Source organism: Globicephala melas, chromosome X, assembly GCF_963455315.2.
Source record: "Globicephala melas chromosome X, mGloMel1.2, whole genome shotgun sequence".
Classification (NCBI taxonomy): domain Eukaryota; kingdom Metazoa; phylum Chordata; class Mammalia; order Artiodactyla; family Delphinidae; genus Globicephala; species Globicephala melas.
In genome coordinates, this window is record NC_083335.1 from 37,116,997 (window position 1) to 37,405,354 (window position 288,358).

The 288,358-nt window shown below is 37.3% G+C and overlaps 3 protein-coding genes and 1 non-coding gene across 6 annotated transcripts; 2 read left to right on the top strand and 2 right to left on the bottom strand.

The window, feature by feature from the left end:
- Window positions 1-53,436: 53,436 nt before the first annotated feature.
- DNAAF6 (dynein axonemal assembly factor 6) lies at window positions 53,437-93,353 on the bottom strand. The gene is made up of 7 exons (XM_030835841.3): window positions 93,114-93,353; window positions 87,880-88,002; window positions 83,562-83,625; window positions 76,319-76,424; window positions 73,293-73,389; window positions 58,896-58,981; window positions 53,437-54,162 (listed from the first exon to the last, which is right to left on the bottom strand). The coding sequence occupies exons 1-7, from the start codon at window positions 93,138-93,140 to the stop codon at window positions 54,033-54,035; spliced, it is 633 nt and encodes a 210-aa protein (XP_030691701.2). The 5' UTR covers window positions 93,141-93,353; the 3' UTR covers window positions 53,437-54,032.
- Window positions 55,274-55,346, bottom strand: TRNAK-UUU (transfer RNA lysine (anticodon UUU)). Its single transcript has one exon. It is a non-coding gene; the product is annotated as a tRNA-Lys (tRNA).
- A 1,251-nt stretch (window positions 93,354-94,604) lies between the features above and the next one.
- NUP62CL (nucleoporin 62 C-terminal like) lies at window positions 94,605-163,467 on the top strand. Its single transcript, XM_060292010.1, has 11 exons — window positions 94,605-94,766; window positions 96,949-96,973; window positions 124,468-124,572; window positions 125,983-126,084; window positions 130,312-130,471; window positions 137,315-137,465; window positions 137,723-137,772; window positions 137,917-138,051; window positions 139,750-139,861; window positions 143,624-143,690; window positions 162,548-163,467. Exons 1-11 carry the CDS (start codon window positions 94,605-94,607, stop codon window positions 162,637-162,639), a joined length of 1,161 nt encoding a protein of 386 aa, XP_060147993.1. The 3' UTR covers window positions 162,640-163,467.
- A 5,038-nt stretch (window positions 163,468-168,505) lies between these two features.
- Window positions 168,506-238,880, top strand: RBM41 (RNA binding motif protein 41). Of its 3 annotated transcripts, none has more exons than XM_060292646.1 (8): window positions 168,638-168,855; window positions 171,651-171,767; window positions 172,330-172,522; window positions 173,211-173,415; window positions 175,297-175,368; window positions 176,240-176,274; window positions 230,937-231,084; window positions 233,058-238,880. In XM_060292646.1, the coding sequence occupies exons 1-8, from the start codon at window positions 168,638-168,640 to the stop codon at window positions 233,222-233,224; spliced, it is 1,155 nt and encodes a 384-aa protein (XP_060148629.1). In that variant the 3' UTR covers window positions 233,225-238,880. The 3 variants fall into 3 exon arrangements, with proteins under 3 accessions (XP_030691676.1, XP_060148629.1, XP_030691673.1); XM_030835813.2 differs by lacking the exon at window positions 176,240-176,274 and adding an exon at window positions 209,574-209,977; XM_030835816.2 differs by lacking the exons at window positions 168,638-168,855; window positions 175,297-175,368; window positions 176,240-176,274 and adding exons at window positions 168,506-168,547; window positions 209,574-209,977.
- Window positions 238,881-288,358: the final 49,478 nt, after the last annotated feature.

Consider the following 288,358-nt stretch of genomic DNA (forward strand, 5'->3'; position numbering starts at 1 on the left):
GTACCACAAAAAAAAGAAAAAAAAGATGAGATCAGAAATAAATGAAAGAGAAATGAAGGAAACAATAGCAAAGATCAATAAAAGTAAAAGCCAGTTCTTTGAGAAGATAAACAAAACTGGTAAACCATTAGCCAGACTCATCAAGAAAAAAAGGGGAAAGACTCAAATCAAAAGGATTAGAAATGAAAAAGGACAAGTAACAACTGACACTGCAGAAATACAAAGGATCATCAGAGATTACTACAAGCAACTCTTTGCCAATAAAATGGACAATCTGAAAGAAATGGACAAATTCTTAGAAAAGCACAACCTTCCGAGGCTGAATCAGGAAGAAATAGAAAATATGAACAGACCAATCACAAGCACTGAAATGGAAACTGTGATTAAAAAATTTTCCAACAAACAAAAGGCCAGGACCAGATGGCTTCACAGGCGAATTCTATCAAACATTTAGAGAAGAGCTAACACCTATCCTTCTCAAACTCTGCCAAAATATAGCAGGTGGAGGAACACTCCCAAACTCATTCTACTAGGCCACCATCAACCTAATACCAAAAACAGTCAAGGATTTCACAAAGAAAGAAAACTACAGGCCAATAACACTGATGAACACAGATGCAAAAATCCTCAACAAAATAATAGCAAACAGATTCTAACAGCACACTAAAAGGATCATACACAATGATGAAGTGGGATTTATCCCAGGAATGCAAGGATTCGTCAATATATGCAAATCAATCAATGTGATACACCATATTAACAAACTGAAGGATAAAAACCGTATGATTATCTCAATAGATGCAGAAAAAGCTTTTGACAAAATTCAACACCCATTTATGATAAAATCACTCCAGAAAGTAGGCATAGAGGGAACCTACCTCTACATAATAAAGGCCATATATGACAAACCCACAGCCAATATCATTCTCAATGGTGAAAAACTGAAACCATTTCCACTAAGATCAAGAACAAGACAAGGTTGCCCACTCTCACCACTATAATTCAACATAGTTTTGGAAGTTTTAGCCACAGCAATCAGAGAAGAAAAAGAAATAAAAGGAATCCAAATTGGAAAAGAAGAAGTAAAACTGTCACTGTTTGCAGATGACATGATACTATACATAGAGAATCCTAAAGATGCTACCAGAAAACGTTTAGAGCTAATCAATGAATCTGGTAAAGTAGCAGGATACAAAATTAATGCACAGAAATCTCTTGCACTCCTATACACTAATGACGAAAAATCTGAAGGACATATTAAGGAACACTCCCATTTACCATTGCAACCAGAAGAATAAAATACCTAGGAATAAACCTACATAAGGAGGTAAAAGACCTGTACTCAGAAAACTATAAGACACTGATGAAAGAAATTTAAGATGATACAAACAGATGGAGAGTTATATCATGTTTTTGGATTGGAAGAATTAACATTGTGAAAATTGCTATACAACCCAAAGCAATCTACAGATTCAATGCAATCCCTATCAAATTACCAGTGGCATTTTTCACAGAACTAGAACAAAAAATTTCACAATTTGTATGGAAACACAAAAGACCCTGAATGGTCAAAGCAATCTTGAGAAAGAAAAATGGAGCTGGAGGAATCAGGCTCCCTGACTTTAGACTATACTACAAAGCTACAGTCATCAAGACAGTATGGTACTGGCACAAAAAAAGAAAGATAGATCAATGGAACAGGATAGAAAGCCCAGAGATAAACCCATGCACATATGGTCACCTTATCTTTGACAAAGGAGGCAAGAGTATAATGGAGAAAAGACAGGCTCTTCAACAAATGATGCTGGGAAAACTGGACAGCTACATGTAAAAGAGTGAAATTAGAACATTCCCTAATGCCATACACAAAAATAAACTCAAAATGGGTTAAAGACCTAAATGGAAGTCCAGGCACTATAAAACTCTTACAGAAAAACATAGACAGAACACTCTGTGACGTAAATCACAGTAAGATCCTTTTTGACCCACCTCCTAGAGAAATGTAAATAAAAACAAAAATAAATAAATGGGACCTAATGAAACTTAAAAGCTTTTGCACAAAAAGGAAACCATAAACAAAACGAAAAGACAACCCTCAGAATGGGAGAAAGTATTTGCAAATGAAGCAACTGACAAAGGATTAATCTCCAAAATTTACAAGCAGCTCATGCAGCTCAACATCAAAAAAAAAAACAAACCCAATCCAAAAATGGGCAGAAGATCTAAATAGACATTTCTCCAAAGAAGATATACAGATTGCCAATAAACATGTGAAAGGATGCTTAACATCACTAGTCATTAGAGAAATGCAAATCTAAACTACAATGAGATATCACCTCACACCAGTCAGAATGGCCATCATCAAAAAATCTACAAACAATAAATGCTGGAGATGGTGTGGGGAAAAGGGAACCCTCTTGCACTGTTGGTGGGAATGTAAATTGATACAGCCACTATGCAGAAGGGTAAGAAGGTTCCTTAAAAAACTAAAAATAGAACTGCCATATGACCCAGCAATTCCACTACTGGGCATATACTGTGGGAAAACCATAATTCGAAAAGAGTCATGTACCACAGTGTTCACTGTAGCACTATTTACAATAGCCAGACATGGAAACAACCTAAATGTCCAAAGACAGATGAATGGATAAAGAAGATGTGGCACATATATACGATGGAATATTACTCATCCATAAAAAAGGATCGAAATTGGGTCATTTGTAGAGATGTGGATGGACCTAGATTCTGTCATACAGAGTGAAATGAGCCAGAAAGAGAAAAACAGTTATCGTATATTAAAGCATATATGTGAATCTAGAAAAATGGTACAGATGAACCTATTTGCAGGACAGGAAGAGAGACATAGACGTAGAGAATGGACATGTGGGCACGGGGGGTAAGGGGACTATGGGACAAATTGGGAGATTACGTTTGACATAAATACACTACCATGTGTAAAATAGCTAGCTAGTGGGAACCTGCTGTAGAGCACAGGGAGCTCAGCTTGGTGCTTTGTGACCACCTAGATGGGTGGGATGGCGGGGATGGGAGGGAGATCCAAGAGGGAGGGGATACAGATATACTTATAGCTGATTCACTTCATTGTACAGCAGAAACTAACACAACATTGTAAAGCAATTATACTCCAATAAAAAAAAAAAGAAGTACAGCTGATTTTTGTATGTTCTCATATCCTGCAATTTTGGTGAATTCATTTATTAGCTCTAATACTTTCTTTGTACGTGGATTCTTTAGGGGTTTCTATATGTAAGATCATGTCATCTACAAATACAGATAGTTTTACTGCTTCTTTTCTAATTTGGATGCCTTATATTTCTTTTTCTTGTCTAATTTCCCTGGCTGGAACCTCCAATACAATGTTGAATAGGATTGGTGAGATCACACATTCTTGTGTTGTTCCTTATGTTAGTGTGAAAGCTTTCAATCTTTCACTATTATGATGTTAACTTTGGGTTTTTAATAGATCCTCTTTATCATTCCTATTCTGTTTGTTGAATTTTTTTTTTAATAAATGAAAGGGTACTGGATTTCGTCAAATGCTTTTTCTGCCTTAATTGAGATGATAATGGTATTTTTCCCCTTCATTCTTTTAATAAGGTATATTATATTGATTGATTTTCATATGTTGAAACACCCTCACATTCCTGGGATCAATCCCACTTGTTGATATGCTGCTAGATTTGGTTTGCTAGTATTTTGTTAAGAATTACTGAAACTACATTCATAAAGGGTATTGGTCTGTAGTTTTCTTTTTTAGTGACATCTTTGTCTGGCTCTGGTATCAGGGTAATGCTGGCCTTAGAATAAATTAGGAAGTGCTCTCTCCTCTATTTCTTTGGAAGAATTTGAGAAGGATTGTTTTTAATTCTTCTTTAAACATTTAATCAAATTTGCCAGTGAAACATCTGGTCATGGACTTTTATAATTCATTTTATTACAGTAAGGTCAGTAGTAATGTCCCCACTTTTATACTTGATTTTAGTGGTGTGAGCCTTCTCTCTTTTCAAGGAACTAGCTTTTGGATTTGTTGGTTCTCAATGTTTTTCTGTTTTCTATTTTATTTATATTTGCCCTAATCTTTTTATTTCCTTCCTTCTGTATGCTCTGGGTTTAGATTGTTCTTCTTTTTCTAGTTCCTTAATATGGAAGATTAGGTTCTTGATGAGATCTTTTTTCTTTTTCAATCTAGGCATTTACAGCTATAGATTTCCTTCTGAGCACTGGGTTAGCTTTATCCCATAAGTTTAAATGTTGTATTTTCATTTTTATTCATCTTTAAGCATTCTCTTATTTACCTTGTGATTTCTTCTTTGATCCACTGGTTGTTTAAGAGTGTTAATTTCCACATATTTGTGATTTTTACAGATTTCCTTCTGTCATTGATTTCTAATTTAATTCCATTGTGGGTGAAAACATACTTTTTGTGATCTAGATACTTTAAATTTATTGACTTGTGTTATGGCCTAATATATGGTCTACCCTAGAGAATGTTCCATGTGCACTTGAGAAGAATGCATATTCCTCGGTTGTAGGGTAAAGAGTTCTATATTCTTTTAGGCCTGTTTTGTTTATAATATTATTTAATTCTTATAGTATTATTAAGTCTGTTTCCTTGCTTATCTTTTGCCTAGTTGTTCTATCCATTATTGAAATTGAGATTTGAAGTTTCTAACCATTATTTTTGAACTATTTATCCTTTCTGCTCTATCAGTTTTTGTGTCACATATTTTGGGGCTCTATTGTTCGCTGTATATATGTTTATATTGTCTTGATGGATTGACCCTTTTATCATTATATAATGTCCTTCTTTGTGTCTTGTAACAATTTTTGTCTTAATGTCTGTTTTGTCAGATATTAGTATCCACTCCATTTCTCCTTTGGTTACTGTTTGCATGGAATACATTTTTCCATCCTTTCACTTTCAACCAATTTGTGTCTCTGGTTCTAAAGTGAATATCTTGTCTGCAGTGTATAGTTGCATCATGGTTTTTATCCATTATTCCAAACTCTGCCTTTTAATTGGAAAGTTTGCTCCATTTATGCTTAATGTAATTACTTATAAGGAATGACTTACCTCTGCTATTTTAGTATTTGTTTTCTATATATCTTACATCATTTTGGTTCACCAATTCCTGTTATTGCCTTCTCTATTTTAGATATTTTTTAGTATACTAATTTGATTCAATTCTCATTTTTTTTTACTATATAATGTTGATCATTTTTCCTGGGGATTACAATTAATATCTTAATTTATAACCATCTAGTTCTAATTAATATCAACTTAATTTCAATAGTTTACAAAAACTTTTCTCCTATAAAGCTCTGTCCTTCCCCTTCATATTGTTCTGATCACAAGTAATATATTTATACATTTTGTATTCACCAACATAGATTGTCTTATGTTAATTGTCTTTTAAATTGTATAGGAAAAATGAGGAGTTACTAACCAAAAATATAGTAATACTGACTTTTATATTTTCTTATTTAATTATCCTTACCAGTGTTTTTAATTCCTTATATGAATTTGAGTTACGTTTAGTGTGTTTCCATTTTAGCCTGACAGATTCCCTTTGGCATTTCTTGTAGGACAAGCCTACTATCAATGAACTCTCTAGGATTTTGTTTATCCTGGAATGTCTTAAGTTCTCCTTCATTTTTGCCAAACACAACATAGAATTATTGGTTGACAGTCATTTACTTACAACACTCTGAAGATGTCTTCCACTGCTTTCTGGCCTTCATGGTTTCTGATGAGAAATTACCTGCTTATCTTATTGAGAATCCTTTGTATGTAAGTTACTTCTCTTTTGCCACTTTCTGAATTATTTTTGTCTTTTGACAGTTTGATTATAACATGATCTCTGGATTTATCCTTTTTGGAGTTCTTGAGTTTACTGGGCATGTAGATTTATGTATTTCATTATAACTGGGAAGTTTTGGGTCATTATTTCTTCAAATATTCTTTCTGTACCCCCCCATCTCCTTTGGTGACTAACATTATGCATATGATTGTACACTTGATCGTGTTCCATAGGTCTCTGAGGCACCATTCATTTTTCTTCATTCCCTTTTCTTTTTGTTCCTGAGACTAGATACTTTCAATTGTCCTATATTCACCTATTCTTTTTCTTCTGATTCAAATCCACTATTGAACTCCTCTAATGAATTTTTAATTTCGTTGTAATTTTTAACCTGAGAATTTCCATCTGGTTCCTTTTTATAATTTCCATCTCTTCATTCATATTATCTATTTGGTGAGACATCATTCTCATGGTTTCCTTTATTTCTTTGTACATGGTTCCCTTTAATCTCTTTGAGTAAATTTAAGTTAGTTGATTTAGTCTTTTTCTAATCAGTCCAATATTTGGGCTTCTGCAGGGACAGATTCTATTAATTTTTTTTCTTGTATGGGCTCTACTGTTATGTATGTACATATGTATGCATTTATTTTTCATGCCTTGGAATTTTTTTTTGTTGAATACTAAATATTTTGACTATTATGATATGGTAACTCTTGAAATCATGTTGCCGCCCCTCCCACCCCACATAGTTTTCTGTTGTTCCTTGGTGTGTTTGCTCTTGTTTGTTTGTTTAGTGACATTTCTGAACTAATTTTGTAAAGTCTGTGTTCCTTGCTGTACATGGCTATTGAAGTTTCTGTTAATTTAGCTTAGTAGTCTGTTAGTGAGTAGAAAGTCACAAAGCTCTTCCACAAAGATTCAGGCCCCATTTTTTCTTGATTAAGCATGTTCCTGGTTGCTATAAACCTTTGATTAGTTTCCAGAGCTCCAATAAAGTTGATTCTGATAGTTTTTGCCCATTTATTCACTGTTTTATTGGAGGGATGGGCCCTTGGAGTTCCCTACTCTGACATTTTCACTGATAAACTTAACTTGTTCAGTTTCTTTCACCTTTCTGGTCTCAGCTTACTCAACTGAAAAATAGGAAGAATATAACATATCTCACCAGGTTGTTGTAAAAATTAAACAGTGCCATCTAGCATGGTAGGCTAACAATATATATTTTCCAAAATGCTACTTGGAAAGAGTATCTCACTAAGCCTTATAGATCATTACCACCTTAGCTCTAATTGGTTTCCAAGGAGATGGTGGATCTTGAGAAAAATGTGGACATAGGACAGGTGAGTTGGATTAAGTAGAGGACAACAATTTGGATGCTACTGGCAACTTGAGAAGTATTAGACACTGCCTAGGGAAAGGGGTAGAATGAAAAGGCAGGAAAGACAATTTTTTACTTTATACTTTTGTCCTAGATCAATTACCAGTGGCCAGCACTTGTGACTTAGCCTCACAGAAAGCCTCTGAGACACATAAAAAGCAGAAGATCCTTTGCCTATTAAGACCTCATTTGAGGTCTTTCCCAATTTGTCCAATCCACAGAGATTTCTCCATCTTTATCCTGACTTATTTTTTAGTATTTATTTATTTTTATAGCTGTGTTGGGTCTTAGTTGCAGCATGTGGGCTCTTCATTGCAGTGTGCAGGCTTCTCTCTACTTGTAGCATGTGGGTTTTCTCTTCCCTAGTTGTGGCGTGCAGGCTCCAGAGCGCTTGGGCTCTGTAGTTTGCATCACGCGGGCTCTCTAGTTGAGGCGTGTGAGCTCAGTAGTTGTGGTGCATGGGCTTAGTTGCCCAGCAGCATGTGGGATCTTAGTTCCCTGACCAGGGATCAAACCCATGTCCTCTGCATTGGAAGGTAGATTCTTTACCACTGGACCACCAGGAAAGTCCCTATCCTGACTTTTTTTTTGTATTATTATTCTGACTTTAAATCATAAGTTGCTTTTGTACCATCGTAGTTTTAACTCTTCTTGTATGCTAACTCAAGTCATCCTCTACTGCCCCTCCCTAATTGTACTATAATCTCCTTGAGAGTGTATTTTGACATTTATTTATTTGTATTTGTTATAGCATTCAACAAGTGTTATGCACATAGTAGGTATCCAATGAACATTAAAGAAATATTTCTAGCATGATAAAAAAAATCACTAGCTCAAAAAATAGATGGAGGGCTTCCCTGGTGGCGCAGTGGTTGAGAGTCCGCCTGCCGATGCAGGGGACGCGGGTTCGTGCTCTGGTCCGGGGAGATCCCACATGCCGCGGAGCGGCTGGGCCCGTGAGCTGTGGCCGCTGAGCCTGCACGTCCGGAGCCTGTGCTCCGCAGTGGGAGAGGCCACAGCAGTGAGAGGCCCGCGTACCGCAAAAAAATAAATAAATAAATAGATGGAATTCTTTCAACATCTCCATGTCAAGGCAAATCATTTGAGTGATAATTAGTTTTCTGAGCTCAGCTATAAGCTTTGTCATGCTTCAGCAGAGAGCAAGGGTCCTATATAATAGTCAAAATGGAGCAAAATTCTTGACCCAAATCAAAGAAATTCTCTTTCAAGGAGAGCACTTCAATTTCAAAGTCCTTCTGCTCACTATTAATTGAGAGTTACCTCCTGCTCATATTAAAGCCCCAGAAGCTCTTCTAGCCCAAAGAACCCTGGCTTCAAAGTCAAAATTCCTAGGGACTTCCCTGGTGGTCCAGTGGGTAAGACCCCACGCTCCCAATGCAGGTGTCCTGGGTTTGATCCCTGGTCAGGGAACTAGATCCCACATGCATGCCACAACTAAGAAATCCACATGCTGCAACTAAGAGCCTGTGCCCTGCAACTAAGACCCAGTGCAGCCTAAATAAATAAATAAATATTTTTTAAAAAGTCAAAATTCCTAGTACATTGTATTGATTCTCCATCCCAGACCTTTTAGGAAGTAACAGAAGCTTTGCACTTGCCCATTTCCTGACAGGCTATCAAGTCAGTTAACTCTGGGATGCATCAGTCCATCCCTCTAGTATCCAGGCAATCAGAAAGTGATCATAATGATAGGGGGTCCTCCCCAGCCTGTTGGTTTCATTATCCTTCTTGATTAAAAGGGCAACCTGGCCCATTCTACAGAGCTTCTTCCTGCCTTTGTGTTATTGGCCCTTAGTTATGAAAGCTTTTGCCTGGAAAGCTGTGTCAGAGGTTAATGTGACTATTTTTTTTCCTACCCAGATTCACTTTACTGGAAACAAACTCCCTAGAATGTTGCTTAGATAGTTATTTATCTTTATAACTTGAAAAGGCCATGTTCATGCTAGGGGCTCTGGGTGAATTTCACCATTGTTATTTTCCCTCTGTCACCTCCCACTAGTCTCATCAGCTAAAAAGATCCAAAACAGACTGTAAAAGAGAGTAGGTCAATGGGATGCAGGGCTTGGCCTTCTAAATGGCATGCTTTTTTCTCAAAATGGTTTGTCACTGGACACTGGAAGACAAGGACATGGATGTCTCTCTAGGGCCTTCCCATCTTGAATTTGAATGAATAATGATCTTTGCTTTATGGGTGAATCAATAATGATCTTTGCTTTATGCTTTTCATCTACCCTGGCCGAGGGTGAATCAATAATGATCTTTGCTTTATGCTTTTCATCTACCCTAATATGCTGCTCAGAGCATCATCACTGTTAAAACACAGGGTGGAAGGCAGTTTCTTTGTGTTGGAAGGACAGTCACATTTTCTTTCCAGTTCAATCTTCAACTCAGGATTTTAGCTTACTACTTACTCTGAGGCTTGAAGTTTGGGGAGATAGTGGGTGGTCCACCTTACTATTTAAAAAATCACATTGTACCTTCTCTGGAGATGCCTCTGTCATCTGGAAGGACAAGAATACAAAAAATTGAGCTATGTTCTGGACATGGGAGAGCCACAGGGCTGGATGGAGAACAAGGACTGAGACAGCCCCAAAGCCTGGTTCAAAGGCTACCCCCTCTGGAAGATTTAATGTTCGCTCCTTTGTGTTTCCAGAGCAGTTAAAAAACCTTTAAATGGTATTTCTTTATTTATAGTTGCTCAATTAATATATGAATACATTCTTAAAGGATTCAAATAATTCAGGAGAAGATAAAGACCCACTTACCTACCTCTTTGCCCTGCAATCCTAATCCCCTCTCCAGAGGTAACCCCTATTATCAGAGTGGTATACCTCCTAGACATCTTACATGTACATGCAAACATATATATATTATGTACATATATATGTGTACATTGAAAACATTCAGTGTTTTTTAAAACATATATAGAGTATCACACTGTGTATTTCATTCTGCAGCTTTTTTCCTTCTAAACTAATGGTTCTCAAATGTTAGTATGCATCAGAAACACCTGGGGTGGCTTGTTAAAACACAAATTTCTGGGGACTTCCCTGGTGGCGCAGTGGTTGAGAGTCCACCTGCCGATTCAGCAGACGCGGGTTCGTGCCCCGGTCTGGGAAGATCCCACATGCCACGGAGCGGCTGGGCCCGTGAGCCATGGCTGCTGAGCCTGCGCGTCCGGAGCCTGTGCTCTGCAACGGGAGAGGCCACGGTGGTGAGAGGCCCGCGTACCGCAAAAAAAAAACAACAACACAAATTTCTGACTCCCACTCCCACCTCCAGACTTTCTGATTCAGGAGGTCTGGGATGAGGCCAAGAACTTACATTTCTAAAAAATTCTCAGGTAAGCTGAAACTGATGGTCAGGGAACACACTTTGAGAACCACTGCCTTAAACTTCACCTTATTCTAAAAACTGCTGCATAGCATTCCATAATAGCATCATGTATATACCCCTTCTATAGTGTTTATCATGTGTCATTTTAGTTAACAATCTTCTCTGCCATCATTGCCACACTCCCACACTCACAATATATTGAGCTCTGTGAGGGAAGAGATTGCAGATTTGATTTTTATAGCCTCCATAGTGCCTGGTATGTAATATATACCAAATAAATTAGTGATTGAAAAGAATAAACGACCAACTGATCTGAGGGGCTATTTGAAGCTGAGTATTTGTGTCTGGGGGGAGGTCCAGTAAGATTTAGGAGCACTAGACATCTTGGACTCCATTTGAGCTCTGATGAGTCACTGATTTATCGATGGGAAGGGTGTGTGTGTGTGTGTGTGTGTGTGTGTGTGTGTGTGTGTGTGTTAGGGTGGGGATGGAGAATGTACAGTAGGAGAAAAAGCTGTAAGTTGATTTCTTATCTCCCCCACCTCTTCCTCACCCTTCCACCCCCTCCCACACTGTCCACTGCCTTTTTAAAAAAGCAGTGGCTTGTATGAGGGCAGAATAAATGGCTTCTGTCTGTGCTCAGATGCTAATAATTTGCTGGTTACACATTACCAGAGGTAGAAATCACTCCTCTTGCACTTGAATATTCTCATCTATAAGATGGAATGGCACTGGAAAAGGATACTCATTTTACATTTTGAGTTTAGCACTTTTCATTTGAGAATCATAAGGCATTCTTACCGCTTTTGTCCTTATCTCCTCTGCCTGCGGCCTGATAATTTGCTATCAGAGAAACATTTACTACAGTCATATGCAGATGCCTGACATATCTCCAGTGGACTTGTAGTATGTTTCTCAGTCACATTTCTTTACTGAGGTGTGAATTACAACCCTCTGCTCATTGTATGATGCAACCAAAATCACTTATTCATACTATTAACTACTATTAGCGTAGTACCATGCTAAAACTTGAGGGCCATAAAAGAATTTTAAGGTGAGATTTCTGTTCTCAAGGACCATAGGTGTTAGGTGGAAAGATTAGACATTTACACATGAAACATTCAAGTAGCAATACATCATGATGTATGATTAGGTGCCAATGTGTACAGTATAAATTTGTGTGGTTCAATACATAGCCACTAGCCACATGTGGCGACTGAGCAACTGACATGAGACTAGTCAGAATTGAGATGTGCTATACATGTAAAATACACCCCAGATTTCACAGACTCAGGAAAAAGAAAAGAATGTAAACCATCTCATTAAGAATTTTTATGTTGATTATATGTTAAAATGATAATATGTTTTGATATATTGGCTTAAGTAAAACATGTTAACTGTATTTCTCCTGTTTCCTTTCACTTTTTAAAATGTGGTTACTAGAAAAATTAAAGTTATATATATGTGGCTCATTGTCTTTCTATTGAACAGAGCTGGTATAGATAGCTGTGTTGTAAGAATTCATAGGAAGCTGAAGCAGTCACAGAAGAGATGGAACTCTTGGTAACGAAAGATGAAAACTCAACTCAGCTTAATTAAGCACAACACAAGGTGGAGGTGGTACTTTATGGATTCAATTAACTGGGAAAACTAGAGAGTATATTTGGGATTGTAGGAAGCCATCTCACGCACCATGTGAAAATAACATTGTCGAGACAGGAACAATTCTGATGATGTTGTTGGAGCCCCAGACTCACAATGCCCTAGGTAAGCAACCCAAGCAGGAAAAAGAGACTCTTTTCCTCTAGCTTCAATAAACAAGTCTTATTTCTGTTTTGTATATAAGTTCATTTGTATCTTTTTTTTAGATTCCATATATGTGATATCATGTGGTATGTCTTTCTGTGTCTGACTTACTTCACTTAGTATGATAATCTCTAGGTTCACCCATGTTGCTGCAAATGGCATTATTTCATTTTTTTATGGCTGATGTACAAAAAAGAAATAGACCCACAGACATAGAAAACAAACTTATGGTTACCAAAGGGGAAAAGTGGGAGAGGGATAAATTAGGAGTTTGGGATTAACATATACACACTACTATATATAAAATAGGTAACCAACAGGGACATACTGTATAGAACAGAGAACTATACTCAATATTTTGTAATAACCTATAAGGGAAAAGAATCTAAAAAAGAATATATATATATATATATATAGTGTGTGTGTGTGTGTGTGTGTGTGTGTGTATAACTGAATCACTTTGCTGTACACCTGAAACTAACACAACATTGTAAACCAACTATACTTAAAAAAAGAAAAAAAGACAAGTCCTGAGGAGGATCCTCATTGGCCCAGCCACACCTGTGGTTGGGAGAAGCAAGAGTTCTGTGATTATGAGGTTTACTAGGGTCATATGGAGAGGGGGAAGTGTTCTTCAATGGAACCAGAAAAAGAGAAGTAGGAAAGAGTAGACAAAAACCAGTTACTATGTCCGCTGCTGCTGGACTATATATATATGTAAATACAATTTAGATAAGAATACAAATATAATTTAGATAAGCTAATGTGCTACACAATGCCAGAGGCAGACTTGTTTTTTCTTTTAGTTAACTTTATTTTTTGAAAATTAATGTCAAGTCTGGGAATTCCCTGGCGGTCCAGTGGTTAGGACTCTGCGCTTGCACTGCAGGGGGCACAGGTTCCATTCCTGGTCGGGGAACTAAAATCCCACAAGCAGCAGGGCACAGCCAAAAAAAAAAAATCAATGTCAAGGAAATTTTTTAAAAAGTTTTGCCTCACCACTTCTCTCTGGTATGTATTGTCTCCTCCCCTCTAGAGAGCCAGTGTACTGAGCTTAGACCCAAGGCTGAATTAAGGCTCTGCCATTTACTCGACATGCAACATTGATAAAATACTTAATGTCTTGGGACTTCCCTGGCAGTCCAGTGGTTAAGACTCTGTGCCTCCACTGCAGGGGGCACGGGTTTGATCCCTGGTTTGGGAACTAAAATCCCACATACTTCACACAGCATGGCCAAAAATAAACTAAAATAAATGAAACTACAGAAAGAAATTCACAACATTTGTGTTAATAAATGTTTATGAACCAATTCCCTGGGTAAAAAGTGCTCTGATTCGTTCAGTTTACCAATTTCTGTGGTGTAAATACTCCCACCATGGCAGATTTCAAGTTACCAACGTAAGATCACTGAACACAAGGTTAGGAATAGATGTGCAGAATCAATGCTCTTCATATCACCTTTACAACTCAATTCTCTCCCCGAGCTTTGAAACCATACTGCTGTCCCCTTCAAAGGGGACTATAGAACAAAATGGAGAAGTTATCATTTGTGAATATTGTCCTGGAAATTCTCTCCTGATATCTCTTCTTTGCCTGGCTCTTCTGATTACCTCAGATGAATCGCCTGTAGCTATGTCAGCTTTTCTTTGGGCCTAGTAGAAGCTAAGCAACTACTTTGTGGTTTTAGGGCTACTTGCTCCCATATGAATGGAGATCTTTTATAGCAAAGGTCAAAATGGCTTTCCAGGAAAAACCAGTCAGGAGGCTTAAACTGAAATAGTAAGAGGTCTTATCTCAAAGGAATTTCAAAACAGCTTCTCCTCTCAAGTTTGCCTGTTTAAAAAATGAAAGATTGGGCTTCCCTGGTGGCACAGTGGTTGACAGTCCGCCTGCCAATGCAGGGGACACAGGTTCGTGCCCCGGTCCGGGAAGATCCCACATGCCGCGGAGCGGCTGGGCCCGTGAGCCATGGCCGCTGAGCCTGCGCGTCCGGAGCCTGTGCTCCGCAGCGGGAGAGGCCACAACAGTGAGAGGCCCGCGTACCGGAAAAAAAATAAAAATTAAAAAACACAAAATAAAAGATTGACATCACTACATACCCATTTAAATGACTAACAAAAAAAGTAGTGAGACCACCAAATACCAGTGAGGATGTAGAGAAACTGGACCACTCATGCATTGCTGGTGGGTATGTAAAATGGTACAGCTACTCTGGAAAACATTTGGCACTTTCTTAAGAAAAACTAAACACACCACTGTAAAACCACCCAGTGATTGCCCTTCTGGGCATTTATCACAGAGAAATGAAACTTTATATTCACACACAAACCTGTGCATGAATGTTCATAGCATCTTTTTTCATAATAGCCAAAAATTGGAAACCCAGATGTCCTTCAATAGATGAATGGTTAAACAAACAGTGATACATCTATACCATGGAATACTACTAATCAATAAGAAGGAGCAAACTATTGATAGACACAGTAACTTGAATGAATCTCCAGAAAAATTATGCTGAGTAAAAACAGCCAATCACAAAAAGTTACACACTGTATGATTTCATTTATATGACACTCGACAAAATTATAGAGTTGGAGAGCAGGTTAGTGGTTGCCAGGGGTCAGGGATGGGGATATGGTGGAAGGTGAAGGTGAACTTGGCTATCAATGGCAACATGAAGGATCTCTGTACTGTTGAAATTTCAGTATTTTGACTGTGATGGTGGATACATGGACCTACACAGGTGATAAAATTGTATAGAACTACACACACACACACACACACACACACACACACACACAAACACACTGAGTACAAGCAAAATTGGGGAAATCTGAGTAAGACTGGTGGATTATATCAATATCGACATCCTGGTTGTGATATTATGCTATAGTTTTGCAAGGTGTTACCATTTGGAGCAGTCAGACAAAGTACACAATGGCTCTCTCTGTATTATTTCTTACAACTGCATGTGGCTCTACAATTCTAAATTAAATGACTAATTAAAAAGTCATAGAAATGCTAAAAAAGATAAAAGAAGATCCTCAACCTCAGAATTCTCCAATGTGATAAAGTCCTTTCATCTATTTGCTTCTGCCAGATGTCTCATCCTTTAGCACTGACCTTTTCTACATTAATGTCTTCACTTAAATGCCTGTACTTTTTCACTTGCCCCCAATTTGCTACTGTGTGTTGTGTGCATCATGCCAAGCACTTCTTAGTCATCTTCTCCTGTCTCGTTTCACACACTTCTTCTTACACATAGTATCTTATTGGTAAACTGTTTGTCTTTTTATAAATCTGGTGATTTAAAAACAACAACAAGGACTTCCCTGGTGGTCCAGTGGCTAATACTCTGCGCTCCCAATGCAGGGGGCCCAGGTTCAACCCCTGGTCAGGGAACTAGATCCCACATGCCACAACTAAGAGTTCGCATGCTGCAACTAAACTTCCAGCATGCCACAACTAAGACCCAGCACAGTCAAATAAATATATAAATATTTAAAAATAAAAATAAAACCAACAACAGTGTCAAAGACACTGGCCAGGGCCTTGCACTGCCTGTCTATCTCAGTTACATCTGGCAGCCTTACTTAGTCTTCCAGGCTAGGCCTTCCTTAAGCCATGCCACTCTCCTGGATTTTATTATACAGAGGTAATCTAGAAAACTCTTATTTTTCTGTCATGTTAGAGAGTGCTGTTTAAGAACAAGAGCTTTGGAATTAGACAGACCTAGGTTTCAATCAAAGGTTTGGCACTTACTAGCTGTGACCTTAGGTTACTGAGTCTGTTTCCTCATATGTGAATGGGAGTAATAATAATATCTACCCCATAGGTTGCTTTGATGATGAAATGAGATAATATATGTTAAATGCCTAGCATACAGTAAGTGCTCATTTATTATTTTCTGAGATCTTGGATCATCTTTACTATAATTACTCTAAGTTCTTTTATAGGTAGTTTGCCTATCTCTTCTTCATTTAGTTGTTCTTGTGGGTTTTTATCTTGTTCCTTTGTCTTAAACATATTTCTCTGCCATCTCATTTTACCTAACTTTCTGTGTTTGTGGTCTCCTTTCTGCTGGCTGGAGGGTCGTAGTTCCTCCTGCTTCTGTTATCTGCCATCTGGTGGTTGAGGTTGTTTCTGAGGCTTGTGCAGGCTTCCTGGTAGGGGGGACTGGAGCCTGCCCACTGGTGGGTGGATCTGGGTCTTGTTCCTCTGGTGGGCAGGGCCGTGTCAAGGGGGCATGTTTATAGGTGGCTGTGAGCTCAATATGGCTTCAGGTACCCTGTCTGCTGATGGGTGGGTCTGTGTTCCTACCCTGCTGTTTGTTTGGCCTGAGGTGTTCCAGCAATTGGAACCTGTAGGTTATTGGGTAGGGCTGGGTCTTGATGCCAGAATGGCAACCTCTTGGGGAGCTCACACTGATCACTATTCTCTGGGGCCTCTGTCACCAGTGTCCTTGCCCACAGTGAGTGCTCACTTATTATTATTTCATTACTCTTGCACTTTCTGCCTTTAAACTTCACAGCATGCCAGCTTTGCACCCTCAGGCTTTTTTGTGTATGTATCCTAGGCCAGGATCAATTTTTCCAGTCTTTTGCCTCCCAATGCCCTGCATGCTTTTGCTACCTAGTGCCTTTATAAAGCTAAAACAGATGACTATGCTCAGTATAGAGGAAGGATGTGACTACTGACAAGGGATATCTCAAGGTTCAATCCCTTCCTTGTTTGTTTGAGTCCTAAGCCAAGACTGCCCTGAAATCTTTTCTTGCCTTCTCAGGATTTGGATCAGTTTAGCAATGTCCCATCTAGTAAACATCAATGAGCTGGTAGGCTTATCCTTTTTCCCAGTCCCACCATATCCCTTAGGCCCTAGAGCTCAACTGATCTCTCCTGTACTAGTCAGAAATATGGTTGCTTTACTCAGATAATTCTAGACAGGGTGGTAGGATAATTCTTCCACCACAACCTAAGGGAGAATATTTCAAAGCAGTTGGGGAAAGCAAGCAACACCAACATTATCACAAGCCTTTCTTTCCCCATGTACAAAAGGGTGGTGGTTCTCAAAGTGTGGTCTCTGGACCAGCAGCATCAGCATCACCTGGGAGTCTGTTAGAGATGCAAGATCTTGGGCCCCATCCCAGACCTTCTGAATCAGAAAGTCTGGAGGTGGGGTTCAGCAATCTGTGTGTTAACAAGCCCTCCACATGACTCTGATAAACACCACAGTTTGAGAGCCACAGGTGTACTGGTTAGAAGCACAGACTCTGAAGTGATTGCTTGGGCTTAACTCCCTGCTCTTCTGTTACTAGCTGTGTGACCTTAGGCAGATTACTAATACTCCCATGCCTCAGTTTTCTCACCTGCAAAATGGAAATAATAGTACTCTCTCTCCTTGAAACTCCCACTATTTTTTCTCTTGGCTTCGGTGACACTACACTTTCCTGGTTTCTTTTATACCTCACTACCCCTCAGCCTCTTTTGCTGGTTCCTTGTCCACTGATTGACCTCTAAATGTTGGAAGCTCCATGGCTCAGTCCAGGAACTTCTTTCTCTTTTCTATTCCATTCTCTCCCTAGATAAGGTCATCCAATCACAGGGCTTTAACTATTGTCTACCTGTTGTTGACTCCAAAATTAATTTGTATCTCCAACTCTCATATCACCCAGAACTCGGACAGGTATATCTGATTATTTGACACCTCAGTTGGAATTTTATTAGGCATCTCAACCTTTACATGTCTAAAACTGAATTTTTAATATGTGACCAACTCCTTCTCCTTGAGTCTTTCCCATTTTAGTAAATGATGTCACCATTCACCCAAGTCAAGAAACCTGGGAATACCCTTGAGTCTTCTCTTTCCTTTTAGACCCTTCATCCAGACCATCACCAAAATCCTAACTCCAAAATACATACAGAATTGTCTTTGTCTCTGCTCCCTATCGCCTTACTCCAAGGCACCACCACCTCTGACATTGGCTACTGCCAGTAGTCCCCTAACTGGTTCCTCTGCTTCTGTTCTCACTCTAAGATGTTTTATTGTCTAAAAGTATCAGGGAGATTTTTAAAAATGTCAATCTGACCACCTCACTCCTCTGCTTAAGACCTTCCAATATCTTTTCTGAACAAGTATTCAGAAGAAGAATGAAATCCAGGCCCCTGACCCAGGCCGACAAGGCCTCCATGATTTAAACACTGACCGCCTCCCCGACCTCCTCTCACATGACTCTCCCTGTTGTTCATGATACTCCTGTCACACCAGTTTTCTTTGCATTTTCTCCAACACATCAAGCTCTTTCCTGCCTTCAGGCTCCTGCATCAGCTATTCCCTCTGTCTGGAACATTTCTCTCCCAGGTCTGCAAATGGCTGGCTTTTTACCATTTAGATCTTCACTCAAATGTCACCTCCTCAGAGAGCCATTCCCTTATCAACCAATCAAAAGCAGACTCTCCATCTCAATCATATTACTCCATCGCAATCATATTACTCTATTTTTATTTTGTTCATAGCACTTATCAAAGCACCTGTCATAATATATTTCTTTGTGTGTTTATCTGTCTCTTTGCACTAGAATGTAAGCTCCATGAGAGCAGGGACCTATCTTGCTAACTGTGTGTCCCAGTGTCTAGCACTGTGCTGACACATAAAAGGCTCTCAATAAATATTTGCTGAATTAATGAATATTCTCAAATACAGTCAATCCTTCAGTAATCGCAGGGGATTGTTTCCAGGGCTCCCTGCAGATACCAAAATCTGCAGATGCTTGTCCCTTATATAAAATGGTATAGTATTTGCATATAACCTATGCACATCCTCCTGTATATGTTAAATCATCTCTAGATTATAATACCTAATAACAATGTAAATGCTATGAGAATAGTTGCCCACACGTGGCAAATTCAAGTTTTGCTTTATGGAACTTTCTGGATTTTTTTCGAATATTTTCAATATGTGGTTTGTTGAATACACCAATGCAGAACCTGTGGATACGGAAGGCCAACTGTAGTTGTAATTCTAGGAAAATGGGTAGTCCTCCATCTGTATGCTGGAACATGCCAGACATAAATTCCTACATACATGCCTATATTCACACCTAACCTTAGGCTCTTGTTTTCTCTGAGCAACTTATGACTCTCTCTCTCTCTCCATGTATACAAAATATATAATATATATATTCCCTGTATATATATATTTTCAGTAAATGTTCCTAGAATGAATAAATGAAGGAACGAACTTCTACAACCTCCTCTCTGTTTCACCTAGCACATAGATACAAGCAACAGTAATGATTCTGATATTTGCTTAGCCATTATATTGCCCTAAAGGCACCACCCTCCAAATGAAGGAATAGGGCTACCTACATGTCATAATGGAAGAAGGTAACAGTTAAAGCAGTTAGCAAAGGCAGTGAGTGGCACAGTGAGCCAACTGCAGGCTATGTGTGTGTGGAGGGGGTGGTCCTCAGGGGGGAGTGGAGGAGATGGAGTGCTTTGGCCACTACAGTGGTTGTCAAACTTCAGTACTGATAAGAAGCAGTGATTCTGATCCAGTAGATCTGGGGTAGGGGTGACCATCCACGTAGGTTTGTCCAAGACTTTCTCAGTTTTAGTACTGAAAGTCCAACGTCTGGGGAAACCCCTCAGTCTTGGGAAAACCCAGATGATTGGTCACTCTGGTTCTGAGTCAGTTATTGTAAAAACAACACCCCCAGGTGTTTCTGATGCAGGTTGCCCCCAGGCCACACTTTGAGACACTGCAACATGAATAAAAGGTTTGGTGGAGGCCCAACTTGCCTCACTAACTCTGATCTCCATTCTGATACCAAATAATAGGGTTGGCTCAGCTGCTGCTGTTCTCTTTCCAACCTTAGCTAAAAGGAACACTTTGTAAGGCTTCAACTGATTCAAGAAGATTGAAAATACAGGGCTAAGTGATTAAACCTCTTACAGATGGAAGAACATTTAAATGCCTGAATTGCCTGAGTACTTTAAAAATAAGGAGAAATGGCCAAATTGTATCACCCAAGAAAGTCTAAAACAATCAACTAAAAGGAACCACTCAGAATGTGAGTGGCATAGTGTCATTTCTTCCCAGTCTGCTGACCACTTCAATGGCTATGGGCAGAGTTGTTAAGTGATCTATGAAATGTTAACCTTTCTATCATGGCTTCAGATGCTGTCACAGGAATAAGTTTGAATTCAGTCAATGAAAGTGTGTCAGAGGACACCGATCTCTCTCCTCAATCATCTCCAATTCTTTCAAAGATTTTCTGCTCAGTTGTCATTACGATTTGAAATGCATTTCAGTTTCTTCACCCTACATTTCATAGTTGAAGTGTGTACAATTAAGGATACAACCTTTAGTATCAAATAAGCCAGTCTGAAGACAGACAACTACCTAAGTAGAGGTGTATTTGCAATACAGGGGTTATTTACGGTTTGTGGTATGTGTCAGCGGGGATGTGGAGAAATTGGAGCCCTCATACATTGCTGGTGGGAATGTAAAATGGTGCAGCTGCTGTAGAAAAGTTTGGCAGTTCCTCAAACAGTTCAACATAGAATTACCATATGACCCAGAAATTCTATTCCTAGGTATATGCCTCAAAGAATTGAAAACAGACTCAAACAAATACTTGTATGCAGATGTTCACAGCAGCATTATTCACAATGGCCAAAAGGTGGAAACAACCCAAATGTCCATAGATGGATGAATGGTTAAACAAATTGTGGTATATATACATACAATGGAATATAATTCAGCCATAAAAAGGAATGAAATCCCTCCATCCAGAGTGGAGTTCAGACACATGCTACAACATGAATGAACCTTAAAGACATCAGGTTGAGTGAAATAGGCCAGGCACAAAAGGACAAATATGGTATGATTCCACTTACATGAAATATTTAGAATAGGCAAATTCATAGAGACAGAAAGTAGGCTAGAGGTTACCAGGGGCTAGAGGAAGGGAGAAATGAGGAGTTATTTTTCAATGGGTACAGAGCTTCTGTTTGGGGTGATGAAAATATTTTAGAAATAGATTGTAGTAATCATTGTACAACAATATGAATGTAGTTAATGGCACTGAATTGTACACTTAAACATGGTTAACATTTTATGCTATATATATTTTAACCTCAGTTAACAAAAAAAAACCCTGGTAGTGACTAGGCACTAAGTAGTTGGGGGTGGTGGTAAGCTGGAGGAGAGGATGAGAAGCCTGATGCCCTGAAGGTAGTTGCCTGGTAAGCCTGTAGCTTTGAAGATAGGATTATGTAGGGCCCAGAACACTGCAACAAAGATACAGAAGGTAGTATATGAGGTGCCACTCAGGTGAGTGGTGCAGGTAGTCCTTGGAGCACACTTCTATAAGCTACAGACTACAATGATGGGTAAGTGATCAGCAAAGTCCTGTTAACTGGAAATTTGAGTGAGTGAACAAGCATCTAGGAGCCTAGCGTAGCACCTAGTAGGTGCTCTAAAAATTGTGTTGCATTATTTTATTTTTAATTTTTTTTGCTGTACGCGGGCCTCTCACTGTTGTGGCCTCTCCCGTTGCAGAGCACAGGCTCCGGACACACAGGCTCAGCGGCCATGGCTCAGGGTCTCAGCCACTCCGCGGCATGTGGGATCTTCCCGGACTGGGGCATGAACCCGTGTCCCCTGCATCGGCAGGCGGACTCTCAACCACTGAGCCACCAGGGAAGCCCTAAAAATTGTGTTGCCTTATTGATTGATGGGAGGAGTACTCAATAAATCTTTTTGAATAAATAATTTCATATTATTGCCTCTTTTTGAGATGCCTTTTTCCTCCGTCTCTGAGGAAATCCTGCCCCCCATCCCTCAAAACTTGGTATAAACACAGCCTCCTCTGTGAAGGCTCTCTTGATTTCACGTCCCCTACCCTAAATATGTGACCTCTCCTGTGACCATGAGGAGTTATGGAGAGGCATTAGTGCCATGGTTCCAGGGAATATTAACACTGGGGCAGCTAGGCGAGAAATGTCAGGAATGGTCACAGGTTTGCACTAGGAGTTTGTACACAGAAGTTAGGGATGCTACAAGGGAAGGGAGTTGAGGGTCAACCAACAACAAAGTAAGTAAGGGCAACCCCCTCCCCCCTAGTGATTGGTCAGAAAAATGAACGTAAGCTACAACTGGAGGGAAACCAGTCAACCGATAACCAAGTACCCCAGCCCTAGCCCCCTGATTGGTCCCAGTGACACATTCAATCCACATAGCAACCCCTCTCTTTATCTTTACATTAATGTATGGCCTTGTCTTCTTCTGGAACACTCTTTCTTTTCCCATCTCTGCCTGTGGAAATCCTGCCTTGTTCTTCAAGGCCCAGTTCAGGCTGAAGCTCCTTTTATGAAGCTTTCTCTGTTTTCATGTCTCCCATCCCCAACAGGAAGATGAGCCCGCTCATAATGCAATGAAAAGGAGATATGGGGGCACCAGACCCGGAGTGCAGGGCATTGTTGGAGGCGTTGGGATAAGAGAGATGGGAGAGTGCTGGAAGGAAAGACTCAGGTTTTGCATTAAGATTTTGCACCTGCGTTTGTTCATTTACATTGTGGTTACTGTACATAACAAAGCAACCAACCCTGGCCTCTGAGGGTAAGAGCTAAGCCAGTGAGATAGGAGCACAGGTATGAAGGCAAGGAGTAGGCAGTGATACCTAAAAAGAGAAGGTAAAACTACTTATTGGCAGAGCTAAGATTTGAACCCAGGTTCTTTTGGCTCTAAAACCCATGAAGTCATTCTTTATATCAGTTGTTCTCAGACTTCAGTATGCATTTGAATTACCTAGGGAGCTAGTTAAAATGCAGATTCCTGGGCATCATACCTGAGATTTTGATTCACTATATTAGCGCCCAGGAATTGGCATTTTAATAGACTCCCCAACTGATTCTGAACTCAGTTGTCCAAAGACCACGTTCTGAGAAACTTTTCTGTTTCCCGGTGCCATGACCTCAGTCCTTAACCCATCTTCATCATTCATCTTTAGCAGTGTGATAGACACCTCATTTTAGAAAAGACTCTTTTCCCCATTGATTGGTCTTGGCACACCCTTGTAGAAAATCAATTGACCACAGATGTACAGGTTTATTACTGGACTCTCAATTCTTTTTCAATGTACAATATATCTCAATTATCTATATGTCTATCCTTATGCCAGTACCACACATCTTTTTAAATTGAGGTAAAGTTCACATCACATATAAATCACCATTGTAACCGTTTTAAGTGTACAATTCAATGGCTTTTAGTACATTCACAATATTGTGCAAACATTACCAATATCTAATTCCAGAACATTTTCAACATATCAAAAAGAAACCCTGTACCCATTAAACAGTCACTGTTCATTCTGCTTCCCCCACTCCCAGCTCCTGGCAACCACTAATCTGCTTTCTGTGTCTATGGATTTGCCTATTCTGGACATTTCACATAAATGGAATCATACACTATATAGCCTTTTGTGTTTTCAAGGTTCATCCATGTTGCAACGTGTCAATACTTTATTCCTTCTTATGACTGAATAATATCCCATTGCATGGATATACCCTATCCATCAGTTGATGGGCAATTGAATTATTTCTGCTTTTTCACTCTTATGAATAATGCTGCTATTAATGTACAAGTTTTTTTGTGGACATATATTTTCATTTCTCTAGGAGTGAAATTGCTGGGTCAGATGGTAACGCTATGTTTAACTTTTTGAAGAACTGCCAAAATGTTTTCCACAATGCGTGCCCTACTTTACATTCCTACCAGCAATGTGTGAGGGTTCCAATTTCTCCATATCCTTGCCAACACTTGTTGGTTTCTTTTTCTTTTTCTTTTTTTTAGTTATAGCCATCCTACCAGGTGTGAGATGGTATCTCAGTATGTTTTTGATTTGCATTTCCCTAATGACTAATGATGTTGAGTATCTTTTCATGTGCTTATTGGCCACTGGTATATTTTGTTTGGATAAATATCTATTCAACTCCTTTGCCCATTTAAAAATTGAGTTGTCTTTTTTGTTGTTAAGTTGTATGGGTTCTTTATATATAATATTTATGCTAAACCTTTATTAGATATATGATTTGTAAATATTTTCTCTCATTTATGGGTCGTCTTTTCAGTTCTTTGATAGTGTTCTTTGATGATCCAAAGTTTCAATTTTGTTAAAGTTGAATTTTTGTATTTTTTCTTTTATCAGTTGTGTTTCTGTCATATTTAATTATAATTCATTACCAAATTCAAAGTCATACAGATTTTACCTTTATGCTTTCTTTTAAGAGCCATATAATTAATTATTAAGCCATATAATTTTAGCTCTTGATTTAGGTCTTTGTTCTGTTCTGAGTTAATTTTTTTATATGATGTGAGGTATGAGTCCACCCTCATTCTTTTGTATGTGGATATTCAATTGCCCCAGCACCATTTGTTGAAGAGACTATTCTTTGCCCATTGCACAATCTTGACACCTCTTCAAAAATCAATTTTGTGTTGGTTAAAAGTGTTGGTTAAACCTATACACCTACAGAGTGTATAGGTTTCTATCTGACTCTCAATTCTATTTCATTTACCTTACATGTCTGTCCTTATGCCAGTGCCACACTATTTTGATTACTGTAGCTTGTAGTAAGTTCTGAAATTGAGAAGTGTGACTCCCACAATTTTGTCCTTTTTCAAGATCATTTTGGATATTTAGGGTCTCTTGAAATTCCATGTAAGTTTTAGGATAATCTTGTTCATTTCTGCAAAAAAAGGCAATTGCATTTTGATAGGGATTGCATTGAATCTGTAGATAGCTTTAGGCGATATTGTCATCTTAACAATATTTGGTCTTCTAATCCATGAACATAGTATGTTTTTCCATTTGTTTATGTCTTCTTAATTTCTTTCAACAATGTTTTGTAGTTTTCAGTGTATAAGTCTTACACTTCCTTGGTTATATTTATTCCCAAGTATTTTATTCTTTTTGATCCTATTGTAAGTATAACTGTTTTCTTAATTTCTTTTTCAGATTGTTCATTGCTAGTGTACAGAAATACAAAAGATTTTGTATGTTGGTCCTGTATCCTGAAACTTTGCTGAATTCATTTACTAGCTCTAGAATTTTTTTTTTTTTTTTAGAATTTTCTGTATGTAAGATCATTCCACAGGTGAATAGAGATCATTTTTTCTAATTTGGATAACTTTTATTTCTTTTTTGTGATGAATTGCTCTGGTTAGAACTTTCAGCACAGTGTTGAGTGAGAGTGGACATATTTGTGTTGTTCCTGTCTCCCAGGGAAAATCTTTCAGTCTTTCACCATTGGGTATAATGTAAGCTGTGAGTCTTTCATAAACACTCTTTTTCAGGTTGAGGGATTTCCATTCTATTTCTGGATTGTTGAGTGTTTAACCTTACATTAATGGGATAAATCTTGCTTGGCCATGGTATATAATTCTTTTTTTATGTTGTTGGGTTCATATTGCTAGCATTTTACTGAATGTTTTGCTTCTATATTCATAAGGGATACTGGTCTTTAGTTTTATTTTTTTGTGTGATGTCTTTGTGTTCTCTGTCAGAGTAATACTTCATAAAACGTGTTAGGAAGTTTCCCTTCTTTTTAATTTTTCTGGAAAGTTTGAGAAGGACAGGTGTTTATTTTTCTTTAGACATTTGGCAGAATTCACCATTGAGACCATCTGACCTTGAGTTTTTCTTTGTGAGAAAATTTTTTTATAACTCGTTCAATCTCTTTACTTGTTACAGGTCTAAACAGATTTGCTACTTGTTCTTAAATCAATTTCAGTAGTTTTCATGTTTTTAAGAATTTCCCCATTTCATCTAGTTTATCTTATTTGGCGACATACAATTATTCATAGTATTCCCTTGTAATAATTATTTCTATATAGGTTGCTGGTAACACCTCCTCTTTCATTCCAATTTTAGTTTTGTAAGACTTCTCTCTCTTTTTTTATTGGTCAGTCTAGCTAAAGGTTTGTCAATTTTGTTTATCTTTTCAAAGACAAAATTTTGATTTCACCGATTTACTCTATTGTATTTCCATTCTCTATGTTATTTATTTCTCCTTTAATCTTTGTTATTTCCCTCCTTCTATTTGCTTTTGGTTTAATTTGTTCTTTTGTGTGTGTGTGTGTTTCTCAAGGTAGAAGGTAAGATTTTTGGTTTGACATCTTCTTTTTTAATGCAGGCATTTACAACTATAAATTTCCCTCTGAGTACTGGGTAAATTTCATCTCCTAAGTTTTGAAATGTTGTGTATTCATTTTCATTCATCTGAAAGAATTTTCTTATGTGCTTTGTGATTTTTTTAATCCCTTGGTTGTTAAAAAGTATGTTGTTTAATTTCAACACATTTGTGAATTTCCAAATTTTCCAAATTTCCTTCTGTTATTGATTTCAAATTTCATTCCACTGTGGTCTGAAAACATATTTTGTATGATTTATATACTCTTGAGAGGGCAGACAGCAGAAGAAAAAAGAGCTACAATCCTGCAGCCCATGGGAAAAAACCACAATCACAGAAATATAGACAAAATGAAATGGCAGAGGACTATACCCCAGATGAAGGAACAAGATAAAACCCCAGAAAAAAACTAAATGAAGTGGAGATAGGCAACCTTCTAGAAAAATAATTCAGAATAATGATAGTGAAGATGATCCAGGACTTCGGCAAAAGAATGGAGGCAAGGATTGAGAAGATACAAGAAATGTTTAACAAAGACCTAGAAGAATTAAAGAACAAACAGAGATGAAAAATACAATAACTTAAATGAAAAATACACTAGAAGGAAACAATAGCAGAATAACTGAGGCAGAAGAATGGATAAGTGACCTGGAAGACAGAATGGTGGAAATCACTGCCTGGAACAGAATAAAGAAAAAAGAATGAAAAGAAATGAAGACAGCCTAAGAGACCTCTAGGACAACATTAAACGCACCAACATTCACATTATAGGGGTCCCAGAAGAAGAGGAGAGAGAGAAAGGACCCGAGAAAATATTTGAAATGATTATAGTCGAAAATTTTCCTAACATGGGAAAGGAAATAGCCACCCAAGGCCAGGAAGCACAGAGAGTCCCAGGCAGGACAAAGCCCAGGAGAAACATGCGAAGACACATAGTAATCAAATTGACAAAAATTAAAGACAAAGAAAAATTATTAAAAGCAACAAGGGAAATACAACAAATAACATACACGGGAACTCCCATAAGGTTAACAGCTGATTTTTCTGCAGAAATTTTGCAAGCAACAAGGGAGTAGTATGATATATTTAAAGTGAAGAAAGGGAAGAACCTACAACCAAGAATACTCTACCCAGCAAGGATCTCATTCAGATTCGAAGGAGAAATCAAAAGCTTTACAGACAAGCAAAAGCTAAGAGAATTCAACACCACAAAAACAGCTCTACAACAAATGCTAAAGGAACTTCTCTAAGTGGGAAACACAAGAGAAGAAAAGGACCTACAAAAACAAACCCAAAACAATTAAGAAATGGTCATAGGAACATACATATCGATAACGACGTTAAACGTGAATGGATTAAATGCTCCAACCAAAAAACATAGACTGGCTGAACGGATACACAAATAAGATCCATATATATGCTGTCTACAAGAGACCCACTTCAGAACTAGGGACACATACAGACTGAAAGTGAGGGGATGGAAAAAGTTATGCCATGCAAATGGAAATCAAAAGAAAGCTGGAGTAGGATTTCTCATATCAGACAAAGTAGACTTTAAAATAAAGACAATTGGGCTTCCCTGGTGGCGCAGTGGTTGGGAGTCCGCCTGCCAATGCAGGGGACGTGGGTTCGTGCCCTGGCCCAGGAAGATCCCACATGCCACGGAGCGGCTGGGCCCGTGAGCCATGGCCGCTGGGCCTGTGTGTCCAGAGCATGTGCTCCACAACGGGAGAGGCCACAGCAGTGAGAGGCCCACGTACTGCAGAATAAATAAATAAATAAATAAATAAAGGCTATTACAAGAGACAAAGAAGGACACTACATAATGATCAAGGGATCAATCCAAGAAGAAGATATAACAATTTTAAATATATATGCACCCAACATAGGAGCACCTCAATATAAGGCAAATGCTACTAGCTATAAAAGAGGAAATCGACAGTAACGCAATAATAGTGGGAGACTTTAACAACTCAGTTACACCAATGGACAGGTCATCCAGACAGAAATTTAATAAGAAAACACAAACTTTAAATGACACAATAGGCCAGATAGATTAAATTGATATTTGTAGGACATTCCATCCTAAAACAGTAGATTAAACTTCTTCTCAAGTGCACACAGAACATTCTCCAGGATAGATCACATCTTGGGTCACAAATCAAGCCTTGGTAAATTTAAGAAAATTGAAATCATATCAAGCATCTTTTCTGGCCACAACGCTATGAAATTAGAAATAAATTTTAGCAAGAAAAACCGTAAAAAACACAAACACATGGAGGCTAAACAATACGTTACTAAATAACCAAGAGATCACTGAAGAAATCAAAGAGGAAATCAAAAAATACCTAGAGAAAAATGACAATGAAAACACAATGATCCAAAACATATGGGATGCAGCAAAAGCAGTTCTAAGAGGGACGTTTATAGCAATAAAAGCCTACCTCAAGAAACAAGAAACATCTCAAATAAACAATCAAACCTTACACCTAAAGGAACTAGAGAGAGAAGAACAAACAAAACCCAATGTTAGTAGAAGGAAAGAAATCATAAAGATCAGAGCAGAAATAAATGAAATAGAAACAAGAAAAACAACAGAAAAGATCAATAAAACTAAAAGCTAGTTCTTTGAGAAGATAAACAAAATTGATAAACCTTTAGTCAAACTCATCAAGAAAAAGAGGGAGAGGACTCAAATCAATAAAATTAGAAATGAAAAAGGAGAAGTTACAACACACACCATAGAACTACAAAGCATCCTAAGAGACTACTACAAGCAACTCTATGCCAATAAAATGGACAACCTGGAAGAAATGGACAAATTCTTTGAAAGGTGTAACCTTCCAAGACTGAACCAGGAAGAAACAGAAAACATGAACAGACCGATCACAAGTAATGAAATTGAAACTGTGATTAAAAACCTTCCAACAAACAAAAGTCCAGGACCAGATGGCTTCACAGGCGAATTCTATCAAACATCTAGAGAAGAGTTAACTCCCATCCTTCTCAAACTCTTCCAAAAAATTGCAAATGAAGGAACACTCCCAAACTCATTCTACGGGGCCACCATCACCCTGATACCAAAACCAGACAAAGATACTACAAGCAAAGAAAATTACAGACCAATATCACTGATGAATATAGATGCAAAAATCCTCAACAAAATACTAGCAAATAGAATCCAACAACACATTAAAAGGATCATATATCATGATAAAGTGGGATTTATCCCAGGGATGCAAGGATTCTTCAATATACGCAAATCAATCAATGTGATACACCATATTAACAAATTGAAGAGTAAAAACGATATGATCATCTCAATAGATGCAGAAAAACCTTTTGACAGAATTCAACACCAATTTATGATAAAAACTCTCCAGAGAGTGGGCATAGAGGGAACCTACCTCAACATAATAAAGATCATATATGAGAAACCCACAACAAACATCATTTCCAATGGTGAAAAATTGAGAGCATTTCCTCTAAGATCAGAAACAAGACAAGGATGTCCACTGTCACCACTATTATTCAACATAGTTTTGGAAGTCTTAGCCACAGAAATCAGAGAACAAAAAGAAATAAAAGGAATACAAATTGGAAAAGAGACGTAAAACTGTCACTGTTTGCAGATGACGTGATATTATACATAGAGAATCCTAAAGATGCCACCAGAAAACTATTAGAGTTAATAAGTGAATTTGGTAAAGTTGCAGGATACAAAATTAATGCACAGAAATTGCTTGCATCCCTATACACTAACAATGAAACATGAGAAAGAGAAATTAAGGAAACAATCCCATTCACCATTGCAACAAAAAGAATAAAATACCTAGGAATAAACCTACCTAGGGAAAAAAAGACCTTTATGCAGAAAACTATAAGACACTGATGAAAGAAATCAAAGATGACACAAACAGATGGAGAGATATACCATGTTCTTGGATTGTAAGTATCAATATTGTGAAAATGACTATACTACCCAAAGGAATCTACAGATTCAATGCAATCCCTATCAAATTACCAGTGGCATTTTTTACGGAACTAGAACAAGAAATCTTAAAATTTGTATGGAGACACAAAAGACCCTGGATAGTCAAAGCAGTCTTGAGGGAAAAAAACGGAGCTAGAGGAATCACACTGCCTGACTTCAGACTATACTACAAAGCTACAGTAATCAAGACAATATGGTACTGGCACAAAAACAGAAATATAGATCAATGGAACAGGATAGAAAGCCCAGAGATAAACCCACACATCTATGGTCAACTAATCTATGACAAAAGAGGCAAGGATATACAATGGAAAAAAGACAGTCTCTTCAATAAGTTGTGCTCGGAAAACTGGACAGCTACAAGTAAAAGAATGAAATTAGAACACTCCCTAACACCATACACAAAAATAAACTCAAAATGGATTAAAGACCTAAATGTAAGACTGGACACTATAAAATTCTCAGAGGAAAACATAGGAAGAGCACACTTTGACATAAATCACAGCAATATCTTTTTTGACCCACCTCCTAGAGTGATGGAAATAAAAACGAAAACAAACAATTGGGACCTAATGAAACTTAAAAGCTTTTGCACAGCAAAGGAAACCATAAACAGGACAAAAAGGCAACCCTCAGAATGGGAGAAAATATTTGCAAATGAAGCAACTGACAAAGGACTAATCTCCAAAATATATAAACAGCTCATGCAGCTCAATGTCAAAAAACAAAAACTCAATCGAAAAATGGGCAGAAAACCTAAATAGACATTTCACCAAAGAAGACATACAGATGGCCAAGAGGCACATGAAAAGTTGCTCAACGTCACTAATCATTAGAGAAATGCAAATCAAAACTACAATGAGGTATCACCTCACACCAGTTAGAATGAACATCATCAGAAAATCTACAAACAATAAATGCTGGAGAGGGTGTGGAGAAAAGGGAACCCTGTCACTATTGGTGGGAATGTAAATTGATACAGCCACTATGGAGAACAGTATGGTGATCCCTTAGAAAATTGAAAATAGAATTACTATATGACCCAGCAATCCCACTACTGGACATATACCCAGAGAAAACCATAATTCAAAAAGACACATGCACCCCAATATACATTGCAGCCCTATTTACAACAGCTAGGTCATGGAAGCAACCTAAATTTCCATCAACAGAAGAATGGATGAAGAAGATGTGGTACATATATACAATGGAATATTAACCATAAAAAGGAATGAAATTCGGTCATTTGTAGAGACGTGGATGGACCTAGAGACTGTCATGCAGAGTGAAGTAAGTCAGAAAGAGAAAAACAAATATCGTATATTAGCACATATATATGGAATCTAGAAAAATGGTACAGGTGAACTAGTTTGCAATGCAGAAATAGAGACACAGATGTAGAGAACAAATGTATGGGTACCAAGGGGGGAAAGCAAGGGGTGGGAGGTGGGGGGTTGGATGAACTGGGAGATTGGGATTGACATATATACACTAATATGTATAAAATAGATAACTAATAAAAACCTGCTGTATAGCACAGGGAACTCCACTTCACTGTACTGAAAAAACTAACACAACATTCTAAAACAACTATACCCCAATAATAAATAAATAAATAAATAAATAAATAAATAAATATTCTTAAATATATCGACACTTTTTTTTTTTTAATTTCATTTATTTATTTATTTTTGGCTGTGCTGGGTCTTCTTTTCTGTGCGTGGGCTTTCTCTAGTTGCGGCGAGCGGGGGCCACTCTTCATCGTGGTGCGCGGGCCTCTCACTGCCGCGGCCTCTCTTGTTGCAGAGCACAAGCTCCAGACGCACAGGCTCAGTAGTTGTGGCTCACGGGCCCAGCCGCTCCCCAGCATGTGGGATCTTCCCGGACCGGGGCACGAACCCGTGTCCCCTGCATTGGCAGGCAGACTCTCAACCACTGCGCCACCAGGGAAGCCCTCGACACTTTTTTTAAAGTGTGTTTTGTCATTTATAATGTCCTACTTATTGTATAATATAAAATAGTAAGTTTCCAATATGGGCAAAGGATTATGTTCAAAATCTTATTTCTTTTAAGTTTTTTAAATTATATTCTATTCTAAGCTATAATACAGTTTTGGCGGCAACATCTAGAACTTTCTTCCCACCTGAAATACCTTTTTGTCCTTAAATTTCAATTCAAAATTCAGTTGAAATTGATAATATTCCCCAGAAATTAGCACATATTCAGAAAAACTTCAGACAAGAACCAACTGTACAATGTATCTGTAATGAGCTACTTAAATCATGCTATCATATGCAATTCTAGTTTTAGTCTGTACTTTTATATCATGAAAATTAAAGAATTTTGCCACATTTCTATTCATCTTAGTCACACAATAGCAAGACTTGAATTACTCTTTTTGTTGATTCTTTTTTTCTAACATCTTTATTGGAGTATAATTGCTTTACAATGGCATGTTAGTTTCTGCTTTACAGCAAAGTGAATCAGCTGTACATATACATATATCCCCATATCTCCTCCCTCTTACATCTCCCTCCCACCTTCCCTATCCCACCCCTCTAGATGGTCAAAAAGCACCGAGCTGATCTCCCTGTGCTATGTGGCTGCTTCCCACTAGCTATCTATTTTACATTTGGTAGTGTATATATGTCCATGCCACTCTCTCACTTCATCCCAGCTTACCCTTCCCCCTCCCCATGACCTCAAGTCCATTCTCTACGTATGTGTCTTTATTCTTGTCCTGTCCCTAGGTTCTTCAGAACCTTTTTTTTTTTTAGATTCCATATATATGTGTTAGGATATGCTATTTGTTTTTCTCTTTCTGACTTACTTCACTCTGTATGACAGACTCTAGGTCCATCCACCTCACTACAAATAACTCAATTTTGTTTCTTTTTATGGCTGAGTAATATTCCATTGTATATATGGGCCACATCTTCTTTATCCATTCATCTGTTGATGGATGCGTAGGTTGCTTCCATGTCCTGACTGTTGTAAATAGAGTTACAATGAACACTGTGGTAACGTGACTCCTTTTGAATTATGGTTTTCTCAGGGTATATGCCCGGTAGTGGGATTGCTGGGTCATATGGTAGTTCCATTTTTAGCTTTTTAAGGAACCTCCATACTGCTCTCCATAGTGGCTGTATCAAATTACATTCCCACCAACAGTGCAAGAGGGTTCCCTTTTCTCCACACCCTCTCTAGCATTTATTGTTTGTAGATTTTTTTTTACATCTTTATTGGAGTATAATTGATTTACAATGGTGTGTTAGTTTCTGCTTTATAACAAAGTGAATCAGTTATACATATACATATGTTCCCATATCTCTTCCCTTTTGCATGTCCCTCCCTTCCACCCTCCCTATCCCACCCGTCCAGTCGGTCACAAAACACCGAGCTGATCTCCCTGTGCTATGTGGCTGCTTCCCACTAGCTATCTACTTTACGTTTGGTACTGTATATATGTCCATGCCTCTCTCTTCTTTGTCACAGTTTACCCTTCCCCCTACCCATATCCTCAAGTCCATTCTCTAGAAGGTCTGTGTCTTTATTCCTTTCTTACCCCTAGGTTCTTCATGACATTTTTTCCCTTAAATTCTATATATATGTGTCAGCATATGGTATTTGTCTTTCTCTTTCTGACTTACTTCACTCTGTATGGACAGACACTCCACCTCATTACAAATAGCTCAATTTCGTTTCTTCTTATGGCTGAGTAATATTCCGTTGTATATATGGGCCACATCTTCTTTATCCATTCATCCAATGATGGACACTTAGGTTGTTTCCATCTCCAGGCTACTGTAAATAGAGCTGCAATGAACATTTTGGTACATGACTCTTTTTGAATTATGGTTTTCTCAGGGTATATGCCCAGTAGTGGGATTGCTGGGTCATATGGTAGTTCCATTTTTAGCTTTTTAAGGAACCTCCATACTGTTCTCCATAGTGGGTCTATCAAATTACATTCCCACCAACAGTGCAAGAGCATTCCCTTTTCTCCACACCCTCTCCAGCATTTATTGTTTCTAGATTTTTTGATGATGGCCATTCTGACTGGTGTGAGGTGATACCTCATTGTAGTTTAGATTTGCGTTTCTCTAATGATTAGTGATGTTGAGCATCCTTTCATGTGTTTGTTGGCAATCTGTACATTTTCTTTGGAGACATGTCTATTTAGGTCTTCTGCCCATTTTTGGATTGGGTTGTTTGTTTTTTGATATTGAGCTGCTTGTAAATTTTGGAGATTAATCCTTTCTCAGTTGCTTCATTTGCAAATATTTTCTCCCAATCTGAGAGTCGTCTTTTCATCTTGTTTATGGTTTCCTTTGCTGTGCAAAAGCTCTTAAATTTCATTAGGTCCCAGTTGTTTATTTTTGTTTTTATTTCCATTTCTCTAGGAGGTGGGTCAAAAAGGATCTTGCTGTGATTTATGTCATAGAGTGTTCTGCCTATGCTTTCCTCTAAGTGTTTTATAGTGTCTGGCCTTACATTTAGGTCTTTAATCCATTTTGAGTTTATATTTGTGTATGGTGTTAGGGAGTGTTCTAATTTCATTCTTTTACATGTAGCTGTCCAGTTTTCCCAGCACCACTTATTGAAGAGGCTGATTGACACTTGTTTTATAGCTTAACATATCTTCTATCCTGAAGTATGTTCCATGTACACTTGAGAAGAATGCATCTTCTCTTGTTATTAGGGGGAACGTTGTTCCGATGTTTGTCATGTCTGCTTGGTTAATAGTGTTTTACAAGTTTTCTATATCCTTGCTGATCTTCTGTCTAGTTATTCTACCCATAATTGATAATGGTGTGTTAAAATCTCCAACTGCTATTGTTGAATTGTCTATCTTCCCCTTCAATCTGTCTGTATATGTTTCAAGTTCTTTGGATTTCTGTTGTTAGGTACACATATATTTGTAATTGTTATATCTTCCTTTTGGATTAATCATTTTTTCCTTATGAAATGTCTTACTTTGTCTCTCTAAATAATGTTTGTCTTCATGTCTATCGTGTCTGTTATTAGTCAGCCACTCCAGCAATCTTTTGGTTACTGTTTGTGTGATATATCTTTCCCCCTACTTTTACGTTCAACATCTATTTATCGTTGATTCTCAAATGAGTCTCTTGGACTTTCCTGGCAGTCCAGTGGTTAAGACTCTGTGCTCCCAGTGCAGGGGGCAAGGGTTCAATCCATGGTTGGGGAAGACCCTGCATGCCGCAAAGTGTGGCCAATAAATAAAATAAAATAAAATAAAATGAGTCTCTTAAAGACAGAATCCAGTTGGATTTTTTTAAATATACATTTTATTTTTGTTTATTTATTTTTGGCTGCATTGGGTCTTTGTTGCTGCAAACGGGCTTTCTCTAGTTGCGTCAAGTGGGGGCTACTCTTCGTTGTGGTGCACAGGCTTCTCATTGCAGAGACTTCTCTTGTTGTGGAGCATGGGCTCTAGACATGCGGGCTTCAGTAATTGTGGCTCATGGGCTCAGTAGTTATGGCTCACAGGCTCTAGAGTGCAGGCTCAGTAGTTGTTGCACATGGGCTTAGTTGCTCCGCGGCATATGGGATCTTCCTGGACAAGGGCTCGAACCGGTGTCCCCTGCATTTGCAGGTGGATTCTTAACCACTGTGCCACCAGGGAAGCCCACCAGTTGGATTTTGATTTTTATCCATTCTGCTAATCTCTACTTTTTTCTTTTCTTTTTCTTTTTTTTTTTTTTTTTGCAGTACGCGGGCCTCTCACTGCCGTGGCATCTCCTGTTGCAGAGCACAGGCTCCGGACGCACAGGCTCAGCAGCCATGGCTCACGGGCCCAGCTGCTCTGCGGCACATGGGATCTTCCCGGACCGGGGCACGCACCTGTGTCTCCTGCATCAGCAGGCGGACTCTCAACCACTGCACCATCAGGGAAGCCCTAATCTCTACCTTTTCATTGGAGAGTTTAATTCATTTATATTTAATATAATAACTGTTAAGATAGGATTTATGCCTACCATGTAGCTATTTTTTCTATGTGTCTCATGCCTTTTTTGCTTTGTTATTTCTCAATTACTGCATTCTTTCGTGTTAAATAGATATTTTCTAGTGTATTATTTTAATTCCTTGTCTTTTTTCCCCACTATATATATATATTTTTAGTATATTTGTGGTGACTCTAGGGAGTATAATTAACCTCCTAATCTATATCAAAATAGTTTACATTATAACCAATGGAACGTCAATAATGTAAAAATCTGCTCCTACATTGCTTCATCCACCCCTCTTCTATCCATATTATTGTCACAAACTACATCTTTATATATTGTGTTCATCAACATAGATTTATAATTTTTACTTTATGAAGTTGTCTTTTAAATCAGATATTAAAAAATGTAGTTACATGTAAAGAGTACATTTGTACTGTCTTTTATATTTTCCTTTGTACTTATTTGTGAACATTCTTTATTTCTTCATGTTGATTCAAGTTAATATCTCGTGTCCTTTTATTTCAGCCTGAAAAACTCCATTTAGTATTCTTGGAGAACAGTTCTGCTAGAGATGAACTCTCTCAGTTTTTGTCTCTCTTAATTTTTCCTTTATTTTGAAGGTAGTTTTGCCAGATATAGAATACTTGGTTGACCTTTACAGTTTTTTCTTCCAGCACTTTTAGTATGTCATCCCACTGCCTTCTTGCTTCCATGGTTTCTGCTGAGAAATCAGCTGCTAATCTTATTGAGGGGCTCTTGTGTATGCTTACTCATTTCTCTCTTCCTGCTTTCAAAATTCTTTGTCTTTTGACAGTTTGATTATGATGTGTCTCAGTGTGGATATCTTAGTTTGTCCTACTTTGATTTCATTGAGTCTCTTTTATATGTAATGTGTTTCATCAAATTTGGGAGTTTTTCAGTCATATTTCTTCAAATATTCTTTCTGCCTCCTTTTATTTTTTTCCTTTCCTTCTGGGACTCACAGTATATGTATGTTGGTATACTTCATCATATCCCACAGGTCTCTGAGTTTCTGTTCAGTTTTCTTCATTCTTTTTTCTTGCTGTTCCTCAGACTTGATAATTTCAATTGATCTGTCATCATATTCATTGACTCTTCTGTTCTAATATGCTGTTGAGCCCCTCTAGTGAAATTTTTATTTCACTTATTGTACTTTTCAACTCCAATATTTCTATTTGATTCAGTTTTATAATTGCTATCTCTTTATACTGTCTATATAAAGAGACACTATTCTCCTAATTTTCTTTAGTTTCTTTAGAAATTGTTTCTTTTACTTCTTCGAACATATTTAAAATAGCTGATTAAAAGTTTATATCTAGTATTGCCAATGTCTGGGCCTACTCATGGACAGTTTCTATTGCTTGGTGTTTTTCCTGTGTTATGGCCATAGGTTTTTTTCATGTCTCATAATTTTTCATTAAATACTGGAGATATATATATATATATATATATATATATATATGTTTTTGGCCACACCACGTGGCATGTGGGATCTTATTTCCCTGACCAGGGATCAAACCCATGCTCCCTCAGTGGAAGCGTGGAGTCTTAACCACTGGACCACCAAGGAAGTCCCAATACTGGATATTTTAAATAATATAATTTGACAATCCTAGAAGTTATGTTGTTCCCTCCCCCTAGGGTTTGTGGTTATTGCTGGTTTTTGTAGTTATTTTTTGTAGTTGTTTGCTTTTCAGTGAATTTTCTGAACTAATTCAGTAAGCTCTATATTCTTTGTCATGTGTGGCCAGTGACGTCTATGCTCAAATAGCTTAGAGGACAACTAATGACTAGGTAGAGATTTTCTTAAATGCCTAGAGCTAAAAATCTCACAGTCTTTGCCAAGGGACTCTGCAAGCATGTTGGACACACTTTCAACTCTCAGCCAAACACTTTACAACTCTGCATTAGCTTATGCTTCCTGCTTGCACAGAACCACAAATCAGCCATGGGTGGGTGAAAGTTTATGGCTTTCTCAGGTCTTTCCTATGTGTGTGCACAGCCCTATACATGTGCCTGGTCTTCTAGATTATAAGAAGAAATATGTACTAGCTTTTCAAAGTCCCTACGGACAACTCATTTTTCAGTTTTTCCTTTTAAGCTTTTCAGGTAATCTATGGTTTGCTCCAACTGTTATCCATTACCTTAGGCATCTATCACATTAAAACACTTGCTGAAGTCTTCACAAAGTTAATTTCTCAATACTCCAAAGCAACATACCATTTTGTTTACATTATTTCCTAGAAAACCAATGAAAAGTAAATTTTAGCTCAGTTCAAGTCAAACTATTTCAAAACAATACAATTTTCTAAGCACTTTAAATGTAACTGAGGATCAAGTTAGCAAGCTTTCCCAGAGTCTGGTTGCTAAATCATTTTAGGCTTTAAAAAAAGAATATTTAGAACTAGCAGTAAGTGGGAGAATGCTAGCACAGTAAATGAAAGTGACAATGATGCCTTGCCATATCAAGATTCAAAGGTATTAACCAACTTCAAAGCTATGAAATAGTAAAGGTACAGTATTTGTGATGGAAATAGTCTGAGACACAATTTAGTCCTAGGTTTGCCTGACTCTGGAGACTATTTTCTTTAATTACTAGGTTATATATTTCCTCTTCTCTCTGTATCATGTCAATTATCTCATAAAAATCTGGATTTACTGGATCAAGGCTAAACTCTTCTTCTGAGTTTCAAGCTCCTCTCCAATTTTTCTTCCCCCTGCCTAGCCAGATTTATTCTCTGCTAATTCCTAAAGCAATCATCCTATTTAGTCAGATCACAGTATGCATACTGTGATTCAAATCTGTCATATTCATTTCTCATTCTGGGCCTTCACTTACCAGGAGTGCCCAAATCTCAACCATCCTCCAGAAGCCAGATCAAGACCCATCTCATGTACAAAGCTTTTCCTGATGTAGTCCTCTGAAAACTTATAGAATTTATCATCGTAGCACATAATTTTTCCATCTGGTTTATTTTTCAATGATTTAAAAATTGAGGTATAATTTACATACCATAAAATTCACCCTTTTAGAATGTACAATTCAGTGGTTTTTAGTATAATTCACAAAGATATACAACCATATTTTTATTGCCTACTCTTCACCCCATTGGTGAGAGAGGGAGTCTGACCCTAAGATTATGGGGATGGCCAAGCACATGACACCTGACACTGGACAGATGAGATTGACAGCAGTTTACTAATCACATATACTCAATCCCCAGGGGAAGGCACATGTCACACAGGGCCACAGAGGAGTTGTACTTGGGAACAGAATGAATATGCAGGGGCTGTGGGAGGCAGACTTTGTAGTATCAGGAATGTGGAGTGATCCTTGGTTCCCACATGAGAATGTGATTGGTTTGTTTGAATAATTTCACAGAATGGCAGGGAACTGAAACCTTTTACTTAAAGATAAGGAAGAATTTTGCCTGGTCCCTGTGATAAGGAGGGTTATTTAGCCAGGGGACCTTATCCACAGGAGTAGACTGGGGAGGATGGCTTACAGTTAGGCTATTAGATCCACACCTTCCTCCTCACTTTAGATGTCAAGGAAGTACATAATATTGATCTACAAACCATCTCCACTTTCTAGAATATTTTTATCACTCCAAAAGAATCCCCATGCCCATTAGCCCATTCCTCCTTTTGTCAGATGTAGGCAACCATAAATCTACTTTCTATCTGTAGATTTGCCTATTCTGAACATTATATATATATATATGGTTTATTTATTTATTTTGTTTCACCAGGTCTTAGTTGCAGAAGGCAGGCTCCTTAGTTGTGGCTCACCTGCTCCTTAGTTGCAGCACATGTGTTCTTTAGTTGCGACTGGTGGGCTCCTTAGTTGTGGCATGCAAACTCTTAGTTGTGGCATACATGTGGGATCTAGTTTCCTGACCAGGTATTGAACAAGGACCCCCTGCATTGGGAGCTCGGAGTCTTAACCACTGCCAGTAGGAAAGTCCCTGAACATTCTTGATTATGGTACTTTTGTGGTAAGTTTTGAAATTGGGACATGTGGGTTCTCCAACTTGTTTTTCTGCTTCAAGGCTTTTTGGGCTATTCTTGGTCCCTTGCATTTCCACATACATTTTAGAATCAGTCTGCCAATTTCTGCAAATAAGCTACCTGGGATTTTGATAGGGTTTGTGTTGAATCTGTAGATTAATTTGAAAGGATATTACCATCTTAACAATATTAAGTCTTCTAATCCATGACCATGGAATGTTTTTCCACTTATGTAGGCCTTCTTTAATTCCTTTCAACAGTATTTTGTAGTTTTCCATGTAAAAGTCCTATAGTTCTTTTAAAAAATTATTCCTAAGTATTTTATTTTATTTTATTTTCTAGCCATGCCACGTGGCATGTGGGATTTTAATTCCCCAACCAGGAATCGAACCCACATTCCCTACGTTGGAAGCATGGAGTCTTAACCACTGGACCGCCAGGGAAGCCCCAGTATTTTATTATTTTCGATGCCAGTGTAAATGTAATTGTTTACTTAATTCATTTTCAGATTGTTTATTGCTAGTGTATAGAAATACAACAAATTTTTGTATGTTGATTTTATTTCCTACAGCTTTGGTAAACTCATTTATTAGCTTTAAGGGGTTTTTTGAGGGTTATTTGGGTTTTTCTATATACAAAATTCTGTAGATTTTGTTCTGTATACAAGATCATGTTATCTGCAATAGTTTTATTTCTTCTTTTCCAATCTGGATGACTCTTAACTCTTTTACTTGTCTAATTGCCCTGGTTAGAACCTCCAGTCAACTGTTGAATAGAAGTGGTAAGAGTGGACCTCCTTGTCTTGTTCCAGATCTTAAGAGGAAAACTTTCTGCCTTTCAACATTAAGTATGTTGGCTGTGGGTTTTTCATAGATGCCCTTTATTAGGGTGAGGAAATTTCCTTCTATTTATAATTTTTTGAATGTTTTTGTCATGAAAGGTATTTAATTTTGTCAAATGCTTTTCCTGTATCTGTTGCGATGATCATGTGGTTTTTGTCCTCTATTTTATTAATATGCTGTTACATTGATTTTCTTTCTTTTCTAACATCTTTATTGGACTATAATTGCTTTACAATGTTGTATTAGTTTCTGCTGTATAACAAAGTGAATCAGCTATATGTATACATTTGTCCCCATATCCCCTCCCTCTTGACCTCCCTCCCACCCTCCCTCTCCCATCCCTCTAGGTGGTCACAAAGCACCGAGGTGATCTCCCTGTGCTATGCAGCTGCTTCCCACTAGCTATCTATTTTACATTTGGTAATGTATATATGTCCATGCCACTCTCTCACTTCATCCCAGCTTACACTTCCCCCTCCCCATGTCCTCAAGTCCATTCTCTACGCCTACATCTTTATTCCTGTCCTGCCCCTAGGTTCTTCAGAAACTTTTTTTTTTTTTTTTTTTTTTTTTTTTTTTGCGGTACGCGGACCTCTCACTGTTGCGGCCTCTCCGGTTGTGGAGCACAGGCACCGGACGCACGGGCTCAGCGGCAATGGCTCACAGGCCCAGCCGCTCCACGGCATGTGGAATCTTCCCGGACCGGGGCACGAACCCGTGTCCCCTGCATCGGCAGGCAGACTCTCAACCACTGCACCACCAGGGAAGCCCCAGAACCTTTTTTTTTTAGATTCCATATATATGTGTTAGCATATGGTATTTGTTTTTCTCTTTCTGACTTACTTCACTCTGTATGACAGACTCTAAGTCCATCCACCTCACTACAAATAACTCAATTTCGTTTCTTTTTATGGGTGAGTAATATTCTATTGTATATATGTGCCACATCTTCTTTATCCATTCATCTGTTGATGGACACTTAGGTTGCTTCCATGTCCTGGCTATTGTAAATACTGCTGCAATGAACATTGTGGTACATGACTCTTTATATCAATTGATTTTCATATGTTGAACCAACTTTCCATTCCTCAGATAAATCCCACTCAGTCATGGCGTATGATCCTTTTGATATGTTGCTAGATTTACTTTGCTACTATTTTGTTGAGAACTTTTACATCTATATTCATAAAGAATATCGGTCTGTAGTTTTCTTTTCTTGTGATGTATTTGTCTTATTTAGGTATCAGAGTAATACTGGGCATGGAACTTTGAAGGAGCTCTGCATTAGTTAGGGTGCTCTAGAGAAACAGAACCAATAAGATATGTATATATGTGTATATAGATAGAGATGTAGATTTATTATAAGTAATTGGCTCACACGGTTATGGAGGCAGAGAAATCCCATGATCTGCCATCTGCAATCTGGAGATCCAGGAAAGCCAGTGGTATATTTCAGTCTGAGTCCTAAGGCTTGAGAACCAGGAGAACCAATGGTGTAAATTCCAGTCTGGGTCTGAAGGTCTGAGAACCATAGGTACACAGGGGACAAGAAAAGATTGATGTTCCAGCTCAAGCAATCAGGCAGGAAGAGCCGAATTATTCCTGCCTTCACTTTTTTGTTTATTTAGGCCCTTAATGTATTGGATAATGCCACTCACGCTGGGGAGGGCAAACTGCTTTACTGAGTCCACAGGTTCAAAATGCTAATTTCATCCAGAAATACCCTCACAGACATACCCAGAAATAATGATTAGCCAAATATCTGGACACTTTGCGGTCCAGTCATGTTGAGACATAGAATTAACCATTACAATCTCCAACCTCATTTTGCTCCCTCCAGTGGTTTCCAGGCTGCTGGTTTTCACCATGATTGTGGCCCATTGATTTTCAGAGTTACTGTGGAATCGGGGAGAAGGTGGAGGTGGGAATACGGTAAATTAAAATGCCACAAATCTTGCTATTTTTACTCAGATTCAGCTATTTTCCTTAAACATTCCCTGGATTTGTTGTGAGCTTTTTGTTAATTTCTAGAGTTCTCTGTTAATTCTTAAGAATTTTTGCTAGTTTTCTCATTGCTTTTATGGAGAAGAGGATTTTCGGTGGTCCTTACACCACCATTTTTGCTAACATCCTGCAATATAACATATATATATTGCCTTTGTATCACATGCTACTCATATTTTCCAAACTAAACTGTAGATTGTTTGACTGTATACTTCTATACACCACCTCTACAATGTCTAGCAAAGAAGTTCACTTAATAACGTGACTGGAATTGAGAGTGAGCTCATTGTTTCTTTCTGTCTCTATGTTGAACAGGTTGTATTTGTGAAATAAAACCAGCTGTCATATACAAATAGATTCTCTGCTTGGTGGAGTATAACCAAAACTTGAAACACTCCACAGGTGAAAATGGCAAAAAAAATAAAGTCCCAAGCTGCAAAGGCAGAAAGAGCAGTGATGATCTGAATATAATTTTGCAGCTGATTTTCTCCTTTACTGACTTCTTTAAACAAACTTTTTGTTTTGAAATAGTTTTAGACTCACAAGAAGCATCAGAAATTGTGTAGAGCATTTTCATAGTTTACCTACCTTCCCCTAATGTAACTATCTTGTGTTACCATAGTACAATTATCAAAGCCGAAAAACTATCATTGGTACAATAATATTAACTGAACTATAGACTTTATTCATATTCCTCAACTGAGTTTTAAAAGTCTATAGTGCAGCGAGGAAAAAAATGGAGGATGCAGAGAAAGAAGGACTGCCTGAAGTTGTCTAAGGCCAAAGGCGTTGAGTAAAAGGGAGCAAGTTGAGCCAAAAATTCAGGATAGGCACTGTATAGTGCCTCCTCCTAATTGGCTTCTGGGGAGTGTGCCTTTTTGTTACTGGTCTCTTCGTGGAGGGTGCTTTTGGGGGGGCCTTTTTGTCAATGCGTGAGGCAGGGGAGCTTTTTCTTATTTACATAAAGATTCCATGTTAACCTTGGCCTTGCCTTTCCCTGTACTCAGAGTAATCTATAAGTTAAATGTTGTAAACAAAAAAATTACCTTTACCCTTACTACCTATCTGTTCGACTCCCCCCTCCTTCATACCACTCCTGAATGTGGGAATATTTAGACAATACATTTAGATAAAAACACTGCTTAGGAAGAAGGGTGATACTGTTCTTTACTGCATGGAGTATGAAACAAACAAAACAATAAACAGATAGGCAGGATGAGGAAAAAAGGTTGCTTTCCAGCACCTCTCTAGTTGGGTGTTCATAATGAAGCTTCTTAAATTTGTACTAGCATAAATTCAGTGTAAGACCTATTCATACATATGTGAATGTATTTTAAAGTCAAATAGAAACATTGCAAAATTATCTTGTCAGAAGAGTCGACTAAAAGTGCATTGCACTCAAATTCTGTTACTTTGTAATATATTACAAATCATCAACTGCTCTTCTCACAACATAATTTATGGATGATTTCATGGTAAAATTAAATGGGAGAAGCCAGAGTGTGACAGTGAATGTTTTAAATGTATTTTATAATGCTCAAATCTAGTATTAGGAGACTAAAAATTAATTGTTCTAAAATAAATTCCAGATGGATACAGTTTAAAAGTAGAAGATGAAGCCTTAAAACCACCAAAATAAAAATAAGTGAAGGGACTTCCCTGTTGGTGCAGTGGTTAAGAATCCGCCTGTCAATGCAGTAGACACGGGTTCAAGCCCTGGTCTGGGAAGATTCCATATGCCACAGACCAACTAAGCCCATGCACCACAACTACTGAGCCTACGCTCTAGAGCCTGCAAGCTACAACTACTGAGCCTGCACGCCACAACTACTGAAGCCCGCGTGCCTAGAGACCGTGCTCCACAACACGAGAAGCCACCACAGTGAGAAGCCCACGCACCACAAGGAAGAGTAGCCCCCACTGATGCAACTAGAAAAAGCCTGTGAGCAGCAATGAAGACCCAACGCAGCCAAAAATAAATTTTTAAAAAAGTGGATAATCTTTCTACAAATATACTACATAACAATAAAAAATTCCTATTAAAAATATTATGAACAAAATTAAAATGTAAAGAACATTCTTGGGGAAATATTTGTAAAATATATTATAAATAACCAAATTTGACAAATCAATAAGGGAAAGTTAAATATTCTTATAGAAAAATGATCAAAAGAAAAAACAGTCCTCAAAACAAGAACATAAGAGGCTAATAAATGTATGAAAAATTGTTTAACTTCACTAGTATGTCCATAGTGTAAATGCCCAACAATTAGCTTTTTTGATTGTAATATAAGCGCCTGACATTAAGCTTTTGATTTTTGAGGCATCCATTTCAAAGACATCTGTCTTCAATAAACACACTGCCAGTTGCACAAGTAGATACAGAGCCAGGCCACCCTGCCTGTGAAGTTCCCCTTTTAGAAAGCCCTGGGTGACCTAGATAACTGACCCATTACTTTTCCCTTCCTGTGATTTAATTCCTGCTCTTACGTTTTAAATTCACCAATAAAGGGTGAATCAAGGGAAACCTTGGACACTTCACACTTGAACCCAATAAAGGCAGAACCCCAGGTCCACACAATATCTTTTTACATGTGACCTCTCCGTGTGGCCCTCGGACATGCTGTGTACTGTCCAGAATGTGTAAGTAACATATCTCGTTTTCTTAAAGTTCCTGATGGTTGTTGCAGAAGTGGGTCTTGCAATCGTAATAAGAACCACAAGGGCCAGTTGGGGAACTGTCTATGGGGGCAGCTCATAGGCCCAGGTAAGAGCTGCAGGCATTCCTAGCTGATAACATCACTATCAATAGGTGGAAACCAACACAAAACAATGTCGAAGAAGGGTATTTGTCAAAATGACATGATGCTATTTTTCCTTATTAAATTGGAAATGATGAAAAGGCATGATGACTTTCAGGATTTCTTCGAGTGTAGAGAAATGGGTACTCATATATTGTTGGGGGAAGTATACACTAGTATAATCATTTTGATAGGCAAGTTGGCTAAACTTATAAAAATATTTTAAAATGTGTATATCTTAATAATTTCACTTCTAGGAATTTAACCTAAGGAAAAAAGTATGAGATGTAAACAAAGAGAATGTATAATAATGCTCATATCAGTATTATTGATATAGGAAAAGTTAGAAATAGCCAATCCATTATTATTTGATGTTTAGAATCAGTAAATTGTATTATATACATGTGATGGGATATTCTGAAACCATTAAAAATCATTGTAGTGGACACTATTATGTGCATACAGATCAGGCTTCAAGACAGAAGGCCTTATTCCTCCAGCAGCTAGCAGAGCTGCTGGCAGATTGTCCTCAGCTGTCAGCCTTTTCTGGGAACTCAGCCCAAGAGAGTGACCTATCCCAAGGTTAACACTCTCTTCCAAGGTGCAGTTTGCATTCAATGACCAGTCAATGCTGGAATATAAAGGTTCAGCCTCCTTGTTCCAACTGAGGACAATTCTGGGAGATTATTCCAGATTCAGAGCTCCCTATGTGGTCTGCTAAGGCCCTGTGACTGCTTTGCAGCCCAACATCTCTCTTTGTCCAATATTGTTTCCTTTCCTTCCTTCAACAGGTGTTGATCTCAAGAGCACTCTCTAATATGCTTTTGCCGAGTTGGAGTTTGATTTCTGGGAAATTCAATCTACAACAGTTGTGTTGAAGAATATTAAAATGGGAAGATATTAAAAATATTTTGCTAAATTAAGAAAGCTGACTGGCCATGGCCAAATAACTAACTGAAAAACCCTTTTGATACAGACCTCTATGAGTGCAAGATAAAAATATACAAACATTTTTTAAATTGCATAACTGAGTTCACAAGAAATCAAGGAAAACTCTCAGACGCCAGAAATGAAGAGGAAATGGAAAATCAGAGTTGTAATCTTGTGAGTGGGAGTTGTGGTTACCCTGGGAAGGGAGGTTTTGTTTTGTTTTGTTTTTTTAGTCTTTTGGGTTTTTTTTAGTTTTAATAATAAATTTTATTCAACCCAATATGTCATTTTAATATGTAGTCTATATAAAACATTATTAATGAGATTAAAATTTTTTTTTGCACATTAAGTCTTTAAAATCAAGCAGGGAAGGGAGTTTCAACTTTTAAGAACCACAGGGACAGGAGATGAGGTCTGGGGCCCAAGGGTCTCATCATACAGGTCCCCTGGAAGGGTTGTACTCTGTATAAAAGTTTGGAGTAGAAAAAAATCTGCATCTTTGGCATAGGGAAACAAGGAAGTTTATCTGACTGACTAAATCAAAGATGGAAGAAAAAATTTCCTCTGAGAATTTAAAGCACAGGTCTGTAACTCATGTGAGCTTTGGGTTTTAATTTATCCTACCTGCATGACCAAGGAACCTGTACACTGAGGCTCTTGGAAGAAACAAAGGTAAAACTGCTTTGAAGGGCTGCTCCCACAACACAGACTGTAAGAATTTTTCGCAGAATGTTTTTAAAGCCCAATTAAAGAAGATATTTCAATTTTAAAAAACCTACAAGATTTAGAGAACAAATGTATGGACACCAAGGGGGGGAAAGTGGGGTGGTGGTGGTGGTGTGATGAATTGGGAGATTGGTATTGACATGTATGCACTAATATGTATAAAATGGATAACTAGTAAGAATCTGCTGTATAAAAAAATAAATAAAATTCTAAAATTCAAAAAAAAAGTGAAAAAACCCCACAAGATTAAATGATCTACCATGAGTGAGAGTCAGTGGACACAATCACCAGCAAGATTAGAATCCTGAGAATCATTGAGCTAGGGGATAATAGATTTGAGAAAATTATCCAATATTAAGGAAAAATAGAGATGAAAAATATGTCTGAGAGGCTGAAAAACATGGAGGATAGAATGAAAGGTCCAGGGACTTCCCTGGCAGTCCAGCGGTTGGGACATCACCTTCCAATGCAGGGGGTGTGAGTTCGATCCCGGGTTGGGGAGCTAAGATCCCACACACCTCACGGCCAAAAAACCAAAACATAAAACAGAAGCAACATTGTAACAAATTCAATAAAGACTTTTAAAATGATCTACATCAAAAAAAAAAAAAAAAGAAAGGTCCAACCTAAATCTAAGAGGAGTTCTAGAAGGAAAATAGCGAGAATGGGAGAAAGGAAATACTTGAGTACATAATGGCAGAGGATTTTCCAGGACCGATGAAAGATTTAAGAGCAAGTGCCAAATAAAATAAATAAAATTAAATCTATATGCAGACACATTATAATAAAACTGCAGAACACCCGAAACAAAGAGAAGAATCTTTAAAACTACCAGAGAGAAAAGATAGATTACCTCCAAAGGAACAACAATGAGATAGACAGCAGACTTTTAAATTATGAAATATAGCCCAGAACACAGGTAAATAATATCTTCAAAGTTATGAAGGAAAATATCTGTCAACCTAGATTTCTAAGCCCAGTTAAATTATTATTCAAGAGTGGGGGCAATAAAAACATTTCTCAGAATGAACTGAGAGAATCAAGAACTCACAGACTGTTGCTGAAAGAAATACTAAAGTATGCACTTCAGAAAGGAAGCACTAATGTGGAAAAAGGAATGGTGAGCAAAGAAGTGGTAGACATGTGGGTAGATCTAAATAGCGTCGGTCATGAGAAAACAATAATGAGGATGATGAATAATTTGGGGGTATGAAAACAAAGTTGGAGAGGTATAGATTAGCTAAAACTTTCTATGTCTTTGAATCATGTTAAGGGGGGTAGAACTATTGAGAAACTTTAGACATTTGAAGTAAAAAAAAGAAGTATATATAACTTCCAAATCAGCAGGAAGAAAAGAGAATTTTGAAAACTGACTAATAGAAAAAAAAGGCAAGAAAGGAGAAAAAAAACAGAAAAAAGCAGAATAAGACAGAAATCCCATATAAGGTGATATAAATAAATCCAAGTGTATCATTCATCACAATAAATGTAACTGGATGAAAACATGTGAGAATTTTTGTTGCATTTAAAAATCCAAAATTTATCTAAATTCTGTTCATAAAAGTCATATCTAAAACATAAAAGCACAGAAAGTGATGGAAAAAGATATGCCAGGCAAATACTAATCAAAGTGGATGTAGCTATGTTAATGTAAAGTAAAACATACTTTAAAGCAAAAAACATTATTAGGGATAAAGAGTGTCACAGAATATTGATAAAAGGAATAATCCACCAGGAAGACAGAACAATTTTAAGTCTGTCTGCAGCTAAATATATTGCCTTAAAATACATAAAGCAAAAATTGACAGAATTACAAGGAGATAATGAACAAATCTATCATCACTGGTAAATTTTATCGATAATACACCTCTTCATGTTGATACAGAAGGCAGGCCAAAAATTAACAAGAATGTAGAAGATCTGAACAACACAGTTTAAAAAAGAAAAACGAGCTGAAACACAACATTGTAAATAAACTATACTCCAATAAAATTAAAATATTAAAAAAACTTGAGTTGATATATATAGATAGAATTCTGCGCCCAATAATTACAGAATACTCATTCTTTAAAAATACACATGGATCATGCATTTATCACACTTTTTTTTATCACAATGCAATACAATTAGAATTCCCAGAAACAAAAAGATAATAAAAAAGAATATACTTGGAAATTAAAAGAAAGTAGGTTTTAAAGCCAGTTTGTGTGTTATCATCATATTTGGGGGAAAATTGGTATCTGTCTTAGGCATTGAAAGAAAAAGTTGGAAAGAGGCACTAAAAATGGTTAAGAGTGGTTATTTATGGTTTGCTGGGTTACAGGTGATTTTAAATTTTGCTTTATTTTTTTTCCTGTAGTTAAATCTGTTTTTTCTTTTCTTTTAACATCTTTATTGGAGTATAATTGCTTTACAATGGTGTGTTAGTTTCTGCTGTATAACAAAGTGAATCAGTTATACATATAGATATGTTCTCATCTCTTCCCTCTTGCGTCTCCCTCCCTCCTACCCTCCCTATCCCACCCCTCTAGGTGGTCACAAAGCACCGAGCTGATCTCCCTGTGCTATGCAGCTGCTTCCCACTAGCTAGCTATTTTACGTTTGGTAGTGTATATATGTCCATGCCACTCTCTCACCTTGTCCCAGCTTACCCTTCCCCCTCCCCATATCCTCAAGTCCATTCTCTAGTGTGTCTGTGTCTTTATTCCTGTCTTGCCCCTAGGTTCTTCATGACCATTTTTTTTCTTAGATTCCATATATATGTGTTAGCATACAGTATTTGTTTTTCTCTTTCTGACTTACTTCACTCTATATAACAGACTCCAGGTCCATCCACCTCACTACAAATAACTCAATTTCGTTTCTTTTTATGGCTGAGTAATATTCCATTGTGTATATGTGCCACATCTTCTTTATCCATTCATCTGTTGATGGACACTTAGGTTGCTTCCATGTCCTGGCTATTGTAAATAGAGCTGCAATGAACATTTTGGTACATGACTCTTTTTGAATTATGGTTTTCTCAGGGTATATGCCCAGTAGTGGGATTGCTGGGTCGTATGGTAGTTCTATTTTTAATTTTTTAAGGAACCTCCATACTGTTCTCCATAGTGGCTGTATCAATTTACATTCCCACCAACAGTGCAAGAGTGTTCCCTTTTCTCCACACCCTCTCCAGCATTTATTGTTTCTAGATTTTTTGATGATGGCCATTCTGACTGGTGTGAGATGATATCTCATTGTAGTTTTGATTTGCATTTCTCTAATGGTTAATGATGTTGAGCATTCTTTCATGTGTTTGTTGGCAATCTGTATATCTTCTTTGGAGAAATGTCTATTTAGGTCTTCTGCTCATTTTTGGATTGGGTTGTTTTTTTTTGATGTTGAGCTGCATGAGCTGCTTGTAAATTTTGGAGATTAGTCCTTTGTCAGTTGCTTCATTTGCAAATATTTTCTCCCATTCTGAGGGTTGTCTTTTCGTCTTGTTTATGGTTTCCTTTGCTGTGCAAAAGTTTTAAGTTTCATTAGGTCCCATTTGTTTCTTTTTGTTTTTATTTCCATTTCTCTAGGAGGTGGGTGCTTTATTTTTAAAGAGCTTTTCTGTATTGTTCAAGTTTCCTACTTGGATCATGTAAGCATGTACTTTTTTTCTAATTAGAAAAAAATCAAATTAATTTTACTTAGGATGAAGTGTAGAATAATAACTTGCCTAGGCTATTGCAATAGCTTCCTAAGTGGTCTCCTCATTTTCATTCTTGCCTCCAAATACATCCTCTTCTACAAAGAACTTAGAATAAAATTCAAGTTCCTAACCTTGGCCTGTAAGGTTCTACGTGATATTGCTCCAGCCTACATTTCCAACCTTACCTCCAGTCACACTTGCCAGATTCATTCTACTTCAACCACACAGGCTTTAATTTCCTTGAACTCTACGCTCCAGGTTCTTTCCATCCTGGGTCTTCACATTTGCTACTCCTTGCACTTAGAAGCCCTACCACCCTCCTTCCCTCAACACTCTCTTTGCCTGGCTAAATCCTAGTTATTCTCCATGTTTCAGCTGAGTATGAAATCCTTAGGGGAGCCTTTTCTGACCTCCTTCCCCAGACTAGGTTTGGTTTCTCTGATATTCTCAAAGCACGCATTGTTCTCCTTCATACTAATAATAAACTTGAAAATATGTGTTTATGTGTTTACTTGGTTATTGTTGGTCTCCCTTGCTAAACTACTTGCTCCACGAGGACAAGGACCACATCCGGTTTGCTCATTGCTATATGCCCAGCACATAACATAGTGCCAGGCATGTGGTAAATGCTCAGTGGATATTTGTTGAAAGAATGCATTAATGAGTGCATGAATGAATGACTGAATCTTCACAAACGCAACTTGAGATTATAAAACCAAAAAGGGAGGTAAAGAAGTTCATGAAGGAGAAGGCTAATAATATGCCACAATCGTGGTTTTAACTTCCTTTTGTATTCTCTTTTTCTACATTTGCTTTAATGGACTATTCCCCTTTAAAGAGAGAAAAGTCCTGTGAATTAGCTTAAAAAAACAAAACAGCAACGATAACAAAGTTGTTACTTCTGAGGCCAAGGACAGTGAAGTAGGATGATTTGAAGATGGGTATAAATTACTGGATCACATTTCATTGTCCTGAAGCTCTGTTTCATTATATAATTGATACAGTACAACATAACCAAAGCCCAATTCAAGTTGCCCTGGATATGCTCTATCTTCTCTTCCAGGGACAACTTGTACACATACAGTCAGCTTGAGTAATAATGGTCTTTGTAATTAGGGCCACTACATAGAAAGAAGAGATACATTTTCCACTGACTCACTGTTGCTCTCTAGAGAAGAAAAATATTGGCTACTGCTTAGGCTTACTCCAGAGTTTAAAGTTTAGGGTATAGTCTTAAATTCTTAAAATACAGCCTTTTAAAAAGATGTTAAGAAAGCAAAGTAGGACACTCTTAATTCTGTGACACCATGGACTTAAATTCACAGACACTAACTTCTTTTCAGTTAATCCCACCCTCAGAAGAAAGTCATGGTGGTAATTTCAAAGTCAAATTCTCTACAAGAGCTTGGTGTTTTAACATAACCACTTTTTCCAAAATCTCAGTCTTTTCCTTCTATTTGATCTAGTCATAAACTAGATGCTTCATAGTTATCTGCATAATTAAACCTAGACAATATCTGCTTGAGTATTTAGTCCCTTAATTGTTCACATCTTTCCGCTGTTCATCTCTTTTCAAACTTTACTCCCAGGTAACTCCAGAGTTCTACAATGATGTGTGACACCAAGTCAAGTTATTCATAAATAATTCTAAAGTAAACTTATGCAATACAGTACAGAAGAGGCAGGGTACAAATTCAAACATAAGTATGTCCAATTACGATATACGAAATGAGAGAGACAGGATTTGTAAATGCGCCACACTTTTCTTTATATTCCTTTTAAATGTCAAGAAATTCAATTAATATAAACACAGTACTCATAAAGGCATTGTTAATAATTATTAGTGCACAAAAGGAAAGTATTTTTAACTTAAATAGATCCAAACACCGAGAACAGGACCGAGGAAGCCAAATAACACTGTGTGCTCAAGAGTATTTCTTATTCTAGTAAACATGTTGTTAGTATGGCACATCAAACTATTTATAATCCTCTGTTATTTGTATATTCCAGAACAATAGTGAGAGCCTAAACAGAGAACACTCGAAATCATTTGATTAAATCAACAAAAAGGAAACTAAATAAACTTTTCTGGTGACAGTAATGACCAATTGCTATGCACCTGATTGTACCATGGTATAATCAATTGGCTTAAGTTCTTCAAACTACTGAAATAAGTGGACCAACGATTTCATGGTCATATTTCAGTTATTTAGCTGACCATGTAGTAATCTAATTGGTTAGCCTGTAAATTCTATCCAGCTATCACTATAAAAATGGAATAGCTTATTAGTATGAGAAAACAGCATTTCCTACTAGATTAATAGAAATGACTGTAAATGATGAGAATAGTATTAGAATTGAATTTAGGCCCTGCCTGAAATATGTCAGAATAATAAAGAGAAGATAGTAAACATTAACCAATTTTTTCAAAGTTTTTAAAATTTTTTATCAGTGGTATTTTACCACTTTTCCTCCTTATTCATGTTGTTTCAGAAGAAATTAATAAAATCCAACTCTCGTTTCATAGTCATGGTGACCTCGAGAGTCTCAGTTTCAGCGATATAGAAAGCTTTGGCACTGTTGCATTCCACAGGATAGGGAAGGGTTAACAACAGCTTCCTAAAAAACAAAACAAAATAAAAACCTAGAATCAGTGATATCAAGACAATGGGAAGCAATATATATCACCACAATGTTAGGAACCAAAAAACTATTTAGTATACCATTTTTTTGGCCTTAAAAATCCAACCAGTGGTTTTGACCACCCCTCTTTTTTTCTAAATTGACCTCATTTTGCATTATATACACGTAGTCTCAGGCTATGTTTATTGGCATAGAAATAGAACCATTGCAACTTTAAGTTGGCTGGATAGATCTATTGCCAGTCATACTTATGTGTAGATGGAATGTGGCTGCCTGATAGAAACCTGAAAATTGGAATGGTTCTAAATAATTCTGCTAACACAACTGAATCTCTACTACTACATTAGGTGTAGTTATTGAAATTCAGGCCTGGAATGATTTCAATACCAGATCAATGAAAGTGCTTTTCTCTGCCTGCTTCTGTTCTTTCTACTATACATTGGCAAAAATTTCCTGTGAGAGATTGCTGAGTGTAGTTTGCAGTTTATGGCTCAGCTGCTGGATAACTGTATGCTTTAGATGCATGGTTGGGATGAGACATCCATAATTCTGTCATAGTGGTATGAATCTGAATTATGCATAGGGTCGGCACATGCTGGTATCTGAAGAAAATTAAATACATGAAACACTTGTTACCTCACATTCTCAGTAGAGAAGGCTTGAATATCTCTATAAAAAGTGGGCAGAAAAGCTCTTTTAGAAGGTATAAGGTCCAAATCAGTATAGGAAATGTGGTAATTTTTAGGGGTACTTATTGAATACTTGTACAAAGAACTAGTATTTGAAAATAAAGCCCTTGAAAATCAATTGCTTCTTTGCTCATTTGCAAAGACCTAAGTTCAGGAAACTGGGCTCATTAAAAGTATTTATCACACATCTCTGGAACCTATAGGAGGAATTTTCTGTTACTCTTGTTCCATTCCAAATATCTGGGGTAGGAGAAACAACTTTCTCCACTTGAAGTAATGAAATCGCGATGTTTCTTAATATACCCTGTAATATTTGGCATCTCAAAAAAAATGGGTGCAAAAACCATTGAGTCCTTTTTTTTTTTTTTGGCCCTGCTGCACAGCTTGCAGGATCTTAGTTCCCTGACCAAGGATCGAACCTGGGCCCACGGCAGTAAAAGCACCAAGTCCTAACCACTGGACCACCAGGGAATTCCCGAGAGTCCATCTTTTTAAAGTTGTTTACAATATAGGTTGTACTAGAGTTAGATTTGCTTTATCCCTTATTCTACAAATGATAGTATATTCACTTTTAAAAGAAAGCAAAGCTCAGTGGTGGTAGCTTCATTGCACTAAAAGACACCTAAAATCAGTTGAAGAAGGAGTTCCAATGATAATGTGCACTTCTCTATCCAGAGAGAAATAAATTCAAAAGAGACAGTGGCCATTGGAATGGTCCATCTATCCCTGCATTTTTGTCTAGTCCTTAGTAGTACAGCTTCCCATACTAAAATTTTGAGTAGAAACTGTGCAACTTATTTAGGCTCTTAGAAGAAGGAAAATACTGTGTGATATCTGAAGTGAGAGTTATATTTTAAACAATATAAAATTCTACTAATACTTAATCATATACAATTCATTGAAGAACAGGACTGTGTTTTATTTCGGTGTCCCCCCAGTGTCTAGCAGACTTCATAAATGTTTGTTGACTGAATGAATAAACGAATGAAAAGCAAACAGGTCACCACAAAATGATATTTGAATAACTGGTATAAATTAGTACTATAATAAAATATGAATGAACATTTGAACCCAATCCCTCTGCCTCTACTTTGAAAATATATTTGCCTTTTAAGAAGCTACAGTTTAGTCACTGATCAAATGTTTATCCAGTGTTAATTTTCATTAGAAATTATTTAAATGCAAACAATAATATATGAAAGTAAAACCCCAAAATTATCTGTACAGTGAACTCTATAGACTCACATGTTTACATTTATATTAGAGAATTCAAGTTGATGTTTCTTTCTTTTTTTTTTTTTTTTTGCGGTACGCGGGCCTCTCACTGTTGTGGCCTCTCCCACCGCGGAGCACAGGCTCTGGACGCACAGGCTCAGCAGCCATGGCTCACGGGCCCAGCCGCTCCACTGCATGTGGGATCTTCCCGGACCGGGGCACGAACCCGTGTCCCCTGCATCAGCAGGCAGACTCTCAACCACTGCGCCACCAGGGAAGCCCCAAGTTGATGTTTCTTGCAAGAGATTTAAATAAAGGACAACATTGTTCTGTACATATTCACATAATGCACTTTTTATTTTATGTCGTTAATAAATTATTTGATTTACATATCTGGGATAAAAAAAGGACATGGCCTTTTTAACGTTTCCTATTGGAGACATAACTATTTTCAAAGAAAGTGCAGAAATAGCTACTGAGCTGCAGTTCACTATTCCATTTAGAAAATATTTTTTTAGGTGTTTACGTCTTTGAATATCAGCCAACTCTCAATCTATTGGGTTGGCCAAAACTTTCGTTCGAGTTTTCTTGGAAGACATATGGAAAAACCCGAAATAACTTTTTGGCCAATGCAATAAATCAAAGGAGCACCGCAAAGGTGAGATAATCTAAAGCAACACACAACCAAAAATTAACTCATATTTGTCTTCAGAGTGTGTTTTTATTATCACATTCAAGGAATTCATTTATGATATTCTTAGAATTCATCTTAAAAACTAATGAAACCCCATATGAAGATAAAGTCAGGAGATTCTGAGACATTATACAATTTCCCCTATCTTTCTTCCTTTCTATCTACTCCATGTTGGGAATCTACATACCAAAACAACGTTGTAAAAAATGAAGAATTCAGCAAACTGTTTTATTTCTTTTCCATCTACAATGCCAAAATTCTGTTTTATTTATAATTTTAATGCAGTTGACTATCAATAGACTGATATTACTAGTCAATTCAGTTAAAATAAATTCACTTGTTTTGCCTTATAGATACATTAGCAGAATGTCCGCTCTTATCTTTCTTGGAGCCGGTAAGCATAGTGTTACAGGTGTCAAAGTTAGAAACTAAAGAAAGTAGATGTGCATATCAATAAACTAAAAAACAAGACACATTTCCAATAATACAATTTCAGGTAATAGCATGGCTCCAAAGCATGTTCAAGTGTTTAGGAAAAGTGATAAAAACTTTAATTCTATCTTCTGTCTTCTATCTTAATTAATGAATCTTCTTCTTAAGAGACAGTACCTTCATGCACTGAGCATTTAATGTATAAGTACTGTAAGATCCAAATGACCTAGTGCAGCCTACATTCTATGTGGAAAAATATCTCTGTGTGAGTCTTTCATTTAGTGAGCTCTGATAAATATCTGGAATGACAGCGTAGCCAGAGCAGCTGCCTAAAGATGGATGGAGACAGTGAGAACTGCTAGGGGAACGGAAATTAACTCCATAGTGTGTAGATATGTGTGTGCTTTTAACAAGTGCACAAATATCATGAAAAATTTGACTGTTCATTTAACCAACTTTCCTTGCAAAGTTTGTGTGGAAGAGTAAATGCGTGTATAACATGTAATGGGAAAAAATTACAATACTCCTTGAAGTGAATGGTAGGAATAGGGAAAGTAATTTTTATAATATGAGACTTTTTTTGAGTGAATACATTTTTGAAATCATATTAAGTAATGAGAAAATATTTGATATGCATTCATCTGTAGATCATTTGGGGTTAAATGCATCTACTGTAGAAATCAAGGTTAAGCTATGCATTTTACGTTGGGTTGTTTACACACAGAAGTCTTTTGTACCAGAGATTTAATTTTGTTATTTTCTTGAAGCCCTACAATCAACAAAGGACAATTGTAGGTACTGATAATGGAAGGAAGAGAATGTGTTAGGAGCTGACTGCTCCCCGCACCCAGTTTGAAATGTCTATGAGTTACAAAGAATCACTGCACTCAGCCAAAGTGTGCTCACTGCTATACATCCAGATGAAAAGTGAACAAAGCAGTGAGATATTTAGACATTTTATCTAGCACCTGCCAGGTTCTATAGATTCCCTCCTTATAGAGTTAGTTTTGAGAGACAGGGCTGATTTATCCAGGTTTCAAGATAAACATTTTTATCAGAATTTTACCGTATACATTGTGTTCGGGGAACATGATTTGAACTTGTATAATAACAAGACTACTTTGAAAATATCAAATGTTTAGTTGAATTATTCCATTATCATCTGCATTATTTTTAAATGTATTCATGCAACTTGAGGATCTAGTGATAAATTAGCTGTTAGAACTTTTGTTTTAAGCAATTGATAAGACTTTTTGTTGATTTTTAGATGAATATAATCAAATTTAACCTTAGAGCCCCACAGTATCCAATATGCTTAAAGATTGCTTCTTTCATGCCATCACTGTACCAGAAAGCCACATGCAAGACTTACAACTTAAGAGATTTTCACCTCTAGCTATTTTTCCTGACAGATAAGCAAACTGTATCTGAATGTCAAGGACTATGTCTTGGTGGTATCAACCTAATCCAAATGTATGCATGTAAAGTAGGAAAAAATCTAGGTATTTACAAATGTATGTTTATATTACCTAGATCAAACATCTGAATGACTGACTTTTTCACTTTTCTTCAGACTTTAGGAGTGATACAAAATAATTACGTACACTTTTATAAAGGATATTGACTAAAGGTTCATTAATATTATAATATTCATTATTCTAGTTCTAAGTTTTACTCACTTATTAGGAGTACGGAGGTCAAGGGTCATTTCCTGAACGTTGAGTTCAATTTCAGAAGTGATCGTATTTGGCAGTTTAATTTTAATCTGAGAGAAAATGAAAAATACTGTTGTCTTGAGGAACAGTTAATTTGAAGAGTGCAGTAAAAGACAGGGGAATGAGAAGTAATACTTATTTAATGCCGACTATGTGCCAGACTATGCTCTTTCCTCGTAACAATCTTGAGAAGCAGTGATTATTACCCCCATTTTACAGATGGAGAAACCAAGATACAGAAAAGTTTAGTGAGTGACCCAAGGCAACTGTCTGTAATTTGACTAAGATCTATCTGCCTCCAAAACTATTATAGAAACACTTTGGTTACATGCCTGTACATTCACTGCTTGAAGGTGCATACTAGTGCACCTGCTAGAGTTGGGGACCTTCAACTACTTTTATATCACTGGGTACTTTGTATAAAAAGTGGTTAGTTCTCATGTTGGGTGTGGGTTGGTGATGCCATGTTATAGTCTCCTGGTATAAACTCCCATACACATTTCCTGGAGAAATGTAGGGGTCCAGAAAAGTTGTTAACAGAACAAAAGAGAAATAACAATATGACCCCTACACAAAAATGGGACTATTTATTGATTTAGTAAGATTTCACTTAAAACTGTCTCATCTCAATTATGAGCTAGAAGACTTGAAATCTTGGATATCTGGTGAGTTCAGAGCTGGAATAGCAAGCATAAAAGCAACAGGTTATAAAGGAAATACATATCAAATAAGTAGTGGGAAAAATTAGAATTCCTTATAAGAAGCTTAAAATAGGCAATAGTGTTTTTGTGATATAAAGTATGTGAATAAATACATGTCTGTGAGTTATATTTTACTTTATTAAACTGTATATAAACAAACATTTGTAAATAGAGCTCTACAGGTCCTACTATCTAAATATATCCTTTAGTTAATATTTTCATTAAACAAAGAATTACCTCCTAATTTATATTTTGAAAATTCATATCTTCTTAATTAGAGATGCTTTGAATGAGAGAAATAGAACATTTCTCAAAGAGGTAGTTATAGGGGCTCTACCTCAAATTAAATGAGCAGTCTACTGGACAAGAAAGACCTATTCTTACTTCAATAACATTCAGATCTGATAGTCAGGTTGAGATGTTCTTTAGTTGCAGGATGACTCATTTCACCTGGACTAAGAAGTACAAATATTTGCTTCTTTAGTTTGAAATGTTTATCTCTTTCAAGGTAAAAAATTATTTCCCCAGGGTCGAAATGACATTTGAGTAAGGAAAAAAAAATTATGACAAGTGAAATTTAGATACAACTTTTGGGTAGAACTTCAAAGTGGTTCTTAAAATTGTTTGCAACTCTAGTTAAGGGTAATTCAGAAACAACTCATTAATTTTTCCTCTTGAGGAAATTAAAATTGTGTACTAAAATGGTTTCAGAGGAGGGACAGGAGAAGGAACAAATTAAGTTCCTTAATGATACACATTAATATCTCATAAGGTAGAAGATTCAATGAAGAGTCAACAGAGAAACTCCTCCTGAAACATGAATCAGACTTCTTCAGAAATACTTTTATTGAATACCTGGAAAATAGACATTGTTATTATTGACTTCGAACTGACTGTACCCAAGACCTTACTTGTCCAGTATTAGTAAATACAGTATGTCACTGACCAAACAAAGGGATTGATGTTCCTCTCTTTACATAGGAGGCAAACTGAATTCATTTCAAAGAAAAATTATTTTAATAGGTAAACTAATGAAAATAGCTAAAAATGTCATTGGGAAACTTTCAACCTTTTGGGAGCTCAACCTTTGGAGTCAAACTTGGGCTTGACTTCTGGTTCTGTCACATATTATTGCTTATTAGTTATCTATTGTTGTATAACGAAAACCAATTATACTTCCTCCCCCCCTTAATTTAATGGCTCAAAACAACAATAAACTTTTATTATCTTACACATTTTTCATAGGTTAGGAATTCAGGAGTGGCTTAGCTAGGTAGTTCTGGCTTAGTTAGGGTCTATCATGAGGTTGTGGTTAAAATACTGGCTGAGCTGCAGACATCTGAAGGCTTTACTGGGGCTAGAGAATTTGCATCCAAGGTGGCTCACTCACATGGCTGTTGGCAAGAGGGCTCAGTGTTACGGGAACCACTGACCAAAACCACCCACCCTGGCCAGGCCCGACAGTAACCACTTGCATGAGTTATCTTACAACAGGAGGTCCTGGTAAGGAATGCGGAACTAACAAGCTACTACCAACCGAAGAATTCGGGAAAGGTTAAAAGGAGACGTCAGTCCATATGTCCTACCAACCTCCCAGAATCCTCCTCGCTGGAATCCATCTTGGCTGAGCCATGCGCACACCAGCAAGAAGGACCCTGAGTCAGAGTGACTGGCCAGAGACAACCCGGAAACTAACCCCATTACCATAAAACCTGAGGCTGAGAGCCATGTGGCAGAGCAGTTCTCCTGGGTTCCCTTACCCTGCTGCTCGCCACCCAGGTGCCCCTCCCCAATAAAGTCTCTTGCTTTGTCAGCACGTGTGTCTCCTTGGACAATTCATTTCTGAGTGTTAGACAAGAGCCCACTCTCGGGCCCTGGAAGGGGTCCCCCTTCCTGCAACATCTGTTCTTCACCACATGGACTTCTCCATAGGACTTAGGGCCCTGAGTGTCCTTATGACACAACAGCTGTCTTCTCCCCAGAGTGAATGATCCAAAAGTGTGAGACAGAAACCATGCCTTTTTAAAAAATGTAGCCTCAGAAATTATACACTTTCATTTCTGTAATATCCTATTGGTTATACAGGTCAGCCCCATTCGATGTGAGAGGGGACTACACAAAGGGATGAATATCAGGAGGTGAGAATCATTGCGGACCATCTCAAAGCCTGGCTACCACCATACCCAACACTAACTTCAATTTACACTTCTGCCTTCCGGCCTTATGAATAAAAAGTAACAGGAAAAGAGTCCACTAATTTAAAGTTTGTGAGATCCCTTTTTCCCATGTTCAGCCTGTCTTCGGGCAAGTAGTTGAAACTACTCCTTTAGTCTCTATAGGAATTCACTTTGGGGCTTTCCTAGAAATGGGTAAATGTAGGTCAAATTACTTACAAATTATTTTTCATTGTCATTCATTTATTCTCCTCTATGTGTTGTAAAAGAGCTGGCTTAATATGCCAAAACCTTTGGGGTGGGGTCATTAATGTGAGATTGTCATTTTGAGTTTTAAATTTCCTCTTTATTGTCTTGTTCTTATGCTAAATTTATATGACAAGGTGGTTCTTAAAATCTATAAGTGATTAATACAGGCGCCTCAGGTCCTCTGATGAGTGTCTTTGATCATATTTTAAGTTGTTTGAAAATTGAAATGAGAAGGCCAAACAGCAAGTGTTTGTTGGAGATCAACCATTTTAGGCTTCCTCCTGAACTGTCATTTCCTGAATGCCAGAACAAAAGAATAAGTGATACATACCTTATATATATAACTTGACCAGTCTATGCTACCTACTGAAATTTTAGTGAAGCTTAAGATATACAGAAAAATTTGGCCTGTCGCTTTGGAAGATAGTCTTACTTTACAGGTTCTAGATATTGTAAAAATATTTTCATTTGACAGAAATACAGCAACTACCTCCAATATACTTGATTTTTAGCAAAGAAATTAAGACTATATGAGTTTCCATTTGAAACATAACATTAGGAAACTTTGATTAACAGAAAAAGTTTGGGTAGGACCCATTCTGAATTGCTTCAGTGATTTAATTTCCCATTGTTTTACTATGGAAACGCATGTGAGATATTTTTTCCATTGCAGCCATAATAAATATTTTATAAAAACTCTCAGGAACAATGATAATCTATAGGAAAGTGAAAAAATGTAAAGGTGATGGACCCCCTACTTTGAAATTGTATAAGTATTTACCTCTGGAGAATAAAAATATAGAGGTATGTGTTCTCCAAAACTAGGACACAAAACCAACAGATATCTTTTAATATTAATGGATACATTTTCTATAAAGTTACCATGGTGAAACATTCCAGTACTATATGGCCATGTCTGTTTCATAAGATCATGGAGCATGACTCCTCTCCTCTCACAGGAGTCAAGAGTAAGTTTAGTTTAGATTTGCGTTTCTCTAATGATTAGTGATGTTGAGCATCCTTTCATGTGTTTGTTGGAAATCTGTACATTTTCTTTGGAGAAATGTCTATTTAGGTCTTCTGCCCATTTTTGGATTAGGTTGTTTGTTTTTTTGTTATTGAGCTGCATGAGCTGCTTAAAAATTTTGGAGATTAATCCTTTGTCAGTTGCTTCATTTGCAAATATTTTCTCCCATTCTGAGGGTTGTCTTTTGGTCTTGTTTATGGTTTCCTTTGCTGTGCAAAAGCTTTGAAGTTTCATTAGGTCCCACTTGTTTATTTTTGTTTTTATTTCCATTTCTCTAGGAGGTGGGTCAAAAAGGATCTTGCTGTGATTTATGTCATAGAGGGTTCTGCCTATGTTTTCCTCTAAGAGTTTGATAGTTTCTGGCCTTACATTTAGGTCTTTAATCCATTTTGAGCTATTTTTGTGTATGGTGTTAGGGAGTGATCTAATCTCATACTTTTACATGTACCAGTCTAGTTTTACCAGCACCACTTACTGAAGAGGCTGTCCTTTCTCCACTGTACTTTCCTGCCTCCTTTATCAAAAACAAGGTGACCATATGTGCGTGTGTTTACCTCTGGGCTTTCTATCCTGTTCCATTGATCTATCTTTCTGTTTTTGTGCCAGTACCATACTGTCTTGATGACTGTAGCTTTGTAGTATAGTCTGAAGTCTGGGAGCCTGATCCCTCCAGCTCCATTTTTCGTTCTCAAGATTGCTTTGGCTATTCAGGGTCTTTTGTGTTTCCATACAAATTGTGAAATGTTTTGTTCTATTTCTGTGAAAAATGCCAGTGGTAGTTTGATAGGGATTGCATTGAATCGGTAGATTGCTTTGGGTAGTAGAGTCATTTTCACAATGTTGATTCTTCCAATCCAAGAACATGGTATATCTCTCCATCTATTTGTATCATCTTTAATTTCTTTCATCAGTGTCTTATAATTTTCTGCATACAGGTCTTTTGTCTCCTTAGGTAGGTTTATCCCTAGATATTTTATTCTTTTTGTTGCAATGGTAAATGGGAGTGTTTTCTTGATTTCACTTTCAGATTTTTCATCATTAGTGTATAGGAATGCCAGAGATTTCTGTGCATTAATTTTGTATCCTGCTATTTTACCAAATTCATTCATTAGCTCTAGTAGTTTTCTAGTAGCATCTTTAGGATTCTCTATGTATAGTATCATGTCATCTGCAAACAGTGACAACTTTACTTCTTTTCCGATTTGGATTCCTTTTACTTCCTTTTCTTCTCTGATGGCTTCACAGGTGAATTCTATTATACATTTAGAGAAGAGCTAACACCTATCCTTCTCAAACTCTTCCAAAATATAGCAGAGGGAGGAACACTCCCAAACTCATTCTACGAGGCCACCATCACCCTGATAACAAGACCAGACAAGGATGTGACAAAGAAAGAAAACTACAGGCCAATATCACTGATGAACATAGATGCAAAAACCCTCAACAAAATCCTAGCAAAGAGTATCCAACAGCACATTAAAAGGATCATACACCATGATCAAGTGGGGTTTATTCCAGGAATGCAAGGATTCTTCAATATATGCAAATCAATCAACGTGATACACCGTATTAACAAATTGAAGGAGAAAAACCATATGATCATCTCAATAGATGCAGAGAAAGCTTTCGACAAAATTCAACACCCATTTATGATAAAAACCCTGCAGAAAGTAGGCATAGAGGGAACTTTCCTCAACATAATAAAGGCCATATATGACAAACCCACAGCCAACATTGTCCTCAATGGTGAAAAACTGAAAGCATTTCCACTAAGATCAGGAACAAGACAAGGTTGCCCACTCTCACCACTCTTATTCAACACAGTTTTGGAAGTTTTAGCCACAGTAATGAATGGATTCTTGTCATCAACTGAAAAGCATTCTTAAGTCTCTCCTATCCTAAAAAAAAAAATCCCTAAACCGGGCCTCCTCTTCAACAAACCATCTCCTCTCTCTCCTCCCTTTCACTGCTAAACTTTCTCAAAGAACAATCTATATTTGCTGCCTTCTCTTCCTCAATTCCTATCCACTTCTCAGCTTTCTGCAACCCAGTGTTGGCCCCTACCATGCCTCTGAAGCTGCTCTCTTCCAAAAATCACCAATGTCTTCTAAACTGATGAATCTAAAAATTTCTTCTGCATCCTAATCCTGCTTTACTTTTCTACAGTGGGAGATACTGTTATAGCTTTCTCCATCTCTGCATATCCTTCTGAGTTCCTCTTCCTTTATCCATCCCTCAAATATTTGTGTTTTCTATGGTCAACCTGTGAATCTGCTTGCATAGGTTCAGAAGTTTCTGCCAGTTCTGGTTCAAGGATTCTGGACCATATAATTAAAATATTTGATTAAACCTCCTCAAAATGACATAATCAGAATGTAAAATTACTGATTTTGTTACCAAGTAATATGTATAAGATATCTTTCACCCTTATTTAATACCTGACCTTAAGCCCATCTCAAACACCCTGTCCCTCTCTCTTACCTCTCTGTCTTTCTCAATCTCTATCTGTGCATCTATCTATCTCTATCTCTCTCATTTTCGGGGACTTTTATTTTCAACTCTACTAATTTTGGTATTATTTAAAATTTTAAATATATATAAATTCCATCATCAGAAATATATTAAGTCTATACAATTAGATTAGCTTTTAAGGGAGGTATTCATCCCCCTACCATCGTTATGGAAAAATATTATGATATTAACTATAAATGTATCTATATTACTGAAAGAACTATAAGAAATTTAATTGAAGGTTTACTGTGCTGCCTGGAGCTGATAATAAGGAATTGTATTACAGCTGAAATATCCTTCTCCCTGACACACAGTCTGATAAATAACCAGTCAGGTAAGGTTAGCATAATCAGAAAGCCTACCATAAAAAGGTGTCCATCCTCCAGAATTTTAAATGGGAAAGAGAATCCACTCCATTTTCAAGCAGCCAAATCTATTTATTCATAAGAAGTAAATGAAAATGACTGTTTTAACCTTAACAGAGAAATCGGGATTTGAGAAGCATGCCATTAAAGAAAGAAGTGAATTCTTAGAGGACATGCAGACACTTTGCTCAGAATGATTGATAGCTCTTTCTGAGATGAATATGTGTGATAAAACATGTGACTCTTGGTTGTGTCTGCCAGATGGTGACTGACTCCTATGCCATCCCTGACTCTCACCCCGTTCCCAGTGAGGTTTAAAGATGGAGTAAGGCTCATATCCCAGTGAGGAGGTGACAATGAAAAATAAAAAGAGGCTTAATGGCTTGTTTTTAGTCACATTAACATGTCCCCTTATCAATATAGATCCATTATAGTAGGAGCACCAAAATATTATGTATCCATGGCAGCTCAAAAAGAGTATCAAGCCATCTGCAGGTTTGTCCCTGCTCCTAGGACAAATGATGGGCCATTTGGCAGAATATCAACAAACCTAGCCCCATTCATTTTTGGATTTTAGAGATAGTGTGCTGTTAAACACCCATGGGTGAAAATGGAAATCCACTGACCTACTTCCCCACTCACCCATCCCCATTTCTGCCACAAATAGTCCTATGGGGAAGCCAGGCTATCTGCTTACATATCTTTGATACCTAAAATTCCTTTTCCACTTTCCCCAACTGGCACCCAAGAGGTCAGGTACCTCAGTAATCCCTGTTTCTCAGGGGTAGGCAGGTTCCCATTCTTCCCACCTTGTTTCTAGGACAGCTTTTTGGCTTCTCCATCATCATTGTTTGCATTTCTTTTTTTTTTTTAATAAATTTATTTATTTTTTATTTTTGGCTGCGTTGGGTCTTCGTTGCTGCACGCGGGCTTTCTCTAGTTGGGGCGAGTGGGGGCTACTCTTCGCTGTGGTGCATGGGCTTCTCACTGTGGTGGCCCCTCTCGCTGCAGAGCACGGGCTCCAGATGCGTGGGCTTCAATAGTTGTGGCACACAGGCTCAGTAGCTGTGGCCCCCGGGCTCTAGAGCACAGGCTCAGTAGTTGTGGGGCGCGGGCCTAGCTGCTCCGCGGCATGTGGGATCTTCCCGGACCAGGGCTCGAACCCATGTCCCCTGCTTTGGCAGGCGGACTCTCAACCACTGTGCCACCAGGGAAGCCCATTGTTTGCATTTCTAAAGCCATGTCACAATTCCAACCTCATTTCATTGAGCCGATGTCTCTTAGTTTTCAATACCTAGCCTGGAACTTGAGTTAGAATTTACAATGTCTCTGTTAGAACTTTGTCTCTGATTGTTGACCCCGTCCCAAGGGCCATTTATTCTGTCCCTGGTTAGACCCATTTCTGCAAGTTTCCTAGTATCCCCCTCAACTCCTCCCCCTCTCCAAACATACACATGTTACTTAAAAACAGTTCTACTTCATTCCAAGCCTGATGAAAGCCAGCACTCTGTGGTATTATATTCTAACCCCTGCAGAGAGTAAACACCAACTCTGAAAATCAACATCTCTAGTCTCTGTCTTTGAATTCCATAGAGACTTGTATTTCTAACAGCCTGCTGGACACATCCAACAAGATTTTCTACAGGCACTTCAAACTCAATATTACCCGAACTTAATATTTTTCTTATAGAACTTTGTCTTCTTTCTCTTTTGCATTCCATACCTGATCCCTACAACACAAACAAAACCACCTTTGTTTACTCTCATTCCAAAAGTAATAGTAGTTGTAAAAAATATAGAAAATTCAGATGAGCAAATATGAATAAAAAACATCTCTAAGATTACCATCCAGATATAAACCACTTTACCTCCCCATATCTCGATTAATGCCATCACCATTCACCTAGTCACTCAAGCTAGAAATCTGACTCCTGTTTCTCCCTTACATATCACATTCAACCACTTTTTAAATCCTGTCGATACTACCGTGGATCCTTGAACAACACTGGGTTTGAACTGTGTGGGTCCACTTATATGTGTTTTGTTTTTCAATAAATACATACTACACATCTACAGTTGGTTGAATCCATGGATGCAGAACCACAGATGTGGAGGGCCAACCATAAAGTTAGAAGCAGATTTCTGACTGTGTGGAGGGTAGGTGCCCCTAACCCCTGCATTGTTTAAGGGTCAACTGTACCTCCAAAATGTTTACTGAAACCATTCTTTCCTCTCTATCTCCACTGCCATAGTCCAGGCTCTTACTTCTCTTACCTGAATTAGTGCAACTGTCTATCAACTGGTTTTCCTATCACCAGTCTCCCAAACTCACACTCATCTCTTACCATAATCTCCACCAACAACTAGAGTTGCTCTGAAATACACATCTACTTGTTTAACTCACTTACTTTAAAACGTCGAGGAGCTCTAATGCCCACAAAATAAGTCCAAATTTCATGGTATCTTAGTCTGCTTGGGCTGCCATAACAAAATACTATAGACTGGAAAGTCTGAGAATGCCAGACATGCCAGCATGGTTGGCTTCTGGCGAGAGCTCTCTTTCTGGCTGCCTTTTCACCGTGCTCACATGGCAGGGATAGAAAGCAAGCAGGGCAAGCGCTCTGGTATCTCTTTGTATAAGGGCAGTAATATCATCATGAGGGCCCCACACATGTGACCTCATCTAAACCTAATTACCTCCCAAAGGCTCCATCTCTGAATACCATCACACTGGGAGTTAGGGCTTCAACATATGAATTGCCGGGGGGGGGGGGCGGGGGACACGATTCAGTCCACAGCATATGGTATGATATTCAAAGACTTTTACAACTACCTCTAAGCTGGGTATTCTGTTTTATCTTTTATTACTCCACACCAGTGCATTCTGGGGCTCCAAGAACATCACATATAGTTCTCAAAACACATCATATACTTTCACAGCACTATGCCTTTGCTTATTCTGTTTACTCTGCTTAGACAGCTGTTCCACCCTGGCAAACTATTATGTTCCTCAAATGTCATCACATCCCACCTGTTTTGTGAAGTCTGCTTGGATTTCCTCTTTTTTGTACCCATATCACTTCTATCAAATTCAAACTGCCTGGATTCAAATCGTAGTTCTGCCAGAGTTTAAATGTGTGACCTTAAGCAAGTTATTTAACTTCCTTGTGCTTCAGTAACCTCATTTGTAAAATGGGGATAACAGCACTTATTTCATAGAGTTTTGGCGTGGGAATAATGAGTTACTATGTGCAAAGTTCCTAGAGAAATGCCTGGCACATAGTAAGCATTATATAAATTGTTTTCTGTTACTATATCATGTTAAGTGAAGACAATCAGGATAGAAACTTTTATTTATGGGCTGTAAATGTAGGGAAATGGCTCCACTATGGCATTCTGGCAACTGTGCACTATTCACATAGGCCACGTAAGCAAGGCTCAACTTCAGTCTGCCCTAGGTCTTGGCAGAACATCCTGCGATTCTCTTACAGCATGAGAAGATAGGCAGTCTTGTGAGGAGTTGCCTCAAGGCTGTTTCTTATCTGTCTTTCGACCTTGGAGGCTCCCTATCTTGCAGGAGGATGCCATGATGTTTCAATGAGGCATAGGATTTTCCACCTCCCTTCCCCTGGGTATAGAGGCAGGCTGTTAAACAGCTTAGCTGCAGTCTATAGTTGGCTCTTCAGCAAGAGTGCCCCACTACTTGTGTCACCTGTCATCTGGCTCCTGTAGTTCAATGTTGTCCTGTGGGGCAAAGGGACATGGGGAGCTGATACCATGCTGATCTTGCTTATGCCGTCTGTATAAGTAATAAACTATATCCTTTTGGACTTGTTTCCTTATAGGATGGATCTATGAAAATATGTGCTGCTGCTTATGGACTATTTGACCTCTTAACAGTTAAGCACCTGCAGAGAAGGAGAACCTTATATCTATTTTGTTCAACACTGTATGTCAAGTGTCTGGCCTGTAGTAAATGCTCAATAAGTATTTGTTGAATTTTAAAAATTACAGAAAACAATGATAAATATGTATTCAAGGATATGTATCAAATCCATTATAGTAGAAGTCTTGTGGGGAGGGATGGAGAGTATAGAAGATAAAAGAGAAAATATAATTTAAGATAAAATAAAATAAGACAGAGGCATTCTACTCATGAAGTTTAAGGAAAAACATGCATGTCACCTAGGAGGAAACGCCCTCTAGACTCTCTTATATCAGTGTAAGAGGCATCGTAAGCATGACCTTATTTTCCCAACTGTAATATAAGGAGGAAAGTCTAAATCAACACTTTCAAACTGTGTTACAAAGAGCCTCAGTTTTTCTCCTAGGAGCTGTCTCATAGATGATAGCACCCTTTTAACCAAGGCAGTAGTACGTGTTTTATATGTTAGGCTTTCTCACAGAATTTTGTTTGAAGAAAAGACTTGGCAGCTAAAAGCAAAACAAAACAAACCTGCAAACCACTGGCTTAGTTCTAGCTCTAAAATTAATGTACAGCATGATGACAATAGTTAATAATACTGTATTGAATATTGGGAAATTGCTAAGGGTAGATTTCAGGTGCTATCACCACACACACCCACACACACAAATGGTATGTGAAGAGATGATATGTTAATCAGCTTGACTGTAGTAATCATTTCACTATGTATATGTATATCAAATCAATATATTGTATACTTTAAATATATACAGTTTTTATTTAGAAAATAAAATGCCCAAATATAGATTAAGGCACGGGAAGCTTGGTAACTACAAACTCAGGAGTAGAGCAGCAGGCATAATTTGGATAATGGAACTCTCTGGGTTGGGGTTAGAAGGAAAAGATGGAAGGTTTGCTGAAGACATACATATTCTTAACTCAGAATTTTGTTTAGGATCAACACTTTGATTTAGGACTCATAAATCTTGCTTTCTTATTTGGAGTCTGGGGAGGGTAAAGGAAAGGCGGTTCTTGTAAATTTTTAAACCCCAAATCAGTTCTTGTATTTAAACAGATTGTTTGCGTTCCTATTACCTTCCTCAGCTTAAGCAGAGGGCTTCTTCTTAAAGTCTCTGGGTCAGATTGTTACATAGAGACCAGGTCCAGGACCCAAATAACATATTTAGCCAATTCTAAGGTGCAATTTTCCTCACATTTTTATGTTTCTGTTATTGGGATGAATCACACAATGTGCATATTTAATATAGTAGTATACCTATTTTTCCTATGTTACTAAACAAATGGCACATCTACAATTTGATGATGTCTTAGAGTTGAAAAAATGCCATATTATTAACAGGAATAATAAGCTTAAAAATTGTGCCAGAAATATCTGAGATGAGGTCATTAACCTCTGCAGTCGGAGTCTTCCCAGCAGGGTTAAGCAATGACAGTGGGTGTCATCATCAATATGCCTATAGGATAAAATTCAAGCGCAGATCTGTTTTCTTTTTTCTTTTTTGAGGGACAGCTTACCAGTACACCACTGTCCACAATTATTCTTTACTCTTGTTACACTCAATGCTTACCCAAATAGGTCATGCTATTTCATGCCTGGATACCTTTCCATGTGCTCTTACCTCTGTTTGGAATGCCCTTCTTGGAATGCTGTCCACTGGAGAAATCCTATCCACCTGGTGTTGATCCCCTTCTGCCCTTTCTGCTTCATGTCACCACGTACCTGGTATATGCCTCTAAATATGTACTTGCCATAGTGAACTGCAATGACTTTTTAGGTGTCCATCTCATTACCTGTAAATTCCTTGAGGGTAATTGACTGTTTCTTATTTGTCTTTGTATCCCTAGTACTTAGGACAGTGTCTGGTATGTAGTAGTATTTAAAGATTGAATGTATGAAGAAAAAGAAAGAGGAAAAGAATGCTATACATGTGGTGAAGTGCCATGGCACCAACAAATGTTTCATCCGTTTCTGGCATTCAAAGGTGTCCATGTCTTATCCAAACCGTCTGAACTCCTGGCAAACTTAAAATTGTCAACACCGAATTTAATTGTTAATAATAAAATGGGTTCATTTATGTTAGTTTAGTCTCCCCAGTCAATTATAAGCTCATTAGAGGGAGGGATCAAGTCTTTTTCTGTACATACATGTTGAGTTTTAGATAAATTGTGTACTCCTACTCTGAGGTGTGATTTAGTTTCCAAGATTCTTCATTCAGCATACCTTTATTATTAATGCTGGGAGCAAGCTGCATGAGGGAAATGGAAAGGCTCACAACAGTTTTATTTATTTAGGGCCTAGAATTTCTTTAGAGTTTAGAGTAATCCGCAATACCAAACATCAAAAACATAATCCTACAGTCATTTAAGAGAGAGAAATTTGAATATTACTGGTAAAACCCTGGGAGCTAATTACTTCAAGATCACTTGAAACCTTAACTCATTAAGTTTGAAAAATCTCCTGAGGTCCTTAAAGACGCTATTCCTATTATGTTATGTGATCCAACTGAATGTCTTAGATTTTGCTAATAAGAGAAAGCCTGAAGTTTATGCAAAAGAGAGAATGCATTTATCTTTTGCTTCAGGAAAATATTAAGCATCTCCTATGGGTACTTCAGTACTCTGTGTTGTAGAGTATTATAAGAGAGGGAGGGGAAAATACAGATGCACAGCCCCTGATCTCAAAAAATAAATTCCCAGCACCAAACACCAGAATTACTAGTGTATATTGCCAAAGTGAGTTGCATTCCACACTCTTGGTTAGGCCCAGTAAGGAAGTCTTATTGATATTGTTGGTATCGCTACTGTTATTATACAGAAACAGTGGCTTGGCAAAGGATGCTCTTCAACATGCTGTAGTGTCATTCAGACAAGGGAGCCAAGTAACATTTTGGATGTCTTTTGAGAGGGTTAAGTCAGTAGTTCAGATCCAAAATTTAAGAAAAAAAATCCCCTTTTATGTCCCCCAATGTAAGTTGAGTCATTAAAAGAAATACAGATATAAGAGATAAGACCGATTCAGGGAAGGAAATATTACTTTTTGATTGACTGTCACTCATCAGAAATTAATAACCAATCAGATGACATGTATGGGACAGAACTAGGATGAAAGAAAATTCAGTCCAGATTGGGCAGTTTTATTAGGACTAGAAGTAGTGCGTTATGTCATATGATTCTGTTTATTTGTAAATCTTATCCACATGTGTAAACTTAGTTTATTTTGTACATGTTTGCCAATTTTAAACTGTCTATCCTATTATTCCCTTAGTACCTCAAACATAGCAACCACTATTTTTAAAGGGTTTACAGCCTTGTCTATGGTATTATGTATACAACAGTCAATTTAACTATAATGGTCAAATGGAAAATGGGGAAGAGGGGAGAGGCTTACCACTAGATCCTTACAACACGCAGTTGAAGGGTCCTTTCTGGTCAATCCTAGGAACATATCTTCAGTTCCCACCTTCTGTTTGAACACAATTTCATATCTGAAAAAAAAGCCAGCGATATAGAGACTCAAATGAAAGAGCAATTTCCTGTCACAGAGCAGAAAACTAGAAACTTATGAGGACATGCTATTACAAAAAATAAAAGGACAAAATAAATAAAGTGCTTGCAGTTTTTCAGGCACGTAGCAGAATATAAGGGAAGAAAAGTCTAGAAATTCAGTCAAAAATACCTAACACTGTCAGGATTTATGTTGTGTATACTGGTTTCTAAAAATAAAGCTTGACTATTTCAGAGCTATACAAATAAAATAGATTGAGGGAACTTCTAACAAGATTCTAATAAGAGTAAAAGCAGAAGAAAAAAGGAAGGTCCTTTCCTGGAAAACAATGGCTCAGAAGAATAGTGAGCCCATAATCCAGGGTTTGATGGATAGATGGAAGCATTCCTCTGTTAAATTTAAGCCTCAGAGTAGAGTTAGAAAATCCAGGTTTCGTACTCTTTCTGTCATTAACTGTGTGATCTTGGTCAAGTCACAAACTCATGTGCTCAGCTTCCGGATTTGTACAATTTATGGGAGGGGGTGGGTTTGAACTAAATGATCTCTATTGTGTTTTCTACCTCAAAAATTCTACAGTAGAAACACTGGTAGTGTAGTCAGCACCGGTACAACTATAGTGTTTAGAATTTAGTCCTACAGAATTCTTAGTTCAGTGAAAGGTTTTCCTGGTATTTCACCTCACACATGACAATTCATAAATCTTTCCTTGCCCCCAAATTTGGGACCCCAGGGATAGAGTGGTTTATAGAAACCCCCAGCCATAATGAACTATATCTTTTTATTTTTTAATTTTAATTTTATTTATTTATTTATTTTGGTCGCACTGCACAGCATGTGGGATCTTAGTTCCCTGGTTGAACCCACACCCCCTGCACTGGAAGCACAGAACCTTAACCACTGGACCGCCAGGGAAGTCCCTACCCTATCTTTTTAGATGGAATGAAGTAAGTAAACATTTACAAATATTTGAAGGAAGATTTGGTATTTGACTAGATATAATGAATGAGAGGAAAGCATCAAAGATGATGCTGAGGTTACTCGCTTGGGTGACTGGGTGAACAGTGAAGCCACTAACTGTGATTGGGAATGTAGGTGGAGGGGAAATGGTGAGTTTGGTTTAGGGTGTGTGGAATGTGAGGTGCCTTGGGACATCCAGGCAAATGTATATAGTAGGCGGTTGGAAAATTGTATCTGGAGACATTGAACTTCTGACCACTTGCAAATAGGAATGCCCAAGGATGAAAGAGGGACTTCTCTGAGTTGGAATAGGGCTAACAGTAAATAGCTATTTGAGATAGGACACTTTTTTCTTAATAGACTGTAACAGCTACCAGGTATTCACAAAGGTGAAGCCAAGTTAAAACAAAACAGAAAGATATTGATCTATATGCCCAGGACTCCCACATGGATTTGCTCTAGCTACTGCTTTCCTCTCATTCATTATATCTAATCAAATACCAAATCTTCCTTCAAATATCTCTCAAATAAAGACCCTCATATTTCTCTCCAAGGCCAGTGACTTAGCTCAGGCCCTTATTATTTTTTATTTGGTAACTTGTGATTCTTCTTTTGTGATCTGCCTGTTCACCTTCTTTACCCATTTTCTTCTTTACCAATTGGGACAGTTCGAAATGTATTTGCATAACATAGAAAATAGAGATTAAAAAATCTTATAAAGCAATTTTCTTCATATCCTGACTGGAGTTCTTGTTCATTTAAAGCTTTGAGGGATGTTCTTTCTACAGAACATCAAACATCAGGATGAAAAATTAAAATTTTCTCAGATTTGGAGCTTGCCACATATGGATGTTTGACATTCATTAAACTATGTGACAAATGAATGACTTAAATCTTACCTTTCACAGGGATGTGTGGGCACTGTATAAACATAACCTGGGATTCACTCCCTTCATACTTAAGATGCAGACAGAAATGTTTTAAAATCCCCTTTTTTTATGAGGTTTACTTTTTTTTACATTGTTTATTTGAAAGCTGGACACTTTTTCTCTAGTTAATTATCTGCAGTCTCCCACTGCTTCTATTTTCAGAACTGACATAGAAGATAGAAGCATCGTTTTTTTTTTTTAAGCATTGGACACAGTTTTACAGTCAGAATTAGAAAAGTTCTCAGATCATTTGCCATAGAAGTTTTCAAGACATCATAAAGCACACTATAATTTAATAAATATCGCCTTTGTTTTTCAAGCTATTCTAAATATTCAAACAAGATTTTATTTTAAAATACATATTTAAAGCTTAGTGTATTTAATCATTAATTTCAATTATGTATGTAAACACACTTTAATCCTTAACAGTATGAGTGATTTCACTTATTCGTACGAAAGGCTTTTTATGATAATTCTAAAATTCATATTTATAATTTCTACTAAAAGACTAGAAAGCAAGCCTTTAATCCTGCTTGCACAATATACTAAACATAATCCTAAAATAACTAGTAAATTAGTCCAGGTAACAGCTGATAATTGGTGGCAGAACATAGCCTTTTACTGAAATTGTGGAACACTGAGTAATTAAAAGCAAGTCTTTGACACAAAAACATGGCATAATAATTTAGTTTGTATGAATGCTTGTAATTTAATGGGCTGGTTTTACCCACTGTTACTTCCACATTATACAACTAAATGATATTAAATATAAATTGATAATGGAAATGACTACTTTTCACTTTTTGTTAGATAATAACTGAAAGAAAGGTATTATGTCTTAATATTTGTTTCTGTTCTAGAAGGAAAAAACTCATCAATTACACATGCCTTCTGTGTGTCACCATAGTTTTACCTTTTATGTGGTAGAAGTTACATTATGAATCTTGTCAAAAACAGACTGGTATCAGATGACACATCTAACTTAAACCCCAAAAAACATGTTCCTGGCTTCATTTGACTTACTCTGGTGTTTCTCTAATATCCCACACATCATGGTACTCTGCCCCTTCTGGAACCTCCTCCGGATTCCAGATGTGCTCACTATTTTCATCACTTGTTTGAGGGATGACTGTGAAGAAAGGGAAGATAAAGTTGAAGCTTTTGCCTGTTTTACCCCTTGAAATTTCTCCTGTTCTTCTTCACACTAAGTTTGGGATCACTGAAGTGAAATATTTTCTATTTGTAATCGCTAGCTTGGTTTTTGGTCAGAGAAGCTAAATTCGTAACAATTGACTTAAATTTTTAATCAACACACAGCCAATACATTGAAGAGTTGTAATAATAATTGTAGAAAATTTGGAAAACACATATAAGCAAAAAGAAGAAAATAAAATAATCTACATTCTAATCACCCAGAGATGATCAATGATAGCATTCTGGTGTACATCTTTCCAGTCTCTCTCTCTCTCTCTCTCTCTCTCTGTATATGTGCGTATATCTATATCTATATCTACAGAAATATATATACATATATGTGTATATACACATATAAAACATATAATATACAAATATTTAGTACATAAAATAACATATTGTGTATAAAATATATATTATATACAACATATATGCAAAGAAATATTACACATTTCTTCAGAAACAAATAGGATCATACGTAAAATATTTTTACATAAAAGAACAAATCAAACATGCAATCAATCTGATTTGGATAGAAATACTTTATCTTGCCTTGTGTTTTACTATTTAAAAGTCCCTTGATACCTTTTCCGTGCAAGCCTGACATAGTTCTTTAAAAATATTATCAGTGAAAGAAACTGAAAACAGTAGAGACAATGATCATTTTTAATCCATTATTTTCCTCATATAGACATGGGCTCTAAAGAAAATCTCTCTCATTTGTCCTTTATGTCAACTGAGCACATGCCTGGGGTTTCTACATGTCATATTTAAATGTTTGAAAGTAAATGGGGGCTCACACCAATGAGTACTTGCCAGAGCAGTTGCTGCCAGTGTCTTCGTCCCCACAGTGAGCCACAGCCACCCCCTGCCTCCTCAGGAGTCCCTCCAATAGTAGCAGTAAAGTTTAACCATTCAGAGGACCTTCAAGATGGCGGAGGAGTAAGACGTGGAGATCAATTTCCTCCCCACAAATACGTCAGAAATACATCTACATGTGGAACAACTCCTACAGAACACCTACTGAATGCTGGCAGAAGACATCAGACTTCCCAAAGGCAAAAAAAATCCCCATGTACCTGGCTGTGTGGCTGAAAGGGTCTTGATGCTCCAGCTGGGTGTCAGGCCTGAGCCTGTGAGGTGGGAGAGCCGAGTTCTGGACCACCAGAGACCACCTGGCTCCACGTAATATCAAACGGCGAGAGCTCTCCCAGAGATCTCCAACTCAACGCTAAGACACAGCTCCACTCAACGACCAGCAAGCTCCAGTGCTGGACACCCCATGCCAAACAACTAGCAAGACAGGAACACAACCCTGCCCATTAGCAGAGAGGCTGCCTAAAATCATAATAAGTTCACAGACACCCCAAAACACACCACCAGACGTGGTCCTGCCCACCAGAAAGACAAGATCCACCCTCATCCACCAGAACACAGGCCCCAGCCCCCTCCACCAGGAAGCCTAAACAACCCATTGAATCAACCTTAGACACTGGGGGCAGACACCGAAAACAATGGGAACTACGAACCTGCAGCCTGTGAAAAGGAGACCCCAAACACGGTAAGTTAAGCAAAATGAGAAGACGAGAAATATGCAGCAGAGGAAAGAGCAAAATAAAAACCCACCAGACCAAAAAATGAAGAGGAAATAGGCAGTCTACCTGAAAAAGAATTCAGAGTAATGATAGTAAACATGATCCAAAATCTTGGAAATAGAATGGAGAAAATACAAGAAACATTTAACAAGGACCTAGAAGAACTAAAGAGCAAACAATGACGAACAACACAGTAAATGAAATTAAAAATTCTCTAGAAGGAATCAATAGCAGAATAACTGAGGCAGAAGAATGGATAAGTGACCTGGAAGATCAAATAGTGGAAATAACTACCACAGAGCAGAATAAAAAGAAGGACACTACATAATGATCAAGGGATCAATCCAAGAAGAAGATATAACAATTGTGAATATTTATGCACCCAACATAGGAGCACATCAATACATAAGGCAAATACTAACAGCCATAAAAGGGGAAATCGACAGTAACACAATAATAGTAGGGAACTTTAACACCCCACTGTCACCAACGGACAGATCAACCAAAATGAAAATAAATAAGGAAACACAAACATTAAAAGACACATTAGACCAGATAGACTTAATTGATATTTATAGGACATTCCATCCAAAAACAACAGAATATACTTTCTTCTCAAGTGCTCATAGAACATTCTCCAGGATAGACCATATCTTGGGTCACAAATCAAGCCTTGGTATATTTAAGAAAACTGAAATCGTATCAAGTATCTTTTCCGACCACAATGCTATGAGACTAGATATAAATTACAGGAAAAATCTGTAAAAAATACAAACACATGAAGGCTAAACAATACACTACTAAATAACTAAGAGATTACTGAAGAAATCAAAAAGGAAATCAAAAAATACCTAGAAACAAACAATAATGAAAACACGACGGCCCAAAACCTATGGGACGCAGCAAAAGCAGCTCTAAGAGGGAAGTTTATACCAATACAACCCTAACTTAAGAAATAAGAAACATCTCAAATAAACAACCTAACCTTACACCTAAAGCAATTAGAGAAAGAAGAACAAAAAACCCCAAAGGTAGCAGAAGGAAAGAAATCATAAAGATCAGATCAGAAATAAATGAAAAAGAAATGAAGGAAACAATAGCAAAGATCAATAAAACTAGAAGCTGGTTCTTTGAGAAGATAAACAAAATTGATAAACCATTAGCCAGACTCATCAAGAAAAAAAGGGAGAAGACTCAAATCAACAGAATTAGAAATGAAAAAGGGGAAGTAACAACTGACCTGGCAGAAATTCAAAGGATCATGAGTGATTAATACAAGCAGCTCTATGCCAATAAAATGGACAACCTGGAAGAAATGGACAAATTCTTAGAAATGCACAACCTTCCGAGACTGAACCAGGAAGAAATAGAAAATATAAACAGACCAATCACAAGCACTGGAATTGAAACTGTGATTAAAAATCTTCCAACAAAAGCCCAGGACCAGATTGCTTCATGGGTGAATTCTATGAAACATTTAGAGAGAGCTAACACCTATCCTTCTCAAACTCTTCCAAAAATATAGCAGAGGGAGGAACAGTCCCAAACTCATTCTACGAGGTCACCATCACCCTGATACCAAAAGCAGACAAATATGTCACAAAGAAAGAAAACTACAGGCCAATATCACTAATGAACATAGATGCAAAATCCTCAACAAAATACTAGCAAACAGAATCCAACAGCACATTAAAAGGATCATAAACCATGATCAAGCGGGGTTTATTCCAGGAATGCAAGGATTCTTCAATATATGAAAATCAATCAATGTGATACACCATATTAACAAACTGAAGAATAAAAACCATATGATCATCTCAATAGATGCAGAAAAAGCTTTTGAAAAAATTCAACACTCATTCGTGATAAAACCTCTCCAGAAAGTAGGCATGGAGGAACTTACCTCAACATAATAAAGGCCATATATGACAAACCCACAGCCAACATCATTCTCAATGGTGAAAAACTGAAACCATTTCCACTAAGATCAGGAATAAGACAAGATTGTCCACTCTCACCACTCTTATTCAACAGAGTTTTGGAAGTTTTAGCCACAGCAATCAGAGAAGAAAAAGAAATAAAAGGAATCCAAATCGCAAAAGAAGAAGTAAAGCTGTCACTGCTTGCAGATGACATGATACTACACATAGAGAATCCTAAAGCTGCTACCAGAAAACTAGTAGAGCTAATCAATGAATTTGGTAGAGTAGCAGGATACAAAATTAATGCACAGAAATCTCTTGCATTCCTATACACTAATGATGAAAAATCTGAAAGAGAAATTAAGGAAACACTCCCATTTACCATTGTAACAAGAAGAATAAAATACCTAGGAATAAACCTACCTAAGGACACAAAACTCCTGTATGCAGAAAACTATAAGACACTGATGAAAGAAATTAGAGATGATAGAAACAGATGGAGAGATATACCATGTTCTTGGATTGGAAGAATCAACATTGTGAAAATGACTATACTACCCAAAGCAATCTACAGATTCAGTGCAATCCCTGTCAAACTACCAAAGGCCTTTCTCACAGAACTAGAACAAAAAATTTCACAATTTGTATGGAAACACAAAAGACCGCGAATAGCCAAAGCAATCTTGAGAAAGAAAAATGGAGTTGGAGGAATCAGGCTCCCTGACTTTAGACTATACTACTAAGCTACAGTAATCAAGACAGTATGGTACTGGCACAAAAACAAAGCACAAAACCAGTATGGTACTGGCACAAAGAAATATAGATCAATGGAACAACATAGAAAGCCCAGAGATAAACCCATGCACATACGGGCACTTTATCTTGATAAAGGAGGCAAGAATATACAATGAAGAAAAGACAGCCTTTCAATAAGTGGTGCTGGGAAAACTGGACAGCTACATGTAAAAGAATGAAACTAGAACACTCCCTAACACCATACACAAAAATAAACTCAAAATGGATTAAAGACCTAAATGTAAGGCCAGACACTATAAAACTTAGAGGAAAACATAGGCAGAACACTCTATGACATAAATCACAGCAAGATCCTTTTTAACCCACCTCCTAGAGAAATGGAAATAAAAACAAAAAAAAACAAATGGGACCTAATGAAACTTCAAAGCTTTAGCACAGCAAAGGAAACCATAAACAAGACGAAAAGACAAACCCTCAGAATGGGAGAAAATATTTGCAAATGAAGCAACTGACAAAGGACTAATCTCCAAAATTTACAAGCAGCTCATGCAGCTCAACATCAAAAAAAAAACAAACAGCCCAATCCAAAAATCGGCAGAAGACCTAAATAGACATTTCTCCAAAGAAGATATACAGATTTCCAATGAACACATGAAAGGATGCTAAACATCACTAATCATTAGAGAAATGCGAATCTAAACTACAGTGAGGTATCACCTCACACCGGTCAGAATGGCCATCATCAAAAAATCTACAAACAATAAATGCTGGAGAGGATGTGGAGAAAAGGGAACCCTCTTGCAGTCTTTGTGGGAATGTAAATTGATACAGCCACTATGGGGAAGGGTACGGAGGTTCCTTAAAAAACTAAAAATAGAACTGCCATATGACCCAGCAATCCCAATACTGGGCATATACCCTGAGAAAACCATAATTCAAAAAGAGTCATGTGCCACAATGTTCATTGCAGCTCTATTTACAATAGCCAGGAGATGGAAGCAACCTAAATGTCCATTGACAGTTGAATGGATAAAGAAGATGTGGCCCATATATACAATGGAATATTACTCAGTCATAAAAAGAAATGAAATTAGAGTTATTTGTAGTGAGGTGGATGGACCTAGAGTCTGTCCTAAAGAGTGAAGTAAGTCAGAAAGAGAAAAACAAATACTGTATACTCACACATATATATGGAATCTAAAAAAAAAAAGGGGGTCTGAAGAACCTAGGGGCAGAACAGGAATAAAGACGCAAACATAGAGAATGGACTTGAGGACACAGGGAGAGGGAAGGGTAAGCTGGGACGAAGTGAGAGAGTGGCATGGACATATATACACTACCAAATGTAAAATAGATAGCTAGTGGGAAGCAGCTGCATAGCACAGGGAGATCAGCTCGGTGCTTTGTGACCACCTAGAGGGGTGGGATAGGGAGGGTGGGAGGGAGGGAGATGCAAGAGGGAGGAGATATGGGGATATATGTATAGGTATAGCTGATTCACTTTGTTATACAGCAGAAACTGACACAACATTGTAAAGCAATTATACTCTAATAAAGATGTTAAAAAAAAAAGAGAAAGTAAATAGGCATGCTAAATCCCAGCTTGCATTTGTTCCAACTGTTGCGGCAGCAAATGGAGACCCACATTAGGTGCAGAACATTATTTTGATTACTGTTAAGCATTCCCAGAAATGCACCTGATTGTCAGGTTTTCAATTCTTCCAGTTCATTTGAAATGATCTGCTTCCATCTAGCATGGGCTTTGTAAAGCATAATTACAGATTTATATATAATGTTTTACATATGACTCATTGTTCTTAGAATTTAGAGATTATTAGACCTACATTATCAGAAATACAGGCAGCACAGAAATACATCCAAATTTGAACTAGTCTTCTGTGAAATGAATATCTCTTGAATAAGGCAAATAGGCTCTTGAGTATGTAGAATAACTGAAATTTTAAAATTGTCCACTCAGACCTCATTTTAGTCATTATTAAACATTTTTCCAGACAAAATCTTTTACAATTACCTAAATTGATGAGAGTACTTCATTTCCTCTCCCTGTCCACCCTTTGGTAACTGTGATCACGACCAACAGAATTACAGATTTCTACATTTTTAAAGATGTGCAAAATGTTCAACTCTGTGAAAATGTATAGGCCAAAATGCTGGGAAAACACCCAAAAAATATTTATTCTAGTTTACCGGACCCGTGACTTTATAAGTCACCCCATGGGCTTTAATTTATAAGCTTTTCAACTTAAGATAAAATTGTGTAGTTATTTGTTTCATTGTGTTCTCCAAAGGACTATTAGCTCAATGGGGGCAGGGAACCTTTCTATTTTGATCTCCATTGTAGTCTCAGAGATGATCATACTACCTGGTACATAATTAGCTCTCAACAAATATTTATTGAATGAATTAATGAATTCTGTGAAATTGCCAGAATATAGCAGCACAGAACGTGAAGAAGTTAAATGTCGTGGTAACTAGACCCTAAATACTAAAAAAGTTATCTAACCACATGTGACTGTCCTGGTTTTCCATCTCAGGAAATATGCCAAAAAATGTGAAGAACTCAAGGCAAATTAATTTCCATTACCAGAAAAACAACTTACCTGCAACACTAGAGTAAAAACAATATCTTTATATGTAAATAGTTGTTCATCGTTCTCACAATTATTTGAGTTCAGCTTTGATAAGTGCTAGTGTTAGTATTACTCTCCCTATCGTTTTGCTCCCAAAGAAAAGATTATACTGATTATATTGATCTATATGCTTTATTAAATAACTTACCTTTAAGCGCTTCTGTTTTTGGTGGTCCAATATCCCCAGGACCCATTTCAGATGAACTATTTGACTGGAGGAGAGGAAAAAAAGTCCAACATTCTGTAATTACTACTTGTATAACTTGCATGACCAGTGATACTTTAAATTTGATAAGCTTTCCGTCTACAGTTTCATTAAGCTTCCCAGTTTCATTACCCATTGCTATTATATAACCAAGAGACAGATGTCAAGTATTATTTTGAATGTGTTTTCCTCGTCCTTTCAAAAAGTATTTGGTTTAATAGACCCCAAGGCAGAATTGATCTTTGATCAGACTAAATCCCCAGTTCCAGCCCAGTGAATCATGTATTCTTGGGGCTAGGGGAATGAGCCACATTCAACTCTTTGAAGGTTAGAACCAAGTGTTAGAATAAGAGCATCGACCCCTTTGGGTTTTGGCAGTTGTCTGGTCATAGTTAGATGGGGGACAGAAGTATGGGAAAGTTTTATAGAAATTAAAACAAACCACTAAATAGAGTCTAAGTATTTAGACATCAAACAACTCATTCAAAAGTCTTGATAATAGGGCTTCCCTGGTGGCGCAGTGGTTGACAGTCCGCCTGCCGATGCAGGGGACACGGGTTCGTGTCCCGGTCCGGTAAGATCTCACATGCTGCGTAGCGGCTAGGCCCGTGAGCCATGGCCACTGAGCCTGCACGTCCGGAGCCTGTGCTCCGCAATGGGAGAGGCCACAACAGTGAGAGGCCCACGTACCGCAAAAAGTCTTGATAATAGCTTTTACTTGTTTCCACTGTGGATATGAAATACTTCTTTGTCCCATCACCTCATGACACTGAACTAGTGGATTTAAACAGCAACGCCAGATTAATAGTGTCAAATACATGCTGAACCACTTCAGTCTTCATGCAAGTTCAGGTTTATTTTGCCATCTTCTGTACGAGCAGACATACCCCCTGTATGGGACAGGAACAGCAGACATACTGCCCCTGTCTCACCAGTAGAAGAACAGTTTTCTTTTTTCAGCTAAGCATAACACACATTACACCATCAGTATAGCGGCTACCACCTTATTGGTCCCTGTCAGGAGTTCTTCGCTACTTCAAGAAATCCCAATTTTTTTTTTTACTAATTGTTCTTGCTGATGTCAGACTCTGCAGCTCCAATTCACTCCATTGCTGGCAGTCAAAACTTCTTATTGCGTGGTCCTGGCAAACTAGTACCTCCAAGTCTCCTTTTCCAGGCTCCTGCCCTTATCTCCCAAGACTTCAGACAGGTACACAAGTTATAATGTCCTGTTTGGGCAAGAGGAATAGGGTCTGTCCTTGAAAGCTGGTGGAAAAGCTCAACTGTGTCTTTTTTATGCTAAATTATTCCAACAGCTATAAATTATAAATTAATCTGTAACATTTCAAAGGTTTCTGAGACAGTAACTATTGCTTTCCAAAAGGTGCTTCAAAAGTGCTATGTCTGCTGTTAAGGTGTTACAGGCATTTTTATGTGAAAATCCCAAGACAATATTCTGTACATTTTTTTCTTTTAAATCACTAAAGTCATGTAAACTTGCAGTGCTTTTCTTAAGTTATTAATCATGAGAATATTAATACTACTAATAGTCAACCAGGGTAAAGCATTTTTTGGAACCTGAGGGCCTCTTGTTTTGTTGAGTGCTTCCTTCCTCAGCAAATTAAAATCCATAGAAATAAAAACTTGAACATTCCTGACAAAAATTGGTATGCTCTCCATGGACAGTGATGATTGGATCAGTACATCAGAACAGAGGAGGAGTTTCAGTTTATTAACTTAATGAAAATAAATGATTAAAAATAAAATTTTCAAGTGAAAAGATGGATCAGGATAATAAAAACATTAAAAACCATCTGGCAATTGTTTCTATAAGAATATCATTTCAGCCTCTACCATGAATCTACATCCAATTATCCGAGCAATTTGTCATTGCAATTCATGCCACTTTGCAATATGTAAGAGAGTTAGAACATCCTTGTTACGTTGTCTGTGCAGAGCGGTAAACCTTATTTCCCAAGGTCTTAAGATCCCCTCGTGAGACAACAGACATACTCTCTTCCCAATCTCCTATATTCTTAACAATTCTTGGTGGGGATAGTGTAAATAAACCAATGTGTATGCAACAGTTCTAAATGCTGTTTTCAGTGAGTGTATTTTCAAAAACACATCGCTCTTGTAATCGTTCTACAGTTCCCAAGATTAATACATGTTAAAAAATGAAAAGCCGTTTCTCTCCTGGAAAATTTAATAGTTCATTAGAAACATTAATCTTTCTCACACTGTTCTGATACCCCAATTCTATATCCTCTAATGATATCTGTACTGTGGTGGCTGAATGACAAATTATCTCGAAATTGCTTATAACCCAGATATACAGAATCATACATTATTATAGTAATTTTCCTCTATATATTGTACAATTTGGTAAAATGATTCTAGTCTCTCTATTCTCATAAGCACTCATCTTTCCCCTGGAAACATCTCTAGATGCAAATAAACATCTCCATACATAAATGCCAAAGGAAACAGGCTTTGTAACCAGGGAAAATTCTTATCTCTGAATCTGTTCTAGTTACAAGTTCCACTTCCCTTTATTCCACATCGCTGTTTCTCTATATGACATACTTTTATCTACATGACATAACTTTACCTTTTCTATACTTTTTCTATATGACATAACTTTACCTTTCCCAGGATTTATCATTCTATTTCAGCTAAGGTAGCAAAAACGAGTTTGCCTTCCCAAACTTATTGATATTGCACTTAACTTTTTCTTCTGTGTCCTATTTGTTGTATATATTCAATGCTGTTACTAATGGCCTGCTTTTTCTTTCCTTCTTTGGCCTCTACTAAGAATTTTCCCTGACTAAAACTTCTTGGTTCCTAATCCTGGCTCCAAGCTGACTCAGTTCCCCTCCTCTACAAATTTTATTTCCATTGCATGTCTTACTTGATTCTGCCCTGTTCCACATAACTTCTTCCTGGGGGGTGGAAGCTCAATCCAGTGTCAATCTGGTTGACACTGGATTGGCTGCCTATTTAGATTATACTACTTGTTTTCCCACACTATGGCAAAAAAGAATTTGGGGAGGAGAAAATTGATATGTATGTTCATGGGAGATGGTTTATTCATGGTAAACTGGTCATGATAACAAAGAACATTAAAATAGTTTAAAGCAAATTGATATATTCTGCTATAGTACGAGACTTTTTAAAATAAATTTATTTATTTTATTTATTTATTTTTGGCTGCCTTGGGTTTTCATTGCTGTGCGAGGGCTTTCTCTAGCTGCAGGGAGTGGGGGCTACTCTTCGTTGCGGTGAGCGGGCTTCTCACTGCGGTGGCTTCTCTTGTTGCAGAGCACAGGCTCTAGAGCGCAGGCTCAGTAGTTGTGGCACGCGGGCTTATTTGCTCTGCGGCATATGGGATCGTCCCGGACCAGGGCTCAAACCCCGGTCCCCTGCATTGAGAGGCGGATTCCTAACCACTGCGCCACCAGGGAAGCACCTATAGTATGAAACTTCTGCCGCAAATTTTGTTTGCCTTCACATAGGCAGTCTGATAGCCAAGGTTTGCTAATATCTAAGGAGGAGGAGAATGGAGAGCAGGGGGTTACATGGAAGTATTTTGAGTATTCTGAGCATACTGGCAGTGACTGTGGAATGGCCAAAGGTCAATTCATGCAACTCTCCTACCCAAAATGAAGCCCATCTTGCTGCTGCAAGCCTCCCTGAGGTTCCCTGTCCTGACCCCAAATGCTATTCAACTAATTAGATTCCACAGCTCTATCTGAGCATGTAGCAGGAAGCCAATTTTAATAGGCTGAAGCTAGTTTGTCCCCTTATTTGGCTCAAAATATTTTCTGTTCTGCTTTCATGTGTAGACAAATTTTTAAAAATTAAGGGTTTTGGGGGCCTAATTAATATTGTCTAATTAAAATTATTTGTTTTATAGAAATATTGTCTAGGCTTAAAAATCCTAGCTATCACTCTTTGTAATGGTTGTCAAGCATTCTTTGGCCATAAATATAAATGACAAACATTTTGAAATGTGGCTATTGCTACCATAGTTACAGAACTATTTTCCTATTCAGTGTTCAGGTAGTTTAGAAAAAATATAATTATGTTTGCTAGAAATGTACTAGAGGTTATACTCTCATGCATAATCAGTCCTGCAACCTCCTGTGAATGTATTAGATGACAGAGCCCTGCTCCCACAGCAAGGTTGGAACAAGTTGTTCAAATACAGTTTCACAACTTAGTGTGATCAGAACTAATTCATCTGTAAGTATACAACCACCTGTCCGGACTCAAAGTCATCCTCTTCCGGATAAAGCAGCTTAGAGAGAGCTTGAAGAGCTGAAGCTGAGGAAATGGTTTCCATTTCCATATGTTCGGATTCCATATTTTCAGATTCCATATTCTGAGGAAGAAGATAATAGAAAGAGGTATTTTAGTCTTCTATTTTATTTAAGACATGAAGATTTTTCTAAATTGTCATATCTCCCTCCTTTCCCTGGGTCACTCCATTATCTCTTATTCCTCCTTGAAAATCCTTGTAAACTCCTTCAAATATATGTATTTTGCTGACTCACAGACCTGGGGCAGCAAGTAAACGCAAGTATACAGCTTGCTTTATTAAAACTTCGTGCTCAATCTAACAAGCATTTCTTGAGCACCTACATAGTGGTTCTCAGATTTTAGTGTGTTTAAAGGTCACTTGGGGAGTTAGTTAAAAATGCACATCCTTAAACTTTACCCCAAGAGAAAGGGTTTGTCAGTGTCATGTAGAATGTACATTATTATTTGGAAACATACTTTTGTAGACTACCTTTTTATCTGTCTAATATATGCTGTCTAGCTTGTATATTCCTATTTAGTGAACTGAAAAGGATGTTTGTTGGGGGGAATATCTCAAGGAACTTTACTCATTTCACACTTTTGCCTCAGGCAGGCCGGTATCTTCTGCTTTATTTAAAATTTTAATCAACCCTTGATGATGCCTTGCATTATATTGCTGTTTGAGACCTCTAGTGGGTTGGTTCATTAACTTTAGTGAAAGTTCACACAAAATAAATTGTTTTTTTCTGATTATAAGAGTGATACTATATATGTCTATTGTGGAAATTTTAGGAAATAATACATTAAAAGTAGAAATAAGAGAATCACAACTACTTGTAATCCTACCAACCAGACATCAGTCTTTTAAATAATCTCTACCATTATATTTGGAGTAGGAATTCAGGATCTTTAAAAATCTTGGGAGTGTCACACTTTAATGAATAACCTGAATAAAGACTGTAGAATTAGGCCTATTGTTAGTGATTTGGGCATAAATATAATAGGAATCTTTTCTACACTTCTGCTGATATTTTTTGAATATTATTTTAGAAAATTAATTCACAGGAAGCTTTTCTTTAGTGCTTTTATTAAATGATCCACTAAAATTTTTGTGTTGTGCCTAGAACAGTAATACAAAGGAATTCTCAAAAGTGTGCTGGTACAATCACCTGTCAAAATCAATCTGCATGTAAATGGCGTTTTACAAACCTTTTGTTTTACTATTATATTTTACCATTATCTTGACTTTCCTTTTTAAAAGGAAAACTGATCTGAATGCTTATCGGAGATGTCAAGGGTATGAAACAAATGTTAAATTGCCCTATAGATCTAGCACAGAGGCAAGTATATCATAGTGGTTAAGAGTAAGGGCTCTGGAGTGATGTTGCTTAGATTTGTATCTATCGTTTACTTCCTAGCTCTGTGACTCTGGGCTACATCATTTAAACTAATAATGATGTCGAATAACTTAATGATAAAACTCATTACATTGAAAACTCATTAAATTGGAAAAGGTGAAATAAGAGCCGATTAAAACAATCTTCTCTCACAGTATGGTCTGGTAGTCTGCTATGGAAATGAATAATTGACACATTAAATTAAACAAAGAGGCTTCTGTTTATATTGTTAAAGTCCTAGATGATTATGTGTTCATTAAATATTTACTTAACATTAAAAGCAAAAAGTTTACTGAAACATTTTTTATCTTTGACAGTGAAAGGGAAAAATGGATCCAGATATCAGATGCAATGATTTAAATGGTATTTTGAATTGAAATTGTACAATGAGACTTTTAAAAAACAAATATAGCCAAAATTGTTTTACTATTCCAGCATTACCTACCTTACAATATTGTTGTGATGGCCGTATTATGCACCACAGGTAAAAGAGTTTGCTGAAATATGAAAAGCTTTATAAAAATATCATTATTATTTGGCACATAGCGACAGCACCCACAGGTACACGATGATGAGGCTTGCTAGAGCTTAATGGTGGGCTGGTGAGAAGGGAAGAAACTGGAACCAGTAGAACTAACCCAGAAGAAGGGTATTCAGAAGTGCCAAATATAGCATCTGAGTTAGCAATCAGAGCTGCTATTCACGCGTGCTCATGGGCTTGGCAGTGACATGGCAGCGAGAGTTTCAGGACGTGAGCAGTGTTTCGGCAGAAAGGTTGAATAGCCATGGTTACAGGGAGGCCTATTTAGGTAAAGTAGGATCCTGGTCCATAGGTGGGGGTATAGGAGGCAGGGGTTCTTGAGTATTATGGGGGAGTCGGCAGCTAGAGGAAGGTTCAGAATAAGGCTGGGCTCAACATCACAGCTATAAAAGAGAAAAGGAAACAGGCACTCCATCAGAGGCTTTCTAATGTCCCAGTGGAGGTTATGAAGGAAGGCTGTGGTTCAGTAAGTACACTGGATACTGTATTTAGGAAAGCAGATTAATTCTAAATCCCCATCAGTTGGGAAGTAGCTCTCGCCTGGTTCTCATTTGGTAAGAGGCAGGGCAGTGTGGGCAGTGGGAAGCTACACCTAGAGGCTGAGCGTCTTCGGTAACCGGAGCTGGCAGGTAGTCAGCAGTTGGTGAATACTGAATGAAGCATGACTAAATTCATACGAATGTTGATTTCAAAATAGTCACCTTGAAAGGTTATACGTTGATGTAAATTATGCTATCAATGCTCAAAATATTTTGGAACTGCCTTCATATGTATCACCAAGAAAACAGGTATCACTATGGTATCACTCAGTGTGATTACACATCAGATTTGTCTCCAAGTGATTTCTAGATATATCTAGATATCACATCTACTTTCAAAATATGAAGATTTAATACTTTGAGGATATTCAAAAGAATGTGCTGCAAGCCTCAAGGCGATTCTAAAAGAGTAGCTTCAAAAGTAATTTGAGCAATAACAACAGCATTAGAATAAGTGGATAGCCTCCCAAAGTGACTGCTTTGAAGGGAATACCACTCCTTGGGATGTAAAACAAATCATTCACAATAATTTATAGTATGCTCTTTATATCTGAAGTATATTAGGAATCAGACTTTTTAAATTCCAAATTATGCTGGCATACAATGGCATAGGTTCATACATAGCTAAATTGGAGTAGAAATATCATAATAAAATTGGCACTCCAGCAAAAATAATTTTTGCCATATCAACCATAATAATCATCTATAAACACAAAATAATAAATCACGACAAGTTTGTTGATATTGTATTTTGACAAACAAAAGAATCAGCAATACTTTATAAGTAACTAATCAAAGAACTCAAAGTATCAAAAGAGAAAAACAATGATCTGAATTTTTAGAAAACTATATTCTAATTTCAATGGAAATGAAGGTTCTACTAGCTTTTTTAGAAGTCTAACAAATTAAGAATAATTTGTTAAACTATTAAAAACATATTAAAGTTCATTTGACAAATACATAACATCGGAAAAATTAAAGCAAGATGCCTTTTTATGAACTATGCAGTGTTATTTATTTGTAGGACTATCTTTTATTTGTAAATTTGATATAAAGTTCATCTTGAGCCTGACAGTCAAGGTCCTTCAGGATTTAACCCCAACCTAATTTTCTGCCCTTCCCTCCTATTATTCTCCTACCTGTAATCTGCATTCTGTTAAAAACTGAACTGCTAATTAAACATACCCTATAATCTCCTGCCTTTGTACTTTGGAATGTATTCTTCCTTTTGCTTAGACTACCCAGATAGTATAGTGTAGTGATTAAAAAAAAAAATTCTAGAGCCACACTGCCTGTTTGAATCTGTCATTGCCACTTAAATAGGCCAAGAATAAATTTAAGGCAAATTTAAGCAGGAACTTCATTTTAAAAATATATTGCTAAATCTTTTATTTGAGATTTGGTTATTTAGAAAGTAAATTTTCTAGACCCTTCTTTTTTCTCTCACTCTCTTTTGCTAGGCCAATTCCAGTGGCAGAGTTTTCTAGACAGTGCTTTTAATTTTTCCCACATCAACTTGAATCCTTAGGGCCTTCATAGGTGATTGGGGTATCTCTTTCGGTACTAGCCACAATGAGCTAAAGAGACAGATGCTTCAGAACCAGCTCTTTACCAAAACATTGGAGCCATTTAGGGACTAAACAAGCTCAACCAGGATGACTCCAGACTCACGGCACCATAACAATAATATCAATAACCCGAGATTAAGTCAGACTCTAGTTAAGAGGGCTGGGGTCTCAGCAGGAATGGCTCTTCGACCTGAACTAATTGGAGAGAAGTCTAGGTTAAATTAGTGAAAATTCTGAATTACACACTATTCAAAAAGAAATGACATTTTATTAATTCAAATTTATATAGCAAATAAAATCAGGGTAATAAAGAATCACCAAATAGTGTCATTTGGGAACTTGGTTAATAGGTAAACACATATCCCTATGTAGAGTACTGACTGTTTATAGCTGAATGATTTCAAAGTATTAAAAATTCATTTACTCTCTTAAATAAAATTGGCATTTCTTCTGCAACTTTATGTATATAGTACCTTATTTAACAATTCCTGTATTAAAATTCTTCTGAAAACACAAAAGTAAACATCATCTATGCCTATGTCTGAGTTAAATTATAATATACTGGTTGGTTTTTTCTTACATTTTTTGACAACTATACACATCAATGATTCCCTGACTATTAAAACTAATTCATTTTGACTTGTTTTTACAATACCAAGAATAATTTCCTTTTTTAGGTCTCTAACTTTCACTGCTATTGAATGTACCAAGTCATAAGTAACTATGGGGACTTAACAAGAGTTTTTGTTACAAATTTAAAATATATTTAATGGAAGATGATTTTTGAAAGTACCTGGAATATTTCATAAATCTAAATGTCAAGAAATGAGCCTCTTGATTTAATATTTCCTCTACCCGTTATTCTTTGTTTTAGCCAAACTTAATACACTTGCCAACAATTTTTTTGTTTCTGTCTCATTCCCATACTCCACCTCTATCTAAAAAGGAGTTGAGACAGCTCATTTTCCTTCAGGGCTTTGAAATTTTCTCCCTAAGTCAACAGGCCTGTTTTCTTCATTTCTTCAGGAAATAGTCTCTGTTCTGAATCCCTGTCACAAGAAGCTCTTAGGAAAAGAGGCCCCTACCTCTCTGCTCAAACTCTGTACTCTCCCCTCACTCAGATTTTATTTTTTGTCACAGTCCCTTACCTTTTGACGGGTACAGTCCAACGACATATAACACTTACTCTCCCAATCAGCCCTTGGTGAGTAGCAGGTTTGGTAGGGACACGTAGGCTTTTGCACACCACGCTCCAGGCCCCCAAGTGCGGTCTGACTGCTTCTCACTCCTCAACGAATCTGACCAACTGTGGTTGGAACTCTCAGGCCACAGTGCTCACATTCCGACACGCAGGGCATTGTCCACGAAATACAGGCCATTTTTTTCAGTCTGAACAGCGTTATACCCCCTAAAAAAAATATCCCAACCAAGGCAACCTGGTCCAAGATAAATCATGCCTGTACATGTAAAACAGAAGATAACAGTGGCTACTTCAACTTAGAGCACCCTGATCTACCTACAAGGAAATAATAGTTTTCACTCTCAAATTAGCGTTACAACAGTAAGTGTATGTAAGTGTCTAGAGAAAAACGTCGGGAAGGTTCGCCTGTTCATTTTGGCCTTCTGACATTCCATCCGCCTCCATCCCTTGTCTGGTAAAACTGCCCCATCTCACTCACATTCTGATAGACTGAGTTTTGTTAAAGCTGAATCCTGCTTCTAGAGCGCCTAGGGCAGGGGGATTTAGAGAACGGATCTGTTCTATCGGCAACTTGTGGCTTTTTTAGTGTATCTCTCAGAGCCGTAAGTATCTAGAGTTCTCCCTAATTTCTCTGACAGCTAAGGCATCTGAGGACCCCTTCTTTCCCCCTTCTAAGGTTCGGGTTTCCTCACCTGGGTCAGTTTTTGGGTGGCTCTCTAGGATCCAAAAATACACTGCGGAGAGCTCTGCGTCCCTCTGTTGCCTGGGTAACAACGTCGTTTAAGATCGCCGCCAACCCCCGCCTCCGGGTTCCCGCTTGACTTTCCTGGCCAACCATAGAAGAGTGTCCTTTGAAACCTCACGAGAAGTAACCAATCCGGGCGCGTGCCAGTTGTGGTCAATGGCCGCCCTTTCCAGTTAACTAGGTCGACCCCTTTTAAGCCTGGGTCTCAGCATCGCTCCGCGGAGAAGCGCCCGCTGCGCAGGCTGGCCCTTTTCGGCCGCAGAAGTTCCGGGTCCGCCTCTGGCCGCTCCGCAGTTTCAACTGCCTTCGCCTTTACTTTGCAGCCACCAGAGTTACCGCCACCACCGGTTTTCGTTTGTTCAGGAAATCAGCAGGCTCCCTCACTGTTACTTTCTTCCTGCACGTGTATTCTAGATCGGACCGCTAGTTGTCCAGCAGATCCCGAACAGCGTGGGCAGAAAGGTAGGCTCGGTGGCCGGGGGGTTTGAGGAGGTTTTGTGGCGGCTCCACACGCGCTCCCCACGCCCCCTTTCCGCGCTGTGACAGAGACACGTGTTGTGGTTCCGTCCCGGCTCAGCGTTTGTGTGTGTGTTTGTGTCTATGTGTGTGTAGGGAGGGATCGCGCTTTTTTTCCTCTGCTGTGGGCAAGCCTTCTGGATCCGGAGCCCCAGGGGGAGCACCCCTACGGCTGCCATGCAGCTCCAGCGAGGCACCGGCCGGAGCTACGCGTCGCTCCCACTCACGGGAACGTCGCCGGACCCGGTGCCCCGCTTTTCCCGCTTTGGAGTGCAGAAACGCTGGCGCGGCGCCAGTTTGCTCTGCTTGGCAATCGGAGTGTTTGCACTTGGCCTAGAGGTACAGTTGTGACCCTAGTTTCTCAGGAATTCCGTGGTTTGGTTTTAAATAAAAGGGAAACAGAATAGATGGCTTAATAAATGTTTGGAGTATTCAAAACTGATTAGCTATACATATAACCCCTTCCATGCCCTCAAGAGGAATCCTAACAAGAAGGCCAGGAATCTGGACCTGAGCTGTGAATTTTTGCCCCCTTGGATGTATGGATTTGCCCCTCTAGGTTTCTCTGTGCTGGAGTAGCAGTCATCAACCACAATATGAGTTAGGTTGAATGTATTTTTTTAACTAATAAATATGGACATTTTCAAAAGGATACACTCTAAAAAATGTATGAATCATAGCATATTCAAGCAGATTCAAGTGCCATAATAACACTCATGGTGATTAGCTTTCTTTTTGAATGTCTTTTCCAAAGATTATATGAGTATGTATTCATTTGTAATTTACATTTTTTATAAAGGAAGCAATTAAGTTGACTGGGAGAATAAAAGCTATAATTGGTCTGTATTAGCACATTCCCCCTTTTCAAAGCACACAGGTTGTCTTATTTTCTGTCATTCTAAAACATTCTAAAACTAGAGCCTCTTTTTAAAATTATAAAATATTTCAGACAGAAAATTACAGAGACTATTATACACCATCATCCATGTACCCACAAAAGATTTAACAATTGTTAACCTTTTGCCATATTTTCATTAGATATTGGTTTTTTTTAAAGAACTAAAACATTACACTAAAACTAAACATAAAACTAAAACACTACTCTTTGTACCCCTTCCCAATCCCAGAGATATTTGTTCTTCTGAAGTTGTTAAATATTTTTCCTGTGTTTTTAAGTGCACTCAAACATAGATGGCCATAAATGATTTGTAATATATTGTTTTGTATGTCCTTTGACATTTTCATAAATGGTATACTGTACTTACTCTTCTGCAACTTTTTGGGGGTCAACATTGTTTTTGAGATTTGTCTATACTGATAAATGTAGATAAAGTTAGTTATTTTAGGGGGAATAAACTGGGAGATTGGGATTGACATATACACACTACTATATATAAAGATAACTAATAAGAACCTACTGTATAGACAGGGAGCTCTATTCGGTGCTCTGTAATGACTTGTATGGGAATGGAGTCTGGAAGAGAGTGAATATATGTATATGTATGTCTGATTCACTTTGCTGTACAGCAGAGATTAATACAACATGGTAAATCAACTATACCCCAATTAAAAAATTAATTAAAAAAATTTTTAAAATGAAATAACACATATATAACTCATATAAATACTAAAATGTGAAGTGACTTTTATTTTTTACACAATTATTTCAGTAACACAGAAATATTCAAAAATGCTATCTTGCCATTTAATATGTACAGTTTTCATAGGTTTCTCCCGGTAGACTTATTGCACAATCCAGGAATAAAGCTTAAAACAGAAAGTCATTTAGGAGTAATAAAACCTAAATTAAGAAAAGAAAAAAACGTTGCTTTTATTGCTGTAAAGTAGCCCTCATATAACTATGCCACTTAAAAATATCTCCATTCCACTATTGTTGTTGGACATTTAGGTTGTTTCAAGTATACAAATATTCATATAAATCATACCACTAAAAGAGGTACCTACATTAGGCAAATTCATAGACACAGAAAGTGAAATAGAGGTTACCAAAAAGTAAAATAGAGGGGCTGGGGGAGTGGGCAATGGGAAGTTATTGTTCAATGGGTACAGAATTTCTGTTTGTGGTGATGAAAAAGTTTCGTAAATATTGAATAGAGAGTGGTGACGGTTAAACAATGTTGTGAATGTACTTAATGCCACTGAATTGTACACTTAAAAATGGTTAAAATGGTAAATTTTACATTATATTTTACCACACAAAAAAATTACAAACATAAGAATTATGCTTATTTTTCAAAGGCATACCTTGAAAAATATACTTGATGACTAGTTTTTTTGTGGAGTAAAGCCCTGAGAAAAGTGAGATTTATTTTAAAAAATAAACTTGAATTAAGTTATATTAGCCAGATCTATTTTTCCTTGTAAAATGATATTTTTTGAAATCTTTAAATGACTACTATTACTTCATGCTTAAGATTTTTATGAATACTAGTATGCTTCAGAAGTTTCCAGTTTTTCATTTGTTGTTGTTGTTTTTTTTTTTTTGCTCTTTTTCTCCAAGGTTTTGAGGGAGGATTCTTCTAAAAGTGAGTAGGCCTTGAGGCTGCACTTTGCATTTGAATGCCATTCCTCTTTCATTTCTTAGACTAGTTCTCTCCAGTGATGTACTCTCTTCTTTCTCCTCTCCCCTCTCCTAATCCTGTTCTTTCACTGCTGCCCTTTTGGGTCCCTCTGCCTCCTTTCCATTTAGCCAAGCCTTCTCTTTGGGTTTCTCTGCCCTCCACTCCCGTCCTCTATTGAGTCCCCTCCCCTGCCTTGTATCCTTCTCAGCTCCTCCAAGATTTCCCCTCTCTTGAGTCCTTCTGCCCACCCTCCCCTGTGGTCTCATCCCTGGTCTTTTCTTTTCCACTGTTGTAACTGCTAAAGGCATTCACTAAAATAAGACTTGTTTCATGGAAATGTACAGTCTTCTCTGCAGTGTCAGACTTGTAATATTCGGAAAGTTGGTCTTAATTTTGGGATTTGAAAAAACCTTTCTAGCCTTTAAAATAAGATTCTGACATTATGGCCTTGACAAGTTATAGTATGAGTACGAAGGGGGAGAAAAACACTTAACGTGAAAGATAATCAGTGAGTTATATTGCTTAAGATGTTTAATATGAACTGAAAACTAATGCACAATTTTCCATAGCTCTATATTTTATTTTGGCATAAAATAAAATGATTACCATTAGAGGTTTGATCCCTTCCTATTTCCTTGAAAATGGCTGTGCTAATTTCACCTCTCCCTATCCATTTCTCTCTGGGGACTCAAACATTTAGGATAAAACATTGGTAACTCAGTTTCTACTTCCAGAGTTGGCATCAATAACTGTCAGTGCAAATAAGGACCCTATTGTACTTTGAGGCTTCAATTTTTCTACTTTCTTCTTTAGTTCCATTTCTGTAACGCTTTCTTGGTGGAAAAGGGGTTTCTTCAGTGATTTGGTACTTTTCCTTTGCTTCTCTGCCTCTCTCCTTAGTTCCATAATTAATATGTTAAGGAGCCATATGTATCATCAGAAGTTACTATTTATTGGAATGGTTTTATACCAGAACTAATCACATTGCATGAATTTTCAGGCCAGGTTGTTTAGTCATGATGTTCTTGAGAAGGTGAACTGAATTCGTGGAATGGTGAATGGAATTCACCATTCACGTGGAATTCATGAATGGTTATCTAGTAACTAGGCATTTTAGGGAGAACGTTGTCTCCAAAGAGGATTTGCCTCCAAGAAGGCAGAAAAACTTTTTAATCCATTACATGGCTGAACTTCTATGCTAGTCACTTCTTGACAGTTATTTCTCAAAGTAATGTGGGGGAATAATGGCATGAGTGATTTCCCCCAAAATCATTTATACTTTGTGAGACAGAAGCCCCTAAACATTTATGTTGAAATGACCTATAATAGGTACCCAGGCTTGAACTTATTTTGTTTCTGCTCTTTGAGATGCAGACTTATCTTCCTAATATGTGTTGCTTAAGCCAATGTTACAGTGAAAGTATTGTGTTCAGTTCCTTCACTTACTATTTGTTTGACCTTGGGAAAGTAATTTAGTATCTTAGAGCCTCAGTTTCTTCAACTATAGAATGGAGATCAAAATACCTTTACGGTTTGTTGTAGGTAATTAAAAGATGAGGAATGTCAGATTCGGTAAGTGCTTTTATCATTTCCCTTTTATTCAAGAGATTCAAGAACTTAAGTGGTAAAATGGTGTGTCCTGAAATGACCTACCATCATTTATTGATCCTGAGTCAGGTTTCCTACTAACCAGAACACTCCTAGGACCTATAAAGGACGATAGGTAGTACAAAAAGAAGATAATTTGCATGCTGATAAATGAGATAGTTGTGTAGTAATTTTTTTGAATTGTAATTTGAAATGCAATTTATGTACACTCTCTGGGCCAGCTTAGAGAGTGTCCCATAAATACCCCTGATTGACTGATCCTTCACTGACAGTGAGGACAACCCCAGCATTATATTTTAGAAAGCTTTCATATAGCACTTTACATTAAATTAAATTAGACAAGATAATATATGTGGAAGGCCCTTTGTAAACTTATTTTTAAGAAAACATTTTGGTTACTCAGTGAAACTGCCAGAATTTTAGAGGTGAGGAAACAGATTCTAATTCATTTAAGTGATTAGCACAGCCCGATAGGTGGCAGCACTGATTGAATTGTCTCATTTAGACTGGACTACCAGGCAGGGATCATCTGCCCAGTTCCAGGAGCCTTTTCAGTGAGCTCCGATGATTTCTTTAGGCCTAGTGAATTTTCTGCACAAGTCCTTCACCATCTAGTACTTCTTTCTTTGAACATGTGTGCTTGCATTAAGACATCCAGGATGGAACTGTAAGCTGGGCTCAACATATAAAGCTGTAGTTTTGTCAACTTTAAGCTCCTAGTCAGGCAGTGTGGATAAGGAGAGAGCACTCTGAAGAGGAATAGAAAGAAGTTGGCTAGAGGAACTCAACAATGACAGAGACAGATATTCCTACTCATAGCCACATAGAGGGAGTACAGACTTGTTTTCCATTTTTATTAAAGTAGTGATATGCAGAGAGAAGCTAAAGTGTGCTAAGGTCTTATTTCTTTTTTTTTTTTTTTTTTTTTTTTTTTTTTTTTAGGCTACAGACATGCAGGCTCAGTGGCCATGGCCCACGGGCCCAGCCGCTCCGCAACATGTGGGATCCTCCCAGACTGGGGCACGAACCCGTGTCCCCTGATCGGCAGGCAGACTCTCAACCACTGCGCCACCAGGGAAGCTCCTAAGGTCTTATTTCTTAAAAAGGATATGGAATACTGATTAACTTCAGGCTTTCTTAGAAGAACATAAATTTAAATGTGTTAAAGAATTCAAGAGAAACTCATACAAATAAATATAATTAGCATATGTAACTTCCAAGTATGGGAAAAATGATGGAATACAGAAAATTCCATCAGTCCAATTACGTAGAAAAAGATAAAAGATAATACAACATGGCAAATAAAAAAGACAAAATAAGGAGAAATATGAATCCAGTTGTGTCAGTAGTCATAATAAATGTAAATAAATTAAACTCACTCATTAAGAGATTCTTAGACTCTATTTTAAAATTTTCAGCTTTGCTATTCATAAAAGCCATGCTAAAAATGACTCAGAAAGGTTGAAAACAAAGGGAAGGAAAAAGATACACTAGGCATATAGCAACCAAAAGAAAAATGGTGAAGCAACATTAATGTCAGACAAAATGTGATCTAAGGCAATTTAGTAATAAACAGATATTTCACACTGATGAAAGAAAGGAGATCTGCCAAGAGAGTATCAACCATGAATCTATGCCCCTAACAGCATAGTCTTGAAATATATAAAGCAAAAAAGCAATGGAATTATAAGCAGAAATTGATAATCTCTAATAATGAGAGACCTTTTTTTTTTTTGGAAACGAGGTTTATTTATTTATTTTTTGGTGTGTTGGGTCTTCGTTGCTGCGCGTAGGCTTTCTTCTAGTTGCAGCAAGCGGGGGCTACTCTTCGTTGCAGTGCGTGGGCTTCTCCTTGCAGTGGCTTCTCTTGTTGCGGAGCACGGGCTCTAGGTGTGCGGGCTTCAGTAGTTGTGTCATGTGGGCTCAGTAGTTGTGGCTCATGGGCTCTAGAGCGCAGGTTCAGTAGCTGTGGTGCACGGGCTTAGTTGCTCCGCGGCATCTGGGATCTTCCCGGACCAGGGCTCGAACCCGTGTCTCCCACGTTGGCAGACGGATTCTTAACCACTGTGCCACCAGGGAGCCCATGAGAGACATTTAAAACACCCTTGTTAGAAACCGGTTAAGCAGAATAGATTAAAAAGATTTTTTAAAGTACAAGGATGTGACAGATATACGATCTAAATGAGACGGAAGGGAATTTTTAATTCCAAATTCTTAATGACAGATTCATTTTTAGTCCCAAGGTGATTTTCATTTGTTTTATTTCTCAATTTTCTAAGGAAGAAAATATTTAAATGTTCATGCTACATTTAGCAGAGAAATTCTAATAACAGGGTAATTCTTAAATTACTTTCAAAAGAATGGAAAGTCCACAAATGCGAGAGCACAAGAAAAAGTTCCACCTTTTGATGGCTACCAGAAGTTTTTCCTTTGGCCTGCAATATGACATTGATGACACTACCTAATTCTGAAAGTATCAATGTCTATGACAGTATAAGAACCACGGTTTGGCAACAGTATTTTTTCTGTCAACATCTGTGATATTATCATACACTTATATATCATAAATATGGAATATATAATTATATAACATAATAATATTATTATAATATAATTTATAATGCTTATAACCTCAGGAGTGTGGTACCCTTGGGAATATAAGACTAAATACAGCAAGGGCTCTTATTCTGCCCAGAATACCTTTCTTTCTGTGCCTTCCAGGACTGAGTTATTATACCACTGAAATCACCCTTTGGAGCTCACATTTTAAAAGTTCTAAGATGTGTATGACTTAAAAATAAGCATGTCATATTAACACATTTAGATAAATATTGTCCTTCAGAGTTAGTCTTGGGGAGGTGTTCACTTATAACCATGACACAAACACTACTCAAGATACTGTATTTTACCAATTTTAAGAGGTATAGTTTTCCATATTTTAACATCTCTGCAATTGAAATGAGTCTTAACAGTTGATGGTATCTTACAATCCCTTTTGGCTAGGTGGCAGTTGTGATGTCATAGTTGTTTCCATATGCACATTTAATATCAAAATGTCTAGGATCAAAACCTGCCTAATGGGTGTCTTGGGTGAAAATCCCAGAGATAACAGGGGATCACCTGTAACTCCTAGAAACCAATGGTTGTGGGGAGCGAACGCAAAAGATGGTTAATCAGGCTTAGTTATTGATTATGCTGAAGTGGGAGACAAAAGGAGGCTGGTCTACATATTTGCAAAGCTGGCTTGAAAGCATAGCAAAAATGGCTTTTAGTTCTCTTATGAGTTCTTTTAAGAATTGCTGCAGCAACAGTGCTCCTGGTGGCACAGAAGACTTTAAGAAATTTGAGTGGAAAATTGGACTCTGAGTATTTTTTCTTAATATATGCATGTTTGATTAAAATCTGTGTCTACATTGAAAGGAGCTCTTTCAAAAAGTAAAAAAAAAAATAAGTGATGATAAGGAACTGTAACAGATTGGTGTTGGTTTTTTTGTTTTTGTTTTCCTTTTTACTGGTGTATAAAGTAATGGGGCTCATAACTTTGATGAAATATTTTTGATACTGATTTCTTAGAATTGCCTTTCAGAGCTATTATGTAAAACCTGATTGTTAGTCGCATCCCGTTTTAGAAATCTTGACTGGGATAGAATGATAAGTACACAGTGATTTTCCCTTAACACTTCAAGGGATATTTAGAGATATTATTCCATCTTCTTCTAACATTTACTGTTGCTAATGAAGAGCCTGCTGTCAACCTGGTTGTTACTCCTTATTAGGTAAATGATTTTTTCTCTCTGATAACTTTCAGATTTTTTTCTCTATTCTTAATATTTTAGGGTTTCAATATAAAGGGTGTGTGTGTGTGTGTATGGTGGTGGGAGGAGTTGCCTGATTGCACTTGATGGCTTTAAGCATGAGGACTCATTTTTCTTCAGTTCTAGCAAACTCATTTATTAACTCTGAATAATGTCTCTGCCATTCTATTTTTTTCCTTCTGACATTCCTTCTGGATATACACTGAAACTTCTCTTTTATTTTCTCCTTATCTCTTAATTTCTCTCTTCTTTCCCATCACTTTATCTGCCCTGTGCTCTGGCAGATTCTTTTCTTCTGTTCTCTCTTCCTGTTCAATGATTTTTTTCCCTCTTCAACTGTGTCTAGTCTACTATTTAAATCTATCCCTTGAGCCTTTTTATTTCTAATACTGTATCCGTTTCTTGGATTTCTCCGTGGTTCTTTTTCACATTCACTTGTTTGCTTTTATGGATGCTATTTCCCTCTTGAGCTCTTTGAACATATAAAACATTTTAATGTGCCATTCATATTGCTCTATCACCTCTAATTCCTTAGATGAGAATTTCCTCAATTTTCAGGTCTATAGACTACTTACTTAGACGTTTTGTAGTTCTTGTCTTTGAGTTAATTTTCTCGGGGTGTTTTGGATCATGGATGACCTAGGAAGTGGAGATATCTCTGATAAGTGATGTCATGGACAACCTGCCTGGGCCCTGAAAGTTTCATCAGCTCCTAATTAGTGTTTTCATGTTACCATCTTAGTTTGAAGCTTCCACACCACAAAGGTAAATTGAATTTGAGCTGTCTGTGTATATCTTCTGTACCAGCTTGGGGTTCCTGCATGTCTCCATTGCCTTTTTCATTCTCCTAATAGAGATTTCCCAGATATAAGCTCCACTAGGTTTCTGCTGATTGAGGAGCCTATGACCTTACCCTGTGGCCTCAAATTTACCCACAATCTAGCATATTTCCAACTTTTAGGGCACACATCTCATTCAAGTCACCCCCTTGGGCTAAGCAGCTTCAGCTTCTGCTCATAGATATGAATTCCCTGTTTGGCACCTGAAAAATTGTCTTCTTTCTTTTCTTTTCTTTTTTTTTTTTTGGCCATGCCGCGGGGCATGTGGGATCTTAATTCCCCGACCAGGGATGGAACCCGTGCCCCCTGCACTGGAAGTGGAGAGTCTTAACCACTGGACTTCCAGGGAAGACACTGTTTTTTTTCTTAAAAAACTCTGTATTTTTTAAAAAGTGTTTTTAGTAAATGCTTTTGAACTGGTATTTCTTGGAGTTTGGAGTATAAGAGAGTGATTCCAGTGTGGCTCCCATCTGCCGTCTTGACCTGGAAGTCTCATTGAGATCTCTAAAAATTTTCTTCTTCCATTCCTCTCTTACCCCCATTTAGGGTTTGGAGTCAGGAGCTGGTTTATTTTTGGAGGAACTGGTGCCCCTACCGGTTGGTTCACTTCTGGCTCTGCAGAGACAACCACTTAGCTACAGAGTTTACTTTCTCTACACCTAGTATAGGAGGTTTAACTTAGGGACTCCATACCAACCAGTTAGAAGTTCATCTTCTACTGGCCTGTTCTCACTCTGTAACACAACTCCAGCTAGGCAGAATACAGGATTCAGCTTTGGAGCACCAGTTGCATCAACTCCTATCCCAGTAGGAACTGGATTTCCTTAGGGTAAGAAGAGTACCATTTGATTCTTTTAGTGGCTACAAAGGTAATCATCTTTCAAAGACAAACTTTCAATTCGGAGTATGGAAAGGGTAAAGGGATGGTGTGGCATTTCGAAGTCAATTATTAGGAATTATGCTACTCATTCCCAAGGTAGTCCTATAAATTGAAGTCATTTCTGATTTGAGACACAAGGCACGTTGAATTCTGATCTGTGGTATCCCTTCGTTTTATGTGAGCCATAGGAAGAGTACTCACTGGGTTTTGAACATATACCATCTTGAAATTAGACTGCTTGCTTATTAAATGTCTCTCTCTAGAGAGATCTTTGTCTATTGATCATTTTAATGACCTTGGATATACATTCTTCCCTCCTGCATCTCAGAATTTTTAAAGGGAGCATTTTAAAAAATGCCTTTCTATGTAAATTCAGTTGGATCCAGCCCTTTCTTTCAGTAACACCTGATAGCCTGATGAAAGCAATTCCCTCTGGAATTCTCCCCTATACTGTTAGTTATCTAATAACCTGTAATTGAGTGTTAAATAACCTTTCTTAGGACGGGTAATTTAAATACTGAAGCACTTTTTTCGTGGGTCATGAAATACATTTAAAAATTTCTAGAAACTCTATTAAAGGTATGCCTCACGTGACTTTGTGATTCAGTGTCTAAAACTAAAAATTATGTTTTTAATAAAGTCTGCCAGACCGGCAGAAGAAGTGTAAGTTCTGTTGTCTGTACTGAAAATAAAAATTCCGCAGCTACTCCTTCCCCATCAAAACCTTTAAAACTTTTGTTCTCCTTAAAGTAGACCGAATTAGGAAACCTTTATCTATGGATGAGCGAATACGGAGCTCTGTACATGTATTCCTGTAATAATATCTGGTTATCTTTCCTTCTGTATTGAGATGAAATAACCTATGGAATAAAATGTTATAAAACTTAATTTGGGGGAAAAGTCTGCACCTGCCGAAGAGGCAAGAGACTTTTTCTTCCCTCTTTGTTTCCTGGTGCGTGAGGAGAGGGGTTTAAGAACGCTGCTTAAAGGAACCCCAGAGACGGGCGCGAGCCGCGGCTAAAAGCGCGGACCCCAGAGACGGGCGCGAGCCGCGGCTAAAAGCGCGGACCCCAGAGACAGGCGCGAGCCGCGGCTAAAAGCGCGGACCCCAGAGACGGGCGGGAAACGCTAAGGCTGCTGCTGCCGCCACCAAGGGGCCTGTGTGCGAGCACAGGTCACTCTCCACACCCCTCTTCCGCGGAGCCTGTGCAGCCCGCCACTGCCAGGTTCCCGGGATCCAGGGACAACTTCCCCGGGAGAACGCACGGCGGGCCTCAGGCTGGTGCAAAGTCACGCCGGACTTTGCCGCCGCAGGCCCGCCCCGCACTCCGTGCCCCTCCCTCCCCGCCGGCCTGAGTGCGCCAGAGCCCCCGAATCAGCGGCTCCTTTAACCCCGTCCTGTCTGAGCAAAAAACAGACGCCCTCCAGCGACCTACACGCAGTGGCAGGGCCAAATCCAAAGCTGAGCCCTGGGAGCTGTGAGAACAAAGAAGAGAAAGGGAAATCTCTCCCAGCAGCCTCAGAAGCAGCGGATTAAAGCTCCACAATCAACTTGATATACCCTGCATCTGTGGAATACCTGAATAGACAACCAATCATCCCAAATTAAGGAAGTGGACTTTAGGAGCAAGATCTATGATTTTTTTCCCTATTCCTCTTTTTGTGAATGTGTATGTGTATGCTTCTGTGTGAGACCTTGTCTGTATAGTCTTGCTTCCACCATTTGTCCTAGGGTTCTATCCGTCCATGGTTTTTTTAAAAAATTTTTTTCTTAATAATCAATTTTAATTTTAATAACGTTATTATACTTTACCTTCGTTCGTTCTTTCTTTCTTTCTTTCCTTCCTTCCTTCCCTCCTTTAGACAACGAATCATCCCAAATTGAGGAGGTGGTCTCTGACAGCAAGATTTATGATTTTTCCCCCTTTACCTCTTTTAGTGAGGGTGTATGTGTATGCTTCTGTGTAAGATTTTGTCTGTATAGCTTTGCTTCCAACATTTGTCCTAAGGTTCTATCCGTCCCTTTTTTTTTCTAAATAAGAATTTTTTAATTCAATAACTTTATTATACTTTATTTTATTTTTACTGTATCTTCTTTCTGTCTTTTTTCCTTCTTTCCCTCCTTCCTTCCTTCCTCCCTCCCTCCCTCCTTTCTTTCCTTCTTGCCTTCATTCCTTCTTTGCTTCTTTCTTTCTTTCTTCCTTCCCTCCTTTCCTTCTTTCTTTCCTCATACTTCTACTAATTCCCTCTACTTTTTCTCCCTTTTATTCTGAGCCATGTGGATGAAAGGCTCTTGGTGCTCCAGCCAGGAGTCAGGGCTCTGCCTCTGAGGTAGGAGAGCCAACTTCAGGACACTGGTCCACAAGAGACCACCCAGCTCCACATAATATCAAACGGCGAAAATCTCCCAGAGACCTCCATCTTAACACCAGCACCCAGCTTCACTCAACGACCAGCAAGCCACAGTGCTGGACAACCTATGCCAAACAACTAGCAAAACAGGAACACAACCCCACCCATTAGCAGAGAGGCTGCCTAAAATCATAATAAGACCACAGACACCCCAAAACACACCACCAGATATGAACCTGCCCACTAGAGAGACAAGATCCAGCCTCATCCACCACAACACAGGCACTAGTCCCCTCCACCAGGAAGCCTACACAACCCACTGAACCAACCAGCCACTGGAGACAGACATCAAAAACAGCAGGAACTACGAACCTGCAGTCTGCAAAAAGGAGACCCCAAATACAGTAAGATAAGCAAAATGAGAAGACAGAAAAACACACAGCAGATAAAGGAGCAAGATAAAAATGCACCAGACCTAACAAATGAAGAGGAAATAGCCAGTCTACCTGAAAAAGAATTCAGAATAATGATAGTAAGGATGATCCGAAATCTTGGAAATAGAATGGACAAAATGCAAGAAACAGTTAACAAGGACCTAGAAGAAATAAAGATGAAACAAGCAACGATGAACAACACAGTAAATGAAATTAAAAGTACTCTAGATGGGATCAATAGCAGAATAACTGAGGCAGAACAACGGATAAGTGACCTGGAAGATAAACTAGTGGAAATAACTACTGCAGAGCAGAATAAAGAAAAAAGAATGAAAAGAACTGAGGACAGTCTCAGAGACCTCTGGGACAATATTAAACGCACCAACATTCGAATTATAGGGGTTCCAGAAGAAGAAGAGAAAAAGAAAGGGACTGAGAAAATATTTGAAGAGATTATAGTTGAAAACTTCCCTAATATGGGAAAGGAAATAGTTAATCAAGTCCAGGAAGCACAGAGAGTCCCATACAGGATAAATACAAGGAGAAATACGCCAAGACACATATTAATCAAACTGTCAAAAATTAAATACAAAGAAAGCATATTAAAAGCAGCAAGGGAAAAACAACAAATAACACATAAGGGAATCCCCATAAGGTTAACAGCTGATCTCTCAGCAGAAACCCTACAAGCCAGAAGGGAGTGGCAGGACATACTGAAAGTGATGAAGGAGAAAAACCTGCAGCCAAGACTACTCTACCCAGCAAGGATCTCATTCAGATTTGATGGAGAAATTAAAACCTTTACAGACAAGCAAAAGCTGAGAGAGTTCAGCACCACCAAACCAGCTTTACAACAAATGCTAAAGGATCTTCTCTAGGCAAGAAACACAAGAGAAGGAAAAGACCTACAATAACGAACCCAAAACAATTTAGAAAATGGGAATAGGAACATACATATCGATAATTACCTTAAATGTAAATGGACTAAATGCTCCCATCAAAAGACACAGATTAGCTGATTGGATACAAAAGCAAGACCCTTATATATGCTGTCTACAAGAGACCCACTTCAGACCTAGAGACACATACAGACTGAAAGTAAGGGGATGGAAAAAGATATTCCATGCAAATGGAAACCAAAAGAAAGCTGGAGTAGCAATTCTCATATCAGACAAAATACACTTTAAAATAAGGACTATTACAAGAGATAAAGAAGGACACTACATAACGATCAAGGGATCGATCCAAGAAGAAGATAGAACAATTGTAAATATTTATGCACCCAACATAGGAGCACCTCAATACATAAGGCAAATACTAACAGCCATAAAAGGGGAAATCGACAGTAACACATTCATAGTAGGGGACTTAAACACCCCACTTTCACCCATGGACAGATCACCCAAAATGAAAATAAATAAGGAAACACAAGCTTTAAATGATACATTAAACAAGATGGACTTAATTGATATTTATAGGACACTCCATTCAAAAACAACAGAATACACATTTTTCTCAAGTGCTCATGGAACATTCTCCAGGATAGATCATATCTTGGGTCACAAATCAAGCCTTGGTAAATTTAAGAAAATTGAAATTGTATCAAGTATCTTTTCTGACCACAACGCCATGAGACTAGATATCAATTACAGGAAAAGATCTGTAAAAACTACAAACACATGGAGGCTAAACAATACACTACTTAATAACGAAGTGATCACTGAAGAAATCAAAGAGGAAATCAAAAAAATACCTAGAAACAAATGACAATGGAGACACAACGACCCAAAACCTGTGGGATGCAGCAAAAGCAGTTCTAAGGGGGAAGTTTATAGCAATACAAGCCCACCTTAAGAAGCAGGAAACATCTCGAATGAACAACCTAAACTTGCACCTCAAGCAATTAGAGAAAGAAGAACAAAAAAACCCCAAAGCTAGCAGAAGGAAAGAAATCATAAAAATCAGATCAGAAATAAATGAAAAAGAAATGAAGGAAACAATAGCAAAGATCAATAAAACTAAAAGCTGGTTCTTTGGGAAGGTAAACAAAATAGATAAACCACTAGCCAGACTCCTCAAGAAAAAAAGGGAGAAGACTCAAATCAATAGAATTAGAAATGAAAAAGGAGAGGTAGCAACTGACACTGCAGAAATAAAAGAGATCATGAGAGATTACTACAAGCAACTCTATGCCAATAAAATGGACAATCTGGAAGAAATGGACAAATTCTTAGAAATGCACAACCTGCCAAGACTGAATCAGGAAGAAATAGAAAATATGAACAGACCAATCACAAGTACTGAAATGGAAACTGTGACTAAAAATCTTCCAACAAAGAAAAGCCCAGGACCAGATGGCTTCACAGGCGAATTCTATCAAACATTTAGAGAAGAGCTAACACCTATCCTTCTCAAACTCTTCCAAAATATAGCAGAGGGAGGAACACTCCCAAACTCCTTCTACGAGGCAACCATCACCTTGATACCAAAACCAGACAAGGATGTCACAAAGAAAGAAAACTACAGGCCAATATCACTGATGAACATAGATGCAAAAATCCTCAACAAAATACTAGCAAACAGAATCCAACAGCACATTAAAAGGATCATACACCATAATCAAGTGGGGTTTATTCCAGGAATGCAAGGATTCTTCAATATACACAAATCTGTCAATGTGATAAACCATATTAACAAATTGAAGGAGAAAAACCATATGATCATCTCAATAGATGCAGAGAAAGCTTTCGACAAAATTCAACACCCATTTATGATAAAAACCTGCAGAAAGTAGGCATAGAGGGAACTTTCCTCAAGATAATAAAGGCCATATATGACAAGCCCACAGCAAACATCATCCTCAATGGTGAAAAACTGAAAGCATTTCCACGAAGATCAGGAACAAGACAAGGTTGCCCACTCTCACCACTCTTATTCAACATAGTTTTGGAAGTTTTAGCCACAGCAATCAGAGAAGAAAAGGAAATAAAAGGAATCCAAATCGGAAAAGAAGAAGTAAAGCTGTCACTGTTTGCAGATGACATGATCCTATACATAGAAAATCCTAAAGATGCTACCAGAAAACTACTAGAGCTAATCAATGAATTTGGTAAAGTGGCAGGATACAAAATTAATGCACAGAAATCTCTGGCATTCCTATATACTAATGATGAAAAATCTGAAAGTGAAATCAAGAAAACACTCCCATTTACCATTGCAACAAAAAGAATAAAATATCTAGGAATAAACCTACCTAAGGAGACAAAAGACCTGTATGCAGAAAATTATAAGACACTGATGAAAGAAATTAAAGATGATACAAATAGATGGAGAGATATACCATGTTCTTGGATTGGAAGAATCAACATTGTGAAAATGACTATACTACCCAAAGCAATCTGCACATTCAATGCAATCCCTATCAAACTACCACTGGCATTTTTCACAGAACTAGAACAAAAAATTTTGCAATTTGTATGGAAACACAAAAGACCCCGAATAGCCAAAGCAATCTTGAGAACGAAAAAAGGAACTGGAGGAATCAGGCTCCCTGACTTCAGACTATACTACAAAGCTACAGTTATCAAGACGGTATGGTACTGGCACAAAAACAGAAAGATAGATCAATGGAACAGGATAGAAAGCCCAGAGATAAACCCATGCACATATGGACACCTTATCTTGATAAAGGTGGCAGGAATGTACAGTGGAGAAAGGACAGCCTCTTCAATAAGTGGTGCTGGGAAAACTGGACAGGTACATGTAAAAGTATGAGATTAGATCACTCCCTAACACCATACACAAAAATAAGCTATAAATGGATTAAAGGCCTAAATGTAAGGCCAGAAACTATCAAACTCTTAGAGGAAAACATAGGCAGAACACTCTATGACATAAATCACAGCAAGATCCTTTCTGACCCACCTCCTAGAGTAATGGAAATAAAAACAAAAATAAACCAATGGGACCTAATGAAACTTCAAAGCTTTTGCACAACAAAGGAAACCATAAACAAGACCAAAACACAACCCTCAGAATGGGAGAAAATATTTGCAAATGAAGCAACCGACAAAGGATTAATCTGCAAAATTTACAAGCAGCTCATGCAGCTCAATAACAAAAAAACAAACAACCCAATCCAAAAATGGGCAGAAGACCTAAATAGACATTTCTCCAAAGAAGATATACAGACTGCCAACAAACACATGAAAGAATGCTCAACATCATTAATCATTAGAGAAATGCAAATCAAAACTACAATGAGATATCATCTCACACCAGTCAGAATGGCCATCATCAAAAAATCTAGAAACAATAAATGCTGGAGAGGGTGTGGAGAAAAGGGAACACTCTTGCACTGCTGGTGGGAATGTGAATTGGTTCATCCACTATGGAGAACAGTATGGAGGTTCCTTAAAAAACTACAAGTAGAACTACCATATGACCCAGCAATCCCACTACTGGGCATATACCCTGAGAAAACCAAAATTCAAAAAGAGTCATGTACCAAAATGTTCATTGCAGCTCTATTTACAATAGCCCGGAGATGGAAACAACCTAAGTGCCCATCATCGGATGAATGGATAAAGAAGATGTGGCACATATATACAATGGAATATTACTCAGCCATAAAAAGAAACGAAATTGAGCTATTTGTAATGAGGTGGATAGACCTAGAGTCTGTCATACAGAGTGAAGTAAGTCAGAAAGAAAAAGACAAATACCGTATGCTAACACATATATATGGAATTTAAGGGAAAAAAAATGTCATGAAGAACCTAGGGGTAAGGCAGGAATAAAGACGCAGACCTCCTAGAGAACAGACTTGAGGTTATGGGGAGGGGGAAGGGTGAGCTGTGACAGGGCGAGAGAGAGTCATGGACATATACACACTAACAAACGTAGTAAGGTAGATAGCTAGTGGGAAGCAGCCGCATGGCACAGGGATATTGGCTCGGTGCTTTGTGACAGCCTGGAGGAGTGGGATAGGGAGGGTGGGAGGGAGGGAGACGCAAGAGGGAAGACATATGGGAACATATGTTTATGTATGACTGATTCACTTTGTTATAAAGCAGAAACTAACACACCATTGTAAAGCAATTATACCCCAATAAAGATGTTAAAAAAAAAACAAACTTAATTTGACAGGAGCTATGTTACCTAGCTGCCATTTAATGTGGCGGCGAACTATTATATTGATTTTTTCCTTTCTCTATTTAGAATAAATGCAATAAAATTAAACTTGGGCAACAGGGCTTTCACACAACCTACAGTGATTCTAGGGGCTTTTGAGCTGGGTGCCAGCACCCGTACTAATGCTGTAACAAGCAGTGCCCTATCACACCAGGGGACAGCATCCACTCCTTTTGCTTTTGGCTCTGTCACTCAGTCTGCAGCAGTGTTCTCGTTCATTGGTGGAAGTGCACCTCAGACTGGGTGCACCAACTTCAATATTGTCTTGATGGGGAACGCCTCTCAACCAACAGCGTTTGCAGGATTACCCCTCACTCCTGCTACTCGGACGTCTAGTGGAACGATTGCTACACAATCAGTTATTCGTTTCAACCGTGGTGGACAGTCCACTGGTAAGTTTTGAACTCTGCTCTCTAATGGAGAAGCACAGTATTCAAGATTGATTTTGAGATTCTTATTTGATTGATTCATCCGAATATGACTGACTTCTCTTATTGGAGGTTAGTGTTATTGATGAATGCGATAGAAATGTAATCTAAACTGCTCCTTCTGGTTTTGCATTTTTAGGTTTAGAACCAAGGAATGTTTGTTTGGGGGAAAAGTTACAACCTTCTGAGAATGAATAGTCTAGACAAATTGGCCACTAGTAATAATAGCGTTACACTGAAATGTTTTGTTCAACTGTTTAATGCTTGTGTTTACCAAGCATTTTTTTTCACAATCTGTTGATATGTTCTGTTTTCCTTTTTTAAAATAAAACTTCTGAAATGAAATTTATCAGGAGGTACGATAAAACAGGAAAGAACATTTCTGGAGTAGTATAAAATTTTAGAGAATATTAATAATGTAGTAATAAGTGAGTTATATGGCATAGTTGGGGAATGGTAAAATATTTTGGCTGGTAGAGACATTTTGCATGCATGGGTTACCAGTTTCTAAATAAGTCAGATTCAGTAAAATGCATTTAACCTATACTGAACATTAATGAGAAGACATTTAGGATCTTTCTAAACCAAAATGCAGTTAATAAAAAGTACTGGTTTATAAGCCACATAAGCTTGGTTTTACTGTAGATGCCTCAGATATTTTAGAGCTTGAGAAATACACTGAGTGAGATATTGTATACATTTTACTTTATGGTATATTTTATTGAATTACATATTCATAGTAATGGTTTCAGAGCTTTTGGAAACAACCAAAAAGGTAAAATATGTAAAAAATTATAGATAATAAACAACTTATTTATAATTTGTATTTAGTAGTGATAATGTAACCAATTTTGATTGGTTGGTATGGCATTGTAGGACACAAAGAGATGAAGTGGAGCATTAAAATCATTATGATGCTAGAATATTTGGTCACTACCTTGGGGGGCATTATTTTAATTGTGTACAAATGAATTTTTGATATTACAAATAATACATATCTGTTATCAATAAAAAAACAACCAGGAAATAAGTGTTTGAACTTTGGCTCTGTTGTTTACTAGTTCTCTGACCTTGGACAAGTTACTCTAAGCTCTCAGTGCTTAGTTTGCTCATCAGTAAGTGCTCAGCGTTTTACCTTGTAGGGTTGTTGTGAGGATTAGGTAGGTAAGTGAATATAAATAACTGCTTAGAACCTTGTCTGACATGTATATAATAGGTATTCAATAAACGTTGGCTATCTTTGTCGTTTTTATGAAAGTATACATTTCCCCACGGTGTTAAATATGTTGGATATTATCCCTTTTGTTTGTTTGTTTTTTAAGCTTTGGTAGTTTAACACTGAAAATAGTATCATAGCATCATGTTCATTTACATTTTCCTTTATTAGTAGTAAGGCTGACTTCTCTTCAAATGATTGATTAATTGTATTTGTGTTTTTTTCGTGTGTTTGTGTGTGTGTGTGTGTGTGTGTGTGTGTGAGAGAGAGAGAGAGAGGGAAATTGAATGAATTCCCTTTTTGTATCTTTTGCTCAGTTTTCTGTCTTTTTTTCTTTTTTGGCGGGGGGGGGCGCACCATGCGGCTTGCGGGATCTTAATTCCCCCAACTGAGGATCGAACCCAGGCCCTCGAACCCGCGCCTTTGGCAGTGGGAGTGTGGAGCCCTAACCATTGGACCACCGGGGAATTCCCTGCTCAGTTTTCTAATATGGTGCTTATCTTTTTCTCGTTTATATGCAGTTGCAATAGCCTAACGCTTTGATATTTGTATAAGAAGTATTTTTGTACCTATGATTTCTGTTGGTGACAAAGTCACAGGTACTACTAACCTACGTGGTTTGTTGCCTACCTTTATAACTAAAGAAAGTGCTCAGGTTCTGCTAGATGTTAGTGAAAATAAGGACGTAATTCCCCTCCCCCCCAAAAAGAAGTATTTTCCCCAGTTTGTTTCGGTTTTACTTTACTTAGTTTTATAGATATTAAAAGGTTTTAAATTTTTAAATTAAGCTTTTTATTTTGACATAATTGTAGATTCTCATGCAGTTGTAAGAAAAAATAAAGAGATCCCACATACCCTTTGGCCACTTTCTCCTTGTGGTAACATCTTGTGAAACTATAGTACAATATTGCAACCAGGATGTTGATATTGGTAGTCAAGATATAGAATAGTTCTCTCACCACTAGGATTCCTCATTTTGCCCTTTCATAGCAACACCTACTTCTCTTCTGCTCCCACACTCTATTAACCCTGGCAACTATTAATCTGCTCTCCATTACTGTAATTTTGACATTTCAAAAACGTTATATGGATGGAATCATACAGTATGTAATCTTTTGGGAATGGCTTTTTTCACTCAGTATACTTCCCTTTAGATCATCCAGATTGTTGTGTGAGTCAGTTGTTTGTTTTATTGCTGCATAGTATTCCATGGTATGGATGTCAATTTGTGTAACTATTTGTCATTCAAATAATTTTTCCTCCTTAGGTCAGATGACATTTTTCTCTTGCTGTTTTCAATATTTCTTCTTTGTCTTTAGTTTTCAGAAATTTAATTATTAAGTGTCTTGGTGTAGATTCCTATCATTCTGTCATCAAGTTCATTGATTCTTGTCTCTATCCCCTCTGTTCTGCTGCTGAGTCCTTTTGCTTGGCTTCAGGTTTGCATTTTGGTTATTGGTTATCTGGTTATCTCAAATTTCCACTTGACTCTTCTTTATATCTTCTATTTCTTTGTAGAGATTTTCATTTCTTTTCTTTTTCTTTTTTTTTGCTAAGGGTATTTTTTCTTGTGTTTCAAGTGTGTTCATAATTTCTTTTTGATGCACTTTTATCATGGATGCTTTGAAATATTTGTCAAATAATTCTAACATTTCTATTATCTTGGTATTGTCTTTTTAAATTCCATTTGAGATCTTTCTGGTTCTTGGTAGGAAGAGTGATTTTTAATTGAAACCTGGACATTTTCTTATTATGTTATGAGACTCTGAATCAGATTCAAGACTTTTGCTTTAGCTGGCTTTATGTGACATTGCTCTGGCATGAGACAGAAGGGTTTCACTGTGTTACTGTAAGGTGGGAGTAGAACTTCATTTTCCCTAGTCCGTCTCCATTGCTACCCAAGGCAAGGGTCTCCTAGTTACTGCTGGGCAGGAGTGGGAGTTCCTGCTCCTGATGTGGTTTCCACTGACACTGTGAGGACATGGTTCATTAACTGCTGGCAGAGGTAACATCCTGGCTCCCTACTTGACCTTCTCTGATACCATCCTGGCTGGGGTACTGGGACACCTCGTTATAGCCTCACAATGGTGGAAGTTTAAGTTCCTCACTTGCTGTTCTCTGGAATAGGTAGGGAGCGGGACCACACTTTTTTCTGTGATGTTTGGTTATTGTCTAAAAGTTTTCTGTCTTGTTGGTCTGCCCCATTCTTGTCTTTTGTCTAGAGAGCAGGTTTTTGTTGGGTTTGGTTTTGTTTTTCTATACCCATTGTCATTTCTGACTGGCCAACCTATTCAACTCCGAGCCTGGGAAATACAAGGCAGAAAGAAAACCCATGGAATTCATTACCATAATGTTCCTTGGGTCTCAAGATCCCTAGTTGATTTGCCTTCTCGCCACCTTTCAGGGTTTTCTTGTTCATTTTATATATAATGTCCAGGGGTTTAAGCCATACGTAGTGGGAGGAATAGGGAAAGTACATTTTCCTGGAAATGGAAATCCTTAAGATGTAAATTTTTATGTTGTCAAATCTCTCATTCTTCTGAGTTTCTCTCTCTGGACTTATTTGTATAGGCCTTTTTCACCTTAGGATTCTTAATTCTTTTTGTTCTTTTATGGTTTATATTTTTAGGAATTTCCTGCCTTCCTATTGATTACTTGAACATTTATAGAATTCCATTATATTTTTAGGAATCTTTTTTCTAAATGATTAGTGAATTAAACCATAGTATTTCATTAAATGGCCATTTTTTCCCTATTGATTTGAGATGCTGCCTTCCTCATACACCAAATTATTATATATGCTTGGTTCTGCTTCTGGACTTCCTATTTTGTTCTATTATCTGTCCTTTCTTCCTCTAGTATCACCATTTCGTTATTGTAGCAAGCCCCACTATCTTGTAGTGTATGGCCACCTTCCCCCATTCTGTTAAAAAAAATGCCTATTTTCTATGGCTAACAATTCATTAAGCTAGTTGACATTTTCCTCTGTTCTTAAACATGAAGGAATTAAGGCTGATTTTGTTAGCCTTATAGCACTAGATGGAGAAAATTATGGTATTGAACCCTTCCTCTTGTCCAGTGGTTCTCAACTGGAGGCGATTTTTGCCCCTTCTCCCAGAGGATATTTGGCAGTATCTGGAGACATTTTTGGTTGTCCAGACTGGGTGAGTGTTACTGGCATCTAGTGGGTAGAGCCCAGGGATGCTGCTAAATACTTTGCAGTGCACATAAAGGAAAATTTTGTTGTCCTCAACACACAACCTTTTGACACCAAATATATGGGAGTTCTTCCCACACCAACCAATTCTCCAACTCTCCAGACACCAAATGGGTGTCCTACAATTCAGCTATGATGCTCACCACCTGGAGGTAGCACAGACCCCACAGGGTAAGGGCTCAGTTCCTCAAGACTGTCCCCCACTTCAGATATCAATTGCAAGTCCCAGGTTGTCACCTGTACTTCTGACCAACTGACTACAAACTGGGGGTGCCTGTGACCCCTCCCTCCTTGGGTTGGATGATTTGCTAGAACAGCTCACAGAACTCTGGGAAACACTTGACCTAAAATTTCTGGTTCACTATAAATGATACAATTTAGGAACAGCCAAATAGAAGAGATGCGTAAGGCAAAGTATGGGGGAGCAGCCCAGATCGTCCATGTCCTCTCCAGGCACGTCACCCTCCTAGCACCTCCGTGTGTTCACCAACCCAGAAGCTCTCCAAAGCCCTTCATTTAGGGTTTTGATGGAGCTTCCATTATGTAGGCATGATTGATGAAATCTTTGGCCTCTGGTGATTGAACTCAATCTCCAGCTCCTCTCCTCTCCTGAGATGTCAGAGGGTTAGGCTAAAAGCCCCAACCCTCTAATCACTTGGTTGGCTCCTCTGGTAACCAGTCTCTCAGCCTTAGGGGCTTTCTAAAGTTCACCTCTTTGACATAAATCAGGTGTGGTTGAAAGGGACTTGCAGAGGCTCCTTTCACCTTTATTGCTCTTGGAGCTATTTCTGAAACTGGGGACAAAACCCAAATATTATAACAGAAGATGCTTCTATCTCTCTCCTCACTTAGGAAATTACAAGGGTTTTAGGGTCTTTGTCCAAGAAAGGGTACAAAGACCAAATATGCATGTCTTAAATCCCAGCATGGGACAGTCCTCCATTGTCCATTATTATCGGCCCAAGCTGTCAGTAGTGCCATGTTGAAAAACCCTGTTCTAGCCCTATGATTAGGAAAATGAGACTTTGTCTTTTAAACCCTTCCTTATTTAAGAGTCAGGCTCCTTTAGCTTAAAAGCACATCATATTAAATGGCATTTGTTTCCTTAGTTACCTTTGGGTATGTGATTTAAGGTCAGGCCCCTGAAATTATGCCAGTATCTGAGACAGATGATCAAGACTTTAAAATATGGGCATAACTTGAGTGTAAATTTAATTAGCGCTAGTGAAGAGATTTCAGTAATACAGTCAGTTACAAAATAAATAATGCAAAAAACAGTCACTTTCCCATGTTTAAACAGTAGTAATTGGGAAATATAATGGAGGAATTTCCCATTAACAATTTCAACCAAAGGTATGAAATGCCTAAGAATGAACTTTAAAAATGTGCATGACCTATATGAAGATAACCATACAGTTTTACTGAGGAATATAAAAGAAGACATGAAGAAATGAAGAATACACACACTCGATAGTACAGGAATGTCATTTAGTTCTAAATTAACCAACACGTTGAACATAATTCTTATAAAACCACAATGGGAATCTTTGAGGGAAGGAAAGGAAGGAGGGACTTGACAAGGTTCTAGAGTTTAAATGAAGGGGATAAGTGCATGAGACTAGTCATGTCTTGTTTTTTAAGAAAAGTAATGATAGTGTACTTGTAGAAAAATATATGAAAATATATTGTAAATTTATTCTCTGACTATAAGTTTAAAATATTTAGTATAAAAAATAAATGAATTCTAGTGCTTCAATAATTGGAACTCTCTTGTGGAACAGGGATAGAAGGAAAAATCAGTGAAAAATTTTAAAGTACAGAAACAAACCTGGGTTTATGAAGATGACATTTCCAATCTGGGGAGAGAGGATGGAGTAGTGAACAAATGAATTGCAATAGCTGGCTAGCCAGGTGATTTGGGGGAAGGGGATTATGTTTTGCTTAAAAAGATTAACTGAAAGAAATACTAGGTGAATTAAAGATAGAAAATGAAACCATAAATATTTAAAAAGCATAGGTGAATATGAAAATGTGTAAATAATATTTCTTGGGTTAGGGAGAGGACCATTTATTTAAGTATAATTTTAAAATATATAATATAGTCTGTCAAATGATTTAAAATTAAGACTATAAAAATAGTATAAATAAGTATACTGCCCCCATCTACCCTGTATTACTCCCTTACCCCTTCCCCACCCCCTCTATTCAGCTAGCCACTGTAATTGTATGTATCCTTCCAGAGTTTCTTCATGGATTTGCTAGCGAATAAAAATATATATTCTTAGCCCTCTGCCTTTTTAAAAAATAATATAAATGAGAGTATACTCTGCACATTATTCGGTACCTTGCTTTTTAAACGTAAAACTTAATACACTTATTTTAAACATTTTGTAGCTCTTTTCACATCAATCAGTATATGGAGAGCTTCCTCAGTATTTTTTATAGCATCATAGAATTCCATGGTCTGGATGTGCTATAATTTATCTAACCCTTTGCTGGTGGACGTTTGGGTTGTTTCCTCTTTTGCTAATATAAACAGTGGTGCAATGGATCTTATTTTACATGTCATTTTGCAGGTGTATAAGTATATCTTTGTGGATAAATTTCTAAAAGAAGTATTACTGGTTCAAAAGATAGATGCATTTGTAATTTTTAAAACATTGGCCACTTATTTTGCATAGGGGTTATACCAGTTTACACTCCCATTAGAAATCTCGGAGGCTGCCCATTTCTTCACAGTGTCCTTAAACAGAGTGTGTTACCAGTTTTTTTATTTCTCCCCATCTGTTAGGTGAAATTGTTCTCAAGGTAGTTATAATGTGTGATTTTCTCCTAAAAGTGAAGTTGAACACCTTTTATATGTTTGAGGGAATTTTGAAACATGATATGGAGACATAAACCATAAAGGAGAAAACAATGGAAAGATTTGACTACATAAAAAATAAAAACAAAATCAAAAAAGCAAATGACAAACTGGGATTAGGAAATATTTGCAACATTTGACTAAATAGCCTCAATATATATATAATACTTTTATTAAAAATCAATAATAAGAAGACAATACTCCAATGAGAAAATGGGCAGATGACATGAATAGGCAATTTTGAATGAAGAAATTAAAGCAGCCATTAAACCCATGATAAAAATTTAGCCTCACTGGTAGGTATTGAATTAGAAATATTAAAACACCTTTGCTATAATTGGTTATTTCTTTAAAAGTATACATGTGGTGCTTCTCTTAAATGAAACATAGGGATATTCCATGATACATATTTTAAATAGTTGGAGGTATGTGGTAATGTTCCCGGTTCCTTCCTAGCATCTCCCCCCTGTCCCCAAACCCCCGGTGGCCCTAGATGTTTTGGATAGCAGAGTCTTACATCATATATTGTCATGAATTGTTCAACAGTTGGATACAGGTATCAACAGATTCAAATGCAGTTACTTATTAAGCACTTTTTCCTTTTGAAAAGGAAGAAGAATATCTGTAATTATGTATTGGAAAATTATGTATTGGAAAAGGTTGGCTCGATTCAGCATAAATATTTATTGAGTACTTACTATCACGTGCCGTGTGCAATGATCTATAGTGAGGATGAAAAGGTAAACTTTGTTTTCAATTAACCAATTAAGCTTATTTGTGTCTTTATGTACTTAATTTCTCTAGCTTTATTTCTTTTATAGATTTTATTTTAAATTTTCAAGAAGAGTCCAGGTAATTTGTTTTCTGAAACTTTATTCCAGACTTCTATTTATTACTTTTTCTCACAGATTTATTATTGTATAATTCACATACCACATAATTTACCCATTTAAAGTGCACAATTAATTGGTTTTTAGGATAGTCACAGAGTTGTGCAGCCATTACTGAAGTCAATTTTAGAACATTTTCATTACCCACCGAAGAAACGTCATACCCATTAACAGTCGCTGCCCGTTCTCTTCTTACCCCAGTTCTGGCAACCATGAATCTGCTTTCTGTCTCTATAGATTGCTCTGTTCTGGACATTTCATCTAAATAGAATCATACAATATGTGGTATTTCGTGATTAGCTTCTTTTACTTAGCATGTTTTCAAGGCTCATCCATGTTTTAGCATGAATCAGCGCTTCTTTTTTATGGCCAAATAAAATTCCATTGTATTAATATACCACATTTTATTCATCCATTCATCAGTTGATATTCATTTGGGTTGTTTCCTTTCATCTTTTTCTGTTATGAATAATGCTGCTGTGAACATTCATGTACATATTTTAGTGTGGATATATGTTATCATTTCTTTTGTTTGTATACCTAGGAGTGGAATTACTGGGTCATATGGTAACTTTATGTTGAACACTTTGAGGAAGTGCATACAGTTTTCCAAAGAGATTACACTATTTTACATTCCCATTAGCATTGCCTGAGGTTTACAATTTCTGCATATCCTTGCTAACACTTGATATTATGTCTTTTTGGTTATTGCCATCCTAGTCGATATGAAGTAGTATCTCGTCGTGGTTTTGATTTGCAATTCCCTAATGACTAATGACATTGAGTATGATTTCAAGTGTTAGATGGCCGTTTGTATCAACAACCTTGCATCTTTATGACCATTCTTTTTTTCTTTTTTTTTTGGCTGCACTGCGAAGCACGTGGGATCTTTGTTTCTCAACCAGGGATCAAACCTGTGCCCCCTGCAGTGGAAGCACAGTCTTACCCACTGGACCGCCAGGGAAATCCCCTGACTATTCTTTTGTAGTCACCATCTCCTTCTGACCACAGCCTGGAAAGGATCTCTACTTTTAAGGATTCATGTCCTTAGATTTTGCTTACCTGGATAATCCAGGATAATCTCCCTCTTCCAAGTTACTTAACCTTCACTTCATTTGTAAAGTCTCTTGTCAAGTAAGGTAATATGTTCACAGACTCTGGGTATTAGGATGTGGCCATCTTTGGGGACCATTTTTCTGTCTACCATACCATCTTAACAATATAAAATTATCTGATCCATGAACATGAGAGCTTTCTGTTTATTTAGGATGCCTTTAATTTCTTTCAATAATGTTTTTTATTTTTCTGGATACAAGCCTTACACTTGTTTTGTTAGATTTGTTCTTAACTATTTTATTCATTTTGAACAATCGTAAATGGAATTATATTCTTAATTTCATTTTTGGATTGTTCATTGATAATATATAGAATTGAAATTTATTTTTATATTGATCTTGTATCCTGCAACTTTGCAGAACTTGTTCATTGTTCTAATAGATTTTTTTTATTGGAGTATAGTTGCTTTACAATATTGTGTTAGTTTATACTGTACAGCAAAGTGAATCAGCTGTACTTATCCATACATCCCCTCTTTTTTGGATTTCCTTCCCATTCAGGTCACCATAGAGCATTGAGTAGAGTCCCCTGTGCTATACAGTAGGTTCTCATTAGTTATCTATCTTATACATAGTATCAATAGTGTATATATGTCAATCCCAATCTCCCAATGCATCCCACCCCCCACTTTCCCCCTTGGTATCCATACATTTGTTCTCTCTACGTCTGTGTCTCTATTTCTGCTCTGTAAATAAGGTCATCTATACCAATTTTTTCAGATTCCACATATATGCGTTAATATATGATATTTGTTTTTCTCCAGATTTTTTTATGGGTTCCTTAGAATTTTCTGTATTCATGATCATGTCATCTGTTTATAGAGATAATTTTACTTCTTACTTTGCAATCTGGTATCCTTTATTTGTCTTCTTGCCTAATTGTCCTGGCTAAAACTTCCAGTGTGTTGTTGAATTGAAGTGGTAAGAGCAGACATCCATGTTTTGTTTTTGACGGCAGTGGAAAAGTATTGTTTTTCACTGATAAGCATGACGTTAGCTGTAGGTTTTTCATAAATGCCCTTTATCATGTTGAGGAAGTTCCCTTCTCTTTCTAGTTTGTTGAGTGTTTTCATCGTGAAAAAGTGTTGGATTTTCTCAGATGCTTTTTCTGCTTCTATTGAGATGATCATGTATTTTTTAAATAACAGCATAATTGAGGTATAATTCATATATCTTAAAAGTCACGCTTTTAAACTGTGCAATTCAGTGTTTCTTTTAAACATATTCACAGAGTGTGCAACTATCACCACTATGTAATTCAAGAACATTCTCATCACTGCAAAAAGAAACCCTGTAACCATTAGCAGTCACCTCCCATTACCTTCTCTTTCCAGCTCCTGGTAACCACTAATATACTTTCTGTCTATGGATTTACCTCTTCTGGACATTTCATATAAATGGGACCATACAATATGTGGCCTTCTGTGTCTGGCTTCTTTCATTTAGCAAAATGTTTTCAAGATTCATTCATGTATCAGTACTTAATTTTTCTGATCCTCAGGAGGGCTCTTTTCAGCCTTCTCTTTCCCTGGTTATCTCTGCTAAACTGGCTGGCCTGCAGCCTAAATGTTGCTCTCATGAAGCTTACTTCCTCTTAATTGCTTACCACCAAAATCTCTATTTTTTTTCGAGAGAGTCCTTTGGCTTGAACTTCCTCATACTCTGTTTCAAATAAAGTCAGTTCTTCTGGACATAGCTTTCTGTTCTTATGGGCTACCTTTATCCCTGGGCAAAATCTTTGAACCAGTGCTTTGGGTGCTGGGCAGTGACCGTTGCTTCTGATCTTCTTGCTTCTCTCTTCCGGCATGCAACCTCAGCCCTACAGGTAAGCTGGGGCAGGGCAGTCAGGGTGATTGATGGGGCTCCAGCATTGCAAGCCTACTGTGCCTGGTGTAGACCCTCTGCCCTATGAGTGGGGGCTGACTGGAGGAAAGGAGCCCCTCAGCTCTTGGCTGTACTCACCAGGAATTTCAATCCTTTAACTGTGTGTCAGGGGTGATGAGGAATGCTGGCTGCTTCCCCTCCTAATGAGATACTATATTCATTGGTTGGGAGCTGAGGGAAGAGGGAGTCCAGTCTTCTTGGCGACTCCTGCCTGGAGTGTAGCTTCTCTCAAGGGGAGCAAGGGGATGGAGGGAAGAGCGTGGGTTATGATTCATATGCTGTAGACTCTCACTTGTATTACTGAATTTTAGCAGATTTTCTTGAATAAATGTTTCTTTATTTGCTGTACCTTCAGGACAATTTCCAGAGATTTCAATTTTTTAAAAAAAATATTTTTTACCAGTTATGGTTGCTTCACTGGGGAATGGTACCCTAGGACTTCTTATGTCACAAATTTAGAAGTGGACCCCCCTGTTAGGTTGCTCACTTTTTTAGTAGAGTTTCTTTCTTATGATGGTGCTAGAAGGCTGGCTATACTAAGCAGTACTGATGAACTATTTTTTAAATCGGAATTTTACTATGTCACATTTATTAACTATCAGGGTACTTGATTTTCCTTGCTTTGTTGTTATTTCTCCATATAAGTGAAGTTTGTTATAATGGTGTTTTACTTATTAAAAATTATTTTTATTGACATATTTTTCTGCTTGTTACTTTAATTTAGGGTTGGTTCCAGCATCTACTGTTGCTACCGCTACTAGTTCAAGCACCATGCTGTTTACCTCATTTTCAAACGTTTCTACCTCCACTGCTGCTACTGGACTCTCATGTAAGTTACTGGTTGCAAAGAAAATACTATTATTTCGCATCAGGCCACTTAACTCAATTTGCCAGTATAAGCTATGGATCTCCGACGTCTCATAAATTATCATTATGCTTGATCCCGTTTGTAACTGTTGATATCAATAGTACCTTTGCTAAAAACCTGATTGTCATGGCTTTCACTATGAATTTTATATTAACATGATTATTACAGCCATGATGTTCATCATTAGAGTTTGTTATTGTAATCCTAGCAGTAATATGGCCCTCCCAAAGCCCTGTTATAGCAAGCCTGTCACCATTTCTGGGAATAAAACTTGCCAGGAATTGCTGATGCCTAGTTGAGCCTGAAAAATGGCGGCCGCCATCCCCCATTGCCTTGTGCAGTTGGCGTAGGTGGAACATTAGTTGAAATTGCAGGTTGCCACTTGAATTGTATTTTCTTCCAAGTAGATACAGTTCCACTCCTGAGACATGACTGAGATTCTGGAAACCTTTTGATATATGTAAGCAATATCCTTCTCAAGTATAATAGATTTTGTGAATATGACCATGTCTGAGGTTGGGAGTTAAAATTATTGAATGAATTCCATTTCCAATCAAAAACTTGACTTCTGACCTTTTCTTAAAAATTAATTAATTTATTTATTTATTTATTTGGGACTGCACTTGGTCTTTGTTGCTGCGTGCAGGCTTTCTCTAGTTGCGGCAAGTGGGGGCTACTCTTTGTTGCGGTGCGTGGGCTTCTCATTGCGGTGGTTTCTCTTGTTGGGGAGCATGGGCTCTAGGTGCGCGGGCTTCAGTAGTTGCAGCGTGTGGGCTCAGTAGTTGTGGCTCGCGGGCTCTAGAGCTCAGGCTCCGTAGTTGTGGCGCACGGGCCTAGTTGCTCCATGGCATGTGGGATCTTCCCGAACCAGGGCTTGAACGTGTGTCCCCTGCATTGGCAGGCGGATTCTTAACCACTGTGCCACCGGGTAAGTCTGACTTCTGACTTTTGACAGGTTTCTTTTTTCTTTCCTGTCTTTGATGTCCTTGCCTACAAAATGAAAAGAAACCTTGACCACAGTGTTTTTAAAATCAACTTTAATGAGATATAATCTACATGTCATAAAATTAATGTAAGTGTATAGTTCAGTGATTTTTAATCAATTTACCGAATTGTGTAACTCTCACCATAGTGCAGTTTTAGAACATTTCTATCATCCCAGTAAGATCTCTCAGCCCGAGACAACTACTAATCTGTTTTCTGTCTCTATCTATGCCTTTTCTAGACTTTTCATATAAATGGATTGACTATAGTTTTTTGAGGCTTAGCCAAAGTTACTAAAGGACTCAGATGAAAAATACCCTATATAAATTCTTCATTCACTGTTTTTGATTAAAAGAGTAATAGGTAATATTATGTTGTTCTCTGCAGTTGGTGGTGCCCCTACAACTTTGGCTGGAATGCTTGGTGGTACAGCATTGGGATTTGGATTAAATTTCCCTGGAGCAGGTGGAGCAGCTGCTGTTGCATCTAGTAAGATTTTTAGAACTACTGGGATGTGTTTGAATGCTCACTGGAAATGTACTGCATAACAAAAGCAGTAAGTAGGTTGTATTCCTTAGCTTCTAGGACTAAGAAGGTTTTGATCATCTCACCAGCATATCCAAAAGGTACATCAGTATTGACAATTGCCAAAGGGTAGAATGAGACAGTTGATGTCAATGAGATTACTTCTTTGAGATGACGATAATCAAAGCTGCTATCAAACTCTTGTCAACTCTGAAACTTAAAAATTCTTATTATTGACCATACTATTTAAAGTGACCCAGTACACTGGGATTCATAGAGTTTTATTCTCTAAAAGTTAATTTAAGGTTTGACCTGTATTAAAGTTGATCCTCTCCTTAAGCTGATTACAGGAGTTTCTGTGGACCTATCCTAAATTTGTTTCTGCCAGTTAGGCACTAGTTAGGTTGTAAATTAAAGAAAACTTGGTTATCCATTGCCTTTTAGCTGTTGTGAGCTGGGTGGTTAGAGGTCAGTTACTACTTAAACCTACCATTTAAGTCAGACTCCACTTTAGGGAAGTCTTGTTTGTTCTGACTTTTAAAAGTTTACTTAGGGCTGAAATGAATCTTTATTCAAACCTGTCATAAACTAAAAGTCAGTCCTTGTTAAGTTTAAAATAATTATTCCTAAACAGAGATGTAAACCATCTTTTGCATGACCAACACTTAACTGAATTTCTACTGTGTACTCGGCTAACTGGCCAACCTATGAGCATTATGAAGGGCATGGCTTGAGAATTTTATAAGTAACCATATTTGCAAGAAATATAACACATAGTTTCCCTTATAAAATGCTGAACAAAAAATTGATTCTTTCAGTCGTGGGCGGAGTCACTGAAATATGAATTTGCAGGCTTTTTGGTGACTCTGCCATAACTCATCCCCTACCTATCTGAGTCTTAAGATTCCTTCCTGCAAACTGGTACCTTTGCTACTAGCCCATCCCATCCACCACTGCCTTATGTACTTACCCACCTCCCCATCAGATATGTCTCAACTCAATACCCCCAACCCACTGTTGATTTTTTCCCCTACTCACCTTTCCTTCCCCCCAAGTATATTTACTTGCTCAGATTCTTCATCTCACAAATTAGCCCTGTAGGACAGCTTTCGAGTATCTGTATTTGTAAATTTATAGCCATTTGAGATTATTCTCTGCCCTAGGTATAACCAGCAAGTTTTAAGAGAAGCTTGCTTGTTATAAATCTCATCTTTTGCATTAGTCTATGAAAGTAATGATGTCCATTCCTAGCATGGAGTAAGATACATAGTTGTTGATCAGAGACAAGATAGGAAAATTGGATAGTAGGATCTTTTAAAGGATGGTCTCACTATTTTATGTAATGATTTTTAAGATCATCAGAGTGAGATTTATTTAAATGTAAATCCAAATTTGGTATGCAATTATTTTCTATTATTTATAGAACAGTGCTTCCCTTTTAGTACACAGATAACATAGAGTTGACTGTATTTAGTTTAGACCAAAGTTGTAACTTGCAAAATCAGACTGTGATAGAACCTTCGTTCTCAAAACCATTGCTTCTTTTGGTATTAATTGAAATATTATTGTTATTTGAATATTGCCTACTATGCCAGAGCTAATTTATACCTTTTAAAAATACCATGAAAATAAGGAACAAAGATAAATACTATATAAACAGTTTAAAATAATCATACCATTTTTTTATGACTCAAGAGTCCTTTGTGTTTAGACTGACAGGTATTAATTTCCTGAAGGTATTGCACAGCATCTTTGGAGAGCTGTTCATTTGTCTGTTAACCTCTTTCTTTAGTGGTAGTGATGGTAGTTGCTTTTTTAAAAATTATAAAAACCATACACACATGCATATATACATATATCACACCCTCTAGAGAAAACAGTTTGGTGCTTGTCTTAACAGGCTTTTTTCCAAATGCTTACAAACATACATTAAATTTATTTGTTTTACAAAAATGGGATACACACAGACATAATCATAGAATTTGCTGTTTTCTCTTAAGTATACGTTATCTTTGGACATCTGTCCGTGTCAGGAAATTCTGACTTAAAAAAAAAAAATCTTCTTTGGGCGAAGATAAGCTCCCTTACAACAAGGACTTGTTTTTTTCTTAATTGTTTTTCTGGGTTTTTTTGCCTTGAATATAGTAGTTACACAATGTTAGAATGAATTAATCAATAAAGGGGGGGGGTCTTGATAATGTCATTAATTTTCAGCATTTCTGGGGAGGGAATTCTTTTCAAATAAGACTTTTTATTCTCAGATGAAGAGCATGGTGACCACATGGCTATAAAGAATGGAACGTGGGATCCAATCTTTAACCTCTCCAGTGTCCTGAGTGATAGTGACCCCGGGGATCCTTTGTGACTGGGCATGGTCTTCTCTTGTGGTGCTCATTCTACTTTCACAAAAGCTAACCAAAAGAATGGGGGAATTATTGTAAGGATCCTTGTGGCCAAAAGGGAAATGAAATCTTATGGAAATCTAATACAGGTATTATCGTGGCAATGAACTTCAAGGAATGTGGAATTTAGAAGTTGTTCTAAAGTCAGCTTTAGGGACCTCCTGGATCTAATATTGCATAAACATAATTCAGGTATTTTCCTTTTGCCTGTTTTTTTCTTTTTTTAACTTCCTTTTGGTTTCTTTACCTCTTTTTCTGCTTTATATTCTTAATTTTGACTTGCTCATGACTCTTTAATTCTACTTTATGTTTTTCCTCTGTCAGTCCTTTCAGCTCCCTTTGCCTGTTGTCTGATTCTTTCTACATACTTGGAAATATTTCCAAATTTCTGCTTAGAGTCTGATTCTTTCCATATTTCTGGAAATATTTCCGTATTTTTACCTACTGTCTGATTCTTTCCACAGTTCTAAATGTTCGAAAATGAGATCTGACCTACCTTATCCCTGTTTGGCTAGAGCTTTTTGTGTCAGACCGTCTTATAGGCTGCCAGTAGCATATGGGATGGCTTCCTATACTTCAGATGCCCACCCTTGTCAACTGTGAACTAGGATCAAAGGACAGAGTTACTGAAATAAAGAATGGGTGTCTGAGCCTGATCCCTCAGCAGGAACAGAGTAGGCCAGTTTCCCTGAGAATAGGCAGTGCATGTTGGCAGTCACCATGATATATGTATTTATCTAGGGTGGCAGTTAACCTGAAAGTATTGTTAATTGGGAAAACAAGGCTAACGTAAAACAAACAAATAATTGTATACATGTTATAATATATTTTTATAACAAATTTCTTGTTACAGAAGCAGCATTTATTAATTATAAGAACATTTGAAAATACAGAGAACCAAAAAGAAGAAAACACTTCCAGTCTCCACCAGCCACAATTTTCTGTGCATTGTTTGTTAAGTGCTCACTGTGTAAGGAAGAACCAAAAGTGCTATAGGAGTTCAGAAAACCAAGAGATAACCATGAGTAGAAGAGAAGTGGACAGTAAACATGGTGAAGGAAGAATCTGAGCTCGGCCATGATGTGAACTGAGAATTTCATGTACAGAGACAGGGCATTTTAGTAAGGGTGTACTAGAAAAGACACATAGAAGAGAGGTCTGGGCTGTAGACAAAACTTTGAGAGGCTTTTAACTATAATACTGGCTAAGATGTATGCCTACTATGGGCTATGGTGTAGAGAAACAGGCAGTCTCCCCTATTGATAGGAATGTAAATTGGCAAAGTCTTTTTGGTAGGGGAATTGGAAAGTTATATTACAATTTAGAGCATGCTGACCCTTTGATCTAGCAATTTCATTTCTAGAAATTAATTACACAGATATATTCACATAAGTATGCAAAGTTATAGATGTACAGAGATTTTGTGTAAGATTGCAATTATTCTTTCCTTGCAAGTTTAGCAGAACTTACCGGTGAGGTCATCTGGGTCTGGAGTTTTCTTTATGGGAAGAGTTTTGAGGATTGATTCAATTTCTTTAATGGTTATGGGTCTGGTTAGGTTATAAAATGTATTTTTCTATACATTTATCCAGGATTTTAAGTTGTTGGCAGGAAGCTTAATCCAAATACCTGGCCTGCCATATATTATAGCAACATTGAGTTAAAATCATACAACTTGGAGTTCAAATTCACATTAAAAAATACTTCTATAGTTTTTCATCCTGAATAATCAGGGACTGAATTTAAAAATTCCTTACTTATTACTAACATTATACACTTTATTTTCCAGCTACAACGTCAACCATCACCACTACCACGGTCACCACCACCAGCACCAGCACCAGCACCACCAGTAGCTTTACCATGAATCTAAAACCACTGACATCAACTGGCATGAATAACACTGTTCCATTCGGCATGATTCCTAAACCTTTTACTTTGACCATTAGGTAAGCCTATTTGAAAATTCGTGTGAGTCTCATTTTCTTTGTCATATAGAAGGCATAGTTTGCTTGTACATCTTTAGAATAGTGTTTGAATGTTAGGTAAATGACTCAGAGTCAAGGAGCAGTTAGGGAAAGAATTTCTGTTGCTTAGGAAGTTGAACAACGAAAAGGATACCATTGTCTTCTGAATACCATTATAATACAATTATTACTATTGCTAATAATAGATAACATTTATTGTGCAATTACTATATGTTTAGAAATATTACAGTGCTTTACAGCATCATACCATTTAATCCTCACAATAACCTTATGAGGTAGGTACTATTTTTGTTCTCATTTTATAGATGAGTAGACTGGAGCACATAAAGATTTTATAATTCACCTCTGGTCACACACTTGGTAATGGTTGAGCCAGGATTAAAATTCAGGTAGTCAAGCTCTAGAGCCTGTATTCTTACAATTTATGCCATGTTCATCTCTAAGTATTTGGGTTTTTTTTTTTTACAACTTTATTGGAGTATAATTGCTTTGCAGTGTTGTGTTAGTTTCTGCTGTACAACAAAGTGAATCAGCTATATATATACATATATCCCCATATCCCCTCCCTCTTGAGCCTCCCTCCGACCCTCCCTATCCCACCACTCTAGGTGGTCACAAAGCACCGAGGTGATCTCCCTGTGCTATGCAGCTGCTTCCCACTAGCTATTTATTTTACATTTGGTAGTGTATATATGTCCATGCCACTCTCTCACTTCGTCCCAGCTTACCCTTCCCCCACTGTGTCCTCAAGTCAGTTCTGTACATCTGCATTTAATTAAACTTTTTATTTTGAGTTAACTGTAGATTCACATTTACTTCTAAGAAATAATACAAAAAATTCTGTGTGTACTTAACCTAGTTTTCCCCAATAATAATATCTTGCGATACTATAGTACAATATCACATTCAGGATACTGACATTGATATAGTCAAGATATAGAACAGTTCCATCACAACAAGGATCCCTCCTGTTGCCCTTTTATATCCACACTCGCTACCCTCTTCTCCTTTCCCTGAACCTGGGCAACAAGTGCTCTGTTCTCCATTTCTATGACCTTGACATTTAAAGAAATGTCATACAAATGGAATCATACAGCGTGTGACCTTTGGGAACTGTTTTTCCCACTAAGCATAATTCCTTGAGATAAAGTTGTCATGTGCATCAATAGTTTGTTCTTTTTTATTTCTGAGTAGTATTCCATGGTATTATAGATGTGCCATCATTTGTTTAACCATTCACCCATTGATGGACGTCTAGGTTGTTTCCAGTTGGAGACTATTATGAATAAAGCTGCTATGAACATTTATGTACAGGTTTTTGGTGAACCTAAGTCTCATTTCTCTGGGATAAATGCCCAGGTGTACAGTTGCTGGGTGATATGGTAGTTGCAAGTTTATTTTTTTAGGAAACCGCTGTAAATCTTTTCCAGAGTGGCTGTACCATTTTACCTGCCCAGCAGCAATGTATGAGAGATCCACCTTGTCCACACTGTTGCCAGTGTTTGGTGTTGTCACTATTTTTTACTTTAGCCCTTCTAATAGATATGAAGTGGTATCTCACTGTGGTTTTAATTTGCATTCCCCTGATGACTAATGACGTTGAACATCTTTTCATGTGTTAATCTGCCATCTGCATGTTTTCATTTGTGAAGTGTCTTTTCATATCTTTTGTCCATTTTCTACTTGAATTTGTTTTTTGACTGAGTTTTGAGAGTTTTATGTATTCTAGATACCTGCCCTTTGTCAGATATGTGGTTTACAAACATTTTTTCTAACTCTGTAATTTGTCTTTTCATCTTTTAAAGAGTATTTCACCAAACAAAACTTAATTGATGAGGTCTGATTTATCAATTTTTCCTTTAATGAATTGTGCTTTTAGTGTCAAGTTTAAGAACTCTTTGCTTAACCCTAGGTCCCAAAGATTTTCTCCTAATTTTTTTCTAAAAGTTTTATAGTTTTACATTTTATATTTAAGGTTGTGATCTCTTCTGAGTTAATTTTTATATAAGGTGTGTGTTTTAGATTGAGATTCTTTTTTTTTGGGTGGGGGGTCTATGGATGTCCAGTTTTTTCAGCATCATTTGTTGAAAGGCTATTTTCTTCCATCGTATGGCTCTTTCACCTTTGTCAAAAATCAATTGGACGTATTTGTGTCAAATGCTTTTTCTGCCTCAATTGATAGGATCTTTTAAAATTTTTGTTCTTTAGCTTCATGATATGGTGAAATATAGTCAATGATTTTCAAATGTTGAACCATCCTTGCATATGTGGAATAGATCCCACTTGGTCATGATGTATAATTTTTTAATACATTTTTGGATTCAGTTTACTAGTATTTTGTTTGTGGGCTTTCATATCCAAGTTCATGAGAGATATTGGTCCGTAGTTTTGTTTTCTTTCTTTTTTAAATTCTGTCCTTGGTTTTGATATCTGAATGTTACTAGCCTTATAAGATGATCTGGGAAGTATTCCCTTCTCTTCTATTTTATAGAAGAAATTTTGTAAAATTTGTGTTAATTCACTAAAAGTTTGGCAGAATTCTCCAGTGAAACCCCTTTTTAAGGAGCTTTTAAATTATAAATCAATTTCTTTAGTGGTTCTAGGACTATTCAGGTTATGTTTCATCTTCCATGAGTTTTAGTAGTATGCGGTTTTCAAGGAATTGGTCTGTTTCTTCTAAATTGTGGAATTTATGAGTGTAAAGTTGTACATATTTCCTTTTTGTCCTTTTAATAGCTATAGGCATACTCCCCTATTTCATTTCTGATATTGGTGATTTGTAGCTTTCTTTTATCAATTTTATTCATCTTTTCCCAAAGGAGTAGCTTTTATTTCATTGATTATTCTCTATTATTTTCATTTTCAATTTCATTGACGTCTACTCTTTATGAATTTTTGCCTTCTGATTGCATTGGTTTTATTTTGCTCTTTTTTCTTGAGGTATGAACTTAGATTATTGATTTGAGACATTTCCCCTTTTGTAATGTAAAGCATTTAGTGCTATAAATATCCTTCTTAGCACTGTGTTAGCTTTGTACTACATCTTCTATAATGTTGTATTTTCATTTTCATCCAGTTCTATGTACTTAAAAAATTTCCCTTGTGAATTCCTCTTTGACTCATAGATTATTTAGAAGTGTGTTAATATCCAAGTGTTTGGATATTTTCTTGTTTTTTATTTTTATATTGATTTCTAATTTGAGTCCATTATGATTGGAGAGCATGCTCTGTATGATTTCAGTTCTGATATATTTGTTCAGATTTGTTTTACGAGCGGGGATATGGTCTTTCTTGGTCAGTGTTCCATGAGCACCTAAAAATTGTTTTCTGCTCTTGGGTAGAGTGTTCTATATATGTCAGTTAGATTCTGTTGCTTCACTGTATTTTCAGATCTGTATCCTTGCTGCTCTAGTGCTTCTTTTCAGTTGTGGAAAGTGGCTTTTTGAATTTCCCAACTGTAATTGTGGATTTGACTATTTTTCTCTTTAGCCCTATCAGTTTTGCTTCATGTATTTTGGGGTCCTGCTGTTTGGTTGGTACATATTCAGGATCATTAGCTTTCCTGGTGCTTTAATTCCTTTATTACTATGTAATGTTCCTCTTTGACTCTGGTAATTTTCTTTGCTCTCAAATCAACTTTATCTGATATTAATATAGCCATTTATTTTTAACAATTAATCTTGCATGTATATCTTTTTCCATCCTTTTACTTTCAACATGTGTTCTTGTATTTGAAGTGAGTTTCTTATAGACAGCATATTGATGGATCATAATTTTTATCCATTCTGCCAATCTCTCTCTGTTAGTTGGTATATTTAGCACATCTACATTTAAGGTAATTATTGATGTGTTAGGGCTTAAGTCTGCCATTTTATTATTTTGTTGTTGTTGTTTTTTGTTACCTCTGTTTTTTGTTTTCTGTTTCTCTTTTTTTAAACTTCCTGTGGGTTATTCAGACATTTTTTAGGTTTCCGGCTTGTTCTGTTTATAGTGCTTCTGAGTATATTGCTTTGTATAGTTTTCTTACTGAGTGCTCTAGGTGTTGCAATATACATATGTAACTTACAACCATCTAGCCATAATGACGTTTTACCACTTTGGGTAAAGTGTAGAAACCTTACTTCCGTTTAGTTCCCTTTATGCTTCTTACCTTTTAAGTATAGTCGTCTCAGGTATTTCCTCTATGTACTTTGAACACCACGTTCCATGGTGTTATACTTTTTTGCTTCAACCATCAAATATGATTTACAAAACTCACGAGGGGTAGAATAGCCTATTATATTTACCCTTTTCCAACCATTTAGCTGTTCTTCTTTCCTTTATGAAATTCCATGCCTTCTTCTGTTTTCAGTTCCTTTCTATTTCGCCAATATTCAAGGGTAGTTTCGACAGCAACAAATTCTCTTTAGTTTGCTTTGCATAAAAATATCTTTATATTCCCTTCATTTCTCAAGGACATTTTCACCAGATATAGCAGTTGTGGTCAACAGTTTTTTTCTTCAGTACTTGAAAAATGTTGTGACACTTGCTTCTAGCCTCTATGGTTTAAGATGAGAAATCTCCTGTCATTCAAATTAGGGTTGTATTTTAAGTAATGTGTTGTTTCTCTCTGGCTGCTTTCAAGATTTTTTTCTTTATTTTTAGTTTTCAGAAATTTAAGTATTATATGTCTTAGTATAGATTTCTTTGAATTATTCTCTTTGGGATTTGCTCAGCTTCTTAAGTCTTTAGGTTTATATCTTTTGACAACTTTGGGAATTTTTCAACCTTTATTTTTCAGAATACTTTTTAAATCTCATTCTGTCTTTTTTTGTCTTTGTATAATTCTCTGATGATAAGTATGTTACCTCTTATTACCATCCTCCAGTTCCTTGAGATTTTTTTCATTTTTTGTCTCTATTCTCTCTCTGCTGTTCTGTAAGTTCTATTAATTTATCCTCAAGTTCACTTATTCTATTCTCTGTCATCTCTACTCTAGTATCAAACCCTTCAAGTGAGCATTTATTTCAGTTATTTTTCTTTTCTTTAATTTCCATCTGATTGTTTTTCATAACTTCTATTTCTTTGCTGAGGTTTTCTTTTTTTTCATTTGTTTCCCCAGACTTCATAATTGCTTGTTGGAACATTTTTTTGATGGTTGCTTTAAAATTCTTTTCAGATAATTCCAACATCAGATACCTCTCAATGTTGGGATCTCTAGGTTGTTTTCTTCTCTTTTGAGTTGTCATTTTCCTGGTTCTTGATATGATGGGTAGTTTTCGATTGTATCCTGTACATTTTATCTATTATGTTAGGAGATCTTGGTCCTATTTAAATCTTTGTTAATTAGGGAATCCTTTTGTTAAGGTGTAGTGCAAAAGTTGGGTACGTTTGTATGTTCAGCTTCCCACTGGACCCTGCCCACACCACCTCAGCCAAAGTGGTGCAGTGACTCACACTGCCTCAGTGCAGATGAAAGGTGTGGAAGTTCAGTTCCCCCTCCGCCCTGCTGACTCATTCCCCATGAAAGTGGGGGCATTGCATCGTACTACTTCATTGCCTCTAGTGGGGTTATAAGCTCAACTCCCATCTGGGCCCCAGGGCTCCCAGAACAAGAGGAAGCGGGGGACTAACTCATATTGCTTAGTTGCTGCAGAATTTCAACTTCCTATTGGGCCCCACTGACACAGGCGGAGGGGGGAAGCAAGATGTCAACTACTCTGCCTCATATCACTTCATTCAGCCTCATTGATGGTGGGTTGGTATGGAAGCTTAGCTCACTACTGGGTCCCACTGACATAGGCTCTGGGAGACGGGGGACAAGAGTGCTGACTGAGGCTCTGGGAGAAGGGGCACAGAGTGCTGGCCCTGCTTTGCCCTGCCTCAGTCAGTCTTAATTTTTCCAGTGGATATAGAGGTTAAGCTTTCCACTTAGCCTTGCTGACATAGGGGTGGTGGGAGGTGGAGTCCTTATTACCCCGAGTTGCATTACCTTGTTCAGTTTTAATGATGCCAGGTGGGTATACAGGTTCAGGTCTCCATTGGCCGCCACTGACACTGAAGACAAGGGGTGAAGCCTCATGGTAACTAACACTGTCTCACTCTGCCTCATTAAGTCTTGTTGCTGCTGGGTGGGGATTTAGGTTCAGCTTATCATTGGACCTCGCCAACAATGCCCTGGTGGGGTAATTGGAACACTGCCTGCCTCTGCTGGGCTGGGAATTGATGATCAGCTCTCCACCCAGCCCTCCCGATACTGCCCCAGCAGGGAATCAGAGCATTGCCTGGTTCCGCCAGTCCCCTGATGGAAAATAAGGTATCTGTTCAGCCTATTTGATACCACCTGGTAGGGGAATCAGAGTTCCCCTTAGTTCTGCCCAGTGGAGGGTGGAAGATCAGCTGCCTACTGTGCCATGGATACTGCTTAGATGGGGAGTGGATCACTTTGACTAAGAGCTGAGGGGAGAGGGAATCCCATCTCTTTGGCCGCATAAATGCAGAATGGAGCTTACGTCATGCTGAGTTGAGGGAGAAGGAAGGGAGCAGTTTGTGGCACAGACTTTAGCTGTTCTTACTGAAATTTAGTAGATATCTTAATAAATTGTTATTTGCTGTATTCCATTAAGATAATTTCCAGAGAGTTTGAATGGTTGTTTTTAAAATAATCTTTACCAGTTATGGTGGTTTTGTTGGGGAGCAGGTCTGAGAAACTCCTCATGTGCTGTTTTCTTCTTTAAGTCCTCATATGTTGCACTAAAGTATAAAAGAATCTGATCATACTTTTGAAAGTATGATCATATGATCATACTGTATCCTTTTTTTTAGTGAAATCATAACTCCTGTGATGACATATGGTCAGCTGAGTGGTCTGGTAAACAAATGGAGCCTTGAGTTAGAGGATCAAGAGAAACACTTTCTTCACCAGGTCACCCAGGTCAATGCTTGGGACTATACATTGATTGAGAATGGTGAGACGGTAAGAAGATATTCTCATTAATCTACCTGCATTGTACAAGTACTTTCAGATGAACACAGGAGACTAGACCTGTGTTTAGTGGTTAATTTTTCCTTCCAATATTGGTGATAAACTTAAAAATATTTTCTGTAGGTAATAAGTGCCCTGAATTAGGAACTCTTTCATACTTGAAGTGTATATGAGAAAAAAAATACTACTTTAAAATTACAATGTAAATTCAAATATTTACACTATTGTATTCTTATTTTCCTTTATAGATTATTGCTTTACATGGAGAAGTGCAAAAGGTGAAACAGGATCAGAAAAGGTAGAATCTTAGATTCCCTAGGTTGAAAGATTAAAGATCTATTTCTTTGTCCAGTTGTTTTTCCTTGTTATAGTTTATTGACATTTATTTTGTCACTCCACATTCCTTTCGTCAGCCCTTCTATTGACTTGTTATTTTTTTCAGGCTGGAGGAAGAATTGTATTTTATCCTGTCACAGCAGAAAGAACTAGAAGATCTCTTGACCCCTTTAGAGGAGTCTATAAAGGACGAGAGTGGGTCTGTTTGTCTGCAGCATACAGATGAGGAGCGTGAGAGGATGTAAGCAACTGAATAAAGATTGAGGAATGGGGCAGGACTTAGCTACCAAAAAAGGGAAAAAATGGTATTGAAAGGCAGGGAATAAAATAATTGGTAGAAAAGTGCAAGTTCTGGTAGTTGCCATTTATCACCTTATTTGACTATTATCTTTTCAGACTGCTTGAAAATGAAGTAATCATTCTGGCAATTTTGTTTTATAGCATTTTGTACAATGTTATTAATCTCAAGCTTATACATGACCACTTATATAAAGTTTTTATATTTGTCAAATTTGTTCTTAAATCAGAAATACCAATTTTATATATGTGGTGTCATGATATTGTGGAATATTTATGATCTCCTATTTATACCAACTCTTTTAAACCTAATGTTCCTTCAGTTGCTTCAGTGATAAATCCATTTCCTATTTTAAAGGCAATTAGTTAATCTGGGGGCAAACTGCATGGCTTTTAAACGTTGAATGATTTTGTCAATGTCTTGGGCTGGATATATTTTATTTGTGTGTGATTTAGTCTTCACCTTTGGTCAATATATTGCCAATGTTCCCACAGTAACTCTATCTCTTTGGACCTGAGATTTGTTAATCAGGCCAAATTATAAAATGCTGTTAGGAGAACTTGTATGAATGGCTACATAAACTAGATTGAGGTTAAATCTGACTCATTTTATCAATGGCTTATTAGTGAGTCAAGACTGAGCTTATTTTTTAAAACCTTGCAAGTTAGCTTTTTTGTAGGTGCATTAAATGTGATAAGTACAGCTAATCTGTATGGACCCTAGTTCTGTTTCTGCTTTTGTATTTCAGCCTTTGTGAATATTTCTTTCCTTTGCATTGACTATTCTATGCATTCTATCATTTTTGGGGGGAAACATAGATTTACATTTTCAGCCATGAGATCCTAACTGTAGGTTGAAGAAATAATTGAAACATTAGGTTCTTTCCAATTGCTTTTAGGTAGTCAGATTTACATTGTGTTGGAATCTTTACTAGAATCTTCAACAATCTAGGCAACCAATTACCTATAAGTACTTTGGGACAGAAAAGCAGTAGATGGTTATCAATAAATCTAATTGAATTATTTAATATTTATAGACGTTAAGATTGAAAAATCCTCTGGTCACTTTAATTCTTATAAACATATTCATTGACTAGGTTAAGAGTGTGTGTGTGTGTGTGTGTGTGTGTGTGTGTGTGTGTGTGTGTGTGCATGCACAAATAGTTGGTGTGGAAATCTTGAGAATTTAGTCAACTAATCAATTTGTTGTGAACTTAGCAGATTTATCTGCCTTTGATTATTGTGAATCTCATTTCTTAAAATATCTTTTGTTGGATGATGGAGGATATTTGTATAAGTTTTTACTTTGAAAATTTATGTATTCAAAATTGTTGAAGACATCTCAGCATTTACTAAATATTGCCAAACACCAAATAACTTCTCACATATCTAAGTGACCTATGGGTTTATTCTGATACCTAAAAAGAGAGTAAATAGGTGACTGTAAAAATGACAAGATGGATAAAAGCCTTCACCTATGGAGTCTTTTTAGAATATGGTCATGAATGCTACATCCATTAAAATGAGAAGGTAGGGGAACTGGGGCAAATCCAGTTGGTGGTATCATTCTTTGTATGTCAGTAACAGTGCATAGTGGAGAAAACATTTCTGGTTAATCCCTTTATTTTACCTACCTTTTCAGTTACCAGTTAGCAGAAGATGTATATGCTCGGCTGAAACGAACGGCCCAAGATCTCAAGGACATTATTGAGTACCTGAATACATTTGGAAGTCCTGCTGACACTACTGGCCCGGTGTGTTAACTGTTTTATCTATTTAGGCAACCAGAATTTAGTATGAAATTAGCATTCTGTCGTTCCTTTAGCTAGTTACCTTCTCCTGTCCACTGTAGTGCTCCTTACCTGCCTCCAGACATATGAAGCTTTTGGGTGTAGTTAGTGGGGCAGGAAATATTTAGGAGCAGAAAAGGTTGTAAGTTTTTTTGGTTATTCCCAGGAGGGTAAAAGAAATTACTGTTCTCCCAAAATTTTCAGGGTTTTCTCTCTGTTCTTCCTATAAGTATGTCCTTGTTCTTTTTTTTTTTTTTTTTTTTTTTTTTTTTTGCGGTATGCGGGCCTCTCACTGCTGTGGCCTCTCCTGTTGTGGAGCACAGGCTCCGGACGCACAGGCTCAGCAGCCATGGCTCACGAGCCCAGCCGCTCTGCGGCATGTGGGATCTTCCCGGACCGGGGCACGAACCCGTGTCCCCTGCATCGGCAGGCGGACTCCCAACCACTGCACCACCAGGGAAGCCCTGTCCTTGTTCTTATTTTTCTGTTCACTTACTCGTTAGCTAGTTTATCCTTCCTTTTACATATTAATCTATATATTCATATAACTGTAAGTGTGTATATATACATATATCTGTATGTATATACATGTTTGAGTCTGTTAGGTATATCCAGGCGATCCTTAACTTATAATTAGGATATATCTCAAAAGTTTGATAAGTCAACTATAAGACTTAAAAATATATTTTTCCATAGATATTTGTTAAGTATGCTTATTAGGTTTCCACCTGCCTTGTGGAATCCTAGTTAACTCATAATGTAAATTTATTGTAACATGAGAAAATACAGCAGAGACTCCAATTAGAGAGTTGAGATTTTTGAGTTAATTTGGAGGTAAGGAAGGACTGGTTTATTTTCGTTTTTCTATACTCTAATTAAAGAGCTTATTTCCTCAACCTTTCCCTATTGTCTTAGCTGCTAAATGGAGTCCTCCCTTTCCCCTCTCCCACCCCATGACAGTGACGGTTAGAGGAATCTCCCCTTGTGGGAGCTTCCATTGTACTTTCTATCAGTTGATTATAATTAGGAGTGGAGCCAGGAGCTGGATAGGCGAGGATGAGTGACCTATCTGTAAGTAGTAATTATTCTTTAGTGAGCTCTTTGTCAATTATACATAGACAGTTCTTTATCTATATACATATTACTAGCTTTTTTAATTAGAAAGAGAGCATGGTATAGTTGAGAAAGCACTAGAATTTTATTCAAGTCACTTAATCTCTCTGGGTCTTAGCTCCTTTTGCAGAATGTCAAGGGTGGACTAAATGATCTTGAAGTCTCCTCCAGCTATAAAAATTATGCCATTCCCTACTTTGCGTGAATCTAAAATTGAATAATTACAAATATAAATTAGTCTGGGATTATACATGCTACCATCTTCCTGTGTTCAGGCAGATGCAGGAGTTGACAATATAGGTTTTCTTTTTAGTGAAAGATTAGATCACCATTGTGATTCTAAAATTCAAAATTGTTTTGTTGTCATAGAACTTTGATGCATAGATAAATACATGCATACTTAGACATGAAGCAGAGTTGATGTCTAATCTCTCTGTGTTGAATTAATATAAAATGAGTGTTCTGAACAGAGTAAGTAAAAGGAGACTGTAATCTCATCCTTATCCTTTTTCTCTGCTTAGCCTTGGATTGTTTTATTTTATTTTAGTAGTGGGGAGTAAATGATTTGAGTCTTTTGTTTTTTGTTTTTACTGGCAAGGGTGATTGAGATGTTTAAGATGAGTGAATTAAAGGATAATTGCTTCTTGATAGCAGGACAAAAGAAGCAAGAGATCAGCAACAATTCATCTCTTTTCTCAGATAGCATAAATCATTGGACAGGAAGCAGAGAAAACATTTGTTGAACAATAATATTCTTGTAGATAATTAAGTGTAACCAGATCAACAGAGCTTTGTTATTGTGGACCATACACCAGGGTAGAAAAATACCAAGTATGTTCAACAGTATTCACGATGATGAGACTTACCTGTTTATTTTCACCATTTTTGAGGGGAGATAGGAAAGACCACCTAATTTCTAAAATTTTTATTAAGCAAGTTCATATTATGGTATATGATATTCAGCCTCATATTTTTATAAAAATTCATTGTTCCAACTACAAATTATATTTCTGTTTGTTATATTAAGATACACTGAATTTGCTGTTTTTATTACATACTGTTTAAGTGTGGTAACATTTTCATTTCTTCTTGTTTTCAGTATTGTCCTGGACTTTGCCAGAGTATTTGTCAAAAGTGTTCTAACATTTTTAAAAGGATTAGTATTTTTGTTACAAAGTTAATGCATATGCTTATTCCATGTATTAAGCTCGGGAAATATGGAAATCTGTAAAGAAAAGTAAAACACCTCTGTTACCAGTACTATGCTGATATATTAGTGTATTTCTTCCAAGTATTTTTGCTATGCTGGTAAAAATACTTATTTTCTTTTAAATAGCTTCGGAAACATACCTATATAAAGTTTTGGATTCTGTCTTCATTTAATATTCTTTCATAGTATTTTCCCAAAATTTTAACCATTCTTTGAAAATATGGTTTTAATGACTCTATAACATTTCATTAGAGATGACTTTACCATAATATATTTAATCATTTTTTATAGATGGAGATATTGTTTCAAATTTTTACCACTGTGAAATTAACCTGTAATGACCAGTTGTGTGTTTAGGTTTCATTACTTCCTCTGGATAGATTTCTAGAAGTAGAATATACTGAGTTAAAAGGTACGAATGTTTTAAGACTTTGGTATATATTGCAAAAATTTACATTTTGAAGGGCTGGGTCAATTTATATCACCATAGGCTGTATATGAATGTACCTATTTCCCCCACACACTTGACAACTGAGTATTACCGTTTATTAAAAATTGCTATTTGGAAATCTTGCCACTTGTGACAACATGGATGGACCTTGAGGGCATTATGCAAAGTAAAATAAGTCAGATAGAGAAAGACAAATACCATATGATCTCACTTAAATATGGAATTTGAGAACAAAAACTAAAACTAAACCAAGCTCATAGATACACAGAACAGATTGGTGTTTGCCAGCGGCTGGAGGTAGGTGGTGGGCAAAATGGCTGAAGGGGGTCAAAAAGTACAAACTTCTAGTTATAAAATAAATAAGTCATGGTGGCTATAGTTAATAATAATACTGTATTATATATTTGAAAATTGATAAAAGAATAGATTGGAAAAGTTCTCATCATAAAAAAAAACTTTTTTTGTAACTGTATGGTGGATGTTAACTAGACTTAATGTGGTGATCATTTCACAATATATATGAATATCAAATCATTACTGTATACACCTGAAACTAATATAATGTTACATATGTCAGTTATACCTCAATAAAAAAGTTGATTACCTTTTTTAAAAAGGTAATATTTTAAAAATTATTATATGAAGTTCTTGTCCTGTCAAATGTCTCTTAATGTTCTTTACTTATTTTTGTACTATAGAAGTCAGTGTTTTATTGAATTATAGAAGTTGAATTCTTGACAGTTACAAAATAGATTGAACTAATATATAGATGTAATGAACATTACAAATATAAAATAGCAAAAAAAAACCCATGCAATTAATATTTAGCACATTCTCAGTCAATTTCTTACCAGAAGAAATGAAAATAACTTCCTAATTTCAATTTTTTATGTTTTTTTTAATTTACCATATCAGAAAAATCATAATCTAAAAATCCTGTGTGTGTTTTTAGCTCCAGCAGATCTGCAAAATTCTGAATGCTCATATGGACTTTCTACAATGGATTCATCAGACTTCAGGTGGGAGTTTATTTGTACCCCAAGTTATCTGTAAGTAGAAAATGTGATACAAGTCAGGTTTTGTGCACCATGACCACACTCAAATAAGAGCTCAGTTGTAGGGGTATTAACACATGGTATGTCTATATTAATTCTGAAGAACCGTAATTGCTTATTTTTATAAAATGAAACACAGGAAGGATAAACTAGAAACTGATGAAAATAGGGGATGTTTAGGAATGAGGTGGAGGAGATAGGGATAGAAACAGTGCTTCTGTTATTTATACAATTTTGACTTCTGGACCATATAAAAGTTTAAATACTCAAAAATTTAAATTAAGCCAAAAATAATGGGAAGAAAGACAAATGCTAAAATTGAATACAAAATGAAAACAAATAAATCTGTGTAACTAATCTATAACATAAACGTGCAGCTCAGATAACTTTTGTACATAGTGTTCTTGATGATGCATCCTTGGTAGGATGTAATCTTAATGATAAAAAGAACTGCAAAGAAATCTTAAGCTATCTTAGTAAGCTTATCATTAGTTTCAGAATTATACTATGTATTATATATGCATGTGGTATAATATTACTACCATTATATATATTATAGTAGAAAGCAAATGCACAAGTATATTGATAATAGAAACCAAGATTTTCATTGAAAGATAAAAGAGATATATATTTTTCTTCCTTTCATATTTTTATTATAAATTTGAATTGCAAACATCAGTATGAATTCCTATTTCCTTTTTCTGTACATGGAAGGGGCCAAGAAGCAATGACACATCCTGATAGCAGTGAGCACATCTAACACCTAGATCTTGGTTTCTAAATACCATTACGATTAAAAGGAACCTTGGAGAAATATCTGATCTCAGGTCTCAGGCAGGGAAAGTACAGGGTGAGTTTGGCACTTTTCATGCCAGAAAACAAAGATTGTTCAACGACTTATGAGATTATATCAGGATACAAGATTGTGCTTTAATGGGCTTCTACTGGCCAAATCAGGTTTCAGCATCAAAAAGAATAATGACAGTGATGGATTATAACACATGGAGGGAGAAAAACTCATGAGTCCACAGTGATACTCCAAAAAAAAAAAAAAGAGAGAGAGAGAGAGAGAGAGAGAGAAATGGAAGGTACAGGGAAAAGTCTTTATAGACCCATGGCAGCTAATAATTATAGAAGGAATGATAGGATTAGAGAACCACCATTAAAAACACTTTCAACAGAATACATTTATTAAGCTTTCCCTGATCTTGAGTACTCGGCCTCATTTATAAAATGTTTCAACTGTCAGTCATTTCTTGGCAGAAAAAATATACTAGCAGGAAATGAACCAAATATAAATTGCAAGTTACTGAATTATTTTTAAAATTTTATTTAGGTATAATTTATATACCTCATTTTAATTTAATTTATATACACTCATTTTAATTGTACAATTTAATGAGAAAGCCACCATGTTGTAGCCCCAGCTCAATGATTGAATGATTCAGGCAAGGGTCATCAAGGGATGCTAAAACCATTGAATTTAAAATTGTTGGGGAACAGGATATTTGCATAGTCTCAAAAATATTACTCTACACATTACTTAAAAATTACAAAGGAGCAAATGTACCTTTGCAACAGTGCTGACAAGTACCACTTCAATCAAGTGATCAAATCTAATATCACCAATAGTGGGATAATGACATTGTTTGCCTCTTGATCTGACATGAGAAGTGCACAATATCCCATATGTAGTATTCTTTTTAAAAATGTTTGACCTGAGTCTAATAATAAGAAAATAATCAGACATTCTATGTGTGAGACATTCTGGAAGAAAATGTAGTGTTCTTACCAAAAATGTTTAACTGAATCAAGTCACAAGAAAATAATCAGTCTATGCATGAGACATTCTGAAAGATAATTGGCTTGGACTCTTGAAAAATCAGTCATGGGAAACCAAAAAATTCAAAACAAAAAAATTGAGAGGATTTTGTAGATTAAAAGAAATATAACAATCAAGTCTACCATATTAACTTTGATTAGATACTGGATTAAAGCCAAGAAGACATTATTTAGAACAATTGGGGAAATTGAATTTGGACTACACATAAAATATTAAGAATTTTTTATTTTCTTATATGTCTTACTGTGGTTATGTAGGAAAATATTTTTATTCTTAGAAGCTGCATGCTACGTTATTTAGAGAAGTGTCATATCTCTAGTTCTGTTTCAAGTGGTTCAACCAAAATCATTTGTGGAGAGAAAAAGATGGAGCGATTTGTGGCAAAATGGTAACAGTGGGTTAATCCAGGGAAAGGGTATATAAGTTTGTGACTTTTACTATTCTCTCAACTTTTTAATAGATTTAAAATAAAAATTGGTAGAAAGTGATTTTTATAGACTTTTGCCTAAATATGGAATATATTGAGACCTCAGTAATTGAGACAAATGGGGGCTAGTTAGCCAATCAGAGTTACTACTTTTAAAGATGTAGTATGAAAATAATACAAATCTTGTTTGGCTTTATAGATTCCTCATTCTCTACATTAATAGAGGTCATCAACCATGAACTTCCTTTGCTTCTTTCCCTTCCAAACATACCTATATCATCATCATCCATCTTTACTTCTTTCTTTCCTGTGTTCTATTGCTTTCTAAACTGTGTTTTGAATCATCAGAGGGAAGTTAAATTCTATATTGCTTTAGTATTAATTATCTGAGAGGGAGAGGTTTCTGAGTCAGACAGATATGGATTCAAGTCAAGGTATTACTACTTAATAGTTGTGTGAGCTCAACTGTTACTTAATCTCTCTGAGTCTGTATCCTTATTTTAAAAATGAGGGCCAATATTTACCTTTTAGGGCTTTTGTAAGGATTAAAGGAAGCAAAATTGAACTTTCCTTGAGCAGTGCCTGGCTCATGGTTGGTGCTCAGTAAATGACAGAAGCAGAACTGGTTGTCAGAGTTTACTGTACATAGGAGGGGCGGGGTAGGGAGAAGGACAAGAATGGTCATATGGTTCAAAAGGTAGCTATTAAATGAGTCTAGAGAAAGCAGTTCCGCATAGATTATCATTGAAAACCACTTACCTAGAGAAGTTGTTAAGAACAGCTGAGATGTGGGAGAATGTCAGTGGCTAGAAAACACTGAGGAATGAGATCATACAAAGTTTGACTCAGTTGTATTCCTCTCTGTTGCATATTTTCCTACAATGAGCGATGCTTCTTGGATAGAGTTGGGGGGGATGTCAAAATGTAATTAGGTAAAGAAAGATTATAGTGATTTTTTTTTCTCTTGGCTGAGATCCTCTTTGTCATAAATGAAATCTCAAGGCTCTCAGCCAGTGTTTTCCTACTGATAAAATTAAGGTTGTTAGTGCTACAAAGAACTTACTTTATTATGTAAATGAAGAAACTGTGGTTCAGAGAAGTTAAATGACTTCCCTAAGAACACACAGTTAATTAGTGGCAGAGCTAGGACCAGAATCTAAATTTCCTAATTATCAGAACAGTATTCTTTCTACTGGTATGCTCTTAAAACAATTCTAATGTAGGCATCACTGGATATAAAAACAAATCTTAATCATTTACCTAACAGTAGAGGACATGGGTTTTCAAAGTATGATAATGGTAGTACTTGAGTAGGATGTAAGTTCTAGGTGTCTGAGTAAAGTTTCAGTCAACACAGGGTAAAAAGGGTAAGACAATGGAGAGTAATGATTACTTGGAGGTACTTTTCTGCTAAAATTTGAGTTGAGATGGAGGGGCAATGAGAGCTCATACAGGTTCCCAAATTAGATGGGGAAGCCATGATAATGGAAAAAAGCCTGGTGATTCTTGATACTGTGGGCTCCTTTTTTGCTGTTCCCACAAGGAACCTTTCCTTTTCATATCAGGAAAAGACATGATCAAGGAATGGAGAGTGGCAGGATTTAATCATGCTAAGAGAAGGGTTTTTTTGTTGTTGGTTTATTTTACTTTTTAATAATTAAGGGGTCATGTCTGCTGAAATGGTCTGTGGACTGAGAAGTTTTAAGGTTAAACTTCTTAATGAGTCTCTTTATTCACATCCAAATAATAGTTATAAAAAAACTAATACATGTGTTATTTTAACAATAGAAATAATGTAATTTTTTTAATTAAAGAGAAATCTCTAACAGTAAGGTTTGTTTTAAATAAAAATGGTTTTAAAGCCAAAATCTCTATCTTGGAAGGTTTCTGGGAAATATTTTTATGATTTGATATCTTTAATGACAGTACAAATTTTTTTCTGCTATAAAACATAACTGTTATGCTATGTACTTAACTTAAAAATCAGCTTATCTTTAAAAGTGATTTGAAAATCATACACTACAGTTTATATGTTAAAATATTACACTGTCCAATCAACTTTTCAATATCTATGAGTAAGCAGAGAACCAGGCCCCTTTCTTCCTCTAACCCATATAGAGAACTGACTGATGGAACCAAACTAGGAAGAGATAAGTTTAAGGGTATTGAATTAAGGGAGTGTCTGAACATGTACTGCTGTTGACCAGTTTTAAAATTTGATACTTATCCATTTTTTAACATTTTCTTTGCTTCTTTTCCTCATGATTAATATAGCTAATTGAGAGTTAATAGTAACTATAGTCAAATACTAGTTCCCTCTCTTGTCTTTCTCTTTATACAAATTTACGGCATTATTTCGAGGTTGGCTTGATGGCAACGCTGCAGTCACACATCTGTCTTCTCAGTTGGCAGTCATTGAAACTGCAGCAACTCCAGCTCTGCTGGGACCACTTATGACAGAGTTGAAAGTCAATCTGAGCCAATTTGTTATTCATTTTAAATATATGGAGCTACTTCTTTTAGAGGAGGGAGGTAGGACTGAAGGGTAGGCGTTTTTTGTTTCTTCATATACCAAACCTTGTCATGTCCGTTAATATTTATCAAACACCATAATAAAGGGGTGGGCAGTGGAAAATCTTATGCAAGTCGTTATTTGAAAGTTCCTTGAGTATTTTCATGGCATTTGTTTCTTTCATGAAGTGTCCCAAAGCTTCATGACTAAAATGTATTTCATCCATAATCATTGCAGTCTCCTATGGGTTAGAGCCCCATAATTATTTAATAGCTGCTCACAACATTTAGACTGCTATTTATGGCAGAAGGAGAAGAATCTTCAGAGTAACTAAAAATGCCATAAGGAATTTTGCGGTATTTCTACAATATAGTTCTATTAGCAGTGGTCTGTGAACACCTTATTTACTTTTGGCATAAAACATACTTAGTCGTCTAGCGTGACTCTACTACCTTGCATAAAACGCCTTCAGAATCATTTTAGAGAAGCAGCTTTTTGTGATACGTCATAATCATACTTCATTTTCACCCAATGTTAATATTTATTGTTTGCGGGATTATTTTAAATTAGATTTTTCAGGGCCGGGCATGTTGTTATCTTTTTTTAAAAAATTGAGGTATATTTGACATATAGCATTATATTAGTTTCAGGTGCACAGCATGATTCAATATTTGTATACATTGCCAAACCATCACCACAATAAGCCTAGTCAACATCCATCACCTTACATAGATAGAAAAAAAAAATTGTTTTTCTTGCAGTGAGAACTTTTAAGATCTACTCTCTTAGCAACCTTCAAGTATGCAATACAGTATTATTAACTATAGTTACCATGCTGTATTTTTTAAGAAGCTTTGGTCCAGATAAGAAATGCTTTAAAAAAATTTTTTATTAATTACTTTCAGCCCTCTCATATCTGAAGAGTATCTAATGCCGACATGCCAAAAGATGCCTTTGGATTCCAATCAAAGTGTCTTCTTCCTAGTTCATCTTTTATAATAGAATCTGATTTACTGATTAAGCTGGTTTCTTTTACCTCTTCTTTTTCTGAAGTTCTTTGGGAAATCTTGGTGACATTGGTTGATCGATGAGGTCATCTCTTATGTTCTGGAGTATAATGTTCCACTTTAGATACTTGAGAGGCTCTTGATCTGTCAGAGATGTGGTAACAACACAAAGACTCACTTTAAAGGTCTGTTAAGCTCAACAGAGACAGGTACTTACTTGCTTCTTCCCATTGCAGTTAACTGAAAGGTATTTTATTTCTTTTCATTGTTTAATGAGCTACCTGCTCATCTCTGCTCCTCTTTACAGACAAAATAGATTTATTATCACACCATTGTTCCTTAATTCTAAAGAATTTCTTGTAGGTTAGATTAGGATACTGAGATTAAAAATGATCAAGACTTCGGCTTCTGTTAGGAAAGAGTGCGTGATGGTTAACATTCTCAGAGCTCCTCTTCCCAAACTTCCTTTCTATATGTAAATCCAGATTTGAAATACACTCAATACATCTGCAAAATTAGATTTCTCACTAATCCTCCTTATGTACATTTTGTGCCCAAGTGAATTTCCTCAAGCTGGAGAGTCTCCCCAGATGAATTATATGTAACATGATTTAAATCACTCCCAAATAGCAGAATTTATATTGTTTGTGAGGTATACAGATTTTTCTCCAAAGCAATTTTCTTCCTGTTAGCGACTAAAAACTATAAATATACTGAAGCCTTGCTATAACGCAGTTTTGGGGCCCACGCTCTGTGGCTACCTCATAGATAAAGTGGCCTGATAGTATTTCACCAATGAAATCTCCCCAGTTGGGATTCAGATAGGCCTGTCTTATTTTGAGCACTTCAGTGTTTGAAGGGACAACAAACAGTGTTATGATGTGGTGCCAGATAGTACTTTTTATTTAAAAATTTCCCAGCATTTGACAAACAGATGCACTGTAACAGAAAAAGCGCTCTTAGATGGGAGTCTGAAGATATGAGTCCTAGTGTCAATTTTCATTAGTTTTGGCCTTTGGAAAGCCACTGAACCTTCTTGAGTTTTTAGTTATTCTCTTCATCCTAGGATATTGTGGGAATCAAATAAGGTAATATGCATAGACATTTTGAAAACTCAAGTGCCGTATAATGGAAAGTGTTATTTTAGATACAGGTCAAAACCAGAGAGTAGTGACTCTCGATACAAAGCACCTACTATGTGCCAAGGTGCTGTGTTAATCAGCGTAGGAGGTGTAAACATCAGTGGCATGCACCTCTGCCTCGAAAAGGTTCAAAGTGCATGTGTAGGGAGCAGTAAAGAAAGAGAAACCTATCTTTAGTTGGTTCCCTAGAAGAGCTAGAATTTGAAATAAGACTTGAACAGTAAGTAACATTTCAACAGGATGACTGCCTGAGAACGACTTCAAATGCAATAATTCTACTATCTTGTCCCCCTCCTGCCCATGCCTCCAAGAACTCACAATACCTTCACCATCTTTTATTTTTATTCCTTTCCTTTAAATGTATTTTTTATTAATTTTGTGTGAAGGGTAGTGCTATATACAAGAAGAGTGTCTTGTCATCACCAACTTTTTTTTTAAACATCTTTATTGGAGTAAAATTGCTTTGCAAAGTTGTGTTAGTTTCTGCTGTATAACAAAGTGAATCAGCTGTATGTATACATATATCCCCATATCTCCTCCCTCTTGCATCTCCCTCCGACCCTTCCCATCCCACCCCTCTAGGTGGCCACAAAGCAACGAGCTGATCTCCCTGTGCTGTGCAGCTGCTTCCCACTAGCTACCTATTTTACATTTGGCAGTGTATATATGTCCATGCCACTCTCTCACTTTGTCCCAGCTTACCCTTCCCCCTCCACATGTCCTCAAGTCCATTCTCTACGTCTGGGTCTTTATTCCTGTCCTGCCCCTAGGTTCATCAGAACCATTTTGTTTTTAGATTCCATATATATGTGTTGGCATACGGTATTTGTTTTTCTCTTTCTGACTTAGTTCACTCTGTATGACAGACTCTAGGTCCATCCACCTCACTACAAATAACTCAATTTCATTTCTTTTTATGGCTGAGTAATATTCCATTGTATATATGTGCCACATCTTCTTTACCATTCATCTGTTGATGGACATTTAGGTTGCTTCCATGTCCTGGCTATTGTAAATAGTGCTGCAGTGAACATTGGAGTGCATGACTCTTTTTAAATTATGGTTTTCTCAAGGTATATGCCCAGTAGTGGGATTGCTGGGTCATATGGTAGTTCTATTTTTAGTTTTTTAAGGAACCTCTGTACCGTTCTCCATAGTGGCTGTATCAATTTACATTCCCACCAACAGTGCAAGAGGGTTTCCTTTTCTCCACACCCTCTCCAGCATTTATTGTTTGTAGATTTTTTTGATGATGGCCATTCTGACTGGTGTGAGGTGATACCTCATTGTGGTTTTTTTTTTTATCATTGTAGTTTTGATTTGCGTTTCTCTAATGATTACTAATGTTGAGCATCCTTTCATGTGTTTGTTAGCAATCTGTGTATCTTCTTTGGAGAAATGTCTATTTCGATCTTCTGCACATTTTTGGATTGGGTTGTTTGTTTTTTTGTTATTGAGCTGCATGAGCTGCTTGTAAATTTTGGAGATTAATCCTTTGTCAGTGGCTTCATTTGCAACTATTTTCTCCCATTCTGAGGGTTGTCTTTTCGTCTTGTTTATGGTTTCCTTTGCTGTGCAAAAGCGTTGAAGTTTCATTAGGTCCCATTTGTTTTTGTTTTTATTTACATTTCTCTAGGAGGTGGGTCAAAAAGGATCTTGCTGTGATTTATGTGATAGAGTGTTCTAAGTTTTTCTCTAAGAGTTTCATAGTGCCTGGCCTTACATTTAGGTCTTTAATCCATTTTGAGTTTACTTTTGTGTATGGTGTGAGGAAGTGTTCTAAATTCATTCTTTTACATGTAGCTGTCCAGTTTTCCCAGCACCACTTATTGAAGGGGCTGTCTTTTCTCCATTGTATATTCTTGCTTCCTTTATCAAAGACAAGGTGACCATAGGTGCGTGGGTTTATCTCTGGGCTTTCTATCCTGTCCCATTGATATATATTTCTGTTTCTGTGCCAGTACCATAATGTCTTGATGACTGTAGCTTTGTAGTATAGTCCGAAGTCCAGGAGTCTGATTCCTCCAGCTCCATTTTCCTTTCTCAAGATTGCTTTGGCTATTATGGGTCTTCTGTGTTTCCATACAAATTGTAAAATTTTTTCTTCTAGCTCTGTGAAAAATGCCATTGGTAGTTTGATAGGGATTGCATTGAATCTGTAGCTTGCTTTGGGTGGTATAGTCATTTTCACAATGCTGGTTTTTCCAATCCAAGAGCATGGTATATCTCTCCATCTGTTTGTATCATTTTTAATTTCTTTCATCAGTGTCTTATAGTTTTCTGCATCCAGGTCTTTTGTCTCCTTAGGTAAGTTTATTCCTAGGTATTTTATTCTTCTGGTTGCAATGGTAAATGGGAGTGTTTCCTTAATTTCTCTTTCAGATTTTTCATCATTAGTATATAGGAATGCAAGAGATTTCAGTGCATTAATTTTGTATCCTGCTACTTTACCAAATTCATTGATTAGCTCTAGTAGTTTTCTGGTAGCGTCTTTAGGATTCTCTCTATATAGTGTCATGTCATCTGCAAACAGTGACAGTTTTACTTCTTCTTTTCCAATTTGGATTCCTTTTATTTCTTTTTCTTCTCTGATTGTTGTGGCTAAAACTTCCAAAACTATATTGAATAAGAGTGGTGAGAGTGGGCAACCTTGTCTTGTTCCTGATCTTAGTGGAAATGGTTTCAGTTTTTCACCACTGAGAACAATGTTGGCTGTGGGTTTGTCATATATGGCCTTTATTTTGTTGAGGTAAGTTCCCTCTATGCCTACTTTCTGGAGAGCTTTTATCACGAATGGGTGTTGAATTTTGTCGAAAGCTTTTTCTGCATCTATAGAGATTATCATATGGTTTTTACCCTTCGATTTGTTAATATGGTGTATCACATTGATTCACTTGCATATATTGAAGAATCCTTGCATTCCTGGGATAAATCCCACTTGATCATGGTGTATGATCCTTTCAATGGGCTGCTGGATTCTGTTTGCTAGTATTTTGTTGAGGATTTTTGCATCTGTGTTCATCAGTGATATTGGCCTGTAGTTTTCTTTCTTTGTGACATCTTTGTCTTGTTTTGGTATCAGGGTGATGGTGGCCTCGTCGAATGTGTTTGGGAGTGTTCCTTCCTCTGGTATATTTTGGAAGAGTTTGAGAAGGATAGGTGTTAGCTCTTCTCTAAATATTTAATAGAATTTGCCTGTTTAGCCATTTGATCCTGGGCTTTTGTTTGTTGGAATATTTTTAATCACGGTCTCAGTTTCAGTGCTTGTGATTGGTCTTTTTATATTTTCTATTTCTTCCTGGTTCAGCCTCAGAAGGTTGTGCTTTTATAACAGTTTGTCCATTTCTTCCAGGTTGTCCATTTTATTGGCACAGAGTTGCTTGTAGTAATCGCTCATGGTCCTTCGTATTTCTGCAGTGTTAACTGTTACTTCTCCTTTTTCACTTCTAATTCTACTGATTTGAGTCTTCTCCCTTTTTTCCTTGATGAGTCTGGCTAATGACTTATCAATTTTGTTTATCGTCTCAGAGAACCAGCTTTAGTTTTATTGATCTTTGCTATTGTTTCCTTCATTTCCTTTTCATTTATTTCTGATCTGATCTTTACGGTTTCTTTCCTTCTGCTAACTTTGGGGTTTTTTTCTTTCTTCTTTCTCTAATTGCTTTAGATGTAAGGTTAGGTTGTTTATTTGAGATGTTTCTTGTCTCTTGAGGTAGGATTGTATTGCTATAAACTTCCTTCTTAGAAATACTTTTGCTGCATCCCATCGGTTGTGTGTTGTCATGTTTTCATTGTCATTTGTTTCTAGGTATTTTTTGATTTCCTCTTTGATTTCTTCAGTGATCTCTTGGCTATTTAGTAGCTTATTGTTTAGCCTCCATGGGTTTGTATTTTTTACATTTTTTTCCTGTCATTGATATGTAGTCTCATAGCATTGTGGTCAGAATGATACTTGATACGATTTCAATTTTCTTAAATTTTCTAAGGCTTGATTTGTGACCCAAGATATGTTCTATCCTGGAGAATGTTCCATGAGCACTTTAGAAGAAAGTATATTCTGTTGTTTTAGGATGGCATGTGCTATAAATATCAGTTAAGTCCACCCTGTTTAATGTATCATTTAAAGTTTGTGTTTCCTTATTTATTTTCATTTTGGTTGATCTGTCTATTGGTGAAAGTAGGGTGTTAAAGTCCCCTACTATGATTGTGTTACTGTCGATTTCCCCTTTTAAGGCTCTTAGCATTTGCCTTATATGTTGAGGTGCTCCTATGCTGGGTGCATAAATATTTACAATTGTTCTATCTTCTTCTTGGATCGATCCCTTGATCATTATGTAGTGTCCTTCTTTATCTCTTGTAATAGTCTTTATTTTAAAGTCTATTTTGTCTGATATGAGAATTGCTACCCCAGCTTTCTTTTGATTTCCATTTGCATGGAATATCTCTTTCCATCCCCTCACTTTAAATCTGTATGTGTCCCTAAGTCTGAAGTGGGTCTCTTGTAGACAGCATATATATGGGTCTTGTTGTTATATCCATTCAGCCAGTCCTTGTCTTTTGGTTGGAGCATTTAATCCATTTACTTTTAAGGTAATTATCGATATGTATGTTCCTATTACCAGTTCCCAATTGTTTTGGGTTTGTTACTGTAGGTCTTTTCCTTCTCTTGTGTTTCCTGCCTAGAGGAGTTCCTTTAGCATTTGTTGTAAAGCTGGTTTGGTGGTGCTGAATTCTCTTAGCTTTTGCTTGTCTGTAAAGGTTTTAATTTCTTTGTCGAATCTGAATGAGATCCTTGCTGGGTAGAGTAATCTTGCTTGTGGGTTTTTCCCTTTCTTCACTTTAAATATGTCCTGCCACTCCCTTCTGGCTTGCAGAGTTTCTGCTTAGCTGTTAACCTTATGGGGATTCCGTTGTATGTTGTTTGTTGCTTTTCCCTTCCTGCTTTTAATATTTTTTCTTTGTATTTAATTTGTATTTAATTTGATGGTTTGAATAATATGTGTCTTGGAGTGTTTCTCCTTGGATTTATCCTGTACGGAACTCTCTGCACTTCCTGGACTTGATTGACTACTTCCTTTCCCATATTAAGGAAGTTTTCAACTATAATCTCTTCAAATACTTTCTCAGACCCTTTCTATTTCTCTTCTTCTTCTGGGACCCCTATAATTAGAATGGTGGTGCATTTAATGTTGTCCCAGAGGTCTCAGAGAGTGCCCTCAATTCTTTTCCATTCTTTTTTCTTTATTCTGCTCTGCGGTAGTTATTTCCACTCTTTTTCTTCCTGGTCACGTATCTGTTCTTCTGCCTCAGTTATTCTGCTACTGATTCCTTCTAGAGAATTTTTAATTTCATTTATTGTGTTGTTCATCCTTGTTTGTTTGGTCTTTAGTTATTCTAGGTCCTTGTTAAATGTTTCTTGTATTTTCTCCATTCTTTTTACAAGACTTTGGATCATCTTTACTGTCATTACTCTGAATTCTTTTTCAGGTAGACTGCCTATTTCCTCTTCATTTGTTTGGTCTGGTGGGTTTTTACCTTGCTCCCTCATCTGCTGCATATTTCTCTGTCTTCTCATTTTGCTTATCTTTCTGTGTTTGGGGTCTCCTTTTCTCAGGTTGCAGGTTAGTATTTCCTGTTGTTTTTGGTGTCTGCCCCCAGTGGGTAAGGTTGGTTCAGTGGGTTGTGTAGGCTTCCTGGTAGAGGGGACTGGTGCCTGTGTTCTGGTGGATGACGCTGGATCTTGTCTTTCTGGTGGGCAGGGATGCGTCCAGTGATGTGTTTTAGGGTATCTGTGAACTTAGTATGATTTTAGGCAGCCTCTCTGTTAATGGGTGGGGCTGTGTTCCTCCTTTGCTAGTTGTTTGGCATGGGGCATCAAGCACTGGAGCTTGCTGGCTGTTGGGTGGAGCTGAGTCTTAGCGTTGAAGCGGAGTTCTCTGGGAGAGCTCTTGCTGATTGATATTACATGGGGCCAGGAGGTCTCTGATGGTCCAGTGTCCTGAACTCGGCTCTCCCACCTCATAGGCTCAGGCCTGACACCAGGCCAGAGCACCGAGACCCTGTCAGCCACATGGCCAGGTACGTGGGAATTTTCTTGCCTTTTGGGAAGTCTGTGGTCTTCTGCCAATGTTCAGTAGGTGTTGTGTAGGCATTGTTCCACATGTAGATGTATGTTTGATGTATTTTTGGGGAGGAAGGTGATCTCCACGTCTTACTCTTCCACCATCTTGAAGGTCTCCCCCAACACCACCTTAATGTATCAGTGGTGAGATCAGGATGAGAATTCTCATGGCAGAGTGGAGAGCTTCGTATGTTTCTAGAAACACTGTTCTTCCCACCAGATCACAGTTAACAGTAAGAATTCAAGTATATTTATTCTGAGTGTTACTTTAGTTTCAATAACCTGGGAATCTTCTTAAAAGTACCTATGATAAGTGGGAGGACAGTGTTCTCTCTCTCTCTCTCTCTTTTTCCCCCTCCTTCCCTCTCTTCCTTTCTTCCTCCCCCCCTTCCCCTCTCTCCCCCTTCCTACCTCCTTATTCCACTTTTTGAATGAGAAATAAACCTTAATTAGGTTAAACTTCTGAGATTTCAGGGTTGCTTTTTTTGTGGGGGGGTACATGGGCCTCTCACTGTTGTGGCCTCTCCCGCTGCGGAGCACAGGCTCTGGATGCGCAGGCTCAGCAGCCATGGCTCACAGGCCCAGCCGCTCCGCGGCATGTGGGATCTTCCCGGACCAGGGCACGAACCCGTGTCCCCTGCATCGGCAGGCAGACTCTCAACCACTGAGCCACCAGGGAAGCCCCAGGGCTGCTTTTAAACAGCAGCCTAACCTAATACTGAAGTATATTCTACAGTAACTAAAACCTTAAAATCTGTCTTTGGCTTAGCAGGCATGCAACAATGAGGAAACCCATATTGGAAGCTGAAACGATGGCCAACCATATTAAGCAGTGAGAATAAATGTTAAAACTCTTGCCTCACATAAATTGGGGGTCATATTATGTGCATACTCAGCAGGCACTTCTAGAAGAAATTGGGAATCAAAACCTTATTTGTGTGGGTTAGTTTTTTATACTAATTGAAATTTTTATTGAGGTAATTGTGGATTCACATTTAGTGTAAGGAATAATATAGGTCCTGAAGAAATAATATAGAGTTCCTATTTATAATTTACCTAGTTCTCCCCAGTGATAGCATCTTACAAAACTGTAGTACTGTATTGCAACTGGGGTATTAACATTGATAAAATTTGTCTTGTTCAGATTTCTACAGTTTTACTTGTGTGTGTGTGTGTGTGTGTGTGTGTGTGTGTGTGCGTGTGTGTGTGTGTGTGTTTAGTCATATACAATTTTATCACATGTGTAGGTTTGTATATCCACAACCATTGTAAAAATACAGAATAGTTCCATTACTACAAGAATTCCTCATATTCCCCTTTTATTGCCACACCCACCTCCCTCCCACCATATCCCCCCTACTCCCTGCCTCCTAATTCTTGGCAACCACTAATCTATTCTCCCTTTCTAAAATTTTGTCATTTCAAAATACTATATAAGATGAAATCATATAGCATGTAACCTTTAGGGGTTGGCTTTTTTTCACTCAGCATAATTCTCCAGAGATTCATCTAAATTGCTATGTGTATCATTGGTTTGATCCTTTTTGTTGCTGAGTAGTTTTCCATGGTTTAGATGTACTACAGTCTGTTTACACATTTACCTGTTGTAGTACATCTTAGATGTTTCCAGCTTTTGGCTACTTATGAGTAAAGCTTCTATGAATGTTTATGTACAGAGTCTTGTGTGAACATAAGTTTTCATTTCTCTTGGATAGATGCCCAAGAGTGCAATTCCTAGGTCATATGGTAGTTGCGTCTTTAGTTTTATTTTAAAAACGGTTACACTGTTTTCCAGAGAGACTGTACCATTTTACATACCCACCAGCAATGTATGAGTAATCTAATTTGTCTGCATCCTCAACATTTAGTATTTTTACTTTTTTTTTTCATTTTAACCATTCTGCTAGATGTGTAGTGAGATCACTGAAGTTTTAATTTGCATTTTCCTAATGGCTAATGATGTGGAACATCTTTTCATGTGCTTATTTGTCATGAGTATATCCTCTTTGATGAAATGTCAGTTCTTGCCTTTTGTCCATTTTCTAATTAGATTTTTTTTACTGTTGTTTTGAGAGTTCATTATATATTCTAGATACTAGTCCTTTGCTAGCTATGTGGTTTGCATATATTTTCTCCTACTCTGTACCTTGTCTCTTCTTAACAGAGTTGTTCACAGGACAAAAGTTTTTAAAATTAAGTCCAGTTTATCCATTTTTCCTTTTATGGATCATGCTTTTGGTGTGAAGTCTAAGAACTTTTTGTGTAGTCCTATATACCCCCAATTTTCTCCTCTGTTTTTTCCTACAAGTTTTATTGTTTTATATTTTATATTTAAGGCTGTGATCCATTTTGAGTTAATTTTTGTATAAGATGTGAGGTTTAGATGAAGCTTTTTTTTTCCTCTATGGATATCAAATTGTTTTCTGGGATCTCTATTCCGTAGATCTATATTTCTTTCGCTCCACCAATACCACACTTTCTTAATCAATGTAGCTGTATAGTAAGCCTTAATATCTTGGAGAGTAATTTCTCCCACTTTATTTTTCTCCATCAAGGTTGTTTTAGCTATTTTAATTTCTTTGCATTTCCATGAAAATTTGCTGGGATTTGATAGGAATTACATTAAATTTATAGATCAATTTGGGGGAAAATTGACATCTTTACTGTGTTGATTCTTCTCATCCATGAACATAGTATGTCTCAATATTTATTTAGGTCTTCTTTGAGTTCTTTCATCAGCATTTTGTAATTTTCAGCACCCACATCATGTATATGTTTTGGTTTTGTCAGACTTATACCTAAGTATTTCATTTTATTTGTAGTGATTGTAAATGATATTGCGTTTTAAATTCTAGTTTCCACATGTTCATTTTTAGTACATAAAAACACAATTTTATATGTTGATCTTGTATGCCTGCTGAACTCACTTCTAGGAGTTTCGTATTTTGGGGTTTTGTTTTGTTTTTGATTCCTTGGGATTTTCTACATAAGTAGTTACATCATCTGCAAAAAGGGACAATTTTGTTTTTTCCTTCCCCATCTGTATGCTATTTATGTCTTTTTCTCACATTACACTGGTTAGAACTTCAGAACCATGTTGAATAAGAGTGGTGAGAACAAACATCTTTGCCTTGCTTCTGAGTTTAGTCTTTCACTGGAAGTATGATTTTAGGTATAGGTTTTTTTGTAGATGCTTTTTATCAAATTGAGGTAATTCCACTCTTTTCCTGACTTTTTTTATCATTAACTTTTATTATTAATGAGTACTGGATTTTGTCAAATGCTTTCTCTACATCAATTGATATAATCATATGACTTTTCTTCTTTAACTTGTTGATATGGTGGATTACATTGACACATTTTTAAACATTGATTCAACCTTACATTTATGGAATAAATTCTACTTGGTCCTGGTTTCTAGTTCCTTTTATATGTTATTGGATTTGGTTTGCTAGAATTTTCTTGAGGATTTTTAAGTGTTTGAGAGATTTTTTTTAATTGTTATTTTATATTGGAGTATACTTTATTTACAATGTTGTGTTAGTTTCAGGTGTACAGCAAAGTGATTTAGTTATACATATGCATATATCTATTCTTTTTCAGATTCTTTCCCATATAGGTTATTACAGAGGTTTGAGTTGATTTTTGTTCATAGTTAGTGGTAGGGGGTCAACTTCAGTTACATGTAGATATGCAGTTGTCCCTGTATTATTGGCTGAAAAAGACTATGCTTCCTCCCATTGTATTGTCTTGGCACCTTTGTTAAAAATGAATTGACCATAAATATAAAGTTTTATTTGTGGACTTCATTTCTGTTCCATTGATCTCTATGGCTATCCTATGCTAATACCATGCTGTCTTGATTACTGTAGCTTTGTAGTGTGTTTTAAAATTGGGTGGTGTAATTCCTGCAATTTATTATTCTTTTTCAGATTGCTTTGGCTATTCTGGGTCCTTTGTCTTTCCATGTAAATTTTAAAGCTTGTCTATATCTACAAAAGTAGCCTTCTGGAATTTTCATAGGCATTGCACTGAATTTGTAGATCAATTTGTGGAGAATTGACATCTTAACAGTATTGAGTCTTTCAATCCATGAACATGGAATATCTCTTCATTTTTTTAGATCTTCTTAAGTTTCTCTTAGCAATGATTTATAGTTTCCAGTGTACAAGTCTTATAGTTCATTTGCTAAGTTTATTCCTGAGTGTTTTAATTCTTTTTTATGCTACTGTGAATGGAGTTGTTTTATTAATTTCACTTTCATATTGTTCAGTACAATTACTTTTTTAATAATGTCAAATGTATATGGCATAGTTCCCATCAAATTTTGACTATTACTAGCATTTTACTTCTAGTATGATGTATAATTTAATAGGCCTGCAGGGACAATCACTGACGCATATCATGGGACCAGAACTCTGGGCAGTTAAGTGCCTAGGTGCAGTTTCTGCCCTTAAGGAATGAAACTCCTGAAAAATGTAAAGTATGTTAATACAGAGATAGTCTTGAGAATTCAATTTGAAACCATGACAAAATATTTATGGTAAGCCTCTCTTAATAATGCTGACTTGTGTTTTTCGACATTTCATTGATTTTTAAAAATGTTTATAAAAGTACTCTTTTGCATTTAATATGTATCAATCAGCAAATTAAGTAGTTTGTGCTTATGTTGACACTTTTGGCCTCAAGTTAATGGTTTGTTGTAGTGCTCATTTGTGTTTCTGTCACATTGAAAAATGTTATTCAGGGGTAAAAAATTGGTCCCTGCAGTTAGTTATTACAACAGAAAGGAGTTGTGTTTTCCCAGACTGTTCTCCTAGCCTTTCAGTAGACAACCATCATTTAAATCACTTGTTCTTAAAAGGTGTGATCTTACGGAATGCCTATATGTCATAAGATAGAATGAGGTATTATACTTCAAAAACTGCAAAACATTGGTTCTTTTCCAATTGGCTGAAGAAAATTAAAGTATATTGTTCCACATTTTTTAGTTTTTCTCTTGTGAAGTTTTCCGTAAATTTTTGGCACCAGTTATCGCTTATCAACCAGTGAGCATTAATGAATACTAAAACAAATGACCAAATTTATTTGTGCACATTAACAGAAAAACTCAGATTATCACACTTACTTCAACAGCTTATTTTTACTGCAGAAAGTTACTGTTCTATATGGTGAAACTAATGGTATTTTGTGTTGTTCTGCCCCTGAGCAAATTAAGGACCACCAAGTTAAATAAATCATTAGAAAGGAACTGAAATGTGAAAATATTCAGTGTACTACTTTGCTTATAGGCAGCAAAGACCTACCAAAATCCACACATTCAATTTCATGACTATCCTGTATGACACCTTTAGGCTGTAATGAGTAAAAAGCAGTTAACACTTCTCTTCAACAAAATACAAATGTCAGGTAGACTGTTACTTCCCTGAAAGCTAGGGAGAGCCAATCAAGAACAGTCTTGTGCAATGGTTTCCAACCAGACAGAGGCATGTTTTTCTCTTCCTCTGTATTTTCTAATACTTAAAGCTATTAAAATTGACATGTATGGGACTCCCCTGGCTATCCAGTGGTTAAGACTCCGCACTTCCACTGCAGGGGGCACGGGTTCAATCCCTGGTCGGGGAACTAAGATCCTGCAAGGCGCATGGCATGGAAAAAAAAAAATTGACATGTAAAGTTTTGTCAATCATAGGTTGAAGGGAGAATGTAAGTTATGTTCCTGGGATATTTTGTCCTCTGAGTAATGATGTGTGCCTTTTCCCCTTATAGGCATGCTGCAAAGGAATGTAGAAGAGATAGAAGTTTTCGAGCATCGTCATTACAGGGAGCAGGAATGCAATGTCAGGATTGCTTTTGATTGAATGACCCTATCTTCAGCATGCTGTTTTTGGATTATACATTACCTACAAATTTTGATGGTGTTTGTTAGAGTAGTATTTACAGTTAATATTTAATCTTTGGTGGCAATAAAGGCTGCATGTATTTTTCCCCCACTTAAATATTGTGCTGTTGGCAATGATACTGTAGTTTGGCTTTTAGTATTAGCAACTCAAAACTATATCAGCTCTTCTGTCTAGACAGCAGCCTATTTGATGTTGACTCTGTGTGTGCAATTCATGGCTTACTCTGCTAGATTCCATATCTTACCGGCAGCACGCATTGTCCTTTTCACTCCAGCCAGATCATAAAGAAATGTTTGCCAAAAAATAGATGCCAACCAGTCTTGACTGGGTGCCTGTTAACATTCAACGTATAGTGTTAGCTACTGTAAAGTTTCTCTCGTCAAAAGAACTTACTGTCTACTTTGAGATGTACTTAATGCCTGTCTGTATAAAAAAACAGTATAGACAATACAAGGAAGTGTGTTATGAAGTACAGAAAGTATGCTATAGAAATTCAGAGAAGGGAGGAAGAGTTAGGATGGATTTGGGACTTGATTTAGGTTATTTAAAAAAGGGTATGGTTCAGGCAATTGGTTTATTTTTGATGTCCAGATAATCTGGTGTTTTACTTGGTTTTAGCATATGATTTATAGTTGTGGGTTTTGTGTATTTGTTTATCTGTTTTTCAAGAAAAAGCATTGTTCTTAGCTTGGAAACAGTCTGATTTCTTGTGTTTCATGTTTTACCTAAGTCATAAATAAAGGCAAAGCTCTGAAAAATAAAAGTATAACACTAAAATAAACTACTTAAAAGTTTTTGAGTGACTAAAGCTTAATTGCCTGTAATTCCTGAGCTGAATTTCTGTTGTAGTGACTGAACATGAACATCCTGAAGGGTACATATTATGGAAAGAATATATTTTTGAAATGAGTATTAGTGATTTACATCACCTTATGAGTAAACCAAATATCAGAACTTACATGGCCTCTTTCTTTCCTACCCACACTTCTCAAAGTAGCAGCTTCTAATCAGGTAAGTTTTCATTACCTCTCAAAATTACAGAGACCATTTAATTTTATGGATGATTTCTGTAGGTAAACAGCTTTTGAGTATTATCTTGAGTAATCTTTAATGTTTGAATACAATATTATTATCCTAGATAAAGACATTTCCCCTATTGTTTTTGGCAATTCAACTCTTGTAGTCTGTGAATACGTTAAGTTCCACATTCAGTAAAGAGAACATAGTATATAGAAGGAAATACTGGATTTATTCTTGTCCCTGCTTAATTAACTGCACAGATAATTTCATTTGGAGCATTATCTTTTGTCTATAACATGAAAGAGTTGGACCATATGAAGATTTTCCCAACTGGAAGAAACTAGTTTTCATTTCTCACAAGTTTTTTGATTCCTTTATGTCTTTTCACTACCAGTACTTGCTTACTGTAAACTTCCTCAGTAAAATAAAGAAAGAGGAGGCTACAGTACTCCTATTGACTTTGCATTGGGAGTTCTAATATTTTTTTTCCAGGACATAAAAGAGGCATGTGATACAGAGTAAAGTAAGTCAAAAAGAGAACAACAAATACCGTATGCTAACACATATATATGGAATCTAAAAAAAAAAAATGGTTATGAAGAACCTAGGGGCAGGATGGGAATAAAGACGCAGACCTACTAGAGAATGGACTTGAAGATATGGGGAGGGGGAAGGGTAAACTGGGACAAAGTGAGAGAGCGGCATGGACATATATACACTACCAAACATAAAATAGATAGCTAGTGGGAAGCAGCCGCATAGCACAGGGAGATCAGCTCGGTGCTTTGTGACCACCTAGAGGGGTGGGATAGGGAGGGTGGGAGGGAGAGAGATGCAAGAGGGAAGAGATATGGGGACATATGTATATGTATAACTGATTCACTTTGTTATAAAGCAGAAACTAACACGCCATTGTAAAGCAATTATACTCCAATAAAGATGTTTAAAAAAAAGGCTAAAAAAAAAAAAGAGGCATGTGAATGGCAAGTGACTTCCAGGTCAATGCAGTAATCCTGTGGGTTTACTGGTAGATCTCAGTGTACTGTTTGGAGCCTTGGACTAAATCGTTTTTAAGGTTCCTTCTGACTCTAGTTCTAACATGTGTCTAAAAGACATGGCATTGTTGAACAGATATTAATTAAAAGATCAGAAATAACCTATTCTTGCAAGTAATTTTAAGGCTACATTTATGTTAGGTACTGGAATCTTGAGACCCCTCTCCCCCACAGCCATTGTTAAAGACCAACTAAGATATTAGCTGAAGGAGAATTCTTAAATTTGTCATGCTGACACTTTCCCAGTGCTTATCTACTTTTTTTGTCCTCTGAAAAAGACAGCATTTATGCTATCTCATTTGGAGGATTTGAAAGACATGCACAGTTGTTTACTCTTAATATTAGATGAGTGATGCTATCCCTCTTCAGGAGAAGATTTTTGGTTTTAGCATCTTCTTTCATATCTGGAAATTATAATTGCTTCATAATGTATTCATCAGAAGTGTGCTGTGAACAAAGCACCTAAAAAGGACAAAGCCTGAAAATATGTCTATGTTAAGGAGGAACTTCTGGCTTAATTAAACTAACCTTGTTAAATTGTCAGAAAGACACATGAGGCATATTTTTCAGTTTATCATAAATTCTGGGGGCGAAATTGTGAAATTACCTCGTGCTAAGATCTCTGTGCCCATGAATAACATCTAGAAATCTCAAAGCTTTTAATATACTGTCTGATATCCTTTTGAAGTGGGGAGAGGATGCTGTGGGGAAATGGAATAGCTGTTATTCCACAGGTAATAAATTTGGCAGAGCTAGAAATAGCCTGGTTTTCCTTCTAGCGCAATTTTCTGAATATTTGTCCCTTGGTACCTACCACTCGGACTGGCTACAGTTATACACAGGTACATAGAGTACTTCCTTATGACCTTGCTTTGTAGTTGTAATTCCACTCCATGTATGTCTTTTTAGCCATTCATTCTCCACTCATCCCACCTAGTGGATTTGTAATGTAGTGTGTATCACTTCAGTACCAATAGAATGTATGTTTTATAGGAAGCTGTATACAAGTCTGGTGTGGTGGTCAGTGTAGTAATCTGTTCCACCCTTTGCCACCTTCCCAGGGGACAGACACACTAGCAACTTCGGTGTATTCTTCCATTTCCTTGTTGATCAATGTGTCAATTGGACAGTTTGGTTAAGCAGCAGAATTCAGCCCACCACCATATAGGATTTACTTAATGCAGGTTATGTTATGACCCACACTTTGTTTTTGCTTAGATTCCATCCCTGTTCTGTGCCAAAACCACAAAATGGTGCATGTTAGAGCTGCATTCATTCACCTGGGTGCTTCAAGAGCACAGTCATTTGCATATGCTAGGTCTTGGGTAACTCTAGTACTTTCCATGACATTCTCATCTGTTAGAAATTCTCAGGATAGGAAGTATGATGTCTTCCAGTAGCTGCTGTTTGGTCTTATCCTCTAACTTGAGTGTGGCAATACAGACAGTTTGAATAAGTCTGAACCTACTGGATAAACTTGGAATATTTGCTCATAGATGACCACGCTGCAAGTGATTTTAAAACCATTCTTTTGGGCTTCCCTGGTGGCGCAGTGGTTGAGAGTCCGCCTGCCGATGCAGGGGACATGGGTTCGTGCCCTGGTCCGGGAGGATCCCACATGCCGCGGAGAGGCTGGGCCCGTAAGCCATGGCCGCTGAGCCTGCACGTCCGGAGCCCATGCTCCGCAACGGGAGAGGCCACAGCAGCGAGAGGCCCGCGTACCGCACAAAAAACAAAAAACATTCTTTTGTATAGTACTTTATAGTCACCCTATTCTGAAGAATTATTCCCATTTTACAGATGAGGAAACTGGCCTAGACCGGTTAAAGAATCTTAATGAAACTTACATAGTCTTGTAACTTGCCAAACAAAAGTTCAAGTCCAGGTTGCCTACTATGTTATATTGTCAATAACTGTGGGAACTGAGAATCCAAGCAGTGTGACCCCCCCCCAAACCCATGATCCTTTTCTTCTTTGGCTCTTTGTGATATAAGAAGGGTTCTCTTTAATTAAAAAATATATTGACTAGGTAATATAATCATGTGGTTCAAAATTCAAGAAGATAAAGGGAAAAGTTTTATCCCTCACCATCCAGTTCCCTTAACCCGGAATCATTTACTTATCACTGTCTTATGTTTTCCCAGAGGTATTTTATTGCCTATACAAGCAAACACATACATATATTCCTTCTTTTTTAAAAACTAAAATGGAAGAATACTATACACATCGTGCTGTACCTTGCTTTTGCACTGAATATATTTTAGAGATTGTTCAGTAGCAGTCCATAGAGAACTTTGTCATCTTTGGTACTGCTGCATAGTTTTCCATTGAATGGATGTATAACATTCATGGATATTTAAGTTGTTTCCAATATTTTGTTATTATAAACAAGGTTGCATGACTAATTTTATATATATACAAAATTTTATAATATATATAGTTTATAAAATTGTATAGCCTATAATTAGATATGTACATATAAAATTAATTTCTTGAGGATACATAGTATTGAGGATAAGTTGAATTCTTGCTTTAAATTGTGCATTTATGATTTAAATTGTATCCTCAAGTTGCCTTCCACAGAGGTACCAATTTATGTTTCTACCAGCAGTGTACTGAGAATGCCTGTTTCCCCTCAATCTCAACAAAACAAGTGTGTTCTCAAACTTGTGGATCTTTACTAATCTGGTGGGTGAAAAATGTTATTTTAATGTACTTTTAGAAAATAAACTTTATTTTTTAAGAGAAGTTTTAGATTCACAGAAAAGTTGCATAGTACAGAGTTCTGTATTCCTCCACTCAGTTTTATTTAGTGTTAACATCTTAAATAACTCTGGTATATTTGTCACAGCTAATGATAGATGTGATAATGATAATGATAGATAGATTATTAACTAAAGTGCATAATTTATTGATATTTCCATATTTTTTTACATAGGGCCCTTTTCTGTCCCAGGATCCCACATTACATTTGGTCATCATGTCTCCTTTGATTCTTTTGTGACAGATGCTCAGACTTTCCATGTTTTTGATGACCTTGACAGTTTTGAGGAGTACACATCAGGTATTTTATAGTCAGTGTACTTTGAAATTTACATGTCACTTGTGAGATTAAACATCTTTCTTTTCATGTACTTAAGGACATTTGTATTTCCATTTCCGGGAACTAGGAGCCCATTCTCTTAACCACTGTGTTCTACCACTCTCTTGATTCATTGTAATTATCAATAAAAACATTCATGGGCCTGAATACACGTGGGTTTCTGATTCTCAGGATAGGAAGTACAATGTCTTAGCCTCTGTTAGAGACAGAGGAGAACCATTTGTGCTAGTGACGTGGTCAAACTTGAGTCTGATCACTCTGGTAACACTGCAGAGGATGAACCAGAGGCTCGACTGGAAACAGCAGGTAGGTGGGATGCAGGATAAGAAGTCCTTGAAAGCAGAAGCAGGGTTGATAGGGACACATTCGAGGGAAATTAGAGGGGGCAGGATTTGGTGATACTGGATGAGAGAGTCAAGAAGTCAAAGGCGACTCCTAGGCTTATGAGCTGGATATTTTGGATGTTACCTTTAACCTATACAAGAAATCCAAGAGAAATACTTGAACAATTCACAATATACCGGTTGCTCAGTACGTACTCTGGGTTCCTAGCTATGCGAGACTACAATTCCCAGAGCCCTGCGCTCCACCACAATCCCCTTAGAGTCGGCCGCGCAGAGTTCTGGGACTCGAAGTCCGCGGCCTATTTACCCAAGTTAGAGCTAGGGGCCTGTGGAAACATGAAGAGGTAAGGGCTTGTCTGAGAGCAGACGGCGAAGGGAGGTCTGTTCTATCTTTTAACTCTTCAAGTGGCTTTTGTTACTTTGGGTTTGGGGTTATGTCACGTTCTGGGGACGCGGTTTCGTGTGAGCGGGAAGACAAAGGAGGAGGGAAAAGGGGAGACGGGCTGGACAGGCCTGTAGGGCGAAGTTCAGGAAGGGCCGCCGCTGCTGCCGGTCCCCGTAGGCATGTCCTCCCGGCACAGGCACCTAGGCAACGGCGCCGGCCCCGGGACGGATGCCGTGACTCCTTCCTATTTCAGACGGACCTACCCAGGTAAAAGGGTCTTGGCCGCTTGATGAAACCGGCCTGCGCCGGAGAAACGCGGGCCAGCTCCTCCCTGTCCCGCCCTACCTCCACCCCATTCTCAGAAAGGGGCCCAGGGTGGGCGCGTTTATTCGCAGTGTTTGTGTGTTAAAGAGGACTTTCTCGGGCTCAGAGACCATGTAGTATTTTCAGGTCTTAAAGTAAGCAAGTGATACTTTGTTGTTACAAATTTAGAAGCAGGGTGCCAAACCGGTTCCACGTACTGTAAGAAAAGAAAGGCACCGCTGCGAGCGGTTCCCCCTACTGGTTCTGCAGGAAATGGCAGCTTTAACGTGGCTGGTCTTTGTTGAAAGCCTGAGCTTACAATTATTGACAGTACACAAAGCCTTTTTAAAGGATCCTCATTAAATTAGTTTTGTATTCATTCTGCAAGTAGAATAATCACTCTGGAATAGAGCGGTGCATTTAAATTCTTACTGGTATAATGCTCTCCTGCACTGTCAAGTTTCTGCCTCTTTTTCAAAAAAGTTTCTGATTTTCCTTGTCTCAAAATGACTTTTAAAAAATGTTTATGATATCTTTCATACATGCAAAATAATGTATATATACAGGTTAAGGAATAATAATAGACTCGTACTCACTACAAGCTTTAGAAACAGAACATTACCAGTATCAGTAGCATGGATGCTGTATCATTTGATAACAGCAGTATCATCGATACAGTATTCATAGAACATTACCAGTATCAGAAGTCCCTTGTGTGCCCTTCCCTGAGTGCTTCTCTTCCCTCCCTGAGGGGATCACTAGCCAGCATTTTGCGTTAATCATTCCTTTGCTTTTTTCTTTTTAAATAGTTTTATCACATACGAATTTATATCTAAACAAAGTGTTGCTAGTGTTATCCAATTTTCAACTCTACGCAGACACATATTACATGAATTTTTTCTGTGACTTGCTTTTTTTCACTCCACATTTCTTTTTGAAATTCATGTGTACTGATGTATTTAGCTATGGTTTATTCATTTCAAAGCCACTTTAAACTTAGCAGGAACTTTCAGAATTCTAAACAATAAGTAACGATTAAGATACTGAAAATGAATTTTTGAAAACCCTGGGCCTATGGATACTTTAGAATTTCCCAAAGTTGGTATAAGTCTGTCTAAAGCATGGGAATCTTGCTTATAATTATGGGAGATACATCTTTTACGTCTCATCATAACCCCAGTAGTAAAGGGCTATTTTTTAAGAAAGGTATTTAATATTTATTTTCCTCATGGAATTAACTCACTTTGTTTTTGTCTTTTATAATCATTTGTTGCACACTTAAATGGTCCTGCTATTTCTTTACACTCAGAGTTTTTAATTATTTAGGGTTAGTTAGCTCATATTAGCATTACCTAGATTTCTACACAGTAGTGCTTAAGCTGTAAAATGTTATGACCCCCTTGATCTTTGTTTCTATACTCCCTTCTTTGGTAATCTTCTCCTCTCTCACAGCTCCAGATCCTGACAACACAGATGACTAAAGATTTCCATATGCAGCCTCAGACTCTTATCTATGCAACAGTTCTGCTATCACTTTCCTTTTAGCCAGTATCACATTGTCACCTCAGACTCCATATGTCTTTGGAGCATTCCTGATACTTCATGTTGGTATTTCAATTGTAATAGGTAGTTGACTCAACACGGCTAACACAATAATGACTTCCCTTTCCCAAACCATTTAGTCCATCTGGAACTTCCTCTTTAGTTCATTGGTCCCATCTCTCAGTTGCACAGCTTGAAATTCAGGGTTATCTTTCACTTCTCCCTTACCCCAACCTTCAAAAGGCCTTTCTCATCTAACCCTTCCTTTCAGTTTCTATTACCACTCCAGTTTGTACTTCCATCACCTTATGCTTGATAAATTATAGTTTCCTAACTAGTTCTTCTGGTTTCTTTCTTACTATTCCATACTATTCCATAGGCTTATTATAACCACATTCATTTTCCTAAACCATCGCTTGTACCATGTCACTTAACTACCTAATAAATTGCTTTCTACTACGTGTACATTAAGGTCCAGACCTCTTAGTTGGTGTATTTAAGGCCATTCACAGTCTGAGTCTAATTACCCTTCCGACATGATCTCCCGAGGCTCCCATACATGAATGCCAGCTAAATTGAACTTCTTATTATCCCCCAGAACGTATTTCTGTCTCTTCATACTCGTTCTCCCTGTTCTTTCCTTCATCATACTCAATCCTTCAAATGCCAGTGTAAGAATTACCTTTCCCAAGTCTTCATTTACTACCTTGCCTCCCAATTATCTTTCTTCTGTGAACTACTGATTTGGCATATGCTTCATAAAGAAGATATAAAAGATATAAAATCTTTCTTCCTCTCTCTCTCCCTCTGTCCCTCTCTCTCTCCCTGTCCTTTTCCCTCTCCCTCTCTCTCCCTCCCTCCCTCCCTCTCTCTCTCTCTCTCTCTCTCTCCCCCCCTCCCTCCCCCCCTTCCCCTCTGCCCCGCACATGCACTCAACACATACGTATCTGTTACCTTCCCCTAAATAAATTGCAAGTTTTTTGATGATAAAGACTCTGTCTTGAATATCTTTGACTCCATCAGTACCTAGCACAGTGCATTCATTGTGTGTAAACAGGTATTTAGTTAATGTTTGTGGAATGAATGATAAAGGACAACAAATAGAGAAGTGTCTTTGAACAAATGGGATCACTAATGGTAGATAATATAGATAAAGAATATATTTTGAGATTAACTGTCTCTTCTGCTTTCCACATATATTCTTGTATCTATTCCAGGGTAAATAGCTGTGTGAAGAGTGATGAGCATGTCCTGGAGGAGCTGGAGACAGAAGGGGAGAGGCAGCTGAAAAGCCTCCTTCAGCATCAACTTGATACCAGTGTCTCCATTGAGGAGTAGGTATTGGTTTTGCAAACAGACGATCATAGACCCTCACCTCCAGGTGACAGACGCCTCTTGAAGTCTGGATGTAACACTCCTCTCCCAGCCCGCTTTCCTTGGCAAACTTCTACTTATTAGGCAGGGTTTTACTTCTGTGTCTCTTCCTCTAGGAAACCTCCCATATCCCACTCCGTCTGGGCTAAGTACCTTTCCTGTATCTTCCTTTAACATACATAGCACTTATAATCCAGTATTATCATTGCCTGTTTACTTGCCTCTCTTCTACAGTTCTTCCACAAAAGCAGAAACTGTTTTTATCTTTTTTACTGTTTAATCCTCAGTACCTGGCACAGTCTCTGATGCGTAGTAGGTACCCAATAAATAAATATTTGATTCAGTCATTAGTCCTGGATTATTGGTGGAGTTCCATATCACTACAGTGGTGCTTCAGCCTAGAAATAGTATGTGAGAGAGAAATTGCCACTGAGTTTCATTGTGCCTCTTAATGGCGAGCCCCATTTCTGTGAATTGTGGTAACCTGAAGATGTCCTTACTCTCTTCCTGCTTGTTTTGCAGATGTGTATCTAAGAAAGAGAGCTTTGCTCCTGGTACTATGTACAAGCCCTTTGGGAAGGAAGCAGCTGGGACTATGACTTTGTCCCAGTTCCAGACACTGCATGAGAAGGACCAGGAGACTGCTTCTCTCAGGGAACTAGGGCTTAGTGAGACAGAAATCTTGATTTGGAAGAGCCATGTTTCAGGTGAAAAGGTGAGTGGGGCAAATTTTTTCTGGAGAACAAAAAGTAAGATCTTTTCATTTTGGTACTGAGAACCTTTTCATTTTTAGTTCTCACAACACTGAGCTTTGTGTCTGAATCTTCTTTGGTTTTTAGGATAGGGACCTTGGTAAAAGAGAAGCTGCTCCTTGACTTTTTTTTTTTTTTTTGCAGTACGCGGGCCTCTCACTGTTGTGACCTCTCCCGTTGCGGAGCACAGGCTCCAGACGTGCAGGCTCAGCGGCCATGGCTCATGGGCCCAGCCGCTCCGTGGCATGTGGGATCTTCCCAGACCAGGGCACAAACCTGTGTCCCCTGCACGGCAGGTGGACTCTCAATCACTGCGCCACCAGGGAAGCCCCTGCTTCTTGACTTTTTCCCCCCTAAACAAATGGGATTTTATTTATTTTTTTAATTTTATTTATTTATTTTTGGCTGTGCCATGTGGCTTGTGAGATCTCATTTCCCTGACCAGATGTTGAACCCGTGCCCTCGGCAGTGAAAGTGCAGAGTCCCAACCACTGGAGCGCAGGGTATTCCTGCTCCTTGACTTCTTAGCTAACATGTCTGTAAATGACCATTTCTGGGCCCTGATCATTTTCTTTCTTGTTTAAGGCATCAGATTGTCACTTTTAGGGTGTGTCCTCTGTGATATATGCCATCTCATTTCTCTTATTTCAGAGGGCGAGACTTAGGGCAACCCCTGAAGCGATACAGAACCGTCTTCAAGATATTGAGGAAAGAATCTCAGAGCGTCAGCGCATCCTTTGCCTGCCACAGAGATTTGCAAAGAGCAAACAGCTGACCCGGCGAGAAATGGAAATAGAAAATTCTTTATTTCAGGGAGCTGATCGTCACTCCTTCCTCAAGGCTCTTTATTACCAAGGTATGTGATCGCCACTGACTTGATATGTTCTTTCACTGACAGGAAGATTTAACATCAGGGCACTAACTATGAAGAGTTAGTGAAGGGAGTAGGGGAAAGATGAACTATTGCTACTCTTGAGGAATGTATAGTCCCTTGAGAAAGACAAATATGTACCTAGTTAGTTGCAGTACAACATGAAAATTGCTATTGTAGAGACGTGAATAAAATGCTGAGGGGACACAGGGATAGAACATCTAAGTCTAACTGGGGGAGTCAGGAGTTGACATTTGTACCAAGTCTTGACTGATCAACAGGCACTTGTCAGGTAAATAGTGGGGAGAGGGCATTACAGATAGTGGGTGAGTAGGAATAGGATTGTGAAAGAACCTGGTGTGTCTAGGGAACAGTGAAAAGTTCAGTGTGGCAGGAAGTATAGGACACAGTGAAGACTGACAGGAGATGACGCTGGAAAGGTAGGTGAGGCTAGATTGTGAAGGGTCTTTAGGTAGAACTATAAACTAGCACAAAATATATAGATAAATGGTGTGTGTCTTAACCAGAAAGAATGGGTTTAACAGGTAAGTTTTGCTAGGCACCGTGGAAGGTATGCAGAAGTTTAAGAAATGGTTCCTGACTTTGTGCCAATTGCTGGTTGGAGAGAGAAACATAACATTTAGTAACAATGCTAGATACAGTTGTTAAGGGCTGTAGGAGTTCAGAGGAGGGAAAGGCCACTGTGCATTGACTGGCATTACTGAACATGGCCTCTCAGAGGAGGTAAAATTTAAATGTTCTTATAATACCACCAAGTCTTCAGGAGAGGGAAAGGCATTTCACTAGCAGCAGTTGTCGCAAGCACTATGGCATGTTTGGAGTTGTCATGAGAGACAAGGTTAGAAAGGAAGCTAAAATTTTTGAACTTTATTTGGCAGGTAGTATAGACCTATACAGAGTTCGTTATTCAGTTAGTCATTTTGGATATGGTTAAAGGTCTTTGAGCCAGGGGTAACATGATAAAAGCAGTATTTGAAAGTGATTAATCTAGTGGCCAGTAAGTAGGATGCACGAAAGGGAGAACTGGAAGCAGAACAATTTAGGAGGCATTACAGTCATTTCAGCAGGAAGAGCTGACTAGGATGATGGCAATGGAATTGGAAAGAGAAGTAGGTATGATTATAAGAGACATTACAAAAGAAGAATTGGTAAAACTTGTTGACTGAGAATGAAGGTCAGTGGAGAGAAATGTGTCAAAGATAGCCCAGGTGCTTCAACGCTGTGTAATTTAACAGTCGGCAAAATTAAGGAAGCCTTTATGGGGAAATTTTGAGGAAAGATGATGAGTTTGATTTTAAACATGTTAAATTTGTGAGACCGCAGGATCATCAAATGCAGATATCGACGAGGCTGTTGGAAATGCAGCAGTGAAGCTCAGGGGAGAGGGCACAACTAGATCCATAGAATTGGGGCTCATCTATGCTTAGACCATAGGTAAAGCCAACAGAATGAATGAATGATTTGTTAGAGACAGAGAGACCATAGACATGGAAGAGCAGTGGTGAAGGAAGGAAAGAAAGAATGAACAAACAGCCTTTGGTGGAGAGACATTTATAGCATACTGATTAAGAACATGGGCTCTGGAGGCAGACTGCTGGGAACATCCTGGCTCCCCCCGCTTACTAGCTATAAGATGTTGGCAAGTTACTGCTCTATGCTTCATTTTCTTCATGAGAATATTAATGAGAATATTAATAGTAGCTATGTTTTAGGGTTGTTAGGAGAATTAAGAGAGGTAATACATGTGAATCACTTAAAGCAGTACCTGGTATTTGGGGTGGGTGGGTGGTATATGAATCTGTTCTGTTTCCTATCTTTGAAACTCCTTGCTTTACACCTTCACAGCATACCACAAAAAGACAAGTGCAGACAAGTACATGACCTCAATGAAGAGGAAGATAAAATTAGGCACAAAAGGCAAGTCGAGAGTTTTCTTACAGTGTTAGATTTAGGAATGTAACCTAGGGTCCCAGACTTCTAAGTTGAGTTCTTATTTAATTCCATATTCAGTATATGACAATGTTTATAGGACATGATCCACAGGGAGCATATTATCCTGATACAGAATATTAAAGAGAGGAGTTAGTAGAAGTTGTAATAAAGCTTTTACATTTAGTGTTGTTGATATTTTTCTCTATACCTTTAAGTTATTATACCAGACATAAAATGACCTTAATGAATTTTAGATCCTATTTTGTAACTAATTCTGAATACTTTTATTAATCAGTAACGTATAACTATTGATGATGATATAATAGCTAATATTTTACTTTTGAAATGAACTTAAAATAAAATTGCCTGTTTATTTGGGGGGGGGGGCTATGTGTACAATTCTGTGAATTGTAAATCGTGTAAATCACATAGATTCATGTAACCACCACCACAATCAGGATAGAGAACAGCTCTATGGCCCTCAAACTTCCTCATAGTATCCATTGATAGTCACTCCCAACTCCACCCATAATCCCTGGCAATCACTGATCTATTCTCCATCACTGTGATTTTGTCTTTTAGAGAACGTCATATGAATGGAATCATACAATATATAATCTTTTGAGAGTGACTTCTTTCACTCAGCATAGTGCCTTTGAGATTCATCCAAGTTGTTGTGTGTATCATTCATTTTGCCGAGTAGCATTCCATTGTATGAATGTTCCAGAGTTTGTCTATCCATTCACCCATTCAAGTGCATTTGGGCTGTTTCCAGGTTGTGGTGATTATGAATAATACTGATATGAATACTCTTGTACAGGCTTTTGTGTGAACATAAAATTTTTATTTCTCTAAGGTAAATATCTAGGAGTGGGATTACTGGGTCATATGGTAAGTGTTTGTTTAACTTTATAAGAAACTGCCAAACCATTTTCCAGAGTGGCTGAACCATTTTGCATTTTCACCAGCAATGTATGAGAGTTCCAGTTGCTCTACATCTTTGTCAGCATTTGGTATTGTTGGTATTTATTTTAGTTATTCTAATAGCTGTGAAGTCTTATCTCATTGTAGTTTTAATTTGCATTTCCTTAATGGCTAATGATGTTGAACATCTTTTCATATGCTTATTTGCCATCCTTATATCCTGTTGCTAAAGTGTCAGTTCAAATCTTTTGCTGTTTTTTAACTGAGTTGTTAATTTTTTCCTGATGACTCTTGAGAGTTGTTTATGTATTCTAAACACAATTCTCTGTTGGATATATGATTTGCAAATATTTTATCCCAGTGTGTAGCTTGCCTTTTCATTCTCTTAACAGTGTCTTTTGCAGAGCAAACTTTCTTTTATTGTGGTAAAATATACCTAACATAAAACTGACCATTTTAACTATTTTTTAAGTGTATTAAGTATATTCACATTGTTCTGCAACAATTGTAACCATCCATCTCCAGAACTTTTTCATCTTCCCAAATGGAAACTTTTTACCCATTAAACACTAACTCCCCATTCTCCCTTTCCCTCATCTCCTGCCAACCCCCATTCTGCTTTCTGTCTCTATGAATTTGAATCCTCTAGGTACCTCATGTAAGTGGAATCATAACAGTGTCTTTTTGTGTCTGGCTTATTTCACTTAGCATAATGTCTTCAAGGTCATCTATGTTGTAGCATGTATCAGAATTTCCTTCCTTTGTAAGGCTAAATACTATTTCATTGTATGTATCTACCACATTTTGTTTATCCATTCATCTGTCAATAGACCCTTGTGTTGCTTCTACCTTTTGGCTATTGTGAATAATGTTGCTGTGAACCTGGATATACAACTATCTGTTCCAGTCCCTACCTTCAATTCTTTTGAATATATACACAGAAGTGAAATTGCTGGATCATATGGTAATTCTATGTTTAATCCTTTGAGGAACCACCATACTGTTTATAGAGGCTATACCATTTTAAATTCATACCAGCAATATACAAGGGTGTCTTTTGCCCATTTTTTAGATGAGTTGTTTATTTGTTGTTGAGTTGCAGTTCTTTATATATTCTGGATATTACTCCCTTATCAGATATATGATTTGCAAATATTTTCTCCGATTCTGTGGGTTGCCTTCTTAGTCTGTTGATAGTGTCCTTTGATGCACAAAAGTTTTTATTTTTGATGAAGTCCAATTTGTCAGTTTTTTTTTTGTTCCCTGTGCTTCTGGTGTTATATCCAATAAATCACTGTCAAATCTAATGTCATAAACCTTTTTTCCTATATTATCTTCAGAGAGTTTTATAGTTTTAGCTCTTATGTTTAGGTCTTTGATCCATTTTGAGTTAACTTTGTTTATGATATAAAGGGTCCAAATTCATTTTTGCATGTTTGATATCCAGTTTTTCCAGTACTACTTGTTGAAACGACTGCCTTTCCCCATTGAATGGTCCTAGCATACTCTCTGAAAATCATTTGACTATAAATGAAAGAGTGTATTTCTAGGCTCTCCATTCTATTCCATTGGTATGTATGTCTGTCTTTATGCCAGTACCACACTGTTTTAACTACTGTAGATTTGTAGTAAGCTTTGAAATCAGGAAGTGTAAGACCTCCAACTTTGCTCTTCTTTTTCAAGATTGTTTTAACTCTTTGGGTCCCTTGAGATTCCATATGAATTTTAGGATGGATTTTTCTTTTTCTTTTTTCTTTTTTTTTTCCGGCCATGCCGGGCAGCTTGTGGGATCTTAGTTCCCCAACCAAGGATCCAACCCAGGCCCATGGCAGTGAAAGCACTAAGTCTTAACCACTGGACCACCAGGGAATTCCTGGATTTTTCTATTTCTGCAAAAAACGTCATTGGTATTTTGATAGGATTGCTTTGAATTTGTAGATCACTTTGGGCAGTACTGACATCTTAATAATATTAAGTCTTCAATCCATGAACATGGAATGTCTTTGCATTTATTTCATTTATTTGTATCTTTAATTTCTTTCAGCAACATATTGTAGTTTTCAGTGTACAAATTTTTTTGCATTAATGCAAATATTTTAAATTTTGATACAGTCCAGTTTACGCATTTTTTCTTTCATGGATTGTGCTTTTTTTACGTCTAAGAACTCTGTCTAATACCAGATTATGAAAAAGGATTTATTCCTTTACTTTCTCTTTTTTTTAAACCTTATTTTTTATTTTTATTTTAAATTTTTGGCTGCATTGGGTCTTCGTTGCTGCACATGGGCTTTCTCTAGTTGCAGCGAGCAGTGGCTACTCTTCGTTGCAGTGCGCGGGCTTCTCATTGTGGTGGCTTCTCTTGTTGCAGAGCACGGGCTCTAGGCATGCAGGCTTCAGTAGTTGCAGCACGTGGTAGTTGTGGCTCACGGGCTCTAGAGCATGGGCTCAGTAGTTGTGGTACACGGGCTTAGTTGCTCTGCAGCATGTGGGATCTTCCTGGACCAGGGCTTGAACCCGTGTCCCCTGCATTGGCAGGCAGATTCTTAACCACAGCACCACCAGGGAAGCCCTATTCCTTTATTTTCTTCTAACAGTTTTATGGTTGTATATTTTACATTTAGATCTATGATCCACTTTGACTTACTTTTTACATAAGGTGTGAGGTTTATGTTAAAGTTCACTTTTTTACTTATGAATGTCCAATTATTCCAGTACCAATTGTTGAAGAGAGTATTCTTTCTTCATTTACTTGCCTTTACATTTTTGTCAGAAGTCAGTTGACCATATATTTGTGTTAATAATTAACATGATAGTTAATGGTGAAAGACTGAAATCTTCCTTCCAATACCAGGAATAAGACAAAGATGTCTACTCTCACCACTTCTATTTACAGTGGAATGAAATTAGAAATCAATAATAGAAGGACGTTTAGGAAATTTACAAATATGTGGAAATTAGACAACACTCTACTGAATAACCAAGGGATCAAAAAGAAGTTAAAAGGGACATTAGAAAATACTTTGAGATGAATGAAAAAAAAATAACAAAACTTAAGGAATGCAGGAGAAGCAGTACTTAAGGGGCTACCTAAAGCTGTAAATGCCCATATTAATAAAGGAGAAAAGTCTCAAATTTATAATCAAAACTTCCACCTTAAGAAACTACAAATCTTTGTCCAAACCCACAGAATATACAATACCAAGAGTAAATGGTAATGTAAACTATAGACTTGGGGTGATTATGATGTGTCAGTGTAGGTTCATCATTTATAACAAATGTCCCACTCAGGTGAGAGATACTGATAATGAGGGAGGCTGAGCATGTGTGGGGGCAGGGGAGCATGTGGGAAATCCCTGTAACTTCCCCTCAATTTTGCTGTGAACCTACAGCTTCTCTAAAAAAATAAAGTTTAATGAAAACAAAACTACAAAAAGAAGAGCAAACTAAACCCACATCAAGCTTAAGGAAGGAAATAATAAAGATTAGAGCAAAAATAAATGAAAAAAAGAATTAAAAAATAGAGAAAATCAAGAAAACCATAAGTTGGTTCTGTGGAAAGATCAACAGAATTCACAGTCCTTTAGCTAGACTTACCAAGGAAAAAAGGGAGACTCAAATTTCTTGTACCCTGTTCTACTTTGATTCTTTTTTGCATGGAATATCTTTTTCCATCCTTTTACTTTCAACCTTTTTTTTTTAAAACAAAACAAACCAAAAAAAAGTGTGTCTCCTGTAGACAGCAAATAGTTAGATCATGTTTTCTTTTTTAAATCATTTTTTAATCCATTCTTCCAATTATGTAGAGTGTTAATTTATATTTAATGCATTTAAGTGGAGTCTGTTGTTAAGGTAGGATTTACATCTGCCATTTTGCGATTTATTTTCCGTATGTCTTGTATCTTTTGTTCCTCTATTATTCAGTTTATTCCTTCATGTTAAATAAGTTTTTACAGTATGTCATTTTAATTAACTTGTTGCTTCTGTTACTTTCTGTTACTCTTTTAGTAATTGCCCTGGGAATTATAATTAACACCTTAGCTTAAACAAATTTGTATTAAAGTGCCAACTTAATTTCAATAATATTAAAAAACTTTGTTCCTTTTTAGCTCTGTTCTCTCCTTCTTCCTTTGTATTATTATTGTCATACAAATGACATCTTTCTAGATTTTAAGCCCACCAACAGAGTTTTATAGTTATTGCTTTACACAGTTATCTTTTAAGTCAGATGGAACAAGAGTTACAAGGACAAAAATGTTTATAGTGTCTTTAATGTTTACCTATGTAGTCAAATTTACTAGTGTCTTTGTGTGAATTTGAGTTACTGTTTAGTGTCCATTTATTTCCGTCTGAAGGACTCCCTATAGTTTTTCTCATAGGGCAGATCTTCTACTGGTGAACTCTGTCAGTTTATGTTTATCTTGGGATGTTTTAATTTCTCCTTTAGTTTTAAACTATAGTTTTTTGCTGGACATTGAATTTTTGGTTGGCAGTCTTTTTCTTTTAGCAGATAAAATATGTCATCTCACTGCCTTTTGGCCCCTTGTAATTTCTATTGAGAAGTCAACTAATAATCTCAGGACCCCTTGTCCATGGTGAACCTCTTTTTTCTCACTGCTTTCAAGATCCGTTTTTCATCTTTTGCTTTTGACAGTTTGACTACTTGTCTTAGTGTCTCTTTGGACATACTCCACGTAGGTATCTTCGTGTTTATCCTACTTGGAGTCTGTTGAGGTTCTATGATGTATGGATTAATGTTTTTCATCAATTTGGGGAAGCTTTCAGCCATTAACTCTTCAAATATTCTTTTTACCCCTTCTTCTTCTTCTGAGATTCCATTATGCATGTGTTGGTATGCTTGCTGGTCTCCCATAGGTCCCCAAGGCGCTATTATTTTTTCTTCATTCTTTTTTCTTTCTGCTCCTCAAATTTAGTAATCTTCGTCAGTTGAGGTAGTTGACATATCTTCAGGTTTGATGATTCTTTCTTCTGTCAACTCAGATCTCCTGTTGAGCCCCTTTAGGGTATTTTTCATTTCAGTTATAGTACCGTTCAACTCGAAAATTTCTATTTGATTCTTTATTATAACTTCTATCTTTATTTTTATTCTCTGTTTGGTAAGATATTCTGAAATATTCTTTATAAAATGATTTCCTATAACTGTTTGAATAACTTATGATAACTGATTTAAAGATTTTTCCTGAGAAGCCCAATGTGCTTCCTCAGGGGAGTTTCTATCAGCTCTTTCTTTTTTCCTGTGTATGGACCATACTTTCTTGGTTTTGGGGGGTTTCGTTTTGTTTTTCTCAGTGTCTTTGTCTTAGTCATCTCAGGCTGCTATAACAAAGTACCATAAACTGGGTGACTTATAAACAACAGATATTTATTTCTCACAGTTCTAGAGGCTGGAAATCTAAGATCAGGGTTCCAGCATGAACAGGTTCCGATGAGAGCCCTCTTCTGGGTTGCAGACTGCTGAATTCTTGTTGGATCCTCACATGGTAGAGAGCAGAGAGAGGAACCAAGCTCTGATGACTCTTATAAAGGCACTAATCCCATTCCTGAGGGTTTCACTCTCAGGACCTCATCTAATCCTAATTACTACTCAGACATCCCCATCTCCTTTTATCATCACACTGAGGTGTAGGGATTCAAGATACGAATTTTGGGGGGACACAAATATTCAGTCCATTACAGTCTTATAATTTTTTTTGTTGAAAATTAGACATTTAAAATGATATTATGTGACAACTCTGAAAATCAGTCAACCCCTCCCCACCCAGTGTTTGTTGTTGTTGCTATTTGTTTGTTTAGTGATGTTCCTGGACCAATTCTGTCAATTTTGAATTCTTTGTCATGTAAAGCCACTGAAGTCTGTCCAGTTAGCATAGTGGCCCACTAATGATTGGAGAGTTTTTCTTAAATGTCTTGAATCAAGAACTCTACCAGCCTTTACCAAGGCGCTGTGTGTGTCTGCGTCTGTGTGTGTGTGTCTGTGTGTATCTGTGTGTGTGTGTGTGTGTGTATTGGGTCACTCCTTCAGTGCTCAGGCGGCCAGTTTGCAACTTGGTCTTCAACTTCACTTCCTGCTTATGCAGAGCCTCAAGATCAGTCATAAGTGAGAGACTAGTGACTTCTCAGGCCCTTACTTTCCTTGGCATATGCATAGCCCTGCACGTGTACCTTACCTTCTAGAGTCCCAGGAATGTGTCTGAACATTTCAAAGCCCCCTATGGATATCTCATTCCCTATTTTTCTTTCTTTTTTTTTAAATTGTGGTAAGAATACAACATGAGATCTACCCTCTTAACAAACTTTTAAGTGTACAATACAGTATTGTTAACTATAGGCATAATGTTGTACAGCAGATCTTTGGAACTTAAGTCATCTCATATTATTGAAACTTTATAACCATTGAATAGTAACTCCCCATTTTCCCCTTTCCCCTGGCAACAACCATTATACTCTTGGCTTTGATATTTGTGATTTCAATTCTTTTGGATAAATACTCAAAAGTGGGATTGCTTTATCATATGGTATTTCTATTTTTAATCTTTTGTGGAACCTTCATACTGTTTTCCATAGCAGTCATACTATTTTACATTCCCACCCAAAGTGTACAAAGATTCCATTTTTCCAGATCCTCACCAACGCTTGTTATCTCTTATCTTTTTGATAATAGCCATCCTTACAGGTGTGAGATGATATCTCATTGTGGTTTTGATTTGCATTTCCCTGATGATTAGTGATGTTGAACACCTTTTCATATACCTGTCGGCCATTCATATATCTTCTGTGAAGAAGTGTCTATTCAAATACTTTGCCCATTTTTTAATCAGCTTTTATTTTTATGCCATTGAGTTGTAGGTGTTTCCTATATGTTTTGGATATTAACCTCTTATCAGATATGTGGTTTGCAAATACAGTTGACGCTTGAATAACACAGGGCTTAGGGGCACTGACCCTTCGAGCAGTCAAAAATCCATGTATAACTTTATATTCAGCCCTCCATATCCATGGTTTCACATCTACAGATTCATCCAACCACAGGTCTTGTAGTACTATAGTATGTATTTAGTGAAAAAAAAATCTGCATTAAGTGAACCTGTGCAGTTCAAACTGGTGTTGTTAAAGAGTCAACTGTATTTTCTCCCATTCTATAAGTTGCCTTTTTACTCTGTTAATTTTTTCTTTTGCTATGCTAAAGCTTTTTAGTTTGACGTAGTCCCACTTCTCTGTTTTTGCTTTCGTTACCTATGTTTTGGAGGTTATATCCAATAAATCATTGCCAATACCAATGTCAAGAGGCTTTTCCCCTGTGTTTTCATCTAGGAGTTTTAGAGTTTCAGGTCTTATTTTTAAGTCTTTAATCCATTTTGTTTTGTTTTTGTGGTACGTGGGCCTCTCACTGTTGTGGCCTCTCCCGTTGCGGAGCACAGGCTCCGGATGCGCAGGCCCAGCGGCCATGGCTCACGGGCCCAGCCACTCTGCGGCATGTGGGATCTTCCCGGACCAGGGCACGAACCTGTGTCCCCTGCATCATCAGGCGGACTCTTAACCACTGCACCACTGGGGAAGCCCAATCCATTTTGAATTGAGTTTTGTGAATGGCATAAGATAAGGGTCCAGTTTCACTTTTTTGCACAAGGATATCCACTTTTCACCATTTGTTGAAGGGACTATCCTTTCCCCATTGTGTATTCCTGGCACCCTTGTCAAAGATCAATTGACCATACATGTGTAGTTTATTTCTGGGCTGTCTATTCTTTTCTACTGGTTCATACATCTGTCTTTAAGCCACTACCATACTGTTTTAGTTGCCATAGCTTTGTAGTATATTTTGAAAGCAGGAAGTGTGATTTCCCTATGTTTCGTATTCCTTATGTTTCCTTTTAAGTTTTTTTTTTTGTCAGCCTCTTGTTAGCTCCAACTGATAATGCCATCTCAAGCAGCTGCAGTGTTAAACAAGCCCCACTGATTGGTTTTGACATGATCTAGGGATGGGCTGTTCCACAGAGTGAGATATGAACCAAGTCAAAGACAAACCCTCGGAGTGTAGCTTTTCATTGAGGTGCTAGGAAAGTCAAACAGTGACAGTTCTCTGAGGATGGTGCTTTTGGGGAGCACCAGAACTGCTCTGCTTCCTCTAGTGTCAGTTAGGCTGCTGTTTTTCACAACTATCATAGTGGCTACTGAAAAACTGGAGAGAGGGAAATGGGATTATGGAAGTTAAAGTGCCACAAATCTTACTATTCTGACTGCTACTCAGCTGTTTTTCTTGAATAACTGTTCCTCATATTGTTGCAAGCCTTTACTTAATTTCCAGACTTATCAAAAGTTTGATTTTGACAACTTTTGCCGGTGTTCTTTTTGCTTTTATGGAGCAGCAGATTTTCAGAGGTCCTTACTCCAACATTCCAGAATTGCTTTCTCTCCATTTTACTTTTATCCTATCTATATTGTTATATTTGAAAGTGAGTTTCATATTTTGAAAAAAGCGAGTTTCTTAAAGAATGTAGGTGGGTCCTTTTTTTTCACTTCTTTATTGAGATGTATTTTACATACCATAAAACTCATTTTAAATGTACAATTCAGTGGTTTGTAGTAAATTTAACAGAGTTGTTCAACCATTACCACAGTCTAATTTTAGAACATTTTCATCACCCCAGAGATTGTTTTCAGTCACTGTTTCTACTTCCAGCCCAGGCAGCCACTGGTCTACTGTCTGTCCCTATGGATTTGCCTATTCTGGACATTGCATATAAATGGAATCATATAATATATGGCCTTCTTTAACTTAACACAATGTTTTAATTATGTCTAGAACTAGTACTTTTCCCAGTACTGAGGGATTTCCCAGTACCAATGGGCTTTGTGTGTAAGCTGAAGACATCTTCAACAGTCAGCTAAGCAGTTGATAACTCCATTGTAGCCTTTACTCCCTGCTTGCACAGAAACTCAATATTAGTCAGTGGTGAGAGCTTACAGATTTTTCAGGTCTTTCCTGAGCACACACAAAGCTCTGGCCATGTGGACAGTCCTGTGCACATGCATGGCCTTCTAGATTCCTAGAAATATGTCGGAGCTTTTCAGAGCCCCCTAAGGACATTTTATTCCCTAGGATTTCCTTCTAAGCTTTTTGGTTAACCTATTGTTTGTCTCAGCTACACCACCTCAGCTAGCCAGAAAATTCAACAACTGCCTCTGATTGTTTTTGACAGAAGGTCTCGGGAAAAAGGCTGTTAGCACTGGATGAATTTTGAGCTGAGTCAGATAAAGAGAATGTTGCTTGTGTGATCTTCCAGGGAACCACTAGACAGATCAAGTAATGACAGTTCTCTGGGAATGGGGCTTTAAAGGAACTCCAACTCTGTTCTTTCTTCTTCAGCGGTTGCCAGGCTGCCGATTTCACTGTGATTTGGGATTGTTGGTCTTCAAGGTTACTAACGACATGAGAGAAAGGGATGAGAAAAAGGCAAGTTAAAATGCCACAAAACTTATTATTCTTACTGATATCCAGCTATGTTTTTTCAATAAATGTTTCCAAGATTGGTTAGTTTTCAGAGTTCTGAAAAAGTTGATTCTGACATTTCTGCCAGTGTTCTCATTGCTTTTATGGCAAGAGAAATTTAAGAGGTTCTTTTTTTTTTTTTTTTTTGGCTGTGCTGGGTCTTTGTTGCTGCGTGCGGGCTTTCTCTAGTTGCAGCAAGGGAGGCTACTCTTCGTTGCAGTGTGCGGGCTTCTTATTTTGGTGACTTCTCTTATTGTGGAGCATGGGCTCTAGGTGTGTGGGCTTCAGTAGTTGTGACACGTGGGCTCAGTAGTTGTGGCTCGTGGGCTTTAGAGCACAGGCTCAGCAGTTGTGGCACACGGGCTTAGTTGCTCTGCGGCATGTGGGATCTTCCCGCACCAGGGCTTGAACCCGTGTCCCCTGCATTGGCAGGCGGATTCTTAACCACTGTGCCACCAGGGAAACCCCAAGAGGTTCTTAACTCTGTCATTTTCACTGACGTCCCCTTTCTTAACAGCATTTTCTGAAGCTTGAGAGTTTGTGATTTTGGTGAAGTCTAATTTTTTTTATGACTTCTGCTTTTGGTCTTGTAACTAAGATTTCTTTCTAACCCAAGATCACAAAGATTTTCCTCATATGTGTTCTTCTAGAAGATTTATAGTTTTAGCTCCTCATACATTTAGGTCTATGAACCATGTTGAATTAATTTCTGAATTACACATATGGTGTAAGGTTAGGGTTACATTCATCTCTTTGCACATGGATATCCAATAGTCCTGCCACTTTTCATTGAAAAGATGATCCTTTCCCAATTAAACTGTCTTGGTACTTTTTTAGAAAATCAATTAACCATAAATGTATGTGTTTTTAAACGTTTTCTCTTTATTCTTCTACTTGTTTTTTACCCTGTTTACTTTTCAGCAATTTGATTATGCTGTGTCTGGGCATGAGTTCTTTGTTATTTCAAATTCTAAGTTTCTTACCTATTCCAACTGCTGCTTTGTAGTTTTCATTGTCTTCATGTACTCCATGCAGTCTCTCTAGGTTTTATAGCTGTATTCAGTGGGAGAGGCAAAAGTGTACTTACTTAATCTTACCTGGAAACAATTCCTAATAGGGGGCTTATTTGTGCTACTCCTTATGCTAAGCATTTTGCACATTAACTCATTTCAGCCTTAGCCCTATAAGGTAGTGGCTGTATTACAATTAATGAAATTGAGCTTCTGAGGGGATAAGTGACTTTCTCAAGGTCAGTTGTTAAATAACCATGCTAGGACTTAAATCTAGGTCTGTTCTTACATAAAAGTCTGTGCTCTTGATCATGGCATTTATATATGTGGTTTGAAAAGATTTTTTGCCTTTTTAAGTGTGATTTTACTATATCTTGAGATAACTCTGTGTGTGTGTGTGTGTGTGTGTGTGTGTGTGTGTGTGTGTGTAATACATATCCCATTTTCTAAACTTAAATCAGTGGGAAAACAACATATATTATCTCTGGAAATATACTTCCTCTGAAATCTTAAACTCCAGTATACTACTCTTAACCACAACCTTTCTCTTATCCTTCTGACTCTCACAACTCTCTTACACTCATTTTACCATTTCTTCAACCCTGTTGAAATCTCCAGTTCCTTGACCTTTTAATTTTTTCCCAATCTGTCATCCCCTTCCTGTCTCCTCTTCCTTCCACATCTCACTTAGACTCCATCATCCATTATTTACCCAAGTTCTTGCCACTGAATCATTCTCCTTGCTTCCTTGTCTGCGTATCATACCCACCCAGCAAATCCTCTACCCAGAATCAATCCAACTAATTGCCTTCTTTATTTATTTATTCATGGCTTTTGAGCACTACTAGAGAAAAATAGTATAACTTTGTTGATTAGTGCCTCTACAAATTCCTCATTGCTGGTATTGTCTAGAACCTTCTTCTTTCTTCAGCAATCTACCTCCTAGTCCCTGGTCAGCTATTTCATTCCTTATAAATGCTATTTTAGATCTTCATTACTCTTTCCTATCCTACTGTTTCATTATTTTTAGCAGATAGTCTTCTTTCCTATTTCAAAGAAAACAGTGCCATCAGTAAGAACCTTCATCCACTTTCTGCCTGACTTTCTGATAACTTCCATATCTTAGCTATCATTTTCTTCAGTCTCAACTCAGTGCTAGGGACATCCTTTCTGCCTAAGGTTAATCTTTATTCCTTTGTGCTGGATCCTACCCCTCTTATCTCCCCAGGGACCTTAGTCAGTTATCCCCAGTATTACTTCTTTGCTTTCAAGATTTTAACATGATTTGTACCATTTGCCAGTGTCCATGGTGTATGTACTCCTACCATGAACTATCTTTAAAAAATGTTAAAAACAAAAAATGCCCTTCAGTTGTTTTGCTACTTGAGCAAACAGTACGTTTAGATTCTCTGCCTTCACTATATACCATAACGAGTAGCAATTGGTTTAAAAATGAAGTATAAAAATTGAAGCCCTAAAAAAGATAGGATTAAACTACATATGTTAATATTTTTGATATCCAAATGGGAAAATATTTTTCCAATATTTAATGAAAAATTTTAAACACAGAAAATTTGAAAGAATTTTATCACAAACACCCAGTGATAACTGACTAGATTATAACATTAATATTTTACTTATTTATCACATCTGTCTATCCCTTTATCCATCTATCAAACCATCTTACTTTATTGATGTATTTTGAATAGATTGCCAGTGTAAATATATGTCCGCTTAAATATGTCAGTATACATATTGTTGACTAGAATTACATATTTACATTTTTTTCTTTTGATATAAAATTTCCATGCAATGAAATGCACACATCTTAAGTATTCATTTGCTGACTTTTAACCAATGTATACATCTTTGTAGTGATGTGTTGGTAAATGTTTAACAGCCAGCTCTCCAGAAAAAGAGACTCTTATATGTATCATTTGCCAGTTTTCGTGATGTACACATTCCCACCATGGCCAGTTTCAAGCTACCAATGTGTTATCACTGAACATGGAGTCGGGAAGTGATGCACACAATCATTGGGCCATGTTCAACACACCACTGCATTTGTGTAACCTAACCCTTATTAACACATAGAAGATTACCCTCACCCCAGAAAGTTCCACCATACTTCTCAGTAATTCCCATCCCACTCTCCTAGAGGCAACTAGTGTTTTGATTTTTTTATGCTATAGATTAGTTTTGCCTGTTCTAGAACTTCAGATAACCAAAACCATACACTATATATTCTTTGTGTAAGGCTTCTTTAACTCAGCATAATATTTTTGAGATTCATTGATATTGTGTGTATCAATAATTTTTCCTTCTCTATATAAAATAAAATTTCTTGGAAGACTTTTCTAAAATCACTGTATTATTTTTCTAGTGCTGCCATAACAAATAACTACAAATCTAGTGGCTTAGAACAACAGAATTGATCCTTTCACGGTAGCTAGAAGTCTGAAATCAAGTTGTTGGCAAGGCCATGTTCTTTCCGAAGGTTCTAGAGGAGGATAGTTCCTTGTCTCTTCTAGCTTCTGGTGATTGCCAGCATTCCTTGGTGTTGCAGATGCATCATTCCAGTTCTTGCCTCTGTCATTGCATGACAGCCTCCTTGTGTGTCTATGTTTCTGTGTCTTCACATAGCCTTCTTATTAAGGACACTAGTCTTTGAATTTAGGATCCATCCTAATGCAGTATGACCTCATCTTAACTAATTACGTCTGCCAACCCCCTATTTCCAAATAAAGTCACATATTCAGGTGCTGGATGGACATGAATTTTGAGCGTACACTATTCAACCCAGTATAGTCAGCCCTGTGGCCTCCACAAATTCATATCTGTCTCACGTGCAAAATATATTCACCTCATCACAACATCCCCCAAAGTCTTAACCTATTTCAGCATCAAGTCTAAGTCCCAAATCTCATCTAAATATCAACTCAAAAAGTCCAAAATCTCATTATCTAAATCATCTAAATGAGGTGTAAGTGAGACTCTTGAGTATGTTCCATCCTACGGCAAAATTCCTTTCTGTCCAGAGACCTATGAAACTAGACAAGTTGTCTGCTTCCAAAATACAATGATGAGACAAGCATAGGGTAGGCATTCCCATTCTGAAAGGGCAAAAAGGAAGGAATAAAGGGGTTACTGTTCTAAAGCGAGTTAGCAGCCCAGCAGGGCAAATTCCATTAGATTTCAAGACCTAAGAGTAATGCTCTGGCTTCAACGCTCTGTCTTCTGACGCCAGGGATAGCCTTGCTCTCTGGGTCCTCTGGGACAGCCCTACCATCTTAGCCTACCAGGGCAGCTGCAGCCCCACCCTCTCTGGCTTTTGCACTTGTGACTTCATTTTACCTTCCTTCATTTTACTCTGTCACTTTTACATCAGGCTGGCACTGTTTCTGCTGGTATAAAATCCTTAAAAACCTTGTCAGTCTCTTGTGTATGTCAAGAGATCCACACGGTTAGATATGAGGATTCTTCACAGATCCTTTCTGGATAACCCCTTGTCTATTCCTGGCTTCTGAGGTGGTTGATTTGATCCATGCATCACACACCTAATCTCTTCAGTGAAAGTTTGTCCAGCCACACCATTGGCCCTTTTTCCAGAGCATGCTGTCTAGGTAGGCTGAGAATTCTCCAGATCATCAAGTGCTGATTCCTTTTTAAGCAGATATTTACTCAATTTAACTCTCTCCTCTCTCATTTTATTATAAGCATCAGTGAGAAACCTGGCTACATCTTTCACACTTTGCTTGGAAATCTCCTCAGCTAAATATCCAAGTTCATCATTTATAAGTTACACTTTCGACCCAACAGCAGAACTCAATTCAGCCAAGTTTCTGCCACTTTATGATAAAGATTGCCTTTCTTACAGTGTCTAATAACATGTTCATCATTTCCTTCTAAGGCCTCACCAGAAGCACTTTTAATGTTCATATCTCTACCAGCATTTTGTTCATGATGATATATGTATTCTCTGAGATGATAGAAGCTTTCTCTGCTGTCCTCTTTACTTCCTTCTGAGCAGTCACCAGAACTGCTATTAACATTCATATTTCTGGGAGGGGGAAAGGTAAGCTGGGACGAAGTAAGAGAGTGGCATGGACATATATACATTACCAAATGTAAAATAGATAGCTAGTGGGAAGCAGTCACATACCACAGGGAGATCAGCTCGGTGCTTTGTGACCACCTAGAGGGGTGGGATAGGGAGGGTGGGAGGGAGACGCAAGAGGGAGGAGATATGAGGATATATGTATACATATAGCTGATTCACTTTGTTATACAGCAGAAACTAACACACCACTGTAAAGCAATTATACTCCAATAAAGATGTTAAAAAAAATCTCAAGAAAAAAAATTCATATTTCTACCAATGGTCTCTTTAAGGTAACTAGTCTTTTGCTATCAAGCACCTCAAATTCTTCTAGCCTCTATCCATTACCCAATTCCAAAACCACTTCTACAGTTTTAGGTGTTAGTTTCCCAGGGCTGCTGTAACAAAAAACCACAAACTGGATGGCTTAAAGCAACAGAAATTTATTCTTTCACAGTTCTGGAGGCTAGTTCAAATCAAGGTGTTGGCAAGGCTGTGAGGATGAATCTGTTCCATGCCTCTCTGCTAGCTTCTAGTGGTTGCTGGCAGTCCTTGGCTTATAGATGTTTCACTCCAGTCTCTGCTCCTATCATCATATGATATTCTCCCTGTGTGTCTGTGTCTCTGAGTCTTCACATGGTCTTCTTAAAAGGACACCAGTCATTGGATTTAGGGCCCACTCTAATCCAGTATGACCTCGTCTTACCTAATTATATATGCAAATGCTCTATTTCTAAACAAGATTACATTCTGACGTCCTGGGTGGACATAAATTTGGAAGGGATAATGAAAAGGATCATGACAAAGAGTACTTAAAACATATGTTCAGTCAGATCAATAAATAAAACCTTGCTAATACTCCAAGAGTCGCCATATGCCCTTCAGAAATCACAATCCCTGTTAATTTTACTTACCCCTATGCTATAATCACACAACGCATTGTTACTATTATTATTTTGAACACTTATTGTTTAGATCAACTAAGAAAATGAAAAATAATATTTGATTTTACCTTATATTATTGCTTATTTAATACTCTTCCTTTCTTTATGTAGATCTAAGTTTTGCCCCTATATTATATTCCTTCTCCCCAAAGAACTTCTTTTAACATTTCTTGCAGAGTAAGTTGTTTTTGTTTGTCTGAGAAAATCTTTATTTCTCCTACACTTTTGAGGGATAATTTTTGCTGGATATAGACTTCTACACACCACTATGTATAACAACAAGGATTTACTATATAGCACAGGGAGCTATATTCAATATCTTGTAATAACCAATAATGAAAAAGAATCTGAAGCTATATACCTGAAACTAACACAGTATTGTAAATCAACTATAGTTAAATAAAAAAATTGTAACTATGAAAAAAAAATGATATCACAACCCCCTGCCCATCAGATATAACCAGTGTCCAGACTTGTGATAGTAATTTCTATGTATTTCTTTGTATTTTTACCACCCATACGTACAGCACTAAACCGTGTTCAGCTTTACCAGTTTTTAAGCACTATACCAATGAATTTTACAATATGTATTCTATTGGGTCTTTCTTTCTACTTAACATTATATTTTTGAGATTTATTCATATTGAAATGTGTAGCCATAGTTCATTCCTCTTCATTGCAGTATAGTATTCCTTTATCTGAACATACCAACCTTTATCCATTCTACTGTGGTTGGACACGTGAGTTGTTTCCATTTGTGTGGGTATAAGTTTCAGTGCTGCTACTGTGATCATTCTTGTACATGTATCCTGGGACACATGTGCAAGAGTTTCTCAGGGTCTAGGAGTGGAATTGAGGGGTGAAGAGTTCACACATCTTCAGCTTTAATAGATGTAAACTCTCTTTACATCTATTAAAGGGATTGTCCCAAGTTAAAATTCCACCAACCATGTGTGAAGGTTCAGGTTGCTCCATATCCTTGTCCATGCTGCGTATTGTCAGACTCTAATCTAATGGGTATTTGCTTATATTTCATTGTATTCTTCTTCCCTTTCTTAATAATTAGCATTCATTTATATTGCTTTTTATTTTCTTAGTCTTTAGTAAAGTGTTATTTTCCATGCCTTCTATTTTTAAAATTTCAAACATGGAGAAAAATTGAAAGAATAGTACATCCATACCCCTCACCGACATTCAACAACTGTTGACATTTTGCAACATTTGCTTTACATCTCTTTTCATCTACATGAGAATGGTTTGTGTGTGTGTGTTTGTGTGTGTGCGTGGTTTATCACTAAACTGTTTGAAAGTAAGAGACATTAAGAAGTTTTACTCCTAAATACTTGATTATGTATCTCCTAAGAATACAAAATGTCTCCTATATTATCACAGTATTATGATCTTAAGATATTTAATATTATCACACTAATATTATCTAACATAGAGTTTGTAATTAGATTTCTCAATTTTAAATCCAGGATGCAATCAGGCATCACACATTGCATTTACTTTGCTTTAGAATAGTTCTGTTGACTCTGCATGTGTGTGTGTGTGCATGCGTGTGTGCGTGCACCTGCACATATCTGTCTGTGTGTCTGATTTTCAGAACATTGATATTTTTCAGGAGTCCAGGTCTATGTTGTTTGTTTCATTGTGATTTTAATTTCATTTTCTTGATGAGGTTGGAAACCTTCTCAGACATTTATTGACCATTTGGATAGCCTCCTTTGTGAAATGGCCGTTCAATTCTTTTGCCCTTTTAGCAAATGTAGAAATGTCTGTTTCCTGCATGAATGTCTTTCCATCTGTTTTTATCTGTGTCCAGATGCAGTCTTGTTTCAGAGGTCACTCTAGGTATGCATCAAAGCAGTAGTTCAGCCCCAAAGCCCTATGGTAGATATGGCAGATCTCAATGATAACTACTTACCTTCAGTACTGCTACAGAGAAGAGGGAGGTAGAAAAGTGTTGTGATTATATGTCATGAATAGTCTTATCTCCAAACTTCATCTCTAATCTTACATGCATTTCTTATAAATTTAAAAAAGTTCTTTATCATTGTGGATACTTGCTCTTTGTTGGTTATATGTGTTGAAATTGTCTATTCCCATTCTTTGGCTTATCATTTCACTGCCTTTATGGTTTCTTTTCATGAATAAAAGTTCTTTTTTTTTTCCTCCCGGGCCTCTCACTGTTGTGGCCTCTCCCGTTGCGGAGCACAGGCTCCGGACGCGCAGGCTCAGTGACCATGGCTCACAGGCCCAGCCGCTCCGCGGCATGAGGGATCTTCCCAGACCGGGGCACGAACCCAGGTCCCCTGCATCAGCAGGCGGACTCTCAACCACTGCGCCACCAGGGAAGCCCTCTCATGTGATTTTGATTGAGATTCCATCAAGGAAATCAGTTAAGGACAATTGACTTGTTTATAGTATGAATCTTCAAATCTTGGAATGTAAATATGGTATATATTTTCATTCATTTAATTGTTCTTTAATGTATATTTTCTGTTTTCTATTCTAACATTTTGTGAAACTGAATAGGTTTTTTCTTAATTTTTAAACAGCTTTATTAGGTATATAATTTACATATAATGAAATTCACCTATTGTGTTCAATTAGGTGCATTTTACTAAATTTATTGAATTATCAATCATTACTACATCCAATTTTAGGACTTTTCCATGACTGCAAATTCCCTTGAACCCATTTGTGGTAAATTACTCCCATGTCTACCCTAAACCTTTGTCTCTACAAATTTGTCATTTCTAGATATTTCATATAAATAGAATCTTATAATATATGATCTTTGAAATTTTGCTTCTTTCAGGTAGCATGATGTTTTTGAAGTTTGCTCATGTTGTAGCATGTATCAGCAATTCATTCCTTTTTGTTGCTAAATAGTTTTCCGTTGTATAGATATACCACATTTTGTTTATCCCTTTACCACTTGATGACACTGGGTTGTTTCCACTTTGGGGCTGTTATGAACAATGCTGTAAACATTCATGTCCAGGTTTTTGTGTGGATATGTTTTCATTTCTCTTGAGTGAATAGAATTTCTGGGTCATACAGTAACTCTATGTATAAACTTTTGAGGAACTGCCAAACTGTTTTCCAATGTTTCCAACTGTTTTCCAAGTAAAATGGAGGCACCATTTTACTTTCTCATCAGTGATGTATGAGCGTTCCTACTTCTCTACATCCTTGCTAACACTTACTATTGCATATTTTTTTATTCAGCTAATCTTGTGGGTGTGTACTGTTATCTGATTGTAGTTTTAATTTAAATTTCTGTAGTAACAAATAATCTTGATACTTTTTCAAGTGTTTATGAGCCATTCATATGTCTTTTTTTGATGAAATGTCTATTCAAATCTTTTACCCAGTTTTTGATTGGGTTGTTTGTTTTCTTAGTATTGAGTGGTAAGTGTTCTTTATGTATTCTGAATACAAGTCCTTTACAAGATATATGCTTTGCAATTATTTTCTTCCAGTCTGTTTCTTTTTGTTTTCTTAATGGTGTTTTTTGAAGGACAAAAGTTTTTAATTTTAATGAAGTTCAATTTATTAATTTGTTCTTTTATGACTTGTGCTTTTGGTATCATATCTAAGAAATCTTTGCTTAATTCAAGGTCAGAAAGATATTCTCCTATGTTTTCTTCTAGAATAGTTTTAGCCTTTACAATTATATTTATTATTAATTTTGAGTTAATTTTTCTGTGTGAGATAAGGAATCAAAATTCATATTTTTGTATGTGGATGTCCAATTGTCCCAGCATTGTTAATTGTAAAGATTATTATTTCCCCATTGAATTTTCTTGGCACTTTTGTAGAAAAATCAGTTGATCACAAATGTTAGTGTTTATTTCTGGACACTCATGTTGATTCCATTGATCTATATGCATACACTGTATATATGCCTATCCTTATGCTCTGAATCTCTTTACCTTTATAGTAAGTTTCAAAATCAGATAGTGTAACTCCTCCAATTTTGTTCCTTTTTCTCAAAATTGCTTTGGTTATTCTAGTTCCTTTGTATTTCCATGTAAATTTTAGAAGCAGCTTGTCAACTTTTTTACAAAAAAAGCCTGCTGGAATTTTATACAGATTGTGTTGAATCTGTAATTCAATTTGGGGAAATTGCTGTTTTAATAATATTGAATATTCTAATTCATGAATATGGAATGCATCTTCCTTTATTTTGATTTTCTATAATTTATTTCAGCAATGTTTTGAATTTTTCAGATTATATATACTTCTTTTACTAAGTTCTAAATATTTTATTCATTTTGAAGATATTATGAATAGAATTTTTCTTATTTCATTTTCTGATTGTTACACGTAAATATATAGGAATACAGTTGTATATCCATCTTGTATTCTGTGACTAAACTCTTTTATTAGCTATAGTAGTTCAGTGCATACCTTAGGATTTTCTACATAGACAATCATGTTGCCTATGAATAAAGACAGTTATTTTTTCCTTTCCTATCTGGTTCCCAGTCTAAGGGGGAAAACATTCAGTTTTTAACCATTAACTATGATCTTACCTCTAGGGTTTTTGTGCATGCTCTTTAGCAGTATATTACTTTCTTATGGGTACTGTAATTACCATAAATTTAATGGCTTAAAGCAACACAGAATTTTTCTCTTACAGTTCTAGAGGTCAAAAGTCCTAAAATCAAGATGTCCACAGGGCTGCATTTCTTCTGGGGTTCTCTAGGAGAGCCTTTTCCAGCTTCTGGAATCCACCTGCATTGCTTGGTTAATGGCCCCTTCCTCACATTACTCCAACCTCTACTTCCATCCTGCCTCTCCTACTGTTTCTGACTCTTCTTCCTCCTTCTTATAAGGACCCTTGTAAATTACATTGGGATCACCTGCATAATCAGTGACTTAATCACATCTGCAGAGTTCCTTTTACCATGAGACATTTTCACAGATCCTAGGGTGTAGGATGCAGGCATCTTTGGTGCCTACCACGTGCACGTAGAGGAGGTTCCCTTCTATTCCTAATTATTTGAGGATTTTTTGAAAATCATGAATGGGTGTTGGATTTTTTGTACTACTTTTTCTGCACCTACTGTACTGAGCATGTGGTTTAAAGTTTTAATCTGTTAACATGACATATTTTACTAATTGATTTTTAGATGTGAAAACAATCTTTCATTCCTGGGATAAATACACTTATAAGTGTATCATGATAATCATTTTTATATGTTGCTGGATTAAGCTTGCTAATATTTTGTTAAGGATTTTTGTGTCTGTTTTCATGAGGGATATTGGTCTGTGGTTTTCTTTTCTTGTGATGTCTTTCCTTAGCTTTGGTTTCAGTGTAATAATGACATAGTAGAATAAGTTGGAAAATATTCCCTCCTCCTTTATTTTCTGAAAGTGTTTGTGCAGGGTCGATATTATTTCTAAATATTTGATAGAATTCACAAATGAAACCATCCGTACCTGGACTTTTCTTTGTGAGCAGTTTGTTGATTACTAATTCAGCCTGTATATCTTATAGGTTTTTCAGCTGTTCTTCTTGAGACTGCTTTGTTAATTTATATCTTCCTTTGAATTTGTTCATTCATCTAAGCTTTCTCATTTGTTGGCCTAAAGTTATAATTAATGTTCCCTTTTAATCATTTCCATTTCTATAGGGTCAGTAATGATGCCTCCCTTTTAATTATTGACTTTAGTCATTTTTGTCTTCTCTCTTATTTTCTTGGTTGGTCTAGCTAAGGATTTGCCATTTTGTTAATCTTTTCAAAGAACCAGCTTTTGGTTTCATTGATTTTTCTCTACTTTTAATGTTTTGTGTTGCACTGATTCCCTAATCTTTATTATTTCTTTCCTACTCCTTTGTATTTAGTTCGCTCTTTTTCTACTTTCCTAAGTTGGAAGCTCAGATTATAGATTTGAAAACATTCTTTACTGATATAAGTGTTTAAAGCTTTGTACATTGTTTTTTGTTTGTTTCTTTTTGTTTTTTGTTTTTGGCCAGTGACAACATCACGCACAGAGTGCATGATGCATTTTATTTTTTTTTATTTATATTTGTTTACATCTTTATTGGAGTATAATTGCTTTACAATGGTGTGTTAGTTTCCGCTTTATAAAAAAGTGAATCAGTTATACATATACATATGTTCCCATATCTCTTCCCTCTTGCATCTCCCTCCCTCCCACCCTCCCTATCCCACCCCTCCAGGCGGTCACAAAGCACCGAGCTGATCTCCCTATGCTATGCGGCTGCTTCCCACTAGCTATCTACCTTACGTTTGGTAGTGTATATATATCCATGACTCTCTCTCGCCTTGTCACAGCGTACCCTTCCCCTTCTGTGTATCCTCAAGTCCATTCTCTAGTAGGTCTGTGCCTTTATTCCTGTCTTACCCCTAGGTTCTTCATGACATTTTTGAAAATTCTATATATATGTGTTAGCATATGGTATTTGTCTCTCTTTCTGACTTACTTCACTCTGTATGACAGACTCTAGGTCTATCCACCTCATTACAAATGGCTCAATTTTGTTTCTTTTTATGGCTGAGTAATATTCCATTGTATATATGTGCCACATCTTCTTTATCCATTCATCCGATGATGGACACTTAGGTTGTTTCCATCTCCAGGCTATTGTAAATAGAGCTGCAATGAACATTTTGGTGCATGACTCTTTTTGAATTATGGTTTTCTCAGGATATATGCCCAGTAGTGGGATTGCTGGGTCATATGGTAGTTCTATTTTTAGTTTTTTAAGGAACCTCCATACTGTTCTCCACAGTGGCTATATCAATTTACATTCCCACCAACAGTGCAAGAGGGTTCCCTTTTCTCCACACCCTCTCCAGCATTTATTGTTTCTAGATTTTTTGATGATGGCCATTCTGACTGGTGTGAGATGATATCTCATTGTAGTTTTGATTTGCATTTCTCTAATGATCAATGATGTTGAGCATTCTTTCATGTGTTTGTTGGCAGTCTGTATATCTTCTTTGGAGAAATGTCTGTTTAGGTCTTCTGCCCACTTTTGGATTGGGTTGTTTGTTTTTTTGTTATTGAGCTGCATGAGCTGCTTAAAAATTTTGGAGATTAATCCTTTGTCAGTTGCTTCATTTGCAAATATTTTCTCCCATTCTGAGGGTTGTCTTTTGGTCTTGTTTATGGTTTCCTTTGCTGTGCAAAAGCTTTGCAGTTTCATTAGGTCCCATTTGTTTATTTTTGTTTTTATTTCCATTTCTCTAGGAGGTGGGTCAAAAAGGATCTTGCTGTGATTTATGTCATAGAGTGTTCTGCCTATGTTTTCCTCTAAGAGTTTGATAGTTTCTGGCCTTACATTTAGGTCTTTAATCCATTTTGAACTCATTTTTGTGTATGGTGTTAGGGAGTGATCTAATCTCATACTTTTACATGTACTGGTCTAGTTTTCCCAGCACCACTTACTGAAGAGGCTGTCCTTTTCCACTGTACATTCCTGCCTCCTTTATCAAAGATAAGGTGACCATATGTGCGTGGGTTTATCTCCGGGCTTTCTATCCTGTTCCATTGAGCTATCTTTCTTTTTTTGTGCCAGTACCATGCTGTCTTGATTACTGCAGCTTTGTAGTATAGTCTGAAGTCAGGGATCCTGATTCCTCCAGCTCCGTTTTTTGTTCTCAAGATTGTTTTGGCTATTCGGGGTCTTTTGTGTTTCCATACAAATTGCAAAATTTTTTGTTCTAGTTCTGTGAAAAATGCCAGTGGTAGTTTGATAGGGATTGCATTGAATGTGTAGATTGCTTTGGGTAGTATAGTCATTTTCACAATGTTGATTCTTCCAATCCAAGAACATGGTATATCTCTCCATCTGTTTGTATTATCTTTAATTTCTTTCATCAGTGTCTTATAATTTTCTGCATACAGGTCTTTTGTCTCCTTAGGTAGGTTTATCCCTAGATATTTTATTCTTTTTGTTGCAGTGGTAAATGGGAGTGTTTTCTTGATTTCACTTTCAGATATTTCATCATTAGTGTATAGGAATGCCAGAGATTTCTGTGCATTAATTTTCTATTCTGAACTTTACCAAATTCATTGATTAGCTCTAGTAGTTTTCTGGTAGCATCTTTAGGATTTTCTATGTATAGTATCATGTCATCTGCAAACAGTGACAGCTTTACTTCTTCTTTTCCGATTTGGATTCCTTTTATTTCCTTTTCTTCTCTGATTGCTGTGGCTGAAACTTCCAAAATTTTGAATAAGAGTGGTGAGAGTGGGCCACCTTGTCTTGTTCCTGATCTTAGTGGAAATGCTTTCAGATTTTCACCATTGAGGACGATGTTGGCTGTGGGTTTCTCATACATGGCCTTTATTATGTTGAGGAAAGTTCCCTCTATGCCTACTTTCTGCAGGGTTTTTATCATAAATGGGTGTTGAATTTTGTTGAAAGCTTTCTCTGCATCTATTGAGATGATCATATGGTTTTTCTCCTTCAGTTTGTTAATATGATTTATTACATTGATTGATTTGCGTATATTAAAGAATCCTTGCATTCCTGGAATAAACCCCACTTGATCATGGTGTGTGATCCTTTTAATGTGCTGTTGGATTCTGTTTGCTAGTATTTTGTTGAGGATTTTTGCATCTGTGTTCATCAGTGATATTGGCCTGTAGTTTTCTTTCTTTGTGACATCCTTGTCTGGTTTTGGTATCAACATGATGGTGGCCTCGTAGAATGAGTTTGGGAGTGTTCCTCCCTCTGCTATATTTTGGAAGAGTTTGAGAAGGATAGGTGTTAGCTCTTCTGTAAATGTTTGACAGAATTCGCCTGTGAAGCCATCTGGTCCTGGGCTTTTGTTTGTTGGAAGATTTTTAATCACAGTTTCAATTTCAGTGCTTGTGATTGGTCTGTTCATATTTTCTGTTTCTTCCTGATTCAGTCTTGGCAGGTTGTGCATTTCTAAGAATTTGTCCATTTCTTCCAGATTGTCCATTTTATTGGCATAGAGTTGCTTGTAGTAATCTCTCATGATCTTTTGTATTTCTGCAGTGTCACTTGTTACTTCTCCTTTTTCATTTCTAATTCTGTTGATTTCAGTGTTCTCCCTTTTTTTCTTGATGAGTCTGGCTAATTGTTTATCAATTTTGTTTATCTTCTCAAAGAACCAGCTTTTAGTTTTATCGATCTTTGCTATTGTTTCCTTCATTTCTTTTTCATTTATTTCTGATCTGATTTTTATGATTTCTTTCCTTCTGCTAACTTAGGGTTTTTTTTGTCCTCCTCTCTCTAATTGCTTTAGGTGCAAGGTTAGGTTGTTTATTCGAGATGTTTCCTGTTTCTTAAGGTAGGATGGTATTGCTATAAACTTCCCTCTTACAACTGCTTTTGCTGCATCCCATAGATTTTTGGGTCGTCGTGTCTCCATTGTCATTTGTTTCTAGGTATTTTTTGATTTCCTCTTTGATTTCTTCAGTGATCACTTCGTTATTAAGTAGTGTATTGTTTAGCCTCCATGTGTTTGTATTTTTTACAGATCATTTCCTGTAATTGATATCTAGTCTCATAGCGTTGTGGTTGGAAAAGATACTTGATACAATTTCAATTTTCTTAAATTTACCAAGGCTTGATTTGTGACCCAAGATACGATCTATCCTGGGGAATGTTCCATGAGCACTTGAGATAAATGTGTATTCTGTTGTTTTTGGATGGAAAGTCCTATAAATATCAATTAAGTCCGTCTTGTTTAATGTATCATTTAAAGCTTGTGTTTCCTTATTTATTTTCATTTTGGATGATCTGTCCATGGGTGAAAGTGGGGTGTTAAAGTCCCCTACTATGAATGTGTTACTGTCGATTTCCCCTTTTATGGCTGTTAGTATTTGCCTTATGTATTGAGGTGCTCCTATGTTGGGTGCATAAATGTTTACAATTGTTATATCTTCTTCTTGGATCAATCCCTTGATCATTATGTAGTGTCCTTCTTTGTCTCTTCTTATAGTCTTTATTTTAAAGTCTATTTTGTCTGATATGAGAATTGCTACTCCAGCTTTCTTTTGGTTTCCATTTGCATGAAATATCTTTTTCCATCCCCTTACTTTCAGTCTGTATGTGTCTCTAGATCTGAAGTGGGTCTCTCATAGACAGCAAATATATGGGTCTTGTTTTTGTATCCATTCAGCCAATCTGTGTCTTTTGGTGAGAGCATTTAGTCCATTTACATTTAAGGTAATTATTGATATGTATGTTCCTATTCCCATTTTCTTAATTGTTTTGGGTTCGTTATTGTAGGTCTTTTCCTTCTCTTGTGTTTCTTGCCTAGAGAAGTTCCTTTAGCATTTGTTGTAAAGCTGGTTTGGTGGTGCTGAACTCTCTCAGCTTTTGCTTGTCTGTAAAGGTTTTAATTTCTCCATCAAATCTGAATGAGATCCTTGCTGGGTAGAGTAATCTTGGTTGCAGGTTTTTCTCTTTCATCACTTTAAATATGTCCTGCCAGTCCCTTCTGTCTTGCAGAGTTTCTGCTGAAAGATCAGCTGTTAACCTTATGGGGATTCCCTTGTGTGTTATTTTTCTCTTGCTGCTTTTAATATGTTTTCTTTATATTTAATTTTTGACAGTTTGATTAATATGTGTCTTGGCGTGTTTCTCCTTGGATTTATCCTGTATGGGACTCTCTGTGCTTCCTGGACTTGATTAACTATTTCCTTTCCCATATTAGGGAAGTTTTCAACTATAATCTCTTCAAATATTTTCTCAGTCCCTTTCTTTTTCTCTTCTTCTTCTGGAACCCCTATAATTCGAATGTTGATGCGTTTAATGTTGTCCCAAAGGTCTCTGAGACTGTTCTCAGTTCTTTTCATTCTTTTTTCTTTATTCTGCTCTGCAGTAGTTATTTCCACTATTTTATCTTCCAGGTCACTTATCCGTTGTTCTGCCTCAGTTATTCTGCTATTGATCCCATCTAGAGTATTTTTAATTTCATTTATTGTGTTGTTCATCGTTGTTTGTTTCATCTTTAGTTCTTCTAGGTCCTTGTTAAATGTTTCTTGCATTTTGTCTATTCTGTTTCCAAGATTTTGGATCATCCTTACTATCATTATTCTGAATTCTTTTTCAGGTAGACTGCCTATTTCCTCTTCATTTGTTAGGTCTGGTGGGTTTTTATCTTGCTCCTTCATCTGCTGCGTGTTTTTCTGTCTTCTCATTTTGCCTATCTTACTGTGTGTGGGGTCTCCTTTTTGCAGGCTGCAGGTTCGTAGTTCCCGTTGTTTTTGGTGTCTGTCCCCAGTGGCTAAGGTTGGTTCAGTGGGTTGTATAGGCTTCCTGGTGGAGGGGACTAGTGCCTGTGTTCTGGTGGATGAGGCTGGATCTTGTCTTTCTGGTGGGCAGGTCCACGCCTGGTGGTGTGTTTTGGGGTGTCTGTGGACTTATTATGATTTTAGGCAGCCTCTCTGCTAATGGGTGAGGTTGTGTTCCCGTCTTGCTAGTTGTTTGGGATAGGGTGTCCAACCCTGTAGCTTGCTGGTCGTTGAGTGAAGCTGGGTGCTGGTGTTGAGATGGAGATCTCTGGGAGGTTTTCGCCGTTTGATATTATGTGGAGCTGGGAGGTCTCTTGTGGACCAGGGTTCTGAATTTGGCTCTCCCACCTCAGAGGCACAGTGCTGACTCCTGGCTGCAGCACCAAGAGCCTTTCATCCACACGGCTCAGAATAAAAGGGAGAAAAAGTAGAAAGAAAGAATTAGTAGAAGAAGAAAAAAAGAAAGAGAAAGAAAGAAAGAAAGAAAGGAAAAAAAAGGAGGGAGGAGGAAGGAAAAGAAGAAAGAAAGAAAATAAAGTAAAATAAAATAAAGTAATATAAAATATAATAGTTATTAAAATAAAAAAGTAATTATTAAGAAAAAAAACGGACGGATAGAACCCTAGGACAAATGGTGGAAGCAAAGCTATACAGACAAAATCTCACACAGAAGCATACACTTATACACTCACAAAAAGAGGGGAAAAAAATCATAAATCTTGCTCTCAAAGTCCACCTCCTCAATTTGGGATGATTCGTTGTCTAAAGGAGGGAAGGAAGGAAAGAAAGAAAGAAAGAAGATAAAGTAAAATAAAATAAAGTTATTAAAATAAAAAATAATTATTAAGAAAAGAATTTTAAAAAAAAACAAAAACGGACAGACAGAACCCTAGGACAAATGGTGGAAGCAAAGCTATACAAGACAAAATCTCACACAGAAGCATACACATACACACTCACAAAAAGAGGAAAAGGGGAAAAAATCATAAATCTTGCTCTGAACGTCCACCTCCTCAATTTGGGATGATTCGTTGTCTATTCATGTATTCCACAGATGCAGGGTACATCAAGTTGATTGTGGAGCTTTAATCCACTGCTCCTGAGGCTGCTGGGAGAGATTTCCCTTTCTCTTCTTTGTTCTCACAGCTCCGAGGGGCTCAGCTTTGGATTTGGCCCCGCCTCTGCGTGTAGGTCGCCGGAGGGCGACTGTTCTTTGCTCAGACAGGACGGGGTTTAAGGAGCCGCTGATTCAGGGACTCTGGCTCACTCAGGCCGGGGGGAGGGAGGGGCACAGATGCGGGGCGGGCCTGCGGTGGCAGAGGCCGGCGTGACGTTGCACCAGCCTGAGGCGCGCCGTGCGTTCTCCTGGGAGAGTTGTCCCTGGATCCTGGGAACCTGGCAGTTGCGGACTGCAGAGGCTCCCTGGAAGGGGGGGTGTGGATAGTGACCTGTGCTCGCACACAGGCTTCTTGGTGGCAGCACCAGCAGCGTTAGCGTCTCATGCCCGTCTCTGGGGTCCGCGCTTTTAGCCACAGCTCATGCCCGTCTCTGGAGCTCCTTTAAGCAGCGCTCTTAATCCCTTCTCCTCGCGCACCAGGAAACAAAGAGGGCGGAAAAAGTCTCTTGCCTCTTCGCAGGTCCAGACTTTTCCCTGGACTCCCTCCCGGCTAGCCGTGGTGCACCAGCCCCTTCAGGCTGTGTTCATTCCACCAACCCCAGTCCTCTCCCGAGCCTCAGCTCCCAGCCCTGCCCGCCCCGGCGGGTGAGTAGACAAGCCTCTCGGCCTGGTGAGTGCCAGTTGGCACCGATCCTCTGTGTGGGAATCTCTCCGCTTTGCCCTCCGCACCCCTGTTGCTGCACTCTCCTCCGTGGCTCCGAAGCTTCCCCGCTCCGCCACCCGCAGTCTCTGCCCGCGAAGGGGCTTCCTAGTGTGTGGAAACCTTTCCTCCTTCACAGCTCCCTCCCACTGGTGCAGGTCCCGTCCCTATCCTTTTGTCTGTTTTTTCTTTTCTCTTTTACCCTACCCAGGTATGTGGGGGGTTTCTTGCCTTTTGGGAGGTCTGAGGTCTTCTGCCAGCGTTCAGTAGGTGTTCTGTAGGAGTTGTTCCACGTGTAGATGTATTTCTGGTGTATCTGTGGGGAGGAAAGTGATCTCTGCATCTTACTCTTCCGCCATCTTCCCAGAAGCTCCTCTGTACATTGTTTTATCTGTATCCATAAGTATTATGTTGTGTTTTCATTTTCATTTAGTTCAGAGTATTTTAAAATCTCCTATGGAAGTTCTTTGACCTATGGATTATTTAGAAGTGTGTTGTTTAATTTCCAGATATTTATATTTTCTCAGATTTCTTCTTGCAGTATATCTCTAATGTGATTCCATTATGGTCAGAGAAATACTTTGATTTCAGACTTTAAAATTTTTTTGAAGCATACTCTCACCTTGGAACCCTCACTCCAATATCAGGATGATAGATTACTTCACTTCCTGTAAGGCTTCTCTCAAATGTCACCTTCTCAATGAGACCTACTCAGACCAACAGTAAGATTGCAACCAACACTACCACCACCTTCTAGCCCTTCCAGTTATCCCTTATGCTGCTGTACTTTTTCTTTTTCATAGCACTCATAACCTTCTAGCATACCATATAATTTACTTAGTTCTTTGAAGATAGGGATCTTTGTTTTATTAATGTGTCCCAAGAACCTAGAATACTACCTGGATCATAATAGTCACCGAATAAATATTTTTGAGTATATACATTAGTATATTCATCCACTTGGTCATATGTAACCAAAATTTGTTCACTTTTGTTGTAATATAGGATTTCATTATATAAACTTAGTACAATTTTATAATTGATTCTTCTTAGGTGGATACTTATATTTTTGCTAGTTTCAGGCCTGTTATAAATAGTACTGATCTAAATATTCTTATTATTGTATTCTGGTGCACTATGCCCAAATTATTCTAGGGTATATATGTAGGAGTGGAATTGATGGGTCACATTATGAGCATATATTCAGCATTAGTAGGTAATGTCATGGTGATTTGCACTGTGGCTGCACATTCCTACCAGCAATGTATGGGGGCTCCATTTGCTCTACAGCCTCACTGACATGTGGTATTGGTATTCTTTTTTATTTTTTGCCAATATGGTATTCCCTTCTTAATTAGTATTTCCCTGAATTCTAATATTGAGCACTTTTGCATATATTTATTAGCCAGTGTATTTCCTCTTTTGTGAGGCACCTTTTTCTGTCTTTTGCCCATTTTCCTAATGATTGTGTTCTTTATCAGTTATTTGTATAGCAAATATCTTTTTCCATTCCGTGAGTTTTCTGTTTAGGATATTTTGATGAACAGAAGCTTTTAATTTTAATGTAGTTGAATTTGTCGATATATTCCTTAATGGTTAATGCTTTTTGAGTCTTAAGAAATCCTTCCATAAATATTCTTATACCTTGCTGGTGGAAATGCAGAATAGTACAATTCCTACAGAGTGGAATTTAGCAATGTATAGAAAAATTACATACACATTTGCCTTTTATCTCAGCAGTGCCACTTCTTGGAATCTATTTCAAATATATACTGAGAAAATACAAAATCCTGTATGCAGAAGGCTGTTTGTCAGGGCATTATTCACAATAGCAGAAAAGACTGGAAACAACACCAAGGTGCATCAGTAAGGGAGTAGTTGAATAAACTATTGTACATCCACACAATGAAGTACTATGCAGCTATAAGAAGGAAAGGGAAGAGCTCTATACATTAATATGGAATTATCACCAGGATATATTGCTAAGTGCAAAAAAGTAAATTGTAGAAAGTGAAGTAAGTTACCTTTTACGTAGGACAGGGGGTGTAATGAATTTTATAGATATATATATATATACACATACACACACACACACATACACACATACACATAAATATGTGTGGTGTGTTTGTGCCTATTTGCTTATATTTCAAAAAATAAACAATGGAACCATAAATCCAAAACCTAATAAAATTATAACTTATGGAGAAGGAAAGGAGTGGCATGAAGGGGACAGAGGTGGAAGTGAGACTTCTGTGAAGGTACTGTATAACACAGTTTTCACTTTAGACCCATGTAAATGTTTTGTGTAGTTTAAAAATTTAATCAAAAGGGGAAAAAGATCAATCCTTAACATTTGTAAACAGCCTGAAGCAAATGAGCCTAACTATGAATAAAGTTGGTAGCATAACCATATAGAGAAAATAATTATTTAAAATAACTTCAAAACAGTATTTGTATATTCCGAATGGGATATATTTTAAGGTCAAAAGTAACTGCAAAGAATTATAAAACTGTATTAAGTAGTTTTGTTGTTGATAGTCATATTAGTATTGTTGATAACCATATTAGTATTGTTACTGACACTTAAAAGTTCTATATATTGTAGGAAAAAGCTAATAAATAATTTTGTTAATATCATTAGGAGCCAATATCTTAAGCACATGTGAAAAGAGATACAAGTCAAAAATCAAGGAGTTTGAGTTAAAACCTTGTAATCTTAAATTTGAAGTGGAAATACCAGTATGAATTTATGATTTATTTTTCGTAAAAATTTTCCTACCTTTGTTCACTGAAAAGGCCTAGAAGCAACAACAACTCAACATTTATGAACAGAACTAGCAACGTATTGTGGTTTCTAAACACTATTTCCCACTAACAGGAGCCAGTGGTCCTTAGAGAAATATTCCAGCTTTGAGTCAAGAAATATGCAAGATGAGCTTAAGACATCTTGCTGTGCCAGAAAACTGGAAAGCAATACAGGAGCCAATTTTAAGGGACTTTCACTAGTCCTGAGTGGGATAATTTGACTACTAAAAAGAATGACTACATTTAATTGAAACACATCAAATATATGAAAATACAGGTCTCACAATTATACTAAAAATAATCATTTTTAACACTTTTAAAGTACCAATTTGGGCTTCCCTGGTGGCGCAGTGGTTGGGAGTCCGCCTGCCGATGCAGGGGGCGCACGCAGGTTCGTGCCCCGGTCCGGGAGGATCCCGGGTGCTGCGGAGCGGCTGGGCCCGTGAGCCGTGGCCGCTGGGCCTGCGCGTCCGGAGCCTGTGCTCTGCGGCGAGAGAGGCCACAGCAATGAGAGGCCCACATACCGCCAAAAAAAAAAAAAAAGTACCAACTCATTACTTTTATAGTTGGTAAATAATGGGAAGCAAATCAAGCATTTATCCTGCTTTTGCTGTATGAACTGTATGTAGGGAAACCACATAGTTGATGACGGTAAGTCCATTATAGAATTCCAGATAATAAATGCAGAAGAAATAATAGAAATAATAAGTACAAAATAAATAATAGAATTAGGGGAGCCCCGTTTTACAACTCTTAATAAATTAATGGATTTAGGCAATGGTCATCAATAGATGCAAAACCCCCTAGGTGAAATGTGAATGGGAAAACTTCATAATGGAAAGATCAGACTAATACCACCTGAATCCACTGATCAATTTTAGCATCACTAGAAAGGGGACCACTAAACATTATGTGCCTTATGACATGATGTAATAGGAAATACACATCTATATAATATAAGGAGGATTCTTGCCTAAAAATATTGAACCCAAATCTAAATCAGCACTATCCAATTCACCTTTCTACAATGATGTAAATGGTCTTTATTCTGCCCATTATGGTATCCACTAGCCACATGTGCTTGTTGAGCATTTGATATTCCTAATTTAACAGAGGAACTGACATTTTAAAAATTAATTTAAATAGACTCATGTGGCTAGTGGCCACATTGAAAGCATAGCTCTAGTTTTAACTGCCAGTTTGTAAGAAATAGAGGGGATTGAGGAACAAGTTAAATAATATGAGGAGCAGCCAGTCAAATTCATTTGTTCTATGAACAAATGATGTGGTTTCTCTATAAATCAATGGGATGGGGAAGAAACAGGTTGGAGGGGTGGGAAAGAAGGGGCACTGTTTGTTTGTTTTTTTAATGAGGCTTAAAAGATATAACAGCCAATGGCTGGTTTAGATCCTAAACCAAGTGTAAAAAGATATCTTTGAGAAAATCAGGGCCATTTGAATATGAACTCAGTAGTAGATAATGCTAAGGAATTATTATTAATTTTGTGAAGTGTGATAATGCCATACTAACATTTTTCAAATGTCTTTATCAGTTAGATGCATGTACTTGCATGACCCTGAGAGTGAGCACCTCAAATTTTGTACCCCAGGTGCCTCACTTGCCTTACCATAAGCCCAGCCTTGCCCAAGATGCACTGTAATAACATAGCTATATATTATTGTCATTTTTCACAGGTTGTAAACACCTGCCCCAGCAGAGTTTCATTATCTGAGATTCAAATTTTAATTTTTATTAATTTGTCAAAGGTTGTATTGGTAGGCTTTGTAGAACTTCCCTATCTCTTTGTCTTGATCCAGATGAATCCCAAAAGAAGAACAAAGGTGATCCCATGAACAACCTGGAAAATTTTTACCAAGAGATGATAATGAAAAAACGTCTTGAAGAGTTCCAACTAATGAGAGGTGAACCCTTTGCTTCCCACTCACTGGTCTCAGCTACATCAGTGGGAGATAGTGGCACAGCTGAGAACCCGTCATTACTCCAGGACAAGGGAAAACAGGCAGCACAGGGTAAAGGTCCCAGTCTCCATGTGGCAAAAGTTATTGATAATTCACCTGAGCAGTGTTGGACGGGGCCTAAGAAGCTGACGCAGCCAATAGAATTTGTCCCAGAAGATGAGATCCAGAGAAATCGTTTGTCAGAGGAAGAGATCCGAAAAATTCCTATGTTTTCTTCATATAATCCAGGGGAGCCAAACAAGGTATAGGCCAAACCAAGAAAAAAAAATGGGTTTTTTTAATTTACTTCTACCTAAAGTAATACTTTTATATTAGCTTTGATTATACCAAAGAATCATGACATAGGCACAGTGATTGTGTTTTTCCTTGACCTTGACTATTCATTCTCTGCTATATAAGTAGCTCTGACTGTATAAGTAACATATTTCCTTATGATGTTCTTTGTGGTTTTCTAAGGTCTTAAGCTACTCTTAGACTTTTAAAGAAATCTTGATCAGACTCTTGATGGACTCTAGTCCATACCCACTAGAAACCCTCAACTGAAAAAAAGTGACCTCTAATTTCCTAGGCTACTAATAAATCAAGTAGTATTCATAGTACCACCATATCTGGTAGCCATGGTGCCTGGTTGTGAGTAGGGTTTACTATTACCACATGAGTTTTCTCTTCAGAATGCTCCACCTGGCTTTTATATGACATATGACTTAAGTTGCTGATAGCTAAGCAGCAAAGTGAAAGCACAGGGCCTCTAAGCCTTGAGGAATTGGCAAATATCTAAGAAAAGTTGTAAATAATCCTTGTTTTGTTGATCATATCATTATTTCACATTCATGGTATGTGTTACATACAGAATTGAAAATTTCATTATCATGTCACTCAAAGAAGCAACACAAGCCCCTGGAGTATATACTTGATTGTGTCTAATTTAAAAAACAAAACTAAAAAAATAATGTTAGCTTCTGACTGTCCCTGAATTTTTACAAAGGCATCGTAAGTAAGGAATATTAAAGCAGTTTCCTTTGAATGATTGCATTTCTAATATATTCTTGATGTTCAAGGGTAGCTTGATTTTTATTTTTTATTATGAAATATTACTCATTATAAAAAGTTACAGAGAATAATATAGCAAAAACCTTTGTACCAAGCCAGCCATCTTTATCAATTCTTGCCTTTTTTTTTCTTGGCCATGCCACGCAGCTTGTGGGATTTTAGTTCCCCTGACCAGGGATTGAACCCAGGCCCTTGGCAATGAGAGCGCAGAGTCCTAACCACTGGATCGCCAGGGAATTCTCTATCAATTCTTAACAGTTTCCATATATGCCTAATTAAAAAAAAATAAGGCCTTATGGAGACGCCTGAAGACTTTCGTGTATCCCTCCCCAATCCCATTCCTCTTTCTCCTTTCCAGTGGTAACCACGATCCTGTATTTGCTATTTATTGTTCCCATCCGTGTTTTTATATTTTTACTATATATCTATATATTCATAAACAACATATAGTTTTACATATTTTTTAAATATATAGATGATACCATACTGTACATACCCTTCTACAACTTGCTTTTTTGACTCAATATACATGTTTTTGAAATTTATTTCTAAAGATATAAGGAACTATGTAGCGTTCCGTTGTAGAAAGATACTATAATTCATTTATGCATTCTCCTGAAGATTTTTTCTTTTCATTTTTTTCTGTTATAGACAGTTCTGCAGCAAACATCATTGTACATATCTCCTGTTGCATATGTACAGGAGTTTCTCTAGGACAGGTTTTCAAATTTTAATTTACTATTAGTAGGTCACAACCAGCAATTTTTTAAAGAAATGAAATAGAATAGAAAACATCAAAGTGCATTCCATAGAGTAGTAAGGATGATTATTGTTTCTTGAAGCTTTTGTTTAATATGTGTGTGTGTGATATGTATGTGGGCCAGAATATAAAATGCATTTCTTCCTATACATCTCAGTCAAAAAGGCCAGAAAAATATTGCTCTATTGCAGTGATTCTCAAATGTTAGTGTGCAGCGGAATCACCTGGAAGACTTGTTAAAACACAGATTGCTGGGTTCCGCCCTCAGAATTTTTTGTTCTATACATCTGGAGTAGGGCCTGAGAATTTGCATTTCCAGTTTCCCAGGAGATACTGATGATGTTGCTGGTCTGAGAGTGACATTTTAAGAATCACTGTTCTGTATTACATATCTAGGAGTGGAATTCCTGTGATATAGGGTATGTGTATCTTCACCTCCTTGAGCAGGGTTTAAGAAATCTCTTTTACATCTTTGCTAAGACTTTAAAGTTTTTGACTTTTTATTTTTGCCAGTCTAATGTGTTTGAAAGGTATCTCATGGTTTTAATTTGCATGTTCCTGATTTCCAATGAAGTTATGCATGTATTTATACATTCATTAGTCTTTCAGGAACCTTCTATGAATTGCCTGTTCTGTTTATTTGCCCATTATTTGATTATTTAGTTTTTAATATTATTTATAGATTTTGATTATTTAGTTTTTGATACTATTTATAGATTTTATTTTAAAATTCTGGATACAAACCCTTGCTGCACCTGGTGAGTAGCTTATATTTTTAACATTGTTTCTGATTTCTTTTGTTAAGCAGAAGTCTTTCATTGTAACGTAATTAAATCATCAGTATTTTATTTGATGGTTTGTGCTTTTTGAGACATTTTAAGGAAATCTTTCCCTACAAATCAATAAGAAAAAGAGAAACAACCCAATAAAAATGGCCAGAAGATATGAACAGGCAATTCACAGGGGAGAAAACATGAATGGACAATTAACTTATAAAGTCTCATTAGTAATCAAAGAAATGCAAAATAAACTACAATGAGATACCATTTAACACCCAGGATGTTGGCATACATTTAAAGGCCTGACTGTGCCAAGTATTGGTGAACGTATGGAACAGTAAGAACTCTTAATATACCGTTGGGTGAATACAAATGAGTACAGCCACTTTCAAGAATATTGTGGCAATATCTAGTAAAATGAAAGATGCTCATACACTGTAAGTCAGTAATCCCACTTCTTGGTATCTATCCTAGGGGAACTCTTACACACGCACATTAGATGTTATAAGGATGCTCATAGTAGCATTGTTTATGAACAACATACATGTTCATAAGCAGGAGAATGGATAAAGCATGGTATATTCATAAAATAGAATACTATACAGAAGAAAAAATGAATGAAATAGAACTACAGGTATCAACATGGATGAAACTCAAACAATATTGAATCAAAAAAGTTTGTTGCAGACTTTGGGTTTCAGTGCCAACATGTAAAGTGCTTAGAAGTCATCACTGCTCTCTTAGAACAGGAAGAACAGCTGAACGAACTAAAAATCAATGACTTTTCTTGGACCCATCGGGGATTTGACATCAGAGAGCAAACTGCAATCCTGAAATCTGGAGAGACAAGCAATTACAAAGAGTGACAGCCCAGATCTGCTTATCAGGAGCAGAAAGCACTAGAGCCATAAACTGGTAGGAACACTTAAGTGGTAACTTTGACAAATTGCAGGAAGCAGAGTGTAGATTAGTGTTTGAGTAACAAACACCTGGGGGCCACAGTCTATGGGGGTCCCCACATTTTCATGACTTTTACCTTCAGGAACTCCACTGGGTTCTCAGTGTGAAGAGCCAAGAAAAAGTCTCCTGCTCCTGGCATGGTGACAGGAAAAGTAATCAACTTGAAATACAACCAGATCTTCTACTTAACAAGGAGCTATCCAGCAAGTAAAACAACTTTACCAAAGCCTTCTCTAGTGTGGGAGAAGGGAAATTATCCAACTCCAGGCTCCTCTAGCCTTACTGTCTCATCTAAGAGAAAGAGAATAAAAGCTGTGAAATACTTGTGAAGGTTACAGGCTGGGTACATGGGCACAATAAAAGACTGAAACTTAATTATAGGATTGCAGAATGTTTTCCCATACCCCACACCTTACTACCACATCAGCAGGGCTTCAGTACGTTAACTGTGGATTACAGTCAAAAGACCTGCAAGACTCAGACTCTAAGACGTTTTTAGGGAAACCCAAAGAAAACAAGGGAGACAAAAACAAGGACGTTAGAGGAAATTGAAAAACCTCTGACACCTACAGCTAGAGTAAACATTAAACACAGCCCAGCTTCTAGCCAGATTAACATAAAACCTCACATTAATGACTTGTTTATCTCAGTTTCTATTATGTTATGCATTGTGTCTGGTTTTCAGCAAAAAAGAAATGATAAGGCATGCTAAAAGAAAAACCACAGTCTCGAGACGAAACAAGAAGCATCAGAACCAAACTGAGATACAACGTAGGTTTTTGAATGATCATATATATGGAATTTAAAATAACTATAATTAATATGATAAAGAGTCTGTTAGAAATAGTATACAACATGTAAGAACAAATGGATAATGTAAGCAGAGAGATAGAAACTCTAGAAAGATGCAAGAAATCAAAAACACTATAACAGAAATGATGCCTTTGGGAGTTCCCTGGTGGCCTAGTGGTTGGGATTCTGGGCTTTCATTGCCATGGCCCAGGTTCAATCCCTGGTCAGTGAACTGAGATTCCCGCAAGCCATGCGGCATGGCCAAAAAAAAGAAAAAGAAATAATGCCTTTGATAGGCTCATGAGCAGACTGCATACAGCCAAGGAAAGAATTAGTAAGCTTGAAGTTACGTCAATAGAATCCTCCCAAACTGAAATGAAGAGATTACAAAAAGACTTTAAAAATGTAACGGGGCTACCCTGCTGGCACAGTGGTTGAGAGTCCGCCTGCCAATGCAGGGGACACGGGTTCGTGCCCCGGTCCGGGAAGATCCCACATGCCGTGGAGCGGCTGGGCCCGTGAGCCATGGCCGCTGAGCCTGCGCGTCCGGAGCCTGTGCTCTGCAACGGGAGAGGCCACAACAGTGAGAGGCCCACATATCACAAAAAAAAAAAAAGTAACAGAATATCCAAGGACAATTTCAAAAGGTGTAACATACACATTATTGGAATAGCAGAAGAAGAAAGGAGCAGAAGAAATATTTGAAGTAAGAATGGCTGAGAATTTCCCAAAATTAATGACAGACACCAGACCACAGATTCAGAATCCAAGCAAAGAACACAAAGTAGGATAAATACCAAACAAATACACCTAGGCATATCATGTTCAAACACAGAAAACTGTGAAGACCAAGAGAAAATCTTGAAAATGGCCAGAGAAAAACTCTCTACCTATAGAAGAACAAAGATAATAATTATACTGGATTTCTCATCAGAAACCATGCAAGCAAGAAGAGAGTAGAGTAAAATATTTAAAGTGATGAAAGGAAAAACACCCACCTAGAATTCTGTATCCAGGAAGAACAATCATTTAAAATTGGAAGAAAAATAGTTTATCAAACAAACAAAAACAGGGAATGTACAACAAACTAAATTAATATTGGATTATAACCCAAAGTATAGAATATCTATGAGTCAATACTGATAATAAAATGACTGAATGAATCAATAAATGGGGGAGAGGAGACAAATATCCCATAAAGAAGAATTCTAAATAGTTTATGTAGATGCTCCACCTCAAGGAAGGGAAGCATAACTGCTGACTTCTTAGTTTTGAGCTACTCTTAGTGACTTCTTTCCAAAGAGTACAGTATGGAAATACAGAAGAAAAAAAAAAGTAATGTTGCAGTGTAGAAACCCAGCAAACACTGCCTCAGTTGATTGAAGCGAAGATCAATCATAAATCATGTTGATAGTATGTGTGTTTGATATGATGTGATAAAAATTGTACTTTTTCTCTGTAGTCTTCCTCCTAGTAATCCATAACCACAATATAACCATAGGAAAACGTCAGAAAAATTCTAGTAGTGGGGACTTCCCTGGTGGTCCAGCAGTTAAGAATCCACCTGCCAATACAGGGAACACTGGTTTGATCCCTGGTCCAGGAAGATCCCACGTACCGCGGAGCAACTAAGCCCGTGCGCCACAACTACTGAGCCCACGCTCTAGAGCCCGCAAGCTGCAACCACTGAGCCCACATGCCACAACTACTGAAGCCCGCGCTCTGTAGAGCTCATGCGCCACAACTACTGAGCCCATGTGCTGCAACTACTGAAGCCTGCATGCTCTAGGGCCTGCGTGCCACAACTACTGAGCCTAAGTGCTGCAACTACTGAAGCCCGCATGCCTAGAGCCTCTGCTTTGCAACGAGAGAAGCCACCACAATGAGAAGCCCATGCACCACAACGAAGAATAGCCTCCCCCTCACCACAACTAGAGAAAGCCCACGTGCAGCAATGAAGACACAGCACAGCCAAAAAATAAATTAAAAAAAAATTCTAGTAGTGGAGCATCCTACAAAATACCCAACCAGTACTCCTCAAAAATGTCAAGATCTTTAAAAACAAGAAAAGCCTGAGAAACTGCCACAGCCAAAAGGAGACTAAAGACATATGAAAACTAAATGTACTATGATATCCTGGATGGGATCCTGGAACAGAAAAAGGACATTAGGGAAAAACTAAGGAAATCTACATAAACTATGGAATTTAGTTAATAATAATGTATCAATATTAATTAATTTATTTAAAGAAACGTACCATAGTAATGTAAGATGTTAATTATAGGAGATATTGGGTGTGGGGTGTATGGGAACTCTTTGTACTACTCAGTTTTTCTATAATTCTAAAACTGTTCTAAAAAATGAAGTATTTTTAAAAAATTTAAACAGGTAGCTGCAGAAAATGCATACAGTATAATACCATATATATAAAGTTCAAAAAATACAAAACAACACTGTTTGTTGCAGAGGGATACCAGGAAGAGCTTCATCTCCTGTTATCACTTGGAGTTTCTGTTTTTCTCTTTCACAGAAATATTTATCTTGTTTTTGGGCCTAGCTGTATCTTTGTGTGTATCTTTGTATATATGAATATATACATATATATATATGTTGTGGACATATACATACATACATACCCATGTGTATGTATGTATGTATGCATGTATGTGTGTATATTTTTGGAACAGAGAAGATGCATCCAAGCAAGAAGTGACCGAGCCACCTTGACCAGAAGTCCTCTTGATTTTTTAAAAAATGTTCATATCAAAGGGAATAATCTTAGTATGGATCTTTCCTACTTGGTGAGAAACTTGCAGTATTTTTCACATACCTCTCCCTTTCTCTGATTATTTAATTTGGTGATGCTTTCATAATGAGTATTTCAGAGCCAAAACTCTGCATCACCTGAAATTACTTAAGTGAATCACAAGTCAGTTATTCTATGCCCTTGCCTTTAAGATATGAGTGTGGTTAAATGCTAAATATGTGAACATCCAGCTTCAAAGGCTTTGAGACATAAAGAGTCTACTGCTTATTGCAATGTTTAATATATTTACTCATATGTTTCAATGGTAAGTCATTTAAGCAGGCTCTGTTTTCTAGCTCTTTGCTTTTGCTGCTCCTGTCTGAATTTTTCTCAAGTTTTTTTTAAGCTATAGAGCATATAACTTATGCTAGCCAATGTGTCTCTTTTTTTCTCCTCCAGTGCAATAAAATGCACATAACCTGAGATCTACCTTTAACAAAATTTCAAGTGTACATTACAGTATTGTAAACTGTAGGCACAGTGTTGTACAGATCTCTAGAACTTTTCATCTTGCATGACTGAAATTTATACCCACTGAACAGCAACTCCCTATTTCCTGATCCTCCCAGGCCCTGGAAACTACCATTCTACTTTCTGCTTCAATGACTTTGACTACTGTAGATACCATATATAAGTGAAATTTTGCAGTATTTGTTCTTCTGTGACTGGCTTATTTCACTTAGCATAGTGCCCTCGAATTTCATCCATGTTGTAGCATATGACAAGATTTCCTTCCTTTTTTCTAGCTAAATCATATTCCACTGTATGTATATACCACACTTTTTTATTCATTCATCTGTGGTGGACATTTAGGTTGCTTCCACCTCTTGGCTGTTGTGAATAGTGCTGCAGTAAACATGTGAGTTCTGATATCTCTTCAAGATTCTGATTTTAATTATTTGGATAAGTAACCAGAACTGGGATTCTTGGATCATATGGTAGTTCTATTTTTAATTTTTTGAGGAACCTCCATACTGTTCTCTGTAGGAACTGCACCATTTTCCATTCATACCAAAAGTGCACAAGGGTTCCAATTTATCCACATTCTCATCAACATTTATTTTCTGAATGTGTTCTTTGAAGAAATGCCTATTTAGGTCTTTTGCCCATTTTTTTCAAGTTGTCTTTTGCTGTGAGTTGTGGTAATTCCTTATATATTTTAGATATTAACCTCTAATCAGATATATGGTTTCCAAATATTTCTCCCATTCCGTAGGTTGCCTTTTCACTTTACTGACTGTTTCCTTTGCTGTGCAGAAGTGTTTTAGTGATGTAGTCCCACTTTATTTTTGCTTTTGTTGCCTGTGTTTCTGCTGTAATACCTAAGAAATCATTGCCAAGGCCAGTGTCATGAGGATTTTCCCCTATATTGTCTTCTGGAAGTTTTAGAGTTTCAGGTCTTATGTTTAAATCTTTAATCCACTTTGAGTTGATTTTCGTGTATGATATAAATAAGAGGCCAGTTTTATACTTTTGCATGTGGATATCAACTTTCCCAACGCCATTGGTTGAAGGGACTATCCTTTCCCCATTGTGTATTCTTGCCCCGCTTATTAATCAGTTGACTGTATATGTGTGGGTTTATTTCTGGGCTCTCTATTCTGTTCCATTAGTCTACATGTCTGTCTTTATGCCAGTATCATACTGTTTTGATTATTGTAGATTCGTAATATATTTTGAAATTAAGAAGTGTGAGGCCTCCCCAGTTTTGTTCTTACTTCTCAAGATTGCTCTGGCTATTTGGGGGTCTCTTCTGGTTCCTTATGAATTTTAGGATTGTTTTTCTATTTCTACAAAAAATAACATTGGGATTTTGATACGAATTGCATTAAATCTGTAGACCACTTTGGATAGTGTGGACATTTTAATAATATTGTCTTCTAGTCCATGAACATGGCACATCTTTGAGTTTATTTGTGTTGTCTTTAATTTCTTTGAGCAATGTTTTGTGATTTTCAATGTACAAGTCCTTCACTTCCTTGGTTAAGTTTTTCTTCAATTGAAGTATGTTTGACATACAAAAAAAGCTCTACATATTTAATGTATGCATCTTGGTGGGTTTGAAGATAAATATACAACATGAAACCATCACCAGTACAATGCCCTAAACTTAACCATCACCTCCAGGAATTTCCTCCCTCCATTTTTTCTTTTGATAAGAATATTTAACATAAGATCTATCCTTTTAACAAATTTTTAAGTATCCAATACAGTATTGTTAACTATATATACTCTGCTGTACAATAGATCTGTAGGACTTACTCATCTTGTATAAGTGAAACTATATACCCTTTGATGAACACCTCCTCAATTACCCTTCCTCCTAGCCCCTGGTAAACACGATTCTATTCTCTGCTTCTATGAGTTTGACTATTTTAGATTCATGATATATGTGGGTCATGTAGTATTTGTTCTTCTGTTTCTGGTTTATTTCATTTAGCATGTCTTCCAAGTTCACCTACGTTGTAGCAAATGACAAGATTTTATTCGTTTTTAAGGCTGGGTAATACCTTGTTGTATTTGTACACCACATTTTCTTTTTATCCATTCATCTGTCAATAGACATTTAGGTTGTTTCCATGTCTTTGCTATTGTGAACAATGGTGCAGTGAACATGGGAATGCAGATATTTCTTCCAGATTCTGATTCCAGTTCTTTTAGATATATAGCCAGAATTGGGATTGCTGGATTATGTGGGTTCTATTTTTGATTTTTTAATGATCTTCCAACTGTTTTCCATTGTGGTTGTACAAATTTACATTTCCACCAACAGTGTACAAGGGTTAAAATTTTTCCACATCCTTACCAACACATCTTTTTTTTTTTTTTTTTTTTGCTTTTGAGTTTCAGGGATCCCTTATATATTTTAGATATTAACCCTTCATTAGATATATGATTTGAAAATACTTTCTCCCATTCTGTAGGTTGCTTTTTAACTTTGCTGATTGTTTCTTTTGCTGTGCATATTGGTTTGAATTGATGTAATGAAACTTGTCTGTTTTTGCTTTTGTTGCTTGTGCTTTTTTACAGCATATCTAAGAAATTATTGCCAAGGCCAGGGTCAAGATTTTTCTGTTTTCTTCTAGGAGTTTTAGAGTTTCATGTCTTATTTTTAAGTCTTTACTTCCTTTTGAGTTGGGTTTTGTATAGGGTATAAGAGAAGCATCTAATTTCATTCTTTTGTACTGGATATCCAGTTTTCCAAACACCATTTATTAAAAAGGCTATCTTTTCCCCATTGTGTATTCTTGCCCTCCTTGTCTAAGATCAGTTTATGATAAATGTGTGGTTTATTTCTAGGCCCTCTATTCTATTCCATTGGTCAATATGTCTGTTTATTTTTATGCTAGTACCTTACTGTTTTGATTACTGTAGTTTGAAATCAGGATATGTGACACATCCTACTTTGTTCTTCTTCCTCAAGATTGCTCTGTTGATTTGGGGTCTCTTGTGGTTCCATATGAATTTTAGGACTTCTTTTATTTCCATAAAATTTGTAATTGGTTTTTTTTTTGGCTGTGTTGGGTCTTCTTTGCTGCGCACGGGCTTTCTCTAGTCGTGGCGAGCAGGGGCTACTCTTTGTTGTGGTGTGCAGGCTTCTCATTGTGGTGGCTTCTCTTGTTGCAGAGCATGGGCTCTAGGTGCTCGGGCTTCAGTAGTTGTGGTGCAAGGGCTCTAGAGTGCAGGCTCAGTAGTTGAGGCACACAGGCTTGTCACTCCGCAACATGTGGGATCTTCCCAGACCAGTGATCGAACCCGTGTCCCTTGCATTGGCGGGCGGATTATTAGCCACTGCACCACCAGAGAAGTCCCTGTCACTGGGATTTTGATAACAATTGCATTGAATCTGTAGATCACTATGAATAGTATGTACATTTCAACAATATTAATATTTCTAATCCATGAATATGCAATGTCTTTCCATTTATTTGTGTCTTTCAATTTTTTTTAAATGTTTGTTTTTTTTTTACTGAAGTATAATTTACAATGTTGTGTTAGTTTCTGGTGTACAGCAAAGTGATTCAGTTTTTTATACACACACACACACACACACACACACACGTATACAGTTAGTCCCCTACATACAAACCTTCAAGTTGTGAACTTTCAGAGATGCAAACGTGTGTTCACATGTCCAGTCATGTAAGTTAGTTCACATGTCTGGCGTACATTGTCACATGCATGCATCCTCTACAAGTGATTATGTTTTTGTGTACTTTACAGTAGTGTATAGAGTACAGTAGTACAGTATCTTTATTTTAAGCCCAGGATGTCCGGAAGCAAGCATAAAAGCAGTGGTGATGTAGCTGGTACTGCTAAGAAGTGCCAAGTGATAACAATGGAAACAAAAGTGAAAATAACTTGAGAGAGTGGAGTGAGGCAAAACAATGGTAGATGTCACTCGTTCTTATAACATGAATCTTTCAACCATCAGCATGATTTTGGAGAACACGGACAAGATCATGTAACGTGAAGTCTCCTGTGCCAATGATGTCAACAATAGTATCAAAGAAGTGTGGAAAAGTGATGGAGGAGATGGAGAAACTTCTCAGTGTGTGGATGCAGGATCAGCATCTGCGTCGAGTCCCACTCAACTTAATGCTGATTTAAGAGAAAGCTAAAAGCCTTTATGAAGACTTGAAGAAGAAACACGGTGAAGAATCCAAGGGCGCATCTTTTAATGCCAGCCATGGCTGGTTTCATCAGTTCAAGGCTAGAGCCAACCTTCACAACATAAAAGTAAGTGGCGAGGCAATGAGTGCAGATAACAGTAGCTGCCCGGGAATTTCCTGAAATGTTTCGAGAAATTATCGATAAAGGTATGTATTTACCCGAGCAGGTTTTTAATGTGGATGAGTCAGGACTGTACTGGAAGAGGAAGCCAGACCGAAGTTACATCAGTAAGGAGGAAAAGTTGATGCCAGGCTATAAAGCAGCAAAGGATAGGCTATCTCTGTTGTTTGGTGGCAGTGCTTCCAGCAATATGAAGCCGAAGCCTCGCTTAGTTTATCATTCAGAGAACCCAAGAGCCCTTAAAACATAGCCAAGGGCTCTCTTCCTATTGTGTGGAAGAGTAACCCCAAAACCTGGGTTGCACAGCCATTTTCCAGGACTGGTTTTTCCACCAATTTATCCCGGAGGTAGAGAAATATTGCTTGGAGGAGGATGTTCCATTCAACATTCTTTTGCTGCTCAACAATGCTCCAAGCCAACCCCCATTCATGGACGACTTTCATCCCAACATCAAAGTACAGTAGTGCATATGCCACTGAATACTACATCGCTCATCGAACCTATGAACCAGGGAGTTATAGCAACGTACAAGAAATATTATTTACATCACACTTTTCATCAGGCAGTAAAGGTGAGTGACAAATCAGGAACAACTTGGCGACAATTTTGGAAGGACCATGACATCTACAAGGCCACAAAGAAACATTGACTCTGCTTGGCGTGAGGTTATGGCCGTCACCATGAATGGGGTTTGGAAGAACCTTGGCCCACAGTTTGTTCACGGTTTTCGTGGATTTGAGAAGGTGGATGAGGAGTCCAAAGAGGCCTTCAGCAATGTAGTGACCCTCAACGAGCAGCTGGATGGAGCTAGATCTGCAAGAGGACGACTTCATTGAACTCCTTGCTGTGCAGCATGAGGAGCTTACTAATGAAGACCTGGTGGAATTGGAGGCCCAGAGAAAGGACGAAGAGAGACAAGAGGAAGAAGTAACTGAAGAACCGAAAAGATTCACGATGCAGGAAATGGCAAGGGGATTTTCTTTATTTAAGGAGGCATTGTTAGTTTTTGAGGCATAGGACCCAAACGTAGAAAGGTACACAAAGGTTGCTGCAGCCGTTCAGAATGCAATCCAGTGCTACCGTGTCATCTATGATGAGAAGAAAAGAGCTACTACCCAGACATCACTAGATCATTTTTTTTAAGAGGGTAGATAGAATTGAGTCCAGCAAGGAACCAGAACCTGTGCCATCAACGTCAGGCGTGAGTGAAATTGCAGCTTGCCCTCCATCTCCTGTTGCTGATGGTCCTTCAGCTCTACCATCTCCCACCTCCTCTCCCTCCTCCAGTCAGTAACTCTTCTTGCCTGTTCACTGGATGCCAGCCTCTGTATGCCAGCTGTTGTACTGTACTACTGTACTTTTCAAGGTACTGTACTGTAAGGTATAAAATGTTTTCTTAATTTTTTGTGTTTGTTTTTTATGTATTATTTGTGTGAAAAGTATTATAAACTTATTACAGTACAGTACTAAATAGCCAATTGTGTTAGTTGGGTACCTAGGCTAACTTTGTCAGACTTATGAACAAATTGGACTTAGAACACACTCTAGAAATGGAACTCGTTCATATGTAGGGGACTTACTGTATATAATTTTTCAGATTATTTTCATTATAGTTTATTACAAGTTATTGAATATAGTTCCCTGTGCTATAGAGTAGGATCTTGTTGTTTATCTGTTTTATATATAGTAGCTTCTATCTGCTAATCCCAAACTCCTAGTTTATCCCTCCTCCCTGCCTTTCCTCTTTGGTAACCATAAGTTTGTTTTCTATGTCTGTGAGTCTATTTCTGTTCTGTAAATAAGTTCATTTTTATCATATTTTAGATTCCACATATAAGTGATGTCATATGATATTTGTCTTTGTCTGACTTTCTTCACTTAGTATGACAATCTCTAGGTCCGTCCATGTTGCAGCAAATGTCATTATTTCATTCTGTTTTGTGGCTAGGTAGTATTCCATTGTATATATATACCACATCTTTTTCCATTAATCTGTTGACGTATATTTAGGTTGCTTCCATTTCTTGGCTATTGTAAATAGTGCTGTTATGAACACTGAGGTGCGTGTATCTTTTTAAATTAGAGTTTTCTCCAGATATATGCCCTGGAATGGGATTGCCCGATCATATGGCAACTCTGTTTTTAGTTTTTTAAGGAACCTCCATACTGTTCTCCATAATGGTTACACCAACATACATTCCCACCAACAGAGTAAGAGGGTTTCCTTTTCTCCACACCCTCTCCAGCATTTATTATTTGTAGACTTTTTGATGATGGCCATCCCAACTGGTGTGAAGTGATACATCATTTTAGTTTTGATTTGCATTTCTCCAATAATTAGCGATGTTGAGCATCTTTTCATGTGCTTATTGGTCATCTGTATGTCTTCTTTGGTGAAATGTCTATTTAGGTCTTCCTATTTTTGATTAGGTTGTTTGTTTTTTTGTTATTGAGTTTTATGAGCTGTGTGTATATTTTGAAAAGAAGCCCTTGTCAATTGCATCATTTGCAAATATTTTCTCCCAGTACGTAGGTTGTCTTTTAGTTTTGTTCATGGTTTCCTTTGCTGTGTGAAAGCTGATAAGTTTGATTAGGTCCCATTTGTTTATTTTTGCTTTTATTTCTATTGCCTTGGGAGACTGACCTAAGAAAACATTGGTATGATTTATGTCAGAGAATCTTTTGCCTGTGTTCTCTTTTAGGTGTTTTATGGTATCCTGTCTTATATGTAAGTCTTTAAGCCATTTTGAGTTTATTTTTGTGTATGGCATGAGGCAGTTTTCTAACTTTATTGATTTACATGCAGTTGTCCAGCTTTCCCAACACCACTTGCTGAAGAGACTGTCTTTTCTCCATGGTATATTCTTGCCTCCTTTGTCAAAGATTAATTGATTGTAGATGTGTGTGTTTATTTCTGGGCTCTCTGTTCTGTTACATTAATCTATATGTCTGTTTTTGTGCCAGTACCACGCAGTTTTGATTACTGTAGCTTTGTAATTGTCTGAAGTCCGGGAGGGTTATGCCTCCTGCTTTGTTCTTTTTCCTCAGGATTGCTTTGTCAATTCTGGGTCTTTTATAGTTTCTTATAAATTTTAGAATTATTTGTTCTAGTCTGTGGAAAATGGCATGGGTAATTTGATAGGGATCACATTAAATCTGTAGATTGCTTGAGGTAGTATGGCCATTTTAACAATATTAATTCTTCCAATCCAAGAGCGTGGTATATCTTTACATTTCTTGAAATCATCTTCTGTTTCCTTTATCAGTGTTTTATAGATCTCAGCATATAAGTGTTTCATCTACTTGGTCAGGTTTATTCCTAAGTATTTGATTTTTTTGATGCAATTTTTATTTATTTATTTTTTATTGAAGTGAGTTACAATGTTGTGTTAAATACTGCTGTACAGCAAAGTGACATATATATATATATATACATACACACACACATCCTTTTTCATACTCTTTTCCATTATGGTTTATCACAGGATATCAAATACAGTGGGATAGGATATTTGCTATACAGTAGGACCTTGTTTATCTGTAGCTTTATCCTTTTTTTTTTTTTTTTTTACAAAGGAACTGTTTATTAACTAACATGTAATTCTACTAACTTTCTATGTCTCATGGTCATAACCACTGTCAGGATGTTGTTAAGGCCACTGTGTCCCCTTTATGAGATCCATAAGAAGAAACTGCTGACTCGTCTTTTTTTTTCTTTAAAACATCTTTATTGGAGTATAATTGCTTTACAATGCTGTGTTAGTTTCTGCTGTATAACAAAGTGAATCAGCTATGTGTATACATATATCCCCATATCCCCTCCCTCTTGCGTCTCCCTCCCACCCTCCCTATCTCACCCCTCTGGTGGTCACAAAGCACCGAGCTGATCTCCCTGTGCTATGCAGCTGCTTCCCACTAGCTATCTGTTTTACATTTGGTAGTGTATTTATGTCCATGCCACTCTTTCACTTCATCCCAGCTTACCCATCCCCCTCCCTGTGTCCTCAAGTCCATTCTCTACATCTGTGTCTTTATTCCTGTCCTGCCCCTAGATTCATCAGAACCTTTTTTTTTTAGATTCCATATATATGTGTTAGCATACGGTATTTGTTTTTCTCTTTCTGACTTACTTCACTCTGTATGACAGACTCTAGGTCCATCCACCTCACTACAAATAGCTCAATTTAGTTTCTTTTTATGGCTAATATTCCATTGTGTATATGTGCCACATCTTCTTTATCCATTCATCTGTTGATGGACACTTAGATTGCTTCCATGTCCTGGCTATTGTAAATAGTGCTGCAGTGAACATTGTAGTACATGACTCTTTTTGAATTATGGTTTTCTCAGGGTATATGCTCAGTAATGGGATTGCTGGGTCATACAGCAGTTCTGTTTTTACTTTTTTAAGGAACCTCCATACTGTTCTCCCTAGTGGCTGTATCAGTTTACATTCCCACCAACAGTGCAAGAGTGTTCCCTTTTCTCCACACCCTCTCCAGCATTTATTGTTTGTAGATTTTTTGATGATGGCCATTCTGACTGGTGTGAGGTGATACGTCATTGTAGTTTTGATTTGCATTTCTCTAATGATTAGTGATGTTGATGATGTAATTTTTAAAGGGATTTTTTTAAACTTTCCCTTTCTGATATTTCATTGTTAGTATAAAGAAATTCAACAGATTTCTATATGTTAATCTTGTATCCTGTTACCTTGCTGAATTTGCTTATCAGTTCTAGTAGTTCTTGTATGGAGTCTTTAGGGTTTTCTATATATAGTATAATGTCATCTGCATATAATGACAATTTTACCTCTTCCCTTCCAATTTTGATACCTTTTGTTTCTTTTTACTGTCTGATTTCTGTGGCTAGGACTTGCAGTCCTATGTTGAATAGAAGTGGTGAAAGTGGTCATCATTGTCTTGTTCCAGATTTTAGTAGGAAGGCTTTTCACTGTTAAGTATTATGTTGACTGTGGGTTTGTCATAAATAGCTTTTCTTATGTTGAGATATGTTCGCTCTGTACCCACTTTGATAAGAGTTTTTATCATGAATGGATGTTGAATTTTATCAAATGCTTTTTCTGCATCTGTTGAGATGATCGTGTGTTTTTTGTCTTTTCTTTTGTTGATGTGGTGTATCACATTGATTAATTTGCATATGTTGAACCATCCTTGTGACCCTGAGATGAATCCAACTTGATCATGGTGTATGATCCTTTTTATGTGTTGTTGGATTTGGTTTGCTAATATTTTGTTGAGAATTTTTTGCATCTATGTTCATCAAAGATACTGGCCTGTAATTTTCTTTTATGGTAGTGTCTTTGTCTGGATTTGGTATCAGGATGATGGTGTCTTCATAGAATGACTTTGGTAGTGTTCCCTACTCTTCAGTCTTTTGGAAGAGTTTGAGAAGGATTGATATAAGTTCTTCTTTGTATGTTTGGTAGAATTCCCCAGTGAAGACAACCAGTCCTGGACTTTTTTTTTGCAGAGAGTTTTTTTAAATTACAGATTCTATTTCACTTCTAGTGATTTGTCTGTTCAAACTATCTATTTATTTTTGATTCAGGTTTGGTGGACAAGTTTCTAGAAACTTGTCCGTTTCTTCTAGGTTGTCCAATCTGTTGGCATATAATTGTTTATAGTATTCTCTTATGGTTTTTTTGTATTTCTGCAGTATCAGTTGTGATTTCTCCTCATTTATTTGGGTTCTCTCTCTTTTCTCATTGAGCCTGACCAGAGGTTTGTCAGTTTTGTTTACATTTTCAAAAAAACAGCTCTTGGCTTATTGATTTTTTCTCTTGTTTTTTGATACCTATTTTATTTATTTCCTCCCTGATCTTTATTATTTCCTTCCTTCTGCTGACTTTAGGTTTTGTTTGTTCTTCTTTTTCTAATTCTTTTAGGTGGTAGGTTAGGTTGTTTATTTGAGATTTTTCTTGTTTTTGAGGAAGGGATTTATCACTACGAAGTTCCCTCTTTGGACTGCTTTTGCTGCATTCCATAGATTTTGTATGGTTGTGTTTTCATTGTCTTTTGTCTCAAGGTATTTTTTAACTTCCTCTTCGATTTCATTGTTTTTGACCTATTGCTTTTTTAGTAGCATGTTTCATGTCCATGTAATCATTTTTTTTCTCGTTTCTCTTTCTGTGGTTGATTTCTAGTTTCATGCTGTTGTGGTCAGAAAAGATGCTTGAAATAATCCCTGGCCTCTTAAATTTGTTGAGGCTTGTTTTGTATCCTAGTATGTGGTCTGTCCTAGAGAATGTTCCAGTGTGCACTTGAAAAGAATGTGTATTCTGGTTGTTGTTGTTTTGTTTGATTTGGTGGTTTTTGTTTTTGTTTTTTTTTGGATGCAATGTCCTGAAAATATCAATTAAGTCTGTCTGTTCTGTTGTGTCATTTTGTTGCCTTATTGATTTTCTGTCTGGAATATCTGTCCATTGATGTCTTTTGAGATGATTTGTGATTTTTATCCTTCATTCTGTTAATGTGTTGTATCTTATTGACTGATTTTCATATGTTGAACCATCCTTGCATCACAGGGATAAATCCCATTTGGTCATGATGTGTGATCCTTTAAATGTGCTTTTGAATTCAGTTTACTAGTTTTCTGTTAAGGATTTTTGCATCTGTATTCATCAGGGATATTGGCCTGTAGTTTTCTTTTCTTGTAATGTCTTTTTCTGCTTTTGGTCAGGGTAATGATAGCCTCATAAAATTAGTTTGGGAGTGTTTCCTCCTCTTCAGTTTTTTGAAAGTGTTTGAGGAGGATTGGTATTAATTCTTCTTTAAATGTTAGGTAGAATTCACCTGTGAAGCCATCTGGTCCTGAGCTTTTCTTTGTTGATTACTGAATCAATTTTATTGCTAGTTATATATCTATTCAGATTTTCTATTTCTTCATGATTTTGTCTTGGTAGGTTTTATGTTTCTAGGAATTTATCCTTTTTTCTAGGTTATCCAATTTGTTGGCATATAATTATCAGAGTAGTCTCTCATAATTCTTTTTTATTTCTGTGGCATCCATTGTAGTGACTCCTCTTTCACAGCTAATTTTATTTGAGTCTTCTTTTTTTTCTTAGCCTAACTAAAGGTAGTCAATTTTGTTGATCTTTTTAAAAAACAGCTCTTAGTTTGGTTGATTTTTTTCTATGATTTTTCTAATCTCTATTTCATTTATTTCTGTTCTAATCTTTATTATTTCCCTCTGATAACTTTGAGCTTAGTTTATTCTGTTTTTTCTAGTTCCTTGAAGTATAGAGTTAAGTTGTTTGAGAGCTTTCTCCTCTTTTAATTTAGGCACTTAATGCTATAAAATTCCCTCTTAGCATTGATCTTGCTGCGTCCAATAAATTTTGGTATATTATGGTTTCATATTCATTTGTCTCAAGGTATTTTCTAATTTCCCTTTTGATTTCTTCTTTGACCCATTAGTTGTTCTAGAGTATTTTTGTTTAGTTTCCACAAATTTGTGAATTTTCTAGTTTTTCTTCTGCTATTGAAAGTGAGGTATTGAGATCTCCTAGTAATATTGTGTTGCTTTCTGTTTCTTCCTTCAGTTTTCTCAATGTTTGCTTCATATATTTAGGTGCTCTGATGTTGGACGTATATATATTTATAGTAGTTATATCTTCCTGGTGAAATTGACCTTTTTATCGTTATATAATATCCTTTTTTGTTTCCTTTGAAAGTTTTTTACTTAAAGTCTATTTTATCTTATATAAGCATGGCCAACCCTGCTCTTTTTTGGTTACAACTTGCATGGAATTTATTTTTCTATCCTTTCATTTTCAGCCTATGTATGGCCTTAAATCTAAAGTGAGTTTCTTGCAGACAGCACATAGTCAGATCTTGGTTTTTCTTTGTTCAGCCACTCTATGTCTTTGATTAGGGAGTTTAATCCATTTATAGGTAAAGTAATTATTGATAGGGAGGACTTACTATTGCCATTTATTCGTTGTTTTCTGTATTGTAGCTCTTTTGTTGCTCTTTTTCTTTCTTGAGGTCCTCCTTTGTATTTCAGTGAATTTTTGGTAGTGAAGTGCTTTTTTCCTTTCTCATTTTCTTTTGTGTATCCTCTATAGGTATTTTCTTTATAATTACAATGGAACTTACCCAAAACATCTTATAACAATCTATTTTAAGCCGATAAGAACTAAGTTCAGTCACACTTAAGAGCTCTTTTTTGTTTTCTTGAATATTTCTTTTTTTAATAGCATCCCATTCATAATAGATAGAATATTTTCTCTTATTTCTCTGAGGGTATTAGTGATGGCTTTTTGAAGTGTTTTTTTTTTTTTCGTCCTTGCATAGTTTCTGTTTTCTCCCATTTGCTTTCATTTCTTTGTTTGCTCTGTTCTCTTTCACATTAGAGGCTTTTCTCAGATGCCTGATAATCTGTGCTCATATTTATGAGTAGGGGCCAAAAACAGATTGGAAGCTCTGAGCAAATGAGTGATCCTTATTGACTTTGAGCTTCACTTAAAGTCATCTGGCTTGTCCATTTCTTGGAGAAATTCCACATCCAAAATCAGCATTTTTAGATCTTTCTTCTTGGGGTAATCAGATTCCCCAGAGAAGACTTCAGAACTCTTGCATGGGAGGGTACCACCAGCATTGTGGGAGCCTAATGGGAGGAAGTGTTTGGGGTATCCTCATCATTCAGAATGCATTATTTCTCTTAATCTCCTAGTTTTTAGGAACAGTATTCTCATCCTCAACTGTATCTAGCTCTCCCTGTGTTCAGAGAATGAACCTCCAGTATTCACCAAGATTGGGAGTGGTCTTTACCCAGTAGCATATTATAGGGGAGGTGTTTAAAGATCTAATCTATTTTTAAAGAGTTTTCAACCTACCCACCTTATCTTAACCCCAGCTCTTTACATCCATTTCCAGAGACACCTGAATATATCAGTTCCTAAAATGTTTGAGGATTCTTAGGTGTAGATTGGGTTAGTTCCTGGCTTTCCCCACTGCTGGTTTAAGATTCAGCTTTCTTGAGTACACTCGTTCAGTTATTTTCCAGCTTCCAGAATATTGTTGCTATTGTCTCCTTTCCTTGTTCTTCCTTACCTTGTCAGTTTGTATTAAAAAAAAAAGTCTCTATAGTTTTTGGAGAGTTTTCTGGAGGGATTGAAATTAGATGCATGTGTTCAATCCACCATCTTTATCTGAAACTAACTAATTCCTACCACAATTAAATAGTTGCCTTACCTCCCTAATGTGTTATTTCTGGTGATCCTTGGTTTATATTAGGTGTTATACCTGAAGAACCTTAGCCCTCGGGTGACCGAAAGAGATCTTGTCTCATTATTCGCTCGGTTCCAGGAGAAGAAAGGACCTCCAATTCAATTCCGAATGATGACTGGACGAATGAGGGGGCAGGCTTTTATCACTTTTCCCAGTAAGTAGTTTCATCTGGATAATTACTCAGTTGTAGCATAAGTTCATTAGTGACTACTTATCCCCTCTCTTGTTTAGGTATAGCGCTTTGATTTCTCTACAGCACATGAGAAGTATGTGCTTGGCCAAGCACATGGGAGGAAGGGAAGAGAACTAAGGAAAACATGTTTTTAATTTTTCTCTACTTTCCCTTCTGTGCTTCCTCTCCTCCTTTGACAGTGCACGGCCACTTTATACCTTTGTCCTCACTTTTCCTCAGTCTTGGCACTTCCTACTCACGCCATCAAAATTTACTTTCCCTTTGCTGAAAATAGTATTTCTAGTCCAAGTTATAATTATGTTAATTATTAATATATTGGTATTCTGATCAGAACACTCGTACTTGCATTATGCCCTATTCCTTTAGGACTAAGAGACTGCAAGATATTATGCTATTATGCTATATTATGCTAATGCATTACTAATTCATAATTAACTAGTAGGTGATATATTCTTTTAACTATTGTTTGCATCTTAATACATGATTTCAGTATCCTAAGCCAAAGGGAGAAATAATACAGGCATATCTCAGAGATATTACAGATTCGGTTCCAGACCACTGCAATAAAGTGAATATCCCAGTGAAGCAAGTCACATGAATATTTTGGTTTCCTAGCACATGTAAAAGTTATGTTTGTACTATACTGTAGTCTATTAAGTGTGCAGTAGCATTTTGTCTAAAAAAACAATGTACATAACTTAAAAATACTTTCTTGGTAAAAAATGCTAGCCATCATCTGACAGTGCAAGGTTGCTAGAAACCTTAAATTTGAGGGAAAAAACTGCAATATCTGCAAAGCATAATAAAGCAAAGTGCAGTTAAAAAGTTATACCTGTATAGGAATTTCAGTTCCTATGACAGACCAGACTTTCTTTTTTTGGTGGAGGCTGGGTAGGAGCTGTGCCTTTTATTATCCCTAAAGTATCATCATTTATATACAGCCTAGTAATCTATTTAAAGGGAAGTGCTTTTATACATGAGCAGTGCCAAACTCCTCTGCATTCTTTTCATACAGCATTGTACCATCTTTCCTATCTCATTGAAGGTTTGTGGATCCTCAACGCTAGTGATTTTTAGTCTTTTCAAGTGTGAGAACCCTTTTTAAACTTATAAAATTACTTCATGCACCCCCACCTAATATGATCTATTAATTGAAAACATATGTAATAAAAAGGCTTTATACACTAAGTACTTCTAAATAAATAACCATTTTAGTAATTATACATGCATTTGAAAATTTGTAGTGCATACATATATGAGACATAAATTGGTTCAATCTAAAAACATTGCTTGTCCACTTATGATTTCACAGACTCTAGGCAGTAATTCCATTCCTTCCTAATTTCCCACATCCAGGCTCTGAGACCCATAAATCAAATCCTCCTGCTATATGCTATATACTCTTACACCTCAAGCTTCCATATGCCTGCAAGCATTCTTAAACTTACTTATCCTAATGAGGGCTCCTACAACCACTCTCCTACAACCACTCCTACAACCACTCTGATCAAAAGGAAAAAGTAGCAAAATGTCCTCAATACCATGATAACTTCTTTTATTTGTCTTCCCCATTTTGAAAATGATTTCATTCTTACAGTACCTATAATCTGTTATCTAAGATAGAGGTTTGTGTATTATTAGTTATAGCTTAACCCTCTTTAACACACTGTCTGTATCCTTGTTTCTTTACCTATATGATTGAATTAGGAGAAGCTCTCAAACATCCATTTTAAGATTTTATTGTTGTTATTCTTAGCCATTAGTTTAATCTTGCTGAGTTATTACAAATTTGAGATTGTAGAAAACCCAATAAAATCAAATAATTACGTGGCCTTATAGCCTACACTGAACTCCAAGGCAAAACAACATAAACTAGACTTGGAATAAAATCGATTAAGCCACATATAAACTGATGTTTTTTCTTTCTCTTTTAGATACAGAAATAGCATGGCAAGCATTGCGTCTAGTAAATGGATATAAACTACGTGGGAAAATATTGGTGATAGAATTTGGAAAGAACAAAAAGCAGCAGTCAGATCTCCAGGCTGCTTCTCTAATATCATCTACTACAGATAATACTACAGAAATCAGTGGCAGCTAGAAGACATAAAGATTGTGAGTCCCAGGAGGTCTTTCTTGCATCAGAATCTAAGATCTAGGATTTGTATATAGATAGCAATTTATTTGGAATTGAAGAAGAGAAGCTAACTGAGGGAGAGAAAACTGAATTAAAATCCCTTTCAGCTTTTGGAAAGAATTGGTAGAAAACATTTTCTATAATCAAACACTCTCTGGGATAGACAATATAATGAGTATGGAGGATAGGGAATAAAGAGTATCATTTTCTCAGGATAAATTACAGTAGATTACTTCCAAGGGTTTTTTTTTAATCATTATAATTTATATGAGGTCTTAAATATTTGTCCCTTGAGATAACATTCTTTCAAGACTGGCTCCTATATATACAAAACTAAAAAATGAATTAAGTGTTGAAATATTTATTTATAGAGCCCATTTGTCCCTAAATTTATTTTCCTAGTAAATAAATGACCAAGACTCCAGGCCTAAACATCAGCAAATGCTCTTGAATGAGACCTATCAGCAGTAACAGTAGGTAGTTTTCATAAGTTAGTCAACATATTTAATGGACATTTCCCTATTAAGTTATCACTGTCTTCAAATAGCTTTATATTTTTTCTAATGAAAGAATTTAGATCAAAACATTAATGTTCTCATAGTCATTTAAGCTAGCTACCATTGAGTAATGATTGAATTAAAAGCAATAAACATTGAATCATTGTCTATTACATGTTAGAGATTAGATATATTAATTTTAGAAGAGGAACATACTAGCAAAGAATAACTAAAGAGGGGTAGAAATAAAGAGCTCTCTAGAAGAGAGACAGCCTACCCCAAATCCCCCAGTTGTTTGTTCGTAGTTGCTGGAGAATAGAAAGATGATATGATATAGAGGAAGTAGTACAAACTTTGGAGTCAGACCTGTTTGAACTTCACAGCCATACTTACCACTCTGTGACTTTGGCAAGTCACTTAATCTGAGCCTCAGTTTTCTCATCTATAAAAATGACGATAATAATACTACTTACCTCATTGGGTTGTGATGTTTAATGGGATAATTGTATCCAGGTTGAAGATCAGAAAGAAAAAATAATGAAAATTTAATGGGGTAAAGAACCATTAAGCACTCCAACATACTTGTAATGGGAATATCAGAGAAAGAAAGGAGCAGAAAAAATATTCCAATAAATAATGGCTGTAAAATCCCAAATTTGATGAGAAACATTATCTACACATCTGAGAAATCTCAATGAACCCCAATTAGGATAAATAAGAAGAAATCAACAAACATACCATAATAAGAATGCTAAAACCCAAAGACAAAGAGAAACTTTTGAAAGCAACATGAGACAACTGAAGCAACTTACAAGGGAACCTCAATAAGAGTAATAGATGACTTCTCATCAGAAACAATGGAGGTGGCAGTGGGAAAACATATTCAAGTGCTGAAAGAAAAAGACTGTCAATATAGAATCCTATATTCAATAAAGCTGTTTTTCAAAAATGAAGATGAAATAAAGACATTCCCACATAGTCAAAAACTGAGAGACTATGTTGCTGTCAGGCCTGACTTACAGGAAATGTTAAAGGAAGTTCTTCAGGTGGAAAGCAAGTGACCTCAGACGGTAATTTGAATCTACACATCCAAAAAATTAGCATGGGTAAAGGTAATTATGTAATTATAAAAGACAGTCAAAATACATTTTTCCTTTCTTAATTGATTTAAAAAGCTATTTTATAAGACAATATGTATATAGTTGCATTGTTGGATCTATAACATATAAAACTGTAATATATTTACCAATAACAAGACAAAGGAAGTGGGTGGAAACAAAGCTGTATTGGATTAAAGAAATGACTCTAAAATGGTAACTCAAATCCATAGGAACAAATGAAGAAAATAAGAAATGGGAAATAAGGTTAATATTAAAAAGTTGTAAATATATACTTGTTCTTTCTTTCAGCTTCTTTAAAAGACATAAAATTATATTAAGTAATAATTATAATGATGTATTGTTGGGTTTGTAATATAGAAATAATAATAACAATAATACCACAAAAAGTGAGAAAAGGAGTAGGTTTATATAGCAATAAGGTTTTTATATCTCATTGGAATTTAGTTAGTATATAGCTGAAGCCAATTAAGTTAAGATGTGTATGGTAAACCCTAGAGCAACCACTAAAGAAATAACTAAAAATATATAGTGAAAATATTAAAGACGTTTAAATGTTTTATTAGAAAACATTCAAAGCAAAAGAAAGCAAAAAGAGGAATGGAGGGCTTCCCTGGTGGTGCAGTGGTTGAGAGTCTGCCTGCCGATGCAGGGGACACGGGTTCGTGCCCCGGTCTGGGAAGATCCCACATGCCACGGAGCAGCTGGGCCCATGAGCCATGGCCGCTGAGCCTGCGCGTCCGGAGCCTGTGCTCCGCAGCAGGAGAGGCCACAACAGTGAGAGGCCCACGTACCACAAAAAACAAACAAACAAACAAAAAAGAATGGAGAAACAAAAGCTTGAGACATATAGAAAAGAAACCGTAAAATGGCAGTCGTAAGTCCACCTATGTTAATAATAAATATGAATGGATTAAACAATCCAATCAAAAGGCAGAGATCATCAAACTGGAAAAAAAAAAAAGACTTACCTCTATGCTTTTTATTGGATTCACACTTTAGATTCAAGGATACAGACTGAAGGTTAAAGGATAGAGAGAAATATCAGGCAAATGGCAACTATAAGAAAGCTGGAGTGGCTATACTATTATCTAAAGTCTATTTAAAATGGACTTTAAAACAAAAAATGTCACTGTAGATAAAGAGTGACATCTTATATTGATAAAAGTCAATCCATCAGAAAGATATAACAATTAGAAACACATATTAACCTAACAACAGAGTACCAAAATACATGAATCAAAAACTGAAATGTGGCTTCCCTGGTGGCGCAGTGGTTGAGAGTCCGCCTGCCAATGCAGGGGACACGGGTTTGTGCCCTGGTCCAGAAGGATCCCACATGCCACGGAGCAGCTGGGCCCGTGAACCATGGCCGCTGAGCCTGTGCATCCAGAGCCTGTGCTCCGAAACGGGAGAGGCCACAGCAGTGAGGGACCCGCGTACCACACACACAAAAAAAAACCTGAAATGAATGGAGAAATATAAAAGTATACAATAAGAGTTGGGGAATTACGTACCCCATTTTCAATAAGATCTAGACAGAAGATGAACAAGGGAATAAAAGACTTGAACAATGCTATAAATCAACTAGACCTTAAAGAGACTTATGGAACACTTCACCTAACAAGAGCAGAATACACATTCTTCTCAAGTGCACATGAAACATCTCCAGGATAGACCATATCACATACCATAAAACAAACCGCAATAAATTAAAGTGGATTAAAACTATGCAAAGTATGTTCTCTGACCACATGGAATGAAGTTAGAAATCAGTAACAGAAAGTTGGGAAACACAAATATGAATTAGACACACTTTTAAATGACCAGTGGGTTAAGGAAGGAATTACAAGATTAATTTGAGATGCGTGAAAATGAACACACAAAATGCCAAAACTTCTGGGATACACCTAAAGCAGTGCTTAGAGAGAAATGTATAAGTACAAATGCCTATAATTTAAAAGAAGAAAGATAACATATCAGTAACCTCACTTTACACCTTAAGACACTGGAAAAAGAGACTAACTAGAAAAAGCAGAAGGAAGGAAATAAGAGATTAGATAAATGTATAGAGAATAAAAAGTCAACAAAACCAAAAGTTGGTTCTGTATAAAGACCAACAAAAGTGATAAACCTTTCAGTAGGTTGACCAGGAAATAAAGGAGATTCAACTTACTAGGATCAGAAATGAAGGCGGGAACATTGCTACCAACCTTATAAAAATTTAAAACAAAAATTATGAAGGAACACTATGAACAATTTTATGCCAATAAATTAGGTAACTTACTTGAAATACAAAAATTCCTAAAAATACATGAATTACTGAAACCAATTGTTGGTGGGGGGGGGGGACAAAGAAAATCTGAAGATAACCTGTAACAAGTAAAGTGGTTAATTAGTAATTTTTTAAAATACCCATAAAGAAAAGCATAGGCTCAAATGGATTCTTAGATTAATTCTCACAAACATTAAAGAAGAATTAATACAAGTTCTTCACAAACCCTTCCAAAAAGTAGAAAAGGAGGGAACACTTCTGATATATGCTACAACGTGGAAGAACCCTGAAAACATGCTAAATGAAAGAAGCCACTCCAAAAGGCTATATATTATATGATTCTAAATATACAGTGACAGAAAGTAGATTAGTGGTTGCTTAGGGCTTCAGGTAATAGCTGAAGTGTATGGAGTTTCTTTAGAACTTGATGAAAATGTTCTAAAATTGTGGTGATGATTGTACAACTCTGAATATACTACAAATCATGAATTGTACACTTTAAATGGGTGAATTTTATCTTACCTGAATTATATTTTAATAAAGTCACACACACGTACAAATACTGGTTATAACCTAAATGTCCATCAGTATGAGAATGGATAAATTATGGCACATCCATTTAGTGGAATACTATACAGGCATTAAAATAATGGATATATCTATTAATGCATTCTGACCTGTATGATGTCCAGGATTTTGTAATAAGTTAAAAAGTTATATATGTGTGTGTGTGTGTGTGTGTGTGTGTATACATATATGTACACACACACACATATATATGTGTATATATATATAATACTTTTTTATAAACAAAAGCATTTGTGTATGTATGGTATATGTATATATAGATATTTCTGAATAAACTTAGGAAAAAGCTGGGAAATACACATACCAAACTGTAAACCTTTTAGAGGTGGGATTGGATAGGCTGAAAGGGGACTTGCTTTATAAAATTTTTCAAGTGTGATTTGGGCTGATTTTTACTTTTTTCAGTATTTTTTTAAATAAAGAAAATTTTAATATTCTACCAGTGACTTGGCTTCCAGAATATTTGTCAGGCCTGCTCTGAGGATATCATCTAACTATACTCAGGACAAACATCTATTCCTTTGATATACTGCTCACTTAGGATTAACTCCAATTTTAAATATAGTTTAAAGGACAAGAAGTAAGTTATACTGGTATAACCTCTTGCACATGTTACCCAGGAGCATACTTCTAAGCTGGACTTTTCAGAAGAAACTTCTTCCTGTTGGGTATAAAATCTCACCTCTGCCCTTTACTAGACCTGCAGACCATTAACAATAGAGGAAAATAAAAATGGAGGATGTCCCTCAACTGGTGCATAGATAAACTGTGATATATATCCATACAATGGAATACTACTCAGCAATAAAAACTATTATGAACTATGATACATGCAACAACTTGGATGAATCTCAAATGCATTTTGCTAAGTAAAAGAGGCCAAACTCAAAAGGCTACTTACTGATAGATTCCATTTATATAACATTCTGGAAAGGATGAAACTATGGGAACAGAACAAATCAGTGGGTGACGGGTTAAAAATGAGAGACTGATTACAAAAAGGTAGCATAGGAATTTGTTTTATAATGGAAATTATCTGTATCTTGATTATAATTACATGAGTGTATGCATTTGTCAAAACTACTAGAATTGTACACCAAAAAGGATGAATTTTACTGTATGTAAATGTTTAAATAAATGTAACTTATAATGGAAGAAAGAAGTTTCTCAAAGTCATTTCCATAAAGTATTGTTCCTATTCTGTGGTCTTTTGATCACTATTGAAGACTTAAAGTCACTTGGCTACTATTCCTTATTTTCTGTCCACAGGTCAGCAGAAATCATCAGTTTAAAAAAATCTATATACACATATACACACTAACCCACCATAAAAAAAATCAAAAGACAAACTGGAAAATAATTTGCCACACACAGGAGCTAATTTCCTTAACATAGAATGCATATAGTTTTCTTAATATACAAAAGTCAAGAATCCAACTAAAAAGTGGGTAAATGAAAATTTATAGAGAAACTGAAATATAAATGCCTGATAAACTAAGAAAAATGTTCAGAGTAGTAATACAAATTAGGAAAATTAGCTCTCTTTTTTTGCTGCATCTTTTTTAAAAAACCTTTTTAGATTTATAGAAAAGTCACAAAAATAGTAAAAGAGTTCCTATATATCCTTCACCTAGCTTCCCCAATGTTAACATCTTACATAACTATAGTACAGTTATCAAAACTAGGAAAATAATTTTTTTTTTTGGCTGTGTTGGGTCTTCGTTGCCGCACAAGGGCTTTCTCTGGTTGCAGCGAGCAGGGGCTACTCTTCGTCGCAGTGCACAGGCTTCTCATTATGGTAGCTTCTCGTTGCAGGGCACGGGCTGTAGGTGTGTGCGCTTCAGTAGTTGCAGCACACGGGCTCAGTAGTTGTGGCAGGTGGACCCTAGAGCACACGGGCTTCAGTAGTTGTGGCACACGGGCTCAGTAGTTGTGGCTCACGGACTCTAGGGTGCACAGGCTTCAGTAGTTGTGGCACATGGGCTCAGTAGTTGTGGCATGCAGGCTCAGTAGTTGTGGCACATGGACTTAGTTGCTCTGCAGCATGTGAGATCTTCCTGGACCAGGGCTCGAACCCGTGTCCCCTGCATTGGCAGGCGGATTCTTAACCACTGCAGCACCAGGGAAATCCCAGAAAATAATAGTGATGCAGTACTATGAACTAGTGTGCAGACCTTATTTGATTTTTTCTGTTTGTCCCACTAATGTTCTTTTATGATCCAAGATTCCACATTGCATTTTATTATCATATATCCTTAATCTGTCCCTAATTGTGACAGTTCTCACTGGTCAGTTATTTTATAGAATGCCCCTAACTGGGGTTTGTCTGACATCTTCTCAGGATTAGATTGAGGTTATGCATTGTTGGTGAGAATACCACCGAAATGGTATTGTCTTTTTTAGTGCATCATATCAGGAGATACCTGATGCTGACATGTCTTAATACTGGTGATGTTAACTTTGATCATTTGGTTAAGATACTGTCTGCTATGCTTCACTATAAAGTTACTATTTTCCTCTTTATAATTAATGAATATCTTGTAGGAAGATACATTGAGACCATTCAAATATTCTGTTTCTCATCATACTTTTGCCCACCAAATTTAGCATTCATTAGTGGTTCTTATGGTGACAATTACTGCTGTGGTGTTTACCTAATGGTGATTTTCTGTTTCTTCCATTTTATCTATATGTATTCATTGAAATTCTCTGAGGAAGATGTCCCTTCTCTCCCATTTATTTACACATTGACTTATAACAGCATAGACTAATGGATGTTTATTTTATTCTATGACTTATAACCTAATACTGTCATTGTTTTGTTGTTCAAATTGTTCCAGCTTTGACCATTGGGAGCTTCTATGTCATTTTGACATGTCCCCATTTTTTGATTATTTCCTTATTTTCTGGCACTACAAGATGTTCCAGTCTCATCTTATGTATTCCCTACCCCAGTGATAGAATCAACCATTTCTACATGGTGCCCTAGTTCCGTTTATTGGAAAAAACAGTATTTAGAAACCAAGATCTGGGCACTAGATGTCATGTTTGTATAACCTGTCCGAAGGTTAATATTACAAAGATTGATAACATCAAATGTTTCCAAGGGTATGGAAAATAGACACTCTCATACACATTGGATGAGAGTATAAATAAGTATAACCCTTATAGGAGGACAATTTGGCAGTATCTTTTTTTTTTAGGTAGTAAAACATGGCAGATTTATTCACAAAGCATGGATGTATAAACAAAATAAGTCTACATGGCCTCTAAACTAAACAATTTCAGCAAAGAAATAATCTTTCATAAGAAACTTTTAGTGTAAATGAAGAATAGTTTGTCTACCCAGAAAAAAAAAAAACCAGAATACAGGAAAAAGGAAAGATTTTAGCACTAAATGTAGGCAACCCCCGATTTTTTTTCACACACACACACACACACACACTGTATTTTATTTTTACAAGAGATAAATAAACTGACACCAAGCATTGTAAATGGATGACCACAACAAAAGCAATGATTGCAATAATCAAACACAAAACACACTCATACTGTCATAATATTGACATTCAGTCCAGTAATCCTCCACTGTAACAGCTCCTTTACTTTGCAGTGAAAATTGATTTATATATTTCTTGCCTCTGAATCCTTGTGGGATTTTTTTTATTCAAACAGAAAGTCACAAAAATTATAATAATCCTCATCAGTTCACTCAGTACCATGTAATTAATTTTTTTTTCATCTTGATCTTTTGTTAGCCCTTTTATGAATTCATCAGTTTTCCATTAGAGTTCTGAAAATGCTTATTCATTCAGTTCAGCAGTATAGTCAGTTACCAGAAACCTGTACTTGTCAGAGTCTTTTCCATGAGTTCCTTGAAGATGAAACCCTTTTATAGGAACATTTTTGCAAAAGCATCAAAGTACACCCAGAACTGTCTGTAAATGACCAAAGACTTAAAAATGACCACGGTTAAAGATTTGATGAAAGTTCATAATAATGCAATTGACAAGGAAATTTAGTTATTTCTGATACACATTTTAAAGTAATAACTAGAATTATGACTTATAACATTATACCAGAACATATAAGATTTTTAGGAATTTCATGTAATTTCTGAAACATTTATATTAACATATTTCCATACAAATAACCCAAAGACAGTTTAGTATTAGTTGGGGTTTTTTTGTTTGTTTTTTTATACTGCAGGTTCTTATCAGTCATCAATTTTATACACATCAGTGTATACATGTCAATCCCAATCGCCCAATTCAGCACACCACCATCCCCACCCCATCATGGTTTTCCCCCCTTGGTGTCCATACGCTTGTTCTCTACATCTGTGTCTCAACTTCTGCCCTGTAAACCGGTTCATCTGTACCATTATTCTAGGTTCCACATACATGCATTAATATATGTCAGTATCTTTTAAAAATTGAATTATGAAGATCTAGAAAATCTACTTCTAGAAGTCCGTTATACAGAAATACTTATAAATATGCTCAAATATATATATATATATATGCACAAGAATATTGTTTGCAGTATTGTAATAAGAAAAACCTTGAAACAACTTAGAAGTTCCTCAATAGGGGACTTATTAAGTAATCAAATTGTAGCACAACCATATGATAAAATATCATGTTGGCATTAAAAGGAAAGAGACTGATCTATGCATATTGATATGGACCTTTGCTTCATATATTTTTTTAAATTATTTATTTGGCTGTGCCAGATCTTAGTTGCGGCATACGGGATCTTTAGTTGTGGCATGCGGGCTCTTAGTTGCAGCATGCGGGATCTAGTTCCCTGACCAGGGATCAAACCCAGGCCCCCTGCATTGGGAGCGTGGAGTCTTAACCACTGGACCATCAGGGAAGTCCCTGCTTCACATTTCATTGAGATAATAAAAGCAATCTCATGAGGACTTCATCTTTTTATCACCAAATCTACTGTCTACTTACATTTGTGCCTACATTCTAGCTTCTTCCATTGTGGTTAAGAGTGTGGGATCTAATGCCATGTTCAAATACTGACTATAATTTACTAGCTGTGTGACTTTAAGTTATTTAAACTTGCTATGCCCTAGTTTTTTCATTTTTAAAATTAATGAGGGTAGTAATAGTATATAACAACATAGGGTTGTTTTGAGGATTCAATGAATACCTGTAAGGTTTTGAATAGTATCTGGTACATACTAAGAGCTCAATAAATGTAAGATTATCATTACAGTGAAGTACCCCTGCTCCTATCAAAGGCCATCCCCTTTATTTATACTTTGGATTCCAGTCCCCTGATTTCTCAAGGCTTAACACAAGTAATTATACTGTCTGTGTCACCAATCTATTATTCCCATCAGCATATAAATATGTTATCGTATGTCCCATTTATTAAAAAAAAAAACTTACAATACTTCACATTCCCAAACTATAGCTCCATTTCTCTATTCCACTCAGCACAATTTCTTGAAGTTCCCTATAGTCATGGTCTCCACTTCCATTTTCTCCTAAATCTGTTTCAATAAAGACACTGTTCTTTACTACGTCTTTGGTAACACCTCTCCCATCCATCTTGCAAAATCAATGGTAACTTCTCTGTCCTCATCTCAAACGTTCAGCTGCATTCAATGCAGTTTACCACTTCCTCTTTCTTGAAACACTCTTCTCTTTTTAAAAAATGTATTTCAGGTGTACAGCATTATAATTTGATATCTGTATATACTACAAAGTGATCACCACCACAAGTGTAATTATCATCCATCACCATACAGTTGACCTCCTTCACCTGTTTCACTCACCCCTCCAACCCCTTTCCCCTCTGGTAACCACTAATCTGATCTCTGTATCTATGAGTTTGTTTTTGTTTTATTTTGTTTGTTCATTTGTGTGTGTGTGTTTTTTTAGATTCCACATATGAATGAAATCATACAGTATTTGTGTTTCTCCATCTGACTTACTTCACTTGGCATAAGACCTTCAAGATCCACCTGTGTTGTCACAAGTGGCAGGATTTCATTCTTTTTTGTAGCTGGCTAATATTCCATTGTAGGTATATACCACATCTGCTTTATCCATTCATCCATTGATGTACAATTAGATTGTTACCATATCTTGGCTATTGTAAATAATGCTTCAATGAACATAGAGGTGCAGTTATCTTTTTGAATTACTGTTTTCATGTTCTTCAGATAAACACTCAGAAGTGGAATAGCTGTGTCATATGGTACTTCTATTCATAAGTATTTGAGGATCCTCCATACAGTTTTCCATAGTGGCTGCACCAATTTACAGTCCCACAAACAGTATATGAAGGTTCCCTTTTCTCCACATCCTCTCCAACATTTGTTATTTCTTGTCTTTTCAATAATAGCCATTCTAACAGGTGTGAGGTGATATCACATTTTGGTTTTGATTTGGATTTCCCAAATAATTAGTGATGTTGAACATCTTTTAATGTGCCTGTTGGCCATTTGTATGTCTTTGGAAAAATGTCTGCTTAGATCCTCTGCCCATATTTTAATTGGATTGTTTGTTTTGTTGTTGTTGAGTTACATGAATTCTTTTTGGATATTAACTCCTTATTGCATATGTGATTTGCAAATATCTACTCCCATTCATTAGGTTGCATTTTCGTTTTGATGATGGTTTGCATCACTGTGCAGAAGCTTTTTAGTTTGATGTAGTCCCTTGTTTATTTTTGCTTGTTTCCTTTGTCTTTGGAGTCAGATCCACAAAAACATTACTAAGACCAATGTCAATGAGTTACCACCTGTGTTTTCTTCTAGGATTTTTATGGTTTCAGGTCTTACATTCAAGTCTTTAATCCATTTTGAGTTAATTTTTGTGTATGATGTAAGATAGTGGTTCAGTTTAATTCTTTTGCATGTGACTGTCCTGTTTTCCCAACACCATTTATGGAAGAGACTATCCTTTCTCCAGTGCATGTTCCTTGATCCTTTGTTGCAGATTAATTGTCCACACATCTGTGGGTTCATTTCTGACCTTTCACTTCTGTTCCATTGGTCTTTGTCTCCGTTTTTGTGCCAATACTATACTGTGTTGATTACTGTAGTTTTGTAGGTTAGTTTGAAATCAGGGAGCATGATAGCTCCAGTTTCATTCTTCTTTCTCAAGACTGTTTTGGCTATTCGGGATATTTTGTGATTCCATATAAATTTTTAGAACTTTTTTGTTCTAGTTCTGTGAAACATGGCATTAGAATTTTGAAAGTGATATCATTGAATCTGTAGGTTGCTTTGGGTAGTCTGGACATTTTAACAATATTAAGTCTTTCAGTTTGTGATCATGGAATATCTTTTCCCTTTATTTGTGACTTCTTCAACTTCTTTCATCAGTGTCTTATACTTTTCAGTGTATAGGACTTTCACCTCCTTGGTTTAGTTTTTTCCTAGGTATTTTATTCTTTTTGAAACAATTGTAAATAGGGTTGTTTTCTTTCTGATAGTTCATTATTAGTATATAGAAATGCCACAAATTTTTGTATATTGATTTTGTATCCTGTGACTTTACCGAATTCACTGATTAGTTCAAACAGTGTTTTGGTGGAGTCTTTAGGATTCTCTCTATATAGTATTATGTCATCTGCAAATAGTGACAGCTTTATTTTTTCCTTCCCAATTTGGATGCCTTTTATTTCTTTTTATTACCTAGTTGCTCTGGCTAAAACTTCCAATACTATGTTGAATAAAAGTAGTAAGAGTGGGCATCCTTGTCTTGTTTCTGACCTTAGAGGAAAAGCTTCCAGCTTTGCACCATTGAGTATGATATTAGCTGCAGGTTCATTATATATGGTGTTTATTATGTTGAGTTACAGTCCATCTATACCCACCACTTTGTTGAGAGTTTTTATCATAAATGGATGTTTAATTTTGTCAGATGCTTTTTCTACATCTATTGAGATGATCATATGATTTTTATGCTTCATTTTGTTAATGTGATGTATCGTGTTGATTGATTCACAGATGTTGAACCATCCTTGCATCCCTGGAATAAATCCCACATGATTGTTGTGTATGATCCTTTTAAAGCACTGTTGGATTTGGTTTGCTAATATTTTGTTGAGGATTTTTGCATGTATGTTTATCAGTGATGTCAGCCTGTAATTTTCTTTTTTTGTGGTGTCCTTATCTGGTTTTGGTATCAGGGTAGTGCTGGCTTTGTGAAATGTGTTTAGAAGTTTTCTCTCCCCTTCAATCTTTTAGAAGAGTTTGAGAAAGAATGAATGAAAACATTCTTTGAATGTTTTATAGAAGTCATCGGTGAAGCCATCTGGTCCTGGGTTTTTGTTTGTTGGAAGCTTTCTGATTACTGTTTCAATCTCCTTACTAGTAATCAGTCTATTCGGATTTTCTATTTCTTCATGATTCAGTCTTCAAAGGCTGTATTTTTCTAGGAATTTATCCATTTTTTCTAGGCTATCCAATATGTTGGCATATAATTGTTCATAGTAGTCTCTTATGATGTTTTGTATTTCTGTGGTATCAACTGTAACTTCTCTTTCTTTCCTGATTGTATTAGAGTCCTCTCTTTTTTTTCTTGGTTAGTCTAGCTAAAGGTTTGCTGGTTTTGTTAATCTTTTCAAAGAACCAGTGCTTAGTTTCATTGATCTTTTCTGATTTTTTTAAGTCTCTATTTCATTTATTTCCACTCTGATCTTTATTATTTCCTTCCTTCTACTAATTTTGGGCTTCTTTTGTTCTTCCTCTTCTAGTTCCTTTAGCTATAAAGTTATATTATCTATTTGGGATTTTTATTGTTGCTTGAGGTAGGCCTGCATTGCTATCACTTCCCTCTTAGCCCTACTTTTGCTGCATTCTCATAGATTTGGGTATGTTGTATTTTCATTTTCATTTGTCTCCAGATATTTTTTAAATGTACCCTTTGATTTCTTCAATTACCCATTGGTTGTTCAGTAGCATGTTGTTTAATCTCCACATTTTTTGTAATTTTTCCTGTTTTTTTCTTGTGATTGATTTCTAGTTTCATACCATTCTGGTTGGAAAAAATGTTTGATATGATTTCAGTCTTCTTGACTATATTGAGACTTGTTCTGTGACCTAACGTGTTATCTACCCTGGAAAATGTTTCATGTGTACTTGAGAAGAATGTGTATTCTGCTGCTTTTGGATGGAATGTTCTTTATATATCTATTATGACCATTTGCTCTGTTGTGTCATTTAAGTCTGATGTTTCCTTATTGATTTTCTGTCTGGATGATCTACCCATTGATGTAAGTAGGGTGGTAAAGTCCCCTACTCTTCAATTCTCCCTTTAAGTCAGTTAATATTTGCTTTATATATCTTGGTGCTCCTCTGTTGGGTGCATTTATAAATGTTATATCTTCTTGCTGGACTGACCCATTTACATTACATAACACCCTCCTTTGTCTTTTGTTACAGCCTTTGTTTTAAAGTCTGTTTTGTCTGATACAACTACAACTATTCCAGTTTTCTTTTTATTTCCATTTGCATAGAATATGTTTTCCCATCCCTTCACTTTCAGTCTTTGTGTGTCCTTTCTTCTGAAGTGAGTCTTTTGTGTAGATGGGTCTTGTTTTGTTTTTTTATGTTTTGGGTTTTTTTTTTTTTTTGTAAAGCAATTGTACTCCAACAAAGATGTTAAATAAATAAATCATATTGGCTGAATAACAGACACAGGTGGCACACACCCATCATCTGCTGACACAGGGTAATGAACAAGCGTAATGTATTCCCCAGCTCACTGGAAGAGAAGGTTCTCGAGAAAAATGCTACCGCCTTATTTTGTATTCTAGTAATAATATACCTCGCTTGGACCCATAAAGGGAATTAACGACCAGCTCATCGGAATGGAAATTATAAAAAATAGCTTTAAAGCAGGGTTCAACAAGCCTTTTCCGTAAAGGGCCAGAGAGCAAATATTTCAGGCTTTGCAAGCAAGACAGCCTCTGTCACATCATCATCTTTGCTTTTTTAGGTTTATTTTCTGTGTGTTTTTTCCCCCCAACAATGCTATGAAAAATGTAAAAACCATTCTTAGTTCCCAGGCCATACAAACCATTGCTGGCCGACCCCTGCCTTAGACCATGGTAAGAAAGAATAGGACACTTGGAGTCCCAAGTCCCTCACAATTCAACCCAAGGGGCAAATCCCCGTCCATGTCTGATTTACCTCCTTCAGTCTCTCCAGCTCGTTTTGGCGGGCCTGTTTGGATATTTCCACTTCAGTCATCTGCTGTCCTAGAGTCTCATTCTCATCTTCAGCTTTAGCTCTCTTTTCCTCCACAGTTTCAAGTTCATGGTGCAACCTGACCGACACATATTTGGCCACCTTTAAGTCCTGCTCTAGACTTCAGATGAGCTCGCCGTCCACCTGCCCGGTCTCTGCCACCTTCAGGCTCTTCTGCTCAGCCTTCCTGAGGCAGTACTGCAGGATTCGGCAGTTTTTATTGGCGTGGTCCAGTTCCTGCCGAAGCTCCTGCAGCTGGTAAACATCTTCCTCTCAGTAACTGTCTCTCATCTCTTCCATTTCAGCACGGAGTTCATCCAACTCATCATTTAGTGTCGGCTGTGAGCCAGGCCCTGTTAGACACTCCAGCAGCTCGGGCAGCGGCATTGTTTCATTTCATCCTCATAACAAACCTGACTACGAATTACTTCTGTCTTCTTGAAGGATGAGGACACGGGTGTGGGAGGTGAAGTCAGTGCCGCAGCCAGTGCATGCTGGCTGGGACTCATACCCGAGTCTGTGCAGTGTTCAGTCCTACACGCTGTCACCTCGGAGAACCTGGAGCTTGAGTGCCGCTTCGACCACTGGACTTGTTTTTTTTTTTTTAATCCATTCAGCCACTTTATGTCTTTTGATTGGAAAATTTAGTCGACATACATTTAAAGTAATTATTGATAGGTGTATACTTATTGCCATTTAGTTAACTGTTTTCTGGTTGTTTTTGTAGTTCCTGTTTCTTTCTTTTTCTCGTTCTTTCTTCCCTTGTGATTTGGTCATTTTCTCTAGTGTTATATTTAGATTCCTTTCTCATTTTTTCTTGTGTATTTACTATAAGGTTTTTGTCCTTGTTGTCACTGTGAGGTTCACATATATCATCCTATGTAAATAGTAGCCTGTTTTAAGCTGGGAGCAACTTAAATTTGAAATACATTCCAAGGCTTTATCTTTTTTTCTTCCCCCACCACATTTTATACTTTCAATGACACGTTTTGCATATTTTATTTTATGCATACCTTAAGTAATTATTGTAATTTTAGTTAATTTTACTGCTTTTGTCTTTTAACCTTTATGCTTGCTTTATAAATGATTGATCCACTACCTTTATTATATATTTACCATTTCCAGTGAGATTTTTACATTCATATGTTTCCTTATTAATTAGTGCCATTTCTTTTTCAGCTTAAAGAAGTCCCTTTAACATTTCATGAAGGGCTGGTTTAGCGGTGATGAACTCCTTTAACTTTTGCTTATCTGGGGAACTCTTGATCTCTTCTTCAGTTCTGAATGATAATTCTTCCAGGTAGAGAATTCTTGGTTGGAAGTTTTTTTCCTTTCAGCACTTTGAATATGTCATGCCAGTCCCTTCTAGCATGTAAAGTTTCTGCTGAAAAACCTGCAGATAGCCTTATGGGGTTTCCCTTATACATGACAAGTTATTTTTCTCTTACTAATTTTACGATTCCTTCTTTATCCTTAACTTTTACCGGTGTATCTTGGTATGTTTCTTTAGGTTCATCTTATTTTGAGTTCTCTGGGCTTCCTGGATCTGGTTGTCTGTTTCCCTCCCCAGATTTGGGAATTTATCAGCCACTGTTTCTTCAAATAGTTTTTTTGTCCCTTTATCTCTCTTTTCTCCTTCTGGGACTTCTACAATGTGAATGTTATTCTTGATGTTGACCCTAAGGTCCCTTTAGGTATCTTTACTTTTTAAAATTCTTTTTTCATTTTGCTTCTCTGTCTGGGTGAGTTCCATTGTTTTGTCTTCCAGCTCACTGATTTGTTCTTCTGCCTCATCCAGTCTGCTATTGAACCCCTCTAGTGTATTTTTCATTGCAGTTATAATTTCTGTTTGGTACTTCCTTGTATTTTCTATCTCTTTGTTGAAGTTCTTACTCTGTTTATCCATTCTTCTCCCAAGTTTGGTGAGCATCTTTATGACCATTACTTTGAATTCTCTCAGGTAGATGGCTTTTCTCCATTTAATTTAACTATTTTTCTGAGATTCATCTTGCTCTTTCTATTGAAATATATTCCTCTGTCTCCTTATTTGGCCTAATTCTCTTTATTTGTTTCTATGTATTATGTAAATCAGCTATCTTTTCCAGTCTTGAAGGACTGGCCTTATTTAGAGGATGTCCTATAGGGCTTAGAGGCACAATCCAGAGCCAGGCACTGAAGTAGTGTCTCCTATGTGGGCTGAATATACTCTCCTTTTGTGGCAAGGCTGTAGCTACTGTTGCAGACTGTTGGTGGGTGGGGCTGGCCCCTGGACTTACTGTGAAGCCTGGTTGCAGCTGCTACAGTACACTGGTGGCCATGGTTGCCCCCAGATTGGCTACAGGACTCAGCTGTGGCTAGTGCATGCACTGGTTGACATGGCTGTGACTTGGCTGGCTGTGAGGCCTAAGATGCAGGGGTGGGTGGAGCCTTTAATTGGATGTGCCCACTGGTGCTCACAGTGTAGAAGGAGAATTTCAAAATGGTGCCCACCAGCACTAGCATTAGCAAGGTAGCCTGAGATCACATCAATTGCTTCTGCCAATGTCCCATTTCCCATGTAGCATCCCAACTGATTTATGTCTCTCTGGCAGATGCTTCAGTATTTGTAAGTGGGTCCCCTTCACTTATGATCCATGCACTTCTTAAATCTGTTTTTTTTTTTTTTTTGGAGGGGTTGGTTTTGGGGGTGGGTGCTGGTTTTGGTTGAGTGAGCCTGTGTATGGGCGCTTTTTTTAAAAAAATCATCTTTATTGGAGTATAATTGCTTTACAATGGTGTGTTAGTTTCTGCTGTATAACAAAGTGAATCAGCTATACACATACATATATCCCCATATCTCCTCCCTCTTGCATCTTCCTCCCACCCTCCCTATTCCACCCCTCTAGGTGGACACAAAGCACTGAGCTGATCTCCCTGTGCTATGCAGCTGCTTCCCACTAGCTATCTATTTTACATTTGGTAGTGTATGTATGTCCATGCCACTCTCTCACTTTGTCCCAGCTTACCCTTCGCCCCCCTGTGTCTTCAAGTCCATTCTCTACATCTGTGTCTTTATTCCTGTCTGCCCCTAGGTTCTCCAGAACCTTTTTTTTTAGATTCCATGTATATGTGTTAGCATATGGTATTTGTTTTTCTCTTTCTGACTTACTTCACTCTGTATGTGCATGGACCCTTTAAGACAGGGTTTTCCATTCCCTGTAGTTTTATGTTTTTCCTGGACATATTCCTCATTGGTTTTCAAAGCCAGGTGTGTGGGGGGCTCATCTGTCTTGGGCAGGATCTAGGGGTTGGGGTGCCTGATGTGGAGCTCAAATCCCTCACTCCCTAGGGAAACAATCTGTACTTTTGTGATCACTCCTAATTGTGGATCACTATGGCTGGGATGTGCTTTTTTCCTTGGCAAGAACATATCTTTGTCTCTTCTACCCATCTCAATGCTGTCCTTTTATCCTTTGTTGTGAAGGCTCTGTTAACCCAGTTTTCAGGTCCCTTTATGGAGGAATTATTCTATATGAAGTTGTAGATTTGTTGTGTCCATGAGATGAGGTGAGTTCAGAATCTTTCTATGACATGATCTTGAACCCTCACCTCTGAAACATTCTATTCTCTTGACTTCTATAACACCACAATCCTGCTTTACTTCCTACTTCCTTTATAAATTCTCAGTCTCCTTTATGGCTTCTTCTATGCTTCTCTAAGTGTTATACTGCCCCTGGTCTCCTTCCCTAGCCTGTTCTTTTCTGAGTTTTTTTTCTCCCTGAAAGGTCTCAACTAGTTTCATGACTTATATTGCTATCTATAGGCTTATGACTCACAAATCTACTGTTTATTTCCAGCTTAGACCTTTCTATTGAACTCCAGATTCTTATAATCCAACTGACTCCCTGACAAGGCCACTTGAATGTCCAAAGCTATCTCAAATGTAACGTGTCCAAAATAAAAGTCTTGAATATTTATTTCTCCCAACCCATCATTTTTCTAGTCTTTCCCTCATTAGTAAATGGGATTGACAGCCGAATTCTAAGTACATTCTTCATTCCTCCCTTCCTCTCACTTTCCACATATATCCATAAGTAATCCTGGAGATTACTTCCAAAAGTTAATTTCAAAAACATACCAAGAATCACCCATTTTTCTCCAACTTTACTACTAATCCAATTCACCCTAGTCCAATTCATAATTGGATAGATTATGACATAAGCCTCCTAACTGGTGTCCTTTCTTCCACTGTTGCCTCTTTACAATTCAGTCTCCAAAGACCAAAGAGAGGAATCTTTTAAAATATAAATTTTATCCTGTAACTAATTGGCTTAAAACCCTTTAATAACATTTCACATTAGTTAGGAAGAAAATTAAACTCTTGTGAGTGATGTCACTGGAAATGGAGGAGCCGGGAAAGCCAGGGGTCTATCTTTCCACTAATGCAATGATTAAGCTGGCAAAAACTGTCAAAATCAACTTTTTTGAACTCTAAAATCTAATAAAAACTTTGAACTACCAGGGTGGTGCTTGATGAACAAAGAGTTTTAGTAAGATAGTGTTATGACACTTTTACCTACCTGATTACCATCCTCCAATCAACAACTCAGTGACAACCAAGGAATGGCCAGCTTACTGGTACAAAAGTGGGAAATGCAGAACTTGTTCTCAAAGAGTTGTGGGTTTGTGTTTTGACCTGCCTGATTGCTCACTAAGGGATCAGCTAAGGGACTTGCCTTTGTTTTGCCATCCCCTCTCTCCAAACTCTCAGGACTGGAGTCTCCACTTGGGCAGCAATTTTTTCCCCAATTAAAAAAAAATTGTAGTAAAACATACATAACATAAGATATGCCATCTTAACCATTTTTAAGTGTACAGTTCAGTGGTATTAAGCACATTCATATTTTTGGGACCATCACCATCCATCTCCAGGACACTTTTCATCTTGCAAAACTGAAGCTCTATAAACGATAATTCCCCATTCTTCCCTCCAACCAACCCCTGGCACTCACCATTCTATTTTATATTTCTATGAATTTGATGACTAAGTACTTCATATAAGTGGAATAACACAGTATTTGCCTTTTTGTGACTGGCTTATTCCATTTAGCATAATGTCCTCAAGCTTCGTCCATGTTCTGACATACATCAGAATTCCCTTCCTTTTTTAAGGCTGAATAATATTCCATTGTATGTGTATACCACATAATGCTTATGCATTCTTCCATCAATGGACATTTGCATCACTTCCACCTTTTAGCTATTATGAATAAGGCTGCTATGAACATGAGTGTACAAATACCTCTTCAAGGCACAGCTTTAAATTTGGGGGTTATATTCCCAGAAGAAGAATTGCTAAATCATATGGTAATTCATTTCTAACTTTTTGAGGAACCAACAAACGGTTTTCCACAGTGGCTGTACCATTTTACATTGCCATCAACAGGGTACTAGTGTTCCAGTTTCTCCACTTCCTTGCCAAAACTTTTTTTTTCTTTTAAAAAATATTTGTCAACTGGTGTAAGGTGGCATCTCATTGTGGTTTTTATTTTGAGTAGCAATTTTAAAAAACATTTAAAAGCATATAGCAGCTGCAGCTGCTTGAGGCAAGGTTGGGAAGAAGGTAGGAGTTGGGGGGGCATAAGAACTTTGAAAGCTCCTACATATATTGAGGGATCTAGAAGACCATGCATGCTCAGGAATAAACACATGCTCAGAAAAGACTACAGAGACCCTAAGTTGTCACCTTTGGCCGATCTTTAGCCTCTGTGCAAAGGGGAAATAAAAACTAAGGCAGAGTTGTAAATGCCCTGGCTAAGCATTGAAGGAGTGCCTCAACTTAGAGTAAATCTACAAAGACCAAGACACTATTTTTATTTGCTTTGTTTTGCTTTGTTTTGTTTCAGATATTTAAGGAAATCACTAAGCTAACAGAACAGAGACTTCAGTGACCACACACAACAAAGAACACAGTCATAAAAATAGCTTAGAAAATCACTAAGTAAACAACTAACACAAAACAAATGACAACAACAAACTATGGGGAGGGAGGAGAATTTGTTCTTCAGGGCTGTAATGTTATACTTTTCAAATTATCCAGTTTTCCACAAAAATTATGAAATATGCAAAGAAACAAGAAAGTGTGGTCCACAGGAAAAAAATAATGCAAACTTCCCCTGAGGAAGCCCAGAAATTGGACTTACTAGTCAAAGCCTTTAAAATACCACTCTTAAATATGCTCAAAAAGCTAAGAAAAACCATGCACAAAGAAACAAAGGAAACAAGTAGAAAAATGTCTCACCAAATAGAGAATATCAATAAAGAGAAATTACAAAGAGAAACCAAACAAATTCTGGAGCTGAAAAGTACAATCACTAAAGGGGTTCAACAACACATATGAGCAGGCAGAAGAAAGAATCAGTAATCTTTAAGGCATAATGGTTGAGGGACTTCTGTGGTGGTGTAGTGGTTAAGAAATCACCTGCCAGTGCAGGGTACATGGGTTCAATTCCTGGTCTGGGAAGATCCCACATACCACGGAGCAACTAAGCCCATGTGCCACAACTACTGAGCCTGCACTCTAGAGCCCATGAGTCACAACTGGTGGGCCCACACACCACAACTACTGAAGCCCACACACCCTAGTGCCTGTGTGCCACAACTACTAAGCCCACGTGCCACAACTACTAAAGACTGTGTACCCTAGGCCTGTATGCCACAATTACTGAGCCCATGTGCTGCAACTACTGAAGTCTACGTGCCTAGAGCCCATGTTCTGCAACAAGAGGAGACACTGCAATGAGAAGCCCATGCACCACAACAAAGAGTAGCCCCAACTCACCACAACTAGAGAGAGCCCATGTGCAGCAACAAAGACCCAATGCAGCAAAAACAAAACAAAACAAAAAAACAAAACAAAAAAAAACATAATGGTTGAAAATATATAGTCTGAGATACAGAAAGAATGGAGGAAAATGAAGAGAGGTAGAAAAGTCTAGGTAGAAAAAATGTCCTCTACCAAAAGGGAAGGATCTATTTTCAAATTTTGCCCTTGAGACTTGTAGTTAGAACTAAGCAGTATTATAGCCACAACTCAATGTCAACCTAGCTCAGTTCCTAACTGGTTTGAGATGATTAGCTCCTTACTCATTTTCCTGACAAAGAAAAGAACTTACCCTCTCTGGGAGGAAAAAAACATTGGCATCAGACTCTATGGTCACTTTAGGCACAATGTTGACCATACAAAAAATTATGAGGCATACGAAGAAACAGGAAAATGTGACCCATATCAAGAGGAAGAACAGTCAATAGAAGTAGACCCACTGGTAATCCACATGTTGGATACACTCATACATGCTACAACATGGTTGTGCCTCAAAACATTATGCTCAGTGAAAGAAGCCTGACACAAAAGGTCACATAGTGTTTGATTATACGTATGTGAAGTACCCAGAATAGATAATACATAGAGACAGAAGGCATATTGGTGGTTGCTAGGGTCTAGGAGGAGGGGGGAATGGAGAGAGACTAATTCATGGGGTTTTATTTGGGGGTGATGAAAAAGTTTTGAAACTAAAGTTAGTAGTTTCAACATTGTTAGTGTACTAAATGCCACTAAACTATACACCTTAAAATTACTAATTTTATGTTTGTGTATATCCTGTCAATTAAAACAATTCCTTGAATGGGTTTACTAGCACAGCAGTCCCCAACCTTTTTGGCACCAGGGATTGGTTTCGTGGAAGACAATTTTTCCACGGCCTGGGGAGGGGATGGTTCAGGCAGTAATGCAAGTGATGGGGGTGAGGGTTCAGGCGGTAAGGCAAGCAATGGTTCAGGTGGTAATGCGAGCAATGGGGAGCAATTGGGAGTGGCAGATGAAGTGTCACTCACTAGCCTGCCACTCACCTCCTGTTGTGAAGCCCGGTTCCTAACAGGCTGCATACTGGTACCAGTCCACGGCCCGAGGGTTGGGGACCCCTGTACTAGCAGACTGAACATAGCAGATGAGAGGAATAGTGAACTTAAAAACAGTTCAATAGAAACAACCCAAACTGAAGCATAAAGAAAACATAATGGAAAGAAGAGAAAAAAGCATAATAAATATGTGGGAGATTGTTGGTCAGTTTAATATATATGTAACTAGAATCCCAGAAGGAGAAGAGCAAGAGAATGAAGCAGAAAAAGAATATTTGAAAAGGTAATGTCTGATAATTTCCCCAAAATTATTACAGGCATCAACTCATAGATCCAAGAATCTCAGTGAACCCCAAGCAGTTTAAACACAACAAAACCATACCTAGGCACATCATAGTCCAACCTCTGAATCAAGGATAAAGGGAAAAACCTAAAAGCAGCCAGAGGATGGAAAAGGCAAGTTGTCTTCAAAGAAGTGAAAATAATATTAACAACATACCCCTCAATACAATGCAATCCACGGATGCCAATATATAGTGTAACCACATCTTTAAACAGCTATAAGAACTAGAGAAAGAAGAACAACAACAAAAAAAAAAACCCCGAAGTTAGTAGAAGGAAAGAAATCATAAAGATCAGAGCAGAAATAAATGAAATAGAAACAAAGAAAACAATAGCAAAGATCAGTAAAACTAAAAGCTGGTTCTTTGAGAAGATAAAAAAAACTGATAAACCATTAGCCAGACCCATCAAGAAAAAAAGGGAGAGGACGCAAATCAATAAAATTAGAAATGAAAAAGGAGAAATCACAACAGACACTGCAGAAATACAAAGGATTATAAGAGACTACTACAAAAAAACTATATGCCAATAAAATGGGCAACCATGAAGAAATGGACAAATTCTTAGAAAGGTATAATCTTCCAGGACTGAACCAGGAAGAAATAGAAAACATGAACAGACCGATCACAAGTAATGAAATTGCAACTGTGATTAAAAATCTTCCAACAAGCAAAAGTTCAGGACCAGATAGCTTCACAGGTGAATTCTATCAAACATTTAGAGAAAAGCTAATGCCTATCCTTCTCAAACTCTTCCAAAAAATTGCAGAGGAAGGAACACTCCCAAACTCATTCTACGAGGCCACCACCACCCTGATACCAAAACCAGACAAAGATACTACAAAAAAAGAAAATTACAGACCAATATCATTCATGAATATAGATGCAAAGATCCTCAACAAAGTACTATCAAACAGAATCCAACAACACATTAAAAGGATCATACACCATGATCAAGTAGGATTTATCCCAGGGATGCAAGGATTCTTCAATATATGCAAATCAATCAATGTGATACACTATATTAACAAATTGAAGAAGAACCATCTCAATAGATGCAGAAAAAGCTTTGGACAAAATTCAACACCCATTTATGATAAAAAAGAAACTCTCCAGATATTGGGCATAGAGTGAACCTACCGCAACATACTAAAGGCCATATACAACAAACCCACAGCAAACATCATTCTCAATGGTGAAAAACTGAAACCATTTCCACTAAGATCAGGAACAAGACAAGGTTGTCCATTCTCACCACTATTATTCAACATAGTTTTGGAAGTTTTAGCCACAGCAATCAGAGAAGAAAAAGAAATAAAAGGAATCCAAATCAGAAAAGAAGAAGTTAAACTGTCACTGTTTGCAGATGACATGATACTATACATAGAGAATCCTAAAGATGCTACCAGAAAACTACTAGAGCTAATCAATGAATTTGGTAAAGTAGCAGGATACAAAATTAATGCACAGAAATCTCTTGCATTCTTATACGCTAATGATGAAAAATCTGAAAGAGAAATTAAGGAAACACTCCCATTTACCACTGCACCAAAAAGAATAAAATACCTAGGAATAAATATACCTAAGGAGATAAAAGACCTGTATGCAGAAAACTATAAGACACTGATGAAAGAAATGAAGGATGATACAAATAGATGGAGAGATATACCATGTTCTTGGATTGGAAGAATCAGTATTGTGAAAATGAATATACTACCCAAAGCAATCTACACATTCAATGCAATCCCTATCAAACTACCAATGGCATTTTTCACAGAACTAGAACAAAAAATTTCACAATTTGTATGGAAACACAAAAGACCCCGAATAGCCAAAGAAATCTTGAGAAAGTAAAATGGAGCTGGAGGAATCAGGCTCCCTGACTTCAGACTCTACTACAAAGCTACAGTAATCAAGACATTATGGTACTGGCACAAAAACAGAAATATAGATCAATAGAACAGCATAGAAAGCCCAGAGGTAAACCCACGCACATATGGTCAACTAATCTATGACAAAGGAGGCAGGATATACAATGGAGAAAAGACAGTGTCTTCAATAAGTGGTGCTGGTAAAACTGGACAGACACATGTAAAAGAATGAAATTAGAACACTCCCTAGCACCATACACAAAAATAAACTCCAAATGGATTAAAGACCTAAGTGTAAGACTGGACACTTTAAAACTCTTAGAGGAAAACATAGGAAGAACACTCTTTGGCATGAATCACAGCAAGACCTTTTTTGACCCACCTCCTGGAGTAATGGAAGTAAAAACAAATGAGACCTAATGAAACTTATAAGCTTTTGCACAACAAAGGAAACCATAAAGAAGGTGAAAAGACAACCCTCAGAATGGGAGAAAATATTTGCAAACGAATCAATGGACAAAGGATTAATCTCCAAAACATACAAAAAGCTCATGCAGTTCAATATCAAAAAACCAAAACACCCAGTCAAAAAATGGGCAGAAGGGGCTTCCCTGGTGGAGCAGTGGCTAAGAATCCGCCTGCCAATGCAGGAGACACAGGTTCGAGCCCTGGTCTGGGAAGATCCCACATGCCGTGGAGCAACTAAGCCCGTGCACCACAACTACTGAGCCTGCACTGTAGAGCCCATGAGCCAGAGCTACTGAGCCTGTGTGACACAATTACTGAGCCTGCGCTCTAGAGCCCATGCTCCACAACAAGAGAAGCCACCACAATGGGAATACCACGCACCGCAAAGAAGAGTAGCCCCCTCTCTCCGCAACTAGAGAAAGCCTGTGTGCAGCAACGAAGACCCAGGGCAGCCAAAAATAAATTAATTAATTTAAAAATTTTTAAAAAAGGGCAGAAGACCTAAATAGGCATTTCTCCAAAGAAGACATATAGATGGCCAAGAGGCACATGAAAAGATGCTCAACATCACTAAATATTAGAAAAATGCAAATCAAAACTACAGTGAGGTATCACCTCACACTGCTCAAAATGGCCATCATCAGAAAACCTACAAACAATAAATGCTGGAGAGGGTGTGGAGAAAGGGGAACCCTCTTGCACTGTTGCGTGAAATGTAAATTGATACAGCCACTATAGAGAACAGTATGGAGGTTCCTTAAAAAACTAAAAATAGAACTATGATATGACCCAGCAATCCCACTACTGGGCATATACCCTGAGAAAACCATAATTCAAAAGCACACAGGTACCACAATGTTCATTGCAGCACCATTTACAATAGCCAGGACATGGAATCAACCTAAATGTCCCATGGCAGATGAATGGATAATGATGTGGTACATATATACAATGGAATATTACTCAGCCATAAAAAGGAACGAGGGCTTCCCTCGTGGAGCAGTTGTTAAGAATCCGCCTGCCAATGCAGGGGACACAGGTTCAAGCCCTTGTCCGGGAAGATCCCACATGGCACAGAGCAACTAAACCTGTGAGCCACAGCTACCGAGCCTGCGTTCTAGAGCCCACGAGCCACAACTATTTGAAGCCTGCGTGCATAGAGCCCACACTCCGCAACAAGAGAAACCACCGCAATGAGAAGCCCACGCACTGCAACGAAGTGTAGCCCCCGCTCACCGCAACTAGAGAAAGCCCACGTGCAGCAACGAAGACCCAACACAGCCAAAAATAAATATTAAAAAAAGAAGGAATGAAATTGGGTCATTTGTAGAGATGTGGATGGACCTAGAGACTGTCATACAGAGTGAAGTAAGTCAGAAAGAGAAAAACAAATATTGTATATTTGGAATCTAGAAAAATGGTACAGATGAACCTATTTGCAAGGCAGAAATAGAGACACAGACGTACAGGACAAGTGTATGGACACCAGAGGGAAAGGGAGGGTGGGATGAATTGGGAGATTGGGATTGACATATATACACTAATATGCACTAATATGTATAAAATAGATAGCTAATGAGGACCTGCTGTATAGCACAGAGAATTCCACTTTGCTGTATGGTAGAAACTAACACAGAGCACCCAACATCCATTTTGGGGATGTTTGTTAGGAGCAGCCTGAGAGGGTCCCCTGTGTGTTTCATACATGTATTAAAAACCACAATTTTAAAAGTAAATTAAAATGTTGAATATTTTGGTAATAAACGGAGGAAACAAGTAAAAAAAAAAAAAACTGTGATAAAACTACCACTCTGTAATTCTATGTCCAGTGAAATACCCCTCAAAAATGAAAGTGAAATAAAGATGTTTTTGCCTCATACCGGTCAAAATGACTGTCATCAAAAAGTCCCCAAACAGGTCTTCCCTGGTGGTGCAGTGGTTGAGAGTCCGCCTGCTGATGCAGGGGACATGGGTTCGTGTCCCGGTCCGGGAGGATCCCACATGCCGCGGAGCAGCTAGGCCTGTGAGCCATGGCCGCTGAGCCTGCGCGTCCAGAGCCTGTGCTCCACAATGGGAGAGGCCACAGCAGTGAGAGGCCTGCGTACAGTGAAAAAAAAAAAATCCCCAAACAATAAATCTTGGAAAGGTTTGTGGAGAGAAGGGAACACTCCTACACTATTGGTGGGAATGTAAATTGGTATACAGCCACTATGGAGAACAGTATGGAGGTTCCTTAAAAAACTAAAAATAGAGCTACCATATGCTCCTGCAATCCCACTCCTGGGCATATATCTGTAGAAAAACATGGTCTGAAAGGATATATACACCCCAGCGTTCATTGCAGCACTGTTTACAGTAGCCAAGACATGGAAGCAACCTAAATGTCCATTGACAGAGGAATGGATAAAGAAGATGTGGCACATATATACAGTGGAATATTATTCAGCCATAAAAAGAATGAAATAATGCCATTTGCAGCAGCATGGATGGACCTAGAGATTGTCATACTTAGTGAAGTAAGTCAGACAAAGGGAAATATTGTATGATATTGCTTATATGCAGAATCTAAAAAGAAATGATATAATGAACTTATTTACAAAACAGAAACAGACTTAGAGAACGAACTTATGGTTACCAGTGGGGAAGGGATAGTTACGGAGTTTGGGATTGACATATACACACTGCTATATTTAAAATGGATAACCAACAAGGACCTACTGTATAGCACAGGGAACTCTGCTCAATATTATGTAACAACCTAAATGGGAAAAGAATTTGAAAAAGAATAGATACATGTGTATGTATAACTGAATCACTTTGCTGTACACCTGAAACTATCACAACTTTGTTCATCAACTATACTCCAATATAAAATAAAGGGTTAAAAAAAATAAAAAATAAAATAAAAAAATTTTAAAAGATGTTTTTGGACAAACAAAAGTTGTGAGAATTCATTGATAGAAGAGCTGCACTATAAAAAATACTAATTCTTTCAGGCTAAAGAAAATTATACTATTACTTTGAAGAACAGAACTACAGAAAAGAATGAAGGGCAGAAGGGGTATATATGTGGGTAAATATACAGATGGTCCCCAAATCAGGATAGTTTGACTTACGATTTTTGACTTTATGGTGGTGTGAAAGTGATAAGCATTCAGTAGAAGTCATACTTCAAATTTTGAATTTTGATCATTCCCAATGATCAAATGACTTAGCGATGTTTGATATGATACCCTCTCCTGAAGCTGAACAGTGGCAGCAAGGTCCACCTACAACCATTCTGTTTTTCACTTTCAGAACACGGGTTCGTGCCCTGGTCCGGGAGGATCCCACATGCCGCGGAGCGGCTGGGCCTGTGGGCCATGGCCGCTGAGCCTGTGCGTCTGGAGCCTGTGCTCCGCAACGGGAGAGGCCACAGCAGTGAGAGGCCCGCATACTGCAAAAAAAAAAAAAAAGATTGCAGTACCCAAGGAACAATGCCACTTTTCCATATTCCTTTAGGGAAGCAGAGCGATTTCCCCACAAAGGCATTAATTACTTAAATTTAAACTTCAACCAGAATGAGGGCTTGGGGTCTCATTTCAGTTGTGAAAATAACAGAAAAACGTTCTATGATACCATACCCTAAGTGTAAAAGTGCATTCAGCAGAGCTGTGGTCTAGGATCCTCATAGAACACTTCAGGCTACTTCCAAAAATCAAGTTCAAATCATCACTTTTTAGATTGCTGTAAAACAAAGTGTAAACTTTCTTTTTCCATTACTACTCAAACTGCTTCAACAAAGCAAGTCCTATATTCCTGAGGGAAGCATAGAAAGGATATCAGTGAAATTTAATTTTGTCAGAAAAGTAAATACAAAAGAAATTTCCAGTAAGTCATATTCCTCTGTTCTCTGGGAAATAACATATTCAGTGTCTGAATTTCCTGAAAAAGGCTCTGGACAGGTTGGGAAGCCACTAATCTGCAGGGAACCATTTGGTCCTTGGCATAATTTTTTCTGCATTTGAAAATGCATTATTAGTTATTTTAGTATAAAACTTATACATACCTGGGAAGGGAAAAACAGACTTTAATGTGGAGAACCTTGGGAAACACCACCTTAAGCAAGAGATCAATGTTTTTTTGTTTTGTTTTTAATTAATTAATTTATTTAGTTTTGGCTGTGTTGGGTCTTTGTTGCTGCACGTGGGCTTTCTGTAGTTGCAGCGAGCAGGGGCTATTCTTTGTTGTGGTGTGCGGGCTTTGTCGTTGTGGTGTGCGGGCTTTTTCATTGCGGTGGCTTCTCTTGTGCGCAGGCTCTTGTGGCTCTAAGTGTGCAGGCTTCAGCAGTTGCAGCACACGGGCTCAATAGTTGTCATGCATGGGCTTTAGGGAGCGTGGGCTTCAGTAGCTGTGGTGCGCAGGCTCAGTAGTTGTGGTGCATGGGCTTGGTTGCTCCAGGGCATGTGGGATCTTCCCAGACAAGGGATCGAACCAGTGTCCCCTGCATTGGCAGGTGGATTCTTAACCACTGAGCCACCAGGGAAGACCCAAGAGATTAATGTTAACATTAGCAGTGATAAATTATGTTGAATATCATGTACTCTCAATATAATGCAATGGGACATATCACTTCTATGGTATTTTTTTCCAAAAACTCATAACTCTAGTCTAATTAGGATAAAATATCAGATAAACACAAATTGAGGGACATTCTACAAAATACCTGACCAGTACTCCTCAAAACTGTCAAGGTCATGAAAAACAAGGAAAGAAACTGTCACAGACCTGAGCCAACTAAGGAGACATGGCAACTAAATGCAATGCGGTATACTGGATTGGATCCTGGAAATGAAACATGGAATTAGTAGAAAAACTGGTAAACTATTATTTAAGTCTGGAATTTAGTTAATAATGACCAGTGTTGCTTTCCTAATTTTGACAAATATGCCATGGTAATATAAAATGATCACATTAAGAGAAACTGAAACTGTATACTATTTTGCAACTTTTCTGTAAATTATTCCAAAATAAAAAGGCTTATTTAGAAATGTACTACATGATTGTGGTAGAAAGAAAAAAATGAAAGAAAGAATAAAGAAGGGAAAGAAGGAAGTAGAAGATAGGAAGGAGGGATGGAAGGAAGGAAGGAAGGTGGAAAAGAACAAAACAATAATAAATATAAAGAGTAAAGAATTTTTAAAAATCCTCTAGAGGCAAACTATTATTAAAAAGTTTTTGTGTATAATTGCAGACTTTTATTCCATGCACCTAGGCATATTCAAATATATATGATTTTTTATACAGAGAAAGGATATTATACATGTCTTATAACTTGATTTTTCACTTAATATATAATGACTATATTTCCATTAATTCATACATTCAGTCAGCAAATATACAATGACTGGTAATTATTCAAAAGGAAAGAGTATGTGAATATGGCTTTTAGCACTTCTTGAAGGTATTATTCTGCAAGTCATGAGAGGTATCAGAAAAGGAAAGGGAAAGAGTTGAGTACATGGCAAGTAATTTTTAAAAGAGTGAATCTTTGACTAAGGATTCAGAAGGGGGGCGCAGATGTTACTTTATATGCCCAGATTCCTTGGGTATGAAGACACTTCTACAGCCCAAAGCCTAGTCATTTCACACGAAAATTTAGGCCCGTTCTTCGGACAGTTGGTGGGGAAAACAATTTAGCCTCTTGTGGATCATGAGGGATGAAGAACTGAGGATTATAGCTATTGCCATTATAAGTCTGCCTGAAGGTGAAACTCAATTTCTTATTCGCAAAATAGAATACTGGACTTTAAAATGGGCTCTTACAGAGAGTATTTTTATGTTGTGCCTTTTCAGATGTACTGCTGATCTAGGTACTTACCAATGCTAAGCTAAGTGCTATCAGCAGTAGCACTAATAAAACTTAATTTTATTATTCAATACAGTATTTTCTATAAATCTGGGGCCAAGATTAAGATGTTGATGCTGTCTATTATAACACATACCAACAGATTATTTAAACTATCTCCAATGAAGGGTTCAGGGCAATCTATAGCTCTCAAAGTGCAGGACACTTGAGTGAAAAATCACCAAAAGCTTGGGGCTGCCTCCAGAGACTGAGTCTATGGTGGTGATCAACTCTGTGGTCATGGCACCTTGTCAATGTTCCAACTAGGAGGTAAGGACAATGGACAAAATGCACGCTAAAATGGCGAGTTAAAGGAAAAACCAAAGGTTTCCTAGAAAAAGCCTATATAAGCTATCTTCAGACTAATAAATACTTTGCTTGAAGGATAGCATAAATGAGTACTGGTTAATGGTATATTACATGATACCCTGTGCCAGGGCAATGGAAAAAATTGGTTATACCTCAAGAATGCTATTCCCATGGTTGTGAGAGTTTCTCATGATGGCATTAGCCACTTGGGGAAGGAAAGAACTGTAGACATAGGCTCTAGCTTGAGGCTGAAAATGACTAGGGACACCAGGGTCAAATGTGAAAATTCTCCCTACATTCAATGAAAAATGTTGCCACCTCTTCTTACATAGGAGGATACAAGAGGAAGCCTGCAACCCAGAAGAGGGCCTCCTCACTCTACCATGCTGCACCTTGATTGGGACTCCCAGCCTCCAGAACTTTTGGGAGGTCAGAAATCTGAAATTAGTTTCACTGCACTAAAGTCAATGCATAGACAGGACAAGGATCTCAGTCCTATAGCTGCAAGGAACTGAATTCTGCCAGCGGTGAGCTTGGAAGAGAATTATGAGCCTCAGATGAGATAGCAGCCCAGACTGACATGTAGATTGCAGCCTTGTGGGACCCTGAACAGAGGACTCAGTCGAACTGTGCCTGACTAAAGACCCATGGAAATTGTGAGTTAATAAACAGGTAAAAAAAAATTCTTTTTAATGTTGCCAACACAGCAGCTTCCCTGGAAGCCATTCAAAGCCAAATACTCTTAGAGTTGGTGCCCTGAATTCCAAAACAGAACATAATAAAATACGTTCCCAAAGAGACAAATCTTACTCTTAGCCAATCAGCCACATGCTCAGAATTCAGAAGAAAGTGCAGGAGAGTGTTTCCCTTGCGGGAGAACTGGAAGTAGCACTTCCACGCTCTGCAGCTCGCCTTGTCTGCTCCACTACAAGTGTGTTGAATCCTGTCTTGATTCTTAGAGCCACTCATATAGTCACCTAGGGAACCTCTTCCTTTTTTGGAGTATTATCTCTACCTTCATTCCTCCACAGGTCCCTCCTGCTCTTAAACCTCTGTGCTTTCGTCTTCTCAGCTCCTACATTTTGTTTGCTTTAGACTTTGACCCAGGTTGTTTGTCATTTGTTCCATCTAGTTTTTTCATGGAAGATGTAAAGATCTTTAAATCTGTGTAGAAGGAAGATAGGGTGAAAGAAGTCACCCCCATCAATCTGGCATTTGAACATAACTTCTGTGAGTTATCATGTTAAAAGAATCCCAGTCGGGCTTCCCTGGTGGCGCAGTGGTTGAGAGTCTGCCTGCTGATGCAGAGGACATGGGTTCGTGCCCCGGTCTGGGAGGATCCCACATGCTGCAGAGCGGCTGGGCCCGTGAGCCATGGCCGCTGAGCCTGCGCGTCCGGAGCCTGTGCTCCACAACAGGAGAGGCCACAACAGTGAGAGGCCCGCGTACCGCAAAAAAAAAAAAAAAAAAGAATCCCAGTCTCTTTAGTCTATTTACAGTTGCATTTAAAATAGCCTTCTTCTTGGGACTTCCCTGGTGGCGCAGTGGTTAAGAATCTGCTTGCCAACGCAGGGGACACAGGCTTGATCCCTGGTCCGGGAAGATCCCACATGCTGCGGAGCAACTAAGCCCGTGCGCCACAACTACTGAGCCTGTGCTCCAGAGCCCGTGAGCCACAACTACAGAAGCCCACTCTCCTAGAGCCCATGCTCTGCAACAAGAGAAACCACCACGATGAGAAGCCCATGCACCACAACAAAGAGTAGCCCCCGCTCGCCACAACTAGAGAAAGCCCACGTGCAGCAAAGAAGACCCAACGCAGCCAAAAATAAAAATAAATAAATAAAATAAAATAGCCCTCTTCTATTATCGTACTTCCTGTGTATTTGTACTCACATTCCTCCACCCGCAACACACACACCATTCTAAGATGGGACAAGTGAATAAAAAGACTAGATTTTACTGTTGTGAAATTATAATGGAAATTTTATGTTGGCTGCAGTTAGTATAGTATAATGAGCTCCCTGTCCACCCTCCATTTTGCACAATCCAGTGTCCATTTGCCTCCATTCATAAATTAGGAGAGGGTTTTGTTTTGTTTTGTTTTATTTTAATTATGGGGAGAGAACAAAAAGAGATGAAGAAAGAGGATAGAGGTGTTGATATAGAATGTGTCCCCAGCCCTGTGGACTGAGTGACCTCTTGTGGTTAGAGAGGCTGAGAAAGCTAGAAGTTGCAGGGAACATTCAAGAAAGGCTCTGGGGAATTCCCTGGTGGTCCAGTGATTAGGACTTGGTGCTTTCACTGCCAGGCCCAGGTTCCATCCCTGGTGGAGAACTAAGATCCCACAAGCTGCGCGGTGCGGGCGTGGCCAGAAAGAAAGCCTCTGAAACTCTGGGTACAAGCAAGTTGGCTTTAGAATCCAGACAACACAGTGTAACACAGAGTAGGGAGGCCCTTTACCTCTTCATGGGACCATGTACAGGTCTGATACACCAAAGACTGGGCATTTTAGAAGCATCTAGAGATAGCCTACTTGACACTATAGGTGGTGTCAGTGGTGATGCTTTTCTGAGTAGCTTTACAGGCAGCAAATGTAGACAAAGGGGATCCAGAAAAGGAGGAAAGAACAGAGTGCCTGCTGAGTGGAAACCAAAGCTGATAGATTAGTTTGTAGTCACATGTGAGGCACCCCCTTGCTGCAGTCTCACAGCACATATTTGAATTATATACATATACACATACACATACACACATATTTATGAAAATGTATTAACTGCATTAATGTGTATGTAGAAACACAAAAGAATCTATAGTTAAATATAATTCATAAGTGAATTTTGCAAATTCAGTGGGTAAAAAGTCAATGTGCAGGACTTCCCTGGTGGCACGGTGGTTAAGAATCCGCCTGCCGATGCAGGGGACATGGGTTCGATCCCTGATCTGGGAAGATCCCACATGCCACGGAGCAACTAAGCCGGTGCGCCACAACTACTGAGCCTGCGTGACTAGAGCCCGCGCTCCGCAACAAGAGAAGCCACCGCAATGAGAAGCCCACACACCGCAACGAAGAGTAGCCCCCGCTCGCCGCAACTAGAGAAAGCCCGCGTGCAGCAACGAAGACCCAACGCAGCCAAAAATCAATAAATAAAATAAATAAATTTATTTTAAAAATTCAGTGTGCAAAAATCAGTTTTATTTCAATATACTATCAAAAAGCAATTGTAAATGAAAAATTGAAAAAGATACCATTTACAGTCACATAAACTACCTAGGCATTAATCAAACAAGACTTCTACACAGGAAACTACAAAGTATTATTGAAAAAAGTTGAAACAGAAGAAAGCAAATGGAGGAATTTGCTAAGTTCATGGACTGGAGGATTCAATATTTTAAAGATGTCAGTTCTCTCCAAATTGATTTATAGATTGCAATCCAACCAATCAAAATCTCTGTACATTCTCCTCCTTCTCCTTCTCCTTCTTCTTCTTCTTTTCTTGTGGAAATTGACAAGCTGACTCTATAAAGCAGTGCAAAGAGCCAAGAACAGCCAAGACATTCCTAAAGAAGAGCAAAGAGGATTGATGCCATCAGATAGAGAAACTTATAAAAGTACATTAATAGTTTGGTCTTTTCAAAAGGGTAGACAAATAGAGCAATAGAACAGAGTCCAGAAATAAGCCCACACATATATGGACATTTGATTTATGACAAAGGTGACACTGCAGAGTAATGAGAAGTATTTTTTTAAATTAATCCTTCTGGGTCAATGGAATATCCATAAAGGATAAAATGAATCTTGACCTCAACCTCAATTTATACAAAAATAATTTCAAAGTGGATTGTAGATCTAAATGTGAAAGGTAAAACAGTAAAGCTTCTAGAATATAACATAGTAGAATATATTCATGAAATTGGAATAAAGATTTCTCAAATAGGACAAATAACACTAACCATTAAATGAAAAGATTTATAGATTGGAATACATTCAAATTTAGAACTCTGACCATCAAATTATATCATTAAGAGAGTGAAAAGGTAAGCCAAAGAGTAGGATATGTTTGCAAAATTTTTAACTGACAAAGGACTCATATACCAAATACATAAAGAACCACTAAAAATCAGTAAGAAAGAGAGAAAACCCTATAGATAAAATAGGCAAAAGACTTGAATAAACACTTAATAAAAGAAAACATTAATGAAGAACAAACATATTTAAAGGTGTGCAGCATCATTAGTCATCAGGGAAGTTTAAATGAAAACCACAATGATGTACCACTACACATCCACTAGAATGTCAGAATTAAAGGGTGATGATAGCAAATGATGTGATGTGGAGCAACAGAAACTCTCGTATATTGCTGGTAAAAAATGTAAATTGTTACAACCACTTTGGAAGGTCGTCTGGCATTCTCTACTAAATCTGAACATGTAATATTATACATGTATATAAAAGGCCTAGCACTGCAGTAACATTTCAATAAAATGATGTGTAAGATATATAGGAATAATCTTTCTTGGATAAAGTACTTTGAAAAGCCAGTAGGGTGAGGGAAAGATTCTATGGGGGCATGGATTTTTAACAAGAGTAGATTGTTGCTTTTTGACTTAACCACTAGTCTTTTGTTTAGCTAAGTGGGGCACCAAGATAAGGATGAGTTGAGTTTCTATGGATAATTGCGGTAGTATTGAAAAATAATTTCTGTGAAGGAGAAGAAAGGATTGATAACATGAGAAGAATTCTTCATTGAAAAACAGAGTGTTTGACAACTATCTGAAATTTCATAAAGATGCATGATGTAAACTCTTTCCCTGGTTCCCCCAATATATTTGGTAAAAAATCTATAGCCCCGTTTTATGAAACAGCATTTGGGAAGGTATAAGGAAGGTCATTACCAGGAATCAGATTTTACTGCTAGCCAGTCACTTTAGCACAGAGTCAAGGGGATGTGACGAACCTGGCTTTATTTTTCCCCATCAAATCATCAATGAGTCCAAAATTCTCCTTCAATGGGCATTAGGGAGTCCCACATTTCTCTCCCATCTCCTCCACTTCCAGGAGACCTTCTTAAGTCTTTCTCCTACCCCGTACATTTCCACTCTTGAATTCCCCACCTGAGAAGATTTTATATAGATGTTTTGGATTCTTAGAGGTCTGTGAAATAAACAGACCCTTCCCTGATATTGCCGACAGTTTGCTGATATGTTAATGTGCTACCTGTCTCAAGCCCATAAGAAGAGGAGAGAAAGAGAAGGTAGGGGAAGAAGACTCTTCCCTACCAGAAATGCAAATTTATTAAAGATGTGTGGGCTTGCATTTACTTAGGGGATGCACTGGAGGAACTGAAATAAGAGGGAGGGCTACTGGGGGATTCTGTCACATATTGGTGGCTATTGTTGTTATTCCAACCATATTTAGAAAGTAATATAACCCTCTCGTTATCGAAAAAAATGAACCTACAGCTTGGAAGTGGCCCTTTCTTCTTAGAGGCTTCAGCCTTGAAGTTGTCCTGGAAGATGTCATAGTACCTGTCCTTCCAGCCTTCAGCTGGTGGACATGAACGCAGATTTTGAAGATCCAAGAAATTCGGGAGTGATATAAGATCAGGAGAATCACTTTAAAAGGATCAGAAAGAATGTACTGCTCAGGGAGGTGCAGAGGCTATAAATTCAATGAAGGAGGGTTTTAATTACAAGATTGATGATAAAACCAACTGGCATTAAGCACATGGCAAAGGAAGTAGAAAGAAGAAACCAAGACCATTTGATGACAGCAGTTCACTGTGTGCTTGGAAAGTAGCCAAGAGGAGCTTAAGGGAGACAATTCTGGGTCCAAGGTTGTTGTAAGGTGTTACTATTACATAGTGAAATTGTGGAAAGATTAGAGGAAGGTTACAGAGTAAGAAAGTGAAGAAAGGGAGAGTGCAAAGTCAGAAAAGAACAATGTCTATTGGGGAAAGAAAAACTTACCTTATAAATAACATGTATTATTGGGCTCCATTCTCCTGCTGTAGGAAAAAGCAAAAACAGCTCTGAAAATTTGCTGGTAAGGTACACCCAAATAACTATGACTGATTGTACTTGAAATTATACACGCTATAAAGTGTGGTATAGAAATGTTTTAAGTGACAACTTATTCCCAAGGAACACCAGGCTCGTTAGGGGAAACAACTTTTCAAGACCCAAGTATGATCTCTGTCACTTAACTATATGTTTGGCTGTGATTTCCATTTCTAAATAATCATTGTACATGGATGGACAGGGTAAACATTGAATCTATACAATAAGTTGCCTGTCTTATAAACCAGAAAAGAGAATATTTAGTTCATTTTGATATTTAACATTCTCTGGTGGTTAGAAGAAATGACTTAACTGAAATTCCAATAGTTTAAAAATATAAGCATACATGTACCTATTCCAGGCCAGATATCTTAGTCAGTTTCTACTGACTACTTATAGGTAAATCATAGAAGGAAAGCCCCCCCAAACGTTGTGCACAGCCAGGTTAAGAAAAAGAATGGTTCATTCTCAGTGGTGAAACTTAGAAACTGGTGGTCTCTCCCTGCAAAATTCAGCCTTTCCAACCAGGTTTTAGTTTAAAAGAGATGCATTAAGCTAACTTTTGTGCTGAAAGAGAATAGTCCCTGTGGTGCTTAAGTACTCTGTGTTTCTTCCTGCAGAATATTCTTCAAAAAGACCTGGATCAAGTATGACTAATCTCTAACATTTTGGTGAGAGTAAGTTATTCCTGGTGACCTCCCCTTACAAATATCGGAGAGTAAGAGATCCCTGCTTCTTACCGCATTGTGTAAGTCCAATTCAATGGCAGGTGTACATGTATGTGTCGAGGCAGATACCCCCTCATGTACTAGTCATGATGTATTTTGATATTTTCTGCAGGTGTCTCTAGATGACATATTTAGATATTTTATGAATCATATTCTAACGAGCAGTACTTTGAGATATCACCACCTGATTAGAGTAATTTATTTATAGGTTCTTCATTATTTGGCAATTTGATCGAATCTACATATTTGCAGTGATAAACACGTATGTGTTCCAAAGAAAATGCTCACCAAGTATAAGTTATTTTTGGTAGGTTTGTACTAAGATAGATGTTGTAGAAATCAGCCCATTTCTGACTAATGAAGGCAAAATCTCTCCAAGTGAAGAGAACAGTGTCATCAGATACTTAAAAACAATTAAGTTCATTTAATTGAGTTTTAAGTTAAAAGTAATTGAGTTCATGGAGCAATAACATGTTGTTGTTGTTGTTGTTTTAAATATTCAACTGAAGTTTTTTCATTACTTTTAACTTAGTGTTTCTCCACACCAAACACAATTGAAAATATGTGTAAATTTTTCTCAAGAGAAAACAAAATCAATTTTGTCCTTTTTAATCCCTGAATGTATATGAAGTAGGGTAGGTCCCATTAGCCAATTTGCAAATGGGACATTTCTTTAAAATGGGCCTTAGTATTCACAAACTACTTCTCCTATTGAGTAATTCCATGATCCTCCTCACTGCAATTGATTAGACTCCAAGTATTATTGTTGATCTATGCTTCCTCCTTCAGCATAAGCAGTGCTTGAATTATCTATTAGGTCCTTGGGGGACTCTTAGATTTACAACAGCGTTGGGAGAAAACCGTATGGGAGTCAAAGCAATACACAGATGAAAGGACTCCCTCCCTACAAGGGGATATGTTGTTCTGTTCCACCCAGAAGGAAGGGGAAAATAGGTCTGGTTGGAGTTTTCACAGTAATAAGGGAGGGACCATTCAGAAATCTGCTGCTGTATTAAAATAAGTAATTCCTCTGTTGCTATGGCTTTATAATTTATCCAACAAACATCTAGAAAGATATCAGCATGTTCCAAAAAAGCTTAGAGAAGTTTTTTAAAGTTCTATATTTATTCATAAGGGAGATTTTGTTGCATTACATATGCCAATGTTTTATATTATCTTGAGGCCTTCAGAGACTCTGCTTAGAGTTAGCAAGCCTTCTGATATAGTTTTAATTCAAGTTCTGATACAAGTGTTTTCCCCTTTTCTGTGATCATGACTGAAGCCAGTGAAGAATGATGGATGCACACACACACACACACACACACACACACACACACACATACACACATTCACACAAGTGAGTCAAGGGAACATGATTCTCCACTTTGATAATACCAAGGAGTTCTGCCAGCTTTGAGATTTTCTCATTTGGCTCTTAGGGAGGTTTTCCAACCACCGGCGTATACTTCAAAAGGCTCAGACAGTAACATACATGTAAATAGGTGGGGCCTATTAAGTAAGGTAGTTGGACAGCTCCTTCCAAGTGTAATTTCAGAGGGCATTTCATTCATTGATTGATTCATTCAAAGGAACAGACTTATGTAAAACCCAACGAGGTGCTGGAGACAATAATGGTCAATAATATGGACCTAGGCCCCAAAAGTCACTCAGACTAGTTGGCGAGACAAAGTAAACACTCAATTTTAATGCAGTATGATAATTACTAAAATGGTGGTGAGAGGAATGATACTAGGAATCCTCTTAGGATTGCTTGAAGATGAGTTACTTGGGATCCCTCTCCCCTCAGTGAAAGGGACTGCACATGACCTCAACTTCCTCCAAAGCCTTCGGGTATTGAGAAGCTGGCATTACCAGCAACTCCTAGGAAAACTGACACCTAAGCACAGGTCATTTGGTGTCAGATCTTGAGCTCTCTTTGCTCTTCTGACAAGGCTGCTCTCTCACTTGCTCTATAAAAAAGGGAGAGCAACAGGGGCCTGATTCCCTCTGCTAGAGCACAGACCCAGTGTGCCCAGCTGCATCTGGCCCTTGCACAGCTCTCCCCAGGATTTCAGTAGAACAGAGAGCTGTGCATCTGCTCCCTGTGTCCACCTGAGCGCTGCGTATGACATTTGAGGATTCAGTGGAAGCAGTTAGGAGAAGTTCCCACCGTGTCTGGATCATGGATGCTTCTCAGAGGCAGTGATGTCTAAATTAAAGCCATCAAGCTGCAAAGTTAATTAGGTAAGGAGGAGGAAAAGCAAGGTGAGAACACCCCAGGCAGAAGGAACCCCAGGCTCGCAAACTTGAAGATGAGCAAGTTAGTGTGTTAGGGAAAGTGACACTAGTTCATCATGGCAGAACTATCTTGGGAGGAGAAAAATGAAGAAAGATGAGACCTCAGAGGTTACCATGAATATGAATGAAGTCATAGTAAAGACTTAGGATTATACCTTAAAAGCAATGAGGGTATGCTTGTAAGTTTTTTTATTATTATTGGAGTAAAATTGCTTTACAATGTTGTGTTAGTTTCTGCTGTACAATGAAGTGAATCAGCTATATGTATACATATATCCCTTCCCTCTTGGACCTCCCTCCTACCCCCTCCATCCCACCCATCTAGGTCGTCACAGAGCACCAAGCTGAGCTCCCTGTGCTATACAGCAGGTTCCCACTAGCTATCTATTTTACACATGGTAGTGTATTTATGTCAAACCTAATCTTCCAATTCTTCCCACCCTCCCCTTCCCTCCCTGTGTCCACATGTCCGTTCTCTACGTCTATGTCTCTATTCCTGCCCTACAAATAGGTTCATCTGTAGCATTTTCCTAGATTCCACATATATGCCTTAATATACGGTATTTGTTTTTCTCTTTCTGACTTACTTCACTCTGTATGACAGACTCTAGGTCCATCCACCTCCCTCAGTTTCGTTTCTTTTTTATGGCTGAGTAATATTCCATTGTATATATGTGCCACATCTTCTTTATCCACTCATCTGTCGATGGACACTTAGGTTGCTTCCATGTCCTGGCTATTGTAAATAGAGCTGCAATGAACATTGTGGTCCATGACTCTTTTTGAATTATGGTTTTCTCAGGGTATATGCCCAGTAGTGGGATTGCTTGGTCGTATGGTAGTTCTATTTGTAGATTTTAGGGAACCTCCATACTGTTCTCCACAGCGGCTGTATCAATTTACATTCCCACCAACAGTGCAAGAGGGTTCCCTTTTCTCCACACCCTCTCCAGCATTTGTTGTTTGTAGATTTTCTGATGATGCCCATTCTAACTGGTGTGAGGCGATACCTCATTGTAGTTTTGATTTGCATTTCTCTAATAATTAGTGATGTTGAGCAGCTTTTCATGTGCTTCTTGGCCATCTGTATGTCTTCCTTGGTGAAATGTCTATTTAGGTCTTCTGCCCATTTTTTAATTGGGTTGTTTGGTTTTTTGATATTGAGCTCCATAAGCTGTTTGTATATTTTGGAGTTTAATCCTTTGTCCATTGCTTCATTTGCAAATATTTTCTCCCATTCTGAGGGTTGTCTTTTTGTCTTGTTTATAGTTTCCTTTGCTGTGCAAAAGCTTTTAAGTTTCATTAGGTCCCATTTTTTTATTTTTGTTTTTATTTTCATTACTCTAGGAGGTGGGTCAAAAAAGATCTTGCTGTGGTTTATGTAAAAGGGTGTTTTTCTTATGTTTTCCTCTAAGAGTTTTATAGTGTCCAGTCTTACATTTAGGTCTTTAATCCATACGGAGTTTTTATTTATTTATTTATTTATTTTGTGGTACACGGGTCTCTCACTGTTGTGGCCTCTCCTGTTGCGGAGCACAGGCTCCGGACGCACAGGCTCAGTGGCCATGGCTCACGGGCCCAGCCGCTCCACGGCACATGGGATCTTCCCGGACCGGGGCACGAACCCGTGTCCCCTGCATCAGCAGGCGGACTCTCAACCACTGCGCCACCAGGGAAGCCCGGAGTTTATCTTTGTATATGGTGTTAGGTAGTGTTCTAATTTCACTCTTTTACATGTAGCTGTCCAGTTTTCCCAGCAGGAAATGATTGATCTAAATTATGCTTTAGATAGACCACTCTGGCTCAAATATGGTTTAACGATTAAGAGGAACTAGATAGGAGATCTGATGTAATAAAAGAAAAGGAAAAAATTTTCAAGTTGTGATAAGTGATAAATAATAAATGAAAATAAAGCAGTGTGGTTGAGACTAGGCTTAGAGCTGAGTGGCAGGAAGGAGCCAACAACATGAAGATCAGGGTAAAAGCATTTCTTACAAGTATACCCTCATTGCTTTTAAGGTATAATCCTAATGAGTGTGGAATCACTTAGAACAGTGACTGGTACATAGTAAACACAATTTAAGTATTATCTTTTACTATGATGATGATGATGAGGAGGAGGATTAAGCTTTTACTGAAGTATAACATGCATATGAAAACAAGCATAACTATTGTATGTCCAATCGACAACATGTCTGGTAACTGACAACCAGATGAGGAAACAGAACAACCCATACATAGAATCCTCCTTGTACTCTCTTCTGTCACTGCCTGCCCCAAAGGTAACCACTATCCTGGCTTCTAACAATTCAGATGGGTTTTTCTTGTTTTTGTACTTTAAGTGAAATAATACAGGTTGTGCTTTTTTGTGTCTGGCTTCTTCAACTCAATGTTGTTTCTAAGAGTCATCCATGTTTTGGATGTAGTTGTGTGTTTTCCATTCCCATTACTATAAGTTACCTTACTGTGTAAATATACAACAATCTGTATATTTGCCCTACTATTTATTTTAATTTTATTTTAAAATTTATAAATTATCAAAATATCACTAGGAGAAGAAATGGCTAAAAGTGTGTATCTGGTTTTCATTTTAAACCTCTCTATTAATTAAAAAAATATGCATACATTACTTCTACATATTTATTCATAGTTGAGGAAGTAGCCACCACTCTACAATCCCAGCTCCACAACCTAGAGTTTTTATTTCCCTTTTTAGTTCTTCTGGTGTCTATTTTATAACTCTTAATTCTACAGTTGACCCTTGAGTAATGCAGGGGTTAGGGATACTGACCCTCCACACAGTTGAAAATCCACGTATAACTTATAGTTTTCCCTCCCTTTTACGTGGTTCCTCCATATCTGTGGTTCCACATCTACAGATTCAACCACTGCGGATCATGTAGTACTGTAGTATTTACTATTGAAAAAATCGACGGGGCTTCCCTGGTGGCGCAGTGGTTGAGAGTCTGCCTGCCGATGCAGGGGACACGAGTTCGTGCCTCGGTCTGGGAAAATCCCGCATGCCGCGGAGCGGCTGGGCCCATGAGCCATGGCCGCTGAGCCTGCACGTCTGGAGCCTGTACTCCGCAACAGGAGAGGCCACAACAGTGAGAGGCCCGCGTACCGAAAAAAAAAAATCGACGTATAAGCGGACCTGTTCAGTTCAAACCCATGTTGTTCAAGGATCAACCATATATCTATCCTTCCATTTTAAAAATTTATCAATTTTACATATCATTATGCTATTATGATATTATAATTATGATATCATTGTGAGTCTATGAACCATGATGATTTCAGTCACTAACTCCATTCTTAATTTTAATGTTTTATTATTTTTGGTCTTTGTAAAGTAAATAATATACTTGAATTTTCCTGTCTCATTTTTTCTTAACAATATCTACTATCTCCCACTCTGTGAAATGAAGATATTGGTACCCAGGCTCTTACCTCACCCCCACCTTCCTGCTACATACCAGCTTATTGTTTTAGCAAAATTAACATTGTATTCTGTTTTGTAACCAGATTAAGTCTTCCATGCTTTGTCTATGTGTTGATTCTAAATTTTAAAAACCAAAACCCAACATTACATTATGATGGCTACCTAAATACTCACCACTTCTAGGTTAAGTGGTTTACTGGGTTATAGTCTTATCTCTGCATGTCCAATGTCAGTCCCATACCCAGTGCCTCCAGTGCCTAAAATCATGCAATACACTTGGACACCTTTCTGGTTTTTCCTATAGTTTCTAGTTGCTTTACTCACTTGCAAAGAATCTGAAGAAAATCCAAGAAGAATTTTAGGGCCCTGGTCCTTAAATTCAGCTCAGTATATTCCACAGAAATCCCCTCTATATTTTTAGTTTTATAAATTCTCAGCCAAGTGCTGATTCCAGATAAATTCTGTAGAGACTGTTGATGTGAGTGTGGGTCCAAAATATATGCCTTATCATTCCCACAGAATTGCTGTGTGCCTTTGCATGTCTGACTTGATGACATGTCCTCAGGTCTTTGCTTGAAATTCACTTATTAATGGAGCCAACTTTATGACTCAGCAGTTTCCTAAGAGGCTCAGAGTCAGCCAGGTCTCAGCAATAGCCTGTGTCCTGGAGAAGTTTGCTGGCCTGCCTTCTCCCTGTTCAAAATTGAGCTCTGGGGCTTCTCAGGCTGGTCATATTTGTCATCCCTTTCCTAGTGCTTCATGCCAGCTGAATAAAGGCTGTTATCTGTGGGCTTGTACCAGTAGGATTTACAGCATGAGATGAAGCTGAACTTATTACCAACCCTACACTAAAAAGGGCTATGATACCCAGGGCATCTGCATCCTGAGAACAAAAGAACTTGATTTCTTTGACTTGTCCAGTCATCAAATCTTCTTCAGGCAGATGTGGACTGTTTTTATTTAACACGATGTGGGATGTCAGCAAAAAATGGAACCCCAGAATTTTGCCACTCCATGAAAACAATGATAAAATGCAAAAACCAACAGAATAAACTTTTTGGGAAATCTTGAAACTGACCAAAGGCTTTCAGCAACATGGGGAGTATTTGTTCAAGAAAAACCACTGATTCTCAGTGAGAATAGCGTATTTTGTGGTGTTTTAACTTGCTGTAGTCCTATTGCCACCCTCCCACTGAGGATAGCCTTGAAAATATCATCCCACATTCCCAATACCAGAAGGAGCAGAATTGACTACATTCGCAAAGAATTAAATGTTATTCTTCACAGCCAAAAAGTGAAAACAAACCAAATGTCCATCAACTGATGAATGGATAAGCAAAATGTGGCACATTTGTACAATGGAATATTATTCAGCCACAAAAAGGAATGAGGTAATGATGCATGCTACAACATGGCTTAAACTTAAAAATATTATGCTAAATGAAAGAACCCAAATACAAAAGGTCATATATTGTATTATTCTCTTTATATAAAATGTCCGGACTAGGCAAATCCATAAGGATAGACAGGAGGTTAATGGCTTCTAGAGAATGAGGGGAGAGGGAATTGGAGTGAGGTAAGATGTTTCTTTTTGGAGTGATGGAAATGTTTTAGAATTGGATAGTAGTGGGAATTCCCTAGCAGTCCAGTGGTTAGGATTTGGCTCTTTCATTGCAGTGGCCCCAGGTTCAGGGAACTAAGATCCTGCAAGTCTCACAGTGCAGCCAAAAAAAACACAAAACAAGAATTAGATAGTAGTGATGATTGCACAGCATTGTGAATATGCTAAAAAGTTTGTACACATTAAAATGATGAACTTTATGTTATTTGAATCTCAATTTAAAAATTTCTCTCTCTCAAAAAATAAAAATAAGTGCTCTCTCACACACAAAAAACTTGAGGAGATCCATAACTTCCCTATGCCCCTACTAACTATAGCTTTATGATTTGATCAGCTTCAGAATTCCTATTAAAGTTGGAGTAATTAGGAGCATTGTCTGTAAAAGTGATGTTGGCATGTGGAAGGGTGGGTGCCCCACTACCTAGGAGAGCTGACTTGGGTCACATACAAGCCATCATCACGGGCTGCTTTCATTGGACTCGAGGTCAGTTTTAGGAGTTGTAAAGACCTTGGACACAGTCTTCCAAGAGGAATGGGAAAAGCCAGTTGGTGTCACACTTTGTTGAGGAACAGCTAACATCTTAAATTCCATAAAACCACAAGACCAAGACAAACAATAATGATGGAAAACGACCCATAATTTGTTGCATGTAAGTGATTGAATTCTAAGTAGATTCTTAATATGAATATGAAAGGAAGAAGAGGAAGGAAGAAGAGGAAGTTTGCAGTCTTGATATGAAAGATGTCCTTCTTGTTTCGTGGCCATAGTTGTGCATGAGTATAAGTGATACCCCACAGTTCTAGATACTTTTTATGTACTAGACCCTGGGAAATGTGCTTTACCTGTTAGCAGATATAGAAAGTATTACTATAATTCTTATTATACTTTTAGAATGAGTCTAAAAGAGGTCAAGAAGATCCAGGATTGGAACACAAAGCCCATGTTCCCAACCTCTTCCCCAAACCATCCCCATGGGTGCCTGTCTGCTAACCAACTCAGTCAGCCTCTCATGAACATCTTAGACTGAACTGCTAGTTTTTGTTGGCATTCAGACACTGAATAGAGACAGTTCCTCTGGGAACCCGGCTGCATTCCCTTCAGAGGTGTTGCACAGCTGTGCTGGCCTTTGAAGCAGAGCCAGTTCCCACATCGAGGTCAGTTCCTTTTGTGAACAGAAGGTAAACCTACACAGAGGCTCACAAAGGAGTGATGGGGTCAAATGAAAGACAGACTCTTAAGGAAGAGACATAGGTTCAGACACAGAGGATGCTGGAAAGGAAGAGCAGATTTGGGTCTATGAAAGTTATAGGGAACTCAAGAGCAGAATGTCTAGGCTCTATACTCCAGGCCTCACCCCAAAAGAATGGAATTTGAATCCTGACTCATCACGTATCCTTATAGCCAGCCACTTTCCTTCCACAACCGACTTGATTGAGCCTCGTTTCCTTGGTTCTAATCCAATAAGACAGAGACAACATGCTCCGCATTGCAAGTGTTGAGTGTTCTTCCAATCATACACCTCAAGGAATCCATTTACCCCTTAGAAACCCTTTTTCCAAAGGCACTTGTACTTCTGGCAAATAACAAGTGAATCCTAAACAGGATTTAAAATGCCACCCACCTGAATTACCAGTTTCAGAAATGGAATTTTCAAACCTGATTTCTCTTTTTCCTGAATCCACAGCCACTCATTATTTCTCACTCATCTTCCTTGGCCTCCCACGTAGGCCTGTCACAGAGTCAGCCACTCAGGAATCGTCTCTGTAATTTCTGTGTCAGATGAGATGGAATCCTGCATGACTATGTTTTTTGACCAAATAAAAGTTTGAGTACAAATTTCAATAATTCAGTTACTCCAGGCACTCAACTCAGTGAGTTTGGATATCAGTGACAGACAGAAAAGAAAACACAACTGAAATTAATGAACACATCCTGTCTATTGATTCATGTGTTTTTAAATGGGAAGCTGAAAGAGAAACCAGGATGAAAGATTCACAAAATAATCAAGTGGTCCAGGTTGGTATGTTAGGGATGAGACAAGTGCTAGAAATGTGTCATCATAACTGGCATCTGGACATGACATTTATGTCATGTCAATTAGGAATAAATGCTACTAGACCATTAGGTTTGGAGGTGATTTGCTGCAGACCTGTATCTCCCTACTGATCAACAGAGTTAGTATGGCTTGCAGTAGATGGCCAGTGAGGAGTCCCCTTTTCTACCAGGAGCACTATGCATGCCCCCCAGAGCTACATATTTTGCTGGAAATATATTTTGTCAAAATAAAAAGAGCCATTCTTCCCTAGGGAATCCCATATAGACTCCCAGAATTGAGACCCAAATATATTTGCTATAATACCTGCCATATTTGTGATATTCCCTAATATATAAAAATTCTCCAATGGCATGAATCTCTGCTATACAAAGCTGAGATTATGGTACCATTAGATCCTGTACTCCTCAGTATGGAAACACTTTGAGCACATTGAGATAAGAACAGTGAATCTAGTCATAATAAGGTAGGATGAAGATACCTTATACTAATAGATTTCAGTCAAGAAGAAATCTGCACATTCACACTTGGGTAAGTTTAGAGAACAATTTAAGGCTATAACAGGCTTATTTTAAATAGGGAAGGCTTTTAATGAATGAGAGATAATAGGCATGCTAGTTAAGCATGTAGGATATCTGGAGTTAGAAGACTTGAGTGGAATTCCTTCCTCCAACTCTTCCCAGCTATGTGAACTTGAGCATAAGTTAACCTCAATTTTCTCATCTGGAAAATGCGTTAGATTTTTCCTCTTGGATACTCCGATGGCATCTTGCACTGCTTTCATTTTAGAACGATCACACTATGTTGTAATTACCTAGTGACTTGTGTGCATTACTCACTTTTTCACAGTGGCATTCCCTGTCTGTAATCTAGAGATTATATACACACTCCTACAAGTGTAATTACTGACCCTTAGGGAGTGCTAACCCCTGGAGGTGTAATTGCTGAGCCTTAGGGAATGCTTATCAGGAGTTTCTGAATGACTCTCTAAAGCGGTTGAACAAATTTACACTCTCACAAGAAGTGTGTGAGTTCCTACTTCCCAACATTGTCACCACACTTGATGTTATCAGACACAGATTTTTTTCAATGATAACTGTAAAATGAGCAATCGTTTTAATGTGCATTTACCTGATTACTAGCAAGGTTGAGTATATTTTATATGCTTCTTGTCCAGTTGGGTGTTCTCTTCTATGAAGAGAACATCCTTGGATCATTTTCCTATTGGACTGTTTGTCATGTTGATTTGTTGCCACTCTTTATATACTCTGTGCCTAACCTTATTCTATGGTTTTAGAAACCGTTAGTCTGTGTGGATGTGTCTTGCCTTTTAACTTTTTATAATGTCTTTTGAATCATTTACATCACTTGGCATTTATTAAATCAGTATTCTGTTTATTTGAACATTGATTCACCAGTATTTGAAATAAATAGATCATAATAGGTTTAAATGTAGGTTACAAGGAATTAATTAAAAGTTAGTGGCGTGGGATTCCCTGGTGGCGCAGTGGTTAAGAATCTGCCTGCCAATGCAGGGGACACGGGTTCGAGCCCTAGTCCGGGAAAATCCCACATGCCACGGAGCAACTAAGCCGGTGCGCCACAACTACTGAGCCTGCACTCTAGAGCCCAGGAGCCACAACTACTGAAGCCTGAGTGCCTAGAGCCTGTGCTCCGCAACAAGAGAAACCACCGCAACAAGAACCCCGCGCACTGCAACGAAAAGTAGCCCTGCTCGCCGCAACTAGAGAAAGCCCATGCACAGCAACGAAGACCCAACGCAGCCAAAAATTAATTAATTAATTAATTAATTTTTTAGAAAGTAGCACTAGGAAAGTTCTTATCTTTTCCTCCTTGAGTGTTGGGAGACTGAGAATAACTTCAAAAATGCAATTATCCTGAGGAATTTCCTTGACCTTCAAAATATAGCTAGCAGATGCTTATTTAAAAAAATAGAAAGACAACACCAAATACTGGCAAGTATGTAGAACAACAGTAACCCTTATTCATTGCTGTTGGGAATGCAAAATGGTGCAGCCAATTTGGAAGACAGTTTGGTGGTTTCCTACAAAACTAGACACACTCCTACCAAATGATCCAGTAATCATGCTTTTTGGTATTTACCCAAATGAGTTGAAAACTTATGTGCACACAAGAACTTGCACATGGATATTTATAGCAGCTTTATTCATAATTGTCAAAACTTAGAAGTAACCAGGAGGCCCTTCAATAAATAAATGGATAAACAAATTGTGGTACATCCATACATGGAAAATTATTCGGTGATTAAAAAAATGAGCTATCAAGCTGTGAAAAATATGGAGGAACCTTAAATGTGATTTAAAAGGTCAGTTTGTAAAGCTTACGTACTGTATGATTCCAACTATATGACATTCTGGAAATAGAAAAAACTATACAGACAGTAAAAAGAACAGTGGTTGTCTGCAGTTCATAGGGAGTGGGGGAGGAATGAATAGGTGGAGTACAGGGACTTTTAGGACTGTATGTCTACCCTGTGTGATACTGTAATTATGAATAATGACATTGTACTTTTGTCAAAACCTATAGAACTTTACAATGCAAAGGGTCAACATGAATGTATGCAAACTTAAAAAATCACTTATGAGTTCAGGAAATCCCAAGAATACTGCAGACTGTGACAAGAAAATCTAACTGTATTACAAATGTACGAAACAACCTCTCTGAGGGGGTGGGAGGTGCTAACTTAAATAACTTTGGAACTTAATGGAGTCTGTAAGACTAAAGGCAAAATAAACTACCCCTAAGTATTGTATTCTAGAAAATAAGTTGTTTCCCATCAGGAATGGGTTAACAATTCTGAAAGTGCTATACATGTATCTGAAAATGAACAATTAAGTAAATAGATGACAAATGGAGGGAACCAGATTTCTGACTGTTGGAGTGAAAATTTACAGATCATCAAGGAGACTATTCTAGAATGACCTATGTCATGTGGTAATGGAATTAGAGCCAGCAACATCAATAATAACTTATGTTTAGCTTAATATAGCTACAGATGGTTACATATAAAAGTATTTATAGATATCGTGTGTACCATTATAAAGCCTGGCTATGTAAGAATCATCAGTGGCTGCTAAATCTAGGGGGAACTTTTCAAGAGAAACAGGACATATGCGTGGTCTTAAAGGGTTTCTCTACAGAGTGCTTATCAGTTGCAAGGGGAGAAATAGTAACTAGGTACTGTGGAAATCAGGCAACACTTAAACCAGGTGATCACAATTAACATCACCCGTGAGTGTCAGCTGACCACTGTGTTCCTCTAGATGCAGTACTCTGAACACATGTAGTATTCACTTATGCAGTATTCCAGAGGAGTATGCATAACCTGAACCTAATCATGAGGAAATATCTAACAAACCCCAAATAAGAAATGTTCTATTTTAAAAAGTGAGGAGGGAGAGATTATTCTCCAAAAAAATGAATGTCAAAAAAAAAAAAGCTATGAGAATGTTCCAGGTTGAAGGAGGCTAGAGACACGACAAAGAAATACAACACCTGATCCTAGACCAGATCTTGTATGGGAGGGAAAGTATGGCTATAAAGATAAAGAACATTATTTTGTTAATTTACAAAATTGAAATTCAGATGGTAGATTAGATATTGTATCGATGTTAAATTTATCAGAGTTGATAACTGCACTGTAATTATGTCAGATAATAGTCCTGTTCTTGGGAAATAAACATGGAAGTATTTAGAGGTAAAGAGCCATGATGTATGCAACTCTCAGATAAGTGAGGGGAAAGAATCATATATGCCTTACTTTCTGTCACATAACAAGATATTCCACACTCATCTTGTATGTTTCCTGCCCAAACCCTGAAATCAGTCATTTTTCCAAAGAGCCCTGGTTCCCTGTATTGGGAAATTGTATTAGAGACAAAGACCAGGATGTTAGGTCTACGCTTTGTAACTGGGGTGTCTTTGCTTCTAAATTCTTTCAGTGGTTAGTGGTAGGAAGTATTAACATGCATATACACAGGCACAAACACACATATACATATATGCACATATGCATAGATGTATCTTAGAAATCATGCTGACTCCTTTAATTCCAATACATCCCCACAAGGTTCTTTTTTCTTGCCTATCTTATTCCATATTTGTAACTTCCCTTCTTCCTTAGTGAGAACCCTGGCTCCATATCACATCAACAACATTATAAGAATTAGAGCAGAAATCAATGACTCTGAAAACAGGAAATCAATAGAGAAAGTCAATGAAACTAAAAGTCGGTCCTTTGAAAAGATCAGTAAAATCAATAAGCCCCAAGTGAGGCTAAATAAGAAAAAAAAAAGAGAGGACACACTTGAAGGAGAAGAACAAATTACTAATATCAGTAATGAAAGAGGGGACATTGTAACAGTCCCTCATGGACATTAAAAGGATAATAAAGGAATACTATGAATACCCCTATGCTCAAAATTAGATAATCTACATGAAATGAACCAATTCCTTGAAAGACACAATTTGCCAAAATTCACATAAGAAGGAATAGATGATCTGAATAGGCCTATATCTTATAAAGAAATTGAATCAGTAATTAATAACTTTCCAAAACAGCACCAGGCCCAGATGGTTCACTGGTGAATTCTACCAAACATTTAGGGAAGAAATTATACCAATTTTGAACAATCTCTTTCAGGGGGTATAAGAAAAGGAAATACTTTGTAACTCATTGTATGAGGCCAGCATTTCCCTAATACCAAAACCAGGTAAAGATATTATAAGAAAAGAAAATTACAGGCCAATATCTCTCACGTACATAGATGAAAAAATCCTCAACAAAATATTAGTAAATCAAATCCAACAATATATAAAAAGAATTATACACCCACAACCAAGTGGGGTTTATCCCAGGTATGCAAGGCTGGTTCAAAATCAATTAATGTAAATCCATCACATTAACAGGCTAAAAAAACCATATGATCATAGCAATAGATGCAGGAAAAGCATCTGACAACATCCATTACTCATTCTTGATAAAAACTTAGTAAACTAAGAATAAGGGGGAACTTTCTCAACCCGATAAAGAATGTCTACAAAAGATCACAGCTATTATCATACTTAATGGTGAGAATCTTGAAGTTTTCCCACTAAGATCAAGTAAAAGGCAAAGATGTCCCATCTCAGCACTCCTTTTCAACATTGTACTGGGGGTTCTAGCTAATGCAACAAGACAAGAAAAGGAAATAAAAGGTAAACAGCTTGGGGGGGGAGAAATAAAACTGTCTTTTTTCACAGATGACATGGTCAGGTATGTAGAAAATTCCAAAGAATCGGCCACCACCACAATAACAAATAATTGATAAAAAACAAAACACAAAAAAGCCCCACAGACCTCCTGGAACTAAAGAGCAATCATAGCAAAGTTTCAGAATACGAGATTAATATACAAAAGTCAAATGCTTTCCTATATAACAGCAATGAACAAGGTGAATATGAAATTAAAAAACAATACCGTTTACATTAGTACCCCTTAAAAAGAAATACTTAGTCTTTTAAGTCTAACAAAATATGCACAAGATCTGTATGAGGAAAACTACAAAACTCTGATGAACAAAATCAAAGAAGCACAAAGTAAATGGAGAGATATTCCATGATCACGGACTGCAAGACACAATATTGTCAAGATGCCTGTTCTTTCCAACTTGATTATAGATTCAATGCAATATCAATCGAAATTGCAACATATTACATTATGGATATCGACAAACTGATCCTAAAGTTCATATTGAGAGACAAAAGACCCAGACTACCCAAAATAATATTGAAGGAGAAGAACAAAATCGGAGGACTGACACTACCTGACTTCTAGACTTAGTATTAAAGGTACAGTAATTTAGACAGTGTGATATTTGTGAGAGAACAGTAAAATAGATCACTGGAACAGAATAGAGAGCCCAGAAGTAGATCAACATAAATATAGTCAACTGATCTTTGACAAAGGAGCAAAGGCAATACAATGGAACAAAGACAGTCTTTTAACAAAAGGTGCTGGAACAACTGGACATGCAAAGAAAATGAAGATCTTACATCTTTCACAAAAATTAACACAAAATGGACCATAGTCTTACATGGAAAGCAAAATGATAAAACACCTGGAGGATAACATAGGAGAATAGCTAGATGACCTTGGGTATGGAAGTAAAATTTTAGATAGAACACCAAAGGCATGATCCATGAAAGAAATAAGCTAAACTGAATTAAATTAAAGCCTTCTCTTCTGCAAAAGACAATATCAAGAGAATGAAAAGATAGACCACAGACAAAGAGAAAATATTTACAAATGATACATCTAATAAAGGACTGTTATCCAAAATCACAAAGAACTCTTAAAAGTCAACAATAAGAAAACCAACAACCCAATCAAAAAATGGGCCAAAGACCTTAACAGACACCCCACCAAAGAAGACATACAGATGACAAATAAGCATGTGAAAAGGTGCTCTATCATATGTCATCAGGGAAATGCAAATTAAAATAACAATGAGATACCGCTACACACTCCACACCTATCAGAATGGCCAAAATCTAGAACACTGATAACACCAAATGCTGATGAGGATGTGGAATATACAACACCAAGAGTGAATTGTAATGTAATCTATGGACTTTGGGTGATTATGATTTGTCAATGTGGGTTCATCAATCATAATAAATGTACTGCTCTGATATGGGATGTTGATAATGTGGAAGGTTGTACAGGTGTAAGGGTATTTGGGAAATCTCTGTACTTTTCCCTCAATTTTGCTGTGAAACTAAAACTGCTCTAAAATTCTCTTCTAAATAAGTAAATAAAAGGAATTTCTCTTATGAGTTCAGTTGAACACATTTTAATATGTTTAAGTGGCATTTTAACCTCTTTTTATAAATGTCTTTTTTAACAATTTTTATAGAATTTCTGGTCTTCTATTTCTCTATTTAAAAATTCTTCATGTATTTGGAATATTAGCCTTTTATCTGATATAAATTTTGTATCCGTTTTCGCCCAGATTGTCTTTTTAAAAATTTTATAGGGACTTCCCTGGCGGTCCAGTGGTTAAGATTTTGCGCTTGTACTGCTGGGGGCACAAGTTTGATCCCCAGTTGGGGAACTAAGATCCTGCATGCCATGTGGTGTGGCCAAAAAACCAAAACAAAACAAACGAACAAACAAAAAGTGTATAACCTTTTGTTATTATAGAAGCAGTACATATGCACTGCACTAAAATTAGAAAATATAAAAAAGCAAAAATAAGAAAATTAAATTACATATTCTCACCATCTAGCAATTACCGCAGTTAATGTAAGAGGATTCTTTTGTGTTGATTATCTCAAATTTCTTGTGTAAATCCTTCTGGGTCATGATATAATGGTTTTGAATACATTCCTGGATTCA

Coding starts and splice junctions, on each gene's coding strand:
- RBM41 (XM_030835813.2), top strand. CDS start 168,638: ATGTCACGTTCTGGGGACGCGGTTTCGTGTGAGCGGGAAGACAAAGGA. Junction 168,856..171,650: donor TTTCAGACGGACCTACCCAG/GTAAAAGGGTCT, acceptor TATCTATTCCAG/GGTAAATAGCTGTGTGAAGA. Junction 172,523..173,210: donor GCCATGTTTCAGGTGAAAAG/GTGAGTGGGGCA, acceptor CTCTTATTTCAG/AGGGCGAGACTTAGGGCAAC.
- DNAAF6 (XM_030835841.3), bottom strand. CDS start 93,140: ATGTCGTTGGACTGTACCCGTCAAAAG. Junction 88,003..93,113: donor TGGACTGTACCCGTCAAAAG/GTAAGGGACTGT, acceptor CTTCTTCCTCAG/AATATGGAATCTGAAAATAT. Junction 76,425..83,561: donor AAAAACAGAAGCGCTTAAAG/GTAAGTTATTTA, acceptor CTTTCTTCACAG/TCATCCCTCAAACAAGTGAT.
- NUP62CL (XM_060292010.1), top strand. CDS start 94,605: ATGCAGCTCCAGCGAGGCACCGGCCGGAGCTACGCGTCGCTCCCACTC. Junction 130,472..137,314: donor CCTTTTACTTTGACCATTAG/GTAAGCCTATTT, acceptor CCTTTTTTTTAG/TGAAATCATAACTCCTGTGA. Junction 138,052..139,749: donor GATGAGGAGCGTGAGAGGAT/GTAAGCAACTGA, acceptor CTACCTTTTCAG/TTACCAGTTAGCAGAAGATG.